At 41.2% G+C, this 288358-nt stretch overlaps 5 protein-coding genes and 2 long non-coding RNA genes across 13 annotated transcripts; 1 reads left to right on the top strand and 6 right to left on the bottom strand.

The window, feature by feature from the left end:
- Nucleotides 1-138007: 138007 nt before the first annotated feature.
- LOC120797422 lies at nt 138008-145430 on the bottom strand. 4 transcript variants are annotated; one of them, XR_005708516.1, is made up of 4 exons: nt 144655-145430; nt 141104-141229; nt 140191-140276; nt 138008-138796 (listed from the first exon to the last, which is right to left on the bottom strand). It is a non-coding gene; the product is annotated as an uncharacterized LOC120797422 (long non-coding RNA). The 4 variants fall into 4 exon arrangements; XR_005708514.1 differs by having other exon boundaries at nt 141104-141204; XR_005708517.1 differs by having other exon boundaries at nt 138008-138721; nt 141104-141204.
- A 5883-nt stretch (nt 145431-151313) lies between these two features.
- Nucleotides 151314-179072, bottom strand: LOC120797421 (pre-mRNA-splicing factor ATP-dependent RNA helicase DHX15-like). 2 transcript variants are annotated; one of them, XM_040141079.1, is made up of 14 exons: nt 178524-178594; nt 176468-176804; nt 175261-175454; nt 174661-174820; nt 173139-173357; nt 168548-168715; nt 161792-161878; nt 161293-161442; nt 160686-160794; nt 156669-156860; nt 155331-155453; nt 155056-155246; nt 153535-153704; nt 151314-151934 (listed from the first exon to the last, which is right to left on the bottom strand). In XM_040141079.1, exons 1-14 carry the CDS (start codon nt 178592-178594, stop codon nt 151817-151819), a joined length of 2289 nt encoding a protein of 762 aa, XP_039997013.1. In that variant the 3' UTR covers nt 151314-151816. The 2 variants fall into 2 exon arrangements, with proteins under 2 accessions (XP_039997013.1, XP_039997014.1); XM_040141080.1 differs by lacking the exon at nt 178524-178594 and adding an exon at nt 178704-179072 and having other exon boundaries at nt 151817-151934.
- Nucleotides 178065-185304, top strand: LOC120797423. The gene is made up of 4 exons (XR_005708518.1): nt 178065-178503; nt 184332-184455; nt 184543-184702; nt 185182-185304. It is a non-coding gene; the product is annotated as an uncharacterized LOC120797423 (long non-coding RNA).
- A 2837-nt stretch (nt 185305-188141) lies between these two features.
- On the bottom strand, nt 188142-202450 carry ccdc149a (coiled-coil domain containing 149a). 2 transcript variants are annotated; one of them, XM_040141507.1, is made up of 13 exons: nt 202434-202450; nt 201773-201941; nt 200134-200295; nt 199884-199922; nt 198884-198991; nt 198700-198816; nt 198346-198518; nt 196770-196842; nt 196458-196542; nt 195589-195733; nt 195267-195343; nt 190617-190721; nt 188142-188941 (listed from the first exon to the last, which is right to left on the bottom strand). In XM_040141507.1, coding segments are annotated over exons 1-13 (1815 nt in total). In that variant the 5' UTR covers nt 202436-202450; the 3' UTR covers nt 188142-188381. The 2 variants fall into 2 exon arrangements, with proteins under 2 accessions (XP_039997441.1, XP_039997442.1); XM_040141508.1 differs by lacking the exon at nt 202434-202450 and having other exon boundaries at nt 201685-201794.
- Nucleotides 202451-206490: 4040 nt separating this feature from the next.
- On the bottom strand, nt 206491-212718 carry lgi2a (leucine-rich repeat LGI family, member 2a). Its single transcript, XM_040140341.1, has 8 exons — nt 212341-212718; nt 212053-212124; nt 211130-211201; nt 210009-210080; nt 209640-209711; nt 209342-209511; nt 208963-209127; nt 206491-208866 (listed from the first exon to the last, which is right to left on the bottom strand). Exons 1-8 carry the CDS (start codon nt 212535-212537, stop codon nt 208049-208051), a joined length of 1638 nt encoding a protein of 545 aa, XP_039996275.1. The 5' UTR covers nt 212538-212718; the 3' UTR covers nt 206491-208048.
- Nucleotides 212719-216660: 3942 nt separating this feature from the next.
- sepsecs (Sep (O-phosphoserine) tRNA:Sec (selenocysteine) tRNA synthase) lies at nt 216661-228517 on the bottom strand. The gene is made up of 12 exons (XM_040141135.1): nt 228336-228517; nt 226267-226380; nt 226034-226188; nt 225009-225127; nt 224309-224467; nt 223924-224077; nt 223644-223746; nt 223284-223413; nt 221890-221981; nt 219904-219997; nt 219584-219674; nt 216661-217323 (listed from the first exon to the last, which is right to left on the bottom strand). Exons 2-12 carry the CDS (start codon nt 226378-226380, stop codon nt 217077-217079), a joined length of 1458 nt encoding a protein of 485 aa, XP_039997069.1. The 5' UTR covers nt 228336-228517; the 3' UTR covers nt 216661-217076.
- A 13037-nt stretch (nt 228518-241554) lies between these two features.
- LOC120797431 (sodium/potassium/calcium exchanger 2-like) lies at nt 241555-287557 on the bottom strand. 2 transcript variants are annotated; one of them, XM_040141101.1, is made up of 10 exons: nt 287454-287557; nt 285034-286110; nt 265940-265978; nt 264680-264788; nt 252209-252307; nt 248822-248904; nt 243621-243755; nt 243389-243478; nt 242834-243000; nt 241555-241961 (listed from the first exon to the last, which is right to left on the bottom strand). In XM_040141101.1, the coding sequence occupies exons 2-10, from the start codon at nt 285934-285936 to the stop codon at nt 241712-241714; spliced, it is 1875 nt and encodes a 624-aa protein (XP_039997035.1). In that variant the 5' UTR covers nt 285937-286110; nt 287454-287557; the 3' UTR covers nt 241555-241711. The 2 variants fall into 2 exon arrangements, with proteins under 2 accessions (XP_039997035.1, XP_039997036.1); XM_040141102.1 differs by lacking the exon at nt 265940-265978.
- Nucleotides 287558-288358: the final 801 nt, after the last annotated feature.

Raw genomic sequence — 288358 nt, 5'->3', positions numbered from 1 at the left:
ACTCCAGGCGACTGAATGCATGTTTTAAAAGCAACTTCCACTTGATTAACTCGCTGTTCTCTGAAAAATCTAATTTCTGCATATTTACATTTATATTTGCATTCATTTTCTGACATACTCAAAACTATTTATGGCAGTCCTTTATTTCTTCCCCGGCTCACTGTTCTGAAAAGCATTTTAGAGGCTTGCTGTTTTTGTCTTCCTTTAAATACACGTGATGTGTATTTTCCTGGGGTCCAGTAGCACACTAATCTTCTGGAGCCAGATGTACTGGTAAAAGGCAAGCCACAAAGCCTCCACCACTAGACGTCTCTGCATCGCTCCTGGCCAGATATGACGCTGCATCCCTGGGGGCATTAGCTGAGAGCATTGCTGGGCTCCAAATAGAACTATGCTCCTGCTCTGGAGACGGCAGCATAATGGAACAGTGTGAGGGAGGAGGACCAGTCAAACTTGAGGTCTATCATGGAAAACCACTGGTAAAGCACTTTCAAAACTAATACACGTGTGTTTTGGAATGATAATGACAACCAAATTTTTTATTTGACCTGGCAGAGAAGCTGAGCTCTTACTAGCACATGATATGTGTGTCAGTATCCTAATCAACTGTTTTTACCTTATCACAAGACTATGTTTGAAAGCCCCATTAATTCTTAATCAAAGCTAACTAAGCATTAAATAAGAGTCTTTATCTGTGTATCAGGGAACAGGAAATTAGTGAAACCACTCAGCAAACATATCAGCAACAGGAGATTTCTCCAACTTCAGGTCTTCATTGCAGTATACAAAGATGCATTTCTGAGCTGCCTTTTATCCCAGTGATTATTGTGCCTCGATGAACCAATCTATCATAGCAGCATAACGCAATTTTTAGAAAAAGTATGCTGAACTGCGTATGGATCTGCATCCACTATGAGGCATTTAATGTTATGCGATTTGGAAGGCTTGGAAAGCAATGCAACAACAACAAGCACCTTGAGCAGCATTTCCATGCCGATTGAGTGGCGGTAATTGTCGAGTTGTCAAGCCAGCTTTTGTGGCTGCAGACGGAGCTGGCAGAGCCCATGAGTAGAAAATTACAGAGCAAAAGAACAATCAGCTTCTCCTCTGTTACTTAAAAAGAAAGAGTTGCCCAACAACAGGGGGAACCAAACAGAGATGAAACCAACCCAAAAGGAGACTGTTTACCTCATGTCGTCTTTGTCTTGAGAAGGAAATGTCAACCAGAACCCAAAAGGAAAAAACAAAGAAAAGAAGAAAGGGAGAAAACCAACTCAGACCACCATTGCTCATTCTTCAAACATCTGACAACAAATCATTATGCCGTCACTGCAATTGATTAAAAGTCACCTGGTAATTGATATCAACAAAGGGAGGGTTGTTTTTATTTCGAGGCTCTCACAGCCAGGCCTCCTTTTGCCATGAAAACATTAGAAATGCTCTTTTTTTATTGCCACTTGTCTCTAAGGCAACTAGCTCAATTCATCAACTGGTGTTCAGGGCAATGGAATTTAAGCCAAACAAGATCCCATGTTATGGTCTGAAGTTGTTGCACCCAGTCACATGCTTTTTCACCCTATGGCTGACCACCCTTTGATAGCGGTGTGACAGAAAAAATTTCAGTTAACTGCTAGAATCTCTTAAAGATGATTCACATCAATTGTGTCCCTGTTTCATAACATTTTTTCTGAGGTCACAAACATTTACTAGCAGTTTATCTGGAGATTAAAAACCTTTTGTGGATCAATATTTTTAATTAAGATACATAAAGGCACCCCCGCTGGATAATTTCATATATATGTATACTACATGTCCTGACTACAATAATCCCTCCAATATCAATTTTTTGTAGCACAGCAGATTGAATTAAATGTATGTCTTGGGTTGTGTTGACAGGTAGCTCAAAATGTACCTTGAATGAGCACTGAGAAAAGGATACTGAGGGTCTGGCATAACTAGCAAGGCAATCTTGTTTGTCTGGCCTTGATCTTTGTGCATGTTTAGCCGGCCTGTGCATGCAAGGCCACCCACATAACCAAAACCAGTTTGACAGGAGAGAACTCTGGACCTGTAAGAGGGATCATTCTGCCATCTAAGGGTTTTGGTTTTTGTCACCACCTGCTTCACGGTTCATGTATGTCAACAAATCTATATTGGCGCACACGTCCCCCTATCCTCCCCTTCCTCCCGAACTCAACACACACAAACTGCATTTACTAGATCAATACCCTTTAACAAATCCTCAATCTGTAATTACTCGCTAACACCCAGCAAATGATAATCTGAAACATAAACAGCCATCTGTATTTGAGGTGGTCTGCCTCTCTTGACATCTGGCTCTCACTGAATTACAGCGGGCCCCCGCACAGAGCAGCGAGCAGGGGACCCAGCTCTGAATTGCACAGGCTGGAAAACAGCTATGAAAGGTTCGTCTGTACCTTCTGTACATTCCACAGCCTTGCTCCTGGGGTTTAAGTATGGCAGCTATCCATAGCAAGGAGTCTCTCCGAATGGACTCCGCCACGGGGGCTGAGCAAATAACAACACTTGCCCTGATGCTCATACATATGGCATTCTGCATTTTTTCCAGGGCAAAAGATAGGCTGAAGTGAGAGATAGAGTAGAGTAAAAGACGGGTTGTGCTAATAAACGTAAAACGGTGGTTTTTACAGAGAGCTTGCCCAAGTGTGTAGCTGTTTTTATGAAAATGTGCGTGTACGTGTGTGTGCATTAAGAACAACAATGAATCAATAATGTGGGGTCTTAATGCTTTCTTTTGTGCAGTCTTGGGGGTAGTGGTTGCCATTTTCCATTTTTTGTTGCCACCTAAATACAATGGAGGTGAATGGGATTTCATTTGTGGTGCTTAAAGCATCAAAGAAATATATTTAAAAATTCAAATGCATCATCTTTTTCCAGAGACAGTGTAACCTTTACTCTGGCTAATCCACAGAGCATGCTGTCCACAGTTTTCATAAGGACTATTACTTTGATGAAAAGTAGTTCCTTTGAAATCTCAGAGACAAATATTTCAATATCTTGTTAAATAAATCCAAGACTATATGCACAAAAGCTAAGTGGGAAAGTATTTCTTTTTGCATTTTGGGTAAATCCATTTACAGCAAAGTAATGAATGAAACAAAAGCATCAGCTGCAGAGGGAGTGTAGTGGTATACTGTAGCTCTTGAGATAACTGGTTGCTTAAGTGATAGCCAAATGACCATCAACTACAACCCAAAACCCCAACCCCTCATTCCACTGTCCTGTCTCATCATCTCCCTGATGGACACTCAAACCCAGTGGTATCCCCACCTCCCCCACTGTCACGCCCTGTCAGGCTCGGAAGCAATCTTAGCATTGGCGGCATTACTTTCACCAGGGCGTCAGTGAAACGCGGACACTCACATGAAGATGGGGGGCCAATACCGTCTTCCGTTGCTAGGGAACAAAGTGACTTGAAATCCAAGCGTATTTGTCATCATGGTCATTCCTAGCGAAGGGATACGGGTCGCCACTCGAGGAAAGAACATCAAAGGGCAAAGAAATTCAGCCAGGATGTGAAGCAAGAGGAAACATCAGTTTCCTCAGATTGGTAACGCCTTGATAGTGGAAAAAGATGAATGGAGTGAGAGAGAGATAGAGAGAGAAAGAGGGAGAGAGAGAATGAGAGTGCGCTTTGGGCCATGTTTTAGCGTGAAGAGGCAGCCCATTTTGCATGCCCGGCTTATCGGGTGCGGAGGTATGCCTGTGCACAATGTGCAGGTGTGATAAATAAAAATGTTTGGGGGTGTATATTTTTTATTTAAGTCTGGGTGATTTTTGTCTTTGGCTGAATTTGAGCATTGGATGTGTTTGTGGTTCAGCTCAGAGAGAAACTCCTGCGGGGCTGCTGTTCCATGTGCGCGCACACACACATACATACTTAATGTGCCTCTACTGCACATGCTTTATGATATCTACAAAGCTGCTTGTGCAGAAGTCCTTTGCTTGTGTGTCACATCAAGTGTACAATGTGGTGTTCATTGGGAGCAACATGTCAAAAGGGTTTAATGCCAATATCTGGCTCCCTTCTATGGCTAGTGCTGAAAAATCAATACACCTGCGTTCTCCTTTGAGAGCGTCTGGAGCATAACAACACAAACACACAATCACACACATACACACACTGTTCTGCTAGCATGCAGTCACCCCAGGATACTGTGTCGCCCCAGGGCAAAGCTACACCTGTCCACCTGCACTTGGGTGGCTACTAATATGTTTGATACAGAGTGACAGGGTCCTAACCTCACAATGGTTACAATTTTCTGTTGTGGGGACACAACTTTCAGTTCTTGGATTTACTGAGGTCTGACTGAAAGTTGCTGTAATTGTGTATGTGTTTAAGTGTGTTTGTATCTGTGTGTGTGTGTGTGTGTGTGTGTGTGTGTGTTGAACTGGGGCATATAATCCCCTGATACATTTGGTTAAGACATAAATAATGTTAGCATGAGGGCTTCTGGACAAATCACTCTCAAAAGGGACAACACTGATGTGGTTAGAGATTGCAACTTTAGAATTCCCTGTACTAAACAACATATTTGTGTTTTCTTTGTGGCCATGGACTTGTTAAATACACTTATCTACAGGAGGTTGTCATGCTTAACCCAGTCAAATGTCCAGATCATAGCAAGAATTGGATCCACCCCTCGTCCCTGGTGGTCTAATTTTCTACCCGAATGATCTTGAAATTATTTTTCCCTCAATTTCCAACCGCACTCTTTTTCTAAGGCTTAGCGCCGTCTCGCTTCATCAACCAAAAGATTTATCATGTCCTGCAAAAAAAAAAAAAAAAAAAAAAAAACAAAAAAAAAAAAAACAAACAAGCGGTGTGTGGTCATCCTACTGTAAGTGCTTGTAATTACCTCTTAAAAATTCCAACAACAGGCTACTGAATGTCCACATTCTCATTTTTCTCTTTCCCTTCCACGCTTTCTTGTATCTTGAAACACTGCGAGCAATTAGTCCGAGTGACTTTATTCATTAGGGGCCTGGTCCTAATGATTATTAAACTCTACACAACTCAGAAAGTAACCACAGGGCTGCATGGTGGGAGAGAGTGAGAATGAAAGAGGAAAAAAGGGACAAGAGGAAGGGAGGCGGGGAAGGAAGAGGAAGCTGGAGGGAGAGAAAAGAAAAGGAGAGACAAAAGGATGAATATGAGAGGGTGGGAGAGATGATGAAGATTGAAAGAGAAATGGGGCAGGACAATCATGGACAAAAGTTGAATGTAGATGAATGTATAATCAGTGACAAATGGACTCTCATCCCATCCAAACTGAAATAAGTGCAGATGAGGCCGAGCTGTCCACTAAAATATTAGGACAGATCATTTGCATTGTGGCAGGTGGATAATCACCCGTTAAAATCAATCGTATAAATCATCCACACAGCTTACAAACACATGTATAATGTAGAAAACAAATGACAGACAGCAGATGCACCTATAAAACCTTGCAACAAAATGCACACACGTAGTAAATAGTCTCAGGTGCTTAGGAAACGTATACACACCCAGAAAGACTCATGCCCGCAGTACGAACATGCATAGACTTTACCATGTCCCTGCTGCTCTCTAGCTCTCGTCAATCCACACCTGATGTTATCTGTAAGGGAGATTTATGCACTTGCCGGAGTGAATTTATGAGAGATGGCCTCCTCAGTCAGAGGGACGCCAGCTAAGAAATTGCTTTGTTGAAAAAAAAGAAAAAAGAAAAAGCAGATTTGAAAGATTTATTTCTATCTACACCAAGGATGCATGATATATTCAACGTGTTTATTTGAATGAAACAATCATTTCAGGGAGGGAAGCCTACGAGATGCGATAAGGCTGAATTGTGTTTAGCGCCACCAACCCCCCGACCCCTCCAGTTGGGCCTGCGTGCACCTTCTCAAATCTATTTGGTTGTCATTGTTTTTGTTTGCGGCAAGAAGGGGGGGTGGGGTGGGATGGGGGGGTGTTAGGGTGATGAATCATTTTCTGCCTTTTGTTTGTTTTGCTTTTTATTGATAGATTGATTGTTACCTTGGACATGAATGTTGTGATGGAGGATCTTAGGACAAAAACACAAGTGGCAGCTCCTTACCGTCACCTCACCAGTCAGACTGGTGAGCTCATAAAATATGATCAATAATGCCCCCTCCCACTCTATCCATTCATCTATTCATTTCTTTCATTCAGTCTCTATACTGAAAAAAGCCTGCTGTCAAAAGTGCAAAGACAGTCCTCCTGTCTTATACAATACCACAATAACGTCTATACAGATACAGTAGTTCTGTACTCAGAATGAGTGAATATGTGATGTAACATACAGTCCAAACACTGTGGCTAATACAGAGGAGAAACTGGTGCTTTCGATGGCCCTGACGTTAGATGTCATAGGAAAGAAAAGGTCAGGGTTTGATTGAGTAGCCAGTTGCTGCTCAAACAAAGCCCAGTCTCAGAGGATGCAGAGAACAGGCACAAAGTTAGCATCGCAGCCCCCCCAGGTGCCTACACATGCCTCTCAACTTCTATCTTAGATAGGAAAGAGGAACTGAGGGCATATGGAAGAGTAAAGGACAATCACTCTGGACTGTCAGGGACAGGTCAGGCAAATGCAAAGAGCAAAGTGAATGTTTTATTATTCACGTTAGTAGATAAACGTTATTCTACTGCCTATGATTTACAGGCTTAAAGAAAAGTAAAAGGACTAAAACATCCAAGCATTCTGTTTTAACTCGAAGGAAAAGAACTAGGAGCAGAGTAGTTAACTTAAGCCTATTTTGCATATTATGCAAGACCACAGTATCAGCTCTGTTTTGTAATAATGGGTGTACTGCTAGCTGGCTTCTTGCCAACACTGGAACAATATAAAAACTGGTCGAAGGAAAGGAAGCCTGGGTAGCACAAAGGTGGGACAAGCAAGTGGCAACAACCACAGCTGACTGATGGCCTGAGGTATCTGGAAGGCAATTCAAAACCTAAACCAAGTTTCTCCTAAAATCTAAGGCTCCAGTTATACCAGTGTTTATATAGAGAAAAATTTCAGAGTAGAATCAGTCCATTTCAACAGAAACCATGGATTTGCTTGCAGAAGCTGAATAAATTCAAGCCTGCTTGCATATAGAGCTCATTTTGGATACATTCTGACATGTGAAATCATGTCATTTACTGCCATAGAGTCCAACATGGAGGAAGAATTAAGAAGTGTTGCATTGTCTTTTATATAAGCTTGCTCTTCTGGAGTATGAAGGACGAGATGCAGTCTGATTTCTAGTCAGGTGTGAGACAGAAGTGGATGGTGCAGTTACATTCTCTGGAAGAAAATGTGTTAACTGCCTGTGTGGCTTAAGTAGTCACTATGGCACCAAGCTTTAACACAACCTACCTCACAAAAAGTTTTGCTGTGTCACCTTTTCATCACTTTAATTGAATAATGGTTCTCCAAATCCCTCCCACTATCTAATCACACACAGAGGAGTGAATTTAAGTGTAGGAGTCCTAATTTGGAGATTTCAACAGAAAAGTCGGAACGTTTTGAACAAATCAGTATCAGACAACCTTTAGAGGAAACAGTTTAATGCACTTTAGTACTGGCTTTGCCACTCAGCTGTGGTGTTCAAGTCTGATATGAGAATGGGATCCTGGACAAAGCTTTTAATACTCATGGGGATTAATACACAGTGCAAGCTTTGTTGCTCTGGGGTGAAAAGGTCAGGAGCAGGAGCGCATGACATATGACGGTAGGTAATCCCTGATCACACTCTGATGTGGTGTTTCCAGTCAAAATATTGTGTCCAGGACCCTAACCCCTCTGCGTGTGTCTGATGCTACTGGTGTCAGGTGACCATCAAGTGTAGGAAGGCCATGTTTGTCACTCGTCTGCCGTCCAGGCTTGGGGGAATGGCTCTCCCCAGTGGTGGGACTTAGTAGATTGTGGTGAGTAAATAGGTGGCAAAATCTGAGCCAAGGCAATTTCAGAGAAAAATGTGTCATGCCTCACATGCCTCATCCAATTAAAGTGTCTCCACCTAAAGCAGAATTATAGCATAGTTAACCATTATGAGTTGCAAAGTTTAAGATCACTGCCTGCTAGACATAAAAGAAAAGAAATAGAAGGTGCAAATTCAGTTTCGAATAGCCCAAATCAAATGCTCTATATATGCTGTACCGCTGAGAATATTTACATGTATTAAGTATTCAAACAGCTGGCTGATCACCTGTTATTTCTCATGTTGCCTCAGTCATCCCCCACATACTCTATGGTGTCATGGTCTAACTCCAGCAATGGGAGAGAACTTATTTAATACCAAGGGACAGCTCTTAGATTATCCCATGTTCTGTCAGGTTTAAATGTTGAAACCTTCTCCTGCAGGTTACAGTACTTTTATGTCTTTCATCGATTTAGTTTCCTGATGTAATTTCTTGAAGCCAGATTAACTTTCGCATCTTGTTCACTGACTAGAAAATCTTTGAACTTTCATTAGATATTTATGAATGGACCCATATATTTGAAAGTCTCAAGCTGCATTTGATGGATGGCAGCAGATAACAGTTTAAAGTAAATCCTGGGCCAGTTAAGTCCTAAGCCCTGCCTGTGTACTGTCTTTTTATTTTTACGTGTATGCAATATATTTCTCTAACATTTTTATGCATTTTCAATCAAATCTGAGCTCGGAATTTGTGTGTGACTGTGCAGATGGCACGTTTCATCTGGACACACCTTCAAAGCAAAACTCCCCAGCGAGTTTTTGTACTGGCTGGGGTTAGAAAAGTGAAATCCGGGGATGTCAGTATTCCCTCCCTGCCGCGTGTTCTTTGCACTAATCTCCTGGTTGGGTCACTGCAAGAACAATTAAATGAGGAGAACCGAGTAGTTCCTCCAGGACCCTAGAGCCTTGCCGCATGGGCAGGAGGTTAGCTCGACACCACTGGTGGGAGAAGATGCATCATTAATGAATCAGGAAGTGGAGACTGAGCTTGTCGGCACCCCAGTAAACTCTATTAGACCACACCCCATTGCCTTTCACTAATGAATAATGTACGACGCCCTGCTGGTTCCAGGTGGGACTTGGCACAGCAGTTAAAAAAAGTATATGAATATTCAGTGGCGGGTGGTAATGAAATCAAAATGTTCAGTATGGGAGTCCGTTTTTAGATTGAGTCTATCTCTGCTGTGCAGAACTGGTAGACTGTGCTGATGGAGAGAAATGAGAGACTTTATATGCACTGACAGGGCTGAAATTTTGCCCTGCACTTTTAATGGTTTGTCTGACAGCAGATGGAGATGTCACTGTGCGCGCACTGATGGAGGCCATTTTGTTTTGGCAAAGCAGCAGTGATTTGTTTGTCTGGGAGGACACTGATGAGCAGGAGGACAGAGAAATGACCCATCGGTCAACACTAAACAGACTTCATTTAGTTGCTCTAACAGACGGCTTAAAAATTGCACTGTCAAGGAAGGCATTTGTTTCTTGAACACATGAGCCACTCCGTACGTACAAGGCTTCATGTAATCTACTTAAGACTGCATCAGGTGAGAGATGGCTGATAGATTCAACACTGTCACATCTTGCCTCAAACCAGTCAACAGCTGCTGAAAAAAAACCAAAAACACTAAAAAATAATCTCTGCTACATTCTTCAGTGTCCTTTCTCCATGCTCCACCACTGCCACTACATATGACCATGGAACTCTAGCATTTACAGGGTCCATCAAGTAGCAGAAATACAGAAAGAAAGCTTGTGAAAAAGAGAGCATGAGTCCGTCATAGACAAATGACCAAGCCTCCGAAGGTTAATGCCCACCATGTGTGGAACAGGAGGCCGCAGGAGGCCAAATGTGGCTGCAAAAAGCACGTCCCAGACACCCTGGCAGGCGTGAGGGGCTCTAGCTGCTGATTAATGCCATACTTTGGCTAATTACCTCCTCAGCGGACTTTAGCTTTAATGACACGAGTCATCAGAATACGTCAGTGTGGATGGATAGCTATTTGGGGGGGGGCCTGAAAGAAGAGAATAGCAGGAGAAATATCCGCGCAGCCGAGCGTCAGAGAGCCATCGACTGCGCCTTCCCACCCCATTAGGTCGATTTCAGCACACCCGCCACTGTGCCGTCCATATCTGAATAATAACTGCCGCTCAGTTGCAACCCTAGCACCCTGCTGCCCTTCCCTTAGTCCACCAGACCAGCAACGACTGGGTCCATTTGGTACCCTGTGACGCTTTCGGCCAAACTCTAATTTACAAAGAAATAAATGGTCTCCATAATAACAAGAGTCTGAGTGCCACAATCTCAATGAAAATGGCTCAGCGTCCCACAACAATTCATTCCAATGCAACTCACTAACAGAGAGCCAAGAAGTGCACAATGTCTTCAGCTGTTGTCCCACCCAACTGATGAGTTACTATTCCCCGATTGGCTCGGTGTGCTGTCCTACAGTGTGGTCATTCAAGCCCCAGTGGAAGAAGTGAACTCTGATGGCAAAGCTAATTTGGATATTCTCTCAACCGTGAAATATGGAAAAGAGTTGCTAAATGAGCAATTAATCCCACAGAGATATCATGTACCTGCAAAAACTTAGATGGAAGAAGGGAAAAGCACAGAGTAGAAAAGGGAGAGGAGTACCTTTTTAACTATCCTTAATGTTACAAATAGTTTTGAAATATTTAGATTTACTCAGTATGACTAAATCTAAATTCTTTCACTTTAGAAACATTAACATTTCTAAAGTGAAAGAAAGCTAGCAAACTGCACAAATGTTTGCATACAGACAACACTTTTTGCCATATTTTTGAGCTATGTTTTGCCATTTTCCCTTTGAAGCTTCACAGCTAATTGCCAGTGGATGACTTTAGCCTTTTCATTTTCTGAAGGCCTAATTGTACTGTATTGCTATGGAGGGCCACGGGGATCTCCTGGAAGTCATATATTTTTGCCATTCATCAGTCTGTTAAATATAGTCAATACCACTGTCATCGTAAATTACACAGCACACTATAGAGGCAACTTTCCACAGACAAGAGAGGCAAAAAGGACCTTGAGCTGGTGCCAAGAAGTGTTTTTAAGTGTGACACTGATGCTGATTCAGAGTTGAAAGAAGGCGATGAAAAGGGGATGAGATGGAAAGGGGTGGTCCTTGTCTTGCTCTTGTGATGTGAGCATAAAGGGTTCATCCCAGTGCCGTAGACAACAAGTGCACGGCTAAGTGCCTGGCACAGTGACATGTAGCCGATGAAATGGTTCTCCATCCCTCGTCTTGTGTCTCTATTAGGGACACAGAGAAAAAAAGAAAAGCTTTGTGTGACCAGATTTCAGTCCTATCTGGCGCTAGCAAAATATTGATTCACACTAAGAACTAAATGTCAAGGTAAATGTTTGCCACTTTTCACTCTGTAATTATGTCTTGAGACAGTACAGATACAGTGCACATATACATATAATATTTACATATTAGCCATCAACTGCAGCAGTGCCGGTTTTGTCCTTGAAGTTAAGTTGACCTGGCATTAAACTATTTCAATAACAATTTGCACAAGACTGCCTCTGTCTTCTTTATTCAAACAGAAAGGCTGTGAATAATCTCTCTCATCCTGTGTGTGTGTGTGTGTAAGTTTTTTCAAAGAAACACACACACACACACACACACACACACACACACACACACACACACACACACACACACACACACACACACACACACACACACACACACACACACACACACACACACACACACACACAAATGCAGACTCACACACACTAATAACTAGCAATCATGATAATCTATAACTGCACTCCAGCCGAGTCCCTGGACAGGCATTACAGTCATGTTGCGGGCCAATAAATAACAGCACAAATAAAGCGCCTGTCCATTCTTGCACCCAGTGTGTATGCAAAATAGGTCAATAACACTATCCTGGAGGTCATTGCCAGACCATTTGCTCCTTTATCGACTGTAGTGCAATTCCAAAGGAATTAGGCTATGTCACAATTCATTGTAGCCACAGCCTCTGGGTCTTTGACAAAAAGGGAGCCTTCTGTGGGGATGACAAAACCTATTTGTCTTACAAGGTTGTGTGTGTCTGTTTTGTTTCTGCTTTGCCTTCAGTGACCTGAATCAAAATAGAAAAGAGGCTTTTGTGGTGTGTCTTATTTTAAGTTGTTGCCTTCTTCTTTGATGGCAGGTTTTCATGATTAAAGCCTCCTCTTTGTGCCACCAATAATTAAAACACTACTTTAGATCACTGGTAACCTGGTTTGATCAAAACCTGTGATCAGTCTAATTCACTACATTTCTGGAACTCAGTCAGGAAATCAGTTTTTTTCAGTTGTTTAACTTGTTTCTATGAGTATATTATTCTGCTACCACCCCACCTGTAAAGAGATAAAACTTTCTGGATGACTCATTCTGCACTCAGATGCATATACAAAACCCATTCAATAACTACTCTCATAGATTTTTGAGATACTCTTTGCCCCAGCCCTGACTTACAGGTCTTCATAAGCTTCCTGGTAGCCCCCTGGCAGCAGGATCATGGGACTGAGGTATGAATGTACTGTAGGTGTCAGTTTATCACCAACAGTTCTCGTCCCTGCCAAAGGCTAAAACATGTGGCTTGATGCCCAGTATAAGATCATGTCCTTTCCTTTCTTCCTCCTCTACTCATAATTAGGAGTGACGGAGGGGTTGAGTGATCCTCAAAGACAACTGTCAGTGTCCATTTCATAGTCTTTGTCTCAACTACTTTTAATCTCTCAGTCAGGCCCATCCCAAACATTTAGTCCCAGCCCAAAATCCTGTTTCATGCAGCGACACAGCAGATCATGAAAGAAATGTACAAGCTCTTCTCAAAGCCATTTTTGAGGGACCTTTCCAGTAAAAATGAATTCCACATTTTTCAAACTATGTTTGGATAGGTAAGCAAAGGCCTGATAACTCTGCATCAACACCGTTTTGTAACTTTAATGTCTTCCTTTACCCATAACCAAATCTTTTCGGGAAAAAAAGGCTAAACGAAACAATGAATGCTTGAAATATACTGTTGCACATGCACAGCAAATTGGTGGATTATGCAGCAAGAGAAGTTTCTATGGATATGTATGTACTTTTTCCTGGTGTGAAAACTTGGTGTCATGTTGCCATATCACCTTTGGAATCCATTTGATTCAATTTGATTTTCAATTTGAAAAACAACAGCACTGGTCATATAGATAGCAAAGCATGTGACTTTGACATCATCAAAAGATAGATTTTGGGTACTGTATCACTTAGTAAGCAATACCGTGCAAATGAGGTATCATTTCAAAATTCAGAAATTCGGAAATGTTAGATTTTTCAGTCTTAGAGATTTTGCTATCCCACAAATTAGCCATTGTTTCGAAGTGAAGTTAATTAGGGCTTGAAGATAAACCCATCAAAGGTCCCATCTGCTCTGTTAGTATGCTTTCACTAATGTCTATCAGACCTTTTTACCTGTGCTAAGTTAGCTGGGGCTGCCATCACTAAGCCAGTGGCCCTGTGAAGAAAAGCCAAATGACAGACTGGGGAAGAGTGTCTAAAATGTCTGGTGGGTTTTGATACTGTCACAAGACATCTCCTCCTTCCCCTTTCCGCCACGAAACAAACATTGCTCTACCCGCTCCTCTCCCAGTCCCATCATGATGGCCTGAGCATGAAGGAGCCATCTGTCACTCTGTGCTCATTCCTGCTTGAGCCCTGAGAGCCCGCCACTCGCCTCTCACCCGCCTTGGCTGTCATGTCCGCCGGCTGACGGGAAAAGTGACGAGCGGTGACAAACGTCCCCAGCTTGAGTCTGTCAGTAGCCCCCCTTTTTCCTCTCCTCTCCTCCCTCCACATGTATGCACACACAAACATACCCGCGCACGCACACATACGCACACACACACACACACACACACACACACATACACTCAAACACACACACACAAACACTCACACAGAACCATCTAAATGCGTCCACCCGTCTATGCTTGAAAAATCTGCTCGCTGTATCTATACAGACAGCCTTCAGAGAGCTCACGTTCAATTGATTTTCTCCATTTTGCAACAGCATGACATTCTGACAGGGGAGAGGGGGAGCAGAAGAATTGAGAAGGGAGAAGATGGAGAGAGACGGGCAGGGAGTGGTATTCCCCCATCTGACCATTATGAGCGGCATGTCAAACGAGGGCAAGAGACAGAGGCCTTGACATGGGCCAGCCCACACAGGGAGAAGCAGTGAAGGGGGAAGGGAGGGAAGCAGGGACAAGGGAAGCAGGGGAATAGATAGAAATGGGGATGTAAAAAGTGGGAGACGAGGAGGGAGGAGTAAGATTGTGAAGGACGGAGAAAAACACTGTCAAGAAAACTACGAGAGGGAGGAAGTAGAGAGAGCATCTGGAATAATGAGGTGGGGCAGGTGGAGAGGAGGAGAAGGCGGAGAAAGAGCGCTCTTCACAACCTCCCATCGATCGGGTACAGTTAGATTGACTACGCCGCGCTCACCTCCTCTCAGCCCTCCTTTGCCCCTGATCACGCCCTCCCCTCCTCCTCGCCCCTCCCTCCGCCCCGGATGCAGGGGCCAAAGTGATAGACAGTGAGAATCTAGTGATAGCATTTGATTGTCAGCTGAAGTGGCAGTTATAAATTTACTCCAGGAGAGCCATTTACTGTGACGGTTCGGGGGATTGAATTACTGTGGTGTGGGGCGTGGAAGGAAAGAGATAGAGAGAGGAAGATGAAGGTAGAGGGGTATCTCTGGCAGAGGTCCCCTCTCTGATCCTTGTCTCCCATCATCCTTTGTAATAAAAGTGCCTTTATGGGTGCCACCAACAGACCCAAACCCCTCCTTGCACACACACACCCGCACACACACACACACACACGACATAAAACCTTCAAAACCTACAAATAGCTGCTGTCTCAATTCAGGCAATTCAGGGCTTCTAGCTGGCTCAGAAAAAAAAAAGGAAGGTCTTTACACAGAAAAAAATGACCTCTGTTTCGTGTACCAGAGCATCTGTCTTTGTTTACAATATCTTCCTGATATTTGGAGGCAGGGGGCTTCTGCGGTGTGGACATTTCACAGCGCTCCCCTGTCCCCGTCACCCCCCCATTCCTGGTGGATTATTCCTTCAATTTCTTAAAAGCCGAAGCCTCCGTGGGTCCGTCCAATCGCAGGAGAGGGATGGGGTGGGGGATGCAGGAAAGCAGCTGGCATTTACAAATGCTGTGGGTGCAGTGAAATATGGGGGCTATATTTCAACATGTGTGAGACTGTACGTGCACACATGGGGACGCGCGCATCCACACATATACAGGCAGGCTGACACCTCCCACACACGGAGCACGCAATTCAGAGGGACCACATTGTCATCAGTCAGCAGGAGTCAGGTGCATTTGTGTGTATGTGTTTGTATGTGCATGTGTGTGCGCGGGGGGGGGTGGCTTGCATGGGTGGGTTTGTGTGCACCTTTGACACCAGCTTGACAGGCTCTTAATTGCATCTAGGGCCCACGATGCCTCTTTTGCTTCTTTTGCAGACAGTGGCGCACACACACTATCTGAGATACTAATGTTGTCGAGGAAATGCAGGTATTGACTTGCATTTTTCTCTTCTGCAAACCTGTTAATTAATTCTAACCCTAACGATAACACTAATTGGACCCGCGTCTAAAAATATCACCTTCTACTTTGACAGATGTCTGCATTTTGCAGGGATATTTGGACCTCAGAAGGCATTAAAAATTGGATCTCACACACAAATGCACCTATGCACAGAGTAATACTGACATGAGCATGAGGAAAATGAGAAGGCAGAGAAATACTAAATACAGGTATGTCTAACTGACAGCACAGGCTATAACTAGCAGCTAAACTAAACAAAAGAGGCTTTTCTGTGTGTGTGTGTGTGTATGTCGGACAGACAAGTTATCCCCCTGTTGCTCCTGGGTTACTCTATTTTAACTCTTTCCCCTGCTCTCTTTCCTTGTTATCAGTTCTCTAGTTCTTTTAGAAAATTCAGAGCAGTGTCTCCACAGGAGCTCATAAATGTCTGCATCAGTCACTCTAACTTGTAAAAATCACATCACAATGCCCTTTTTTCTTTTTTCTTTTTTGCATGTGAAGGTATTTCTGAGGGTGTCAAAATCAGTGAGTCTCTAGAGACAAGTTTGAAAAGCAGAATTACGATCTGGATGTGATCTCCAACAGGAAACTGGGAAGATTTATTCAGTTATGTGCTTCCCCTCAAAAAGCTACGCTTATTCTCAGTTAACATCCATGGTCATTCTATATGAGTTTGGGTTTATTCATCTTATAAGAAGCAAAGTATGCATATCCTTAACTGAAGCCAGAACCCCATTTGTGGTCTAAAAGATATTCGGCACAGACATGTGCACGTTTAACAATAACAAGGCCAGCCACAAACACACGTATTGGTATTGTGCTGGAATATATCTCTTTCTCTCTGAAGTCAGTGTGGGCAGAGTTGAAGCCTGGGAAAGCCGTCATGGCATTCCTGGCAAGCTCGGGAAGCTGGGGTACAACAAAGGCAGGTACAGCTACTGTGTAAGATAAACAGAAAATGCAATTACTTCAGGGTACTGGATAGTATATGAGCACATTCATATTCACACACGTGTATTACACACGTACTGTATATTATATTCCAGGTGTCTTTCTGCTCATCATGAGAGAGAAAAAAAATAATGCCTTTTGGGATTCAGCTCACCCTAAAATCACCTGTACTGTTAGCATCCCTCTCTGCAAGCCAATCGGTACTGCTGCTCTCCAGCTGGCTAGTAATTGAATAACTTGCAACTAGAAGCACGTCTTGAATTCAATATGAAGAATAATAACGACAAAGTGATAATGACACCAAGCCATTGAGAAAAAAAAATTAAGGCCAAATCTGAACAAACACCATTTTAAAATCATTTGTAGTTGTCTGTCCTTTATGTTTGTATCAAGCAAAGATTTCCTGTTTCATGAGATGTACAGCTCACTCACATCAATACGCTACCCCTTCCATTCTGTGTGGCTTATCTACATTCGTTTTCATTTGAGCACAATTGAAGTACAAACCCCATAGGCAGGTATTGACATCACAGCAATATCCAACTTTTTGTGCATCAATTTCCTGCACGGTAAATGATCTTTCTATTCAGTGGTCGTGAAAAATGCAGTCTGACGATCAAGGGTTGAGCGCCTGTTGGAAAGTCTGGACTTTGAGTCACATGACCTGAACTCGAGTCAGAACCCAGTCACAAATTTGGTTATTTCACATGACTTAACGAAGAACACTCCTCAACTTTGACGTTAACACTAGCGACTCCAGAATTTAGTTGGAACTGAGCCTGATGACTTGAAAAATGTAATATGCTACCTCAGTTGCCCCGATGTCTTTTTGAATGAATGACTTGAACTTCATGGTAGGATTTCTTTTGGGTGTCTAGGTTACAGTAAATGTTTAAAAATATTAAGATTTTGTGCGAAGAGAATTAATGCAAGATTGTTTTTAAAAAAAAAAGAAACAGATTCCTCCTCATGCTTGCACTCCTTGATATTTCATTGTTAAATTCTACTTGCATTCAAAATGACTATTGAATTAACCTGATTTATGTTGAAAACCAATGTAGAATTTGGGATTTCATATACCAGACCCCATTAGAGCTATTTAGATGGCCATAGGCTATCTTGAGGTGAAATGAGCTTACATAATAAACTACATAAAAATACGATCTTCCATTAAAAAAAGTTTCCATGTAAGGAGTATACAAAATTAAGATCTCTAATCTCTGTTAAGGATTAAGAAGTGGGTGGTGATTTAACTGCGATGGAATACTGATCACTTACGAAATAATAATATACATATAGCACTTTGTAGGGTGCTTTAATGTCTGCTTTACCAGATTGTTTTTTACTGTTCCTTCTCTCCTAAGGTAACCTTCATTGTAGTTGTTGGTCTCTCTTGATAACAAACAAAACAAAACAAATGAATAAATATACCCTCACTCCCACATCCCCAATGGGTGAGGAAAAAGACATTTTGTTGGGTATTTACAAAATTACTGGCTTTTCTGTCTCTCCAAACCTCCATGAAAACAAAAGTATTAAAAAAATGCATAGATTGTGCACTCTCCTCTAAAAGTGACAAAAGCATTTAACTGAAACACTTAAAGTTCCAGGAGGAATCCATTTGGATTGCTCCACTTGGATCTCATGGTGCTGGTAGCAACTGCCAAAAAAAAAAAAAAAAGCAGTCAGCACAACTAGCAGTCCCCTCAATAACATCTTTGAATGAACTCAGACTGCAGGACAGAGGAGGCGGTTCGAGCTAAAAGGGAAACAGTTCGTTTAATGTGGATTCAGGCACTGGCGCCTTGCGGGCCTGGTCCACTGTGGGCCTCCCAGATGTCATTGTAATTTCATTAGCTGCCGTGGCGACAATGAGTGCCATGTCACATCAACACATCGAACCCCTAGGCGACCGATACCCACAAGCCAGCACAGCACACACATGCATGTTAAAGGAACACAAAGACTTACATTCTTGCACATGCATGCGTAAACACGGAAACCCACTCACTAACTTTTTGCACTCTCTCTCACACTCATTCCCACACTCCTCCCACCCTCCTCCCCCCTCTCTCACCCCTTCCGAGCTTTTTTTCCCCCACTGGTAGGTCTCTGGTGGGCAGAGGGAGCAGGATTTCTTCTGGGGCTTTCCCTGCCTTCCCGTTTTAGAACAGCAGAGCTGGGAAGGAGGACATGGTGGAGGGAGAGGAGTGGAGACGATCGGATCGGCTTTGATATACGGAGCCAGCTTTGATGGTCTCTCCCTTCTTCTCACTATAAATAGCTAGCTACAGCTTTAGGGGAAAAAGGAGAGTGCCAAGAGGAGGAGGAAGAGAGAATGCGGAGAAGAAAGAGCCCTAGAGACAACATTTTGTGCTCAGGAACATGCATGTACACACACACACACACACACACACACACACACACACACACACACACATATGCATAGGCAACAATCTTACATGAAAGAAAAAAAGTTTGAGCGCCAGTTCTCGCCGGCAAAGACATGGAAATGTTTACAGGTTGACAAAGTGGCAGGGTATGACACAAAAAATGCACGCATGCGCCACACACACAACAACACACGGGTGTGGATGGAGAGAGGTTTAGGTGCCTGGGGCATTTTGCACGGTGGAGGGGTCAGGTTCCTTATAGTTGTATAGAAGTGAAAAGGCAAAGTGAGGAACAGCACTAGTACATGCCAACTGCTTATACTTTACCTCACTACGAACCTTTTTGTTTTCACATCAATTTCCTACGTTCCAGTACTTTGAAATTGTTTGAGATAATCCATCAAAGCAAACTTTTTTTAATTGGCGTATGTTATCAATTCAAGGTAATGAAGTTTGTAAGCAGGAACAAATCTGGATTTTTGTCCTGTGTTAGATTTAAGGATGCTCTGACGTACACCTTTCAGTGACTTGCAAAATGGCAATATATTCCTCTGCTATGTTTTTGGAAAATCACACCAGGAGGACAACGAATAACCAAAAGGAACATTTTGGTATTGATTCTGTAGATGGTCTGTGATCAACACTGTATGAAAGCCGATTCATGAATTATTGGTTTACCTTATCACTGTGTCCATGTTCCGCCAGGCATTTGTACACAGTAAAATTCATCATCTAGTATGTTGGCATGTGTGTACAGATAGCACCAACAAGTACTGACTTACCTCAGTCCATAACCACAGGTAGCTTTGCTTTATTCTCTCTCATTGTGTGATGACTTTCTGATTCTGACCCATTATGCAAAAATGTATTCTAACACAAACAATGGTAAGCTGTGATGGGAATGTATCTGGTCTGGCTGAAACATCTAACAAAATTATGCAGATATCTACAGGAATGTAGACGGGAGACGAGAATGCAACTTTTTCTGGGTTTTAAAAACATTTCATTGGAACTCTAACTAAATCAACTTACATTTGACTGAAAAGCCTTTTACTGCCCCCAAAAATCTATTTAGTTAAATAAAATCAATAGGTAAATCTGTTTTAAGTATAATCGAAATAAACCTTGATTTCTATCCTGTGTGGCTTCTGTTTCTGTCATATCAAAAAATGGCAGTGAATTACCCAGCATGCAATTCAGTACAGGTTTAGAGGACCAGCATCCATCCTACCCCACTGTAGCTTTACAACAGACTGTCAATGACATAGCCTAAACTATATCGACTGGAGCAACCAGAAAGTGATTCAATTTAAGACCTGCTTTACTCTCGCCCCCTCGCAGCGAGCTTTTAGACCCGCCGCCTCCCTCTCTCTCCCCCGCTCTAACCAACACACATGTACACAAATCAAATGTAAACATGCAGACGGCAGGTCTCCGTCAGCCACAGGGGACAGGCAGTGGCAGCTCTGTGTGCTCCACCACATTTTTACCACCCAGAAACAAATGACCAATCCTTTCATTTCCCCTTCCCGCCACAGCGCTGTCCCACCTAATCGCTTGTTGTCGTCGAACATGACAGAGCTTTGCCTCAAGTTATGACTCCTGGATGATGACACACTTAGAGGCTGGCAAGGGAAGTTAGCACCACAATAGATTGATACATTGGTCGCTTCTCTGAGGACTCTCACCCCCCACTACCACCACCAATAAATGACAAATGAGTTTAACTGCCAGCGTTAAAGGCATTTATAGTATTGATCTGGCAAGAGTCAATAGCCAGTGCTATGCTCAGGCACTCATAATATTACTTTGAGCAGCGTGCACACTTGCATGCGCGTATACAAAGAGGCACGCACACTCTCATACAGTCTCTAAAAAACAAAGGGAAGAAAATCAATGGACAGTGGTGCTGCTAAGGGAAAGACTAATGTTCCTAACTAATGAAAATAAACACATTAGGAATGTACGGCGTTAACCGACCTCTGCATTGACCTCACTCCATCTTAACACAATTAATCCCTCGTTAAGGGGGTAATTGTTTGCCACTGCTCATATTTATTGTTGATCGCTGTGGCGAAGGTGCCCGCTGCGTCTGAGACCCGGGTGAGGCCCGTAAACAGCAAACACACACAGACACACACACACACACACGCACACACACACACAAGTGCCGTTCATGCATGTGTGTGCTGAAGATACCAGGGGTGGTCTTGAAGCACCAAGTTGCCGGGAGCAGCGATCAATAAGGAGAGGGAGCAAGCCGGCACAGGCTCTAATTGAAATGAATTTGGCGGCAGATAGATAAACGATTGGACATGTAAAGAGAGAGCGCGGATAAAAACGGAGGGTTACTGGGAGAGGGGAAGTGATTGAGATTTTTTTCACCTTTTGTCTCAAAGGGCGAATGTCTGGGGAGTCTTCAAATGAGAAATACGGTCGCTTTATCATTGGCAGTGACCAATAGGAATTTTACACAGGGCTGAATCAATCATGCTGGGGTTTAATATGGAAAGGGATGAACAGTGGAATATTTGCACAGTGTAATATCACCATTTCTACATCCTGTCCATTTGGTCACCTGAGTTCAATTAACTCAAACACCATTAGATCTATATCACTGTATCCCAGTAGCATCTTTCTTGACATTTCAACTACTATCTTGGCAGTAGAAGGGTTCAGTTTAGCCACTGACTTTGCCCTGCTGCTGTGTGGAAACACCACCAGCACAAAAGCCATACAAACCAAGACAGTTCAAAAAAATTCAACAGTCAGATCTGGAACTCAAGCAAATCATATTTTACAACAATATTCTGTACACTATCGCGACCCTTTAAAAATGCTATGTTTATTTTTATCATCATAAACAAAATGCCTCTTGGACAATCAGGTGATTGACAGCTCAGCTTTCTGTGGGGCTAACAGGCATGTTGTCTGAGGTCAGCCCTGTCGCCATGCACATGTTGCTCTACGTGGGGCTGCACCGGGGTTCAGCTCCAACAAACATGTGATCTTAACCTCCTTGACAGAATGAGTGTTACAGCGTGCCCGGCGCAATACTTTGTGAACAGAGGGATCAATGCATCATTCCTGTAGCTACACAGAGACCGAGGGATGCTGTGTAAGGTAAGGAAGAGAAATACCCGGAGAGAAAGAGTAGAGGAAGCAGATACAGTGAGCACAGGTACACGTGTATAAAATCAATTGTATGTGTTGTTTTTTGTGACCAGGTGTCCTGCACCATTTGTGTTACATAGACAGAGGGGCCGTCAACCTGAGGGGACAATCGTTGTCTAGGGGAGCTGCTCTTCCAGGACCAACACGCCCAACCAACCAGTAACCTACATACACAATGTAAACATACACTTACAGGGGAGCGTAAACACACACATGCATACCAGCTTTACATACTGCTTCCAACAATCCCTCCACCAGCTTTTACTCACCTTGTGAGGCTGCCTTTGAATGATTGGTATTGTGGGAGGGCGTTTGGGAGGGGGTCAAGGGTTAAGAGACGGTAATGATGCAGAGAAATAGTGTCCTCATGGCGATTATGAGGACTTCTACACTACAGCTCGTTGTGGGCCGCAATGAGGGAAGATGGCTAAGGACTACAATTCCCCTTGCGCAGGGGCTGCACATGTAACTGACACACCAAGATAACAGCACACCTAATAAATTAATGTTCCGAATTTCAGAAACTTTTTACAGTTCTTCCAATGTGGTTTTGCATTGGTTTTTTATTTTGTTTTTTGTTTTTTACAAAACAGTGTGACAGTTTAAATATAAATACAAAGAACTTAAACTACCTGAGAGGAGAATGAAGATGTGTTGATGTCCAAGTCCAGCAGTGCCAAATAGGAACATGGAAAAGAGAAGACAGGAACAATTATCAATAAATGACAATAAAAAAGCAATATTTAATGAGGAAATGTGAGAGAAACATTTTGAAGGGCTAACTCAGAGACTAAATACTGCATCAAAAAGAACCCTTCTATTAGTGATAAATGACTTGATCTTAATTCCCTGTGATCGTCACCATTGATTCAAACAGACATGTATTTGTATTTTGTAATGATGTCTGTTTTATTCCTAATTATTAAACCTGTTGTTAAATTAAAAGGAAAAATAATCGACCAATCAACTGTCGGGCTAAACTGCCTTGACAAGCTGATTTGGTCAGTCATCATAGGGGCCTGATCACACCACCATATTTGCTTCATAGCAGCCATGGTTAAGAGAATGACCGCTCTGTACAGGGCGACCATGATTGAAACATGCTTAAGTCCACTGCAAAATGAAGCAAATTAAGCAGCGGAAAATGAATTAGCACAAACTCCAAAGAGAGGGATGATGGATGACAGCTGTCTGCCACTCATGACAGTTTTTACATTTGACTTTCTAATTAATGTGGGGATTTAATGTGTTTGTTAATTCTGTCAATAGCAATTATGTCTCTTCTGGCTGGCTTTGCCACACGCATGTGCCTGATTTTATGCTAATGTGCTGTTCTGTATGTGTTGGAGCCATGACTGCCAAACGAGCCCAGCCAGCAAATGGGCTTTGGCTCCCTGTGGAGAAAGCGCTATGCTGAATATACATAGCACAGCATATGAATTCTAGACAGCGCCACACTGTTGTATGCTTAAGGAAATTGGCAAGCGACTTGGGGAAGTGAATTGAAATGGTTTGTTGCATAAATGTTGGGGAAGGATCATGTTTACAGAACAATGCAGATTAACTGATGGTGATTTTAAATGGAGTAAAGAAACATAAATGACGCAGCAGCATTAGGTACTATTCTTGCAACGACTGAAGGCTAAGACCTACTGTATATTAGCACTATCACTCCCACTTGAGTTTTCTTTTTCTATATCACATTTTCATCAAAACATAAAAAGGAGACTTTTTGGTTTGGATATCAGTTGTTTAATCTGCATTTTCATTAAGAACTTTAAGCAAACTGTCTGAACGTATGGTCTAACCAAAAAGGCTTCTTGTGAACACCAAGTCCTTGGGTAAAGTTTTGTAATAAGGTTGCAGTCTTGGTACTTGTTTGAGGGGGATAGAGACAAACCCTGCTTAGTCAGCACTCAGTGCCCAAGGACAGAAGGGGGCCGTGGTTGAAGAAGAAGTGAGGAAGATAGATTTAACTTGCTGCAGGACAAGCCCCCTTCTACCACCCACTCCTCCTGTCCTCTTTAGACTGGTCCACCACTCTCTTGTGTGATATAAATCCCTTGTCCACCCTGCGCCCTCCCCCTTCACTCCTACATCCCTGCCCCTCCAACACACACAGAAACACAGAGGACATCAATCACAGGGCTGCTGTTACTTTAAGTGACTCATTTGTGACACTCTTAGGTTTGGCTACTGCTTCTTTTCACTAGGGCTCTTTGATTTTAGAGGAAGTGTGTTGTCGGCATTCATTTCACTTTTTCAATTTAGCCAGGAGAACTTCCTCTGAATTGACCCTTTAAAGTACACAAATTAGAGCTGCCAATTATTTGAATCCAGATAAATGAGGGAGCCAGACAAAGAAAGAAAGATAAAGAAAATTAGAGAGTTAGTTATTTTTTTAGTAAATTGGTACCACTTTCCAACAAAAAACCTTAACTATAACTAGGTGTTCATCCTCCGTGTAACAGTAGTAGTAGTAGGTAGTTCATTAATTCACTAGGAAGGTCCTCTATTTCCAGAAAAGGGCTGCAGAATATCTGTACCAAAAATTGTTTATCAACTACTTATTAACTTTTACAACTACAGACTTGATGGACTATTAGAAAGTGAGAAACCCACAACCCTTTATTAATGACTTCTTAAAGGATCATCACTAAAACTTAGTCCAATGGCTCAAAAAAAAATGAGGTTGGTCAGGAGTTTAGACAGGTTGTAAACAAGCTAACAGTTTTTCCATATTAGCTACCACTTTATTTGGGCATAAAACTGAAAGCATGTGCATCCATAATGCCGCCAATAATCTCTCATTGTACTAGAAAACTTTGCCAGGGCATGTACAGTAGTTGAAAATGGATGTTTACAACCCCCCTAACCTGTGTGTTTGTTTTCAACCTGTATGATCATCTAATGGCTTGTGTTTGTTGGCCAGTTGCAGAGGTGCTGTTTTCAAAGGCCTCAGAAATTACATTAGTCCGCGGAATGTTATGATAATCAACAGAGCCAATGGCCCGAGCTACAGAAATAAAACTGTAAAAAACTGTGTAAAAAAAAAACTTCTCTAACATTTGTAACTGCAGGCATGGTCCCAACACTTGCATGTTATGTGATTTACATTTTTGACTCGGTGGATTCTTGGGTATTAATGTTCGATGATCATAGGATTGTTAATTCTTTGGCTGCAGTTATCAAAATATTATGTTTACTCAGACAAGGTTTTTTTATAGCATAAACACTGTATTTATGATCATATCCAAACAGATTTCTGTCATGAAAGCATTTTGGGGAGCTGTTTTTAGCTAAAGAGGTCTCAGGTCGGTATGGGAGACAAGGTTTTGGAATTGAAGGAGCGAGTGGGATAAGCAAGCAGTACCCTGCAGACACAGTACATTACTTTTTCATCAGCACATGCACTCCCCTAAGCCTTGGTCTATGGGGGTGTGCGTATTGAATCACAAGCATGGCCCATGTTCTTTTCCCTGCTCTCTCATATAATGCATACTGTGGAAGGCAATAGACAATGGAGGGCATGGCAAACTCATATAAGCCACAAAATCACAAGATGCTGTCAAAACTGTCGTCAAATACAAATAAGCAGTGGCTGAGAGATATGCATACATCACATAATACAAAGACAATTACACAAGCAGCATGGTTCTGGGAAATGACTTAGTAAATACACAAAAACACGATCGAACTCAAAATTTCCAATATAACGATCTTCATCGCATCATAAGAAACTATCATAAGACTAACAAGACTTAACGCGTAGGCGTGACCAAAAGTGTGACCAAATAAACCAGGGGTTGCAGGGAGTTTACAAGCCTTGAGACGGAGGAGGAGCTTCCGTCCTCCTGCAGGGCATGACCGCCATGTCACATTTACAACTTCACATCAAAACCGCTTTCTGTCCTTGCCAAAGTTATCAGTGTGTAATTACCACTTACTTGCTCTTTATTACATATCTGGCTTACTTGATAAGGCCCAAGAGGCCGTCTCCCCACGTGTGACATCAAAGTATTGGTGTTTAAATCTACAATAATAACCTCATAGAGCAGGTATGATTATGGGAGGCAATTTGTCGTACTTATTTTTGCTGGTTTCCTATAGCCTGGAGAAAGGCTTCCAGGGTAGATATGAGAATGTCGATTATTGCTACTTAAGAGAGTGGAGAAAAGGAGCTTGTGGCAGAGCTTGGGAAGCGGAGGAGGAGAAGTCAATCAAGTCAGGAAGGATGTTCATTCTCTCTCTCTTCTTCTTTAGTGGGCCATAAAAGCTAACGGGCCCGGAACAGCGCTCACCTCAGAATCGCCCGATTGCTTTTTTTCTCCCCTTTTTCCCTCCTGCCTCCCCCCCCTCTGCTCCCCCGACAAATTGGCAGCCTGGACGGAGGTGAGGGTCATAAATAAGGAAAACGGTAGTCATTGTCACATGTATGTGCTAGCATGCACACACACTCCCACTGTCTCACATGCATTCACAGCTGTAGGCGCCCTTTCTCCTTCCTCGCTGTAGGTATGCACATATACCACACACTGCAGCTGAGGACCTCCCCGGAACTGGCCATCGTTCATTTTTTTCATTGTGTTACCTCAGGTAGAGAGAGGGGAAACGTGAGCAAAACTTCTAAAAATACAGTCCTACAGAGGAATTGGTACCACTGCAGAGGTTAAACAATCCGAGAGCTGCAGGCAATCATTCAATTTAAAACGCACCAGGAGCCTATGGGGCGGGAGAGGAGCAGGATGCATAAAGAAATTTAACAACTCAGTGTTTTACAGCCCACGAAAATGAGATCCGAGTACAGGAGTGGGGTAGAGGCGCTAAGAGCTAGCTGTATGGTTCATAGACACGTGCACAAGACCACGAGACACAAAAAAGGTCAGCCACTGAGTGTTGAGCGGAGCTCACGAACCCTTCCCCAGGACTAAAGTAAACTGGCACCAGAGTGAACCGGCAGCAGAGGAGGGAGAGGGGACAACAAATTAAGTCTTGTAGCGTTGCATGTTGTCTCTCTTTCACCCCCACTCCTCTTAGCCTCTTCTCCCTGCCTGTCACATATGCATGTGTGATTTGCTGCTTTATCTTCCCCTGCGTCCAGTACTTCAGTCAAATTTTAGTTAAGAATATACATCAAATTCAATATATTTGCTAAGAAACCATCACCTTCTGGTTAGGTGAACATTCATTCAACACAAAAGAAAACTACCCATACATAAGTAGTAGTAGCATGTTACGTGCTACTAGTTTAGTGCAGTTCAATAAAACACTTTTCACCTCAAATGAGAAAGCGATGCCGATGGAAATGTGTCCTTAATTCAACCTGAGACAAATCAAGAAAAAAGAACAATCAGAAAAATCAAAGGGATGAGACAAGACAGCTAGTGACAGACAATAAAGACAGACATTCAGGATGGAGAAAATAGGTAGAGACAGACTGATAAAGGCAAAGCTGAAGAAAAAGACAATGACAGATACAGAAAGAGACAGGTAGGACAAGTTGAGACCCAGACAGACAGACGGACAGACAGGCGGGCAGGAAGGCGGACAGTTTAGTCAAGCCTAGGGAGGACACAGTGCAGCTAACCAGCGAGAGCTAGAAACAGGAGTGTGTCACATGCAATGAAGGCAAGCACAAAAGACGGGCTGTATTTTTAAAGACTTGAGAGGACAGTAGTTAGTGCTGGGTAGGATGGGTCGGGCTGGAGGAAAGAGAAAGCTGGAGAGAGTGGGGAGGTTGTGCAACGTACAAAATATTTCTATTAAATTTTTCCTTTTTTCAGTCAAGCAGAATTTTGAAGCTCTTTCATTTTAAGTGACGTATGTGTCTGCTTTTCTACACTTCAGAGTCAAATATTGTACCTTTTATTTCACTACATTTATTGAACTATAGGTATTTCTGGCTAAAAATGTTTACAATAATATTCTAAACTAAAATATGATCAACTTATAAAACACAGCTGTTTAAAGATGAAACCACCCAAAAAATGTAAAACAGTTGAAATTAGATTGGATGTCACCACCCACAGCATCAGTCATGATAATTAATAAAATACTTACAGAGATTATTCTACCTCTATAAAAAGCCAATTTTTGCTCTACTTTTTTTATGGTCAAAGATGAATAATAATAAACTGCTCTCTGAGTCCTTTCTTCTCTTAGGTACATCACATTGTACATTTTCACCTAATGCATCATTTACTTCAGCTCATCTTTTTTTTTGCCCTAAGCACCCTTCTCATCTGTCTTTAATGTGCCATTATTTCCCTCCTTGCAAACAGATCATCTGCCAATTTCCTCTTACCAACTCAATTTCTAAATATTTTGTCTCCCTCTCCTTGTTTTGTCTTAATTACTCGTCATCAATCCTTCCTTGTCCCCTCATATCTTTTTTGATACTCCACTACCTTAAAATATCAGCTCAGTCCTTCTTCATCCCATTTCACTCCCCTTACGCCCCACAGTCCTCCCCATTTTAAAAATCCATTCAACACACTTTCTTCGCAGTACACTCCATGCATCCCTCTCCCTTTAACTTTCCCTTTTCTCGCCTCTTTGCTCTCCAAGCATCCATCCTTCTTCCAAATCTCCTCTCTGTCCGTGTTCCCTTCAACACAACCTCCTTTCTCCATCCTCTCCCCTGACAGTGCCCCCCTGGCAGAGGGCCTGAGTGTGGGCCTGTTTCCTCAGCAGGCAGCCGACCGCTGCATGCCCGCATTGTGAGCAGGGGAAATGTGCTCCATTGTGTCTGTGCAACGCTTACCCCTCGATGTGGAAGTAGTCTGAATGCAGGCTCGTTAACCAATCAATAGAGCAGACGTGTCTAAAACCTCGTCCTTGAAACCCCTCTCTGCCTTTGTTCCATGCATGACAAATGAGCTAAGTGGAAGAAAACATCCTGTGTTTTTTTTTCCAGTGCAGATTTTGACTTGTTTCACAGATTTTTCTGTAATCACTCCCTCACACTAAAAAGCAATTTGACAACCCTGATTAGAAAATTTAGAAGAATCAAACAGCGCCGGTTTTCTTCTGGATGAATCATTGAATGTAATACATAGTAAAATGAGAGCTACACGTCTACTAAAGTGGAACATATGCTTGATTGGCAAGAAGGGAGAGTTATGATTGCACAGGAAGGGAAATGAGTCATCCCCAAACAGATGAATGACTTTAAACATAGCCTAATAGAGGTCTCTGATGTGTGCATCAGGTAAATTATCCCTTTTAAACTATAAAAGGATGTCAGCTATATTCTCATTCATTTCTGAACATGGTGTCAGAAGAGCAACAGTAACATTTTAATGTTAATTGCAATAGTTAAACGACCTGTTTTGAGGTACTTCAACTTAAAGTATAGTACATTTTATGATACCCAGTGTCTTCAAGCTGCTGGATATGAGCCACTTGGCAGCATTGTCGTCTCCTTTCCAGACACAACCAGACACAACCTTATGGATACTTGAACCATTAATTCGGACATGCCAAGGGCACCAGTTATTCAACCAGTCACTAGAGACCTCTTTAAGACCAATCAAATAGCTATATCATCTCTGTCTACAGTTCGTAATCAGTATTATAATTCTGCTGCTACTGCTTCATTAATTTTTCAGCTTTGCCAGTTTTTGCCCATTCTTGTACTTTAAAATGTGCTAACTGTTGTGCACGTTACTTGAAAATTGTAATCATTTATTACATATATTACTTCACTAATTAATCCAAAGCAAAAGTTCTGAGTTACATCACTCATTACTTTACTTCAGCAGAGCTCCTTTAAAGGTACCTTAAAATAACTCCAAAGCTTCTACACCCACACTTCTCATATTTTGTATTTAACACGTGTAGAAACAGCGAACGCGACATTATGGTTCAACGAGCAAACAGCCTATAGTTTTAGTAGCATTTAGTATTTAGTATTAAGTGGTATTTACTGGCTATCATCATCACCAGCTATCCTAACATTAGCCATGGTGACTGGACACAGCAAGTGCCAACATCACAGTTACATACCTGACCGGTTTGTCCAATGAACTCTGATAGACCAAACCGATATAACTATCTATCCATCACAGTGACAGAGTTTTATTGGGTTGAATAACTAATGTGATTACCGGATTTCAAACTGTAATCTCTTACATTAATTACTGAAAAAAGTAATCACATTACTGTAACACCTCACTAAGTAATGAGTTACTGCCCAACACTGGCTAACACGGAGTGGACATTGCTTTTTATACTGATGGTGCTGGGGTTGGCCCAATCCCCAACCTAACAAGACACAGTACACCAGGGACCTTCTGCTTATATTTAACAACCCAAGTATCAGAACAGTTTTGCACCCAGTCTTGCCTAACTTAGAAGAACTAGTCAACGTCTACAGCAAACAAAGTCACCCCAGCCCACCTCAGCCGAAACTGATTCCGTAAGGTAAGAGAGGAGGGCTACGGGAACAAGTTAGATGTTAGCCCTTGTCTCACATTCCACTAGCCTCTATTGTCTTGGCTAATGTCTGGTCACTCCGCAGCAAAACTGACAAACTCCAGGCTCATGTTCACTACCAGCATGAGTTTACAGATGCCTGTAACCTGGCTCTAATGGCGACATGGCTCAGGAAGGAGGAATCCAAAGGAGGAGGAGGAACAAGGAATCCAGACTGAGAACTGGCCATAGACAAACTAGGGTTCCATTATGCATGGACCGGGAGGCTGCTGTTACTAGCTAGTTATCCGGTGGTGGTGTTGTATGTCCGTATACTAATGAACCCTAGTGTAAAACTGGTGTTTTAGTGGGAGAAAAACTATGTACCAAGAATGTCGAGTTACTATCTGTGTCCATGTGTGGATTCTGTTTACCACAGGAATTCCAGCAGATTTTTGAGAGTGTGGTTTATTTTCACCCAAACTCAAATGAACAGACAGCTCAGTAATCATTCTTCATCCAGACGTTTAAAAAGCTACAGTCCACATCTCCTGACACTCCCAGTTTAAATGATTTTAACCACTGGTGGCTGAACAAAACACCCTCACCCCATATCTTTAAAATGTTTTAATATATTTTTTACTCATAATTTAATTTACAATTTCTACAATTTCTACTTTGTGTTTATCTGATGTGTTTGTGTGCTTCGTTTTTATCTTGTTTCTCTTATGTTTCACTGCTTTGCAGCCCTAAAACTACTAACAACAGCACCACCACTAATAATAATAATAATAATAATAATAATAATAATAATACTAAGAATAATAATAACAATAAAGTTGAAATTCTGCAGAAAAAGTAGAACCATCACTAGATAAAGACGGAGTATACAAGGAACCATGAAAAAAATTATCTCTATATGAAATCCTGATGCAACAAAGAGTTAAAATGATTCTGTGCCAGTGTCCAATTTACTCCCTGGCATTGAATCAATCCAATCACCCCCTGAGACGTCTAGACAAACTCTAATCACTTACAATTCTGAGCAATCACTTTCATCCCATGATGCATTTTGCTGGTGATAGGACGGGTCTCTTTCAGGGTGACAGTGCCACGATCATCCAGGCAGTAATTACAGTAACAAAACAGCTTTTAAGAGCATGACACTGATTTGATGATCACGTGACAGTGAGTAGCCATACAGTGTCAATAATTATACTGTTTAGTTATACCGCACGCTGTGAGCAATTTCAATCTGTCAATATCAACATGATTCAGTTGACACCACACTAAAGTTACCCTGCTTAAAAAGCACATGATGCCTTTTTGAAATGAAGAGCCAACCCTAGGGCCATGGAGGAAACAGTTGAAGGGATAAGGTTGACAGCTTTATTCACTCATCTACAGATTAAAAAAAATCAGAGACAGAGAAAGCACAAAGAGACGAAAGCAGAAAGGAAGTGAGGAGGGCCTAAGCGGGGGAAAACAACCGACCTATACTCTGCTATCTCAAGTATTGCCCGTGTTTCACCTTTAACCCTTACGATCTTATTTTATGGAGTAACAAGTCTTGTGCCCGTTTACTGGGAGAGTTCCTTTCCAACAGTGAGACTAAGTCTCCCAGGGCTCGGTATTTGTCAAAGAAATCCTTGCTCAGGCCCCAGCCCGGAAAAACCCTTTGTCAAACAGCCAGCATTTTTCATTCTGCTGCTGTTGTGTCTCGGTCTCACCTAAGGCCATTAAACTCACAAAGGAATAAATTACATTAATTGCCAGTCTCGATCTGAACAGCTGGGCTGAGGTGGAGAACAACAACGATAAAACGAATTACAAGGAAATAAACCCCGGGTAAGAGAAGCAGCTCTCCTGAAACTTCTCAAAACAAAATGGCTGCTGCTGATGCATTTCACATCGCACGATGGGTTCTCATCTTGGTTCTGCATGAGATAAAGTCAGGGAATGGATTTGTCTTTTCCTGGGACAAGGGGTTCTCCGCACCCATGCTGCCCCAGTTCGTTTTGACAACTTTCACCATTAGGGCCCAGGTGCATAGCTAATGAGGAGCTGGTGAACCACACACCTGTGTGCTGCAGGGAGGAGGCGGGAGGCCCAGCGCCTTGACTAATGCCCTAACCCCTGTTTCCATCTTTTCAATCCGTCTCCATCCCTCCTTCCTTTTGTTCTGCCTGAACAAACCCTCTCTGTTTCCATATCCATCAGACTTCAGCTTGCCCTCTCATTTCTCCGATCCATTCTCTTCAATGCACGTCTCTCCGCCGTTTGTACCTTTTGGCTGAGGCTGCCCCGAGCACTTGGCTGAGACGTTCCTCTGAGAAGAGCTCGTTAGAGAGTGTGAGCTTAACCCCTGATTGATTTCTGAGCATGACACAGTGAGAGAGCCGACATGTAGCGCAAACACCTCTTCTGATGACTGTGTGTGTGCGTGTGTGTGTGTGTGTGAGGTAAAGAGAAAAAGAGACGAAAGTTGAGGGGTTAGGGGGATCAAGAAAAAGAGAGTGAAAGAAAAAGAGGGGGGTAGGAGACAGCCAGCTGAGATAGAAACTGACTATGCTCTTTTTCTTTTATGTGCCTTTATATTTTGTTGTTGTTTCGCTAGTGTTCAGGGCTGTGCAATGAACTGAGGAGTGGCTAACTCGCTCCAATTTGTCAGGAGCTCTCTGACTGTTGTTTGGGCTGTGGGTGGGGGCGAGGAGGGCGCAGCCGCTGATGCCAGCCCTCCAATAGCGGAGTGATTACTGGGCACTGGGCCGTGCTGAGCCGGGCCTGGGCGTCAAAACATGCGGTTGCACTTCACTACACACTGCTGTATAAAGATATGTGCTGAGTCCTATATGCTCTGACAGTGCTTTGCTAAATTTAGAGAAGCCAGACGACATTAAGGAATTACTTGATTATTTGCCTGAAGAAAGGGGACATTGGCTTTTTGCACAGGGTAATATCTTTACATACACTGAAAAATGGCCGTTCAAGAAAGTTTATGGTAATCAAATTCTTTTTCACATCAACCACAAATGAGGTTGTCAAGCATCATTTGTGTGAAATTATTAACCTTTTTTCAAGGTAACCGATCTTCATCTGTCTTCAAGATATTTTGTGTTTAATTTTGAGCTGATGAGAAAAGATATAGATATCATACTAATATCCCAAACATGTATTTGGAGCAAACTAGATGGCTTTGCTATTTAAGAATCAGACAAAACCAATCAAAATAACAACAGTAGAAATATCCTTATGTTAGGTTTTTTTGTAAAAAGTCTTCACTGCAAAATTATATATCTTCGTATGTGTCACAATCTCAGACTCAATATGTAGTTGGAGCTAAGGCAAATATCTGCATGTCTCAAGAGGAATGACACCAGGGTGTAGAAAACTATGGTAACAGGCTGAGTAAGCCTTTCTTAAAGAGGATGCACCTAGTATATAATGGAATATTTTCAGGTTTGCAGTTAAGCTCAGGCGCGTAACACTTTGCCACTACAACAACTGGGCATTCAGACTGAAAACAGTACTATGTTTAAAAAAAAAAAAAAAAAAAAAATCCAGAAACGCCGGTTTGAGTAAAACATCCATAAGCTTAACAGTTTATCAGACACCAAAATGCAGCACAGCAAGTTATGGTACTAACAGAAGGACTTTTACAACTCTGCACTTTGTTACAAAAAATATTTTATCCTCTGTCTCGACGATTGCGTCAGCAACCTCAATGTGCCAATGCAATGGTCTAACTTAATTTAATGGTAGGGATGCACTTTTACATGCACTGCTGAAGTCAGTCTGAATAAGGCCTTGAAGGAATTAACGTCCTATTTTAAGATTTTCAAATCCTTCTCTGTAGTCTGGTTTTAAGACATTAACTCCTTTATTGCTCAGTTAAATGATTAATAATCTAGTGTCAATCTTTATCTGGAATTTCTTCAGTTTCATTGCTCTCATCAGGTCCTCACAAGTTTGAAGGCCAGGAAGTGTTTTGTACTCGCCGGGTTTTTAAGATAGTTTCAAGAAATGATTGTCCTTGCTCACTCAGGATTTTTTGAATATTTTGAAGACAGAAATATTTTGATGTTATGGCGCAGGTGTGGAGAATACGCTGAACACCTATGAATCATAAGCATGACACTTCACAGTACATGTATCTTGCTTCATGTACTCAAGCTAATGGAAAATTGGACAGCATCATTTACACTCTGAGAACAACCCAGCTGTGTCATGTTAATAGTTGAATTAAAGGAAGTGACAATTTATATTTTTTGCAAGACCTTTTACCAAATTGTGTTTAAGCACATCTTCTGGTACCACAGTGTGTAAGCATCCTTGTTCTCCGGTCCCTGTTTGCAATCCTCTTCATAGCAACATGTAAACAACCTTGTATATATCAATTCCCCGTAGTAATTCTTTGTCTCTCTGCCCCATGTCTGCATATGATTATTGATTCTATAAAGACGGGCCCTTCAATAGCGTCAAGGCATTTAGATTTGCATTTATATTCTCACTGCGATAGTGTTCTTCTAAAGCAATGAAACCTCTCACTTGCGCAAGGATGAGTGGAACGGCGGGAGAGAGTTTTGATAAGGCCGCTTTCATTCATTTCAATTTCCTTATCGAACCTGAGTACCTTCTATGAATTGGCCCTTTAAAGTACACAAATTAGAGCCATCAGTTATGCTAGCATGTGAAACAAGGAGAGGGAAACTGTGAAGGAACGTTACCGAGGCAGAGAACAGAGTCAGGGGGAGAAAATTAGGCAAACTGCAGAGGGAGAAAAGAGGAGAGAAAATAAAAATGAGAGTGAGAAAGACAGTTTTAATGAGTGTGTGAGACAGTGAGACCACTGTGTGGGAAGACCTAAAGAACAAATGTCTAATGCTTAATTCCACAGGGAGCAGTCAGGGTACGGTTCTTATCATTTTATAATGATGATTACTCAGGGTCTATGGAATGAGCACCCACTCAGGGGCCATACCAAAAAAAAAGAAAGAAAAAAAAAAAAAGCAAAGTCAAGCAAACACTGCAGGAAGTAAAATATACTGTATGCTGAAGAAAAATTACAGGACATAGGACATTCAATTGTGGAGATTATGTTTTTGCTCCCTAATAAGTGTGATAAAAGAACAGAAAAAACTCATGCATTTAAATATGCTTCTTAGCCTAGTATATTTCCCTACTCTCTGCGTCATTGTGACTGGCAAGAGACGAACCCAAACAATACTTCTATACCTAGTAGTGTTTGTTTGCTTTACATATGAATAGCCCACTTTATTTCTGGAAGTACACCAATCACTTGTAGTCCATTAAATTCTAATTAGCAGAGATAGAGCCTAAAGCCTCACAGAGAGAGATAATATTATAGAGGCTGGGAGAGAGCTGCAGAAGGAGAGAGAGAGAGAGACAGAGGAGACTTTTCCGAGACTGACAGAGCCTAAACAATGCCACACAATAGAGAAGGCCTCAGAGCTGGTATGTGTAGGAAATTATCCCCTTCAGTTCTTAAGGCCCATTAACTCACACCCCTTATTATTTGCAACATACCTCTGAATTTATTTATTTATTTATTCTTAAAGCTTGGGACTTATTGACATGATGTTGGTCATCGTTCCTATCAGTAATAATAACATTTGAACTGACTAACTTAATTGTTCCGATCTGGGATCATGGTGACATTGTGAAAAAGAATTCAGGAAGGGCAAGAATCACGAGCTACCAAAAATGGTCCTGTGGAGAAAACAAAGGCGAATGGTTAAAAGGCTATCCAAACTGTCTGTCTATCTATCACAGTTTACAGACCAACTTTCTGTTTCAACTTTAAAATTTTTGGTTCCTGTCCAGTTAGTCGGTTAGTCAGACCCCTTAGAGTTACTTGTGACCCCTTGTGGGGATCCTGGCCACAAGGGAAAATCTGGGCCCTATGTATAAGCAGCCTCAATGCCCCCCCTTTCCCTCTTAATATATCTATTTCAGTAATCTCTGTAATTATAAATTTATACCACATTTTAAGCAAATTTTTCTCGAAAAATATGCAAAACGGTATACGTTTAAGTCTGCACGATCTGAAATCTGAGCAAATTTCAGCCCTAACTCTAACATACTGTACATTTACCTTGTAATACTTAGTGGTTTGCTTGGAGAGAAAATATTAAGATTATAGCCTTCGTGGTTGTTTAGCTCTTTATGCCCCTTAGCAAGTTGTGTGTAATTTTTTTCTCAATAAATTGCATAAGTGAATTAAAAGTGAATGTACTGCCCCAGCAGCTCCAATATGGTTTTAAATACAAACAAAAACTCTCAAACTGTTTATGCAGCTAATAATTTACAAATAATAATGATCTAAAATTCTAAAATTTCACATATAAACAAACCTAATTCCAGGCTTCTGTAGTGCCCTCACCACAACTCTACTGACTCCGTATAGATCTGAGCAAATACTTTTCTGGGTACAATGTTATGATAACAGACAGACATGATGGTCAAAACTACAAAACTAAGACCTAAATTGTCATAAACCAGAATTATGCTCTAATACTTTTACTTCTCCAAAATAACAGTGTAAAAATTCAGTTCCTGCTTGACTACATCATATCAGTAGTGTTGTTAGAGCTTTGCGGTTTTAGAAAAGTTTATCCATAAGTAATCTGAATGTTGTCGGTGTGTGAGTGAATTGCCCATCGATCTGACGCAGCCCATAAAACAGCCTCAGACTTTGGTAGCCCAGGCTTCTGGGGGTTGGTACAGCGTGTGCCAAATAGCAGGCCTGATTAATGCACCGATAATCTGGTCCATAAATAGACACGCCAGTCTCTGTTTTGTATTTTATGTTTCTGCCTTTACTGCAGCAATAACCGTTGGAAGGCTGTATTTCATGGCTGTTCAGCCGCCAAACTTCTCTCAGTTACACTCCGTCTCTCTTTCTTGTTCACTTACTCTCTCTCTTCCTCTCTGGCCCAATTCCACTTTGATGAAGAGTGAAAGAGCATGTTGTCTAAAACTTTTTGGCAAGTGGTGAGAATACAGAAAAGACTGAGAGGAAGAGGCAGCTTTCACAATACATCAAGCTCTCTCTTTTACATCACCTACAGTTCGCCGATACCTGTGGGTCTTTTTCATTGTGACTCACTGATAAACACAGAAAAGGCTGCTGGATTGGAGGAGAAGGCTGGAAAAGAGCCTACCCCCATTCATGAGAAGAAGCCTTGCCAACTAATAACATGGGTCACCGGTTCCCAGGCCAAACTGTATCGTGATGGAGCACTGGGATACCAGGGCTCAACCAAGAGCGAAGGTGACAATGGAAGAAAAGCTTTTACCACATCAGCAGCAGAAACATTTGGTACTCAATACAAAAGGAACATGGCAGCACTCCCTAGTCTCAATCCCCATCTGACTGGAGATGTTGCTTCAGGGTAGTCATGCTCTACCAGACCTCGCCTGAACCAGACCTGTCTCCCACATTAGCATTCTCATGTGAATAAATAACTGTGATAATGGTAACAACGTAATGCATACTCAATAGGAGATGGTGGGCTGCCAGGTCACAAAACACCCAACCCTGAAAACATATATTCAATGAACAATAGCTGGAAGATGCATATTTAAAATCTTACTTATTAACTAAGAGCAAAAAAAAGCCTAAAGGCCAAAGCTGACCCTTTTTATTCATCAAGGCCTCCCAACAAACAGTTTAAATAGTTATCTTGTATTTTTTTTGTTTTTTTTAAATTTCACAGCAAAACACAGCAATAAATGATGCCCTTTATCCTCCTATTAGAGAGCACAATACTCCTCAAACCCACCCATTTGCACAGCTTATGAATATTCTATTAAAAAGCATGAAACATCCTTTTAGTGGCCGTTGGCAGTTCAGCTATGATTGTGCACCAGCAGAAATACAGCTAAACAACAGCAACAACCTCTGTATGATCTCCCAACTTGACCACTATAATTATAAGAACAAAAATATAATTACAGTGAGTTGGGTAAATGTGTCTACCGGGCCTACAACTCACCAAAAAACAACGAGATTTGATATTCACATTTTTATTTTGTAAGGGCACAGGAAAGACTCTGAAATAGGGCCCTGAAGCAATAGTTAATTTAGTGTATCCTGAGATGTTGCCTTAATTTATTGATACCAGTTTGTTTTCGATTTGAGGTGAAGCGCTCCGAAGAGTGTTGCTGAAAGACGAAGGGAAAAAATTTCAATTATGTTCCTGGAAAAAAGGCAGCGACAGGAGCCTTTCAGTGCACAAAGCTGCCCTGTGACTTGATGAATGGCTAGCCTTTAATGTTATGGGGGATTAAAGATAACTTCTGAACAATCAGCAGGCCAACATATAGGCAGCTCCTCTTTCACCGGCATAATAAGTTCTCAGCTGCCACTGGTTTAATTACCTCCTTTTAAAACTCAATCCACGTGGACCCCTCTTTAAAAAAAATAAGATGGCAGGAGGATTAAGTTGAGGGGGGCAGTGGGGGTCAGGTATTCCATTGATTACAAGGTACCATTAAAGATCAAGAGAGGAGGCACTTAGAGACATCCATCAGGCTAAGATTGAAGCAGCTGTAATGATCTTCCTGTACACCATAAATAACACTGATGTGTTGCCTCCATCTCATCCACACCACTCTGGGATTGTTATGAAGCAGCTCAGCCCACCTCCATCCAGGCAAAGCCCTCGGGAGCGTCCCCTTGGTCCCCCCCCCCAAAAAAAAACATTCCCACCGCCCACCTGTGCCGCCGAGCAACTTTGCAAGAAATCCATCAGGAATGTGTTGGGTTGAGCAGATCATGTTAGCTGCTCCCCAGGGAGATAGGTCACTGGAGCTATGAGTCACTACTGTCATCTGAAAAACACAGCGGAGGCGTGTTGGGACTGCCAGATGAGCATCTGAGATGCACATTTATGCTGCTGCCAGGTGCTGATTGCAGAATTGGCATGAAGAGATCACAAGACGCCAAGAGACTGTCAGATTCAGTCACTTGATGGATAATCTTCCTGACAAAATAATGCACTTTCAAAGAATAATTGACTCTACAGCCCAAAATGGTTATAGTTCTTAAATGCAACCGTGAATGAAACAAGACTCAAACACATCTGATACAATAAGAAAATCAAAATTACTTGTGATCAACCACCATTGGGAAGCTATGTGTAAACTAGCAACCGAAAATTTATTGGAGGGAATTCCTATACTCCTCTTCACAAGGAAATAATGCGTTTGTGGTATATGGAACAAATGTAAATTAAAAGCAGCACAAGAGACATATGCTTTGGGTCCACAGCTCTATGTGAGTGCTTCCAATGGACTGGAGAGCAAAGGCTCCACATGCTTCCACCCCTGGCTCTCTCACTTTGTTTTCATCTTTAGTTGCCTCCAGTGGGTGGCTAGTTGCTGGATTAAAGAAAATGAAAAAAATGAAACGTGTTGTAGTCGGAGCTTTTCATTGGCTGGTGATGAAGGATGGCGGCATACAAAATGGGCGTCTGTTGACACCTACTGGGAGTGGGGTTAGAGAAAGGGACAGCTGTATCTGTAGGTGCAGGGTTAATGGAGAGCACAGTTTGATACTTTACCTACATTACACATTCCAATAGGAAATTAAATTAAGCTGCTGGAACATCATCTACTTTCTGCAGATTTATTCACAATTCACTACAACTTCTGGTTACTGAAATGCGTGAGGGCAGATCTAACACAGTGGTGTTAAGTATATGTGACTGTCAGATGGTATGGACTCTATAGTCTTCCATAATACCCAGCAAAAATAATGAATCACTGTCCCCAATTCCCAGCATACTGTGCTTTTGAGTCTATTCCTCTTCTGAAAAGTCCTATGTGTCTCATTGATCAACAAAGCTGTGCATCGCCCTAGGTGATTGCGTTGTTTTCTGTAGAACAACAATGCTGGCAGAGTGGGATGCAGGAGGAACAACAGGGAGGTGAAATCAAGGCAAGTTCTAGCCGCCCTGACAGAGAGATGAAGTAAGAACTCAACATAAGATCCCATGGGATTCATGGTACAGCAGTTGACCCGCTGCTGGGGTAGCTGTAGGGTGTCCTCATAGTATGCCCTCTACTGGCAGAAGGTAAGAGTAGGTCGCAGTACCTCCTTCAGCTCTTCTCGCTGTGAGAAAACTCGCTTTGTATCTGTAGATACGCTAAAGGCAATGATATATTCAGCCCAAAAATAATTAATCAACTGTGTTGCCCGGATGCATCGGTGAATGTTTTTGTACATGCCTCCCTAGTACCAGTGTGGGTGTCCTTCACTTTCAGCGCAGTACATAGTAAGGCTCCTTAGAGGCTGCTAATTTGAACAGATGCATGTCAGCACCAACAAAAAGTGCTGGGGAGAGGAAAACAGAGCCTTTTTTTTTTTTTTTTTTCATTTTTGCAAATAAAAGATCAGAGCATATATAACAAAGGAAGTGAGAGAGGATGCAAGAGAAAAAGGAAAAATTAGTGACTAAAAGCAGAGAGCACTTCAAAGAGAAATAATAAACATTTTTACGTACTTTTGCTCTCCTCATAAGCAAATAATTTGCTTTACTCTCTACTCAGTTTTATTACTGCAAATAATACATGTGGCATCATCACAGATTGTCAACATTTTACAACTAATTATATACAAATATATGCAGGGTTTGTCCTTGCTTTTATGACAACCTGTTCAAGTAGCTGGATAAAAGCTGTATTGGTGTAAGACAATTGGTCAGGGTTATTTCCTCCCCCTGACACCATGAGACTGGCTGCAGGATGTAGGATAAGACTACTGCTACTCTTGGCAGGGGTTAACCCAGAAAAGGCGAGCAGGCAGGCTGGCTGGCTGTTGGAGACTGGGTCTGGTGGAAAGCAGGTCACACATACATCAGAGACCAACGCAGCGCATTGCCTGTTACAGCTTAATATCCACAGAAGGCAGAGCCAGGACATGCACACCACCACAGACAGAAGGAGAGAGCCAGGCAGAGAGAGGGAGAGAGATGGAGGAAGAGCTGAGTGAGAAAACGGACAACTTGGTGGAGACGAGGACAAAAAAATGAAAGAATTAGAAAGGCAAAAAATAGCGTGGAAGAAATGGAGAGCAAGAGAGGGAGGAGAGAAGGAAGAAGCTGAAATGATGGGTTTGACAGTTGTAATTGACATTAGAGGGGCAGTGAAAGAGCAGGCAAGAGAGTTTAAGGCAGAAGAAGCGGAAAAGATATCCAGTAGATTAAAAAAGTGATGAAAAATCAGAAAAACAGTGCAGTAAAAAGACTGCTATGAGGGCTGGATAGAGTAAAAACTGAAGGTTAGTGAACACTGAAAAGGTGAAAAGTGAGGAAAGTACAGTTAAGTGAGCTCAAGGGGTCATAAAATCTACAAATATATATTATTGTTTAGGCTGGTGATACATATTTAATCATACAGATAAGGGAAAATACAGTAGCTTGTATGCTGAATCAATAAAGTTCAAACATTTTGGGTTGTCGTCATCTCCAAATTAAAATTCAGGCAAGTTGTTAAATAAGCTAAGAGTAATAACAAAAACAGACCACTCACACTATACTTCTGCCAAGACTACAAAGGCATAAAGTAGCTCCATCAAACTGTTGTAAGGTTACTAGACATTTCAGCTGTGCTATAGAAAAAGAAAAGAAAAAGAAAATGCAGTAACTGAGAGAAAACAAAGGGACAAGCGCTGTAAAAAGTAAAAAGCGCTGACAGGCTCTATTGCTGAAGTAGAGGTTGTGAAGGGGGTATAACAGAAAAAGAGGGAGCAAACGAGCATGCAAGAGAAAGGAAAGGGAGATAGCAGAAAGTGTGTGATAAAGGGGGAAAAACACAAGCCCAGCTCCCGTAGGAGGAATGCACAATAGTGCAATAAGCTGGTGATATAATGGTCTTTTTTGCTGTATCAAGCCCATTCTCTTCATCTTTGGCAACCCTCATCAAATCAGCACTCTGCCACCTCAGGTGGTGCTTTAATTACTGACAGAATCTCAAGACCATGTAGCAGCCAAAACGTGTTTCCGCTAATTCCATCACACTCTCACACACAGAGAAATATATACAAAACCTGTGAGAACATAGGAATTGTGGTGAAAGTACTAGTCAATGTATCGATGGACAAAAAATTTAACTGATTGACAATTTTGGTAATCAAATAACTTATGAAACAATTAATAAACAAAAAAAACAAAAAAAGCCAAACATTCCCTGGTTGCATGTTTTGGGTTTTAGGTTTTTCTTTTTTCTCTGTTTAATACATAAATTGAATATCCTTCAGGTTTTGACTGTTTCTCAGATTAAACACAATACTTTATTTTATAAAAGATTAGTGCAGTTCAAATCTAAAGATATAAAAAAAACAATGGGCTCACTTTTTTCTTTAAGGACTACAAAATTACAGCACATGAGTATTATATTATATTATTATATTATTAATTTTGATTATCCTCCTGACAAAACCTTTTTACTGTGTTTTGCCCATCGTATGTCAAACTGTAGGGATTAAAAATCAAATGGATGCATTTACATTTATTTTTTCATATCTCTCTAGAACAGTTCACTCCTTGCTTATGATCACAGATATACTATTATCTCTACTCATATCCGCTCACGTAAACACATACAAATTCTAGATACACAAATTAAATAAGAAATAACCCAGAATTCCATCTCTATGGGTGTGTGCGTATATGGTCATAATTGTGTGTGTTTCTGTAAGCAGCTCTGTTGTAGTTGTTGCCATTAGACTGTTATGGGACTGAGAGTGGTCCCCAGCGGATGCACGTCTGTAAGGCAAACCATTGGTGACATCCTAAGCACGGCTAACGCAGTTACTGCTGCGGCGACACAGACGAAGAGCCTTCCCAGGATACTCGGCAAGCCACGGCGGCGCACCACCACAGACGGGGCCAAATGAGATAGCGTCAGGGCCAAATCTAATTAGGGGACGAAGACACAACACAAGAAAAGACGGTGCAGCGAAGAAATGAAAGGAAAACAAAAGTGGGAGGGCGGGGAGTTGTTCAGAAGAGGTAAACGGAGAAAAAAGAGGCAGAAGTAAAACAGGAGGAGTGAGAAAGACAGATATTGAGTGGGTGACAGAAATATACTGAGTGTTAAGCTGCCAGAGAGAGTGTGAGACAGAGCAGAAAAAGAGAATAAGGCAGCGCATGCACATGCGTGGGAAGGCAGGCTGAATTGTTTGTGTACCCCACTCCTTGCTGGGAAATGGGAAACACAGCCTGCGCCCGTGTCCCACCCTCGCACCCTCCTCCTCCTCGGCCATTCAGAGCCACTTGCGTAGCCTTTTCTCAGCCAGCGCCACACAATGGCTAGCTGATGAACCTGGGGCTAACATGCCCTTTGAGCTCAGTAAAGGCAGAACGCATGGAGAGTCCTTAATGATATCAGCCCCGCACAGCAAGCACACCAGTACCCACTCGCTAACTCCTTCACTTCCTACTTCCCTCCTTCTCTCGATACACCTCTTCCTTCTAACCTTTTCTAGCCTTTGATAGGAAAGGAAAGAAGCATCCCATCCCAGTAAAGTTCCAGAAGAAAAAAATGAGAACGCCACTAGATCCAGCATAGATAGTAAACATATGCATTTGAACATCATTTTCCAGCAAGAGCTTGAAATTTAATTTAAGCATTTTGTTTTTAAATGAAATGCTGCCTCCGGTGATTGTGGCACTCCTGATAGGTAGATTCGATAGGGAGATTAGATTTTTTTAAAAGGGATGATTTTGGCTGCCTGAAGCCCTTCACTTCCTTTCTGTTCAGAAGCATGTGGTGAGAGGATGAGGCTGACATCAAGACATACTTTCAACACTCGCTGATGTTATTTTTGCCGGGGAAAAAAAAAAAAAAAAGTAGAAAACAATACGCAAATCCCAAGGTTTCCTCACATATTAAAGATGCAAAAACAGATATGGGTATATTGTTGAGTTTGCATTGCTGTGTTGTGAAACTAAAAGTGCGTACTTAAGCAAATCTACAAGAGAGAATTGACTGAATAAATGAAGATGTGCAATAAGGAAAGGTTAAGTTGTCACAACAAATGAGTATATAGACTGCAGAAGACCTGGTCTGTTCTCCTTGTAAAATGTGACAGCTGAACCTTGATCGTTAGATTCTACAGCTAATTAAAGTCAGGCCTCTGTTAACAAGGGGGCCAGGGTGAAGAAAAAAGGCACCTGACCAGGTCATTCCTTGACAGTAGTGCTTTCGACAAGTCCTATCACCTCATCGAACCCGCAAGTCCTCAAACCTAAATAACAGTATGGGTTGTTTATCAGTGTCTTTCAAAACCATCAACATGACCGTTCAAAAAACGAAACATTAGAGCATTTTTTTGATTTGTCCTCTCTATTGATCACTTCTGTCTGCATTTTTGGCTAAACCACAACTAACTACTGTGTCAAGGTTTGGAAAGCATCCCTGCCAATGTTAAACGAGTACTCCAATGATTTAGCATTGCACTCCTATAACATTCTTGGACTCACATTGGATTTTTTTTTTCTAGACCTAAGTTGCCCTTTTCGTATCAGAGGAAGTACAGGGCAAGCTCTCCCTACCTACGCTGACAGCTGAGTTAGCAGTGACATGTACCACAGCGCAGGGAAACTGGGCCTTCAAAAGTTGGGAGAAAAAGGAGAATATCCAAACAAAAAAACTTGCAGTCATTACTCTGAATTTCAATTCACTTTAGATTAGGATGTCCATCAAGCCAGCTGTAGAAAGTCAACAACATGGTGCGTTTTATGTGTGCATCAATCAGCATCAGCACAAACACAAATTAGATGAAAACCTTTTCTTCACTAGTGGGATGTAATTGCCAAAAATATTGTGGATTCCCATTATCCAAGATTGTACTGTTTTCATTGAGTCAGTCGAGCCATCAAATCAACGACTAGGATGTTTAAAGTCTGACAAACATAATTTACCAAAGAAGATCAGCATGTGGGCTACACAAGCATCCTCTCCAAAACCTTTTGAGTGTTTGAGTGATTACATTTTCATTCCACTCAACTTTCTTGTTCCATTTTTGGCACCATCTGCATTTTTTCCTCTTTCAACGATGCTCAATATGCTGATGCTAATAAAGCCTGGATTTGTGTTGTTTTTTTTGTTCAATTTGTTATCAGAATAAAGCTATCAGCTAAGCTTAAGGGTCAATTCTATCACCGGCAGACATGAGGGCTTAGCACGTTACTTTCATTCATCAAGGTTTGATTACTTCTGAGAAGATTTTTACCTCAGCCTGATAACCTGATGCTCCCCAATTAATGCCTTTTCACAATCCTGCCGACGCCGACATGATCAGAGTGCGCTGGGCCTCCCAAATGTCTCTGTTCGCCTCGCTTTGTTAGAACACTCTTAGAAAGTTACACCTTGGAGATTTTTTAAAACCATTTTCACTCTCCACTCTATCAACAATTGCAGTTCATCAAACAGGATAAATTAATCTCTCTGGCGCTCTGGCAGCGAGCCCAGTAAAGTCAGGGGAAAAAAATCCAGTCTAATGCAGTACAGGTACATGCTACTTCTGTGATCCCTGACAAGACATTCTACAAATGTGAGCACAACACAGTCCAGTATACAATTTAGGTAGATATGATCGTTTGCCTAAGTTGAGTTTTCAGTGACATCGGTACATCTTTTGTATACTTAGTGATAAGGGCATGGAATAATGAAGGAGCTCAAACATTTAAAAACTAGTAAAAAAAATCAAATACAATACTGAAAGAGAACTATTTACTCTCCTGTTTGAACTCTCTTGTTTCATATATTACTAATAAATGTCCATTTGTTTCAGTGTGGAAAAGCCTTTCAAATTGTATGTAGACCATAGAAAACAAAAACATGTGAAACACTATTGCTTTTCATTGAAAAAAAAATCAATTTATAAGAAACGTTGAATTGAAGATTAATAGCTTATATGTGAAAATAAAATTTTAATTCACAGAAGGTTGTACAAATTGCTTTCAGCGAGTGTCTAGTTAGGGGTCAAGGAGCAACTGATATTTGAAATCTAATAAAAGTGTTCTAGAATTATTTATGTGACAAATATTTCTCCAATAGTGAAAACAAAACAACAAACAGTACGGAGAAACAGTCAACAAGATGTGAACTAGTTGTGGTTTAGGCCTTAGTCACTACATGGCTATAAGCTGCTGTAAATATTATCTGCAGATGTAATACATTACATGCCCTTATTGTTCTAGTCAAGACTCCAACTCTATCACCACCAGAGATTCATTGGATGACTGCCTGTCTGACCCACATTTGCCAGTTTGATGCATTGGGCTGCTCAGCAGGAACAGAACAAACATAACAATCTTGACAATTTTGACAACTATTATAATGCTTATGGGCACGATTCAGAGACACACAAAACACACTAAATACTGAGGTTTTTGAAGAAGGAGGAGAAGTTGTTTCTGATTCACCCAGGTATGACCGTGAGCACCTATGATACCCCACATCTCACTGCAGCTCGGGCCTGCTGGGTCAGTCTCTCAGCATCTCAACATAAAGAGGCTGCTTCTTCAAAGTCAGCAATCAAACACTCACAGCACAAAAGCACATTTATCTTCTGTGGCTTGCATTAAAATGGCACGGTATTCATTTGGAAATTAAATTTGCCCACCAAATTAAAGAGTGGAAGAACATAATGGATGGATCTGGATTGTCAGGGGGGTGAGAGACTCCCCCGTAAATAACAGAGAATGAGAAGAGAGTGTAAAGAGAAGGTAAGCTGAGAGATTTGCTGGATCAAATTTCACTTTTGTCTTATTTCATTGCTGAAGAGTTTGTGTGTGTACTGAGCACAGGCTTGGTAAGTGGCACGTCATTTTCGAGCTGATTGCGTGCTGCCCGGTGGCGCTGTCCACTGCCTGACTACTCAATGAAAAGCTTCCACTCACTTCCTTTTCTCCTTTTTTGTTGCAAATAAATCAGCCACAAAACAGATTACGATCAGGAGAGATTCAAGGGAATGATATAAAAAATAAAGAGCTGAGGGGACTTTTAAGCAAAACCCTAAAAGATTAGGGAGAGTAAAGAGAGAACCTTGTCCACACATTACAATTTTACTAGGCAGTAAACAAATTTGCTGGCTTTCTCAGGGTATTTGTCTAAATTCAGCCCAATAAGAGGGAAATATGTTAATCCCACAAAATAACCCACAAGAAAACTAAAGGTAGGTTGCTGAAAAGTGGCGGGTACATAGAGTCAATCAGTAAACGCTCAAACGGAGATTTGAAAGGTTACAATGCTATGTAACTAAATAACTTGCATTTGAGTGAGTCTACATAGGGGAAAAGATTTCAATCTGGGCCAAAATATACAATACCCGTTGTTTAAGGATTCTAATGACCAGAATTATAAAGGCCCAATTAAATAAACCTGAGTAAAGTCAAAGGCTCAAATTAACAACTATCAAAGTAATCCAGCATTGCTGTGCTTTTCAAAGACTACAGTTTCCCAGAGATAATTCAGTAAAAGCCCTTATAACTCAGATACTTAAAAATATATCACTGAAATTGGCCTCTACTAAGGCACATCATAAATATGACCACATAATGAACATCGGCTCTGAGAGTGACTGTGATAGGGGCCATAAACCCTCTAAACTCATTCATACAGTCTGAAGGAACACTATCTGTCCTATGAACAACGTAAAAATATTATTTTGCCTAGGCAGTCTTTTACATATCTCCTTTGATACTGTTCTCCTATCTACATGTCTCAAAAGGCTTTTGAGTAATGCATTTCTATTATTGTACCTTGTGTAATGTTACATTGGTTGCTTTATCGTGAAGTTGTTGTAGGGTGAGGCTGGAGTAGGATGGAAGGGTTATTTCGTGGGCTTGGATGGCATTAATCTCTGTCACTTGTCCTCTCTGATTTATACTCCTTCCCAATAAACCAGTCTATGGCCTCCACTTCAATTGCTACTTTGTGATAGTGCTCCATGTTCAGCCTTCGTCCGCACCGCCGCTTGACATTGAAGGCTTGTTCTCGAAACCAGCGGAAAGTAAAAGCATGGTAAAGAATTAAATTTCCCGCACCAGGAACAAGAAAGACAAGATAATAGGAGCCTGGAGCTCCCTCCACCCCTATATAAAGAAAGCCATTCTCCTCTTCAGTCTATTACGCCCAGTGTGGCTTCTGCTTGACGCCTTGATCAAGAGCAATTAATCTTTCACCAGGAGTGAGGAATGTGGTAAAGACCCAGGCATTGGATACAGTCCAATTTTAAACTTACTGAAAAGAGGTTTTAATAGGTAAAACAAGAGAGATGTATCAGAATGAGCCTCTGATTAATGAACGTAAAGGCTCCATACTATCTGATCAGAAAGATTCAACAGCAAACTCCTCCAATCATCTCTTTCGTCGTTCATTAACAGACCACCAGGATGGGCATCCATGCCAGCCACCTACTGTCTAACAGCCACCCACCCCCACCCTCTGCTGTGGTCCGTATATTTCCAAAGTGTTTAATTACAGATGATTTATCACCAAACTGTCGTTTGCTAACTGGGCCCTTCCGTTCTCTCTCCCCACGCCACTCTCCCACTGTGTTGAGAGAACCTTCACATCATTATGAGAGAGCTCATTTATATTAAAATGAGTATTACCACTTAATTCGCTCCATACATTTTGGACACAGCATGTGTCATGCATAAGCTTCGGATCACACCTGGTTCATGGTGGCTTTGGCATACATCAAGTGCTTTATTAGAGGAGAGTTAATGCACATTTGATCTTGCTGCGATGTCCCATAAAGATTAAAGAAAAATAGGGAGCGTAACACATATATCTTGATTCCATACTGCCCATGCAAACATGATGAGTCCAAGAGAACATTAAACATTGTCCAATGAATTAAAAATAGAACACTAAAGGGCCATTTATTTTGAATTTCAGTTCCTCAGTTGACCTCTGATCAAAGCTGTCAATCACCTCACCAGTGAAGGACAATGATGATGTTCTGCTTAAAGAAAATACAGAAAACCAATAATGCATTTCACAGGTGTGGTTTATAAAAATAAGTAAACTATACTGTATATGCTCTTCAGAGCTGGCTCCATCAACCTATAATCCTCCAATTCTTCTGGATCTATGTACAGAGGAAGAAAAACATTCACTTAGATCTAAAGAGACCGCACACTATTGCTAACAACGTACAAGCAATCCTAAAGGAGTGCAAACAAAACTCACATAAATATGCACAGGGAGCGCACTGCTACACATACCTCCACAACCATGTAAATGAGGACCAACCTGAGACAGGCCAAAAAAAAAATGATTCAAGTTGGGATGGGAATAGCTTCCTCCCTGTTCAGTGAGGGGAAATAATAATGAGGGTATTAAATACAGCCAGCAGATGAAAAATAATAACATATCGATTGTGCACGTAGCACTTTCAAAGGAGCGTAATGGCCTGATTCCTGGTATTGATCTGCTAGCAGGCTCAAGGAGGAGTAGCTATCCGCCCCTGTAAGACCCCCAGTGAGAATGAGATTGGTGAAGCCATCTGAGGTTCTGTTTCTTGTTTCGCTCCACACAGGCTTCATTTCAAATGGGTGTTTTTCTGAGCGGATGTGAAATGAATGCTGCTGAAATGGTCTGACACATACAATATTTTCCATCTTGTGATCATATGTACCGGTAACAATGTGGCTGATGCTGTTGCTATACAGAAATTAGCTGTTTGTAGCATGGCAACATGAGAAAAAAGTAATGCATTTTGCAGATTATATCCACAAAACTAACAGTTATTCTTTAATAAACCCATCAGCATTCATGGTTTTTCTTTAATCGCCTGATTGCATTTGTAATAAAGTGGATCCTAATGTCCAAAAACACCTTATATAACATTTGGTTCAAATTTAAGCATCAGTTACAAGAGGATTAGTTTGCAGAAAGGAGATACCATGCAGGAATCTAGTTCCTTCACATTATTTATGTATTATTTATGCAGTGCATTCATGGAGTACTATGGGCATGTTTGACTGTGCACAAGGTGGACAAAATTCAATCTTCAACTTAACACATATGATCCCTAACCTGCCTCTCACAAACTCCTCAAGTGGTCTTATTTCTAGCTCAAAGAGACAGAAAAATCTATATCTCAATTTGGTACACTTCAGCTCCACTCCAAAAGTGCCCTGAGAGAAAACTGAATTAAACTGAGACAAGCTGATTCAACACCCTGAAAGATGAATTTAAGTAGTTGTTTCTGAAATATGTATTTGCCATGTGCAATATCGGGCTTCTCGGCGAGAGAAAACGTGATAGGATTTTACAGCAGCCTTTCGTCTGGAGAAAGGTGTATTTTCCCAGAATAAAAACGTGCATGCCTGGGAATACATTAATCATAACAAGGTGACAGCCAGCCTGACAGACAAGCAGAGGCACAGGAACAGATTTGACAGTGCTTTCTATTCCTCAACATGTTCAAAAAAGCAAAAACTTGCAGGGCAATTAAAGGAGCGTTGATAGCCGTGTCAGCTGGATTAGGGGGTGGGCATGAAATTGTCACATTGTGTGTCAGGGGTGCTCTGTTAACAACTCGGCCCAGCTTTTGCCAAAGAGTGGTGGAGGGGGCCCCGATGGAACGTGACACTGGAAGAAATACCATCAAGTCTGTGCAAGGCCGGATTAGATTAGCACACTGGAACAGGTGGTCTTTTATTGGCTGCGTGATACTGTCAAGGATCCTCTGAAACTGGATGCAGCATGTGTACATGTGAACGTGTGTACAACCACACACATACACACACGCACACACGCACGCACACACACACACCCAACACTGTAAGTGGCACAAAGCTTTTGTGCTGGATACCAAAAGGAACCTCAGCTTACTCATGCCTGAGTCAATTGTTATGTAAAAATGCAGAACATGCAGCTTGATGCTGTACACACTGTTACAAGAATAGAAGAGAAAAAAGTAATGCTAGGGTTAATGTGATTTGGGCAAAAGCATTGAGGCATCTGTTGAGTGACAGGAAATCCAGGGATTGACCAGGACTACTACGCAACAGATAAAAAAACACAATCTAACGATTAAGGGGAGGAGGGTGATGGTGGCGACAGTGAGGCAGTTTGCCAAACCATTCTTCACACCCACCAGTATATTTACTGTCATTTATGAGAAACATATTAGCCATGAATAATACATGTGATGATGTATGGCACAAGTTCGCTTTGGATAAATTATACAGTGGGGCCGGACCAAATACTGCCTCATATCCCCATATGGACAGTGATGCATAAAAAAGCAGGGAAACACCTCTGCCAAACTGATAATAGGTAATATACAGCCACCCTATGAAATCTGGCTGAAGGAAATATACTGAACAGTGCCAAAAACACAGGGATCCAAATGCCACCTTGGCGATCCAAACAATGCATCTGACATATGGGGTTAGCTCTGAGTAAGCAAGAGACAGATTTGAAATCATGCTCGCAATTGTGTGCAGATTTCCCACAAAAATTAGTCATCCTGGGTATGCCAAAATAAGAAATACCAGACAGCCGACTGGGGGAAAATTGTTGGTGTTTTGATGTGAGAGAAGTGTACAGACTCTGATGAGGAGGTCTATTGAAACTAGGTCACAAGGGGTGCCATTTTGTCAAAAGACTGAATGAAAAGCATTGCAAGAAACATGAAGCACATTTCCAGTCAAGGAAGAAAAACTTTTTTCCATTTCTAGGACAACACAGACTCCTTCTGAATTTATGGCTTTATAGTAAAGGGACAGTTTATAGTAAAACACAAATGTGTAACAATTATCTCCTGACAAATAAGTAACAAAATTGTGTGTTTCAAATATATTTGAGCACAACAAGACAAACTTAGTTTACTTTTATATGTACAGTTTTGTTACTTCTGGAGCTAAATTAGCCCACTTGTTTCAATTATGCTTTTTGACTTGTAAGTACACCGAAAAGAGTAAAAGAGTTGTTTGAACTGAAAGAGTCTTTTCTCTTTTTCAGCATTTTGGGTAACATGTCTGACCTAGAAAGGTTGTGGAACCACGGTAACTTGATAGGAAGTTTTCAGATGATTCAGATTTGGTTGGTGGTGGTTGTTACCTCCATACTCTGGGGACAGTTTGCTTCAAAATGGACATGTTTGGTGCTGTAGCAGCATTTTACCTCTATTTACGATGACGAACTGTTTCACTGAAAATTATAAATTATGCACACTGGTCTTGTGCTTCTCTCAGAGATCATTCCTCAGTCTACTCATCTTGAAGTGCATGTTTTCGCCGCTAACGTCCCTTTTTCTTTGCATGACTAGTTTTAAACATGCCATTTCACTATTTCAATCTTGGCTCCAAGCTCTGAAAACAACCTGGCTAAATTCAGCTACTAATCTAAAAAAATGACAGGTGAGGTGATGTGATAGCAATATGTTACTCACAAGCAGCCCAGTTTAAGTTGCATTGAAATTTTGTTAAGGTTCTGGATTAAATTGTCTTTCGGTCTAGACTCAGACCAGAGTCTGCCCATTGAGTATGTGGGGACGAGTCTATGAAGCAGTCTAGTTTGTAAAGCCCCAAGTTTTGCCAAACTTTCCATTATCAAATTAAACTTGTGCAAAAGCTCTCAAAGGTACAGATAACAACGCATCTAATTCAACCATTCAACTCCCTACACAAGCAGAATGAGATAAGACAGAAAGATCTTTCTTCTCAAGCTGCAAAAGTGCCTGTGGTTACACTACGATGTAGGGAACTAAAAAGAAAACAACAAGGCAGGCATACAGGGTGTCTATTTAGGGCAAAGACTGCAGATTAAAATTCATGTTAAGTCTTTTGGAGGAAGCTGAGGTAGTGCCAGAACACTACAGAAGGAAAAGGCGGTATTCAACTCCCACAGTACTCTATCAGACAGTGTAAAATAAGATTTGGCACTATATGTAACACAGAATGAGTTATGAGTTGGAGAACTATTATGGTTAGATTTTAATTGAAGGTGTCCAAGAGTAGGTTTTTTTCTCCTCAATACAGCAATGGAAAAGATGTAATATCTTGTACTGGGCCAGCTGCTGAATGGCACACTCAAGGTAAAGAAGGACTTAAGTGTACTCCTTTTAGCTTGTCAGAGTTCACCTGCTTTAGTAACTACAGTCTTTGAATGTAGTAGAGAATGTTTCAGATCGTGGAGGTACAGACCAGACCACAACTTTTCTCTTGATGTGCTAAAGACCAAAAGTAGGCAATATGCATATAAGATGCTAAACAAGCTGGGGAAATGATTGGCCTCTAGCTATACACAGAATTCAAAATGTATGATTAATTGTTTAATGCTACCTTATGAAGGAACACGGGCAAAGAATTTTAAATGTACTGCTCCTTTATCAGTGAGGGCTTCGTAACCATACACAGTGAACTATCCATGAATTCTTATGCCCAAATACAATGCAGGTGCCTGTTTGAGTTGACGATTAATAGCTGCAATTTAGAGCAAATGGGCTTCAGCACAATATGTTTAGCAGGGCTAGATAAAATGGGTCCCTGGCCACTGATCTGGAGACAGATTAGGTTTTTAGTCAGCTATGATTAGGGCATAAATAGGGAATGGGAGATCAGACTTTGGACCTGAAGTGTTTAATGCTGCCCACCTGTTATAAATGAGCAGTTAAACGAGTCAACCATTGGTGGTCCCAAACCAATTCAAGGGCATAAGCTAGCTACACACACATTCTAACAGCAGTTCACTACCTTTCTCTTTTCTAGCCACTGCAGTCATTTGGGATTTCCACACACTCTTGCTGCTACGAGTGTGTGAAAGGTGCTGCTGTATGCTTGGCAGGTCACTGGGCCAACGGATGGTCTATGGTTTCTCTCTGTATGAAATCCAAAAGAGAATCCAAAAAGGACATTTATCACTGCAGGGAAATGAAAAGATCTGCTCTACTGCATGTACAACCAGATTGGTAATAACTCTTTAAAAGCAACGTTTTTTTCCATAGACTTATCCTCGTCCAGGGAATTGAATCACAAATCTGCGTGTTCTTCATAACCACCAGACCCAGTGTTGCCAAAGGCATCTTAACACTGTACATTTTAGTGTTTAAAGAGAGCATCTCTTACATCTGCTCCACGAAAGTCTGGGCTTCAAATTGGGTCAACAGACTGTTGCTGCATTTTTTCTTGTCAAGGATTCTCTCCTTGTACCTGCAGGCTGAAAGTACTTAACACATTCTCTGAAGTTTGACTTTCGTGCACTCTGTAAAGCATCTGAAAATGCTTGCTTTCTGTGCGAGCGCTCACGTTCGCCACCGAGTGTTGTCCTCGTTTATTTCTAAATGGGCTTATTGCATAACAGCCCATAGAGGGCCCTGTAATTTAAGTGGTACAACATGTGAGAGGTGTAGAACAAAGAACTGGGGCTAGCCATGGAGAGGGGCTACTCTGGTAACGCGGGCTAAAAGGTTAAAGCAGCAGGGGGAATGAATATGTCTTAATGACATTATAATGAATGGGAAAATATGGGACATCATTTATTAAATGGAGTCAAGTGTGTTAGGGAAGTGCGAGGAATCACAAATGCATTAATTATTTTGCCGTCTCTCTTCATGAACAGGGAAGAAAGCATTGGTGGAGAGGTAATGACAGACCCCAAACGGACGTCATAAATTACCACAGGGGGGCTTCAAAAAGACAAGGTCTCGTCTCACTCCTGCACTCACGCAGCAAGATGTCCTTTCATGTGTCCAAACCGTCACTGGGACCTTGGACTGAATCAGAGTATCCTTTTCTAACTCCCAGTCATTTCCAGACAAGAAAGGAGGGAAATGCCCTTTTTTTCTCTAAAGATTTGATATCATACTGGCAAGACATGACTTGTTATTTATCATACCTGTCACACTAGAAAAAAGAGAAAAAAAGGAGAAAAAAAAGAGATGCAAGCTTAAGTCCTGTTTCCACACTTTAGTGTTTTGGGACGAAAGACGGGGGAGGGAAAGAGGTTCAGGCTCTGCTCACAAACAGTCATCCATGAGCACCAGTCTATTTCTAGGGTTTGTGATATTTGGGCCTGATCTGATCCAGGTAGCTTTTTTATTTTCTTTGTTGAGTTTTCTGGGATCCTATGACAATTTGCGGTTATCAAAAGAGCCTTAATCCGAAACCATGATGGCTAATTTGAGTTCTCTGTAAAACATCTCACATTGCATCCCCAATGATTTAAGACTTCGTTACTTTGCTTGTTATTACTGCACCATTGAACCAGCAGGTACACATCTTCCCTGAATTTGAAATTATGTCCATGCGTGTGTGTAATAAAGAAGCTCCATTTTGCACCAGCAGAGTCCAGAGTGACACATTCCAGCATTAAGCACCTGTTCAAACCATTCAGACTGGTTCTGTACTGATACATTACAGCAAACAACTGAGCACCAGCCTGATTTTCAGCTCTACAAATCGGCTAATTCCTCACACAACAAACCTGCCAATGTCATTTGAGGGAATATTGACCAACCAAATGCACATCTGAGCTCAGTGAATCTACTGCTTGGTGGCCATATGTTATGGCAATACCAGCTACCCACAAACAAAGCCTGTAGCAGAGAGATTTTTTTTTTTCTCTGTTTTTTCTTTCTAATCGCCTGGTGCTGCTCATCTGTCAGCATTTTGGTATCTTACTCCTGTGGGTCAGCTGAGTCAGAGGTCAAATGCACGCAAGCTTGGCACAAACACAACAAAGGCTTGGTTTCCTTCAAGAAGTCAATGAGTCCAAGGTGATGGAGGATTTTCCAGGTAAAATATGATGTGAGATTGATGTAAAGGTTATGCAGCGTGGTGGAAGAAAAGCTGATATGCAATTAAAATGATGTGTTGACTGAAACTGTGGTGGGGATTTGACATTGTATTGTCTTTCCTTTCCAGACTTTTTTGCTTACTGCATTGAAATACAGATGTTCTGAAAGGTGCCCAAAGAGTCCGAGTCTTGTGTGTCCCTCTGTCTGAAAATTGACAAACGAGATTCTCTTGCCAACACATGGACAGCTTAAAGTCATTTTGTCTTGGTGTCTTCTGGATTTTAAAGTTGAGCTTGAACCAGATGTAATGGTCTCAGATCAGGGCTAAAGCACAGGGAAGTGGTAAACTGACATGTTGTGAGGGAACAAGCCCTGGAATGCTCATGTCACTCTGGAAATGAGCAAATGACACCGAAAATTGCAGCAATTATTGCCGACTTAAGGCCCGCCTGTGGGCCCTAGGAGAGCTAGAGGAGAAAATACAGACTCCGTCTTCAAAGGCAATTAGTCTTCATATTGTAGTGTGTCCATTCAGCGAGTGTTCTACCCACTCATGGGACTGCACATGTGGACATGGCTAATAGTCTCTGTTAATGAGCCAATCGTTCATTATCAATCTTCTGGGAGGCACAGTGTGAGAGCAGCATCCTGTTGACACATTTAGAGGAAATGGCCACCGCACGCCGTTCGCTACGTAGGCACAGCACTGTGGTGCAATTGTCGCTGAAGGCTGCGAAAGAGCAGCTTGATTCCATGTGTCCTTGTGGAGACAGCTAAATTAGACAGATTTGCATACACATGCACACAAACACATACACAAGCACACAGTTTGAATCCTGGCCTATTCTGGAGGGGGAATGCCCTTTCTGTCCCTGGCCACCTGGTCAAAACACTAACAGCTGACTTGTTGCTGAGCCCTGCAATGGTAATAAATCACCACACACCCCTCCAAAACATACATATAGTCACACACACCGGCCAGCACCATCAGCCTATTCCTGTACACCGTGCCAGATACCATCTCTGTATGCTTTATGGCAGGATAGTTCACCATTTTTTCATCAGCGTGCAATCTCTCTGTTGTCTCTACAAGCTCTGTGCTTGGCCCTATCAGCACAGAGCTCATGGTGGATGTTGGGTCTTTCTAAACAAGCAATCAATGTATAGACCATTCCCTACATTTAGTCTTAATGCGACCACATCGTCTTTTTTTCTGATAAGGCCAAAGTGTTTATTTGGGTAGCCTCTCTTAACCTTAGGACAAAACACACTTTTTGACTTTGAAAGTTTTTTCATTCCATTTACTCAAATATTCAGTTTCTTCCTTTGCATCTTGGTTTTCTTCACACTGTCCCCGATTTGTGCTAGATGCAGCCGTTTCCACAGGCAACCTGCAGTAATCTGAGCTCTTAAAAGCCCCGTACATTCCTCCCTTACTCATTCATTCTCACTTTGTCTACCATCGAGAAAGACTCCATTTTAGCAGTAGCCCAGCATTCTCCATTGACCTTACAGTGCTTGATTAAGGGCATTGGGCCTCTGGCGCCACTCTGTTTCCTCCATTTTTAATTAAAAGGTGAAGAAAGTCCTCTGTCTTGCAATGATGGCTTGGGTACATGATTCTTTCCCCGCCAACCCAAAAACCCCTCTCTCATGGCTCTGGCCCAAGGCTTGTGACTACACACATCCCCTCAATTTAGACCATTTTCCTACGACTGAAAACCTTTCTTGACCTTTGTGTTATCACCAAGGAAACTGCCCATCTTTCAGTTCCTCTTTAAATATGCTGAGCTCTACAGGATCAGAAAATGCATAGAGACTTATTTTCTTTCCACTTTGTGTACTGCCAAAATGCCTTTCTTGTCTGAGAAGGCAAGGAAGCGATCATCATAGTCTATAACATAAGTCGCCTTGTCAAAACCTGTTTAGAATACATCCACAGAGGAGCCATGCAGAGAGGAACACAGGGGTGCACTTAGTGTCATTGCCGCTGGGGAGGGGGCTCCTGAGCAGCGGAGCAGCAAGGAAGGGGCTGTTGTTTCATACGTCTATTGCAATTAACGCTGATGTGACACATTCAAAAAAGGTCCCCTGGGATTGACAAAGCCAACAAATTGACTTACCATTTGAGCACGAGGACATAGGAAAGGAGAAAAAAAGGCATGTGGTTTCATCTTGTCATAATGAATCTGGAACCTATTCCTGTCAGGTGCACTGCCGGTGTGATGATTGCAGTTTATTTCCCGTATATACTATAAAGTACCACTGTGCTTACAGGGATATTGTGTTGCTTGACAAGACGGGGGTTGGGTAGGTGGGTTGCCCTGAAGTAATGACTTTATCGTGTGGTTCTGCTAACTTACATGACAAACAAAACCGTTGCTTTGCCGCTTGCTATAAATGTCTCCTTAGGCCCTGGAGCAATGCGGGAAGAAAGACGGATGTTTCATTTCATACCATGTTTTTAAACTCTTACACACAGACACACACAGATACTGTATACACACACTGTGCGTATCTGACAAACCTCTACTCATTCCTGAATGATAAATGCATCTCATTTCATTTCCCAGTGCAGTACTGGAATCGCCCTCTAGCGCAGGGAGCAGGAGCTTGGTGTCCATAAAGGTTCAGCCAGTGATTCAGGCTTTTAAGGAGTATTCAAAATGACAGGAGTCATTGGGTGGCCAAATTGTTTTCTCATGTGTTTGTGACATTCAGCTTTCCTCAGGGAAACAAGGGCAATCAGCTGCAGCTTGTCAAGGACTATGAGAGCTAGTGACCTCTGACCCCTGCTGTGGAAGTCACAAGAGGTTTCCAGCAGAGGGCTACCATTGCCACAGAATACAACCTTACATCACACTGCCTGCTGTTAAATTGCACTGCTTATCACCAGTTCTTCAACTACATACATTTTGATCTGTGCCTGCATGCCGCAGGGAGAATTTAGGATTGTATTAAAAAAGGATGAAGTATTAAAAAATAGCAGTATATTCATTCCAATAAAAGCTGCTTACCCCTCTTCTACTGCCCACACACATGAATAAGAGGAAAATATTATAATTTAAAACATTAAAAGGGTAGGGTTTTAGTAACAGCAAGAAAGTGGTTGACATACAATTAACAATTCAACACCATTAATTACACTTTGTAATTGCACTTAATCATTACAAAAACTCCCAGGCTGAGTAATTCTAATGTTAAACTTGAGTGCGACAGAGGCAATGAAGACAGATTCTGTGGGGAACCATTAGACATGTAATATTGGTCCACAGGAGCTCTCTGTGTGGCTGAAGGGGATGGGTGGGATGTGTGTTTGGTGGCATTGAGGTGGTTGATGGGGCAGATGTCTTCTCTGGTCGGCCATGCATATAGGCCTGGCCCGAGGGATCTCTACCCGCTGTACATCAAGAGCAATTAAACACAGCTCATGCTGGAGTTCACTGACGCAAACAGGCTGTAAAAAGAATACTCACACGCAAGCAACACTAAAGGACAGGACGGATGGGAAAAACTAAAGCGCCACAGGCATAAGTTGTACCAAATCAAGTAAACGCAAGGGAACAAAAATAATCCAACATTTTGTTGTGTAGAAACATGACGCACATCTACAGTAACAACAGTATTACGCATCTGACATCAACACATGCCTCTCCCTGCAGGTTTTGACCTAAACTGCTGCATTCTTTAGCCGCTCTTTTAACAATCCTACAGCTGCATACTTGCCTGCCCTAAAAATATGCTATATAAGAACAATAAAACGGATTTTAAAAAACCTACAGCAGGTGCACATTCAGTAAGAACACATCAGGAAAGGAACAGGTATTGCATAGCCTGCCATGAATGTCAACAGTAAAAGCCCTGGACGATCAATCTACCCCTATCTTTTGAAAATATTATACAGTGCATTAGCATTAAAGTAAGTATTATTAACTACAGCCTGCAAATAAGGGCAGTTTTCAGTGCAAATGTAATCAGAAAATGCAAAGTGAGTTCTTATTAACATGCAATGGAAGAGTTTAAAATCCAGGTTGCTGTGCTCTGCTGCAGGCAGGACAGGGCCACACTTTGGATGAATTAAAATGTGATTTGTGAAAGGGCAGGTTGCATGTAAACCTAATACTGAGGGAGACAACACTTTGCTTGATGGTAGCCAAGACTGTAAGTATTTGGACAGTTACACGTGTTTTTGTTCTTCAGGCTCTGCACTTCAGGACATTCAATTTGAAATAATATAATGGATACTACATACATGTCTCAGCTTTATTATGAGTGAGATTACATCAATATGGAAAGAACTGTCTGAGACAATTAGCCCTTTTAACACAGTGCCCAAATTACAAGTTCGAGTTCAACGTAATCGGACATTTGGCTACTAAATGTTTCTTGGGCAGCTGTGTGTTGTCACAGTGTTAGTTCATGCACAAAAGAGCTCACACATGGCTCCAAGTTAATTGAGAGTTAGGAGTTGCCATTTAGGTTGAGGTGAAGTTGTCTGTCAATATGGGGAGTGAAAAGGTGACCATGCAGGTGAAGAAGATAATAATGAGGCTCAAAAAAACAAAGATCTATCAGAGAGATATCAAAGGTAGTTGGTTTGCTGAAATCAACAGTTGGGTGCACAGTTGGGTAAAGCAGATGCTCTCCAGGATGTAGGCATACATGTTTGCTCGTCAACAATCAAGAGAGGATTCACCACAAGATGCAAACCCATAAAAACAGAAAGGCCAGGCTGCAGTTCGCAAAAACACACGAAAAGAAACCAGTAGAGAGGTGGAACAAAGTTCTATGGACCGAGTAAAAAACAAAAATGAACCTCTTTCAAAATTATGGAAAGAGGAAATTGTATGAGAAAAAAGAAACAGCTCCTGACCCAAAGCCACCAGCTAATATGTCAAACATGGTGGTGGTTCTGTTATGGCTCTGGCATGTATGGCTGCCAATGGAACTGGCAAACTAGCATTTATTGATTATTTCATTGCTGATGGAAGCAACAGGATGAATACAGAGGTATGCAGGAGCTGAATCCGTGTGCTCGGATTCAGTCGAGTGCATTAAAACTCATTGGACGACATTTCGTCATTCAGCAGGACATCGATTCTCAACATACAGCCAAAGCAACCACAGAGCTTTTCAGGGTGAAGAGGTGGAAGATCCTCAACTGCCCGAGTCAGTCATGGCATTCCTTTTGGTGAAGACCAGTCTACAGGGAGAGAGACCCCACAGCAAGCAAAAGCTGAAGGAGGCTGCAGTGAAGTTCTGGGAGAGCATCACCAGGGAAGATACAAACTTTCTGTGATGTCTGTGGGTTAAAGACTTCAGTCAGTCATTTAATTTTTCCAGAAAATATTAAATATGTTGATTTTTTTTTTACACTTCATGTGTATCTGTGCAATTACTTTTGAACCCCTAAACTTTGGGCACTATGTATTAAAACAGCTATTATCGCACAGTTCTTTTTATTTCAAGAATAAAAAAAATAAAAAAAAAATACGTGTAACTGTCCAAATACTTAGGGTCTGCATTCAATGTGTAACTCAAAAACCGTTCGAACTCAGGTTTGATAGCCACACAAGTCAACGTTCTCTCTTTAGTCCTCTACCTCAATCTAAATAAAAACTTTTTTATTTCCTCTGTCACTTTGGTTATCTTTAGAGGCGTTCCAAATTAATTCAACACAGTTATAACTAGATTCAGTGGCGTGCGGGAATAACCAGCGTTCTACAGCTAAATCAACATCAGACACAAGGCTGGTCCTCCGAGGGCACCATGCAGTGCCTCACTGTTTCTCAGTCAAAGCAGTGTGCTTCGCCTCTAGCCCCCTGTGGAATATCTCTAATGTAACTGGCATCTTCATTTTGGCTTTGCTCTGATGTTGAATGAAAAATCAAATCCTCTTTTTTAACTCTGAAAAGTAACAAAGAGTGAGAGACCAACAGAGGAAAACGGTGTAAGCTGTTAATGCTATGTTAATCCCTGTCTAAAAAAAGCTGAAGGAGGCTGCAGTGAAGTTCTGGGAGAGCATCACCAGGGAAGATACAAACTTTCTGTGATGTCTGTGGGTTAAAGACTTCAGTCAGTCATTTAATTTTTCCAGAAAATATTAAATATGTTGATTTTTTTTTTACACTTCATGTGTATCTGTGCAATTACTTTTGAACCCCTAAACTTTGGGCACTATGTATTAAAACAGCTATTATCGCACAGTTCTTTTTATTTCAAGAATAAAAAAAAAAAAAAATACGTGTAACTGTCCAAATACTTAGGGTCTGCATTCAATGTGTAACTCAAAAACCGTTCGAACTCAGGTTTGATAGCCACACAAGTCAACGTTCTCTCTTTAGTCCTCTACCTCAATCTAAATAAAAACTTTTTTATTTCCTCTGTCACTTTGGTTATCTTTAGAGGCGTTCCAAATTAATTCAACACAGTTATAACTAGATTCAGTGGCGTGCGGGAATAACCAGCGTTCTACAGCTAAATCAACATCAGACACAAGGCTGGTCCTCCGAGGGCACCATGCAGTGCCTCACTGTTTCTCAGTCAAAGCAGTGTGCTTCGCCTCTAGCCCCCTGTGGAATATCTCTAATGTAACTGGCATCTTCATTTTGGCTTTGCTCTGATGTTGAATGAAAAATCAAATCCTCTTTTTTAACTCTGAAAAGTAACAAAGAGTGAGAGACCAACAGAGGAAAACGGTGTAAGCTGTTAATGCTATGTTAATCCCTGTCTAAAAAAAGCTGAAGGTAATGCTGAGCTAGATAGCTAGCAGGAGAGGTGAGTGAAAAAGAGCAAATAAGGGGGTACAGGGTGTGCATAAAATAAAGGAAACGTCACCATGAAGTCTTTCAACCACTGAGAGGTATATTTTCTGGCATATTTTAAGCCTACAAAGACTTCACGTCAATTACACCTTGGTAGCCCACACGGTCGTACAAAAAGCAGTTTGATATTTTGGCTGAGATGTAAACAACATTTACAATATTGCAAAATTTCTAAATGTTGAAAATGTAGTTCTGTTAATGCAGTAGCAAGTCTCACATTTTTACTTTCTTACCAGTATGCAGTTGGAACTTTGTTGTGTCTGGTTTCAGTGTTTCACTATTTGGGATGAAGGGAGTCAAGACTGATTCTAGGTTTTTGTTCTGTGCTGAATTCGGTCATACACTAACTATTTTTTTGGTAGTTAGTGGAACAAGTACTGAAAGGGTAGGGCTACCATTATACTGTTCATGCTAGAGCCTGAAGATTCCCTAAACACAGAAAAGTCAACACTAATGGCACTGTTGCAAGATGGAGCAAATGAGATGCTGTACGCAAATTCCATTTGTTCATTATTCATTTATGGAGTGGATAAACATACAAGGCCAGGACTTCAGAGTGTGTTGCCTTTCCTGACCAATGTCAGTTCAAAAACAAATTTTACAAAAGAAAGACAGATAGTGTGACATGGGAGCTGCACACACACAGCAGGGGCTGAAAAATCAATCACTACCTTCAAGCAGCTGCTTTCAAAATAATGAAAACAGGGGGCATGCAAGGTTTTTGTTAGACACAAAGCCTTAAGGTGAATCTGTCTGACATATAGTTTTCTTCTCATTAGGTAAGAATTCAAGGTTTTAGCTCTCCTTTAGAAAAGTGTCTTTCTTAGACGCATTGATCGCAATTTTAATTTTATTTTAATAACCTTCTTGAATAAAACCCTATGCAATCACAAAGTTGTTTGACTGTGATGACCTAAAATTAAGTTTTGGATGCTCTTTTTTTCACTTTATATAGCAGGCTGGATTTTCAAGTAGGAAAGACATCACTGTCATATCATACTGTTCAACTTGTGGTCTGAAATAATTATTTTTAGAGCATAATTGATATTCGACAAAGTGGAAATTTTACACTGAAATGCCTTGATACACTTTCCTCTCATACTTAATTTCAGAGTAATAGAAGTTTTATATTTAAATGATTATAAGGTAAGATATATAGATTGTGTTTAAGGTGCTCTTAAAACTATAGAGTTGCAAAGATTTCAGGTTATTGGAAACAAACATGAGATCACTGCCGATTACTTTGCTGACACCCTATTTATTAAACTCCAGTGAGTGAGCCAGTTAGAATGAATGTCAAAAATTTTCTCTTCAGCCATTAGGACAATAATTTACTTTCCCCTCACAATGTTGGCTTGGAAAAAATCTTGCAAAAAATAATATTTGAAAAATAAAATCCTACATCTATATCCCTGTCGACTGTCTAACCACTGTTCATGACACAATAAAATAGCATAGGTAGAAGAAAGCTGAGAAAAGATCTGTGTTTTTTATGAGGAAATAGTGAGCCAAGCAATAGTGCATGAATATTCATGCAAAACACAGCAAAGTGTGAAAATGGCTTTGTTAGAGAGACCAAATCCCAGGCTCATGTTCGAGAAAAGAGTGCACTCTCTGGAGGGAGCTTGGATCCAAGACTGTTGAGATGGTTGCCACCAGTGGTGGTGAATGATGCTAAAAAGGTTGGCATCAAAGAAACAGTGTGGCTGAAATGTTGTTTACCTCTTTGGCAAGAATCAGCTAGGCTCTGTGCTCAGGCATCAATAGCGAGGTCAGTAAAAAGCCACCATGTTTGGTAGCTGTTAATTGAGGCACTGAAGTGAGAAATTTAATGTCCCCAAGTGTGAATTTAATGTCCTTAAGTGTAAAGAAAACAGGAAAAAGGGTGCACAGTTATAAATCTTTGCTCTTTCAGAGCCAGTCAGATTTTACAGGGCATATAAACCGAGGGTAACATTTTGCAAAAAAAAGGCACATATCTGAATAGATAGCAAGGAATGATTAAATCAATTCTAATTGGATAATGACGAGTTTCTTGAGGACAGACTGCAGTTTTGCAAACAAGAATGACAATAAACTGCAAGGTACAGCTGTTCATAGCCGGTCCAGACCTATCCACACACTGTAGACTGAAAGCTATAAATGCTGCCAAATACTGACTTCGTCCTTTCTATGCAGTCAATTTATTTGCATTTCCTAGTTACTTTAAATCAATTTGTAATAGGTTTGTTTTCTGTTGATAGGTGTCAAAAATCCGTAATACTTCCACTGGGATTCACCATGGTGAGACAACAAAACATTTAAAAGTCCTAGGGCAGGTGAATACTTTTTATAGGCACTATAACGGAACACTGGTTAGCTGGCTGACAGCTTGTGTGGTTGTGTACATAGTTAATAATATGACATAATGGTGTGCAGTATTAATCAGAGAAGTGAGATTAGTAGTACTAATGAGATTATTTTTCAGTATTGAGTAGTTTAAGGGGTTACAAGTGAAAATTAAGTAATTACATTACAGCTTCAGCACAAACCCCAGTAATGTCCTGTTACTGAGACACTTTGGGGGTTTACTTGTTCTGCGTCTTACTGGGATTTTGATGGATCCTCTGTTCAGTGGACAGACTGGCGTGGAACGTTAGAGACACAAGGTGAAGGGAGGCAGTTTTTGCCTCTGCCAAATGTGGGTAAATACAGTAACGAGAAACGCACCTCCTGCTAAATCCAAAGAAGTTTTATGTGCATGTTGTGTCTTCTTAACCGCTGTAGTGCTGCATGATGTCCCCATGGCAGGCACCTTTGATAGAGCTAGGTTAAGAAACAAGTCATTTAACAACTAATGCTACTACTTGCATTTCCTATTGAGTAAATAGCAAAATAGTGAAATTACTTATTCAATGAGTAAATTGTATTGAGTAACTGATGACATTTTTAAGTAACTTGCCTTGAACACTGATGATGTGAATATTAATGGCAATGTGCTCTGAATGATGATTAAAATCCTACTCAGGGAAACAAAAGTGGCAAGTACCGTAATGGCAATTTAATCATGACATATTGATGCATTCCCGACTCAGTATGATAAACCATTTTACTTGAAGGAGTGCCAACACGGTAACTGACATTTACAAAGGTGTGTAATGATTAGTTATTAGTTAATAGTTTAGCATGCTAATGCTAGCTGTGGATTAATTAACAGTTAAGTTACTGATTTGTGTCTTATTCACTGGTAACTACTCAGGACTTGGTGCATCTTAATGTAAAGTGTTAAGGACAAGTGTGAGAATGACAAAAGAATCTGAAAGCAGATTAATCCGGGAGGAATTGATTTGTTAAGCTTCTCTCTTTTCACAGGTGCCTCAGTCGAACAGGATTTAAACACGAGCCCCCGAGATGCACATCTGCTCAGAGTCTGTCGTCTTCCGGCAGAGGGGACCCTCCAACTCAGGCTTTGCTGGGTGTCTTCGGAAACCAACTACCCACCAACTGGACTAGTTCACCGTGTGGTAACCTGGCTCATGTATGTGTGCAAGTGCATGTTGTTATGTATACGGTCTCTGTGTTAATCTGCATTAAAAGAACGAAAAGTGTGCACACGTATGAGTATCCATGTACTGACCGCATAAATGACAGAATATGTACGTGTGTATTCATGTCTATTCATGTCTGTGTTTATACTGTGTGTATGTATTTATGTATGTGTGTGTTTGTGTTTGTTTGTGTGTGTGTGTGTGTGTGTGTGTGTGTGTGTGTGTGTGTGTGTGTGTGTGTGTGTGTGTGTGTGTGTGTGTGTGTTTGTGTGCACGAGCCCATGTATACTTGTACATTATACTGTATATGCCAGCTGTCCAGTGCTGCCCTCAGGAAGAATGTGTAATGGGGATAAGCTCCTTCTCCTGGCTTCCAGCAGCTTTACTGCAGATCTGTTCCAGGTGTGTGTGTGTGTGTGTGTTGTGTTATGTGTGTGGCCTGTGTTAAACTAAAAAAAAAAAACAAAGGCAGCAGAGCCAAGCCCCCAGCTAGCTGCCCAACCGCTAACAACATCTCCATCTGAGAAAACAGCAGCAATAAGCCTGTGCCGACATAATTATGTCACACTGAGCCATTTCAAGTTGAAACACAATTGTCAAAGCTCTCCCACTGCTCAATCACAGCTTTTACAAAGATAAGAAAACATGGCTGTGCTTTATCTCTCTACTACAACAAATTATTAGAAAAACAGTTATGATCAAAGTTGTTTGAAGCCGCTGTTTTTTTATACAGCATACCAAGTAAGACTCCACAACAGTGCAACTAGGTTACATAGGTGGCTTCATAATTTTCAATGAAATGAAAAGTATCAAAGAAAGGAGGATGCAGACCAGTATTTAAATGAAACAGATAAATACATGATTTGAGCCTTGTTATGAAGCCTTAAAGCTCAGTTGTGCTGTTTGGCCAGGGGTAAAGGCAGGGAAGCGGATTATGGTTAACGATATTATAGAGCTGATGCAGCATGGTGGAGATAAGAGTTTGGCGTGGAGGAGGGTCTGGTGGGATGGAGATGGTGCTAACACCGCGGTTTCTGACCTTGGTTCACCCCCTCTAAACCCTCCATGCATGGGTACCTGTGAGCACGCACACACACTTTCCCACCCCACTCACACACAGCCCCGAAGCTTTCCTCACGATAAGCCAATGAGGGAGAGGGACAAAGCGAAGCAGAGGAGGAGGAGGATGTGGCACTGGCACTTGCAGGAGGCTGTTTACTTGCATTGTTAATTTCATTAGCCCTCCAGCAAACACTTCAATATTTAACATTCTCGATTTAGCTCTTTCGTTTTTTTTCCCCTTTTATCTTTTAACAGGTTTGCTACCAAAGTCCAACAATTAAACAGAGTGGCCAAAGGTAATCTATCAGCACTCTGGTCTTACCACTTAATATAGTGGCACTCGATTTGCACTCAACTGAAGGAGGCCCAACCTTGTAAAAGCGACAATCCTTTTAAATGGGCAATCAATTTGGCAATGTTACTTTGCAGCCTGGTGTTTCTCAGTCATGCTTGTACAAACCAGCAATGTTAAGTAATAGCAAGAACGTAGGGGCACAGTGGAAAGACGGACCTGGATACGGGTGACACCTGATCCATCACTGAGCAACAACACATATGCCAAAAATGGCAACTAATTAAAAAAAAACAAAAACAATTCATGCTAATTGCATTTCTTCTAAATATATCCATGTGTCCAGGGTCATTGCCACGGTGTAGGGTATAATCTAGTATGTGAATGTGAGCTGCGGTCAGTGTATTAGCATTAGCAGTCACATACATAGAGCGCACTGGAGAGTGTGACAGCCTGCTAATGGCTCTGTCACAAAGGGACCGGAGTTTAGACACAGCTATAATCATGATCTCAATAAGCGTACCACCCTACCAACACACCAGCTCCGTCGTGTCCCCTGATATCCATACTCTGACATCATATGCGTACAGCCCCATGAAATCTAACTGCGGCTCAAAAGACGGCTTTGCATACTGCCAACATTTCCAGTTGGGAAAGCAATAATGTGACTACTTCGCACACTCCTGCGATACTGTGTCAACTCATACACCCTGGATGAATAATATCCTGGCCTCTCCTCTAATCCCCTCCCCTCAGCACAGGATCGTATTGTAGGGGTCTTTCGTACCGATGAGGCTGCAATTTATAAAAATGTTCTTTTCACTGTGGGGTGCTAGCAGCAATCCCAAACCACCCGTGTCAACAATCTCACCTCCCTTAGCTGATTTATTAAACAATTCACACACATAAAGTTCATTGGTAGGTGTGCTGGCAAGGCAAAGCGTTAAAATATTTCCACAATAGCACCTGAGACCTTTTCATTTACCATTCAAAACAAAACGGACTGCAACGGACTAAATTCATACTTGTAAGTAAATACATGTAATTGAAGCAGTGGACTGTTGAAAATGCATGAGGAGCAGGCTTTTTCTATTATAGGGATATTTATCTTTCTTCCTTAACAAAAAGGCCAAGGGAGAAGGCGAGCAGGTGGGTGGGGAATGTGTTTTCCTGTAGTACAGGACTGTGTGCAAGCTTGTTTCTGTGTCTGAGTGTGCAGGCATGTGAGTGTAATTGCTGCCTGTTATCATTAAGCAAGCTGGAGCAATCGGAAGATGCACAACAACCTATGAAGGGCAAACCTGGGGATATTGTGCGTGACATTGGACGTCTGTGGGTAAGTAATGATCAGAGTAGCGTATGACAGCCCAGCCTTAGCGGCGACAGTGGCACATTGTTCGCTGCGCTACGTCGCCTGCCTCCAATTCTTGCCTACCTCTTCATTAGTAGAGAAGCCTGCATATTCACCCATACAGTACTACAGTTGCAGGAATGCTACCAGTGCTGCTTCTTCGGTGCTAGCTGAGCCATTATATTTAACAGTAATTTACAGAATGCTTTCCTGGGTGTTTCACACTTAATGAAGCGGTTTTTTGTTTTGTTTTTCTTTTAATGTTGAAGACGCCAAACAAGGGGATTTGTTCTTCTCTCTCTCTTTGGGATCATTTACTTATCCTCTGGTGCTCCAGCAGGTTCAAACCAGGGCCACATCACCTTGAATAACAGGAGAAATAACCTTTAATTGAGAAATAGTCCCCAAGAACTGGATTGGGGAGTGCTAGATAATGAGCTGTTGTTTGTTAACAACATTAGAATTTGTCATTCGCTGTGACATCAAGATGGCAGAAGCGGATGTGAGAGAGCAGAAGCAGATTAATAAAACCAAATATTACAGTATATAAATCCCTACATTGACTCTTTGGCACCTATCAGCTAAATGCATTTATGTACTGTATGTGTCTTTAAAGGATGAGGCTGGTTTGAGTCTCTTTTTTTTGTTTTTGTTGTCAGCAAAACCCACTAGCAGACCAAAAACTAATGCCTTAGGCTGTCTCAAAGCACTTTCTGACATCCCTATGTGTGAGACTCTGTCCCAAGCCCTTTCCGAGAGCATAAGTCTTTAAAAACAGGCCACAAATGCAGTATATACTTTTAAAATGCTTGTAATTTCCTAAAACAGTCGAGCATTGCAGTTTTTCACAAACATTCATTAGAAAGAGCGGTAAGTAGTGAATTGGTTGGGGACTTTCCACCTCAGGTTACAATATTCTAACTTTCCTTTGGCTCAATTTACACAACAGAGTTTCAATTTGCAAAAGTTCTAATAACAAAAACCATGCTCCAGATTTTAGCCTTAAAATCTCCATAAGTACATAAAATGAAAATGACACATCTGTATTGAATTAGGCAATATTTTAGGCAGTAATTTTATCAGTGCATTACAACATCACATTTATTCTGAATTTTAATAATTTTTGTATTTTAAAATAAAATGCTCATTATCAACTTATGCTGTCAAACTATTCTTATCAAAACAAGGTTCGCAGTGCTCATTTTCCCAAGACTATATATTAGCACTGAAAGAAAAAGTGCCATTAATGCAGAAGTCAGTATATGAAATTAGGCAAAGTAAGAATAACTTGGAAACTTTCATGTTATTTATTAAATATAGTGTAATATACCGGCTGATATGTGTTTTTAATTATTTTTGAACAATAGCGGAGGTCTATGGTAGAGAGGATACATTTATTGGTTTTGGTCTTTCATGGCATTTATTGAAAATATGGAAAATACAAAACATTGTCAGCCTGATCCTTTAAAGTCAGAGGGTGTGCTCTGTGTCTATGGCATCACCAGAACAAACCGCAGCATGCATTTTTTAAACTTAGTCACTTTGTAAACATGTCAGCACTGCAGGTAGCACACCCATAAATGTCACTCAAGAGGCAGTGTAATTTCATTGTGTTGGGAATACATAAACCTTCGTCCCTCAAACTGATTATGTTCCCCTCTTAGAATCTTTTCGGTTTGACTCCCACTTTGATGAAACAGTGCCCCGCTTAATGATGCTGTTGATTCCTATCAGGTGGGTTTCGCACCGAAAGGGAGAGTGAGACAAAGGCCTCAACTGCTGCTCGAATCAGTGGAGCCCCTGCTTCCATCTAGCACTGCTAAAAGAAAATGGACAGACAACAGCAATTCTTGTTTTCGCTGTCATGAATAAGTTATATCAACCTCCAATGTATGAGGGAAATATGAAAAACTAATTACCATATTTTCCATTAATGGGAACAGAAAAGTTTTGGGTGAAGTTCTCAAACTGCAGTGAATTCTGTAATTATGGGCCTTTTCTTGTTATTCTTGTTTGGTAAGACGGGAAACTCACAATGAACAATATTCACTGGATTTATAAGCACCCAGAGAACTCTGGTTGTAAGCTGATAAAGGAACAAGCTGAGCTGGTTTGGCGTTCTTGGGCTAAAGACAAATTTTTAATGGTAATATGAAGCATTTATATGAACTCAAAGTCTGGCTTTGTGCGTGCTATTAGAAAAGTTAAGACAAACAATAAAAATGCCTTTTAGAACTTCTTTGGTTTGTAATTGCAGGCAGAAGCCCATATACAGTGGTAACAAACATCCCGCAGCTGCAGGCGAAATAAACTGCTGCATCATGAAAGAACATGATTGATTCATTAGGCCAATATTTTTTTATTAATATTGAGCTGATGTATACAATTTACATTTGAAACGGAGTTTTGCTTTGCGATAAAACACATGAAATTTCTCAGGGTAGCTTGTGATGCTTTTCTATAAAAACTCTGCCTCATGGCTAAGGGTACCGCACCAAGACAAACACACAAAAAGGCGCCATTTGTTCAATAAATACATGAGAAAAAATGCACACATGAACTTAACATGACTTCCCTTTCTGAATGGCAAAAGTGGGTTTGCAGCACTCTAGGAAGCTGGGGATTTTGTACACTAACCCCTGCATCGATCCAGATCAAGCACTGGCAGAAATCAGTGGGCGTTGGGAGCAGAGCCCCTTTGATCAAACAGTGGTCATGACTTCTTCAAGAAGCAGCAATCTCCCACTGAAGTCTGGGAACAGTGTGGAAGTCCCATTAGGGATTATGTCTGAGTATGTCAATTATAGTATGTATGCAGAGCTACCCAAGGGTAGGATCTGCCAATCTCTGCCGCTTTCTGATCCCACCTTGGCTCAAAATATAAGGTGCTGTTGTCTCTTTGCCAAAAAAACCTCAGTATGAAAACAACAACAAAACATTTACAGCATACATTGATAGCAAGATACTGCTATATTCTATAATTTCAGATTTTTAATAATCATCATGTCAGCTCATCGGTACTAAATTACCAGTGTGATATACCATACACATGTAATACAGAATGTCAACTGCTTTTGTTTCATTTAAAAGGATTTCAGTTTATTGTTTTAGTCCATATACATGTACTTCAGTCATAAGACACCCTTTATGAACGGTTTATAAGTTGTAACTAATGGTTCTATTGATAGTAAAACAATTAACAAATGCTTCACACATTAGTTTTAAGCTAAAGTTACACTTGTTGGTGAGTCATTAATAGTCAAATCATTAATAAATGCGCTCGACTTTCTCACTTTCTAATAAGACTGCAGTTAATGTGTGTAAGTGTTCAGTCATTTTCTAAAGGGTAATAAACAAATTCTGCTTTTGCACGTGAGAATAAACACCAGCCAGAGAGATTTACAACGTGGCAACCGAAAAATTGTTCTCAGTAACAGTATATTACTCATCTATAAAGTCAATCAGTAAAAGGCTTATAAACCATTAATAAAGATATTAACTACAACTTATAAACCCTTTATAAAAGGTGACTTACCAGAAAGTGGTATCCAGCAAAAAAAAATGTGCTTTTGTGGCTTTCTGGGTTTTGAATATGTTAATATATGAGGCAATGTCTTCTTAATGGGTATATTTTTTTCATTCAGATTTTTTATATGAGTGTATTATTTTCCATAGTTGTGGAACTTTGTCTATGTGTAATTTAACATCAATATATACAAGAAAGTTCATAAACGTTTAAACTGGGCAAACTCATTCGCTAATGACCACTATGTAATGTGGTTGATAGCTCAGGAAAAAGGTAGTAAGTGGACCTTGAGTTAAGATTATTTTGTAACTATATAAACTAGTATTTCACAATGTTTGCATAGTTCATATTCTATGAACTGCTATAGTAACTGTTTTTAATGTTGTGGCTGATCTGTAAGTATATTTACTTTGAACACACATGTTACATCTATTCATTTGTGAGACATTTTTGTCCAAAGTAACAATCCGAGACACAGTAGAAGAAGCAGCAGAATAACCACCACATTCAATTTTAAATTCTACCTGATACAAGAGCCATAAGGTTGCATGTGCATGAAGTGAGGAGTATGTGGAAAATAGAAGGCTTTTTAACTTAAAGAAACTAAAGAAAGTTATATATAACATTACTAGTGTGAAAATATATTTCAATTTAAATAAATGAGATAAGCAAAATGAAGCAGTCTGAATGGGAAATGTCATTAAAAAAAAAACGGCTGGGCCCTAAAAAAAAAAACAAATTTAGAAGATGTTCCAGCACCTAACAGGTCTTTGTTCTCAGCCAAATAAGATCAGTGTCTCCATTCCTGAAATATGTCAAGTCACTGTACACTTGGAGCTGATCCAACACCAGATTAAAAAAATGAAATGAAGTTCTTTTTTTTTTTTGTCCTGCTCTTCCCAAGTAAACACACTAATCCGCACTTTGCTGCCTCGTTACTTGGGCTCTTAATTAAAATGCAAGCACTTCTTCTTCAGGCGGTTACCAATACTTGATGTGCTGGATTACCGGCAGTGAAGTCGGACATAATTTGTTTTTAATAAAACATCGGAGGGATTAAGTCGATGGAGTTTACTGAGATTTGGCTCCAAGGAACTGTATATCTTGTAAATGCTGAGCACAAACAAGCCAACAAATGCTCTGGCATCTTCAATAGACATTTAATTGCTCTTAATATAGAACAAATGATTGTAATAACAGTGATTCCTTACATAAATGCAGCTACTGTAAACAGAGAAAATGTGCATACTAATGGAAGACTTACCTGAATATTTGCATTTGTTTATCCTAATTTAGGGTGAAATGGTTGAGTATGTTGGGAAGAAGTAGTATTAATTTGTAGCCTTAATTAGGAGTTTTATGGGTTGCCACAGTAGAGAGCTCATAAAACGACAGCGTCATCACTAATTCAACATGGCAGGGCCTGCAGAACACCATCTGCTGCCCAAGAAACTGTTAATAAAGTCACAATTATCTTTTTGTAAGCACTTTATTGAGAATAAAATTTGCAAATTAATTAGCTGCAAGTCAAATCCACAGACAAGAGTACAGAAGGAGGGGTAAGGCCAAATCACCAAAGGCAGAGGCAAGCCATTTGATTCAGGAACGTTTTGCAACCAAACACACCCATGGCGCTAATGATAATTTCGGGTTTCAATGCTGGTGATTTGAAACAAAGGCTTTGTTTCACTTTTTAATTGCACTTCACATCCATTCACATGCATTTTGTAATGAGGATACACATTTAACCATAGCCTCCCTCCTCTCATCACAACAATCAAAACAAAACAAAAAAAGCCGTCTTCACAGCTAGTAATTGCACAGTGTGTTAACAGCTGGCTATCAAAACCCAGCAGGAAAATACAATTCACCCTGTAAAGTTGAGGATCAAGCCTATTCATGATCAATACTGTTGGACCAAGAAAGCACTTATCTGCTATGTTTACATTGCTGTTAGTTTCTCATCAAGAACGCTTCCCTCATTATGGCCCTCCCCCTCTGCCTCAGCCGCGGCAGCTTTTTCTGCCTTTCCAAGCTTTTGTCAACACCAGCACCGACAATAAATGGCCAGAGTTGAGGCCAGATAATTTTGTTAATCCCCTTTCCCTAAGACCTTGAGGAGTTTAATTCATGGTGATTGTTTTGACTCCCCTTTGCCGACGATCAATACAGCCCATTTCAGCACTTTTCTCTGGGCTCAGAAACAGAAAGCCCTTGTCGCTCGGTTCCTCTTTATGAAGAGTGCATGCAGACAAACACTGTATCCTTCAAAGTCATCAAATGTACAGACAGATAGTATACACACACAAACCATCACCACTCTTCAAACTCAGTGGCTGCTATTGAATTTACAGCGATAAGTCACATTCCACAGTGTGTGCCTGTAACATACATGTCTCCCAGTTTCTTTTTCTTACTGTAATTGCTTGTAGGGGGGAAATGAAGTGGCGATGCTGAGGGTAGAAAGTGGGGGCAGTTATTCCCTCCATCTAGGTTTCTGAAGCGCTTATCAGTGACCCCCTGCAGCTCAATGCCCTATAACCCTGTCATCAACACACACATGACCTGTTCATTTTAGCCAACAGACAGGCAGTATGAGCAAATATCTCTGCAAGAATAAAAGAAACACACACACCCACACACACTGCACAGGTCCCATCATGCTTCAGTTCCTTTCTTTAAAAAGGAACTTTAGAGGGGAAAGGTTTAACCATAGTGGGGCTACAGTGTAAAATGGAAAAGCAGTGACATTGAGGTTACCAAATTAGCCACTGTGGCACCGTTTATTTCCCATTTAAGGCAGTGGGGAGGACACCTCGGAGAGGGGACACCAACAAACACTTTAGATATAAGCGAGGAAGCGGATTTGCAAGGTAATTGTTCTTGTTAGCTTAATTCATGATTCATAAATTCTCCACTCATCCGGCATTCCCTTTGAACATGAAAAACAGGATAAAGAATTTCATTTTTTCATAGGTTTATAATGTTTAATTACCTGAGCCTGGCGGTTTATGTATTGATGTGAAAACAGTGGGGAAATCAGCCCAAGTCTCCTGTGTTTTTTTAATGAAATGTGCAGGGCTGCCTATGCATAACCAGATTTGCAGTAAGCAAGTGCACAAATTAAGCATGCCCATCGCTCTGGCAGCAGTACCTCCTAAGTGGCGTTTGGAAAATTACCTCATACATTTTATTTGCCGGCATGCTTTGTCCACAGAGTGGTAATTGACAGCAGTGTAATGAAATTGCAAGTAGAATCGCTGAATGTGTTTTTACAGTCAATAACACAAAATGTAATGCCCCACTGAGCAAGAGTTTGGGAATACAATTATGATCAATTTGAGTGCTGAGGGCGGCCATTTTGAATCAGCCTCATACAGAGACAATGGGTGCCTCTCATTCGGCAAGCTCATAAAACAACTTCATCTGTATTTGTGCTTATGGGGAGACTGAGCGCAGACAAAACAGATGCATGCTGTGTAACAGCCTAACCTCTTAGCAGCTTTAAAACCACTGAAGTTGCTGGATGGAACAAAGCAAACTTCCCCCTTTTGATAGGATGTAGGTACACAAAGTGTACAGTTTAAATTATTCTTTGACCTGCTGTAAACAATGCCGCACTTCCCCTGTTGAACTTATCTTTACCCATCAAAACTTAAAATTCAGTTACAGTATCTTTATCCCTTCTTCCATCTTGTGGCTCAGTATTCAGTTTTTATATCACATTCAAACCCTGTTCTTGTCCTCTGCCAGGAGAGTGTGTCAACAGCAGCCTTCTCTCCCCTTTTGCGAGGCAGAGATGCAGCTCCTCGAGTTTGTCACTTGCTACACTTCATGGCCCAGGCACTGCATTCTGGCTGAACGGTCTGTAGGACTCGCCACACCATGCCGCTCTTTTTCTCTCCTCGTCCACCAGCTGCCTTTAAGTGACCACTGGCCGGGGAGGCACGTCTGATTTATTGACTTGAAGGGAGAAAACAAGTTGGGTTGGGCCTTGATCTGTTTCAGGGATATGATTATAATGGGAACCTTGAGGAAGGAAAGGGATTGATAGGGATTATGAGTTTCCAAGCCTCCGTTCATCAAATGGACGTGTGGGCATCATCTCTGGGAGCAGAAAAACTCAAGGCTGACCTCTGTTGTGTAAAGAAAATTCCTTTGAATGGTGCTTCGGCTTACAAATTGGAGACATTATGTTTGTTATCAAAGTGTAATTATGCACATGCAAAAGTATTACATATCCTAATATCTAAGTACCCTCATAAGAAGGGGATTACTTCTCTTTTTAGAAAACCATAATGCAATCAGGGGATATATTATAATAATTGCTCATAATATGAGATAATGATATAATTGCTGACGACAAAAATTGGGAAAGTAATCGAATAATATTTAAAGGAGGCGGTTATGAGTCAGTCCTCTCATGAATGAGATGTACTATGTTCTGCATTTTTGTACTGTGTGCTTTTTACTATCTGCTGCATGATTTGTATTGTGCCTTAATAAACTTGACTCACAAATATCACTTCATTATCTACTACAGAACATATGCAAGCAGTAGGGACTATCATGACAGTATGTGTGTTTACTACAATACAACAACTACACATGTTAAGGAGCAGCTATATAACCGTAGTGTGTGCTTGGAAGCTGCTATCTGATAATGGTCTGCTCTGACTCAAGTAAGGGGAGCATCAGTATCAGACCGGTCAGACAACATGATCAGATTGCACGCTTGTCGGATGGCTTGGGAGCAAGTGAATGGAGACAGCGCCATCGTGTTTTTCTCATTAGACGCTATCAGGTGGCATCGGCTGACAGAGCAGGCGATGGCTGCATAATCTCCAGACTCTAGGTGGCTGGGCCTCCCATAGGCGCCTAGGGTGAACCCTCTGACCTCATCACTACTTTGTTTATCAAATGCATTTGTTGTCTGTGACGATGTAGCACATGGATGTCGTGGTCAGACTGTGGCGCGGGATCATTTCTCCCTTATCAAGATGGGCATCTGATGTTGGTGTACTAGACACCAACTACAAATGCTGATGAGCTCAAATATGCATACAGGCGTCCAGGGTAACTGTTCTGCGAAAGTGGTTCTTGAATCCCACAAGTAAGGTGTGCTATGAGAGTAGTTTTCCAACTGAAGCGTCTTGCACCAGAGATCACAAGATAGACAAAAATGCTGCATAATATTATAATACTGCAAATTTTCTGGCTCATTTAAGAAAAAAAAAAACATTCAATATCTAACTTTTGAAGCCGTCTCTTCTGGGTCTCATCTCCTGATGTCCTAACTGCTGTGGCCTGCTCTCTCAATGGCATAAAAACTGTCATAAATATGTTCCATGATCGTATTGAGAGCTTCTGCTTACTTCTACACATAGCATTCTGACTGGTGATAGCATCAGTATTTCCAATGTGAAATAAAAACATGTCTGAAAAATGTGTAGTTGAAGAAAAAGCAAGTCTGTATGTTAACAGTTAGGTTGAGGTTTTCTTGGATGCCGTTTGCATCAAGGGACCACTGCTATTTGGTGTAGATATTAACCATCAAATGCTAATACTTCTGTGTAGCTGTAATAATGATTGTAAAGAAAACCAAACTGTTAAATAGACGAACCAACGTATTGGACAAATTGCTAGATAAGCTAGATAATAAATGAGGGGATTAAAAAAGTTCACAAGCACCATGAAAGTCTAGAGTCTGTTGTCAAGACATTTCATTCTGAACCACAAATGTCAACCCTCTGATGGCACCAGAGGGAAAGTCAGGAGATCATCACTGTCATTAGGATTCATACGCTTGGGACCATAAATGTCTGTTTCCAATTTAGTGGCGATCCATTCGATATTCCAGTCTCGACCCGAGAAGTAAACTAATCGACCAACAGTTAAAGCAACATTGCTATCCCTATAGCCATTTTGCTAGTTTGGTTAAAAATAAACTACCTCATGTCTTTACCTTATTAGTGATTACAGTAGTACTTGTCTTCCCTCAAAAGTTTGCAATGGAATTAAAAAATCCCTCCCAGCAAAATTTCATTCGAAGCATGTATTTTTCCTCAGTGATGTGTAAAGTTTTCACAATTCAGCTACATCAATTGAAGACTGCCAGAGTATCACTGTGTTCATGTTTGGAGCTAGTAAAATTGGATTGACATTAGCAGATATTGCTGTTGTGGCCATGTCAATAACCCTTCAGCCTGTGGGAGGAAGCCACAGGAACCTTTCCATTCCCTGATCTAATTAGCTGCCGACTAAGCTAACTCAACCCGGGCAATCCCCCTGGCCGCTCGAGCCACCAACAGCAGCCAGCCGGGCAGAGGCCAGAAAGTGGGCTGCCACGTAAACTTTGTACATTGATTACAGTTGATCCCTTTGGATTTTGTTATGGATTGTGCTTCCAGTCCACCCCTTTGAGACCCACATGCATATGGTAAACACATAAAGACAGACCTGACAGTTGTGCCATATAACCGTGGAAAGCAAGCAGTTCAGGCTCAATACAACAGTAGGCGAGGCCAAATGGATCCATGTTGATCAGTGAATGATTTTGTTTTTACGGTAGAGGATTTACAGGCTGTTTGGCAACATAGAGCAGAGCAGTAAGCAGTTTGGATGAAGACTTTAAAGATTTGAATCTGCACCTTCCTTGAAGAACGAGGGTGATAAAGCTCTGAAGTTGATTCAATATGCTGTTCAAATTGTGAGAGTGAGCTGCCAACAAGAGTTAGCATAATTCCAGCCACCATTTATCCCAGTTTTAATCATTTTTCAGCCCGAGCTCCATCAAACGTTTCTCAGTATTTGTAAAACTTCACAAACACTGTATTTTCAGTCCTTAGTGTCAGCAGTTAATTAGTGGTTAACACACACACAATCTGCCCAGAGAGAGATGAGCGCACATCAAAGGGGCAGTCCAACATGATGGCTACTTTGGTTTCCATATGTTTATCCTCCCACTGCAACAGCCTTTTCAAACTTGATGCCATGTAGAGGGCAGTTTTTTGCCAGTCTGCCTGTCTTGCTGGTCAGCTACTGTACAAGTGAATCCACCAGAGCAGTTGAGTCTCAACGTAAAAGTGCAGGTTAAGTGCGATAAGTGAAATGAGCATATGCCAGGGAGAAGATAATGACTAAAAATGACTTTCCATCTCCCTTACCCAAAGAGAGACAGGTACAGAGGCACAGCTGCTGTGGAAGATTAATGGTGCTGCCAGATGAAGGGACTCTGGAGAGGGTGACCAGCCCATGGTGCTCTTCACCACGGTGGAAGAGGACAAAGCAGCCATCAGAGAAGCATGTGACAGACGCAGGCAGGGGTGTTGATTTATCACTGCATGCAGAGTATAAGATTACATGACAGCAATGAGTAAAAACTGCCAGAGATGACAAGCTGAAGGTATGTAATAATAATGATGTTTTTTTGCTGGCAAAGATACCTTAAAAGCTATGCTTATATCTCTACAATACACCCAATAATCCTTAAATAATGAATCACCTTGCATTGATGACATATTGCCAGTAATGAAAAACATATTTAAAAAGATTGACTTCAATTCCACACCTCATTTCACTAAAGCTGTGAGACACAATCTGAATGTAAGGCAACTACCAAAAAGCCTAGCATTGTCACAGCTGCCTTTTACTAAAAGTGGAATTATTAGAGGCCAAGGTATCATGCACATTTAGGAAAAGAGAGAAAAAATAGATAAAGTCATTCAGCAAAGCACAGCGCTGCCTCTCTTCCTACTTCAAGTCACCTCTGACTCACCTCTAGGTCACCTGAGCGAACGACATGCCATCACAGCAGTGTCAATACTGCAATTTGTTTTTCTATATCCTCCCTGATCAAGGTTAAATGGGACAAATCAATCACCTTAGCTGGTGTGAAAAGGGAAAAAGGACCCTTCTTGTCAGTAAATAGGAATTGTAAATAATACGGAAGCTGAAACCAAACACTTGCAATACAAATTTCTCCAAAAGGCAATTAACTCTGGAGAGGGGAGGGGAAGAAGAAGGGAAACCTGAAACAAATGCCTTCTGAAAGCCCTTCTGCCAAATCTCAGATGTGGGGACACCGGTTCCTTGTTTTCAGTACAGAGAGAGTTTCAATTACATGCAGTTTGCCCTTGGTTGGGCTATTTCAATATTTTATGTTGATACATTACCACTGCAACACGCCTTCATTCATTTTCATTCAGGAGAAGGAGCTTTGAGCAAAAATAGACTCTTTATCAGGCCGTGCTTGGTGTTATATTATTGTGTCTGTCTCGATAGAAAATAGATCATAGAGAAGGCAGACTGCCTAATACATAAATGAGAAATGCACAATTACTTTTCACACAGATTCCTGTGGAGCCAAGAGTGGCATTGAGATTGCTCTCACATAGCTCGCACGATAGCAGTGACATGTTTTGTGAATGTTAACATGTAATTGGTTCAACCAAACGCATGCAGTCATACACTGAGGATTGTTTTATTTATTTTTTTTGCCATTTTGCATAATGCAGGCTTACTAACACGATGTGTGCTGCATAAACAAAATAATAGAGAAAGCAATTTACAGTAAACTGGGGACAACTTTAAATGGGCATGACATCATGTGATACCAAAGTGTATCACAGAGGTCAAGATAAACCTGTGTGACATACAACTTCCTCAGACAATGTGACATTTTCATGCACAGCCCACTTGACAAGCATTGACAGATATGTGAGTGTAGGCCTCTCGTGACCTTTACAGCACACTCAAAGACTTGCTCCAAGAATTTCAACTGTAACGCCAGCCTCGAAGGCCAAAGTGAGGGTTAATATGTCCCATATCTTTGCATGCAGGTTATATTGTCCAGGCCCTCTGTTTCCCACCCAAGGTTTCATTAAGCTCCTTAGTGGGGAAGGCACCAAGATTGATTGGCTGCTGGTATTTATTGGGCACTGATGGCCCAGGTGCTGTGGAACACAAGCATCAAGCTTTGTTTTTATATCTGGTTTATAGCACAGCTGTTTCTGCTGAGCTAACGCTGCGCACATAATCACTGCGAAAGACACTCAAATCATCATGAAAAGCTCCTCAAATGCAAATAAAAAGAGAAAGTGAAAAGAAAAAGGAGGATATGAGTCTTAAGCTGTTCCCATAGCACTAAAGGCATGGGGTACAGGTCAAGAAGATATCTCAGAGGAAAGTTTGGTGTGCAGTCCAAAAGTCATGGGTAAAGTGATAGGATCCTCCTGCGACTCTCAAAAGTTTGTGGCTCATAACAGCAATTGTCTCATTAAAAATATTACACGCCCCCCTCCCACACCAGCACCTTGCTCAGGAGCCTGTGCGTCCTCTAGAAACATTACTGGAGCATGCAGCAGGTCCACAGGAGTGCCACTCTAATCATTGTAATGCATCTCTGTTCTTTTAATTAAGGGATAATGTCCAATTTCATGACGTTTATGAGGTTATAACATCCATTAGCCTGCAACAGATGCTGTGGCTGAATAGCTAACTAGCCTCGAGCTGAGCCACACGGGTCCTCCTCCAGGCCAGCAAGCCACACTGTCCAGCACATAATGGTGAAAGACATTCACTGTGTCACTCTCTACCTCTCCTTCTCTTTTTTAGATACTAATTTTACATACTTTTGTCTCATTTCCGTATCCATTCCCTCTTGCTGCCTCCGAGCAGAAATTGGAAGGGGATTTAAAGAGTATAGCTATTGAACTTTAAACAGCTTATAGCCATGGAACATAAAACTGGCATTTAAAATTTGTGATTGCAATTAAACGCAAGTTATTCGCAATGAGAATGTCAAAAGCAGTTCTAATCATTTTTATTGTGCCGCTTAATTATTGCATTGCACTTTTTCCTCACCCGAGCCAAATGCTTTCTGGGTGCATAATTTCAACCTTTAGCTCCTCTTCTCACGCTTATGCCAACAGCAAGATGAGCAGTCTGCTCGGCAGCCCCTCAATTCCAACAAAATAAGTCTGCCTGAACCTCTCCAACATTCTATATTTTTTGGGCCTACAGCCAGCCCTCCTCTCAATGGTGACCTCAATTTTCTTATAAATACCTTTCTTACCCATCCCAGTCAAGGGTAAAGGACACAGTCTACTCAAAACATCTATTGAGATATTATTAGTCTGCTGTGGCACCAAACTATTAAATATTTATATCCATAGTGAGGATTAACAGTGGTCAAAAGCTAAATTGACAGCTGATGTGGTGCAGTGGCAGCAGAAAACCAGCCAGCATTTGGGGAATATATTGTGTTCCGTTGTGTTTTCATGTGTGTTCGTTTAGTCAAACCTGGAGGATTTGGGGTAACTTAATAGGTCGACTCAGAGAGCGCTTGGAGAGAATTCAACACCAAGTTTATCGAAAATCATAGTTAGTTATTTGTCATAGCATGTCTGGTAAGAAAGTAGTTTTATAAACCCGTCCCCTCGATTGACGTTTGGGGGCAAATCACTATAACTCCCCTGAGGCTCCACTGCCAACCTCCTGTGATGGAGATGGACTGGAATTGGCAACAATGGTGCCAGGTCTCAGGTCCAAGGTTGGAGGACGGGGGATAGAGATAGACGGCTGTCCCCAGGGCAGGGTGAGGGTCTGCTGGGCAGCTGTCCGGTAATTAGTCCCCTCCCTTGTGCTTGCCCCCTGGCATCTGTCGGAGCAGCAACTAACAGTGCACATGGCGCTCATCCAGCTCTCAGGACTCGGTTCAGTTAGAACCATTAGGCTTTATTTAATCACATACATTTGCAGTTAAACACATACCTGGTCAAATTGTGTGATAGCTGAGATGATGTATGTTGATATAAATGCAATGATATAATACATGTAAGTGCAAGTGTGCTTGTACAACTGCTTCTTTTTTCTTGGACCCTCTAACAGTTAGACCAAGTTCTTAAATATAAGCCATATGGGATAAGGTCTTCCACTCTCAAACCTTCTTATTATGGATAGTACCTGTGGGATTTCAACATTGCTTTTGCCATGCTCTTCAAACCGAGCTGCAAAGTGCCTCCAATGCAACGCCTGAGTTCGCACCAAGTATTTCCTACCGCAACATTAAACTTTTCCAAAAAAAAGCATAAAAAAAACAACTTTTCCCTGGCGTTCAATTAATTAAAAGGGCTTGCAAAACATCCTCTGTATGAAAAGGATGCTATGCACCATCAATAGCTCAATATGGATATGCTGTAAAACATGCTATAAGACAACAAAAGCACTTTTACAGCAGTTTGTGTGGCCCTGCCTCTGGCTTTCAGAAAGCAGTTAGTGTTTACCACACTTGGCTGAGTAACAACCCTGTTGTAGGAGAAACACAACTGTACTCTGAAGATAAACTCCAGAAATTCTGCACTGGTCAAGTCTGTACATCCCTCTCTTCCCACTATTCCTTTTCACCTGATTTCCTTCTCTTTGTGTTCTCCCTGTATTAGTTACACTCTAGGTCAGAGTATCATACATGATGTTAGTCATCTTCCTGTATCCTCCGTCCCTGTCAGTATACCAAGTTATCCTCTGCTCTGTTGCCTGAAGCAGTCTTTATCTAGTGTGCTCACACTCTATCCTTTTCCACTAGTTTTCATTTTATGTCCACGTGTAAATCCCTCTTCACTAGTCTGAATGCTTTTCTAGAAATTTAGTGTTCTTGACTCTAGGTTTGGTTTGGAATATGAAAATTTCTAATAAAGAGTCAGTTCTGACAGATTAATCAACTTGTCTATGTGATGAGCTGCTTTGGATAGGGCTCAAGTCTCTATAGTATGCTCTACCGTTCTCTTCTCCTTTTAGTGTCAGTCTCAACTCCCTCCATCCCTTCTTCTCCAACGGTCTCGTCTTCCACGGTGCATCAGCCGGCCTCAGTCGCACTTGGAGAGAGAGCCTAAGTGTCCTTGGGTAAAGGGGGTTCCCGAGGAGCTAATGGTTAGCGCGGTATGACTAATGGGGAAAAAGCGTGACAAAATAAGACAAATGGTTTGGACCGACTTCATTACCTAAGTGACAGCTTGACGGTCCTGCTGTATAATATGGTATTTTTCATCTGTGACTCATTTGGCAAAGGAAAATGACAGCGGGAGTAGGGACTAACTTTTTTATGACATCAAAGAGCTACTGATTTTATACCTGCCTGAGCAGCAGAAGTAGTTGTGCAAGTTTGGAATTTTTAGAGGTGTTTTGTGCTTTGAAAAACAAGCATTGGGTACGCAGAGCGAATTTTGGATTTGGAGTAGATATACAGTATTCTGATGCTGTGGAGAGTGTCTTAGGTTTTCCAACATCAATCTACCAGGCAGATTGGGACCTACAGGCTAGCACTTCCATACTGTTTACTTACCAACCTCCCTTTTTTGTATTATACATCTATGGACAAGTTCTCAGTGGAGACAGAAAGCACTATGGCACATGGATACCTTTAAAATGCATCAGTATTCAAAAAAATAAGACTAAGAGATGAGGCAGGAGTCAAGAAATTTACTGTTTTTTGAGTCAGCTATGCTATCAAAACTTATTTCTAATGATTGAAATGTTATAAACCACAACAGCAAAAAAGATTCCTGCAACAAACTGGCAATTAATAATAAAAGCAATCTCAAAAATCTTCCGCTTTTTATGATAAAACAAGCCAAGTTGATGACAACTGTTTCTCAGTATTCACTGGAGGTTTGCGCTGAATAAAGCCTCATCTGCTCAATATCAGACCGCTTAATTTTTCATGAAAGGAAAGGTCATATGGTCCACTGTAATCTCAAGTCTCAGTCCCTGTGTATCAGTGGCTGCCTGTCGTTTGCTATAGCATACATTATTCAGCAAATACTTGGGAGTTCTTCTAGAGGAATACTGTGGTTTGCCTCACTGTCTTCTTTTGAGTTACAAAAATTCCACAACAATACTGCAACGATGGCCTAAATAATTCCCAATTTGCTTTCGCTTTTTGTATGGGGACTGAAAATAAATTATTTTTAAAATCTGTTTTCTGTTGTTACCAAGCGGTTTACAGACAAGAGAAACAGATGTCAACAATAAAGCAGATCGGTTTAGAGTGTTTCAAACTCATTTTGTCTTTGAAAATTTGCATACAATCACTGAATGTGTTTGAGCTTTTCTTTTGAAGTGTGGATGTTGGTTGGATGTTTGGATTCCTCCAGACATTGAGGGTCAACATCAGCTCATGTGGGGACATTTCCACTTCAATTTCCAACCAATTTAATATGACATGTCTCCCCAACCTAAATTTGACTCTCTATACCTCAAACACAGTATCTGCGTAATTTAAATTTGTTCAGCATTTCAGACGAATTACAATATTTTACACCATCCATGTTGTATTAAATCAAACTCGGTTGAGTTACAAAAAATATATTTTTTTCACCTAGGTCTGCTGAATGTATTCTACCTTCAGCGGTATATCTCCCAAACTCATTCCTGTGTAAACGCTGCTGGGCCTCGGCGCGCTGCACGCTGAGTTAAAGCCAAGGAGTCATTGCCTCTTCTGAGGGGAAGAATCCATCAAAACACACAGGGAATAGCTAGGTAGAGCAGCTGTCTCCTAGTAAGGGAGGAGTTGCAGATTATGTGTTATTGTTGAGCTTTCAATCCTTACTTTCTCTCTCATCAATCCCATTCCCAAACTCCAACTATACTTTGCTTTTTTTTGCTATTTTTCTGCAGTCCCATCCTTATTACTACGAAAAACAGCACTGGAACCATTACAGAGCACCACTTTCAACTCAATTCCACTACAAATGGCGGCTTAAAACTTTTCTTGAGAAAAGATCAAAAATGTTAGAAAATATTTAAAAATCCACAGGAGAACATCAAAATCAGGCATGAATTTAAGTATATAGCATACAGGTACAGTTTCTGGGAAGATGAAACAGACACTGCCCACTCTTAGGTCTTTATGAGGTAAAGTTGGGGACAGTTTAATGTGTAATTAGTCCACCATCAAAAGGATCCACCTGCCTTTCAGGCACAGCTAACAACGTGTTTCCTAAAAAAGGAAGGCAGAAATCATATTAGAGGAGCAGGCCACTATGGAGGAGGTGTAAAATGAATTATTCTAGGCTCGTCCTCCCCTGGACTAGGCAAGGCAGACAAATCCAACAGGTGTTCTGGACGTATCAGTCCATGCCAAAGAAAGTGATTTTCTCTCCCCTTCACTTGCTTTCTCCTGATATCCTTTTTCTGTTCACAGCTACATGCTGACAGACATCCACAAAGATTTATGAATTAAAGGTTGAACTTAGCATCCCTCCTCCCATTCTGAGTCTATCCCTCTGTCGCCCTCCCTGAAGCTTCAGCTGAGTGAGGTCTGGACTTTTAAGACTCCGCAGAAAAGGAGACGGGTCACTGCCCACACACCTATCTGCCTGCCCTTGCAGGCCAAACCCCAGTGCAAGCTCAGAAAAAGAATCCTTTGAAAAGAGAAGCACTGAGGACTATGTACACAGTCTCAATGTGTAAACATCCTTTCAGAGGCCTTCCCTGAAATGATGAAGGCACTCAGCTGGGACCAGAGAAGAGGAGACAGGAGACAGGAGGTTCAACAAGATAGCCCGAGATTTCTATTATCACATCCAAGAAATGGGTCAGCATAAAATAAAAGTCAACTTCAAAAGTGAAGTGTGCTCTACGGACATATGATGCATTTGTTAGAAAGCCCCAAAATATACCAAACAAAAATGAAAGAACAGCCAAGAAGAAGAAGAAGAAGAGACGGAGTGGTGATAAAGCAGTTGCTTCATCTCTGCATCCCTGTGGGGATATTAGGAAGAAATTACTTTAATAAAGCAAAGTAGCAAATGAATGTACAGTATTTCTGAGTAACTCAATGTAATACATCTATGACCCGATAGTTTGGTGGAAGTAGTACGTTTTTTTTTTCCAAAGGGCGCAACTAAGGACAGTAAGTATGATCTCAACAATATCTTTGATTTATAAAAATTAATAGTTGATTGCATTAAACACGGGCATGTCAAAATTGTTGTATGCTCACTCTATATACAGACCACCTTTATAATCTCACACAAGGAGGCAGAGGTTCTTTGAACAACATTCAGACATTTATAACTCTTTATAACCTTTAACCATTATCATTAACCTTCTGCGTGTTTCAGTCCGGCCTTCTCTTCCATTTGGCTGCCCAGACCAATAGTAGATTTCCTGTGTAATTGACGTGGATCACTGTATTTTAAGAACTGATGATAGGGTGCTACTGCCACACTATGAGGGAGTCATAAATACATGTAAACAAAGGCTTTAGTGTGGAATATGTTTTATTTTTTAATAAGGTACATGTGGTTTGCCATCTTTCTGCCATCTAAGGACACATCAGCAGTGGTGGAAAGGGTCCTTTAAATGTATTTTGTAAATTTCCATCACTGCATGTCAGGAGTGCATCAGGAATACTGAAAGTAAATTGCATTTCTTTTATCTTTTTATTCCACCTACAAAATTGAGAGCATGTCTTTAATGGAAAACTTGGCGGGGAGTGAAACGCATCAACATTAATAATTAAGAAGCAAAAGACAAAAGAATAACAGTAAGATGAAGTGATCAAGAAGCTACTTGATAGCTTCAGACTTCTTTTTTTTCTTGGTTGGGTAAAGAGGTCTTCCGCGCAGACAAACCTCATCTGCATTGTGAGTTTCTGCACTGAAGTGCTTTTTAATCGCTATCCCCCAATGAAGCAGCTGAACATGCTTCCTTAAAACTCCGCCTACCCTTCAGTATACCCTGATGACCTGGCATCATGGTGGACTGAAGGGCTGAAATAAGAGGACTCGTGTGGGGAACACTGCACTTATCATTAATGATGTTCAGTTATCTATGCCACCATCTCCACACAATTGTCCTCTTTTTTTGAAGAGCAAAAACAAACCCCAATGAATTTACTAAGTGTGTACTATATGTCTACAGTCTCTTAGCAGCTCAGCACACAAAAACAAACACCACACACAGACACATTTCATATCAGGGGAATACAAATTAACCTGAGATGCCATCAGCAATTAAGCCTAATTTCAATAACGTTCAACATTTCATATTCGTCTGTGCTTTCCCATTAGCGTAATCAAGCGACAACAAATGTTTCCCTGCATGATAATGGCAAGCTGCCTCCTCTGTGTGTGGATAAATTAAGGAAAACATACAACTACTGATTAAATTTGGCCCATCAGTAGAAAGAACTGGGATGATGGTTATACACCTTCAAGACGGCGAATCTCCCTCACCCTAATGTAATAGAGAACTAAAGAGATATCCCAAAACACGCATATTCAGCTAACCTTGCCAAACCTCACGATCAATCGCTATTCAGAAACGCACCACTGTTAATGATGATATTTTACTGATGAAGTAACGTTGCTGTTAAAAGTTGTTTAACATTAATATTCTGTAGTACTCTTGGTAGGATCGAGCAAGGCAAGAGTAATTAGAGTTGATGGGCTCCATTAGTATTAATATTGTAGTGCATCAGCAATGTGAGCCTTTTGCAGCATTCCCATGAGCTTTTAATTCCCAGCTGGGACATCTCGTTTTTTTCAACAGTGTTTTCAGATTATTCAAGAGGGTGACCATTGATTATTACCATAAGAACAAACATCTCATCATTAGCCATTTTTACTTGATTACCAGGTTTGCACTGCATAACTACTGTAGAAAATGATGAGCTGACAGAACCAGAACCTTTCTTCCTAAACCTCCCCTGATAGAAGCACATGTAAAACACAAATCAAACATGAGATATGAATACAAAAATAGCCCCTCTGCTAGGCGCTTATCCACAGCCAGAGCACCAGCTCGTTCCTAGGTATTGATGTCAATTACCGAGACATCCATTAGTTCTGGAGTATTCTGAGAGGAGTCAATTTTGGTCATGTCATGCAGTTCAGTAACACATTGAGGAATGACCCTGGGAACCAGCTGGGTTCAGCTAGCACTGGGGCTAATGGCCCTAATGCATGATACAATAAAAATGTGCCTTTATAAACCAGCCGGAACCTCTTACTGTGGCAGCGGGCTCTCAAATGACACACACTCAACATCAAGCCTGGCCCATAAGCTTGTGTAGCATAGTGTGATTACATTAGCAATGTGTTCTACACTGTGCAGTATGGCTCAATGAGGTGATGCTGGGATAGTAATTACTGCCATTCCACTTTGTGATTGTGTTGTACAATGAGGGGAAAACAGCTGGTTCTGAGGTCACCTATCCAGTCTTGGTGAATTTGCCTATCACAGACGCATAGAAAATCTCAAATACTTCCTTTGCAACTGCAGCATGATGCGATATCCTCGAATGACAGCACTTGCAGAATTCTTACACATAAATATACACTGAGCTGCAATCTGCTTTTAGCTACACTGCAGAGATAATAACCAAGCTGTGACCTATCTCTTGAGGCATGACATATTGACGGAGTGTATCTCCAGCCAGGTGCACACACGGGGAAACTGATACAGTGTCATAAAGTATTTCAACCAAACTGCAATCACACCTTTTGGCCAAATCTGTGTTATCATGAGACAAATCAGAATCAAAGCCTTTTTTGAGGTTATTGTGATAAGGCGTGGAACAGGGCCGATATTATCAATCTCAAAGCATGGTCAGTATTTATGCACGTGGTGTACAGTGGGGGTGATTGAATAAAGCTGAAATACGAGAATCTAGTTTGAAGGACAAAATGCCTGCTGGAGTTCTGGGGAGTAGCAGTGAGTGTATGTGTGGGTGTGTGTGTGTTGGTGGGTGGGTGGCTGTCTGCATGGGTGTGTAAATGAAGAGGTAATCTCAGGAGTGAATGCCTGGCAAAGAGCTAAGAGATGACCTCTCCAAGGAGGAAATTGAGGAGAAGAGGGAAAGGACTATAAAAACGAGAACATGATCAAGTAAAGGAGGAGGAAAAAATAAGGTAAAAGCTATCAGAAAGAAGAGAGGTCAAGGGGACAGCAGAGCGGAGGGTAGGAAGAGGAGTAGGATGGGATTGGTCTCTGATGAGGACAGTCCGACTCACGGCTCTGATTAGAGACTTTACAGAAAGCTGTAAAGACTGCAAGACAGACTTCAAGTTACCCACAGTTGGCCTTTTCTCTTACCTACAGCAAAGGACTTCTGACTCATAAATCCTGATGGAGAGCACTTCTTTTGCCCGTATAAGGATGAATGGACTTTGACTTTGCCACCATTCTGTTTGATATCTTTGGCTCCATATAAGTTTCTGGCTTTTCAGCTATGCTAACAGCATGGCTCTAGAGATTGAAGTGTTGGTTGGGCAGTTCACCACAAGTCCAGACTGAAAATGTCTCCACAACTATTTGAAATTTCGTAAAAATATCCATGATCCTCAAACTTTTCCTTTAGTGCCATCAGCAGGTCAGAGTTTTCACTTAGCCTGTGAAATCTCTCAACATCTCCTGGATGGATAGGCACAAAATTTAGCATGGGCATTCATGGACCTTGGTGATTACCTAACTTTTCCTTTAGCACCAGTGTAAGATGACATTCGTGGTTTCGTCTCCTCTTCTACTAGTTAGATTGCCATGATTGGTACATTCATGTCTACCTCAGGATGAATTGAAATAACTTGTTTTGTTGTTTAATAATTAGCAAATGTTAGCATGCTAACATGCTAAACGAAGATGTGTTAGGCACAGTGGTGCTTTGAGCTAAAGTACAGCCTCCCAGAGCCGTTAGTAAGGATTTAGACTCTTAACCTTGTTAAATGAAGTCAGACTGGACTGATTATTAGTTCTTAAATTTGGTCCCGAAAACAAGACAGAGAGACAATGACTTGTAGCCATTTGAGTAAATTTCGCCTTCTTAAATAGAGCTGACTGCAGGATGTAAATCTGTGAGTTATCGACAGGCTGAAGTTGAAGTACTAAAAATGCAGTGAACAGAGAACACTGACAACATAAGGTGAAAATTTAGTGCAAACAATAGTTGGGTGAAGACACATTTCAGTTATGATGAGGCAGCATTTCAGAAAAAATACACACATGCAATTCTCATTTTTTATTAAGCACCAACAGTTAAATGAGTGTCACTGGACTTTTCTAGACTGGGTTAAAAACTAATAATGCAAATGTAAGTCTTTGTGCAAATACATAGCATGAGCTCTCACATAATCAACAGTGAAATGGAAAACATGCAAAGACTTACAATATGTATATGTCTCCGATAGTTGCATCAGGAACAAAATTGTGCAGTGTTATGCAGAATTGCAATGCATAGCCGCATGCATAAATCAGGTCTTTTTTCTAAATATGTCTGCTGTGACCTGGTTAGTGCACTCAATTTCACATAGACTCAAATCCTGCTCCTTAGCATGGTCCAGAATGTTTGTTGTGGCTAAGAGGAGGTACAACAGTCTTCTAATGTCTCCCTGCAGGGTGTCATGCATGTCCACATGCAGCCTTTACTAACTGAATTCCGATTTTGCCAAATGGGCCATTTGTTGAAAAAAAGACTACTGTATACAGCCTCATGAATATAGCATTTTCCTAATCCAGCCAGGTGAACTGAGGTGATGCGCCAACCACTATAAAAAGATGACTGTAAACATGGCCTACCTCACAAACAAACAGACTAATCATACACTGAACATGCAAACCAGTGGGGTGAGCTACAAAGAGGTATGCAGGCAGTAAGAGAAACAGGGAGCAGAGGGATCTATACTGAAAAATGATAGGGTATGCCAATCCATTAATAATGAACACTGACCCAACAGAAGAAAAATAAAGAAAACTGTGGGGGGGGGTCACTGCATTTCAGCAAGTGCTCAAAGCATTGTCTGTAATCACACAGTGCTCCCTCCTTTCCCCCTCCTATCTAGGAACCTGAATATGAATGCATTAAGCGAAAGGAGTCACAGAGAAGATTATGAATAAGAAAGTACCGCTGTTGATTATGCATTTTCGGTGCGCGGATACAATTTACAGCTATCAGGTCCTGTGATGATTGAATGCCGTCTGTTGCCCCCTGGTAGTTGAATGGGGAAGGAAATGAAGAGTGGCGTGCACGGAGGGAAGACGGTATAGGAGGAAAAACTGTACACCAGACTATCATTTCAGGTCCTGTTTTCCTTCCAACGTGATCCATCAGTCAAGCAACTGACGAATCCCTCATGAGTAGATTACACAGTGGCCCAGCTTTGCTGAATGCATAATATTTATAGTATCATTAGGGTCTGTGCATTAGATTATGTGCTGTAGTTCCATAGAGGGAATCACAGAGGAAAAGTCTTGTGTATTACTTGATTATCATGAAATGAGCATGAGACCTCAAGAATGAACAAAAGTCTATGTCAAGGAAGTCTGGAGGAAAAAGAGCACACAAGTTTCAATTTCAAAGGCACAAACTAAGAAGCCGCTGTAATAACATAAATAGAGAGCTTCACCTGATACTTGTTATGGGAGAGAGCCGGAGAAGGGAGGTTAGGAGAAGGAGAATGATTCAGAACATTAAAAGGCAGGGTATAATGCATGTACACATCACGCTTTAGCTCTTATCTGTTCCAAACAACACATCTGTTCAAAACAAGAGCATATGAAAACACACCATTTGAAGAATGCAATCAGAGATGGTTAGGTTCCCGTGACAGTGAGGCACCCCTTCATCTCTCGCAAACAGAATCCTTCTTCCGCGTGGCGGGAGGCGGGTTGTGGTGGCAGCTGCGATTTCACAAGGCCCTGCCTCAACAGCACGCCCATGCTTTGTGGAGTTCACAATTATTGGCGCCCATGTGTGACAATATGATGTTTGTTGAGAGCTGCTACAAGTGTCTCCAGTAATAAGTTGGCATGTGGCAGAAAGAGAGTGGTGCTGCTTAAGTAAACAGACAAAGTTATCTCTGATGAAATGGCAGGTCACAAGCTCAAGGGCAAAATCTAACAATCTGAGATTCTCTATTTGATGTAAATTAATTTTTGGACAATTTTAACTTAATAAATGCATGCTCAATTTCAAATGACAGTTTCAGTTCCAGACAACCTTAAGACAGAAACAACATTAATGCAACAGTTTGGTCAGTATATCAACACTTAGCAAGAGCTTTGAACATTTACACATGTATATACATATACACATACACACACACACATACACACATATATATATATATATTATATATATATACACACACATATCTATATATACACAACATGACTTCAAACAGGACTGCTATGACAAAATAAAGGGTGGGTAAACCCTATTAGATCTCTGGGCAGGTCATGGTAATGGTCAGATAACTTACCTCAATCACAGGCCATGAGGGCCGTGATTTATGGTAAAATAGTTAGTCTCTATCCTAAAAGGCTGGAATTCAATCTATAACACAGTCTCTAGTCTCTATCATAGATTAGTGTTTGGGATATAACTGAATAACAAAACTGACTGATGTGTAATTAATCTGCTTAAACTCAAACCTGCATCACATATGTGAATAGTTTTGGGGTTTTTCTTCTTGATATTTTCTGTTTCTCAGCTGAACTGAAACTATCTGCCAATTTTAGTGTGTTTACAACAATCACTGAAAAAAAAACAAACATTTAACAGCGTCAGAAACCCATAATTAAAATGTAGTTGTTGTGTAATGTAAGTGCCTGTAATAAAAGAGCTATCAATCATTTTACGGCGGTTTCCAATCTTGTGTTTTGAATTTGGTTGGATCTAAAGGAAGCCTTAAATAAAACTAGAGTTAACAGTTTTTTTTGCCTTTCTGGAATTTGTTTATGTCTCGCCATCACCTGTCTCTTGGGCTGGTTCTGAATCAGTTTGTTTCTTTTCGTCCATCTTTTTCTTTAAATCTTGAATGAGTCAGACCTTCTATTTCACAGTTCAAGATGTTGGGAAACCCCCACCACCACAGCCCTGACCTGAAAACTCTAGACACAGTGCGCATTTACTTGAGGACAGTAATTAAAAACATGTCATGTACTCCACATGTAGATTCATTCAAACTCTCTGAAGACATTGGAAACAAATTCAACACTGTTGGTTACCGTGGCCCATAAATCTACATTGTGCGGATTAAATTTGATTATATGCAAATGAAATATAATCAGAATGAAAAGGATGTGTCAAAATTACTGTGTTGACCACAGATACCAAGTACCCCACCCAGTTTAGATATTTAAATAAAGTATTTAATATTTTTTCTGTACATGTTGATGAAATCTATGTTTTAAGTGGACTTGTGTTCAGGTAATCTCAGTCGCTTGTCTAATTCTTTTCTGTTAAATGTAGAGCAAGACAAGGCAATTGTTTTTGTGCAGTGGACCGTGTGGTAAACATTTTTATAAAAAGGCAATAATCCACTCAAACTGAAGTCTTAAAATACATATGCTGAAAAATATGCAAAATAACAGTTTCTGAAAGTCAGGTAAAAAAAAAAATGTTGAGATGGAGCTTGATACTACTGACTAAGACAATATTGCAGTAATGGCATTATTGCTAGATGTTGTCATACCAACAATACTTATTATTCATGTCTACTTTGGTCTTGTTTTTAAAAAAAATGTATTCATGTCACATCAAACAGCTTTCCTCTCTGGCTCATCACTAATCAGTGTGTATTCTAAAGCAGTTTTATGTTTTGATCACTTACTTTTCCAAATTATTAAAACCTTTGATTTGGTGTTGTAGAAACTGCCCGTCTCTAGTAACTGTGATATTTGGGTGGTGGTGAGCAGCCACCTCATGCCATAATGATCATAACCAATTACAAATCCTCCAATCACTCTGAAGATAATGTGGCAAAGTTGGTGCTCGTGGCTGCCCAGGATAGCTGAAGAAAAATTTCACGCTAGGTTAATGCTGGCCAATTGTATGCCACTTTCAATTAGGTTCATTTTCTCCTCATAAAAGCTCCGAATTGAGATATGTTGACGACTTTTAAAGCTAACCATGCAGTGACTTTCATGTCTTGATTCAAACTGGGTTGTGACAGGAGAGGTTAGTCCACCCAAATCCCTACGCACCATGATGATTGAAATCAAATTAGCTATTTGCTTACATGCTTAAACTTGCAGATTGTGTGTTTACCATTCAATCAATATTGGGTGTTGTGGCAAAATACCTTTTCGAAATGCATTTTGGTTCATGGCATGGGGAGATGTATGTAAAGTGTTTCAGCATGAATACACTTGATTCAGGTTGTCCAGAGCAATTATCTGCTAGGGGGAAAGTGGCAAACGGAGTGGTGATTACCTTTATAGTCCCCATTGATATCCTGATGACATTATGACTTGTAATTTTCATATGCAATCTCCATGAGAAGAAGCTTGCTGTCCATTTGAAAGTCATGATTTCAGTTCCCTCCTTCACCCTGGGTATACAGTATTTTTTTTTCCTGTTCTCTCATCCTTTACTCTCCTCTCCCCTCCATCGTCCCACTCCCCCGCGCACACATACACAAACAGATGGGAATTTCTTAGAAATTAAAATCCCATTTTTGGCTCGAGTTAAATCCTTTTTTCTTTTTTTTCTCCCCCAAAGCTTCTGGCACAGAAATGGGCAATTCATGACAGCAAAGCTGAGTGAGCACACTAGTGCACACATTTACCCTTGGCAATTTCTTCTAACAAGATGAGGTGTTTTTTCGTCTCCCGTTTGATGTGATACAGGTATGGACGTTACCTTTCTAAGTCCAGACAAGTGCACTGTAATATCCCTCTAGACTGAATATACTCTGTCACGACCATCTTCTGGAAAAGAGTCAGAGAAAGTGGTGAAGAGGAGGGAAAAAAGGACAGTCACTTCACAGTCAAGGTAATGCATGTGATTATTTACTGTGTCACTTTTCCAAAGCATTCTCCTTATCTTATGTTAAATAGACAGCCTTGTTCATGACATGCAAGACATGAGAGGGGGTTGGGTGATAACCTCCATCTCTCACCCCTTTCCTTATAATCAAAGTCACTTGCCACTGCCAGTGTTGCACTTGCAGCGCGATTCACTTCTCGATAGCCCACCATCCCTCTAGCAATTACAGTTCTGACAGCTCTACTAAGACATGCTTCCCCGTTATAATTACCCATGGCTTATATATCCAGGATGGGTATGTAAGTGTGTGTGCACAAGTGTGCTGGGCATAGGGGTTTGGACTTGTAATAAAGATCATTGGGGAACGTGGTCGTCTAGCAGGGTGGCATGTTTGTGCTAAATAGAAAGGAGATCCCCATTATGTTCCCTTCACTACTGCTAGGAGTCTGCTTACTATGTTATTATAAAGCACTGGTTAGCAGCATGCCCTAATATAGAGAATGTGGTAGTGGAGCGTCTGTGTTCTTCTCCAACTCTGGCAAATTGCGCCTATTCAGGATCAAATTTGGCAGATGATCAGTCCAAAAAGAAAACCGGTAGATGTAGCAGCTGTTTGAAGAAGAAAGAAGGCTCGACTGCACTGATGAGGGTCAAGGGTTTGCTGTAGCGCAGGAAATAAAATTACTAAAAACTGCCTCCTGTGACTGAAATATATGATGAGATAAAGAAGACAGACCGTTTCGGGGTAAATAGGTAAGGTCCTTCTGCCGTTCCTCGCTTGCGACCCCATCTGATGAGATCAAGGTTTGGGCTGATGATTCCGCCAAACCCCCTTAGCAAAAAATGTGATTGGTGCACAATCACTTGAGTCATTTGCAACAGCTATCAGACTGTTAAAGTCAGTGTTTTCATCTGCAGGTCGTGTAATATTCAGCTGATATAAGTATGTGTAATCATTAACATTCGTCTGATCTTAGCATTAATATGTACCACTTGTTCCACAGTAATACAGAAACACAACTGTATGCATTTAACTATGACAGCTTTGCTAGCAAACATAAGTCAGCTAGATGATGCAAATGTATTCAGACATTTCATTTCACAGTGGAAGAGCATCAAAAAGCTAGTCACACCAGCACCCCCCACACCCCTCCCCTGACACCCCCCTACCCCCGAGTACAACATTATGACTATGTTTCCTGGGGAATATAAGTATCAAAGAGGGCTTTCCATTTGCAATGTGTATTACCCTCGAGATCCATAATATGATTTATCTTTACACCATCTAATTTCGTCACTTCACTGTGTGACCATTCAGCGGACTGCCTTGAATTTTTAGCATCGTTTCCCTCTGCTGCTCTAATTTTGCAGAGGGAAGATACTGTTCTGACAAATTGTTCTTTTGTTATTTTCAAAGCTCAGTGGCAACCAGGGCTCATATTTACACCTGCCAAGCTTGCAAGCATAAGTCTTAAGGTCTTAAGCACACCATTGACAGAAAGCTGACAATTTTAGAAAAAGACAAATGGAAGGGACTTTGACTTTGTTTGCAGTTTTTCTGCCACTATTTTAGTTGGAACACTGTCTGTATTACAACAACAAATGATGGTAGGGCAGTTTTTGGTGTCTGTTGGGGGGGGGGTTGCTTTTTCTCCTCTGACTTGTCACCGTCTGTCACTTTGTTTCTAAATCAGGCGTCATAGCCCCTTCTCAGTAAAAACCATCCATTAGATACATGGACATGAGAGCCATCCAGACAGAGCTTGATTTGACCCTCTTACATCCCTTTTTCTTCGTGAGCCAGTGAGACGAGCAGAAAGCTAGTCTGCAGCATGTGCACGATTGACAAGGTAATTTTAGATGTTCTTCTGGGAGACTTTCTGCAGTATTTTCTCACTGCAAAAAAATATGAGCATATACATATATTTGAGATTTTTCTAATCCCTACAATTTTCGTCTCTGAGCTCAATCCTACAGACTGACTCTAATGCAGCGTTTCAGTCTCAATTACATTTAATGGATGGATTAGACATCTAGCCTATTCAGTTTGTATGTTATGCAGTTGAGCACGTGAATTGGGTTGGAAATCCAGGAGAAAGCTGCTTGTTTTCTCAGGACCAGCCGGTGGGTCTGGCTGCCAAAACAGCCAGTTTGCCTACATCAAAATTCTCCAAAGTTAACCTCGTAGCAAGTAAGGTGGAAAAACCAACACGTCTTACATTTCTTGCACAACAGATCAAGACATGTCATACTGATTTTTCCCTGCTTCAATATTCTTAGCTTTTTGAAGTGAATTATACAAAAAAAAGCCATATTGGAAAATTGCCTAAGAGTCGGGCACTTTTGTGCCTGAGGATGAAAGACTGTCTCAATTTCCCACAATACTGTCAAAAGCCATACTTTTCTTTTTAGCCTTTGTGCCCCAACAGGAAAGTCTAAATTTTATATCACCTACTGTAATCAATAATCCCTAAATGGCTACACTTTTTAATGTTGAAGGTCTATTTTTTACCTGCTGTGTTCATCATATCTGTATTTCAGGAACAACCTACAGCTTTAATCACATGATTAAAAACAGTACTGTTTTGTGTTTTTTTTTTTCCATTTAGCTTTTATCATGGCTTGTCATCCAGCTTTTAAGGGAATAGTTAGACATTCTGGGAAATAGGCTCATTCGCTTACTTGTCAAGAGTTGGATGACGAGATTGATAACACTCTCAGGTCTGTACCATACTGAGCCAAATATAAGATGACCATCTCCCATTTTCCAAAACCTGTTTTGGGGAAAAGACTTTAAAAATACAACACATTATCATACTAGTCCTATTGGGAAAGTTTCACTGAAATACTATTAATAGAAGATAGTCCTCATCCTTGAAGGCTTTCACAAAAGTGACACATATAATACCATTCAAGCATAACATAAATCTCACGTTACTTGTGTATCTGTCTCATATTCATACACTCTCCTATCAGCCTCTTGGAAGAAGTCAAAATTATTTTCTCCAGCAGTTAGAATTTTTCAGACTGTCTTTTTGAGCTCCTCGTCTGTGACGGTGGTAATTCTTGGCTGCTTGATTCAGTCCATCGTACATTTCTGCAGTAAATATGTCAGGAGACGCTTTGGACTTGTTTTCACTCGTCATGAATTTATTTCATCCATGGGAGCAAAACACATCACATGAGCCTTTAAAAACTCCCTGCAGGTTAAACGGGGCTAACAAAACACTGAGGGCTGAGTAACTCTAAAAGTCACACTATAAACGGACTGCTAGCCAAGTAACATTAAGGCAACAAACAACCCATAATGCAACACTCTCTGTAGGGGCCCGTGCTACAGCGCTGAATATAAAATGACCCCCACTTCTTATGACATCATTTTCAGAAAAAAAAAATATATATATAGATTGTCTTATATTTGGGCCTATATAGTACAGTATATGGATGGAGCGGGTTTGCTTAGCTTAACATATATATTTGAACCAGGGGACAGCAGCTAGCATAGCTCTGTCCAGAGGTAACAAAATCTTCGTACAAGCACCTATAAGGCTCACTAATTAAAACGTTATATCCTGTTTGTCCATTCCGTATAAAAACCAAGTGTAAAGAAACAATGAATCACCATTTTACAGGGACTTACGTGCCAAACTATTTCTTGGAAACTCCGCTGGTTCCCTGGTCACAGCCAAGAAAAAGCCTGGCACAGAACCGCCTATAAAACAGCCAATTGTGATTTTAACTCTTCAGTTTTTGACCAAGTAGACATGAGAGTGGCATCAATCTTCTCCAACTCTGGGCAAGAAAGCAAATGAATGCATTACCCAAATAAACTTGGCAGGTGCGTTACTTTTTTGGTGCTGGAAACCCCTCTACTCATCAAAACACAATGCAAGTAGTTGTGTGGCACTGCAGTGCCCGAGTCATGCCCATGCCGGACAACTAGCTCTGTGTGACATCTTCAGATAAGCAGCTAACGGTATGTAATAAAGAGTGACAAAGCACCTGGGTGCTCAGTCATGCAAAAGCAGTATAACTATATAAACAAACACGTTTGTTTACTGCCACTAGTAACTCATGTCAACAACTTGCAGAAAATTGAAAAAGTAAATGACATCACTTTTTAGGCGGTGTATGATCAAAGCGCAGCAACATTTTAAACATCAAATGGAAAATCTTAAAAGGCTGGGTAATGAGCAGTCAGGTTTTTTTTGACATTTTGGTGTGGACATGTTCATTATGTAGTATGGTGTGAGACGTGCAAGCAGGACATGCTAAAAGGCCCTCTGTCTGCAAACAGACTGAATACACACATTACTCAGTCGCCATCTTTTCCAATCAGTCTTTTTCTGTCAGTTTTATCACAGTCATGGCACTGAGGAACCGACGCCACCCTGCTCATTGTTAGTAAATGCCACATGAAACAAGCAGAAATTCCCAACATTTAAAGTGAGCTATGAACAAATACAACAGAGGCATATATCCAACATGGTTTGATAACAAAATGAGGCATTCCTCGGAAAAAAAAATGAGGTGACTTTCAGTGTAACCCTTTTAATTTGTTTCATTCTGGGATGGGAGGGGAGGTTGTTATCATTCCAGTTCAAGTAATTAAAACATCACTCTGCATGTGCCAAAGAGCTGCAGTTTTTTTTTTTTTTTGCCCCTGCACAGGGTCTCCAAAGCATCAGCACATTACAAACCAATTTCACTATATCAGCTTATATTCACATTTGATTCTTTCACATTGCTGATGGGAGTTGGAACACGGGTCTCTGTATACAGGAATCTAAATAACGTTATGAAGCCTGGCGCAGACCTCATTTATAATCCAATGCCTTGGCTGAATCCATTATGAGTTTTTCCCCTCCTTTATTTGTGGGAAATAAGGGAAAACTGAGATTATAAAAATGGCATCAACATACAGTACAGTAACTGCTTGGAAGCAGTGGCTTCAGCGTAAAAGCTACTATGGGCACAAAAGGTAGCCTAGGACAAGGTTTTATAAATTATCCTCCCTTTGGGGACAGCAACAATATATCAACTTTGCTTGCTGAACTTTTATCATCGGCTATTGATACTTGATACCCACAGGTCCTATTTTGAACTCCAATTGCTTCATGTAAGACAGAGAAACTTGGTAGAGGGAGGCTAACAACAGCTGCCTTTGTCACAAACACCTCAGACCAAATCAACATCTGGAACAAAACTGATAAAGCATTTGGAAGTGCAGAAGCTGAAGGCAAAAGCTGCTTTGATATACTCTCAACTTTGCAGGAAAGTTATTATAGAGACTCAGGTGTCACAATCATAATGTCACCATGGTGGTTTGGGGAGAGTGGCCCCCGTGCCACACACGGAAACCTTGGAACAGCTGGAAAATCCCTTGGTGAGTGGCTGGCAGCCTGGCTGGGAGAGGGTGTCAGACGTGAGTGACACACAGATGTGTGGCCTCTTGCCCGTCCAAGGATACGAGGCTGGGATAACTCATTAATCAGAGGAACCTGCCAGCCGGAGGGTGCTACCGCCGCCAAGTGTTTCCCTGCACACTGCCTCCACAGCTCACAGACATAAACACATTACGGCCTCTAATGCAAACTGTAAATTCATTGACATACTGCATATATTTCCTGTTCTTTTCTGTCACAATCCCAGCCTGAAACTTTTCGATAATTGGCACAAATGACCACGACTGACAAATACAAATACAATCCTCTGCTGCAACCGCAAAATATGATCTATTCCCCTTATAGTATCAGGCACAAAAAAACAAGCTCTGCACTGTATATCATCATTACTGTACACAGGGGGGAATGATAAAGAGTTACCTGTCACCTTGTCTTGGGTAAAGGCTGTTTAATTACTTATCAAATAGCCTTCAATGTCAACAGACTAAATCTGTTTCATAAATGTGCAAGTAACAATTTTTGACTTTTTCTGCTTCCCAAGGGGAGGAAAATCAATTTTAATCTAAAGTCCTCACGCCGTTCCATATGTATGTCCCAGTGCAGCATACTGTACATCATCTGAGGCAATAAATGGCTGTGTGACAGAAGAGAGGGGAGAAAAAAAATATAATTGAAGTTGTTGTTTGCATTGCTTAGTGAGGCACTTTTTGCTGAGGGGTGCCAGAGTCATGTTATATTGTATTGTCAACATGCCTAATGAGTTGCTCTTATAATTTAGGAGCTGGGCAGCTGATGAAAGATGGAAGAAAGAGGTGCAAAAAAATCGTTGTGCTCCCCGTCTGCCACGTTGCTGGATGATTACAGTAACTACACCCCCTGTGTTTTGAAACACCCCTCTTGTTCGGATGCGTTTCTGTGTGTTAGTCACTCCAGAAGCTCTCCACAACACTTGATTTATATATAGGAATGTTATGCAAATGTTAGAATGCTAATGCTCTTTTTTTTTTGACTATGCTCTCTGTGCATATGACATTGAGGTTGCTTTTTTTAATTCAACTCAGATTGCATTTTCTGACCCTTAATCCTGACAATGGCATTCGGAGGAAGGATTTCACATCCAGTTAAAATAAATATATATTAATAGAGAGTATGAATTTGTTTATTTCTGTCTAAATGCTAAAGGGGCTGACTCCTTTCATCACCAGTTGGACCTCTTGGCAGGCAAAATCCTAACAAATTAGCTGGAATGACAACTCTGCCTTAAGCATTGGAAAAAACTCGTTTGAGGCCACCATCTAGAGACTAATCTATTTATCACACTTGGCATTAAGTTGACCAAACAGCTCAGACCAATGCATCAAAACATTTGTTGGTTGTTACGTATTGAATCACTGAATTACACAAAGCTTTTCTGCATTTTCATTTTTTTCTCCCCCCGGTGATAGAAAGTCAGGCATGTTTATACATGAAATGCCCAAAGAATATTTGCTCTGAAGGGTTTCCTCCGTGAATCACAATAGCCTTCTTAGGGAGGAGGGGAAGAAGAGAGAGAGAGAGAGAGAGAGAGAGAGAGGAGCGGATGGACAAATCTGCTTACTTTGGAGCTTATTGAGCAGAATGAGTCATGCACAGAGATGAAACGTGACTGCAAAGCAAAAGGTAAGGAAAGCCTGACGAGAACAGAGGAGCGAGGAGATGAGATGGAGCGAGAGAGGAGGGTACGGAGAAGTGAGACAGACAGGAGAGAAACAGACGCACGGAGACAAAGGGGGGAGCATGAGAGGGAGCGGGAGTACAGAAAAGAAGGCATAAATATGTGTACACGTGTGCGTGTGTGGGACTAGGATGGGTGAGTGGAAGAAGGGAGGGACGGGAACATTAAAGGCCAGATGAAATTAGTTCCATCAGGCCACTGTGATTGTTCTTTTTATAGTGTGACCTGCCACCGGGGGAGCTGGTGCCTTCTGGGAGTGTCACAGGCAGAGTTGCTGACACACAGCACTTTCAATATCACTGACTGAATTGTTCAAGGTGTCACTATTGATAGTGACACAGCGCACTGAAAAGGAGCCAGCCTTCACATTTTGTTTTTTGCTCCCTCCGTCTCTGCCTCTCCCGCTTTTGCTCCTGCTTCTTCTACCAGGACCTATGTAATTGTTTTCTCTCCGTTTTAAAAATAACTGTAAAGTCAAGTAGTGAGGGGGCTGTCTGCGAAGGTGCCGTTCTCTCTTTAGCTTTTTATGAGTGAACAGTGTCAGTGTAACAGCAAATCATCCAGCTTTTCCTCTCCTGTCAATGTCATGACCTGACAGTGGCAAACCTCAAGCCAACATTGGATCTCCTCTCATTCAGAAGGAACAATGCTAAGGGGTTTCTAGGCTACTACAACATTAATGACTCAGGAGCCTCTAATTGTCAATGGGGACCAAGTCTCAGGTACAATAGACCAGGGATAGGGAGCTCTTTTTTAATGCTATAGATTATTTATCCTGACCTTCAGCAATGAAAAGAGGAGAAGGCAACAGAGAAAGGAAATGGTTCTTGAGCAACTGAACACCTCTGTCTCTGTTTCTCCATCTTTTATCCTCTGCAACAACCCCCGTTTTATCCTATCCTTAAGCCCAGCTGCCTCTCCCTCTCCCCTTCCCACTGTAGTCTTTAAAGCTCGTCCAAAAGAGTAATCCCCATAACTAAACCGAAAAAAAAAAAAGAAAGAAAAAAAAAAGTCCAAGTCCAAGCGGATGAAGTAGCCAAAGCACTGGCTTGATAGCAAACAGCAACCCGTCTTTCTTCACAACCACTGTGTGGGATTATCATGCACATGGAAATGAACATCACTTAATATTTCCAGTCTAGCAACTATCAACAGTGCTGTATTGTACTGCAGTAGTCCATTGTGTTAAACAAAGGTAAACATCGAGTTTCCATCATGTTAAAATATGAATCAAAATTTTCAAAGGAATAGTAATCAGGTGTCATTTTCATTAGATATATCATCTACGTTGAGGTCAGGCCTTGGAAAAAGGCCAGCATGTATGATTGCGTTAACCATATGCTTAAGAAAATGGAAAATTCACCAACCATCAGGGGAATTACAATGGGAGAGAGGCTAGTTTCAAAGCCAGCAGTTAAGCTTGTTGACACATTTTAATCTGGGAAAGCCAGACGAGCGCCTTCCAACCCATGACTTTGTGGGGAGATGTAAAGGCTAGAGTGTGCTTGAAACAGATGTCAGGCTCTTTTTTCCCCAGTCCCTCCGAGTGTGATATGGATGCCATCAACATCACGAGCTGCATTCATAACAGAGTTATTGTACCTGGGCTCGGCTCAATTGGAATTCATCGCCACGCCATGCTGTTAAGACTCTATCTTAAAACATGCACCTGGCTATGTATGGAAAATAAGCTCGTTACCCGCTGGAGGGAGATGAGGAACCCCGCTGGCTCTCTGCAAACTCACCTTGATGGCCAAAAGCCTTTTTCGGAAACAAAGTCTCTATATTTTCTGGAAAACAAGGGGAATGCAATTGATCTTCAATTTGCATAATCCATTTGTGATTACACGGCTAATTTTCACCTCAGGTTTATCGTAACTCTGCCAAACTTTGATATGACCAAACATGGGCACATAAATATTTATCAAACCAAGAAAAGTCCAATTTCAAATTAGAAGTTCATATTGCAGCATGCTGGATTTGAAAAATCACTGAAATAGACTCGGAATATCAAAAACTCCACCTTTACAATGAGGCAACTCACAACAAGAAACTGGAATGTTTTGTTAGTATCTAGTCAAATAACTTCTTCCTGGGTAGATACAAAGGGAAGCAATGGAGCCGAGAGAAAATAACAAAAAGAGCCCCAGCACACAGGCAAATATAAAAATATCCATCGCAGACAGTAACAGTGGGTGACTCTACTCTGTGTGACACTACATGAATCTGCATCAAACTCTGGCATTTTTATTCCCTTGAATAATTTGTAGTTGCAAATCCCTCAAATGACTGCTGAGAACCAACCTAAAATCAACAGCTGAATTAGCATCCTGCCAATATCAGGAAAGTGAACAAAGTTGATTCTCAGAACAATCTACATGGGTAGGACTGTTCCTGTCTAACTGCTACTGTGGCTGCAGGACTGAATGTTCCCTTATATAACATTATTGTTATTGTTGGTTTTATCATCATCTTCATTATTATTAATAACAATAACGATAATAATAATAGTACTTACTATTTGTATAGCACCTTTAATGCAAGGATGCAGCCACAAGTACTTTACAGAGAAGATTAAAAACAAAAGTCAACAACTAAAATGAAAATAAACCTTTGACACTAAGCTTAATTTAAAATATACATACACACACACACACATACGTACATATACTCACAGGCATACACACGCGTACACACACACACGCGTACCCACACACACATACACACACACACACACATACATACATACACACACACACACACATACATACACACACACACACACACACATACATACACATATACACACACACACATACATACACATATACACACACACACATACATACACATATACACACACACACACACATACATACACATATACACACACACACACACACATACATACACATATACACACACACACACACACACACACAAACACACATACATATACACAAGTTACAACCCACATTAAAAAGTTAGGGCTTTCATTTCTTTTAAAATACCAAGGGAATTTGCCTCTCTAAGATTTAAGACAGTGTTCAATGGGTTAGGGCCATAAAAAAGAGCAGCTTCACCCTATTTCTTGTGGTATACCTTAGGAGCTTCTAAAAGAAAGGCAGTGGAAGATCTGAGAGTTCTTGTTGGGACATAAAATGAAAGGCAGTTGCTGGAGAAGAAGGTGCTTGGTTATGTAAGGCTTTATAAACAAGTAAAAAGACTTTAAAATCATTTCTGAAAGATATAGTTAACAAGTGCAGTGACACAAGCAGTGGAGTTATGTGATTTTTTTTTTTTTGTTAGTCAACATTTTGGCTGCAGCGTTCTGAATTAAAAGCAATTTTCTTAAAGACTATGAGTTAAAATTGGTCTAATTTTGGTAATGTTCCTAAGAAGAAAAAATGATGTTTTTGCAACCCTATTAAAGTGGCAGATAAAATTTAGGTCAGAGTCTAAAGAAACTTCTGGATCGATCTGCTAATTTTGTTTTAAGAAACGTATTACTATGGGTGCAATAGGTAAAAGAGCATTCAAAGAACTGGGGTTTTCTGGTCAAAAAGAGATAAAAAGTTGTGCATTATAAGTGTAGAATTGATATTTGATGTTATGGTGATTAATAATGTAGTCCAGAGGGAGCATGTATATATTTAAAAAAAAAAAAAGAGAATAGGACCTTAATTATTTCCTTGAGGAACACCATATTGAATAACAACAAATGCCTGTGAAAAAAAATCACCTAAACTAACAAAGTTTCTTCTTGACAAGTATTAGCAGAGCCAGTCATGCACTACACCAGAGACACCTATATTTCTTGAGTCTATTGATTAACATGCTGTGGTCAATTGTATCAAAAGCAGCACTCAGATCTAACAGAATGAGGAAAGCCACACTGTTTTAATCTGTTGAAATTCTCAGGTTATTTGCTACTTTTAATAAAGTAGCAAATGACTTTATTGAAAATAAATTAAGTATGTTTTAAAATACCTAATTGCAGAGAAGTGTTATTTATTCTCTTAGTTTTCCTGGGAGAGCCACTGGAAGCTGGATTTTGGTAGTAACAGAGTCTACTACAAATGTGTATGATTCATCTATACATCCATACATCTATATTTCTAGTACTGACTCGTATGATGTCAATTTTTTCCTTTTAAAAAAAATGACTAACAGATATTACTGTGGGAGAAAAAAATAAACACTGAGAACCAATATAGCTGTGTGTGGAATTTCTAGCCTGGAAATCAAACAAGCAATATGTCAGTTAAATAAAAGTTGAAATGAAATGCTTGGTGCCAAACACTTTGGTGCATGATGCATAATGGGCAGGGTTTGCTGGTTGAGTACATAAAATGTTGCTGAGGGGTTAAGATTGGATAAGTATAACTACATCATTGCCTTTCAAAATATGACGCCATCAAATAATCCATTTGTACTGTACTTAAAACAGACAATATCTGACCGATGAATACCTCCAAGCTTACTAAAATGTGGCTATTCCCTGTTAAATTAACTGTTTTTTGTGACTGATAAAAATGCACAGACCAGGAGATCCAACCTCAAAACATTATAGATCTTTGTGGCACTATTTTTTATTTTTTTTTAAATTTCCTCCTAAAACCAAGGTTAGAAACTGTGCAACAATGGACTGACTGAAACATTATCCGTCACTTTTGTGTAAAAACTGGTTCAGAGTCAGTCAAGACTTTTCTGAAAGCTTCTCCCAATCAAAAACCGGTTCAGAGATTGAACTGTCACACAGGAGTTTATGCAGCGCACATCTCCACACCGCTTACGTTACACATATACATTGTTGCCATGGAACCAGATAAGCAATAGGGATGCCTGGGGGAGATAGCAGAGGTCAGTCCCCTTGTCCATTCATATTCTTCTCTCCCTCTCTCTCTCCTGCTGGCTTTTCATGCTAATTATAAGATTTTGCTGTAATCCAGCACAAAGCCACAATCTGCTATACAGGAAATATTTATAGTCCAGCCAACAACGAGCCCCTCTCACACATACTGTACATTCCCTACACTTAATGGTTAATGGGATCTCTTCTAACCTCTGCTTGGCAGGGGTCCCACACTTACATGGTTACACGGACTTATGCAAATGTGGTCAGCTCTCCTGCAGTGTTTGTGTGTGAGGCAACGTGTGTTGTGTGGAATCACTGGCATGGGGGGGGTGCAGGGAATCACAGTGGAGGTTTAACTCCCAGCAGGACAGGTTAACAGTGTAACACAGCCTCCTGAAGGTCAATTATTCTTACTCATTTGTTTAGAGCTGAGTGGCATTGCTGTGTCAAGGCTAGCTTTAACTTACTTGGATATTTGCCCTCTTAATGGCCCAGGCGAAGTATTCTTCTCTTAAAAAACGATTGAACAAACACCTGCACTTACTGAGTAGACGCTGATCACTCAAAAATGGTTGGCTTGTCTTAACAGGAAGACTGTGGCCGTGCTTTAGATAATTAATCAGAGGGGTTCCATTGTCTTTCACACAGAGGAGGATAACTGTCCAGTCACTGCCAGCCAAGGTCTGGGTCCACCAGCTAATGGCACGGTGCTCCAATTAGAGGTGACAGTAGGAAGGTCCTGACCCCTATAAACCTTGTCAGTGGAGAGCTGTCAATCAGAGCACAGCAAAGGGGAGGACCCCTCGCCTGGCAGTTATTGGCATTATGGGCGAAACCGGGTCCGTTGTGATGAGGTTGACTTTGACCTGTGTGCTTATCTCCGATCAAACATCTGCTGCTGATACAGGCACAGGAGGGAGTTGCCGGGGCGGACTTGAATGAAACCTGCATCAGTTATGGCTTAAGAACATGATGGCAGGGATGAATGGATGGCTTTTCAATTAGAGGTCACCTGGATACTTTCCATTGTCATGCACATGCGAGATTCAATATCCTGATTGCCTGAGTCTGTCCTCATGCCTCCCTACAGTAGGAGCACATATTAATATGAAACTGAAAGAGGTCCATTTCATCTAAGAGAGGAAGGTTAAAGTATTGTAAACTTGGATACTTCAGCAAATGTATCTACAATGTTTGGAAACCGTTTCATTCTGTCGCATGAAATGGTTGGGCATAAGGGTATTACATTAGTATTTGAAGGAGTTGTTATTTATTCAAACAATTATTTTAAAATGCATGAGATGCAGGAACAAACAGCAAATCTAAATTGAGATTATTTCTGTGCTCTGAGATGTTTTGACATCAATAAGGCGATTTCACGTATAACATGAGACAGTGAAGAAATAACAAAAGGCTGCTCTTGTAAATCTTACAATGACAATGAAATGCAAAAAAGTACTTTTACCCTCAGGTGACCTGAGGGCTCTGACTTTTAGCCACTCTGAATTTCCATTCATTAAAATTTAACTTGACACATAAGACAGTTAAGAAACAATCACATAGAAAAACCTGCCATCTGAGCTCTTTTGTTGTTATACTGTATTTGCAATTTATGCCACTCATAACATCTTGTTATAAAGATAAAAAATCTAACACAATCACAATTCTGATATAAAAGTTGTACCACTAAACAAGTTACTTTGAACTGTATCTTCTAAATGTGTATTTTCTTCTATAAAATTAAATTGAGTTTCAAGTCTGAATCGACTGTGCTGAATTTTAATTTATGTAGTATTTTTTATTGTCATTTGTATCTGAATTTGGTAGAACACATCATTTGTGTTTGATCTTTTAAAATCCAGGTCTTTCATGAAATTAGATCAATTTAGTAACTGCAGATAAAAGGTTTTAAAAATCAACATCATATGTGGTGAATGTAATCAAAGTTAATCTGTGTACAGCTTTTCAAAAAACACGCTTTCCAAGACAGCCCACAAAAATCTTTCATCTCGTTCCAGCAGATGGGTAAGCAGGAAAAAGTAGGCTGCAGTAAACATAGTCGCTATTGCAACAGTCACAGAAGAAGAGAACAGTGCCAGTAAAACAAATGCACTTCAAGCTCTCCCTGCCTACTGACCTGCCTGTCCTGCTTCCCCCGTGCACCTGGATTCTGGCTCAGTCTGGTTTTTGAGGGTTGTATTTGAGAGTGTGGCTCTTTGAAAGGCTGGATACATGTTGATGTTTCATTTTTAAAATGAAGTCCTGAAGGGGGAGAAGATGATTTTCAGATATAGAAATTAAATTCTAGATTTCAAGTGAACTCCAAAGTCACCATCTTGCACACATATTTAAGGAGAGCAAACGTGTGTGTATTAATGGCTTCAAATTACTTGCTCATGTTAAGTTCTCTGGCACCTCAGTGACAACATTGTTCCATTCTCAAGTTGAAGCATTCCTTAGTCAACAATAGGAGGTAAGGATAAACAACATTTATAATTACTTTATATTGCTCAGTAAAGTATATCTTAACATAAAGTTAAAATATTTTATTTATTATACATGGATAAAATTGTAATTTTTGCCATGTTCAAATTGGAATGGAGGTAAAGATGAAAAGAGTCAGTGCTGAGGCTGTCTTGTTATTGGATCTGCGCAACGCTTCTCGAGGTTACCAAGAATGAGCTCACACTCATTTCAGACATTAGATCACACTGATTATCATCCTACCTGGGCTGTGTTGTGACATTTTGCTTCTGCAATATTGTTTGGTCTCACATCCTTGGATAACTCAGACAAGGTGTTGTCACTGACAACACAAACTATCCTCTCCACATTCTCCGCGCCAGACATGTGGAGATTCCTTGACACTGACAACCATGCGGTAGTGCTATGACAACCTGTTAGTAATGTAACGTGTGCGTGTGTTTGTCTATCTCGGTGTGTGTGTGTGTGTGTGTGTGTGTGTGTGTGTGTGTGTGTGTGTGTGTGTGTGTGTGTGTGTGTGTGTGTGTCTGAACACTAGTAAGGGGGTGTTTGATGGAAAGATGATTGAGGGGATGGAACATGGCAAAAGACATGCAGTCCTAGTCGCTGTCATTCTGAGAGGTGTGTGATGAAGTTGGTATGTCTGCGAGCAACTTGTTTTTCTGTCTGTCTTTAACTCCTAACCGAACACGCCCTACCGTCCTCTCCCTGCTCCACTTCTCCCCCTCCTTAACTCACCTTGTCCCAAAGCCCAGCACAATATATCAACGGGTGTCCAGACTGGTTCTCTGTAATAAGTCTGCAATCTCTGGAGGAAATACCCTGTCACAATGCATGAGACAACATCTTTTTTTAATCAATTGAGCGAAAACAAACCATGCACACTGACAAACGTTGCCAATAACCACCAAAAACATGCTGAATGAAGAGTGATATACAAATGGAAAACTAAATTACCGTCACCATCTATCTGAGTACAGATTCTGTATTGGGAAAAAATGAAAGGAATGGAGAGAGAGAGAACAAGAAAGAAATGAACACTTAATCATTAAATTATGCTCATTCTAATTTTGTTCCCTTCCATCACTTTCAATTATTAAACGCCGCCTTTAAGAATGAGTTACTTTATAACTATAGAAAGACCAACAGTCCCTAAAGCTGCATGTTACATTAGTAGACTATGTGGAGAGCAAACGACTTTCATTTAGCTTTACAGCTGACTAGCTTTTATGTCCCTCTGCAAACTGTCCTCAGAGCCAAATGGTCATGTGGAGGAGAATGATAGTGGGGGAAGAGGGGGGTTAAAGATGGATGTGTGGAGGGAGTATATTAGTCCACAAGCACAATGGCTATAATTAATCATCAGCTGTGTTATTTCTTATCAGGAGATTATTTAGGGGAGGAGGGTTTGTGATATGGTAGGGAAAAGACTAAGGTGTGTTCAACAAAGGGAAAGGTGTGCACTGGAAGCAGTGAGGTCGCCACCGTAACCACACCAAATACTGTGTCAGTGTTTTTTGACGTTGAGAAACATAATCAGCAGGTTAGGGCTGCTCGATTATGGCAAAAATCATAATCACAATTATTTTGGTCAATATTAATATTTAACAAGATTACTCATTGACTTTGGAAACAGCGTGTATTTATTTTACTTTTTTTTTTAATTTGTCTTTTTAAACAGTGGATTTCCTTGAACTTTACTAGTTCAAATGAAAAAAAAATTTAAAAAATAGGTGTTAAAAAAATGATACATTATATATACACACATATCCATTTAAATAATATAAAAATACTAGATAAAAATAAATAAGATCAAAATAAATTGTATCAACTATTTTGTATTGCACTGCCACAACCTACTGAAAACTACTAAAACATATATCCAACATTTTGGTAAACTATATTTAACATATTCCCGTCGGTAACTCAGTCAAAGGATATAAAGGCTGACCCACCGTCATGGTCCATAAGTACCAGAAAATAAATGTACAACTACAACTTAAGACAAAAAAAATAAAAATAAAAATAAAAATAAAAAAGATATAGGCCAACATGGCAAATGCTGGTAGGGCAGTTCGATTTTGGTAATGTAATCTCTTAAACGTTTTTAGCCAGAAACAGCGGCCTGTTTACATGATCTGGTTTCAGAGATGAGCACAGACAGGAGACATTATTTCCACCTGTGCTGAAACCCTCCCTGAAGAGGATCTTGTGGCTGGGATGCACAGGTACTTCCTTGCCATGTTGGAGAGCCGTGGGTAGAGCTTCTTGGATTCCCTCCACCACTCCAGTGGGTCGTCCTCAGTATACAGTGTCCCTGCCTGGAGATAGGACTGTAGCTCAAGACCTTTGGCCTGGTCATGCTGCAGAGCGGGTCCTGCAGCTTTGCCTACAGTGACCTTGAAGAAGCTGCCCAAGACCTCCTTCCTCTCGGCTGCAGCAGCATCCTCCATGCAGGCATTGCTGCTTTCTCCTTGGAGGGGCTTTCTCCTTGGAGTGGACATCTTATAAAGAAAATAGGAATGACACATTTAATCTGACTAAATGGTTGTGGGTATTAACGTTCATACGTAGAATTACAACACTTTAACAACACATTAAATCACTTAATTTTATTTACTTAGTTTTGTTTTGTTTTTTTAGTCATTAATATCACTATTATTACCATGGCAGTCATCACCCTCTTCATCTCATTTGTCAGTCGGGCTTCAATATCCTGCCACGAGAGGGTGAGATGTCTGGCCTTTCGGTCGTTTGAAAGGAACTGGGCAATGGCCTTCTGCTGGCCTGCCTAGATCCCCAACTGGTTGGACGTTCTGTCTCTCAGAGTGTTCAGGCAGATTCAGCTTCTTCTGTGCCTCTGCGAGCTCCTTCTTCTTCCTCCACCTGTAGGAGAAGCTGTTGACCAGCTTCTTTCAGAGCCCCATCGCGACGTGGATCCTGGGATCCTTCACTGCATTCTCGAAGATAACAACAAACATACATATTCAGTATAATGATGATCATCAAAACCTTCATCGAAGTATCATTTGGCATTTGGTGTGTCTGTGTGTGAGTGAGAGACATCACAGACTAGATCACAAGACACGTTAATTACATATTATTTTCATCATTATTCGTGTATGTGCGAGAGAGAAAGATCTGAGTAGCTGACATGTGTTTCTTATTCTTATTGTTGTTGCTGTAGGAATCATATTATCGGGCAATTAACTCATCAATTATTACACACAATCAGGAGGAAGGAATCCCACTCACCTATGGCCAAGTGGAGTCTATGCCCGAAGCACTAGAGCCACATCCATCCACTGACATCAGCCACCAGCCTCATGTTTATGGCACTGTCCATAGTGACAGACGAGCTTGTCATCGTTTGAGCCCAATGCAGCCATCGCATCCCTCAGTCCATGGGCGATGTTTTGCTCCATGTGGGCTTCAGGAAAACACGCTATTTGGGGACACTTCATCGTCAAACTGAAATCGGCATCGATGTAATGAGTTGTATGTTAGGCTCCATGGTGCGGCTTGACCATATGTCCGTTGTGGTATTTGGCTGTATTATACAGGGCAGGCAGTGCGAATTGATGGCATCACGTAATGCTTGTACAAGTGTTTACCACAGTTTTTTGAGTCCCTGGTTGCTAACAGTGCTAATTGGGCACAGGTCTTTTGCGAGGAAGAATGTGATGGCATCTGTTATTTCTTCATGTTTTTGAGAGCTGGATGTGTAGGCGGTTGCATTATAAAGTGTCCTTAATTGAGGACTTTGTTGCAGTGGAAGAAGTTGAAGGGGCTTTACTTCTGTTTTTCGTTCCTTTATTATTTGGTCATAGACCACTTTGTGATGGAGTTTCAGATGATTAAACCAATGGGTCATATTGCATTCTGCTGCAGACACCATTGTGTAACAAATCTTCCACAGTATTTGTTGTTGTTCCTCATCGGACTCCATGAAACCAAATTTTTTCCAAACAGCTGAATTAGTTTTACCCTTCTTGTTGACCAACGGCTTTCTTTCCATCATCTTGGCTCCAGCTGAACTAAACATGCCAAAGCTTTGCAGAAGTGAGTTTGGGCTTTTACACAAGACAAAACAAGAGCATCATTGCAAAATGGAATGTGGAACAATAATTGTTTTGTCTAGATTATCTTGTTTTCATAATCATTAGAAGCCAAAATCATAATTGAAAATGAAATCTGATTAAATCGCCCAGCAGGGAGGATTCAAATGACAGGAAAATAGATAATAGATTATAGTATTCCAAGGAGTTGTAAATCTCAACAAGTCGTCTAAGGACGAAATGACAAAATACATTGTCAGCGCTTTTCAAAATGAGAGAACCAAAGAGAAACTGGAACTTCTGGGTTCTGTCCCAGAAGTAAGAAAACCTCTTTCAAAATCCCACTGACATTTGTAATAAAACAATCAAAAATCCAGCCTTGAAAACATCCCTAGCCAGCAGTATCTCAGACAGCTGAGATTGCAGCTAAAAAGTTAAGGAAAAATACTTAAAAAAAAAAAAATGCTGGTGAATATTATGGATGACCATTTAAAATGTTTCCAGGCTCAAGGTTGTTGCTTCAGACCAATGCTGATCACTGGAAAAAGATCAATTCTGATCATAGAAAATTTCATAGCCATATAGAGCAAAACTCTACAAGATCTCCTGACAGATACTGAATACAATGACCAATCTACTCGATTCCTGCCCTATAATTTCAGATCACAGAATACTTCAGAACAGTTCTAGTCTTGTTATCTAGAAGGAAGAGACACAAGCTGATCTTAGGTACAAAAATGTCTCTAGGGAATGCAGTGCCTGCTAGCCACTCTCTTTTGAGTAAACAACCTTTCTACAACCAAGCTGTATGGCTGTTATGAGCCATAGCCCTCCTGGAAAGAAATGATTACATTCTTTTACAAGTTATTGTTCTTAACAAGACTTGTGGCACTGTGCCATAACATTATTCCTCAAATTCTTACCTATAGCTGTTGATAAAAAAAAAATAATAATAATAATAATAATAATAATAACAACTGTTGTTTTAATGTTGCAAATATTTGCAACACTTAACAACTGTTATTACTATTATTATTATTATTACTATTATTATTATTACTACTATTATTATATGCTTAACACAAACTTTACCACAATATATTTATTAGAAACTCCAGACTTAATCAAGTTTCCTGCTGTCTCAGGCCAAAATCTCAGAGTAAATGTTTATTTTTGCACTGAAAAACTAAAATCAATACAAAGGAAACCGACTAGGACCCAGGGGAGCAGCTGATGAGTGCCAGTCACCTTTAACTGACCTTTAAGCAGCTTTAATTTGTTGCGTCTATCAAGAGTAGGATTTGCAACAGCATGACATGTATCAAACAGCTAAGAGGAAGTAATGATTGCAATGGTATAATCCTGCAGTGGTCACATTTAAAATCCACATAAATTTGAGAATTCTTTTACGTGAAGGTAAAGAGATGTTAGGTATTTGAGGGTTGGTGGATCTCAGGCTGGCTATCTTGGCTTTTCATTTCATTTCTCACAGCTCAGGATAATATAAGCACTGCATCAACCCCCCTTTGCAGAAAATCAGTCCAGACATAGCTGAAGTAAGGCCAGAACATCCAAATCTTTTGGCTAGGTGGCGCTTGACTGTTTCACCATCAACATGGGATTAAGTACTCTCTGTAATGACTCTAATATCGATGCCCTGCACTTACAGAGGCACCAAGCCTCCAAAATGTCAACAGCGGAATTTTATGTGCTAATGCCATATGGGTGCAGTGGGCTGTTAAAAAGCTTTTTCCTCTTGCACGCTACGCTCAAATGCTAATACCTCGGCACTCTCTGGTCTGCTTCATTTTCAGTCCCAGTTATGCTAGACTAGCGGCTGACGTCTCACAGCAAGTGGCCAGCTTGCGTTGATACAGAGGAAGGTGTTCATGGGTGGCCATTCTGACTCAACCCCAACAGATTGGTGTGCCATACAGAGCGAGTACATTCAGTGCTTTGCCCAGGCCCCTTCCAGTTCACTTTCTGCACTGTGGCAAGGTGAAAGGCCCAAGTGCAACCTGTGCTTGTTCCACAGAAAGAAAAATTATGTAACATCCATATTTTGCACCCAGAAATAGCAACTTGGGCCTGGCAGAGTGTTGGGTAGCCCTGCATGACAGCACAAAAAGAACATGACAAAACAAAAGCTGCAGGACACTTCACTCAACCTTAACTTTAGCATCATACTTTTCAAATTTGCCTCCCATTTTTCTTGCTCATTTTGTTGATTGTAGACCTTTGCATATATTTCCCCAAATAATAACAATTCATATAGTTAAAAACAATTGCTGAAAATTATTATTGCACTACTCCCAGCTTGTTTGGAAAAAAATCCTGTTGTTACATGTTATCCTGCTTAAAAGGTTGTCACAAAAAGTGAGATTTGGTCTAATAGCTTTGCTCTTTGACAGGCCTATAGTCTCTTTGTTCCTCATCACACTCCATAACCCAACTGACGGCCATGAGTCATTTTGTCACTCATCTCCCACACAAAGGCTGTCCTTGCCCTTTTGCCCTGTCAACTGACTCGCTCTAAATCTTTCTGTAAAGATGGGAATAGCGGACAGGCTTTCCATCCAGAATGGATTTGAAATTAGGTAGATAACCCCTGGAGCGTTTACTCTCTCTGCCGTTCCTTCCACACTTGTCATGACCTGCAGGTGTGCCAACGCCTCCTCATCCCCCCCACTCTTTCCCCCATTCGGCCTGTGATGTGACAGGAACAGAGTATACTGGTTCTCGGCAAATTGCAGAAAGTAAAAAACGCTGAGGCCTAGAGAATGGCGGTGTTTATCTGCTGCGAGATCTGCAGATGAGCTGACTGATCTAAAGCAAGCAGGGCTCGGGGCAAAATGAGATTTCTAATCCTAAACAAATTCTGAGGCAAGGCGGAACAGAAGAGGAGAGCTCCCTTATTTACATAGACTGGTATCACAAACACAAAGCGACAGGGAGGGGATCCAGGCAGGCAAAATGTCAACCTTGTTTGAGTGACCTCAAAATGCAGATTAATACTGGCATAACCTGCCATTTAGACAGGTTAAGATTATGTGAGTATCAATATCTTGTAGGCCCATTCACAAATTCATTAGGCTGATCAACCCTTTACAGGAGCGAGAAATTGTTTTGTAATGCCTGAAAGAAGTGCTAAAATGTCACACTAGCTGTCACTGAGATTTGATCAGTTTCAGGATGGCAGTGTGCTGACATACAGCACTCAAGCCAAATACATTTTCTTGCAGTTGTGGAAAATCCCCATCTATGTTATGTGTACAGTTATTTAAATGTTAGTGTGCAGTTTATTCAGTCATGCTTCCTTAGTAATCAGCAAGACCCTCCTCTCCACTGTTTTCCAGCTTGATTAGATAACATAAAGTATAATTGTGTTCATTCACTGTGATTGTACATCTGCTGTTAAATGGTAAAAATAATGCCTACATTTAAACATTGTGAGAATCCCAGCGTATCCATCCACTGAGCACACTTTGGAAAAAGTGTCTAAATTCAGATGTTAGAGCTAAATCAATTACAAAAAAGAAGAAAACAAACCTGATCTATACCAAATTAATTATGCCTGGGTGAGTGAATGTAGTAAATGCTGGGGGAGAAACTGGGTAATCAAAGATGGTCTTAAATCATCAGTTGTTCTACAATACCCCCCCCCAGCGAGACCAATGAAAGACCAATGCAAATTAAAAAATGACCATCCTTTATTGGTCACCGCTTGAAGCCAGCTGCCACAGCATAAGCCCAATAGCTGTTCCCAGGCCTGTTTGGACCCATGTCCTCACAGACCCCTGCAGCCACGCCAAGATTAACAGCTCTGGCTTTTCTTATGAAAACAAATTTACTGGGGGAATACCAAATGTGTCTCTTTTAAAAAAGCTGAAGATTCATGTAAAGATAAAAGGTTATAAATAATATACAGTAAGTAGGATTGACTTAAGTACTTGAAGTACTACCAACTGTTACTCAATGTACTTTGTAGTTACTGTTCATGTTAGTGTATGTAGTATTCAGTACCTTTTGTTATTCATGTTTCATTGTGTGTGTGTGTGAGAGAAGCTCATGATGTGTGTTGTGTTCTAGTTTTCTTTAAGTTATTTATATTAACTATGTATGTGTTCTTCTATTCTGCTGCTGTGACATCGATTTCTCTGCATGAGATCAGTAAAGTTCAATTTTTTTGTCTGTATTCAAGCATAATTTAAAAGTATTGGTTTACTGGATTATTTTTGTTTTGGATGACTTTTACTCACTTAATTTTTTGCTTACAGATGCAATTACTGCTCCCTTCGCAAATTAAAATTTGCTTGCAAAACTACATAAGCTCCTAAAATATGATGGATTGCTATTATTCCAAATTTCTATACATCCCAATTGCCCGATAAAGTCAGACCCGCCTGCTACTTGACTACATACAGCATAGTAGTAGTAGTAGTAGTAGTGGTGATGCAGCAGCAGCTGTTTCCGTTAAAAAAAAGTTTAAAAAAAAATATATATATTACCTACTAAGCCAAAAGGATGCGCCACTCTCTCAGAGTAATGTTTTGCCTGTACGTTTTTAAAAATGTGTTGCAATGATGTAGTAGGACTCATATCACCACAATCATGTGACATAGTGCTGACACAAATCACCCAACAGAACATGTACAGTTTGCTGCTGCCCACCTGATACTCAGCTTTCTTAGCAGAGATCAAAAGTCCAGTTCAGCTAACGAGACCTTGTAACCTGCAAAAAACAAAAAAACAAAACAGCCGCTTTTCATTTACATGGAGGGGAGTCAGCTGACAATTTTTCCACACCACGAGATCTTGGCACGGGCTGCTGGAGTGCTGGTGCTTCACGCACTTGCTGGATCTGGCATCACTTTCCCATTCTAAACCTATGTAAAAAGGTCCAGCCGTGACGCAAGGCAGAGGTATTTTGGGATGAAGTGCGTGGGTTCCCAAAGAGTGAGTGGAGATAATTTTAACTGGATGAACACGATTCCTTCCTATTCCAGCATTCCAGTGGAGAAGTTATTTTTGGGTAATGTTTTACAGGGCACCAGGCACAGCGGCAAAAAATACCACACAGTTGAAAGAAACAGGCGCATGACACATCTGACATTGTATGAGGTCCTGCAGCCAGAGATAGGTGCTAAAACGCTTGTATCCTACATATAGTCACAGCCAAGCTTTGGCTGGAGAACAAGTCTAATTTTATTGGTGTAATGTTGTTCCCTGCTTCTAAAAACAGATCAGCTTCACATCCTCCTAAGCCATCCTTGGTAGTAAGATTACATTACAAACCTTGAATGTTGTAATAAGGGGACTACTACACAAATCTGCTGTATTTATACTGATTTAGATTATACCTGTGTTTTTGCAAATTAATGTTTGTCTTGCATGCATTTTATGCATGCTGCGATGAATTACAGGATGAAAGAATCAATGTGAACTGAACAAATAGAAGATTCTGTTGGCTCAGGAACATGCTGCACATTGCAAATATAGATGGACACTTTTCACTCTAATTCATTTCTTTTTCTGCACAGAGACTCATTGCATTATCAACACCTTCTTGGGCGTATTGCCATGTGCCAGATTTACACAGCACACCTTGCACACCTCACTCATGTACTATAAGCAAAGGGAAAAAAAGGAATAAGGTGAACATTCCTATAAAAGGAAGCAAACAGTTTTGTCTGTGGTTCACAAGCTACCAGTTTCCGGGTTTCCTGTTGCAATGCTTTGTGCGGACATTGCATTTTCTCTGTTCCTGGGTTTCGTGTAAAGCGATCCTGGCACACCACTGTTCCGGACCATCTCGAGTGATCCATTACTCAACCATGCCAACTGCACCCTTTCAAGTCCTCCAGCTTTGGCAGCTTGTAGAACAGGCACACAATCAGAAATTTCATCCTGGGTGCCTCTTGCAGTGCATGTTTCTATTGCAAATCAGTGATTTTCGTCCGTCCAAGTGCCCACATTGCATCCTCATGCCCGTTGATACCCCACAGGAAAAACAACTACTCTCAATTCTGTATCTCAGTATTACAACATTTTGAGGTAGGCATTCAAGGCTGAAACAGTGACCTGTGTATATCACTCATGATAACCTGCAAGCAAAACTGGTAATTTTACCATGTGAATTTATTCAAATTTATTTGGCCCCAGGCTTTGTTGAACTGAGCCAGTGGATAGACCGATTGTATTTAGACAAGGACAAATGGGCCCACTGCATTCAGTGAGTCTCGTGCAAAATTTAGCTCCTCTCAAGCCCAAGAAAGGTTGATAGTTGAGTAACTGAAACACTGAAGTTATAAGGAGGACGAAAAAAAAAGAGAAGGTGAGGGCCAAGTGTGAAGCATGACACAGCTGCATGTAGTCTAATAGTCTCCTAATTCTGACATGGTGCTTGTTTAATGATTAGTGTAAAGGGGACATGTGGTGGAGATTGTCTGGGTGGGTATGAGAAATGGTTTAAGTAAGGCTAACCTAGTTGACTTTTTTCCTGTGTGTTTGTGTGAGAGAGTGTGAGAGAGAGAAAGAAAGAGAAAGAGAGAGAGAGAAAAAATGTGGTAAGGCCAAGTGCTCCATGACTCGTTCTCCTAATCGTGCAGAAACTCAGACTACTTACAGGAGCAATGAGGGAGGTAATGAGAAAGTAATTTTTACTAATTTCAGCTAGCTCCACTTCCATTCTATGATTGTGTGTGCCGTCTGCATCATTACGGGCGACATCTGCAACAACTCGCCATGCATACGCCACCAAGAGGAGGGGGGGGCGAGAAAAGGAAGGGGGAGAGAAGTTGAAGAGAAAGACCATAAACTGGTGACTGAGTTTTGATGTGGCTTGAGAAAAACAAAGCCTGTCAATGCTCCATGCTCATACTGCCTCCTGTTGTCTAGATTCTTACTCATCAAGGTGGTTGTGATTTGAGACAATGAAACCCTCTGCTGAGGTGTTTTTTTCCTCCCAGTAAGTCTGTCGCCAAGCAGCTGCCGCTAATCTCTGTTAGCAGAGCCCCACTAAACAGCTAACTACAGCCTTTAATCTGGTCCCACCACAATCATTACCTCTGGAGCCAGGAGGGGGGTGCCTAACACAATTGCAGAAGAGTAAACAAATGAAACCTGATTTGTGTCCATTTGTCTGTCATTCCTCTGGCTTTCATGTAATCTCATTTGAATATTTGTTGAGGAGCCAAAGTCGCTATCGTTTCATCATGCATGCGTGCTCCACGGCTTGGGCCTGTTTGCCCAGTCTGCCTGATTGTTACAGCAATCTTTTTGCTAGCTTTGAAAATGTTTGGAAATTTTGAACTCTTTGAGGTTCATGTATTCCTTTAGCTTTATTACACCTTTGACCACCGGGGGACCCAAGACGGATATACACACACTCTTTCTACAACCTAGTTCAACCTCATCAAGCAATCTGTGGCCCCCTGTAGCTCCGATTACAAGCCCTGACTCACCATACCCTCCTGTTTGCTTTATCATTTCTATGTCATGCCTGCACATCAAACTGACACACTGAGGCGGCCACTCGAGATGACAAACACCAGCACAAATCTCTCTTTGTGAAACACGGGTCCACATGTCACCACCAGGCAAGCTTATCATATAGCATGTTCCCGTAATGAAGGCACTTCTTTCTCTTCTTGAACCACAAGTCTCTGGCTTGGTCCCAGTCCTCATATGAAAGTCTGTGATTTGACTCCTCCACCATGAGCACATGAGGGAACAGGTGCCCGTGAAATTAAAGTCAGGGTTTTTTTTTTTTTTCCAGGAGTGTGGAAGGAAATGCATAGAAGCCCCTGTGCTGCAGACTGCAGATTACCTCTATATGGCATGAGGGCCGCTGGAGAGCTGAGGCAGCCCCCTGTGACGCGCCCCCAGGGCATGCGTTACCAGCAACTTGGCAATGACATCTGGACATTTTGTTCTTCGCTCCTCTGAGGGGAAAAAACTGGACTTGTGTGGTGATCAGAGGGGTTTGGATGCTTGCTGTGTTATCAGAAGATGCAGTGCTTTGCCATTATTGTGCCCCTGCGCTTATTATAGATTCCATTTAGATGGCAGTTAAATTGGACGTCCCCATCAGCTTTGGAGCATGTTGTTTGTTTTAGTGAACGGAATGCTGAGTCGCAGAAGTATTATTAAGTCTTTCAGAAGACAACAGATGAATTAAAGTGACAAAGCAAGCAAGAGGCTGCCGTCTTATTTTCCTAACAGCTTTATTAAGAAAATGAGAAAACAAAATGATGTTTAGCATTGTTGAAATTATTTTGTTTAGAGAAAATGTCTAAATGTGTTATGTCGAGTAACACAGCCATTGATAACAGAAAGGAGACTGACAATCTGGACACTGACATAACTTGAGTGATTGGGGAAATCAGCATTAAAATCTGTCTTAAAACCCTCCAGTACACAGAGGAAACACAGATACTGCTGCTTGGAGACCTCATAGATAAGTTTAGATAAGTTAAATTAAGTTAGCAATTAGTTGTAGTTAAAGCAATATGCCATAATCAATATGTTTATATTTACAATGTAAATGAGTGTGTGAGAAAGCGGTCACTGGTAGTGACAGCAAATTATCCCCAACTCTGTATTTTTCTTCAGCTCTACGGGGCCTTTCAGTGTCTTCAGCTCATTGCTTTAGTTTTACGGCCCGCAGTTTTTCTGTTTTGGTTCACTCTCACCATTCTCATCCGCGCTGTTTTCAGCTGTTGCAGGCAACTGTTTTCAGCATAGAATGGTCTGATAAACCCACTGTACAATGCCTGATCAGCACCAAATGGCAGTTAGCAACAAGCTAGTGAACACAGTGGAGCGATTGGCCGCAGAAGGACCAGATATTTCCTTCAAGAGATGGTAAGACCAAAACAGATATAGAAATAGTGTAAATATTTGACTTATTCATTAGAGGGATACAAGCATGACTCTGAATGAATGCTATAGTTATGCTGTATCTGCTGGATGTGGAAATACTTAATTGTCTAACATGTTCGCTATAATCAACCTCATAAGGTGATAATGATATGTACACATACAAACACACACAAAATTCAATTTTAATTAGTTTTGTTTACCTTTCTTTCTGCAACTCTTTTCTTCTTGTATCTGCTCTATTTTATAATTATTTAATATCTAAATTGAAGATCAATATGCCACTTGATATCTATTATCTGTTTGGAAATTCAATGCATGAAAGATTTTTCAAAAAGATTTTAGTTGTCGTATTCTGGCTTGGATTTCTTGATCTCGACAAATAAAATATACAGATATGTAATTTCTGTTTTACCTTAAATGTAATTATAATCTTAAAGAAAAAGAAAAAAGCAATGAGACAAAATACATTCATTTTCATACAGGACCAAAAATAAAATTTGAAGCGAGCTCTAATCCTGAAAATAAAGACTTATTATTCTCCTAATTCAGTGTACTGGTTGTTCCCATCAGTATTACGTGTGACATGAGCGTATAGCTTTTCAAATCATTCAACATATGCAGCATCTAATTCTGTACCTGCTGCTAATAGTAATATCTGCAATCCCCATCAAATGAGATATAAAACTGAAAACTTGAAAATCAAGTTTAAACCTGACTGTGCACTGTGCTTACATGTAAAACAGAAGATAGGAAATATTATAGTCTTCTAAAGGCTATAAGCAGACACACAGTCTCACACACACACAGTCTCACACACACACACACACACACACACACACACACACACACACACACACACACACACACACACACCCCCACAAGTTGCTGACTGCAGGTGATAATTTTCTACGCCCCAACTGCGATGATCACGGGATATAATAAGGCTAACTTCCAGATATTTTACATTTCTTACTTTGAAACTTGTAACAAAAAAAGTTAAAAACAATTCTTCACAATTCTCCAAGGTGAGAGTTCAAATGATGAGCAGCAGACATGACCTCTTATGTAATCTTCTGTAACATATAGGACATTTCTTCTCATGAAGCATGACAACAACTCCAAGCACATAGTAATCTACTGGAACTCCCAACCGATCTGATTTTTCACCGTGGCCACTTTTAAGACATTTTCCTTACATGGCTGAGAAAGGAACGCATTGTAAATGAAAAATTAGTGCGATTGTGTTACATTATTGCGAGGTTCCCCTCTCAGCTTAGGCTGATTTGTGAGCCCGTTGAGCGATGTTTCCAGTGCACTCCCTTTGTAATAGATATAGTGGGCCTTGAATTGTTGTGCGGTAGAAGCAGTTCAATTAATACAGCACCACCATAAAATAACTATTGAAATGACAAACGGGTAAATGAATAAGCATTTCTCTCTGCAGGCACGGGTAGGGGTGTAATTCTGCTGAAATTTATGCCGGCAAATCAGGCGCTTTTGGGGACGATGATGCTGTCAACTATATATATATATCTTGGTGTCGCACACAAGAAGGGGCAGGTAAAAGATGGACCCGTTATCTCTCACACCATCGACTCATGATGGCTCATTTGAATATTTACAGCTGCATCTAAGTTACCTAGAATGATCTCTTATCATTAGACCACAGCCCTTCAGTGCAGCATAAAGATGCATCAAAGACAGCAGTAAATGCAAGGGAAAAAAAAAAGAAGTTGGCATGCATTGTCCTCAGCTGTCTAACACACAGTGAGGAAAACAAAGGCCTCAAGGTGCAAAATGCACCCCGTTGACCGTGTGGTAGGACGGAGAACGCCCTCTCACTGTTGTCAATATTCATTTCCAGTAGCATTGACAAAAGCTGAAAGGATAAATATGCATGAAGGCTGAAGGAGGTGGAAAGGGGAAGAGTAAGAAGTCCTGGTTTTAGTCAACAAGCCCACAGTGTTCACTGCATGCTGATTAAACGCTCAAGTGCAGAGATGACTAAGTCGTGTCTGACAACTGCAGGGTGAGTAAGAGTTTTTAATTTACACTTTGCCACATCCAGGACGTTGTCTAGTCCTAGTTTTGGCTGCCGTTTTTACTCGCTGACATTTTTTACTATCCAGAGCTGGTTATTTTTGGTGTTGCATGTCACCGATGGTTCGAAATATATTCTGTTGCGGTTGTCTTATGACATTTCCCAGCAAGACTTAAAGTTGCCCTGCTGGTTTTCATGTGCAGGGCCAGCAAATTGCTCAAAAAAGAAAAAGAAAAAAAGCACAATCAGAGGGAAATGATCTGGTTCAAGGTGAGTTAATCCTGGCATCAGTTTCAAAAATTAGATCAAATCGCATACACACTTCCCTTTCAGCGGTTGCTTGCAAGAAAATGGATGGTGTCCAGAGTATAGTTCACATGGGTTTCGATTAGCAGTGTCTAAATGAATTAAGAGGTTTAAAGCCATTGCTGTTCTAGTGGTGGTATTAACCTGGTGCTTCTCATTAGCCACCCCTGGCTGATAAAGAGAGTAAGGGGAGCGGCGGTGCAGACAGACACCTCTTGCTGACAACGGGTGACAGAGTGGATCACACTGCCTCATGAATAGTAATGGCCGCCAACATGTCCCACTCTCTCCCGTGTGAGGAGTGACGGATTCCTCTGTCAACAGGGCCCATGGCTAGGGAAAAAGGACTGACAACTGGCTGAGACATTCTGGAGGGAGGAAGAAGTGTGTGTGTGTGTGTGTGTGTGTGTGTGTGTGTTTGGGGGGGGGTCCAGTCCTGACATGAGGGGTGCATCATAAGACTGTTTGTCTGTCAGGGCTGTGTTCATTGCCTCCCTGAGAGTGAGTGAATAAACACTGTTTGCAGGGAAAGGAAGTGAGACTGGATTGTTACCCAGTGCCCTTTGGGTGTGCAGAAGGGCGCTGACGTGTCTCAATAAATCAGGCTGAGCAGCCACTCTTAATGCACTCCCCAAACTATTGATAAGGGAATGGAGGGGCAAATGCTGCTTTTCTGAGGAGTGATGTTACTGATAACCTGGCGGGCGCACGCTCTTCCTGACTGACCAGGTCTTGGCCAATCAATAGCAGCACAATGCCTCGCTTGGCAAATGCACAGGTGAGGAGAATGTCAAATAAACAGCGAGAAACCGAACTGAAGAAAAGACCAACCCTCTAATGGAGCCAGAAGTGGCAGCACTAGCTGAGATGTCCAGTGCTTTAGACAAGAGCCACAAAAAGCTATTCTGAGCTAAGCAGTTGGACATCACACTTTAGCCAAGTCTACAGCCTTGAAACGTGGATGGGGTGGAATGGCACCTCTGTTCCCAATCGTCTAGATGCAGCTTTCCTTTTTTTTTTTTTTGGATCAAAATCTCTTATTTTTTTTGTCATTTCCCACTAGGGGAAGGAACAGGGAGCTGTTGACTGAAATCTGAGCACAGCTTGGTCCATGAATTGTTCATTTGTTCCTTGTGAACTCTCTTCGCCCTGGACAGAGTTTAGAACTAGATGGTGCAAAAAAAGGGTTATAGGTTACACAAGCAGTCACTAATCGAATCTGTCCATAGAGGCCAATTACTGAAAAAAATCATGTGCAACATGACTTGGGCCTTTTAACACAGCCAAGCATGAAACATTTTAACAATCACTCGATCCACAGTCCTTCATACTATTTTAAACTAAGATCTACTTTCCACAAAGCTGCCATGTGTATTTCTCATACCCAGGACAAAATTATCCCTCAGCATCTTCTCTGCCACACAAGGAAACCATGTCTGAATAATCCAATAAATATTTTTTAAAAAAAATAAGAAATCCATTCCTACTCCACAGTGTCCTGCTGTTACCTGAATAACAAATACCAAACTTACCTTGTGGCAAAGTCACTGATTAGCGTTTGTCATGTAAGTCCAGTCACCATGGTTAAGTCTCTCCTGGCACATTTGGTCTGCGATACAGTCATAAAATCTTCAAATACTTGCTCATGAACTCATTTTATTATAACTTTTATTTATTCAGTTCTTATTAGATGTAAAGCAATTCATGGTCCTGGCTTCTAACTCACTCACAAGCTCATATTCACATTCAGCAGGCATTCTCCCCAGCAGCTGTGTAGTCACTTTCAGACCAGTTCAACACAATTCTAAACTGTTGTTACTTTCCTTGTCATTAAGGCAGCACTGGTTTCAGGTGCTCTGTAGCAATGACAACGTGTATTGTTCGGAGGGTTTCTACGATTTTAGCACACTTTGATTTCTAACTGGTATAAGTAAATTTGTGTGGGAACTCTTAACAGATGAAATTATATTAATCAAATACAAACCAATATGGTCTACTGCATGATGGAGTTACAGGATTTTACTAGGTATCTGTCACAGGTGAAATCTAAATATCCCGGAATGATTTTCAATTATAGTAAGCATTTCACATTCTACAAAAGGAGAATTTGAGGACATTGCTCGGGCAACCTTGGTCCAGAGCCCTTAACAGCATATCATGCTCACTGATATTTCACTTGCTATGAAGGCCGGGGATGTCACATCCAAAAAGATATTTTGTGAAAGAAACCACCGTTTTTAATATTGGATCTCCCTCCCTCTAAATTTTTTTATAAAAAACACACAAAATGTGCAGCGAGGCTGAATGTTTTTTCCTGATCAAACTGAAATTGTCTATATTTTCAAGCTATTTTTTGTCACAAATGCATCCAGTCTTCACATGAATGGGATATGTGTCTTGTGCAAGCTGTCAAAGGCTTACTGGTCGCAGAATGTTTTAATGTCTTAAATGAATGACAAAGTACACTACAACAATCCAAACTGTTGCTATTTGTTAAGTAAAATGGTTTCAATAGTTAAAGATACTATTGAAACCATATTCTTATATAAAGCTTGTGACTCAATTTGTTTCTATATTTATGTTTCTAGTGATTTCAGTCAGCGGAATGGAAGGAAAATGTTCCTTTGAACTTGATTTTCACAGCACAAAAATGGGGGAATGCTAATCTAAGAATCTTAAAGACCATATTAAAAGCAATGCCAAGACATTTACTCAGCAGTGTAATTCATTATATGCCATTAATTTTGGATTTTTTTTTTATTACTATTTGCGCATTAATGTGATCACCACACCCATGCAAGTGAGTCACAGCAGTTGATCGTAGGTGTTTATACACAAATAGAACAGAATATTTGGGGTGTGTGTGTGTGTGTGTATGTATGTATGACAGGGTAAGGAATAAGGTGGATCATTATGAATTCTGAAAAGCTGAACTTGATTTCCTGCATCAATTATTCAGATATACAGCCTGTTTTGGTAATCGCTTTCATATTGTCCGCTAAACGTCCCAAATCACCACAGAGGTGATGGAAAAAGACTGAGTGCATGCTAAGCAGGAAATGAGGCATTATTCTTGGGAAATTTTTTTAAAGGTGGTACGATTTGGCAAACAGAACTTTACTTTAAAATTATCATTTGTTTCCAATCAATTAAATAGGTACTTCATTGAATATAAAGATAAGTGAGGTGAGCCATGCAAATGGGCTTTAAATCTATCTACAGGCTGAACAGTGCGACTCACACCCCAAAAGGTTACATATGGAGACCTGCTCTGCTACAATCATCCTTGAGTCTACAGCTGCTCACAATGACAATAATAATGCTAACATGCTGATTTTTTGCAGGTACAATGTTTACCATATTTACTGTCTTAGTTTAGTGTGTTAGCCTGCTAACATTTGCTAATTAGCACTAAACACAGTACAGCTGAGGCTGACCATGTCATTATATTTGCAGGTATTTAGTCATAAACTAAATCAATTTCATCCTGTGGTGAACATGAATGAACCAAATGCCATGGCAATCCAACCAATAGTTGATGAGGCACTTCAATAAAAACTACAAATGTCAACCTTGGGGAGAAGTCAGGGGATCACAAAAGTCATAAGGATTCATCATCTGGGAACAATGACTGACTGAAACTTTGGTAAAATCCATGCAAGTAGAGAAAACTTGACTTTGTGGCAGCGCTGAATGAAAGTCAAAGCACTACCAGAATCATTAGGATTCATCCTCTGGGCCCCACGGATATCCGTACCTAATTTAATGGCAATCCATTTCATTGTTACTGACCTATGTCAGTGTGGGTGAAACTGGTGGATCAACCAACTGACCGACAGTGCCATCCATAGAGCCACACCACTAGCATTGCTAAAAGGATGAAAAATGATGTGTAACAAATCTATCAAGTTCATACCAGTTTCCCAAAATGATGATTGCTCAGAACTAAATTGCATACTTGATATATCTACTTCAAAGGCTGAGTGTGTGCATTATTGAATTTGGGATGTCAATGTTCATTTTTGGTTGTAAATATGTGTTTTGTTCTAGGAATATAATCCATGCGGGACTGAGAGTAAAACAATCGTAATCCCAGAATAATTTGTCACAGGCACTTGACAGCATCAATCCTGTGTCATTTAATCACATTTAGTCAATCACTCCTGCGATCACTCTCAATCTTGTTTTTTGTCACCCACTTTGTTTTGCAGTCTGATTTTGGCCATCAATAGTAAACAGTCTTATCATTTATTGTCTGGTTTACAGCAAAAACAGGAGGTTGATGTAGCAGGGGCGGGTTTAGTCTCTGAGAGCTGGACGGCTCCTGGTTAAGGAATCAATTTGACTGGACAGCCTTACAAATTGCATAAAGAGGCAAAGTTGTCCTTGGAGTGCACCACAATTGATTGATGGCTCAACACACTTGTACCGTAAATCCTCCCGACAGAACACGGACAAATCAGTCGTCGCTCCATTTACCTACCTCCCTAATCTTTCCTCACGCTGCCTCTTCTCACACAAAATGCGATACGAGTCACATTTATTCAAAACAAAGTCAAATTTCTTCCAACCTGTATGTTTTGACATAAATTGTGCTAATGTGCACAGTCAACAGACAAATATACTTATCAGACCCTTTATATGTAAATTTGCAGTGAGAATTGAGTGACAGCAAGTTTATGTTGTGAGCATGTTACAAAATTTAAAAAAAAAATAAAATACTTTTTCCTCTTTTTTTTTTTTTTTTTTTTTTAAATCAGCTCTGTCGCCATCCTACACTATATCATGATCTTGTGATCATCTTGGCAAGCACGCAGCTTAAAACCCAAAGTTAACAGAACTTGGGAGATAAAACAACTTTCTCTGGGGGGTGTGCTGTGCTAAAAAAAATGGCAGTCTTCCCTAGGGAGGCCACACCACTGTTTGTTTCTGGAGAAAAACACTACAAGCATCTTTTTAAAGCATCCGCACTAATCAGAAGTGATCCGTTCACATGTGCTATCCACTTTCCCTCGGGAAGGACCGGAGAAAAGAAAAATGCAGGCTAGTCACACACGCAAGAGAACAATGTTGGAAATAAACAGCCAGAGAGGAAAAGGGGGTTGAAACATGAACTACTGAGACTGGGTACTAAACTTGCTCAAAACAGCACTGTCTATATTAAATTTGTGCCTCTGTGTACAGCACTGCAAAAAACAAAAACAAAAAAAACAAAAAAAAACTTGCAAATACCCTTGTGCAGAGTTCCACACAGGTTGAATGTAAAACATAGCCAGAAGCAGAAATGAAACCAAACAAGTTCAAAATAATCCAGCAGCGTGGCTCAAGAAAAAAAAATGTTTAAAAAAATATTCAACAGTTTTTATGCACACAAGAGGGCAGAGTGGGCTAACACTCTCCCTGCCTAATGAACACACGACAACTGGGTGATAGCATCACGCCTGGAGCTTGTGTCAGCACGTGGGTGGCTAAGTGAATGAGTATATACTGTAGTTTTTGTGTTTTTTATTTTTTATTTTAGTATGTTCATGGTGGTGCATAGGTGCAAACAGGTAACACGCAAAATAAGCCACCTGTTTAGGATTACACTGAATGCTACCATTCCCCCGACCACTGTCACTAAACAGAGTGAAGGATTTGGAGAGAGTTAAAGTCTAAACTAGACACATGAGGCGGAATATTAGATTCCTTCTGTTGTATGCATGTTAGTGTCCCCCTGATTTTCATACCGTAACGGATAGGTATAAATAATTAAGCAGCCTGTTGCCCTGAATATCCAGAGAGCAAAAGAGAAGGGGGAGGACAGAGGAAAATTAACAGCGATCATCCCGCTTGCGGCATTTTAAAGTACCACAGCATTGTCATAATTAAGTCCTCTCTCTAGGAATCACCAGGAATTTCTTCCACTAGTACAAAAGCCTTCTACTCTATCCGTCTTTCTCATAATTAAAATACAGCCTTCACTGCTGCTTACGTGAAGACGCAGTGTGCAACATAGTCTCTGTCACTTTAATGAGAGTGATAAATGCTATGCTAGCTTTGGCTATTTATAAATTTTATGGAACAAATTGTGGCATAAAGGGCGCAAATCGGATAAATGACAGACGAAGGACAGCTGCGGCGTCGTCCCTCCATTAAACGCCGCAAATGGCCAACTGTGGCCCGAGCAGTTAATTAGCCAGAGAGGGCCTAATCAGAGTTTTGGAGCTGTGGTCCTCCCCAGGTAACACACTAATAGGAGAAGCTTGTGGAGCCACAGATGGAGTAAAGAGTGTGGAAACAGGGTAACTATTGGCCTTGGGCTTCTCATAAGAAAGGCACAATAACTTGATTTGACCTGTGTGCAAAAAAGAGAAACTGTGAATTTGGCTGAACTTTGAGATATTATACACTATTTTCAAATAATGAAGTTGTTCTGTGTGAGGCAGTGGTTGACAGTCTGTGGTTCAGGACCTCCAGAGGGTCAAATGATAAATCAAGGCGTCCAAAGAGAATTAAGGTGCCCTTTGGAATTTTTTTGTAAATAAGTTTTTTGTGTGCATGCTTGAGGCCTGACAAATATGTTGAAAGCCTTTCCTTTCACATTAAACATTTGCAAAGCCATTTTTAAAAAATATTTTAAAAATTGTGCATGTTTTACATTCCTTGTCTTTGCTGGCAGATTGCTTAAAGAGTACTTTTAAACCATGAACTGACAGTAAAAATGTAATATTGTGTTTAATTAGAAGTGATTTGCTACTTTGGAAATAGATTTTAATTTAGCAACTTTTTCTATGCACAATTATGAACAACAACAGCGGTCAAACACAATCAATCAATCTGTAAGTCAAACTTCAAAATATAAAGTTCTACAAATATCCATTTTGAGTTACATCACTGTTAAAATGTAACAAGTTACAGACATAATATAACCTGTGAAAAAGGATCAGGAGTCGGCCTTGCTTGGCTATAAACCAAAAAGATGGGAACCAGGGACTGCTGTGCGATCAGAGAGATAGAAAGTATGATGGAATCAACACACAAAGCACAGTGACACAGTATTTGCACCTGGAAGTCAATGGGACTGAAGCGAGCACATGTCCTGTTAGTACAAGGCAGCAGTGGAGGAGCTCACACAAAGGCAAACATTCACTGAGATAAGACAAACAAATGCCTTAAGCACCCTGAACCTAACCAGAAAAGCTTCTGTATGCATAACAAACAGGTCCCCCAAAATAAAATCCAACCAGCTCCTCTTATGTAATCTACCAAACAATCAGCCAGCCAGCTGATAAACATAACCCCTTTTCCTCTCACAGAGGAAAAAGTGTTAGTGAAAGGAAGAAAAGACGAGGAAGAGAGGAAAAGGCAAAAATAAATGAAAGTCAGGTTGTCCTGACTGATGATGTGATGCTGTAAACAGGGAAGCTTTTTTCTAACAATTAAAGAGCGGAGGCTTATTGATTTCCAATGGTGCTCTCAAGTGACTTGCTGGCTGTCACAATGAGGCCCGGGGTAAGGTGACCGTGTCTACGCTCAACTTGATAAACCTTGCATGTCATCAGGTAGGGAGGACAAGGTGCCCCACTTCCCCACTCCACCCTCTCTGTCTCACATACTGCCGCTACAGCATTTATCCACTGTGGGATGTGGAATCATGGGCCGCTTCGTTTAGTAATGAAGTCACCACGGAGTTGGCAAGTGCAGCACATACCAACAGATGAGCAAATGGGTCACAGTTAAGAGCTTTTCAGTACAAACATTCGAAGTTCAGGTGCTCATAAACATACGAAATTTTCTTTAGACGACACCTTTGCCAGCAAGGCAATCATGCAACTCAATGTGCAGCTTTACAGGCATCATAGGAAGTGGTGCCAACTGAGATGAGAGGTCAGATGCAGCCTTACTCCGACAATAAACAACCATAAATCACAACACGAGCTGTCATTCGAGTAGATCCATCATGGGCCAACCTGCAGTGCCTAATACATCCATGCACACACATGCTTGTACCACATTGAGGAAAACAGAGAAAAAGGTCCATGCAGATTGATTGGCTCTTTTAAATGAGTGGCAGTGGGGTTATGTTGATCGATTCCATGGATAATTGACTGATTCTAGGTGTTGTTAGAAGTGAAGTAACGACTACATGTCAGCGCTGTGATGTGACAAAGCCAACTTATAGACATGGCTTGAAAACTGAGAAAGGAAGCCGACGACATGCAAAGGAAATTATTCTTAGTTTTTGCTCTCTCCTGAGAGCCTTGGATTGTGTTAAATGGGATTAGCAGATTGTGGCAGGAGGTCATTACAATGTACATGGTGTAAATGTGAAGCTATAGGAAATCACAGAACTTGGAAACTCACCAATTGACAAAATCCACAAAATGGAACCACTTTTCACACTAAAACGATCTTGTTTGTCACTTTGAGTAAAAGCTGAATGGAATTTTTATGGTTGAAAATTCAGCCAAATGGATAGGCTTCTCATCTGATATTCCTACACCTCCGCCGGCAAGTCGCCACTCTCAAGTGTAGACCAATCAATGAATTACCTTGTTACTGAGGCATTAAAGGCAAAGCCGTGGAGGAGTACTACTCCATATTTGGAAACCTTCCCACTTAGTCACAAAGCTATTCCCAGCTGTTCAGAATCGCCTGTTGGCACCAGGAAAAAACTGATGAGTACTATTGAGGAAAAGGAAAGGCAGAAGAGTGCAGAGCCGATGAAATGGGCATTAACACAGCTAATAAAAGTGCTTAAAAAAAAAAAAAAAAAAGGCACAAATTTATGAAAAGTTACAAGAGACAGAAAAAGATCCAGAAAATGATAAATCAGTTGTTAAACCAATTGTTAACATTAATAACTGCTTTATTGTAAATAACTATTGAGATCATAGGGCTATTAAAGCTTTTACATGGTATGCATTAATCTGATGTCCCCTATACCTGAGTTTGTGATGTCTTTGATGTTATTTGATTGTTGTTTATATTTGCAACCAGATATCACTTAGACCGTTTAATAACACTCAATACATCTCCTTGGCAGAGGTCTATGCTTTACTGAGCACATTTTCTAGTAATAAAAACAATTGACAAAACTGTGCATGCCACGATTACCATTACCCAGTACTGATTGAGAATAAATTCATAAGATAAAGATCATAACTGGTGGTGTTGATCCGTATACTTGTGAATGCCTTATTTTTAGCAGCTTGCAAGTTATGGTAAAGTTAACGTTACCAGAGTGAACATTGCGTTTTGCATATAATGTTTGCCACATTTTTAAGTTAGCTGAAAAGAGAAAGCCAAATTAATTATCATTGCCCTTAACTGCCTCATCAAACTCTGATGGTGACGGTATGTCTGTTGGATGTGTTGGCTCCTTTGGTCTATGTAGGTTTAAAACACCTTGTACAGACGGTCTTTGTCCATGGGCTTGACTGTCGGCTTTGTAAGCGAAATAATGCCACGTTGTGCTTTGTGTGTCTGCGTTGTCGACAAGATGGTCGGCAAGAGCGCTTGTATTTACAGCCGTGCCTCTCGTTTTGTCGCTTTCATGGTGAGTGGAAGCAAGCGCACGCACGCACGCACACACATCAATGCAACTCTGGGAATACGCCTCTTATTAAAACATTGTCATTCTTAAAGTATCTGTACTAATAAAAATGGAGTATAGCACCATTTTAACGGCAGGGTATTGCGATACCTTTCTAGTATCAGTATACCGCGCAACACTATGAAGGACCCCTCCCCTAAGGTAAGATTTCAGTCAGCTTCATTATGCCAAGAGGTGGCCACTGAGTGGAGGAAAGGACACTGATGCATAGAATGCAAAGCGACTTTTAATTATTCTTGGGGGAAAAAAAGCACAAGCCCTTGCCTTGTTTACCACTTCACCGGAAACAGCTTATGATTGCTTTGTAATTATCTCCTTGATAATGTAAAATTTACCCCCCACACCCTTTTCATCCACTCCTATCCGTAGAACACCACGCAAAAGTGATCATGCATTCATCATTTAGCCCAAATGTTTTAACTTTTATTTAGGGGAGGTGGAGGGACGGCTAATAGATTGTGGGTAATGAAGCAGCTCCAGCAGTAACACAAATAGGACTTGTTGTGAAAGACACAGGCTAAGGCATTTCTGTGCTACGATAATCAGTCTCTCTTTGGTCTCATGATAAGTTGAGAGCCTAACCTTCACCCAAAGAGCACATCATTTCCCCTCTGTGAGACTTAATGAGACATTAGCCATACTAACAAATGGTGGACGCCAAAGTGAAAGTGACTTTCCAGGTAAAGGCCGATTGCCTGACCATAATCAGTCCCCAAGTGCAGCTAAAAGATGGAAACAACTCTGTGTCTCTGTCTCAACAGCTTGCAGTGGCTTTTATGACGGGCCTCCCAGGGCCCATCGAATGGCATGTAACATCTTAATATCCCTCAAATAGAACACGTAATTTGCTTTTGTTGTCGACCAGTCTGGTGTGACACAGACAATGCAGTTTGTCAATTTTAGCTTGTAATTCTGCTTAGAGTGAGGCACAGAACTCCCAAAACAATTCCCTGTCAACTTGGGCACATATTTGAAAGCTTGTGGCTTATGTATTTTCTTAAGATTTATTTATACTAACAATTCAAACTGTTACTATAGGTTAACCTTCAAAAAGCAACACAGAGCACTGCTATCAGTTACCATGAAGCATGGAATTTGCAATGCATTTAAATCATATTTATATGACATATCAATGTGCATCTGGTTTTATTTAAAACTGAATTGTGTATTAAAATACTTTCTTTTGTGCAGTACAGAGTGTTTTGGAGATATGGGACTAAAGACACAGCAGTGGATGGATAAAAGAAAGGAAGTGACTGGCTGGTGTGTGAAGGGGCCCTGTTCCCCTGCCGGGCCTCCCAGCTCAATTAGCTCAGCTCATCCCGGCTTTCTGCTGATGGGGAAAATCAGCAACACCATACTGTACTATACAGTCCAGGGAGTATAGCCTGTTAGTGCGTGAATGAATGAGTCAGTGTGCACATAACGTGTCTGTTCATGTCTCCCACGCAGATTTTGCATTTGTGTATGTGTGTACACAGTATGTGTAGGCTGTCTTGTCTCTGTTAGACTGGAGCCCCACAGTGCTCTCTATATCAAACACCTCAACCAATTAGGATACAGTCACAAAAAAAAAGAAAAAACAAAAAAAAAATCCCTAAAGCTACTTACAGTAATGTCATAAACTGTCATGCAAAACTTGGGTTAAAAGAAAAGTTTTTCTGGATTCACTTATTGAGATAAATGATGAACTGGAGAGAGTCTGAGTCATGTATTATGAAACTCCCGCCAGACTAGAAAGGTTATATCCCAACACTTTTCTGCCAACAACTCTAGGCTAAGCAACAAAATTCTTCATGTCTAAATTTTGAACTCTCAGTCAGCATTAAAAATTCAGGAAAAAGTCAACAACAAAAAAAAAAAAAAAAAAGTAGCCATGTTTTTTGTTTTTTGTTTTTTTTTAAGTCCTGTGCCAAACAAAGTCTGAATCATCCTGAGAATTTTTTAGCTCAGTCCAAACAGTGACGGTACACTAAGTGGTCTGCACGTGACATGTAGTGTATAAATCCCTGAGATGGTTCCTGAACATGCATTCAGGATGTCCTCAAGAGAAAAATAAATCAAAACGGCCATGGTCTGAAGGAGCCAGGCCACTGCTATATGACAGTGTTTGGAGGCAGGTGCTGGGACCTTTCCAGAGACCTGATGAACATGTGAGTCTCACAGGCAAAAAGTGAGATGGAAAAGAGCACTCAGTGTTGTGCTTGGCCAGCACAACTCAAGGCCAAAATCTATTAAATAATGGAATAAGGACATTTCCAAAAAAGGCAGTAAAGGCAGTGTAATATTCCTGCAACCCCCCCATGTCAGTTGGTGACCCACAGACACTATATGACAGATAATACACTTACTTAACAACATACACTCATCTCATCTACTGCTGTAACTATTCCCAGAAATTAATACACTTCTCACACATGCTCAGCCCGCCTTAAAATCTAGCCAAGAATGCTGCAATGCGCCAAGTAACAAGCTAAACAAACAAAGTAAATACACTGATAATGCCAATGATAACATCCAAGGCGAAAAGAAATGATGAAGGTCAGTAATTGGGAGAAGGTGGGGAGATAGAAGCATGGTGGGGTTTGTTTTTTTCCTGGCAGGGGTCCATCTGAGCGCGTGCGGCAGGCTTCGGGGCGGTGTAGGAGCACGTCTGTGCAGAGGTTAAGAAAAGCAATTAATCGGCAGCGGAGATAATCAAAGGAACACCCCCCGCCCCTCCTGAAACCTTGGTGGGGGAGAAGAGAGAGAGAGAGAGAGAAGAGAGAGAATTACAGAGACACAGAGAGGGAGATGGGAAAATACTTGTTTACAGGCACTGCTGGCGCGATCAAAAGCACAGGGGTTCAGCTCTGCCACCGGGGCCCTCCGTTTCAGGTGGAATTGATAACACTTCAGATGTACAATTCAATGTTTGTGAGAGTACTTTTACCTCCCGGTGAGAAGGCAAGGATTTTTCACAGTCTAAGCTGCATTTCCTTTCATCTCAGATTTTGCAAGGTATCAACAGATTGTCAATGGTGAGGAAGACATTTTCCCACACATAATCAAAGGATGTACTCGGGAGTGCCACTATGACACTAATTCGGAGAGCACAGTGCAAGGAGGCTAAAAAAAAAAAAAAAACAAGATTAATATCTCCGGAAACTAATAGTGTGATTACATTAATTAATCTGTGAAACAAGCACCCCAAAGACGCATGATAAAAAACTAAAAATGAAGCTGAAAGATGTTCCATCAAAGTGCATCAAAACTATTCTCTCTACTAACCAATAGACAGCATGTATTTGGTTGTGGTGTAGTAAAAAGGCCTTTCCTGTTGGAAATCTTAACATTAGATTTGACTAATGACTAATTTTATAGTTCCATGAGGAATCACAGCTTGTTGCTCCCTCTGGTGGTTCAAAACTCCCTTTAAAACTGAAAAAAAGTGTGCTTAAGGAAGATTTATGTTTAAGATGTGGCCATCTCCATCTCCTCTCCTTTGTGCACCAACTGCACTGTTAAATCTTTAAAATGACATAGAGAGCAGCTACAAATGAGGATAGCATCACACTTGAGCGTCGCCATGTCAGTATATAAATAAGTACCAAGAGCCATGTTGCTATGATGTTGCCATTTTAAATGATTTAAAAACGCCATCTGCTAAATCAATATTGCTTGAAAAAAACAGTTGTCCATCCCACAAACATTAAGATATCAAGCACTGTATTTGAAAACTAAAAATTAATCTTCTGTGTAAATGTGAATCCCTTTTTATTTTACGTCTTTTTGCATATTATATAAGACATGGTCCTCTGTATCAGTTTAAAACGTAAAAACACTACACTAAACTGTAACAAGTGCCAAAACGTGGCAACTGGATATGATCAATTTAGAGTATGTACACATCTTGCAGCAAAAACTCTGGCAGACAGTTAGCGGGTCAGCGGTGAGAAAGTCACGCCACTTTCACAAAGTCTTGATTAGATAATTACCCGTCCATATCTTGGCAATATGTTGCAAGGGAACAACATGCTTCTCATTAAACCGCCGACAGGCCCTGCTCCTGTGGGTTGCTGTCAAAAGCAAGGTGTTCAGAAGGCACACACTTGTTGATTAAAAAAAAAAAAAAAGATGTACCAACGTGGAAATTAGATATATTCCTTTGGGGGTTGTTGTAAGAGGTGGGAGTAGTTCTGGGTGCTCCACACGAAGCAGCTCACTCTCTGAAACCATGAAAAATTGTAAGTGAGTTTCTGGAACTTCGAACAGGTGATAGGACTTTTTTTTTTTTTCAATGTTATGTTTTCTTTTTCTTAAGTTTCTTCTTTTTCTTAAGGTTTTCCTTCTTTAATTTGGAATGACCATCTTACCTCAACCTGCCTTGCACTTTTGTAATACAACCATGGGTCTCCACTAATCAGTGATGGAAAGTAACTAAGAGTATTGAGTATTTCCATTGTATGTTGTTTTACACTTCTGCTCCACAAAATTTATTTAACAATAGTTAGTAGTTACTTTTCAGATTCAAATTTTAAAAACAGAAAAAATGATAATGCACTATTATAGGTTAAACTTGCTAACAGTATATAAAATAGTTACAATTAGCTCCAGCTTAACCTGCTGCAACAATAAGTTAGCGCTTACACGTCAATTCAGCAACAATAATTATCCAATACAATATGTTACACTCTGAATGGGGCCACTCTGCATAAGTGAGTACCTATATTTTGGATACATTATGTGCATTTTTTTTAATGCAGGACTTTTACTTTAATTTTTTAACAGTGTTCTATTGCTACTTTTACATAAAGTAAAATGTTCTGAACACTTCTTCCAGCACTGACGCCGATAACCCAAAGTCGCTCCTGATACACATTCTATCAGTGGTTCACCCGTCAGTTGGGTCAACTCAACAAATGACACGATAAATAGTGGATTACATAGTGAATGACAGATGAAAATCAGACACACCATAGAGTCCCACCCGCCACTTGATAGAATGCATTGCGGTACGCCTGGCCACTAACCCCGTCCACACAGGCACACTCACCCAGCATGATGTGCGGATTGGGGGTTGTCGCTAGTGAAACAGCAGCAGCATGATCCCTCACTGGCTCCCCATTCGCAAACAACAATTTTGTTTGATGCGGTCTGCAACCATAAGGTGAGAGAAGGACTGCGACTAATGAGTATTGTCATTACTGATTAATAGACAGGTTTATAGAACATTAAAAATACTGACAAATGCCAACCATAAGTTTCTCAGAGTCCAAGGTAATATTTTCAAATGTTATGTTTTGTCTTAAACCCACGATGTGCAAAACCCACGGATTTTCAGTTCACAGTGAAATATGAAAACAGAAAAGCAACAAATCCACTTTTTGGAAGAGCTTGATTCAGAGATGTATCTGCATTAAAGTGACAAACAAGCAATCAATTATGAAAAAAGTTGCCAGTTAATTTTCTGTCGATCAACTAATCAGTTAATTGACCATTCTTTTTAGTACTACATGAGAATTCTTACTCGTGTGCCCGAAAGTGAGACAGTTGAGTTGGAGGGGACAAAACTTCCAAGGCTTTTGTAAATCTAACACTGAAATTATAAAATCCTCATTTTTTTCCTGTCAATCAAGATGGAGCACATCTTTCTATACTCAAAAGTCACAAACTCCACATAAAAAATAAATAAATAAATATTCAAACGTTTTCTTGCTGTAAAGACCGCCTCCTCATCTGAACTGTTCCAGTTACTAACTCATTACACAGAAAAAGAAGTGACTCGCATGGATTAAATAATGTACGTAAGAGCACAGACAAAGGAGCTTTCATTTAACCTAGCCACTGAGTGAGTTGTAATGTAACTTGTGCCTTGCTGTGATGAAACATGCTGTAGGCAGAAGCAGACACATTAAAAAAAAAAAAAAAAAAAAAAAAATGCATTAGTCCTCACTGCTTCTGAGAGCACGCTGTGTTACCTGCAGCTTTTTTTGAAACGTCTTGAATGATATGCTTCACCCTTTTGAGGTGGACTGCCAAGTCCTGGCACGCTTTTTGTCAAGACAAACTGAATACATTGCTTTTGAAGAGCAGCGAGGGCAGGACAGGGATTGGAGCTTAGAATTCTAAAAAGACAGGCACAAAATGTGTGATGAAACTTTCAGCACCATGGACAGCAGCCCTCGAGAAGCCTGGCAAAGGGTAGGGGGATGAAAGATGATCAGAGTGGAGAAAGAGAGAGAGATGAAGTAAAGTGACAGGCAATGAGTTCATTTGATAATTGGGCAAAAACATCTTCTCCGTGCATTTCAGCTCTCCCAATCCCCAATGTGGTGGCGCTCACCCCAAAACAGACACACACACATACACACAGACTCCCACAGCGAGACCCAGCCTTTTCCACAGTTTCTCGCCGTCTCTGTGTCTTAGGCTGAATAATGCAGGGCCTTTACCCAGCGCTCAAGCATGAGTGGATAATCTGGCCACAAGGACAGGCTGTGTCAACATTTCCCTTTACTTCCTTATTTATTTATTTACCCACCCGCCGTAGGACTAGGGGAGGGTGAGGGAGGATATGTGCGTGGCTAACAACATGCTGGCTGAGCAGTTGACCTGCTTTCAGAAGGTTCCCTTTTTAAGGGCAAGAGTGCAGACTGTACCAAACTGAATTTAGGAGATTACAAGCGAGCCTTTTTAGGGAGACTAGAATTCAGTCTGAACAAGCCATATAACACATTTTAGAAAGACAGGACTGTGTTTCCTTGTTCACAAGTATAATGACAATAAAGTTGAACTGAACTTAATTCAAATTGCTTGTCCAAAACCCTAAAATTTTAGGTTTACAGTGACATAAGAAAAGCAGAAAATCCTCCCATTATAGAACTATCAATCAATCTATTCATTGATAAATTGTTTCATCACTACAGATAGGTATTAAATAAAGCCCTAATATCTTGACCTACAATACGGAAACTTTTTTCCAAGTCCTGTCACATTTTTCAACTAAATCAAAAGTACCTTTTAATGGTTACTTCTACGAACAAACAGATGAAGTTATGAACTTTTATTTCTAGACCTTCTGAGTTCAAGTGGAACCCAAAGGGATGGCAGCGGCTAAAACCCACACTGCCACATCAGTTCTTCTTTGTGGATTTAAGTGTCTTAAGTTTATAAAATGTGTGGCTCCTAAGTGGTGTGCCAAAATCCATTCTGCAGCAGAAACTGCCGAGGCTTAATTGTTGCACACTCAAAATGCCATTCAAAGTGACTTTGCAGTTCCGAATCGCGTTTGGGGTGGCTTTTGTTTCCTGTGCCTAAAATCACTGTTCCAATATGACTCTCAGCACAGCCAACTGCAGGCTCCGTCTTAAAGAGCCTAATCCTCTTTAATTTGCGATTTACTTGTAATTCAAAATGGTAGCCTACTAAACCACAGGGAGATTTATTGTTTAGATGTCGTCCTTCACTGTATTGCAACCTGGATGCTGATAACAGGGAAATAAATATCCTGCATATATATCCTGAGCTCTCATGGTGGCATTCAAGTAAATTACCATTAAAAAATTAAAATTAAAAAAAAAAAAAAAAAACATCTCTGTACAAATATTTTGGCTTCAAATCATTGAGCATAAATTGCTAAATAGCCGGGAGCCCTCTTTGCATTCATAGGGAATGATTTCATTGGCATTCTTGTGGCAGATGACTTCAGCCGCACACACCCCCCCACACACACACAAATTAGAATGCGAGGAATTAAGGAGGAATTTCACACAGCACGATGAGTGTATTCTAAAGGCAGAACTGATTAAGCTTGAGGGAAGAGGCAGGAATTAGGGTAATTATCTCCAAAACAGACACCACTGCTGCTGCTGATGCTGCTGCTGCTGCTGCGCAGTGCGAGAGCGGGCCCCGGCACTCCAGGGTCAAAGTGCTCCGCGACGAAGTCCCTTCTCCGCAACAGACTCTGCCCAAGCCACGTTGGCCTCGCCCGGCTCTAAAACCACGCAACTGGCCACCCCGTGGGCCTCGGGACGCGGAGACGCGAGTCTCGTGATCCGCGTGAAAAGCCCCCCCCCCCCCTCCTCGGTCCAGGTGATGGCCCAGCGCAGATGACGCACCGTAGTTGCTTCAAAAAGGGGGATGCTAAGTGAGTGTTTGCCCCCTAATTTATTGATGGAATTCCCGGCATAAGATTTATTTCGTCTACCAGGTTCATTCTTTATTGATTTCAAGGGGCAGGATGTCTGAGCCCTGACGGAGATCTGTGGAAGTTCGGGAAGGGAAACCTTTGAGGAAAAAGTAGTCTGGAGACACTGGGGCGCTCGAGTCGGCGACTTCTCCGCTTAATTACAAGTGTAATGTCAAACGGCAAAAGTTTGCTGCGGACCTGCTCCTGGAAGGGGGGGGCTGAGCAGGACCCTCCTGAAGTTACGACCTAGGCTCGCCTCATCTGCTGACTCACTCAGAACACCCTTTCATAACTTATGGGGGGGTTATTCTTTTTTTTTTCTCTTTTTTCCTTTATTTCAAAATCCAACCATGGTCACTGCAGACAGCGGTCAGCCTGAAAGCCGCACAGTCGTGCTGGAGAGAGTCGTGACCTACCTGCTCGTAGCAATTCTCCCAGGTGAGGTTCAGGAGGCAGGCGGAGAACAGCTCGTCTTCGGTCCGGGCATAACCGTCCATGGTGCGTGCCAGCCGTGCCGTGCCGTGCCGTGCCGTGTGGAGGAGCCTGCGGAGTTCTCACGTTACAAGCGGAGATTCTGTCTTTGACCAAGTCGTCCCTCGACGAGCGTCTCTCTTTCTCCGTGTTTGTGTGTGTCTCTCTCTCTCTGCCCCGCTTTCTTCTTCTTTTTCTTCTCCTTCTTCTTCTTCTCCTTCTTCTTCTTCTCCTCCTTCTTCTCCTTCTCCTTCTCCTCCTCCTCCTACTACTTCTCCGTCCGGCGCTGTGGAAGCTACCAAGACAACAGCGGCGGTGTGCTGGCTGCTGCTTCCCCCTGTCACGTGGGCGCCTTCTCCCCAAAAACAAGAGTGGGCGCTGGTTCCCAACGCGGGGTCCGCGGACCGGCCAGGGGCCAATGACCGCCCGCAGAGTGACGAGCAACTAATTTCGCGGCAATTTAACTCCACGGCTGAATGACAGGACGTTAAAGGCGGCGTTGGCGTTGTTAGCGCCGGCCACTCAGCACCTGCAGTTCTGCTCCTCCCTGAGCACAGGTGGGTTTTCTGTGAATCAAATCCACCTGCTCCTCCCGCGGCAATTAGCCCATGGTCCCACGGCTAGCTGCCCCGGGCTAGTCCGGATATCGCCATTCCTTTAACACCCAGAAGGTTTACTCTCACAATGAGTTGTCGGACACTCATCCCCGTCATTTTGGGCTTTCAACGCCATGCTGCCGAACTGTAATTTAAGCGCCTAGCAAATGTGCCGCGATGCATCGTGGGGCCTCTGGCAAAAAAAAGTTGTGTACTTTAGTTAGCAAAGGAATCACAGAGGCAAACACAATCACTTTGCTTTTAAATGTTTAAAAGTTTAGTTGAAAGTAATTGATTTGAAAAAGCCCAATTTAAAAGTCACATAATAACTTGTAAGACTTGCAACACAAAGTTAAGCACTTGCACTTGACTTGGGACTGAGTTGTAACTTGCAAAACAATGACTCTGTCCCACCTCTGCTGCCTGTACTTGAGGCCTAGGATTTAAACACCGAAATACAATGGAGGGAGCTGAATAAAGTGCACTAGACACCAGTTACGGAGTGATTTTGGACACGGCCCTGCCGATCACTGCAACGACAGACATTTCCTTGGCAAACACTTGGACATGCCCTGGCACATGGTGTAATCAAGAACATTAATTATTACTGCGATATGTTGATGTGATCCAGGCTCCAAGGCCCGATGTTGTGCATGCCTGACCACGGTGAAGCCATCGTGAAAATTACTTACACGTGTTTTTCCCTGCTGTGCTAGAATTCTGCATCCAAACACACAGCTGTGTGTACACAGCTCTATCTATCCCTGGTGTTTTTCGCAACGACAGAATCCTCTGTTCTCGTTTAAGTCGTTTTAAAATGTAGAGGAAGAAATGCGACCTGAAGAAACATTACTGAATTTTTATTTATTTAAAGCCTTGCGGACCAATGGTACGTCCACACAAGGGCTTGATTAGGCATCTTCCCAGGACTGTGTGGGCATGAACGCTGTTCTTCAGTGACATCTCTCTCATTCTCCCGTTTGTATCGTAGCACCTGTTACTGTGGGGCAACTGACACCTTTGATCATCTGTACTATTCCTTCGCAGAGACTGGTGACAGTGCGTAATTCCCTCCGTAGCCCCCGCGCAGCTTCAGCCTTAGCAGAGGTCTAATAAGGCAGAATGAGTGAAAACATCCGTGTGAGTGTGCAGGGCTTTTAATTATGAAATACTGAAATTAGTTCAAATGTCAGACCTAGAATTCTTTCAAGAAGTATGCTAAAATTTCATTTTATATATATTTTAATTTGGAGTTCTTACTCGTCTTCTACAATTCAGTCTCTATGGACCTATGCAGAACATCTGTCCCTCATTACAGTATGTAATGGGGGACAGGGAGTCCCCTTGTACATAAACCTACTAAATCATTACATTATAGACACTTTATTTGATAATGATGGGGCTCATGCATGATGGTGATTAGTGCAGTCTGACAGCATCAACTACATGTAAATATTAAAATCAATACAAGGTTTTACAAATGACGAAAACATATTTCATGGCGTAAATGTGACTTTTGCAACTCTTCAACATCAAGATTGCCTTTAACATTTTCCCCTGAATGTAGTGTTTGATTGCATTTTCATTGTTGAATTAGTCACATACACTATGATAGACTGGGTTTAAAGTTTAACAAAGCCAATTTATGATGGATTAAAATGAAAAGTCTACCTGATTAAAGTTTTATATACACACATACATACATACATACACATATACATACATATACACACACACATACATATATTTATATATATATATATATCTATATATACACACACATATACATACATACATATATATATATATATATATACGTATATATATATATATATATATATATATATATATATATATATATATATATATATACGTATACATATGTATATATATAAAATATACAATATAGCTTAATATCCGTACAGCCTTAGACAAAAAACCACTAATTGAAGTAGAATATGTCAACAATTAGAGTAATTGTAAAGCTTTGTATTCTTTCCTGACAACACCACCAGTAGTATTGTACTGTTGAATTTGTGTTATCCACATGCAGCCATGCTGAGCACAGAAGATCATTCAGTTCACTGAGAACTGAACAAGGAGGGTTGAATGCTGAGCTCATTTGGAGAGCTGTCTTTTAGCAGACTATTTATTGAGATGTGAGACCCATGCAGTTAGACGGGCCTTTTGTTCTTCAGTTTTCTTTGCTGGCCTCCTTGTTTGATCAGGCGCGTTTGCCACGCATGATCTGCACCCGTTTGAAGTGTGGTCAATTGGCACAGCGCTGAGCATTTTCTTTTCCTGCAGAAATTGTCAAGAATTCAGTGCAGTAGTGAGAGAATAGAAAGACAGAAGATGACAGTGAATGTTCCCCACAGTGATTGGCCACTGGCCAAAGCTGAGATATTTAATCTATTTAATTCTCATGAGGCTTGTCAGCAGTATCAATACTGCAAATTGTGGAATAAAAATACATTAATTTGCGATGCCTTTGAATGGCCAGAATTACAAGTCCGAGTGATTTTACACCTTTTGATTTTTTTGTGTGGCAAATTTCAATCGGAATTTATTATTGCTAAGAATAAATGGGTTAAACCAACACAGTGCCTTGAAAGAAAGCAGGAGGTAAAGAAAAAGAATGAAGCAAGCAAAATGAAGAGCAGTTTGTTCTTTAGCCTTATCTGTCACCATCAACCATAATCTGTCCTGAGTTGTAGATTAATTTAAAGATTAGGGAGTGCCATACATTTGCACAGTGCAGGGGAGAGCCAAGGCAGAAGAGAAATCACAAATCGTATAGCTGGCTTCTCTCTGAATGTGTGTCCCAGCTCATATACTTGTGCCTGTATAGTCCGTGCTCTTTCTCGGCTCTGGTTCTTCTTCTTCCCAGTGACACATGAAAGCTTTTCACTCAATCAAATCAACAGCCTGAGATAATTCAGTGTGACAACGTAACAATTGTGTCAGTGGGATTTCATGTGGGGATATTTCTATCATTTACACATACTGTATCCCATGAAGGCTCTGACACTGAAATTGGGTGAGAGTTCAGGACAGCTACCAATCCGACAGCGTGGCGAGGAAATAAATGAGGTCAAATCAAATATTGTTTCTTCTCTGCCTACAGGTAGGGGCTGCGTATTTCTGCACAGGTGCCTTCAGTAGGTGTGTGATTCATTTCAAACTGGCATCCCATTTTAAACATACAGTCTACATGCCACATCTCCCATTCATAACCAATCTATCAAGCCTAACCTGCCAGTACGTGCATATACTCCCATATCACAGTGGAGGCTGGAAAGCAACTGTCATAGATGGTATGATTGAATTGTTCCCTTGCACTGTCACCAGAGGGGCTATTACTTCAAATTAGCATACAAATTCAAACCAGGACAGATGGATTTGTCACATTCCAGTCGCCATCTTCCTGGAAGATTGGCTGTGCTTGTGCTGCGCGATGGAGATAAGACACCTGTCTCGGCTGCGATTGGTGGCGGCCCTGGTGGGGGAAGAGGACCGGTGCGGGACGGGAGGAGGACCTGGTGGGTGGATGGGTTTCCTGAAACGCTGAGGTGTTCTGCAATAAACTTCCCCTACCCACGGTCTCCAATGATGATGAGGCACCATCCAGGACTCTGTGGGTGGTGGGAGATTGAGCTGTAGCAAGCTGGTGATTCACACTGGAAACACCCTGAACAATACATGTCTGGTGTTTGTTTGCGCTGCTACTTTTGTTGAGTTACAGTCAAAGAAGCCACATAAAATGGTCTCCAACATCAGCATAGGGTGCAAGAATAGGTGTGTAGCAGCTGTGGGATGAAGTATACAGTATAGTCTTGAGTGGCTCGGCTCAGCACATCCTTGACCTCAAATAACCTTTCGGCTTTTAATAGCTTAACAAATGGCAAACAACAAAACTCACTGCAAGTCTGTCAGAATTCCATTTTTAATCAAATCTAAGGATTCTTATGTACGAACATCTGACAACCACCGACAAATGATTAAGCACAAGTAGTAAGATTGCATGCAATTGTCGTCTATGCTCATATCAGACACTAACAAAATATAACTTGGAGACATAATGATTTTCATTTGCAATTATGGCAGCGTGAATCGATAGGAAGTATTGAGCATGAAAAACTGTTCCTACCTCAGGATCAATTCAATATAATTTCCAGATCAGCTCAAACTAATGGGATTTCTATTGGCTTCACTTTGGAAAAAGACTAATCTCTCTGGTGGCATTTTGTGGTCCTGAGTACGTACCCCAGCAAAAGGCCATCCACAGAGGAACTTGTCCCCCTAACAGCCCAAAAATATTAAAAGACACATGCTAATTTCCTGATTTAGCATATTATACAATCTGCGGGCTTAATTTAAAACTCCCTTAGCGGGTCTAATATCTCTGCTTGCCCACTTCCAGACTCTACAGCGATTGTGAAAAATGCTTACATGTTCATTGCTCTCTATCCTTACATCAGTGTTATGTATATTCCCTTTCAATTAATGTAAAGTTGAGATGCTTAACAGAGGAAACCAAAGTTGTCCTATCATAAAAGCCACTGTGCACGCAAAAAAAAGGGATTATAAGCAGTTAATTGCTTTTATAAAGGTGACGTAAGAGAGCTATGTAAACAAAATGGGTTCTTTGATTCACATTTGTCATTGTCCCTAGACAAGGTACAGCTCAAACTCAAACATGATGAAAAAAAAAATGTTGTTTTTCATGCTTCCAACTCTTACACACAGAATAGTCTGTCCACTTTGAGATGTAACAAGAGCTGAAATAATAGATTAATGGTTTTAGTAACTTTCAAGCAAAAGTGCCAAACTTCGCAGCTACTTATTTGTGAAGACCAAATGTTTAAGAGTAGTCTGCTTATTTAGCATTGCTCTCCTCTAACATTGCCAGATTCACGATGGACAGTTTTTTTTGTTTTTTTAAATGTACTTTTTCAAGTTGAAAGGTTTTTGTTGGACCGTCCGTCAAGCCTGAGCTGAAGTAACTGGGTGATGTTACTCAGACTTGACAAAGCCCCAGAGCTCCAGAAGAGATTACGCCATTGTTTACACAGCCTGTGTAGTACTGCTTTTGAATGGAAAATTGACTTTGGCCTGTCACTTTCCCTTTACAAAATTAAAATACTATTATTTATGCACATTTCAGCTGTTAAAAATCAAGTGATTCTATCGGTAAAACCTAACAAGGTAAACTTTACGTGCTATTAACTGCCACTTGCCAACCAGACATAATCAGTCCTTGGGGTTCATAGGATCAGGATGCTCGCCAAGTCTACTAGCATTCTCAGGGACCCAGACTGAATTGAGCTCTGGGGAGGGCCCCCCTACATCTTCAGAGGCTTCTCATGAGTCCCATTTTTCAAACTCTCCATGCAATTCACGCTTCGCCACCCACAGGCAGCTTTCCTCGTTAAGCTGTTGACCCACAGAAAGAGAGGGGAAAGCTTCCCAAGAAAGTTTGATTTTCTCGCTTTTTTTTTTTTTGTTGCTAACAATTTCTGACAAGTTTGTTGGGTGCGTCACTTTAGGTATAAACTGACAGGAGAGTAGTGGTTTGACTATGATAAAAATTAATAAAGATTCAGGTTGTTTCATTAACCATTACTCTGGTTATTTTTCAGATCCCTGCAGTGCCTAGAATCCACGTTTCTCCCAACTGCAAGTTTTACCTTTCAAACTGGAGAGGCACTGACAGAAAGTAGTACAGCCAGAACAGGCTACAGCACAGCAGGGATTTCACACTGATCTTGTTCCGAAACATTTGTAATTAACATTCTCCCTCACTCCAACTGTTTCTGAAGCTATCAATATCCCAGTAAGAAGATTTAACTTCCCTGAAGAGCCAGGAAACAAGCTGGATTTGGCAGGTCAAAATGTGATTGCTCAGTGCGAGTGTATGTGTGAGTGTTAAGTGAAAAGTTTATGCGCAGATTATCGTGTTATGTTAATGCTGACACTAGAAAAATAATTTCTTACAAAGTCTTTTTTTTATTAAGTTGAACAGTTGACAGGAAATGTGCCCCTCTTGGTATCTCCACGACAAGAGAACATTACATTATGCCTGCATCAAAATACAGTATAAATTACATTTGATCAAAAGTTTCTCTTCATGGACTAATGCTGTATTAGCAGTAGAAACAAAACACCAGCCAAGAATCCCACGATGGGATTTGTTATCATGGATGAAGGAATGTTGAAATTTACATAAAAAGTCATAATTCAGACAGAAATGGTTAATGACTTATTCCTGATAACCAGTCATACAGTCCATTTCAAGTAGTGCTTTCCCCTCTTGGCTTCAAAAACAATGACACAAGGTGGCCCTCACAACTGATCGATCATTATGAAAATACATTAAACACAGTGGGACAAAAATAGAATTCAAAATGAGGTTGTTGGTGGACATAAAAAAAATATAGAACGCTCAAATGAGTTCAGATTTTGCTTTGTACAAATACTGAGGATGCTGCTGCAGCACATGCAAACCTTCTTAGTACTGAGTGTATTCCTTGGATGAGAGTTTCGCAGTGATACGCTCCAACTGTCTCTTAGCTTCACACTGGGGGAAGTTACTCATCTCGTAGTACTGTGGGGCAATTTTCACCAACCTAGGAAAGAAAGCGAGTAAACGTAAGTCACAAAAATTATCTTCAGTGTTTACTTGTGGGAGAACGCCGTTCTTCCATATTCACACGGTGACTGCCAGTGCAGCCACAACAAATTAGGTACGTAATTGTAAGAGGTCACAGAGGGGGAAGAGACACACAGCTGAGGGTGTGCGGTGCATACGAGCCTACGGTGTCGAGGCTGGCTTTTTATTTTTATTAGACTTTGGTAAGTCCAGACTAATACGTAACTTTTTTTGTTGTGTTTAGAGCTAGAACAATTCGTCAATTAACTGATTTAGTCGAATGACAGAGAATTGATTGACGATACTTCTGATAACCAGTTATTTGTTTCAGTAACTTTCCAAGACAAAAATGGCAAGATTTCTGTGGGTCCGGCCCCTAAAATATGAATATTTTCACCATGGTCTCTGGGAATTATGTTCACTATTTGCTGACATTTTATACACCAATTGATTAACAGATGAATTGAGAAAATAATCAGTACTTTACTTGATAATGATAGTAATACTTTTCAGCCCTAGCTGTCATGGGTCCATACTCCAGCACACTTGAAATGAAACTATGACTATAAAGTTAAAATGCAGACTTCCGGCTTTACTTTCTCAGTGCAACACACACCAGCCGTGTCACGTGGTGTCACTTCAACTGACACCCGTAGCACGCACCGGACGTGCTGTACAGACAGTAGAAGTGGTCGTCAGGATACAGTAGCCAGAATCCGCAGATCCGAGGAATGAATGTGATAACACTGCTGCTTTTCTGAAGCGCTGATGCACATCGACACTAAGAAATAGAACAGAGGTGTATCCTGACAGATGCTGCCGGTGTGCTGGTTTACATAGATAGCAAGAAAGTGTGGGTGTTGACGCGTGTCATACACTGCCAGTGTGTGTTGTCCATTAGGGCATTTAAATTTCTGTTCAACAGTTTGGGTACCCTTGAGCAAATTCAATATGTTTTGATTTTGGAAGGGGAAAAAATTGAATATAACCTCTACAACAAACAGACATTAAGATGTGTGGACGCATTGACAGAAATAAAAAAAAAATGATACAAGCAATTAAAGAAGAAAAATTGATCTTTTTGAAGCTACTTTGGGGAAAAAAAACAAAAAACTTTTTTAACCAATATTTTCTAACAATGTCTGATTGTGTGCAGATATCCAGGGTGTGATATTTCACACACAAGCTGAAGTCTGATTTCACTATTGTGATGTGGTAACACATAGTTGACATCAGACAGGACATCAGAATGCACTATCCCCTACCAACACAAACAACAAATTGTCCATACAGAAAAAGTATACTGTACTAACTTACTTTATCCATGAATCAACTTAAAAAAAATACAATTTTTTGTCCTTTCATTCATTTACAGTATAAGGTAAAAAAAAAATGGGGGCTTAAAATTTTTCTTTTATTTTATTTTTACATTGTGTTTAATGCAAAGCCCAAGCAAATAGTTTATTCAGATGCTTTGCTTCTATTACACAATACATTTTGCACAAAAATGTAACTTCTGATAATTACCTTTAAAACATGCCACCCCTATTAAACAAGTAGCTCCACCTGAAACTTACCACTCTGGTTTGATGTCAGTGCACGTGCGGATGTAATTCTTGGTGGTGAGCACAAACTCGTTGTAGAGCACCCACTCAGGCTTGTGGTCCAGCACAGTGGAGGGGTGCAGCTGTACGACTTGGTTGTCCTTCACCGTCAGGTAGTGGCCGGTGCGCTCCAGGTGAGCTATCTGTTCAAATCACGGGTACAGAAGTGGGTCATTGCCAGGAAAAAAAAACTCTGAAATCCAGAACACAGGGATAGAAAGAAAAAAAAAAACAAACACACACACACACACAGCCTTTATTGATGCTTAATTTAATTATTGTAACCATGTCTGACCCATCTTAATATATGTAAATGAATAACACATTGATTAAAACAAAAGCAACCTGACACAGAAGATAAACTTGTTTGTAACCAGGCAGTGACTATTTTTTTTTTCCCTATTTTGCAGATACTTGGTAAAGCTGCAGTGGCTGTTATGATTAACCAAGGCAATCAGTCTCAATAAAGGCCTTCCCAAACAAAGACATGATCTCAAACGCTGTGAAAGCTCGAACATGAACCGCAAATTTGTCTCTGAGATAAAGGTTAATGTTGACAAATATTTAAATATTAACACCATAATTCAACTTGTCAGGTTCCTTGTTTCAGGTAGCCCTGAAATGGCTTCTTGTAAAATGCCATTTGTTTCCTTGAGCGAGGCACAAATTGACCTGATTTCTTGTTGTGTTTAAAACAACGCAGATTTTGTGTCTGTGTGTGTGTGTGTGTTTGGTTAAAGGTGGTTATCCATTACAATAAACATCTCAGCTGCATTTTTAGGGAGTGCAAATGTTTTGCACAAAATTTTTTTTCAAATGATCAAACTGAACTAGAGCAACCTTCAATGATCATCACGTTAGTAGTGGAGCTGAGTACAAAGACCGCATTTGCTAAAACCTCCAGAGACCTTCGCCAAGGCAAAAAATGCAATTTTTCAATGTTAAGGAAAGTGCTAAAAAATTCCTGGATCAGCCCCTTTAACCAGATCCGCACTGAAATTTAATGGGTTCTTCCCTGGCCCATGCCCCATGCCTCCACAACTTTGGTGCAAATCGGTTCAGTACTTTTTGGGTAATCCTGCTGACAAATACACAAACAAACTAGAATGGCACTCAGTAGAGCGCAGACCTCCACCAAGGACAAAGTCAAACAACATACACCAGACTTTAAAGAAAAAAATTTAAATTCTTAGTAAACAATCTAGATCTGCCCCAAAATTTAATGGGTTCTTCCCTGGCCCATGCCGTATGCCTCCAACAACTTTGGTGCAAATCGGTTCAGTACTTTTTGTGTAATCCTGCTATCAAATAAACCAACAAACTAACAGACACGATTGAAAACATAACCTCTTTGGTAGAGGTAATAAGTTTAATGATGAAGCCGTTGTAAACAAAGTAATGGGAGCTTAATTAGCTAAGGACAACAGGTTAAAAATACACTATGCTTTTGTGAGCCGAGAACTTCTTCAAGGGCCCCCGATCTGACTGACTGACCTGCATGAAGAAGCCAGTGACCAGCGCTCGGCGGATGTTGACGTAGTAGTCTCTGCTGCTGAACTCTGTGCTCCGTCGCGGCAGACTGAAACGGTCCATGATCCTGGACAACTGCTGCCGGACATTGTCTGCTGACATTAGTGAGCGGTAGTTGACAAAATTGTCATAGCACCACTGAGTGGAGTCGTGATCTGTGTGAGAAAAGGCTCAATTTAGACAAATAAAGACAACGTGAAACTTATTTAGTGAAGAGTGTGTATTAATGGGCCACTCACTTTGTTTAAAGGCGTGGTAGACGTTGAGCAGGGTCAGGTGGTCTCCGTCAATGTGGGCAAAGCGCATCTTGGACTCGTCAGCCACCTTCTTAGCTTCCGTGGGTCGGACGAAGCACTGTGGGACTAAACAAGGTTGGTATAGGCCCCAACACAGCCACCCATAGGGATAAGTTAAGCAAATCCCACAGAGAGGAACAAGGCCTCAGCTCAAGAGAGGCACAGAGAACTTCACAGGGCACACTGTATTGTGAAGTGTTTATGGTGGAACAGGAAAGGAGGAGGGTCAAAGAGAAGGGGAGGAGGATAGGTTTCTCCATCCTGATGTGCTACAGTGTGGTTTTATATAAGATACAGCAAATGTGTGACACCCAGTCCAAACAAGCATCCTGTCTTATAGACCTGATACTCAAGCAAGATAAAAACAGTGGTGTATACATGGGTTTCAAGTATCTACAACCAAGTCCAGTTGCCCTCGATTCAACTTTTCTTGGAGTGGTGTATAATTTACCCAGAGGACTCGGGTTCTGCCCTCTCCCCTCTGTGAACTTGCTCTGAATTGCTTAACGTCAAACCTGCTTGATTGTAGCTTTAATGGGTAAAAGCTGTGTTTATTGAGCCTTATGGTGGGTTGCTGTGGCGGCACCATTCTCAGGTGTACTTTTGCTGCTTACTCTAATGAACTCAGCAAAAACCTGCCATCCTGAAACACCTACTTTAAGTGCACACCACGTCCAAACAGCTACTTAAATCCATTTCCCCACTCTCAAAGACCCTCGCACTCCCTTCAAAGCCGTCAAGATTCATCTCAATGAGCAGCATTCTGCTTTGAAAAGCCCGAAGTGCAATTACTGCTGTAGTATGCTGGTGCTGCTCCAGCTACACCTATACATTTTGTCAAGACATGTATTTTTCCCCTTCCTCACAAATAATAGCTGACATCACCGACTTTATCATCTGCTTGCCTTGTAGTTAAGTTCAGTAGGAACACCTGACACTTATTCTAAATAGATTAAGACTTCTGGGGTCCGTACCCTTTTTACAGATTAAGTCAGATGTAAATAATATTTAAAGGACAGTACATAATATGAAACAATACCTAAAACTGCCGTAGGTTTTTGGTATGACTTTAACAGACACATTAAAATCTTCATGTAAAAACAATTAAATAAAAAGAGGGGTCAAAGAATGCAAACACATTTAAGAGACTTAAAAGATAAAGAAGGTACCCTATGTATTTCCTTTAAACTTATTGGTCATTTCTAAAACACGGTCCATGAGCACAGGAAATGGAAAGAGTAGCATCTCAGACCCACACAGCAGGCGAGCCCTGAGCATTACCTGACAACATGGCAGTGATGGAAAGGACCTCGTTCGAACAGTTGAATTCACAGCTGGCAATGACCATCTTGGCCAGCTGGGGGTCCAGGGGGAACTCTGCCATCATAGAGCCCAGCTCTGTCAGGTCGCCGTCGTCATTGAGCGCTGCCAGGTAGTTCAGCAACTCCAAGGCTCGCATCAGGGTCTCTGGGGCTGGAGGAAACAGAATGGGAGGCATTGGCTGTTAAAAACATACCAAGACCAGGGGCAAATACATACAGAGGACACAGAGAAAAAAAATTCCTAAAGAACAATATAGAACCCTCAGGATTGATTAATACTAAGCTAAGGTAATGCATGTTTACTATTAGAGCTGAAATGATTCTTTATCTCTCAAAAAAAAAATCTGCAGCTATTTTGATGAGAAAAAATGCGAACAATTCTCATTTCAGTTTCTCAAATATGACGACTTGCTGCTTTTTTGTCATATATAATAGTTAACTGACTATCTTTAAATTTGGGATTATTGGTCAGATGAAACAAGATATTTGAAGAAATCCCCTTGGGCTCTGGGATATTATCAATTTTAACTAATTAACTTTTCTCAATCAAATAATCAAGAAAATAATCAACATATTAATCATCGTTGAAAATAAAACTTCATAGCAGCCCTATTTAGATTTGTGCATCTTTACATTCACACTAAATAATAAATCTGTCTGGAATTGAATATAAGATCCAAATATTTATGTTATATTTGGCTGGTCGAGCATTTAAAAACCGTGTCTCAGTTCACGTTTGTGTCTTCACAATCATATTTAATTGGCATCAAGACTGAGGACTCTTGATCTTTAAGAAACTGTCAATTGTGAGTACTTCATAAAGACAGAATATTCCATGTGCAGGTTTTTACATTCAAGCAACAAGATATCAAAACTTAATTTTCCCAAATAGAGGATAAAACATCCCGGGCAAATATAATATTCGCAACTGATGTCTTTTTAGCCAGGGAATATAAGTTAAAATGTGACTGTATGCCATATGGTTGATCGGTTATTGGCTAAGATATAAACTTGCTTGTTGGCTCAGTAGTGGAGAAGATCTGCAACCTGATAAACCAAATTTGACAGAGTATTTGAAAAAAGTGAAAGCTCAAGAATTGAAGCTGAGAAAACAATAAGAGTTCCATCACCTGCTGTACCTGGACGTTTAATAGGAGACAAATGTGACTTAAGAAAAGACACAGACGCTCAAACTAAGGGAGGCTGTTTGCAGGTTTTGTGGGAGGGAGCATGAGGGGAATCAAAATGAGAGGGCTCTTGGTATGTGATGGCCGGAGTTACGCTAGACAGCAACTTAGCGGAGAAGTAATCATGGCAGAGCTCATTTTTCATCCTCCGCTCAGGCAATCCTAAACAACTAATGCAATTACAGGAGAACTTTCTACTTAATGCTTCAACACAAAAGGCTTCCACAGTTAGGTTAAAAGATTTTTCCTCCAGATGCAATTATTGACCTTTGGCTCCCGAGAGCTGAAGCCTAATGACCAGTTGCATGTTAACTGAAAATTAGCTTCAAGCACCGGCTGTGGTGCTCGTTCATTTCTCTCAAGTGCTCCCAAAAAAATTCAATTTCAAACAGCAGGGAGGCATTTTTTATGATTAACAAATATTGATTTGGGGCATCAAAGCTACTTTTTCCTTTTCTTTCTTTCTTTCTTTCTTTTTTTTTTACTTTACACAAAGTGAGTGCCGGCAACATTACTTATCACACCAATGGCTTGTGTGAGGCTGAACAAAAGGTGAAAATCTGATTTCCAAGTTCTGCTAGCATGATGAACCAGTGTGGAAATTCAATCTATACACAATGCAGCTCATCAGAAAGTAAGTATTGACTGCCTCAAAACACAAGAATCCGATATATTAACCAAGGGCCAAATCAATGAGACGAAAGGCTAAAGGTACATTAAACCACATTGGTTTTGAAAGGTACTTCTTTGGAAATGTCACGAGGCAAATGAATCCCACCCAGCCAAGTCCGTGTGTAAATCGCTACTGATTTCTTCTGGATTTTCCATTTGGTTGGCTGACTCACACTGTCGCTCCTGTGTTTGTGAGCAAGGAGTCAGGTGGGCAAAGAGAAAAATAAACTAGATATGTGAGCATTTCACAGTAAAAGGAAAATCAAGGATCCATTAAAATTATGGACAAAATCAAATGGAAAAGCCACTGGCATTTGGTGTTCATATTTTTGATCATCAGGGAAACAATATCTTAACTCAAATTCAGATGACTTGCAATTTCAACATAAAAAAAACATTACGAATTGTAGTGTAATAAAATAAACACTGTAGCCTCAAACAAGGGAGTTTTTGATTATGACATTTACAAGAATGTCCTCCTATTGACTAATTTTTGATTTGAAACATGCCAAAACACACCTCAATCTCATGTAATGCTACTGTTTCCTCCTTTATGTCTTGACTCTCCAGAGACACACATTGACCTGTGCATTTACTCTGAGGAGGACCTTTGACACAGCGTATCAAAATTGATCCAATGTAACTAGATTTTATGAAGGGCCTGTCCAGGAACTCTCACTGACTCAAAGCGGACATCATTTGTTGCACCCAACTAGCTACAGCTTCCAGTGTCCTCAGGAGCTAGTTAGGAGAAACCATCTGCCATGAGTGGATCAAATAAATAAAAGGTAATCCTCCCCTTTCCCTTCACCTCACTGTTCCCAGTTAGACTCAGCAGACAAGGCCAGTCCCATATGTTGATGCTTACCCTTAGGTTTTGTGAGAAATGTGGGGGTGGTGGTTGAGGTCAGTCACGTTTCACTGGAGGAATATAAAGGGAAGGCAATAGCCAAGGTGATAGCGCTGCTATTGATATAACCAATTTCATTCTCAAAATGGCGTTTGCCACAGTGGACGGGGAGAGATGGGTTTAATCTCAGAGGTGAGATGAAAACTATATTATGGTGAGAAAAGGGGGGAGGGGGGCGTTAAGGATAGGGAAAGGAGGGGTCTCCTCGGGATGATGTAGGAACAAACGCTCTCCTGCAGAATTCGATAACTGGGTGCCTCAATGAGACAAGGTCTGTGTTTTGGAATATATCCAGCATAATTGAGATGTACAAGAATTAAGAAATACCAACAGAGAAAGCCAGGACATAAACTGACTGATCGGACAGAATACCACCCACACATCACTGTCTTTTCTCACTTTGAAAAGCAATAATCTAAACTTAAAGCAGACTTCTCATAAAAACTGCAAAACGCTACTGACATGTCTGCCAGAGCACTTATCCACAAATCTCAGCATTCACTATGCAGTATTTGATATCTGCCAGGATCACTTTTGTTTTTGCTTTGTAGTCTTTCCCAAGCTCCCAAATGACACAGCCGACCCAGATTTGATACTGCACATCAGAACAACTAAATTTAAACTAAATGTTGCTAGAGTTCATAGCAGCTGTGTCTGTATTGATTCAAATGGCACCAAAGATGAAGATCTCAATATTAACTGCTATTGACGTTATAATCCTTCAGATTTCAGTCATGGTTGGTTTGGTGACACACTTGGTCACTGGTAGTCACAGTAAGTGTGGTTTAAAACTACAGAGAACACTCATTAAGCAGCTATGTTGTCAGAAATACAACAGTAGATGGTGTATCTCTTTACAGTGCAGTCTAACAAACTATGTACATTTCTTTTATTATAAAGTCGGTCAATAATTATTGCAACTACAATTCGATTTCATGCCTCACACAGCACAAGGATTTTCCAAAATAAAATATAGGTAACACTCGATTACATGCTGCATTGTTTCCTATGAATCCCCTTGTACGTGTGAAGGCAGCTGAAGCCACTGTGAAAATGGTGGACACTACCACCAACAATAAAAACGATTACATAGAGTAGTGATTACAGAATGTAAATGCATTGAGTGGCTAATGCTGAAAAAGACAGGCCATGTTTATTATTTATAATTAGAAATTTGATTTCAGGAAAACTAGTTTTTAATACCTACCTGGTGGATCCATGAAGTCAAAGTGCACCAGGTCATCAATACCCAGCTTCTTCAGCTGTAGCACCACAGAGCCCAAGTTAGACCTCAGGATCTCTGGATATGTGTTGTCCTGTGCCAGTTAAGAGGTACAAGAGAAACCCAAGACCATTCAAAATGTACATGTATTAGACAGGGTGCTTATTATCTCCTCGTGTGTTGCTCATATGTCAATTTGAACAGAGGCCGGGAGACTAGGGCATTTGAAGGGCTATTAATTTGTTTAAAAAAAATTCCTTTGCCACTCAGCGTGACGTGAAAGAATTACCCTGTTAAAGTGGAGAACTGGGCATCCTGCAGGTTCATTTGTCACAAGTTGGTGTTGTTAGTGCAGATTATGAGGAAGGGCGGGGACACTGTGGTTTAGCACCAAGCTCTTGCATATAATTATTTAAACTGTGAATCATGGAGTTGTAAGAGCAAATACTGCATAACAGAGAGCTTTTCCACCTTGAGGGCTGCTCTGGGGGGGATACAAAGTGCTTGTGGCATTGAAGAATGAGAGAGATGAGAATCAATCGCCTGTTTATACCTCGTAGAACTTTAATTTTCAAACTGCCTTGTTTCTTACCTGCATTTCTGTTTTGTAAGCTTTCTCGGTGTAAAGGCGGAAACACTTTCCTGGGCGTGTTCGCCCAGCACGACCTGCCCTCTGCTGGGCTGAGGCCTTGCTGATGGCTGTAACCAAAAGGGATTCCACTCTAATACGTGGGTTATACACCTGATAGGAAAAGAAAAAGACGCATCATGATGTAGATTTTTTGAGGGGTAGCGGGGTACTAACGCCCACAATCTACTACATTTACAAGCAGCTAACTAAAAATGTACAATAAAATATACACACAATCCTCTACAGTGCATATTTAATCTCTTTTTGCGCCGTGTGTATAACTTTGCTCCAGGCTGGTGAAATACCAGAGGAATGAATAACTGGCTTTTCCATCTTTTCTGCTGTCAGGTGTGCAATGCTGTGTTTATCTGGGGATTCTCAGGCAACAGACGCAGATGATCGAGGTAGATAAAGAGTGGTGGGATAAGATGTGGGTGGAGGGGAGAGGGGGGAAGCTAACCTTTTGCTTGGCAAATCCAGGATCAATTACAAACACCACGCCATCAATGGTAAGGGATGTCTCTGCTATGTTTGTTGACACGACGACCTGTGGAAATAAGAATACGTGGTTTAAGAAATGATCTACCTCAGGGGTTTGGAGGGACTGACAAGACCTCAGACACTGGTTTGCATGGTCATCAGTTTTTTAGCAAATCCATTCCAACATGCAAGCATTCAAATAAAAACAACTCAACAACTTGGACATGTCAGATTACAGCAGTTTGTTTCTGAAGAAAATATGAGAAAACAAAGTGCAGAACTAAATTTGGAAATAAGAAATCAAAGTAACTCTTGAGCAAGAGGAAGAAAAGAGACAAACAAGTGCAGATATCAGCTTTAACTTGAAAAATATTCCCTGCTGTGAGCAAGTTCACTGAAGAAGTACCACAACAGTTTCTGCAATCAAGTTCAATGTGCTTTCAACATATTTGTGGAGAGAGGTTGCTAGATGCTCAAGTGTCCCATTCAAATGCATCTCATCTGTCCTCTGTGGTATGTGTGCAGGGATTAAAGCAAAAAGAACAAAGAAAAAAATATCTCCTGACTGAGGGTGAGAGTGTGTTTGTTTGTGAGGTAGCACTGTGCACTAATTTTGCATTAGTCTACAATGTTAACGTCCATTAACTAACTTGGTTGCGATAGGCCAGTGAGGCTAGTCCTGGAACACGTACACAGCGCACCCTCTCATGCACATCCCAAATGAAAGGTACACAGAACGGACTGGTAAAGAGACTGGTAAGACCGATAAAAACTTTACAAATTTTTTGACAGTCCAACGGCCCACCGATGTGGCAGCCCCTCAGGATTTGTCCCAGTTGTCCTGATGGCCAGTCCACCACTGAGTGTTCACACTGTTTGGGTTTTTTCTTTTTTTTTATCTTCTTCTGAGAGGGGCCGCTTTTTTCCAACCTGCGATCACTTATCATAGGTTTTCATGTAAAAAAGGCAAGAGGCAGCTGAGAAAAAAGCAGACAGTGTGTACAAGCCCTTAGCATACATTAATATTTGCGTTTGGGTCATTAACTGTGTTTACCTTTCAATAACCTCGATCTACATCTCACGGTTTCATACAGCTGGCGGACTCACTCCATTCAGATCTACACTGATCTCATACATGGCCTCTCTGGACTCCAATTGATGGAAATCGATCGTAGTGACTGAGAACTTTAATCCCTGTGTGTGTGAGGTTCGAGTTTCTGTCCGACCGTCCTCAGCATGTTGCTGCTTTTGTTGAGATGTCAGCTTCCTTCCCTTGGAAAGGTCTTGGATAGAGGTTTTCAAAATCACAGAAAATTGTTGATGTAATGGTTCCTCTTAGGTGCACTGATTCTTAACACATTGAGAACCCAACAACAGTTACTGCTTTCATATAACCATCCTTTCTCCCTCAAATCACGGCTGCTGTATATGTCATGTGAACCCAGCACATGTCTCGAAATTTGCTGTCTGCAGACACGCCAACTGTGCACAGCTCATTGTTGCTGATTACCTCTTGCTGTTTGCTACGCAAAGCTGGCTCTGTCAAAGCTGTGCTTCAAACACCACCAGCGACAAACAGCACTGCAAGAGTTTGCATTAACTAAAGTCTGAAACATTTTGAAAGTCACTGACTTGACCACCAGAAAAATCTTGCATTATTTCCATAGCACACCTGCTATTATTTGTTCAGGAACTTTTGAGTTTTTGATAGTAAGTACTTTACAACCAACACTTATCATAACAAAACTTAAAAGGATATTAAAATGATCCAGCATGTGATACTGAAATATTACAATATGGAAACTGCACGTCGGGTCCAGATAAAAAACTACTGTGACAAGACATGGGAGTAGAGCAGATGATCACACTGGGGTGCAAGTATTTAAAAGGACCGACCAAATCTAAAGCTGAATTCTTACTCGACAAGAGATTAACAGGAGTCCTGAAGTAGATGCATATAGCGTAGATCTTTTTTTTATATTTCAGTGTTGGATTTGACCTGTTGATACCACGACCACATCACTGATGGATGTATCATATGTGATCAGGCCATAATGTGCTCTATTATATTCTCCCACAGTAACTACTGAATGCTTACATTCTTACCATTTTTACATTCACTTTGTAGTATAGAGTTCTATCGGGCTATGCATCTATTTACAGAGCTGTAGCTACATCCAGGTAACTTTTAATCTGTTTGTGTCAAATTGAAAATATTTCAAATACTACTACGTGCCACTGCTGTTTTTTTTTTTGTTTTTTTTTAATTCACTGGTAAAGAGAGCAGCAATTTTCAGTTTGCAGTGGAGCTGGCTTTGCCAGAATTGTGTTGTACTTCTGAGTCTGTCTTCAACTTCCCTCATGTCATCTTCAGTTGCAACAATCCCCACAAGCATCAGAGACTCACAGGACAAAACAAGTTGACCGGTTACAGTTCTTGCTGAATCTCTGTAGCTGCCATGGCCCTGACATGTAGATAAAGTCTTGATGTTCGCTGACATGTTACATGTCTTGACATGTGGCACAGCCTACAGCAAAACTACGACGAACGCGTGCATGCCTCTGAAGCTAAGCCGCAACTCCTTGACACAGAATTATAATGGTTAAGTGCAGCTTCAGTCCTTCACTCTAATGTGTGCTGAGAAGCACACCTGACTTAAAGTAGCATTATATAATTAGGTGGCAAGCCCTTAATAACTATCTAATAATGTCAGTCCATGCAAATTTCAAAAAGAAGTCAGGGTTTGTGCAACATTTCCATTGTAATTTCCCATTGTTTGTTTAGTGTTGTGGGCATAAGGAAATGTTTAAAATGAAGAAAAACGGATTCCTTGCTTTTCAAAGTGAGCTAATACATGCTAATGCAGATCCTCTGATAACTGAAGAATGCAAGGGCGGAGGTGATAAATATATGTGGTTTATGGGACAACTCTTACGTGAGGGTGGTGTGGGAGATGGTTTAAGCATCAGGGGAGATGTCATTGTTAACTGTCTTTGTACAGAGAAATACTGCAAGGAGGAAAAAAAGGGAGGAAAAACAAGTGAAGTGAAAAGCTGCTTGGTTTCTGAAAACAAGACGAGTGGGGAAACTGTGAACCTGCATCAACTCCCAGTCTCGGATCTATTTCTATTACAATTATCCCCTATAGCAAGGCTGTCTATAAGAAATGACAGCTGAATTGGAGGGGAAAGGGAAACAAACAAACAAACAAACAAAAAAAACAAAAACAAAACAACTAATGAGTCACTTCACCCTATGGGTCCCTGGCTGTCAGCATATACACAAACAGGGGGAGGAGGGAAGAGGGGAGGAGTAGGAGACAGATTTGCAGCTGCTCTCATGCGAACCTTGACCACCGCTAGGTTGAGTTCTCCTTATATAAGAGTGGAAACCGACTGGACAGAGAAATCCTTTAGATTCATCACAGCACTTGAGACTGTGGCAGCCAGGTCATAGCCCACTATACTGGCAACTGCCACTCCGGTGTCACAGCATAATGTGGAAGTGGGAGTTTGGAAATACGCCTCTTGACACTTTAAAATCTTTTCCTTACTCACTTGCTCAACATCTACCCAGACAGGAACAAGCTGTAGGCTGACCTAAGCAGTCATTTGGTGGTAGCCATCTGCTTTCTTGGTAGTCTTTATGATAAAATGCCAAGCACAAAACCAAACAGTTCTCTGTAGTCTTTGCTGATACAGGTCCACCAAACCAATTTTGCACACTTGACACACTTCCTTTGTAGCTGTGCCTCTTCAGCTGTCTTCAAGCTGTGAGCATTAGAGACTTTTAAATCCCACCTTTTAAGCGAGGATTTCTCCCCAGCCTGAGAATGCCTGACTGTTTAGTTATTAATGCCAGGGAGGACCTTTTTTCCCCTCATTCAGCCCTTGACCTCGGGTAATTCACCTGTCGAACAACTCCTTCCCCTCAGTATTCAAGCCGTGGAATGAAGAGAAGGCAGTAAGCATCCATATCCATATGAAACTAATCAGACAGTAATGTCTGGTAAATGATTGGATTGTTATTCATGTAGCTGTTTGATGAATGGTGGTCTAGATCTGATTGACATGAGCATTCCATGACAAAAGTGAGTTTGCTTTATTTTCCAGTTCTCCAACTGCTTTTTTGGATTTCTAATAACTCTAAATCCAAGTTCCAGATACTTCCAGGGGTTGCCTGCAGTGCGGTCGATCTTGACTGATCTAGCAAATGTGTTGTCACATGACAGCAAAGATGACTAAAACTGTTACACTAAAATGTTACAGGTTGTTAGGTTCCTGCAGTGGAAAAGGGCTACTAAGAACCCAAAGGTATAGTGGAGTCACATCATTGTGAAAGCAATTGGCCAGACTTTGGCAATCTGAAAATAAAGTGGCTAGCCATACAAAGACAGACCAGGCTATCAGACAGCGTCTCATGACAGACACTATACGCCAACATCCCAGCAAGGGACGAAAGGCATGGAATGCTTCAAAGTTCGCTTAAAAAATGGAATAGGTGAGGTTGCACTGCCCTGCGTGCTGGGACACAGTCAGTGCTCGAACAGATGCCACACATGACACCCTCTCACATTTCATGATCATATGGGTGGCCTCATTGACTGCATTGATTCTGAAGGATTATCCAGGCTTGGGCCATTACACTGAACGCAGGCTGGCTCCTTCCAGTCTGTTACTGCAACTGAATAATCCTGGCTTCTTCATCAGTAATATCATTAGAGCATCATCTCTGCATGTTATTTTTGGGTTATTACCTGCAGGAGAGCAAGCACTATGGGTAACACGGGCCATCTGTCAACACAGCCTTGTTGACAAATATAGCCTTCCCCCAACTGGGGAAAGGAGAACATGCCTTGAGCTGTGTTGATGCACCCACATTCAGAGCTCATTGAAATGGATATGTGGTGGAATCACAAGTGACAATTGAGGGAATATTCCAAACGTCACAATGCTAAAAACAAACCTAACTCTCATCACAGAACATTTGTTAGAGACAATCTTTGAGATACTTGAAAGCAAAGTGAGATTATAGTCTTTGTTTATAATTAGTCAATTGCTGGCTTGGCTATAAATGATTAAACTGTTCAAAAATGGAAAATCAGTGACTTTCCTGGAGAAAAAGAGCAATGACGGGCTAGTGCTTTATGTTAATTGAGGGGTGCCTAATGCAGTCGTTAGCATGCGTAGCTGCAGACATGGCGAACATTAATTCTTTTTCACTACTTCCTCTTGGGCTGGCTTGGATGACATCTGCATTTTTCACTTGATGAGTCGCTCAGTCAGATATGGAGGAGAAGCACATTTACTTCAAGCACGGCAACTTTAGACGCGACCTCGACCAATTCGACAAGCACCAGACAAATTGATCTTGTGGAAAACAGGGAATCAGTTGTGTAAAAGTGGTTGCTGGGTTGACAGTTCATAGGTCTCAGTATGATTGCTACGTTCATTTTACATCCTGAAGTAACTTAATTTATGGGAATTAAGGAGAAGTTAGTAAAGATGTTCATGAGGAGGAGGAAGCAATACACCGCGCTTAATTTAAAAAAGCTCACTGTCTGTGAAAAACCATTTTTTCCTCCTATTTCTGTCACTCAGACGTATGTGTATGTATACTCACAGCCATTTACAGCTGCCAGAGCCTAGTTATATTGAGGCCTTTCCCTTTCTCTGAGAATTCTGAAAATCTGCACAGCGCACACATACGTGACTCAAACAGATAGCCTGAAGAGATGAAAATATAAAAATCAAGATTGTAAAGGGAGATGGGGCTATAGTGTCAAATATATTACGCAAACTTTGTAGGGTAATCATCTGCACAGGCCTTGCTGAAAAATTTAAACTTGATGACAGACTTATCCCCGTTTCTTGCTCAAATAATACATTTTAAAATTTTGAGTTATTGCACATTTATTTAAATTGCATTCCCAAAATCCGGGTTGAATTGAGCGTCTTGAAAGTATCGCAATTTGTTTAACTTTGGCAGCCCATAAATATTTTCACTGCTCATATGTCAGCCTCATCTGCCTCAATTAGAGGGGTTGTAGCAATGAGTCATTCATCAACACCCTCCCCTATCAGATGCTGGGGGTGAATGTTTGCTCATTCACTGGCAGTGATGATATCCTGATATTCTGTCAGATCCCTGGCCAACAGTTTGGTAGCGCAGGTGGTGCTGCTACTCTGGTGATGAGCCCATCTGAATCGAAACTGTCACACAAAAGAGAGGAATTGTCTTGTGTCTGTATCAATAAGAGGATCATCCACTCCTAAGAGATTAAGTGATTGAAGAAAATCCTACTATGTACAACGAGAAAAGTCCTGTTTCTGGTCAGCTCATATAACCTTTCACAAATCAAACAGCAAAGGTCTTAGGCCTCCTCTCTGAGCAGCAGCAGGGCCTGTGCAAATGTAGGGGAAAGATAAAAATGACAGAGAAGGCAGTACTTTCCTCAGGCTCAGAGAGTGTGAGTAATACCCCAGTTATAATTTAGAGCAGAGAATTGCATGCTGACAAATGCAGCATATGTTGTGTGAGTCAGTTCTGCACTAAAGCTGAGAAAGGGAAAAAGTTTCAGTCCCTACCTTCCAGCTCTCTTGCTTTACCCACCTTATTCCCCATCTGTCCTTTCTACATCAACCCCACTCAATTTCTCTTTCACTTGCCCTCTCCCTCAAATTCCCTGCTCAACCTCCCCCTCTGAGTGTTTTTATAGCAACACGGCAGGTATACCTTCCTTCCGATGGCACCATTTGGTTTATTGGGTGGGGGTGGCTCAAAGATCCTCTGCTGCTGCTGTGGAGGCAGTGTGGAGTACAATGGGATGATTTTGATATCCCCGACTTCAGGCCCCAGGTCGTCAACCTCTCTCTTGATTCGCTTGCAGGCTTCGTCAATTTCCTGAAAGATAGATGCACGACAATTAATCCAGGCATCACTTGTGTATGCAAACAGCAAAATCAAACAGGTTCTGAACAACACCTGAATAAACAATGGAGGTGAATCTGGATGATAAGGGAAGGCGAGGGGAGGCGGCCGGGGAAACCGTGGTTCCCTGCTACAGTACATTTGTTCTAACTATCATTCCATCTGATGGAGGAAATTAAACCTGGACCGCAGTATGCTTTGCTGAGCTCCCTGTGGCTCTGTTGTCAAATGCAGCAATCACGAAAAACATGGACGCGCACACTCAGAAGGCACACACACAGAGCCAGACAGATTCAAACAGGGTTCATTATTCCATAGTGTTGTATTGTAGAGGGGAATGTGAGATGAGACTGCAGCACTGATGCATAACCAGCGGCAAATCATGGCAGATCAGTTTAGTGAAGCTGAACGTTCTAGAGCCAGTGGGCTGGCAGACAGACAGAGGACCCGAGTAGCACCAGGAATAAAAAAGCATGATAGTGAGCACAGGGCTAGGGTCTACTCTGAAAATGCCTACTGGAATACAATATTAAATGTACTAAATATACCCACATATACCAACGGCACAACTGCCCCACTAACGTAGGCAAACTTGTGTTCATTTACCTATCCCTGTACACATACACACAGTGATCATTCTTGAAAGTTTTAAGTAGTTTCTAGTATGGCCCAGAACAACATTTAAAGCTTTTCATTTCCAAGCAACTTCCACTGTTAAGAAGCATTTTCTTTGTTTACCTAATGACAATCATTTAATCCTCATAAAGCAGCAGCTACTATATGTGTCACATTACAGCCTATACTGTTGCACCACCTGCAGGCCCATGGGAGCAATGCAGCAACTCTTTAAAGTGTCACTATGAAGGCACAGATGAACAGACGCTCAAATTCCCATAATGATTTTACTGGTAGTTGTGGACGGATAAAGAGCATCACAGCTATTAATGCATACTTTTTTTTAATTTTTATGCCAACACAACAACCTATAAATCTTCTGAGACATTGTCATTTCCTTTTCCAAGAGCTTACTGTGCCTAAATTAGATAAAGCATGGCTGAAACTGACTTCATTTGTACCACTGTGTGAAGCCAGTAACACTTGCCTTGACATAAGAAAGCACCATGGTGATGTTTCCTGTTTTCCTGCTGGACTGAAAGTGTGTTATTAGCCCTGTTGTCCCCTTGTTCATTGCATTAAGTCAAATCCTGCTGATGGCCATGTGCCTCTTAATCAACACACTGACAAGTGGAAAACAGTAAATCTGAATGGATTGGTAAAATTATCCTGGGTATTAATAGCCTATCAAGCCTCTGGATGCAGCAGCTGCCATGGAGAAAAAAATGGACCTCTTTGCCAAAGCGCTAGAAGCAAGCTGGCTGTCTGTCCCTCAGGGACATGAAGACAGAGTGTGTGTGTGTGTGTGTGTGTGTGTGTGTGTGTGTGTGTGTGTGTGTGTGTGTGTGTGTGTGTGTGTGTACACACACATAAGGGCAGTTGGCCAGTGTTGGGAACCTGTCCACCAGCTCTCCCTGTGACCCCAGAAGCAAAAATCTACAGCCAAGCACATAACCGACACATTTAGGAACTCCTCTTGACGAGCAAACAACCTCCCTGCCAATCCCCATGTTTTGATGTTAGCTGCTGAGGGGTAAGCTTAAATATTAGGACTTATCTTTGCTCAACAGCTGTGATAAGTTTCAACTTTCTTGTTTAGAGTTGGTGCTTCAGTTCTATTTATTTGTGGAAGCGAAATATCTCACATAAAAACTGTCGAAGAGAGAAGAACTGAGTACTTGTGCATTTTCCTTTCGTCAGTTATAAATTAAAGAGTCAGATAAAAAGAGTTTATGGCTTTGCCATGGATCTGCCTCCCAATCAGTAGTCTACATCAATGTTGCTGGGAAAATGAAGAGGTTAAGCCCTCGAGGGGCATGCTGCAGCACCCTTTGAACATCTGGCCATCTCTGCCAGACCTACCACACATTAACTTCTTTAACCCAATTAGGAGGGGGTGATAATGAACTCGCCATGGGAGTGCTCTGAGTAATGCCTTAACTTGACACAGTGGGGGGGGGGGGGGGGGGAGTGATCTACTCGTCAATGCAAAGGGCCAAAACCGCATCAAGAATTCAACGAGAAGCTGCCTTGGAGTGCCCACAAATGAAGACTTGATGCAGATCAGCTCGAAGGGGCCTTCAGTAGAGCAGTTTGATCTAAGTCCTGCTGTGGACCGCTGGCTGAGCTCAAAGCAGGCCAGACGACCTGCTTACAAACACTGCTGGACCAGTTATATCCTTTGTGTCTAAACGGACTGAGCAAACTTTTTTCTGAATTTACAAGTAAGAACTACTACTTTATTTTAGAGGTGTTCACATCATTTACACAGTTTATACAATTTTTTATTATCTATTATTATTATTAAATTTAATATAATTTTCATTTCGCCCCTTACACGCCTTATTCGTTCCTAAATTTTTCAATTTAGGAGCACATGTGCTCCGTGGGAAAAAAGTAAACGTCAAGCATGCACGCCCTCCAATAACTTCATCCCCTTTCATCACAAGCTGCATATTGATCATGCTTTGACAAATGAAAACTGACATAGGTGGGCTGCAACAGGCAAGCTTCTGTTAAGTGACAAATAATTACTTATAAACATGCTGACATAAGACGTGACTGGGGAAGTCACAAAGACAAGTACTTGGGTCCTTGTGTAGATGAAAAATTGATATTAAGAAACAAAAGTTTAAATACTAAATTAAAGTCTCACATGAAATTTAAATCGGCACAGAAATATGTAATGTATTAAGACAAGTTACATTCTACTTTTCAAACAAGTTCTCAAATGTTCTCCAAAACCATTTTGTCATAGTATGAGAGTAGTGAGGGACTAATCATACCAGCACAGGCACAGTTGGCTCTGACATGCTTCTCTTGTCAAATGATCAGGAGATTGAAACATTTGTTGGTGCTCTTTGTGTGTGTGTGTGTGTGTGTGTGTGTGTGTGTGTGTGTGTGTGTGTGTGTGTGTGTGTGTGTGTGTGTGTGTGTCCACCCAGCTGTAACAAAATTCATCATTTGTGGCATGAACCCTGCCCTCCATTACACATCAGTGGACAGCATTTGTAGGGAGGAGGAAAAAAAATAATAAATGACTTAATTTCAGGGATTCGTGGGAAGGGCAGAATCTGGGTCACTCCTTGTGAATTTTTTTCCTTCGCTGTGCAAATCCTTGTGGTTTCCCAAACAGGCACGGTCACATGCATTAACATCTATCAGTCTGGGGATTAATAATTTCCTGTGCAGAGAGTGCATATGAGTGTGTATGTGCACATGACAATGTGTATGTGACAAACTCATTTATGTAATTAGATTAATGTGAACACTCTTAACTTTGGAGTAGGAATGTAACAAGAACCAATACTTTGGTACCAAGTCGATGCCAAAATTCTGAAAATTCTGATGGTACTTGTAGGTACCAAAGGTACCATAGATGTTGTAGGTACTGTACATTGTGATTCTTGTGGGACTGACAAGGGCAGCATAACAACTGTACAAGCATTCTAGTCTGACATCAAACTCGAAGAGAAAAATACGAAGGCAGGCACAGTGAACAAAAATAACAACACGTGGAATGGCGACGGCACACACACACATGCACTAACAGGCCATTGGTCTGTCACCCTGATACTCAATTGAAACTGATGCTTGCACACTGACTATATTGAGGTGTGTGCACGTGTGTGTGTGTGTGTGTGTGTGTGTGTGTGTGTGTGTGTGTGTGTGTGTGTGTGTGTGTGTGCACGCGCTCACTAGGTGTGCAGCAGCCTCTGTTGTTTTCTATTTTTTGCTGTGGTTTCGAAACCATCAACTATCAAACTTCTGGTATTGTGACAGTCTTTGCACAAGTTCATAACCTTGTTTGTTTGTTCATGAATCTAGTGCTGAAACGATTAGTTGGTTAACAGATTAGTTAACCCACATAAAATTAATTGGCAGCTACTCTTATAATTTCTTATTTGCTTAAGCTTTTATCAAGGAAAAATACCAAACATTTGCTAGTTATATATAATAAATTGACAATATTTGTGTTTTGGACATGACAGAAACCACAATTTCTCATTTTAGGCTCGAGAAAATTATGATGAGCACAGTGTTCTGACATGTTACAAGTCTAAATGATTAATAGAAAAAACAACCATCTAATAACTAAGTAACTAAAAATAATCATTAGCTGCAGCCCTTTATGTACCTGATGAAAGTGTCTAAAGATAATATAACTATTTAAAAATCTTTCAGTACCAGCAACGTTTCCTCTTTACAACCACCACAAACCTGGCTTTTGTGGAACAGGTAATCCATGAAAAAAAAATATTAAAAATCCATGGACTCGTACCTCTTGTCCAGTGAGAAAGAGCAGAATGTCCCCTTCATCCTCCTCACACATGTGGATCTGGATCACAGTCCGGATGGCCGCCTCTAGGTAGTCCCGCTCTGGTTCCGGGGTGTAGAAAATCTCCACGGGGTGTGTGCGTCCGGGGATGGTTAGCAGTGGGCAACTGTCAAAGTACACCTGAAACTTACCGGCATCGAGCGTGGCACTCATGACAATGACCTGGACAGCGAAGGGCACAGGGGAGAGAGTGAAGTGTGAGAAGTTTGGCAGGGACAATGTATTCATAAAAGAGGTGAAAGAAAAGATAGAAATAAATGTAAAGACAGTAGAGTGTAAATGACTGTGGTGAATATGGGAGTGAGCACTGAGGTGAAGAATGAGATAACACTGAATACGGCTTGATGATGATTGGGGATAAGGACACAGACTAAGTGGAGGACAGTGCAAACAAATACACGATAGATGAAGACTGCAAAAAGTTATACAGTATGAATAATGCTCTGAATTAGAATTTAGGGTGAGCGCGCTGGCAAAATCCCAAGATGGTGTCTAAAGTGTAGAACTTGGCATTACACTCCAAGTCACTGACCTACACAGAGCTATGACAGTCCTTGCACCTGATGTTGGGTACACAATGTTCTCTCCAGAGACATTAGATAGAGCGCATTAGGATTCTGATGGGAAACCCGTCTCCCATTTTCAATCTCAAACATTTTCAGGGGCCAGCGTCTCTGCATTTCACTTTACGCTCTGTGAGACATCATAATTGCTCTTAATCAAGGCAAATTAAACTTTTAAATTTGGTAGGGGAAGGTGATGAAGGAGATAGAGGGATGTGGGTGGATGATCATTCCCAATAACCTAGACCTCATTTAACACTCTGGGAACAACAATCTAACCTTTGATTCCACACTGACAAACAACTAGTCATTATCCATCTGCTTTATGAGAATTACAGAATGTCTGGCACACACTGCCTATAAAACTTCTGCCTGCCTGTACGCTCCAATCTACACCGAGATGTTGCTGTTCTCCCCCTGGATGACTGGCTTAAAATTGGGCTGACTCAGGGAGCAATGCCCACAAGTGCTGCAGTGCAGAATAGATGGGCATTTCTGAGCCTAACAGCAACATTTCTCTACAGATACAAAGCTGTCAGACACAGGGACATTGTCAGGAAAAAAGAGGGGACAAAAGAGGGACATAAATACTGGATGTCACTGAATTTATCGGGGGAGGGGGGGTAATATTTAAAGCTTTAACAGTATTTTGTAGGCATTAAGTGGGACATATTTATGGAAACTAATTAGGCTACTATCAGGGGTACTTCCAGCACCAAGTCTAGAGATAGGACAAAATAAAAGTGAGGTAGACTTTACTTCCCAGAATAGACATTTAATGTGCTGGTTAAAAAGTCACATTAATGTTTAGGAGTTTATACTAAATGCATTCCACCTGCTAGCATATCCTGAAACTAAGGCCATAAAAAAAAGAACCTTGTTTTTAGAAATATGCTTTTTACCTTGAGGTCAGGCCTCTGGCGGACCACCTCCTTGAGGACCCCCATAAGGATGTCTGTAGCTAATGTGCGTTCGTGGGCCTCGTCCAGGATGATGACACCATAGCGCTCCAGCAGGGGATCATTCATGGCCTCCCGCAGCAACATTCCATCTGTCATGTACCTGGGTGAATAAAAGAGATCCAGGAAGGTGGGAACAGAAACAGTTACACATTAGGGCTTTATCAACACGTACATTTTCATTGTGTGAATTGGTGCAGAAAGAAAAAAAATAAAGATGGATTTCAATAAATTCAAACCTGTCCTTCGACTCCAGTAAATCAGGAATCAGACAATTTATTAATCATTTGCATCTACAAACTACAGACTTTACAGTTTGCTGCAGTTGAGAAAGTAACAGTACACAAATGTTAGCTCATGTACATTTTATGTTTCATTTAGAGCAGCACATTAGATTATTTAATTAATTCAAGATTATAACTTGTACAAGGCTTTTGTTAAAGTATTAGGCTTCTGCTATTATCCACTTCTTTCGATACAGTTGTATGCTCTTAACATAAAGTAAGCTGGGACTAATCTGGATTTTTTAAACAGCCTTCTTACTTGAGTACAGTCTTGGCAGAGCTGCAGTCCTCAAACCTGATGGAATAGCCCACCTCTTGGCCCAGTATGACATCCATCTCATCAGCCACCCTCTGAGCTACGCTCATGGCCGCCACCCTCCTGGGCTGGGTGCAGGCCACTGCTCTCTTTGGTCCCGGCATGGACCGCACCATTTCCACACACCACTGAGGAATCTGGAAGACAGCAGACAAGTCAGGTTTTATTTGAACTGAAGAGACGGCACATAAAAGACATGAAAGGAATTCTTCAAATGAAAAAGTAGAGAAGTGAGATGAACCCAAGGCAGTGGATGTAGGAGAATGAAACTAATTAGCAGGTGCACCACTCTATTATAAATATTCTATGAAAATAAAAGATTAATAGTGCTACTACTTGGAAGTGCATTACTAGAGTCTGCTATGCTGTGCAAAGCAAATTCTTGTGTTTGGAAAATCATAACTATCAAAATTTCACTGAAGATATACTCTTGTTTTGAGCTTCAAAACAGGAGCAGCTTGCTAAGAGAGGCCCGAACATAGAGAATCCTACTTCCACTCTATTAACATTGAGGATTGGATAACAACCCTTTAGAAATGATTCAAATCTTACCAGTCTTTGAAATGTCACCCAATCAGAAGGAAAAAAATGCCAATGACAGGTTTGGAAGTCGTAACATTTCACATACAGTATTAAAATTTGTTATTAGTATTTAGAAGAGCCTACCCTAAACAACAGCTCATTTGTACATGACAATGATTAAGATGCATTTACATTAAGATCAAGTGAACGTAGTGTTTTTTTTTGTTTTGTGAGAAAGATTTAAATTGAAAAAATTGTGATTTTTAATTTATCCAGTTTCCAATCCTCAAATCTTTTGTTACCATTTTTTGGCTAAATAAAATATCAAACACTGCGTCTTAAAATTAAAGAAAAACCATTAATTTTAAAAAGGACAACCTAGCTCTGTCAAGAACATAAAATAAATCTAATAACCACATATTGTGAATCGACTCCGCAGAGAGAAACTATTTAAAATGCATCATTTGTTCATTGCATCCCATTTTTATGGTATTATTATACCAATTTTATCACTGAGTTTCAAATTCAGATTTTATTTGACACGTTTCAGTCGAGTCACAGTAAAAGTGTATCTGTAGGGGCAACCAACAACTAAGAGCTGGTATTGCTAAACCTTCTGCTTTTCTACCTGTGTGGTCTTTCCAGACCCCGTCTCTCCCACCAGCACAAAAGACTGGTTTCGCATCAGGATGTCAGTGAAGCGCTCTCTGTACTCAAAGACAGGCAGCTGCAACCGCTTCTTAAGGATCTCATAATAGCGTGGCGTGTGGGGCAGGTTGGTGAAAGGGTTGATTTGCTGCTGTAGGAGGGTTTGCTTAAGGAAGCTTCCACTGCATGCAGAAGGGTTGTTGGGCACCCCAGATGACTTCACATCCCCGTCTCTGTCACGGTTTCGATCCCGGTCACGGTCCCTGTCCTTTGGCCGTTCATCACGGTCTCTGTCCCTGTCCCTGTCGTGGTCACGCCTGAGGGGAGAGGGAGTGAGAGGGAGATGCATGAGGTTAAGATTTGATGAAGTGCTGCCACACAAATTAACCAATTTAACTCACCACAGAACTCTAACTGGCTATAACATGGATGCATACACACACACCGTGTCAAGTTGTTTTCTTAAAAAAAAAAAAAAAAAAAAAAAACACATGAAAAGGTTATAGCATTTTCTTATTCACAGTGGCAAAAAGCATAGCCTAATCAAGTGTAGCGTGCAAAGGTCATGAATAAACTAATTGGCCACAATCCACAGCAGCAACTTCTCCTATTCCAGAGAAATTTATTTAATGGCTTCAGATGAAAATATTAACCATTTATATCCTCACACTGGTTGGAAAAAGCTGTGCACTGTGCTGTCTTTAAGGCACCCTAGAGCTAGCTATTCACAGCCAACTACTGCTGGCTGCACATGGGCCAAAGGGGAAATGATGAGATGTGTACATGGCAAGGTGTGAATGTGTCTCATTTTCATAGCAGCACTAATACAAGTCGTCCTGTGATAAATTATGGCTAAAACTGACAATGACACCTTGATGTGGAAGAGCAAATTTCTAGCCTATTCCACTAAAAAAAACAAAAACAACAAAAGAAAACACCTTTTTTATTTAGCAATAATCTGTATACAACACAACTTCGTAACTTATTATTATTTTACTATCCAATTACTATTCAGTTTTGCCCAGGTATGTTTGCGACAGCTAGATTGTGTGACATAAATGAGCAGACAACGAAAGCGATGCCAGTCATGAGTACTAGAGAAGTGAGGTGCATCATCTAGTCTGAAACACATCATCACCAAACAGCTTTTCTGGATGTAGGCATCTCTACCTTTCATGTCCTTGACTGTGGGAAAGCTGCAGTCTGACTGCAGATATGAGGCTATTATTTGTTCATTATACTGACATTATAATTCACACAACGCACTGTTTATTTATTCCCGTGAGAAAATTCTTTATTTGCCCCCCCCTTTCTCCCTCCCATAAGGTCAAAGCGATGTCAAATCCAGAGCAGTGACCCTGAGCTTGTACTCTCGTTGTCACTTGACAGACAGACAAGCCGGAGCGCCTCAACCCAGGTTCCTCCAACTTCTACAGGCCTGTGAAGTCACGTATAGTCGCACATGAACGCACAGCGACCCTGTAATGATGCCAAACGGTGCTCGCCTTTACGGCAAACGTGTACTGGCACAGCTTAGGGACTCTAGGATGAAACATGACATTGACAACTGACGCGGCATCTCATTTATGCTAAGCGGCTAGCGTTAGCCCGGCTCGGGGGGTCCTGTGTGCAGCCGCAGAGCACGTTTCCTCCTCTGTTTTGTAAACGCCACACGCCTTAACAACTAAAAGTCCAGACTGTCATGTTGACTTTGTGTCATGGAATGTATGGCTTCTCTATCTCGGACACTGCGCTTAACCTAGCACCGGCTAGCAAGTAGCCACGTGTATACCAGACCAGGCCGGTGGCTGGACAACTGTTTACTAAGTCAGCTACGCTAGCCACTTTTGCCCAACAGCAGGCCCTGTGCAGGCAGGTTGTCCTTTCGTTAGCCGCTGCTAATTTACTAGCTAGACTTGTTGAGAGTTGACGTTAGCACGAGTGGTTAGCCGCGGGACAACAATAAACAAGCCTGCGGCACTCCACAGAGACACTGCAACAGCGGGACGCTTTGAGGTAACGCTAACGCTACATACCCATCAAAGGACCCCTTTTTTTTACTCGACGAGTAATCGTCACCTAAATCTAAACGGTGTCGCTTGGACATCCTGCCCCCCCGGTATCCGTTCAAAACAGCGGCTTTACTGACTAATTATTCCATGCAGATTCTCCCTAATCCGTTAAACACCGGCAAAATGGCGACCGGAAGCTCTTACCTCATCATTATTATCCTCGACAAAATCACTCGAAAGCCGCAATTTACTGTGAGACCCTTGTGCGCACGTTACAGAGAAAGAGGTCCCGGTTTCACCGAGTCCCGCACATGACGTTGTCTTTGAAAGCCTATCGCTGTGCCTGCAGATACGATGCAGCGGTTCTGGGATGCGGGGGAGGATGCAGGAGGTCCGCTGCCTCTCGGTCGGGACGATGATGTACCCGCCAAACGGAAAAAAAGAAAAAGAAAAAAAAACACACACACACAGAGTCTTGTTCCACTATCCCGGTGGGGACACTCGTTTACATAATGGAAGAGCAGTCTCTACCTCTGGGGACCTCAATTTTTGTCCCCACAGTGACACGAGTCCCCATGGGTTAGTGTGCAGCCAGGTTTAAGTCTCCCCACACACACACACACACACACACATACACTGCCTCGCCCCCTTCAGCCCAAAGCTTCTCTCACTGCAGTGTTTTGTCTTCAGCAATGAGCAACCTATCTGAAAACTTGTGTGTTTCTTACCTGGGCCTCTCTGAAAAAAAAATGTGTATCCGCCAGAACAGAGCTCAGTATATGAGGTGTTTGCTGCTTTGATGCTCCAAGGAGTGAAAGCTGTAGTATGTTTACTACAGGGGGACCCCTTGACGCCCCCCCCATGAACTCATGGTGATGCTGGGATCCTACTGTGGGGAAGCGCAACTGCTAAATCAGGGTATTAAAATTGTGACATATGTACATTTATATTTTTTTTACATATATATATATTTTTTTTAAATCTTTAATCCCTTCAGTTTTCAGTTTTCAGTGATTTTTCTGAGTGAAAGCTAAGTGGTCTTATTGTAGTATTCTAAGTACATACTACAATGTAAACGCATCATCATCATTTCTACATATTACATCAAATATAATAAATTTGACAAATATTTACTTTTAAGAATGCTAACCAATAAACACATGCATAATTAATGAAATCAATGAATACACAACATTACATTTTGAATGACACGATGAGAGTATTAATTTTTAAGTCAAATATATTTCTGTCCCTCTTTATTCATTTTCTCACTTTGCCTCCATCTGGATGTGTATTGGCACATTGGTACCCGATTTGATTGTTATCAAACCACTGATTAGCCCAATCAATATCATCACTAATCAGCCCCCCATACATGTGGGCCACTAGCCTACAACTAAACCCACGCCTAGGTTCAAGGGGTATTATTAGCTATTCATATTGTAGGAAACTGGGCGGGCAACTGTTAAAAAAAGGAAAATAGCCTCATCTTAAATGGAAATACTTCTAAGCAGTGAAATCATGATTTCTGACACTGTTGCCCTTGCCACATTTTAAAAAATGTAGTGATAGTATGGAGTTTTCTAAATATATTGTTTATTTTCAGTTTATTTTTATGTTTCAGATCATGCTGGATGCATTTTAAATTCCCTCCCAGAAGGAATTAGGAAAACACCTTTGTTTTTTCTTATTTTTGTCCTTATACTGGACTGTAGATTGCAGAACTCATAATTCACAAACACTTGATCCAGTCTGGAAGGGGCTACCAGGAAAAGCAGAGAGCATGAACATTTTTAGTTCTAAGTTTTATTAGAAGAATTTAAAATCTCCTTTTCAACCTGTACAATTATAAAGTGATGAATAATCTGTTACTGAAGACAATCATGGCCGTTGACACAGGTAATTACACAGCCTGGACATTGCTAACAAGCTGCATAATGGCGAATGGCTCATTGCTTATAGCGGGGGGATTGATGGTGATGGTGAAGGAGAAGTTAACGTTAGAACAAAGTCATAATGCTCTAATATTCAAGGATAATTTAAAATACTGGGGATTTTCCACCTTTCTGTCTGTCTCTCTTTCACAGGCTATTAAATAGCAGTCCAATTGTGTATGAAATAGCTCTGGCAAACATAGCTGCAGAGCTGGCAGGAAGAGCATGGATAATACTGGGAACTAATCATTTACAATATTGCTACATGAGTTCAAACTGCAACTCCCACCTTTAAAGAATTGGATGCAAAATAGATTAAAAAACAGCAATAATTGAAATCTGTCCAGAAGAGAAAATATAATCTGGGAGGAATGCCTTTATTGCCCTATCATACTTTCATTTTATACAGTATTGGAAGGTGGATAGATTAACTTTGATCCTGGTCAGAGTCTTTTAATATTAGCTGTCAGCCAACCAAATCTAATCCAATATTTGTTTCTGAATTTTTACTTAGGCTACTGAGTTGTGCTTCACCTGCAGAATGTCACTAAAACAGACAAAAAACAACCATAAAGAGACACAAAACATTACAAAAAAGACAACAAAAAAAACCTACAAAGATATACAAAACAGCTACAAAGTGGCACAAAATAAATACAAAATAAATACAAAGAGACACAAAGTGAATACAAAAAAACGAACACAAAAAGACACAAAATAGAGGCCCGAGAGACCACAGACACTCAAAGGGACTACAAAGAGACACAAATCAACCAGAGAGAGACACAAAATGAACATAAAGAGATGAAAAACCTCCACAAAGACCTGCAAAACTACTACAAATAGAGTACAGAGATGCAAAATCAACACAAAGAGATGCTAAATGACTAGAGATGCAGGATGACCAAGATCGATGCAAAAGGGCTACAAGACAACCACAAAGAGACACAAAATGACTTTTGGAGTCATTTTATGTTTCATTCTTTCATCTATGTATTGGAAGACACAAAAACACAAAATAAAATAACATTAGTTGAATGTCAGTAGAAACTTGAGGATCAACTTTTGGATAGCATTGCATTGTAAAACCTGCACTAAAGTCATTTATCAACAATTTTGGATGAACAAACACCTCAGGTTAAAAAAACATTTTAATGACTATTTCCGTAGTAGCTTTTTTTAAAATCTAAATTTGGTATATGAATAAAATTCTTTTTGCTTGTCACGTCATGTGTTTCCATTGCATTAGTACCTATTTGTAGTTACGCATACACATTTTTCAGTGCAGTTAGTGGGTTCCCATAATATGGCTTTAACAAGAAGTCTTAACAAGTCTCTTGGCTACCAATGAAATGTTATAAAGATGAGGCATTTCATAAAATTGGACAACAGAGAATGAAGTGTGCTTGGGCCAGAGGCTGAAATATGCCAATGCTTTGCAAAACTTTCAAATGTGTTTTCAATCATTGATGTGATAAGTGAATTTATTTGCAAAAATCATTTATTTTGAAAACTACAACCTGGGGATTTACATTTTAATATCCGACAGTAAGTAAGTACATTCTACCTGAAGATGCATAAAGTCAGCATGATAACAGTGTTTTCAATATTATTATTCTGCTTACAGTTATTTCAGTCACAACCCAGTTACAAGGGTTGGGATTGGACACTCTTGTTGAGATCATAAACTACAATAATACAGTGCTACTTGTGAAATGAAACCCAGGCCGACACTGTCAGTGTGTCAGAATTAGATCTACGGAAAAGTCTTCTACAGACACGTCGAACCAAATGGTCAAATACAGAGGATAATCCTGCTGTTAATGAAGGAGAAGAAGGGAGCCAAAGGCATAGAGATACAGGCCACAGTTCACTGCCTGTTACTGGTGTGAAAAAGTCTACCCCATTGGAAAATAGTCCTGCTGGAAAGCTTCTGACAAACAAGCCGCAACCAAGAATGCTGTGACTGTTTTCTTGTCTTGAAATCACATGGGTAATGATATACTGTTTTGATTAACAAGTACTGTTGCATAAGTTGAGAGGAAATGTTGAAATGCGATGAACTATGAGAAACTTGAACTTTGATGAAGTACCAAAGTAGGTTGGTTTCCTGAAAAATTCTTTTCATCAGAATCTACTTATTTGCCAATTTTTTTTGCCTTGCAACGGCTATGCAAGGTTGCAAAAGGGAGGGAATGCCATTTGGAAGAGATTAAAGAAAACACTTGTTCAAACCAAGAAAAATAAAGACAAATACTTTGCTATTCCGTGAAACAGAACTGTTCCCACACTGATGAACTGCAGTCGGCTGTAATGGCTCCAATGCATATGGCACCAAAATACTGTGAAGAAAATCAACTAATGTCCTTTGAAATTGAAATCTTAGATAATTATGTCTGGGTATAAAGAATATTTGAATACAGAAGCTATAAGATTTAAATGTATAAATGTTAATGTCAAAAATAATGATTGTTTTCTAAAATTGCCAAAATACTGTGATATCTTAATGAAGATAATGGAGGACTACCTCATTACACCAACGCACGGAACAAGTTTGGTTCAGCCCTGATTCACCTACTGGTTGGGGACAGTGGCATCTTCTGCAAGGGCCCCATCACTGATATCACATCATTAGGTCCTGTCGGCTCTTATCACACTGGCCCACCATGTTCTATCTTAATAGAGATCTGACTGTATGCCGTGGCTACGTGCTGACCCCTTGTGTGGCCTTTCTGCTTATCGGCCGTCCGCAAGCTCTCGCTCCTCCAACATCCTGCGACTTTGCCTTGCTTCCCAGCAGGGCCTTGGGAGCCATGCTGTTGTTGTTGTTGAGGTCAGTTTCAGTTTTGCCTTTAGGAAATGTGGAAACTACTGCGGTAGGTCACAGGGGACGAAGAAACCACAAGCAGCAGGCAGTATTCTGTGATCAATCAAACTTCTATATCAACATGAGGGCTGATGGCTGTCCCAGTATATTCTGTAATTTGAATAAATTTAATGTTGCTTTTAGGGAAGAGTTTGACATTTTTGGAAATATATTTATCAGCTTTTTTGCTGAGAGTTAGAGATGAAGAACAATACTACTTTCAGGCTGGTCCAAGAAATATAAGGCTACAGCCAGCAGCCAGTTAGCTAATCCCAGTATAAAGACTGGAAACGGGGAAACGGCAAGCCTGGCTATATCTGAAGGTAACAAAATCTGTTGCCACTGTCAGGTTGCCAGGCAACCTGCCGCCCAGCCATGAAATAGTCCAGCACATAATCCTGCGTAAAATGGTGAATTGTAGTTACTACACTAAAGCTTTTGAACTTTAGTTGTCCCCATGAAGAAATTAGTTTCGGACTCCATAGTAATGTCTAAAACTACCTCCAGACAGAGCCAGGCTAGCTTTTTACCCATTTCACGTCTTCATGCTAAGCTAAGTTATCTGGCTTCTGGCTGTAGCTTCGTTTAGTGCACAGAAATGAGAACGGTAAATCGATCTTCTCATCTGACCCGCAGAAAGTAAACTGAACTGTTAAAGTGTAAAAAAAGACATGAATTCCATCAACGACCTAAATCTGTCAAGGGATGCTAAGCCCATGTGGGAGGGCCACATCATTAGGTGTCATGTACCCTAAGACTGTATGGCCTATACAAAGTGGAGCAGAGCTTTAGGCTCACTATTTACATATCTGCAACTGACTATACCATATTCATATTTGACAGCCGAAGTGACGTGAAAATGCACACAGTAATTGCAGATACCGAATCCATATTAAAGTGCAAACCAAGCAAATGGTGCAGTTATGCATATCGTATATGTGATATATTAGAATTATTTACTCCACATGAAGCAAGCAGGAGAGAGATGACTGACATATTTTGGCTGTTTTTTTCTTTACCCTATTATCTCAGATAATAACAGCCTTGTCAGCAACAGAGCAGAAAGTTACACTCCTCAAATCGGAGCACCTGGGGGGCAAACCTGCAGGGCTTGGAAAACTCTAGTGTCTCTGAGGTACCACATGATAAAACTCAGGTAAGCGTAAAAAAAGCAAGGTGAGTGAATGAAGCATGGATCACAAGGGTATTGACCATCACTGGAAGGGGTATCTGTTTGGTACAGTAATTAACCCTGCTGAGTGGTTGGCCTGGAAACCGCTGGCTCCAAATGACCCTGTCCAACCCCATCTCTCAAACCTTTGGAGGACCCAGAGATGATGGCGTGTCGAACCCCTCCTACATCCAGCAGCCATCTGGCTCCCTGGTCACACTTATTACAGCCGGTGAGTATTGCTGTGACCCGGCCGGTCTCTCTCGCTACCCTTGCTCTAGGGTGGGATAAGTGGGGGGCTAAGGATCAGAACAAAGCAAGTTGACGCTGTAATAAGATTAGAGGTATATATGATTTGGTACAACCCATCTCAAAATATAACACATGACAGGATAGCAGCTAAGTACTAAACTACAAAAATCACAGGACAGGAAAGCACACACATACAAATGATTCTCCTTCTGATCTCTTTCAAGCACAAACACAGAGAGGCAAACACACCTGAGTGATTTAGGCAGCATGGGGCCAACCTGAGCACTTTGCAATGCACATTTTTTACTTGGCCTCTATTGGGAAATGTTACTGTCACAGATACGGGGTTAAGATTAGTTTCTGGCATGGGCTAGTTGCTGGTACCGTAGCCTCATTTTTATCTGTAGTGTTGATGATTGGCTACAACAGCTCTCAGCAATCCTTTTTTTCCCTCTCTAGGGGTCTGGAGAGGGAGCCTGAATCTTTAGGCTGTGTGACAAGACCAGATATTGTCAAGTCCGACCCCGACGGGAAACCGTCAGAGGGGGAACGTCTCTGATTAATCTTTAGCAAGTGACGGCACATACCATATATCTGTGTTGGTTGTTTGTGTGGTAATGTGAGGTTAATTCAAGCGGTTATTAATAAAGTTAATCACCAATACACTTCCAGACATTTTGTCTTTACTGCCGGCACCCAATGCCTGCCTTGTGCTCCTGTTCTTTAAAAGGCTTATTAAACTGGAAATCTGGGGTGTTTATGGTAAAACCTGGCCAATATATGATATACTGTGTTTATTTTCTTTTTTTTTACACAAATTTGTTTCTTTGTTTTTGTGAGGATTTGTGACTATAGTACAGTATGTAAAAAAAAACAAAAAAAAACACTGCTCTCTGTTGGGAAAACTATTTCTAAGAGACATCAAACAGCTCTGTGACATTTCTGTGCTGCAATTTCTTTTTACTTATTGGCTGATATATACACCAATACTGATATATCTGTTTTAATACTTTTTTAATATTAATGATTTGGTCAATATATGGGATTTATTGATATACTGTATTTCTAATTTCTGGTCATAATTAAATTATTTATGGCCACAACTGTTTTTTTAAAACCTGCTGAAATGTTTCACTGCACTGTTCTTTGGATTATACTGAAAATCAAGTTGCAGTTGAAAGCAACATAGTGAAAAAGCCTTGCAGGGATGGGTTATAGTAAAGGAACTAAAGGCCGGACAGACAAAAAACATTTTCAACTTCAATTCAAATGTCATGTCACATGTCTAACTTGCCACAGAGCGGGCGATATGGCTCACATCTTCCACAGTCACATCTCCCCTGAATCGGACATTGCATCTCACTTCTATGTTTTTCAAACAGATATGCAAAGTTCACAGACTTCTTTATGGCATTCATTGTGCATGCAAAAAGTCAAAAATTGGTCAATGAACTTATGATTGACCCAATAGTATCCTCTTACAATTTCATCAACTCAGATTCCATCTGGTTTATAAACTTAATAAGCTCCTTGGAAAAAAAGGCTCGCTGCAGTGTGCCAAATCAGCTGCCTGGCACAGGGCCGACACTGGGTACACACCATGGCTCCCTAGCTCGAATTCTTTCGCTCTCCTCGTCTGTATTTTGTGTCGGAGATTAAAAATAGCAAGTGGCCTTCTGCAGAATAAGCAGTTCATGGATTCTGGCTTTGGCTGTGTTTGCCTGGAGAGGCCAGCTGTCACCTGCATGCAGGAAGAGTAGGCCTCACCACTGATTCTCAAACCACAGTGGGCTCTGGACTTTGGCTGCAGGACAAAACGGGTGTGTCAGTGCATCCATTTTACAGTGCTGGAAAACTTTAGGGGGTATATAACTTTGTTTTTTAAGTTATATTGCGGTGCTTTCCGCGTGTGTGTTAGCATTTTAAGATGACAAAAACCCTCTTTGGACACAAACAAAAAAATAATATAAAACAAGTTTGCACATGGACACCCAAAATGTATACCTTGCCAAAACTAGATTTGGAAAGAAATTCAAGTAAAAAAAAAAGAATTTGACTATTTCTATGATTTTAGAAAACTCATTGTAGATTTGTTAGGCTGGAACAATTCTCTCCCAAGGATGGAAGGAAGAGAATCAAGTTAGGCGGCTCTAATCTGTAAAACAATCAAGACTAAGGCTGTCGCATTTAGAATTAATGAGAGACCAACCTTGTGAACACTTAGAAATTAGTCAGAGTGATTTTCTGCAGATTTGGCCTCATTTTCTGGTTCAGAACATTACCATCAAACAACTGACATTTGTTTGTGTGAAAGCTCAAACAATTATTACAACAGGGTCCAAAAAAAAAAAAAAAAATCAGCCGCTGTGTCAGAGGTGAAGTTTTGATCGGATAAAATTCCTTCTTCTGTGGTTTCTAGCTTATGGAGAGAGCTGATACAAAAAAGTTTTGATCGATAAAATTCTTCTTCTGTGGTTTCTAGCCAAGGAGAGAGCTGATACAAAAAAAAAAAAAAAATCAGCCGCTGTGTCAGAGGTGAAGTTTTGAAGTAGGATAAAATTCCTTCTTCTGTGGTTTTCTAGCTTATGGAGAGCTGATACAAAAAAAAAAAAAAAAATCAGCCGCTGTGTCAGAGGTGAAGTTTTGATCGGATAAAATTCCTTCTTCTGTGGTTTCTAGCTTATGGAGAGAGCTGATACAAAAAAAAAAAAAAAAAAAAAAAAAAAAAATCAGCCGCTGTGTCAGAGGTGAAGTTTTGATCGGATAAAATTCCTTCTTCTGTGGTTTCTAGCTTATGGAGAGAGCTGATACAAAAAAAAAAAAAAAAAAAAAAAAAAAAAAAAAAAAAAAAAAATCAGCCGCTGTGTCAGAGGTGAAGTTTTGATCGGATAAAATTCCTTCTTCTGTGGTTTCTAGCTTATGGAGAGAGCTGATACAAAAAAAAAAAAAAAAAAAAAAAAAAAAAAAAAAAAATCAGCCGCTGTGTCAGAGGTGAAGTTTTGATCGGATAAAATTCCTTCTTCTGTGGTTTCTAGCTTATGGAGAGAGCTGATACAAAAAAAAAAAAAAAAAAAAATCAGCCGCTGTGTCAGAGGTGAAGTTTTGATCGGATAAAATTCCTTCTTCTGTGGTTTCTAGCTTATGGAGAGAGCTGATACAAAAAAAAAAAAAAATCAGCCGCTGTGTCAGAGGTGAAGTTTTGATCGGATAAAATTCCTTCTTCTGTGGTTTCTAGCTTATGGAGAGAGCTGATACAAAAAAAAAAAAAAAAAAAAAAAAAAAAATCAGCCGCTGTGTCAGAGGTGAAGTTTTGATCGGATAAAATTCCTTCTTCTGTGGTTTCTAGCTTATGGAGAGAGCTGATACAAAAAAAAAAAAAAAAAAAAAAAAAAAAAAAAAAAAAAAAAAAAAAACTTCCTGCACCGTAACAAGCCTGTCTAGATACAAATGCACCTCCGGCTCTGTCAGCAGTGGCTGAAAAAATGAAAGTGTTTTCTCTGTGTTTTACAGACTAAAACAGGGCTGTCAGGTGAAACAGGGAACTGGTGAGCGGTGGCTACGCTGTGAAAATGCAGCTAGGGGCAATTAATGCAATCATCAATAAGAACGACATGGACAAGAATTTAAATAAACTACTCAAGTCTTTCTGTGACGCAAGATCATGCCAAGTTGTCACTACGACAGGTGTCACTCTGCTCAGATCGACGGTGAATGTCCCACTGCCCCGTAGTTGACACCTCTGTGGCCTGGTTCTCTGGAACTGATATAGAGCCTTCTACACGTTCAGGTACGTTAGTAGACTCATTGTCCTGGGAGTTGCAGGCCTGATGACCCACCTCTAAATGATCGACAGAGGCTTGTTTAAGTGGAAGCCACGGAAAGTCATATTTAGTGGGCGGCACATCCAGCGCCAAGGCCGCCTCCTCTCCTTCTTCCACCATGGAACCTAGTTCTTCATCTTCAACTCCTTCTGCCTCATGCCCCGCCTCTTCCACCGGACTCCGCCCCTCCTCCAGCTCTAAGGTGGCGCGATCTTCCTGCAGGGTCACTATTTCTCCCCCTCTCCTGTCAATCCCATTCGTCTCCACCCCTGCTAGAGGCTCCATGCTGTTGAGCGGTGCAACTGTGTCTTCCCTGCTGACACCATCTGTGCCACGCTCACTCGCAGCGATGTGGCGTTCCCACGGTGATTGGTGTGAACTTCTGTCCTCTGACACAACTGGGAGATGAAAGATGAGACAACTGGTAATTTTAATTGCTCACAAGTACTTTTGCCCGATTCTGTTCCTCTAAATTTAAGCGTGAAATAAGACGGCCTCCGATTAATGTTCGCTGGCAACACTAGCATGACTAGCTACCAAAAACAACGTGTGTTTTGCAATTTATATTAGCTAGCAACAACACCAACAATGGTACCTTGTGCTACAATTTTAGGCAGCTGCTCTTTAGGACTGCAATTAACAATTATTGTCATTATTATTATTATTGATCTGCTGATTATGTGTCTGATTAACTGATTAATCATTCAGTCTATAAAACATTAGAATTTCACAAAAGCTGACAATTTCAAGTTGCTGATTTTGTCAGAACAATTAAACGTCAAAAACCCAAAAGGCATTCAATTTACAACAATATCAAACGGAGAATAATTTTTGGTTGATAAATGATAAAATTGGTTGATAAAACAATGAACTGACTATCAAAATTGAGGCAATAAATTTTCTGAATGGTAATAATTTAAATTTTACGAGTTTACAATGCATTTCGAAGGAGAAAAAAAACTGCATATGGAAAAAAAATTAACAGTAACAATTCAGTAAATATTAACAGTAGCATATTAACATTAAGGTAAGCAATTTTATATTTTTGCCCTCATGACAGCTGACAGAATAGTGAAAGGAAACACAGGGGGAGATATAATCAGCCTTTGCAATTAGACGGTATGTGTCTTAGATGCAGACACGAGGATGCCTAATTTAGCACATCTTACTATCTGTTTGCTCTTTTTTCTACTGTTGGTGATGATAGCCTAAGATGGTAATGTATAAATAACAGGGAAAATGCTGTAACAAGGAGCTTAGTAGGAAAAGCCCTTTGCCTGTTGATTCTCAGGGCAAAGGGCTACGTGTATCCCTTTATCATTCAGGTTGTCTTTTCAAGCCAAATGCTCTTTTTAAGAACATTTTGTGACAGAATGACAATGAAAAATCAGAGGAAAACATGAGAAAAACTTCCCTATTTTGGAGCTATACCACCTTGTCAATGTAGAAAGTTATTTCAATTACTTATGTCACTGAAGTGCTTCCATGGCAACAGGCTAAATATAGCAGCAGTGCCCCAGACAACGGGACGCAAGACAAGCATGACGCCCCGCATCTCAGCAATAGCAACAGCTTAGTTCTGCTTCTTTCTGCCAAAATATGCTCTCACTTTGGGGATTACTGACCCATATTTGTGGATGTGCAGGCAAAAAGGTTAAAGACTGCACATAGAGTCCCAGCCACCTTTTCCCACACACACACACACACACACACACACACACACACACACACACACACACACACACACACACACACACACACACAAAAACATTACTCGAACTGGCATCCATATTTATGGCCCCCCATCCCCTTTCAAAGAGAAGATGGCAGAAGTTTCTGAATGTCAGCGGGCGAGAATTTGCTTCACATTTCCAAAATGCCATGGCATTTGGGCAGCTTGCACCAATGAGAAGCAGAGAGGAGTGGATGCGAGAAGGGAAAGGACTTGGGTTAAACATGGAAGAAAGCAAGGAGTGTTTAGCACGTAGTGGCTAATTGCAGTGTTTATGCCGTTAGCAGTGGGTGCTCTTATCAATGAGTGGAGAAGCCAGCTACACACAATTACACACTCACCTTTGGGTGGCTGCACTCTGGGCTGCATGTTTGGCTGAGATGGGGCACGTGTTGGATGAAGCTCTGGTTGAAGGTTTTTATTCAGCGTGATACTGTCACGCGTCCCTGTAAGACCACCACCGAGGAACATACAGTCGCCGTTACTTTCACTTCCAAATGACGACAGAAAGACAAAGTGAGTGATGTGAAGAGTTTTCAAAGCTTTGGGCATGTTAGGACTGGATGGAGCTCATCAAAGCACATGTATGATGCTGCACTGCGTATGCTTTCACATAGCATACAAACACGCATGTATGCACTGAAGTGATTAAAGGAAGTGGCTTCATTTCCCCGTCATCTGTTTTCATTAGTGATGGCTGCATGCCTCTTATGCTGACACCATATGCTACTTATAGGAGACTGTGCATTGTAAACCAGACATCACAAACACACGCACACAAAACTATATGCACAGAAGCCTGTAAGTGTGCACCTCAGCCTTTCGCTCAGAGAAACCCTGTGAATAGGCAAAACCCCGGGCCTGTTTCTCTGACCGTTCAAGTGAGGCACAAGAAAACAAAGAGACGAATGAGAAAATGGGTGACTGGGTGACACGAGGCGTGAGAATCACGATTGGTGAACGGAGACCATGTTGTTATGGATGGTCAATGTTTACACTAGCCTGGGAACAGTGAGTGAGAGTGTAGGGTGGCGGCTGTTTGGATGCTGAGGGTTCTAAACCTAGGGGTCTCAAGAGGAGCATCAAAGTTGTCTAAAAAGTTCCTTGACTTCTTTTACAGAGACAGTTATTTCAATCATCATGTCGGAACAAACCTTGTCAGGGTTTTCTTTTTCTTCTTCTCGGTCTGTTGCTCCAACACTTTGATCCAGACTGAAATACCTCAAGAACGATGGGATGGATTGCCATGAAACTTTGTACAGAGATCCATGGTCCCCAGAAGATGTATCCTAATGACTTTTCCTCTAGCACCATGAAGGTTGGCATTTGTGATTATGATTGAAATGTCTCAACATCTATTGGATAGACTGCCATGAAATTTGGCACACACATTCATGCTGCCTTTAGGATGAATGATAATAACTTGACGCCAGGCCAAAATTTCAATTTGTACACTGCTTTGGTTTATGATCGTTTATGATCAGGTTTATGACCTGCAAAACTAATGACATTCCAATCAGCCTCAGCTGTACTTTGTGTTTGTGCTACATATCAAATGTTAGCACAATAATGCTCTAAACAAAGATGGTGAAACTGGTAAAAATTATGTTAAACATCACTATGTTAGCACTGTCATTGTGACCATATTAGTGTGCTGACATTAGCATTTAGCTTCACTGTGTTTACAGCCTCACAGAGCTGATACCATGGAAGAAGACTCAAACTCTTGTTTTTCCTTTATTTATAAAACTATAGACTATTTTTTTCTGAAAATTCAGGAGCCTGTTATAGAGAAATGAATAGACCGGAATGGTTGTTTTTTTAATCCAATGAATTAAACGCCTGAAAAATCAAGGTGTTACATGACATTAATGAAAAACCTTGTCTATCAAATATTGCCATAAAGCAGTCATGCTCACTGACTGAACACTGCCCACAACCACCAACCTATCAATTTTATTAACTGTAAAGAGAAATCTCTAAACAAATGATTGTGACCATTGACATGTCTGTGATTTCACAATATATTGATATACTGTAATTTACCCTACCCAAACTTTTCTCAGAGCTGAATTTATTTTGCTAAGAAAATAAAGGATTTTTTAAGAAAATAAAGGATTTTTTAATGTTGCAGTATCATGGTAGAGCTGCCGAAAGACAAGAGTAAGCAGTTCTCTGGAAGCAAGTATCTCCTTCATTAAGCTCGGATAGCTGGCCTGTATCTTTAAGACTATGCCACTGCATCCTAGCAGTCTTCAAGGTTTTGAGAGAGGGACCTTGCCAATAATAAGGTGGTGTTGGTTATCAGGCTGGCAGCACTCAGGGGGAGGCAGGAAGCGCCAGTGTGTTGCTTTAACCCTTACTGGCGGCTTCCTGTCCAGTCATCTAACCATCTCCCCGACTCTCTCACACACATATAGCACCCTGTAAATGGACATGCACCCATCCTGCATAGATAACAGGCATTTCTGCTTGATGTGACACCACAACATACCAGATCATAAGCTCTACATCGCAAACGTGCGGACAAAAAGACGAGACTGGAAAAAAGTCTGTCACAGAGCTCTCTATACAGGTGCATTCTGTATTCACCGCTGTCTGTCAGAGCTGATGTGCTCTGATAGGCTTTCATTTGCTGTGTTACATTTCAGGCTGCATTCATTCAGCATTGGGGGTGGGGTGGACTAGGGGGTGGATTGGAGGGATCTATCAATCACAACTTCATCTGACTCACTGCATCAATGTGATTGTTATTGTTTTTCGCTCCCTTTCATTCAGAGACAATGTAGTCAACTCTAGTGTTCTCCGGGGCTCAGGTAGGCAGCCAAGGCCGTGCATCCGATACTGTTTGCCTTTAATATCCATCAGCCCAAGTTCATATTACATCAAGGCCACAGACGCTCACATCTCTCTCTATATCTCAGTCTCCCTAACTGTGGTGGACAGCATGGTCGTCAGGCACTCTGGGCCCTCGCCTACAAATTCCCTAATAACGGCACATTCCCCTAAATGTGTTTGTAATGTGGGCAATCATTTTCAGTAATGGATGCTTGTCAGTTTTATGGCAGTGAGAATGACGGTCTCATGACAGGGCACCTCCATCCAGCCGCAGCCCCTCCACCTCTCAGTCTGGCTCATACACGACACAACACCTCCCTCCAGTGGGGATAAGAGGGAACTGTTATTTCGGTGGACTGTCTTGTCTCCTAGTTGGAAGTGTATTTTTCAAATTTTATATTTTAGTTTGGTTTCGCTGAGAATGTTGGGGGAGTTATTTACAGGAGGAGAATAGCTGGCAGCACTTTCTTTTAGCAAAATTTGGAGGCTATCACGGATACCGTGTACGTCAAACTATTTCTTTTATAGGCCTGGGCTGGCTTCTCAAATACAAATGAATGAATATGGGTGCAAAAAGTGAAATAGGTGTGGCATATAAAACTGTGTTTTTGAATAATATTTGGGCCTCAAATTTTATTTTGCTCCTCAAACATAAGAAGCATTTCTCCACTTTGTCACATAAATGAGAGCAAATTTTACTATTTATTTCTCCAATGCCAGGAAAAATAAGAATACCCTCTACTGATCACAATCAATTTCTCTTTTCTCTGACTACACAGTCTGCAACATATATTAGTCTATTATATGACAGCCTTCAGTCTTTTTATAACATGATTTATGATTCAAATTCTTGCCAGAGAGAATCTGAACACAATTTAAAGTGGACCAACAATACTGTAGTGTGCTGCCTTGAAACCTTCCTAAACCCAAACATTCAAAATATAATTTTTTTTTTTTTCCCTGGGTGTGGAATTTAAGGTAGATCCACTGGACCAAGAGGATGAGTGTGTGACATTCAGGGTGGCCTGGAGGTATCACGAGCGGACATATGAGCGGGTGGTCAATGCAGCCGATACACCACAAACGGTGGGCATGAGGTGACATGCATTCTGGGCGTTTGCCCAGATTTGTCCTGGCATGACATAGCGGAGGGCGTAGATGGGCTAAGTGGGGCAGAAGGAATACATACTCCCAATTCCCACAGACACACGGTAGGTCAAGCCTGAGACGCAGCGATAAAGGAGAGAAAGACACACTGTTATGGACATAAAACCTCATAAATGTATTGAGATTAAAAAGAGAGAATAAGTGAAATACATTTAAAGCAGTTGGCTAGCAAGAACAATTAGAGAATAGATCACTGGGTTATTATTTTCTGTAATGAAAAGGACAAGGAAGAGTCAAGAGCAACATATGATAAGTATAATGTTGGGAAAAACATTTTCTTCTAAAATTTCTATTTCAAATTGTTCATTATAAAAGGGACATAAATTTACTGTACGTAAAATCACACACACACACACACACACACACACAGAGTCATGGTCATGATTAGAGGTTCTTTTTGTGTTTATGTTAAGTACCAATCAGGTCAAAGAATATGCAGAAGTACTGACACTAAGAGTGCATTTATACAGAGATTGAGACTGATGCATTACTTTACTGAGGAACAATAAAGGTCCTGATCATATATAATAGCTTTATAGCAATTTCATCACAAACAACAGCTATAATTCTTAACCGACTTTGCTCTATTTACACATTCTTAAAAAATCCCTTTTTAATAGCTGGATACAAAAAAATGTATATAATTGTAAGGTGATTGACAAACATGATTATTTTAAAACACAAACCAATATCATTTGTATCCATGAAAAATTACTATGCTGCTGAAATAGTTATTTAAGAGAGAAGGTATTGAAATAAATCACCAGTTGTTCGTTTCCATACTCTAAAGCCCTGAATGACAGTCAAATTACTGCTATTACTCTGTAATTGTTTAATAACAGGATTGAGCTCGATGTTATATTGAATTATGGAGAAATCATTTCAAGACTTCAGTGATGAGACTGTAATGTGATACAGCTGAAAAGGTTTTTTTTGTTTTGGGTTTTTTTTTGGTGGAAGCTATAAGACTTGGACTTGCGACTCACCTGGAAGGCTCCACAGTCCTGAAACCTCCAAGGTCTTCAGCTTTCTTTCCAAATCTGCAACTCTGTTTCCAAGGATCCTGCGGGCCAAGTAGGAAGGGTCAGGTTACTTGGGGCTGATGAATAGTGTGTTGATGTGCATGTGTCTCACGGTGCTGTGTTTGCCTTGGAGGCAGAGGAGGATTCTTAGAACAGGAAGGGAAACATCGTAAATGTGTAAAGTGGCTGAATTTAAAAGATGCCCCTAATGAAACAGTGCTTTACGCAGTCAGCAGAGGAGCAGCTGAGGGGTCCTTCACATTAATATAAAGTGCCTTCTCAGTACCTGTTGGTGTGTCTCTGGTGCTGGATGACCAGATTCTTCTCATGGATGGTTTCCAGCAGAGCCGTGGCGAGGGACTTGAGGTCAGCGATTGACTGAGGTGTGGCCGGCAGGCTGCAGCCCTGCTCTTCCAGAAGCATCTCCTGGACTAAAAAGGAGGGGAAAAATAAGGGGGAAGCAGGTGAAAGAAAGAAAGGTAGGGAGGGAATAGTAGCAAGAAAAGGATAAACATGAGGGCAGAAAGCTCTTTTTACTGGAAGCCAGATGTGTGCGACAAAAACATGGCCTCACATACTGAGAGTATGCTGGTTACTAACCTACAGCCTGCCAGTAATGCACCAATAAAACTTAGACAAAATTTAAAAAATAGATAAACGCAAGAAGAGGGGGATGTCACAGGAGACAGGGAAAACAGCATGACAAGAGCAAGACAGAGATAGAGAGTTAGAAACAGCTGTCTACAAAGTGACACTCTCCTAACTTTAACTCCAGAGCCCACTGTGCTGCTTCTGCCAGCAACTGTCAGTCATCATGGCAGGCTCATTTCCCTGCCAGTGGTGCTCTCTACGGCTCAGAATACAATTAGAAAGCCAGCTGGTGTCCAGGCGGTGGCTTGAAGGATTGGCAAAAAAAAGGATTCATTAAATAAAGTGTTGATTTACTGCGAGAAACAAAGGTGTTTTAAGAAACTGATTTGTTAAACTAAAGGAAGAATCAGTTGCAGAGTTTATCTGATCAACAAGAAACTGACATACTCTAACACAGAGGTGACGGAAAACATTTCATACAGTCCTCAGATCTGCTGCTCTGGCATCTATCTATGCCTGTGTTTAAAGAGAACTCAAAGTGAGCTGAACAGTTTGTGGTTTTACCTTGTTTGGCTGAGAGGACTCCAGTGAGGGGACTGCTGTTTGATTTCCCATATGTGCTGGAGTTTTTCCTCCTCTCGAGAGCTGTCTGTGGGGAGGGAAAAAACAAAAGGATAAAGCTGGCCCCAGCCATGTTTCATGAACATTTTAAAGAAAAGTTACCGCTTTTACTTTTAGTGCATATGCATAAGAATAAAAATTTAGTGAAATCAATCAATCATCAGGATTAATAAGCCTAAAGAAAAACAACAACAAAAAAACAAAATCAGCTTTAAATTTTACATCAACATTTTAATAGAGACGTTCTGTCTGTACCTTGTACTTCATGATGTTTGATTTTAGAAGAGTCACCTCCTCTTGCAGTTGGCTGAAACGCTCATGCAAATACCTACAGTAACAACGATTGAATTCACAATCAGAGGGGTCAAAGCACATATGACAAGATTGATGAGGTGTAGATTACATGCAAAACATAACAGATACCAATCGTTTTAAGCTGAAGCTCAGAAAATCATCAATATTCTGAATACGAAACATGGAAAACTGTTGAAATATGATCAGGCGTGTCTAATATTTAAACAGGGTTTTGGTATTAGTACATACTGTCCTTCATGACCATTTTAACCAATAGTTAATCAACGTTTTGAGGCAGAAAAAAAAAAAAAAATCAATACACAGTGTTACTGGTTTAAAAAATGATTACACTAAAATGAGCGCCATTCATTTGTTTCTAAAATTAGTAAAGGATAAAAAAAATGATTCCCCTCTCTTACTTAACATCATCAAAAAGCACATGTATTTAGGTAATGCTTCATTGTCAAACTCATATAAGTTAACAGGTAGCAAAGAAAGTATCCAGAAACATTGTTGATGTTTTTTGTTATGTTGAAGCTGAGCTTAAAGTTGACTAGAAACATTGCAGCCTTTCCATAAAGGGTACCAAAGATATTCTCAATGGGTCTAGGGCTTGTTCACACATTTTTCACATTGTTCCTGACCGTGTGCATCCTTTTATGGCCACAGTTGACCATCTTCTAATAGCTACTTCCTGCATGATAATGCACCATGTCACAAAGAGAAAAGTCATCTCAAACTGGTTTGATGGACATGACAGTGAGTCCCAGTGTACTTCAGTGGCCTCCCCAGCCACCAGATCTGAGTCCAGTGGAACCCCTTTGGGATGTGGTAGAACGGGAGAGTGGCAAGATGAATGTGCAGCTGACCAATCTGCAGAAATGATGTGATGCAGTCATGTCGACATGGACCTGAATCTCATATGAATGTTTCCAACAACTTGTGGCATCCATGCCACAAAGAATTGAGGCCTTTCCTAATAAAGGGTGTTCCTGTAGGGTGTTCCTAATAAAGTGATCGGTGAGTGTAAATAAAATATGCAAGGCTTTATTAAAAACAATAGATAGATTTTGTTGTCTTAATATTTAGTAAGCAATTTAGAGTCTAACATTTCTTCACGATATAATGATTGTTGTTGTGTTAATCACAGCTCAGTGACATAATGGGAATGAAATCAATGTGTGGCCTGAAGGCTCATCCTGTACAATTAAGAAAATGAACACACCAAGTTAGTGCACTGTTTCTCAAACAGGATACATCACAAAACATATGTAAAATTCAGAAAACATACTGTATAGCTCAAGAAGTTCAAATCAAACAGAGTAATAAAAAAAAACTAAAAAAAAAAAAAAAATTTAAAGGAAGCTGCTGGAAAATGTCTTTGTAATTTTAGACTTTTCATTCTGGAGCTTGTAGAAAACGAATGGTTTCTCTAGAAGCTGGTGAGTTGGAAAACTGCAAGTGGCTCAGGCTTGAAATAACGTGACTAATGACAGTGGTTCTGTCTTCTAGATAACTACCTCTGTGTCCCACTCACTTGTTTTCCATGCAGAGGGCATCCACATCAATGATGCGTGCCTCACGGTTGCCCAAGATGTGGTTGAGCTCCACATTGAGTCGATCGGCCTTCTCCCTGAACACACTGCGCTCCGCCTTCACGTCCTGCAGCTCGTCTGTCAGAGCCTTCATGTTGTGCTCCATCTCCTCCATCTAGAAAGAGGCAAGCAGGTTAAAAAAAAAAATGCTTGTAAGAGAAGCTGCTGAAAGTTATTACTGACAGAGACATTTTAAAGCTTTGTTTTTTTAAACGGAGTGTGCTGAGAGTGTTTTTTTTAAGATGGCTGTATAAAGATTTTCTTGGGGGAAAAAATAGAGAGAGAAATGTATCAACCTGTAGCCCCGCTCTCTCCAGCCGGTGAACCAGATCCTCACGTTCATGGGCAGGGAAGTGGCGCGCCCCCACCTCCTCATCCCCCAGCCTCTGTCGAGTAATGGTCATTCTCAGGAGCTGTGGGAAAAACCATGTTAAATTGACTGCTTCTCTCGAACACTGCTAGTGCTACTGGTGACCTCACCTTGTTATCCCCTTGGGCCTCCGCGAGCCTCTGAGTCAGCTCCTTCACCTCCTCAGCGAGTTGTTTCACTCGTTCCCTCGAGTCCCTCAACAGCTGAGCCAGGTTCACCTGAGGCAAAAGGTGGAGACGACGAGTAAAACATGAATGGACAAAGAAGGAGAACGATACTGAAGATCTACATGGTCTAAAAGTATCTGGTGACAGGCCTTTTGATCCATCATAGAAAGAGTGCAAATACGCCAAAAACCCAGTCAAGTGGGCTACATCCTCCTTCTCCTTTAGCTCCAAGAAGTAACATACAGAGGAACAACTGTTAACATTCAGAACAACTGTGAAACAAGAATAGGACTTGCGCCATCAAACCATGTGCGTTTCAGGATCAAAAGATTGCAAGTACAAAGATAAAGGATCAGCCTGAGCAAAAAATAGACAATTACTTCTGGGCAACGTCTGATTTCTCACTTTTATTACACTTAGAGCAGTCTCAACTCTGATTTTAAATTCCTAACACTGATGCTTGCTTGTTGTTTGCCCTCTGAGAAAACAAGATCCCCTTTTACAATGCTATTCCACAGCCACGTCTTCAATTGTGGTTGTCACAGCATCTCTCAAAGCATCACCAAGTGGTCATACAGGAGTCCTAGAAGACACAAACACCCTAACATTTCTCCTCACAAGAATGATGTGTGTGTCTAACCTTTGTGTGCATATTTTTACTGTGAAATGGAATACAAGAGGTCTTCAAGTCTACATGAAAAGGTTGCCCTGTCAAGCGTCACTAAGTCAGCATGTGATCTGTATTTGTTTAGTATTATGAGGTTGTTTGTCCAATGAGATCCTGCATTTGAAGTGAACTCAGGTCCCAGAGGTTACCCTCTCCCAACTAAATCAATATAACAACGTCAGAGCACCGTTTGATTTAACCACACAATAAAAATTTACACTGTAACATAATGGAGGCAAATATTTTTAGCATTACTGATAGTAAGGAAGTCCTTACTTGATTGCGTTTTTCTGGCGGCAGAGACGGATCACCATCCTGAAACATTAAAAGAATGGCATAGCTAAAATATTCTTTCTCATCAAATACAATTAGCAAATATTTCATTACGCATGCTATTAACAGGTTCCCATGTGAATAACTAACTGCTTCATCGGAGGGAACGAATACGCTGTTTGAAACGTCTGGTGTAGACAACACAGTGCACGTGGACAAATAAACGTCCCCTTAAAAGGCTTGAACCACTCACGATGAGTTCCCTGTACTTCTTCTTGAGTCCCTGGTGACGCTCCCTCAGCTGGTTGGCCATCAGCTTGTACTGGTCTCTTTCCTGCTGACAGGTATCCAGCTCTTTGGACAGAATGAGCAGGGCCTCTTTCTTACTCTCCAGTTTACGCTTACACACCAGGAACTACCACAAACAACGCACACAAGGACAGATCAGGGAGCCGTTGTATTATCAGACGCATTATAATGGATACAGTTGATTGTATCTGTATGTGTTCATTTGTGGACCACAGAAGTGGGTCTGTATCACATCAATCTATCATAACGTATACTGCATCATCCAGCTTGTGGATGGCTTGATAAAAAGGCCCTATTCTGGGATGGAAATGGCCAAATTACTCGACTGTACAAACGATACCGGCCAAAACCAGTTCCCCAACAGGTGGAAAAACACAGACTGGAGCCAAGTGTTAAAAGTACAGATAAGACACAGCAGAAGGAGCAAAGTAAACCTTGATAGCTGTCAGACCAGCTCGTAACCAAATTAAACAGCAGCTGCTATCACAGATGTGACTATAGCAGTGCGTAGTTAAGTTTGTAGTACGGTTTGTTGCCCAGCCATGCTATTCCCTGATGTAGAGCTTGATTTATTTTCACTATAAAAAGAATTTGACAATTATTTTCTCAATTTCTAAAATCTTAGAAAATAGAGAAAAAGACATAACAGTTTTCAAAACCCCAAGGTCATGTCATCACACTGCCTGTGCTCCCTGTCCACCGATCCAAAACCTAAATGTATTGAGTTTAATACGACAGAACAGACAAACAATTTTGATCATCAAAACAGATTGCAATGAATGCTCGCTCGACTGATCGAGCCAAACCCTTTCAGTCCTACTTTTTTATGCTCTGTAACGGGGCCAAGAACGCTTCATCCAAATTTAAGAAAGAAACAGTTGTTTTTAAATCACCAGAGATCACCTTATCAGTCATGTCCTCAAAAGCTGCAAGAATCTCTGAATACCTAATTTACTCATTCAATTTTTCAGTATTGATTCATATCAATTATCCCTACCTGATCAGGTATGGTGGGGTCAGTCTGCATTAAAGAGCTACTGATTACAACAGTTTAATTCATATTGAGTGCCACTGTTGAGCTTTTACGTACCTAAAAGGTGTTTTTTTTTTATTAATTTGTTTATTAATTTTAATTTCAGCGGGATACAGTACTGAATACAGTATGTTTTCGGCTTACATTGCGTTTTAATCCACGCCTTCTTCATTTCAGGCTTACATGAGCTGATTCTAGCAGCGTTAACGTGCGGTCCCACAGGTGGGTAATATCTGGTCTGCACGGCACCATCCGCGTTTAAGAGGTCGGCCGGAGTGTTGCGGGACTCCCGACCTCGGGAAGTCGGGTGCCATCGGTCTGACGGAACAGCTCGCTAGTTCACCCCCGTCGACGAGGGGCCTATTCTAGCTAGAGACGGGGGAAAAAAGTGGAGTTTTCGACGTGGTGTTTAAAAGCCCCCCCCTCGCCCCCTAACCCCGGCGTGTTAAGACAATAGCTTACAAAGCTCGTTCCATATGGACCAGGGAGGCGTCCGCAAAAAGCAGCCCGTCCCCGCAGCAGCTGCCCACGGTGCTCGGCGCTCACTCACCTCGCTGACGAGCCCCTGCCAGTCGCTCTCACTCCTCTTGGCCGACTGCATTGTCCGAGATATACCGGGCGAAGTGTCGGGGTACGGGGCCGTCCCTCCGCCTCCGTGTGCGAGCTGCCTCGCCTGCCCGGTTTGTTTATCCTGCGACGTCACACCTTGCGTGGCTCCCCTGTCAAGTCGCGCGGAATGAGAATAGGGGAGAGAAAAAAATTAAAAAAATAAAAAAGCTTCCGGTACAAAAAATAAAAATAAAATTCACCGATGAAGGGAAAGGAGTTTTGAGCAGTAACTCTCAGAAAAAATTTAAAACCTTTAAAATATGAAACACCGCGTAGCCCTCGTTGTTTGGACTTAAAAGCACCGGAGCACCTCTGAAAAAGGAATTCGCGGTATCGGAACACAACATGAAGTTTCTTTCACAATAAACGCACAAAGAAATGTGGAAATGTCACGTGAGCGTATTTTGAAGAATGATAAGAAACAAATACAATTCAATTAAATACAAATGATATAGAAAATGTGCCGTGTCTACGTTTAACGTGATGAAACGCATCTTACAATCAGGTCAAGTTTGAAACTTAAAAAGTATATTTTGAGAATAACATTGAATAAGCGTAAAACAAAATGATAAAAAAAAGAATCGTTACGTCGTAAAGCTTACATATTCCATTAGGTTTTTTCGTGAATTTGCAATTCCATTCAGTTAAATGATAATTTTAAAAAAATGCCTCTTATTAAGAATGAAAATTCCCACACTCCTTATTCCTCTCAAAATCCTTCTCAGGTGGTAATGACAACAGGTAACAACAGTGCCAATGAGACAGTCAGCAACAGGCCAAGAAACTAAAATAACTCGAAACCCAACTTGGCCCAGCTCCGCTATTTGTGAAAGAAACCAACATAGGATTTTGATCCTTTAGAGTTCATTGTATCTATGCCCTTACTTTTTTCCCCTCACAAGTATCAAAAGTAGACATAATCGCTCTTAGCTACTGCAGCCATTGGGAGAAACAGGAAAAAATAAAAGGTCAAAAAAAAAAAAAAAATCTTACAAAGTAGATTTATTACTAAAGGGAAGAAAAAATCCCTTAAAATGGTCCTACAGTACAGTATCTTACAATTGACTTACTGTTACTGTCTGTCTTCAGAAAATACACATAGAAGACCTTCCAGTCTTATTTTTACAGAAGACATTTTGAATTTCTCATTTCTGACAATTGGGTGTCATGGTCAACATTATACCTGCTTGGCATCAGCATGTTGGCATGCTGGCGTTTAGCTGGAGGCTGTCCCTGAATGCAGCCTCAGAGAGTAGCTAGCAAACAAAGACTTTTGAGGCTTGTTAATGCTATGCCAGCTGCCAAGCATTAAAATAATAACCAATAAACTGAATTAATCTGAATTGACTGGCTAGGGCAAAAGAGATCCTACCTTTTACTGGTCCAGAAGAAGGGGTGGGTCAAACAATCTTCCACCTTAGGTCTGTTCTTTGCATCTTCATTGATCTTCCACTCGATGAGATCCTCTGCCACCACATCTTGAACATGGTCCAAAGTGTACTTCCCTTCATAAATGTTCTCCCGTTTAGAAAATGTATCACCAAAAGGATGGTGCCCCCCAGCCAGGATGATTAATTGATGATTATTCACCGAAACATCTAGAACATGTATATAACAGAAGAAAATAACCTGTATATCAGTGCTCCACTTGTGTCCTGCAAAATCTTCTCCTTCTAAAGTCTCCTTCGCCATCCAGCCTTTTGTTCCTGCACCACCTGTGCGATAAGTTGTTTGGCCATTGGGTAACTGTCTACTTAAGCCACAATCAGCTAATCTTGCTCTCCCTTTAACATCTGCAAGATAAATAGTGTAGATTGATTCAGTAAACAAAATCATCTATTGAATAACATCAATTTAAACCTTTATGAATACTTGATTTCAATTAGTAAATTACATGTTTTTATTTTTTACTTGTCTTATCAATCAAAACATTTTGCGGTTTGAGATCCCGGTAGAGAATTTGAGGATTTTGACAATGAAGCACCCTTAAACTGTCGAGAACCTGATAGACAAGTGTCTTCATCAGCAGACTGTCACCATCATTTCTGATATATTCTTCCAAGTTGTACTCACAAAGTTGAAGACAAAGGTACCCAAAGTTCTCATCCTCTGCAGCATCAACATATGGTACAATAGACTGATGGTCAAGCTCTGGAAGACGTAGAATTCCTTCCTCGTTCTTCAGGAATGGATAGTTGCTTTTAGTCATTCTCTTGATTGCAAGTTCAGTGCCGTCATCTCTCAGCCCCAAGAAGACTTCAGTGCCATCTCCTCCCGTCGCAATGCGAAATTCTTCATCATTCACATAAACAATGCTCCTAATTCTGGTGACTTTACTTTCATTAATGCTCACTAGCTTCCTCCACCTCATGCTGATTTGTAGCCGTTTTTGTACTACTGATGATTTAATGGGGTAGAAGTGAAATGGCTTCACATTTGAAGTTGATTCCATAACAGGAACTGTTGTTGGATCAGCTGAAGCGCTGCAGACTTCATCATTTGGGTCTTCATGCTTTTCTGACTTCTTCTTTGTCTTCTTCTTTTTCCGATCCCTTTACCTGGATTCATGAGAGACAGCACCATCTTCGCACTCCACATTTGGTTTGCTGAAATGATTTTTCAATCGTCTGAGCACTTCTTTCAGCTTGTCATTCATTTTCATATCTGCAGATGTCAGTACGTCCTCAGGCACCGGCGTTATCCCCATTGAGGTAAAGATGTTAACAGCATGTCCAACTGAAAGCAAGTTTGCAAATATGCCATATGTGTAGCCTCTAATGTGGGAGGAGTATTGATCCATCACAAAATAAGCAACGGTCTTGCATAACTTCTCAATAAAACTGGGATCCCAGCCATTTGTGCCTTTTGTTTTCTTTTTTATAACATACAGTGTTTTTAGAAGAGTTTGCCATCAGGTCTCTCTTTTGAGCAAAGCTGTTCCAGCAGTTGGGGAATTACACCCAAAGTTTGGTCATTTAGTATCTCTTCCATTGTGGGAAAATGCAATGTAAAGTAATGATTGTCTGATGTACATGATCCTGGGGAATGTTTGGAAAACGACTAACCACACTTGCAATGTCTGAGTTTAAATTTTCGGTGTCCTTTGGCGATTTAATATCTCCCTGGATATAGTTATCTTTCCTTTGCGCAGTCTCAATAAAGAGCATTTCGATCATGGTCAGATGGGTTTGAGGATTCTCCCGCAACATGTGACTGTCAAAAGTTCTGAACACTTCTTCAGGGGCTTCCCCTCGCACAGCGATTTCCATTTCCAAAAAAAAAAAAAAAAAACTGATTTTGGAGCATAGTTCATCTCCATTGGATGCCAAGTTATGAATCATCTGAGATATTTTTTCATTGTCATTGATATGTTCAGGAACCGGTAACAATGTTACCAATGCACCGGCAGACAGGAGCTCTTTCATGACATCCTCCCTGTCATTGATGGCAGCAGTTTGCAGTGGTGTGCTCTTAGTTATTACCATGCCCTCAGTTTTGCGTCTCGGGCCGCCGTGCCATGTTGGTGAAGGTTGTTGGGGCTGTAAAGTAGCCTGAAAGGGTGGAAAAAAAGGTTCTGACAACTTCATTTTAGGGTTAAAAAATAAATCTATATTTACATTCATAGTTTATATTTTACTTAAAAGACGTTGAACACCAAAGACAGTAAAAAAAAAATAAAAAAAATAAAAAGCACCACCTCCCACCCCCCATTTCCTACTCCAAACCTACGCCCTTTCCTGTTCTTGATAACTGGATAGATACCGCAGGAAAGCTCTGGACAGGAAGACAAACCCCTAATAATTGTTGAATTGGATTGTCTCCAGTATTATGAGTAATATCTATCAAAAATTGAAATATACAGCTTTTCCTGTATTTCTACCACTTCCTCTCTCACTCTGCCCAATTCTCTCCTTCTTTCTTGCTCCTCCCATTCCCAGCATTATATTCTGTACTGGAGGAATGAGGTCTTGAGTCTGCACACTGACTGGGAGGCTTTTATGGTTTTACGTTGCTTTTCTTCCTGAGCTGACGCCACACATTGTTCCCTGAGTGTCCAGTCACTGCCGTCCAAATGTGAGGGGATCTGAGTCGATGAAAAACGTTGATGTGTTCCTCTGAGCGCATTCAGTTATTACCATGCGCCCAGAGCCATGAGCTGAACAGGTGAAAGCATTTTCTCTGCCCTCAGTTTTGCGTCTCAGGCTGCCGTGCCATGTTAGTGAACGTTGTGGGGGCTGTTTTTAGAAGCAAAGGTTCCGACAACTTCGTTTTAGAGTTAAATAAATAGATTAATAATCTATATTTACATTCATAGTTAATATTTTCCTTAAAAGATGCTAAACACCAGTCAAAGACAGTGAAGGCACAAAGCTCTTTTAGTAAAGCTACCAATACATTATCTATCACAGTGTAAGGTATACTAATCTATACCCACGCCCTTTCCTGTACTTGATAACTTGATAAACGCCGAAAAGTTCTGGACGGGAAGACAAACCTCTGCTAATGGTTCAAATTCCAAAGCTGTATACTTTTGCCGTGATGTGTGTTATGATCCTTTGCAGGAGGCTGCTTCATTCTGATGGAACTGTCAGTCAATCAACCCTGATGATCAATGAATGATAAAACACGTCTCACAATCATATTTTTACACATTTATTTTGATACACAATTGATTAAACTCACGGTACATTTTGAGAATAACATTCAATATGCTTGAAACTAAATCATAGAAAAGAATGCCTGTTGTAAAGCTTGCATATTCCATTATTTAGTTCTTTTTTTTTTTAAATCTGCAATACCATTCACTTAATGAGTAGAAGCACTTCTAGACTTCTGGGTTTGTTAGGTTCATCTAAAAAGAATTTGGCAAACACCCTTTTTTTGAATGTCATGCTCTTGCAAGCTGCGGTACCATTTTCTTTTTTTTTTTAAAGTGAGTGCAAAGATCCATTCAGATTTTTGTGTGACAAACAGGTAGTGGCATTACCATCCTTGTTTTATGTACATTTCGTAGCTTGAGTCAACATTCAGTATTTTCAAAGAACAGAAAGACCCAAAAAGTCTCTCACCTTGAGTGGATATATTTACATGAATTTTGCTTCTGTCATTTTTGGACAAATTGTGTCCTATATCAAATTTATTTATTTGAGGCCACTGACTTCAGCTTTTTTAGGTGTAGCCTGAAACAAAAGTTAATTTCTGTCTCTAGGCCAATAACTGTGGTTCTTTTTTCAAACTTGTAAGTATGTTTAATTTCCCTGACATCGCCTAAACGCATGTCCTTTCCACTAAATGGATAAAAAGAGCTTCTATCTATTTTGCCACTTCAAGTTCCTCTGAGCTAAAAGGGAATCTAACTGGGGATTTTCTATTCATGTTTGTCTAAGAAGGCATGAGCTATATCCAGTCCTGCATTGTTCACCTCTTCACTTCTTCTTTGTTTTTTTTACCGTATGCAGTATAATCTATAGCACCTACAGCAAGTTTTTCCACAACAAACAACTACACTCTAAGGACTGTGATCTCAGCTATGATAATTAAAGGTTTGTGCTTTCAAGACGTTCCCTGTAAGAAAAAAAGCAAAGGGGTGTGATACTTAATCACGGCCAGAGGGAGGCACTGTGGTACCATCAGAACCCAGAAGGCAACATCCTGTACATTACCACAGGGTATGAGGACATGAGGTAAGTGGCAACCAAACCTGTTACATCCTCAGTTGCCACAAATGAGAATAAAACAGAACTTGTAGTGTGATCTTTCTCTCAGGTCCTGGTTCATTTTCGGGGGTATAAAACCATTAACACAGGGGATATTAAACTGAAATCTCTACATCCAAATAGATCAAATTAAATTTTTAATTTTTCCACCCTCAAGAATGTCAGCTGGATTTTCAGGAGGATACCAGCCTGCTTTGTACAACAACCAGCCCTAGTGACTCTCCCCCTCAGTCCTTGTGATATGCTTGTTTCTCTGAAAGCCTGGGAGGTCATGAGGACAGGTAATGGGACAAAGCCATTGGGACATAGTCAAGAAGTCTTAAGAAACTCAAAGGATTCCAAACACTACTTGATTCGGCTCGTATTTGTGACAGAAAACTATGTAGGAATTGATATTTAACAGTTCAAAAAGTCTGTTCTGCTCCTTTCTTTTCCCTTCACAATTGTATCTTTTTAGTGGAAGACGTTCGATTACAGGAGGGGCAATGAGATACGCCCCCTCACAAGCTCAAGTCAACGATGATGTGCTCAAAGATCTGTGTGTTTCCCTTGAAGCTAGAGGCAAAGATGAAGTTCCTGCGGACAGTGGAAACCACAGTGAAGGAGCGCGGCGCCTGGATGTACACCTCCTTGAAGCGGTCAAAGAGGTTCTTGTCATCATCCCACAGGTAGATCTGCGAGAAGGTGTAGTCACTTCCCAGGGCCAGGTAGTAACGTTCTTTGAAAAAGAACGGCTGCAGAATCATGGAACCTCTTGAGGGCAAGGCTTGGATCTCTGCAAACTGTTTGGCACCCCAACGTAGAACTTTGGAGTCTCCTATGTAGCGTGTCATAGCCAGGTAGAGTTCCCCTTTGATCCGGAAGTGCCTCACAGCTACTACATCCTCCATGTTCGGGATCTCGCCCTGCAGGACAAACTTCTGGTTGCTCCGGCTCCACTGGTAGATCACAGGCACCTGTGAGCGGCTTGCCAAGATAAGGTGGGCCTTCCCATCCAAGTCCAAGAACTCTGCATCTGTGTCACGGTACCACTCATGCAGCGACTGGTACGAATAAAAGCCTTTATTGTTCCATTTGTAGAGGGTGGACAGGCCCGCTTTTGAGCTGTCAGCAATCACAAAGAACCAGTCAGAGCCAATCTGGAACGCCTCGATATCGTTGGGCTTGGAGATCTTGGAAACCTCAATGTCCTGGAACTTGCTGAACCTGCTTTGGTCCTCATCAAATCTGTAGATGTGGGAACCCCCAAAGAGCTGAGCCACGATGACAAACACCTGGTTCTGGATGACAACTGACTTGCACCCCACAATGGACTGACCTGAATGGCAGTAAAAAATGAAATATATAGGCTGATAGCTTGAGCGCAAAACTAAACCAGGGTATTCTGAGACAGTTTGTTAAAGCATTGTCATACCTGTGATGTTATCATAAGTCCTGAAGTTCATCTCTATGTGGTCCCATTGTAAAACCATACAGCTCTCTATGCTGGGAGCAGCAATAGCCACGTAGACATCGTTCTTATAACTGAATGTGTCAACAGACAGAGACTCGGATGCCACGGACTGATGGAGGACGAAATCTGTGAAAAGGGGCATCCTGAGTTAAATTTTTCCACAAACGAATAAATTCTTAAAAGCAAAGTTGGCCACATTAAAAGGATACACAGAAGAAAAAAAAACACTTCAGCCTTTCTATAGACTGCTTACTGTGTACAATGCAAGTCAGGGACAAGTTGGCTGACACTGATGCCAGTTAGACTAGAGACGAGGCCAGCTGGCTCAGGTGTTTCTCACCCGTTGAGATGCATTCATTGTGCAGGCTGGTCATGTCATTAAGGCGCTTGTCCTTCATGTCCTCCGGTCCAGCACACATGACATCCGACACTGTGGCATTGGTGCTCTTCAGCCACGTCATCAGCCACTTGGCACGGCAGTCACACTCGAAGGCATTGCCTCGCAGGTCCCTGCAGAAGGGGAGAGCTGTTTGCCATTGCTGAGACACAAAGTAGACAAGCTAGAAGGGCCTTAGAAGAATAAAAGGAGGAGAAGTTTGGAAAATGATCCCGTGCCCGATTTAGAGTGACAAACTTACAGCTCTATCAGTGAGTCCAGGTCAATGAAGAGGTCCCTGGGCAAGGCTTTAATGTTGTTGTTTGCCAAAGACCTAGAAACAGCAGCAATAAATCAATATAGCAAAAGCTACCTACGTGAGATAATAATAAAACCTTTTCAAGCAGATGGGTGAGCCCAAGATTTACATATAATGCACAGAGGTTAAAGTAATATTTAAATGTCCGGAGAACTAGCATAACAATTTTATATCATTCTCCTGTATATCTCCATAAATGTTCAATACTGGACTATTTAGCATCCCTTGGTTAGTGTCACAGCTAATCTATGTTAAAAAAAATCATGTTAAGCAGATGCATATTATACTTATTTAACAGTCCTTGAAACATACAAGTGAGTCAAGTCCCTGAGTCCTCGGAAGGCATATTTGGATGCAGTCTCTATCTTATTACTCTCAATGAACCTGCGGAAGATGAAAAGAAAATACTGTGAGTTTTGTGATCAGCCTGCAGTACGTCACATCTGCAGCTTGTGTGTCGAAACAATGCATCAAAGAACCTATTGTGTATAACTGATAATTTACTTGGGATATTTTAATCAAGTATTTTTCTTTTGTTTTTGATGTTTTTTGTTTTGCTAATCTTACGTTGCATGTGAAAAGACATGAAAGAAGTAGCCATACACATACTGAACACAATCAGCACCTCTTTCTGTCCACGGGGAGCGAAAGTGATCAAGTCACCCTCTCCATTCCAGTGGCGTTCCGGTCTCAGAAAGATTCATTTAGACTTTCATGAAAATGACACTGATTCTGGTGAGCTTTGTGCAGTTTAAGACAAAAAGTAACTTTTAACAATGATTTGTGTAAAAGTCATGCAAAACCAATGCCTTCCTTTGTTGTTCCAAAACTGGAAATTTATGAAAGTGTCGAAGAGCAGTGAAACTGCTGCTACATCAGTCATACTAAGTTTAACTGGCACAGTTACTAGAGGTTAGGGGAAGGCTCAAATATTTTGTTTATCGTGTTATTTACAAGATTTTGGTCGGCATATGCGCACATACCCCGGTGATGAATAGATCACATCTTTTTCATTAAAAATGAAAAAAATCAATAAAAATTTCACTTAAATCAGGCCTGGGGATGAGCTGTAATAAATACATTACTTCCCAAAATGTCTGTAATGCCAGCAACTGTACTGATACAGATTTGTAGTATGTTTTCTAGAAATTGGATGTTGAGGAATGGGGGGGGGGGTAAAACCACTAGAGGGCGTATGGTCAATACTTTCCTGTTTCATTCACTGTGAAAAACCAACATCCAACCACATCACCTCATGCCCATAAAGTCATTCCTAGTAGACTGTTTTGTTACGTTAAATTAAAGCCCACAGTTTTATACAGCTAAAGCTGATTAGATTAATTGAATAAATCTGCGAGTAGCCAATGTATTTAGTTATTACACTAATTCACTGAATGTCTTTTCATCTATTTTTTTTAGATAGAAAAACTTACAGGTACTCCAGATGTGGAAGGCCTGAGAATGCGTCATCCCTTATAGTTGTTAGAGAGTTGGAATTCAAAAGCCTGTAATGAATCAGAGAATACACATTAACAGACGCTGGCTGCCAACAGTATGTGCTGTTTCATGCTTCTGAAAAAATTCCCCCTCGGATTGCGACTTCGCTTGCCTCGCAGCAACACAACCGATTCCGCAGGCAACGCGGAGCCAATACTCCACATTCGGTCCGCGAAATCACGACCGGATTCGAGCACATTGTCACTGGAAACTCTAAGGGAAACCACATGCATGCAAAAAAAACGTTGAAAAAAAAGGTGCTCCTTGTCACACAGAGAGAGCTAAACCATGGATACTTATATTGTAGTGTGATATAACTCCTCATGCATCAAGCTGTAACACATGCATAAGACCCCACCCATGTGTGTCATCAGTCTGGGTTAAACGCTGGATGTCTGCCACGCCTGTGTTTGTGCTGACATCACAGCTATCACTGGTGGAGCAGCAAAGCGGATGGACGGCCTCCGGTGAGCGCACCGCGGAGTGGGACCTCGCTGAGGTGATTTATTCCCAGGTGTCCCACCCTTTTTAAAAGCCCTCCCTGCTAATGGCCCTAACGCGCACTGGACGGACTTAAAAGGGGCGTTACTGTAGCTGCATTACGGGAGAAAGCGACCGGTGTTTTGTTGTGTGGGTGTCGGCCTTAAACGGTCACCCCCCCACCCCCCACCCCCCTTCTGCCGCTGGGCCGTGGCGCATTCGTCCTGTATTTTAAGTCTCCGGTGTGAAATAAAGTTTTGAAATCGATCCGCCTGCGGCGAGGGCCCCGTCCCAGCGGGAGCCTTCGCCGGCAAGTTGAGGTTGACCCGCGGAATCTAGCGATACAGAGGTTATTAGAGGCCGGGGGACGTGTCCTTACAGCAGCTGGAGAGACGGCATGTGGGCGAACATGGCCTCTCGGACCTCGGAGAAAGTCCCGTTGACGATGCTCCTGAAAGGGAGAAGCAGAAAAAGGATGAGGACGGGAGGTGAAGCTGAGCTGAGGAGCGAGCAACCGGGGGAGGCGCCTTTCCGCCCCATCAAGATGGTGTACATCATAAGCCAGGGCAGTTCATGTAGGAATGAAACTTCACAAGCCTTTAACTGCGGCATTTCACACAAGCATACACTGCGTTTAGTGAAGCGATCCCATGGGGAGGCTACTCACAGAGAACTGATCTCGCCGGGGTTAATCCTGGGCACATAGGAGGACCCGACGCAAACGATGGACTCCTTGGAGCAGCCGCATGTCGAAGGGCATCGGAAACCCCTCTTGAAATGGCCCGGCTGAGGCAGGCAGCACAGCGACACGGCCAGCAGCGCCCAGATCCTGAGAGCCGGCGGCATCGTTCCTGCCGGCGGCATCGTTGCTGCCGGGCTCGCGTGCGGGAGGCTCGCCGGAGAGCACCGATCGGGGCAGACGGCGCCGCGCGTTTACACCCTGCGCCGTGAAATGCTGCACTGGCGCCCTGGCCTCAGCGAATCAGCTGCAGCTCCCCTCCGTCCACTTGAATTATTTATCGAGCGTCGCGCGGCTCCGGTCGGATCGCTGTTGGTCGAACGGCCATGCGCCATACATGCGGGGGGGAAAAGAAAAAAGAAAAAAAGAGAAGAAGAAGAAGAAGAGGTATTATTAAGCGTCTTGCGGCTGCCGCAGCTGTCCTGTGCGTTTCACTCACACTTCATGTTGCGTTCACAGGAGCGTGCAAACGTGGCTGATATGGAAATGTAGTTTCAGTGTATTTGCAGATGCACTAGATCTCGAAAATACATTTCCAACGACCTCGGTTATGTACACGCCTACATTTTGCTGCCAAATTTGCTGCGGCTTTGATATTTCTGGTCGCGTTTTTACAACACGGGGTTCGTTCCGACGATTCACGACCGGACAAGTCTCCCGACTCGGGCCGAGCCGTTTGACTGAGCCGCCGCGGGGGGGTGAGACGTTGCTGCTCCGCGCCGTGAGCTCTACGGTGCCGTGCCCCTCCTCCGTACGCGAGCGCCCCAGAGGCGCATGGCTGCAGCACCACGGACAGCGCCGCTGTGCCGCCCCGCGCAGGGCTGCTCAGCGCGCCGGAGCGTTTAGGGCGGAACGCAGCGGCCGTCCGAGTGGCCGCACGCGCAGGGCCACGCACGCAGTGTTGCGCGCAGGGACGCCCGCGTCAACGCGAGGGAGAGAGGACCGCGTTTTATCGAACTGCTACAGGTGGAATTTTTGGCCCCGGAGCGAAACAAAAACAGCAGCAAAGGTCCCTCACTTTTACCCCCCAGCCAAGAGCTTTAGAGGAAAAGCTTGTTGTACACAAGGCCGCTCTCAAACGAGCCTTAAACATAGCTGTAATCATACTAATCATGACAATACACTATCTGAAGCACCAGCACAAATTCATATCAGTCGGATCCAGAAGGCAGCATATACACTGACACTTAAACAGTCCCAAAAAAAAGGGTTAAAAGACAGACAGACAGACAGACAGAAAGACAGACAGACAGAAAGACAGACAGACTGAAAGACAGACAGACAGAAAGAAAGACAGACAGACAGAAAGAAAGAAAGCCAATTAAAGTAATTGTTACAATCAATCTTCAGACCTTCATAGTCTACAACAAGATTCATAGACAAAACATTGTGTCTATAATACAGGGAGGAAAAAAAGAAGAAATACTATCCAAGTAATCCATCCTGCCTCCTTTTCAACATTCCATCAGCAACCATTCCTTCTTTTCCATCCGTTTCATGGGAAACTGACATTCCTAAATCAGCCGATTATGTATAATGCAAAAGAAAATGGGAAACCACACAGTTCACATAATCTGTTTTCCTCTTGAATGTTTCTGGATACGCCAAATTCAGTGGCCAGAGGAAGAAAAAACAACTGTGCAGCGAAAGATCTCCGGCTTCTAGATGAACAAGATGGATCATACTGTTCAGGGCCAACCTTTGGTTTGATATGCACGTGTCCCTGATTTTCATTTTCCAACCATTTCTCATTAAATCCACAGACATTTCAGGGTTTTATTTTATCGTATTTATTTGCATTTATCAGGGTTTCAACCATCAAGAATAAAGCATGCACTGATGATGTTTTCATGCATCTTCATCGTCTGCACACGTCAATGTGGCGCTCTGTTCTCCAGTTTGCTTTTCTTCTTGTTTCTATTTCAGCCAGTTTTCTATTCTGTCATCCCCATTTAAAGATTTATACATTACAAGTTCATACATTCATTTGTTGTTAGTTTGACCCGTAAATTGCTACTGGAGATATTAAAGATCTCATTGAAAGAAAATGAACTTTAAAAAAAAAAAAAAATGCCATTTAAAGATTTTTCGAAAGAGAATGAACAGTGGGGTGCAGACAGGTTAGATCCTTTTACCTCATTGGCTATACCCGCTCTTAGCAGACGTGTTCCAATGTTCCTATTACACTTTGCTGTTAAATAATAATAGTAAGTCACTTATTTTTAACACTCAGTGAATGCATTTTTTATTACTAAATTCGAGCATTTCCAAGCACAATTCTTAAGGGATTAAGGATTCTTACATAATTCAAAAGCTGAGGAGGCAAACTTTGCTGCCTTGTCGCCGGCAGTAGTGTGGTCCCTACCGCTGGCGGTCTGCTAATCCATGACCTCGTTGTTAGTTTAGTAAACTATGATCCTTATGGTACCAGGCTGCGTAGCTGGGGCCCCGTTTGTGCCACTCTGGCACTCCATCATCCCTGAACTTTACCTGGCAGCCGCCGAGAGCCAGGAGTGAAGGGCCATTTGTCAGTCAGCAACGCCCCTGGGTTACTTAGACTTATGATTGAGTGTTTGGAGTGCAGGTTCGGGAGGGCTATTTTTAAAGGCGGTCTATTTTGGTGGGGAGGGAGGAAGATAAACAATCATTTAGGGGAAACAAGATGCAGCAAGAATCTTAACTATCAAACTGATTACGTGGTTGCATGGTATGACAATGTAATGACCTGTGCCAGTTTCACAGTGGTAGATTTACGCACTGCCACAGTCTTGATCAATAGGGAGGGGTCCTTTAAAACTGTCCAGCACAAAAAAGGTGCTGGCCTGACTCCCTATCCTCGCCGCGTCCCTGCAACATCAGCAATAGATGTGGAAACAAAGCAAACTGGTGACAGGGAATGGAGAAGAGAAGGGGAAGAAAAAAAAGGCAAATCGTGTTTTAAGTCTCACACTGGACAGGGAAACATTTGCTTAAAAGTTCCGTGCATCAAGGGGGAAGCCACATTTGTTCCTGTAAACCCAGAGTACTGTTCCACATACAGCTGTTTATGTCTTGATTCTGCCTCAAGCTGATGAGGTGAGGCATTTGCCTCCTCGAAATGATCCACCATTAGGCTGCTTTCCAGAGTGCTGCACTGTACCAGCGTCGTCACAGAGTTCAGTGTTTTTCCACTTTATTCTGTCAACGGTTCAGTACAGCTTTGGGAGCAGTGAAAGTGTGCTGACACAGCACCCCTATCTATCTGACTCCGGCCCACTTTCAAAGGCTGCTGGGCGGATCGGTGCTGCTGCTGCCATTGCTAATGCGTTTGAAAGACTGACATGCGCTGACTGTATTTATATATTGCTATAGCCAAGCACGCCCGGGCCCGTCACAGATGCAGCAACCACGACCGTCCGTACTTCCAGTTCCGGTCCATACACGACACAGATTCAACTCCAAAAACACGCAGCCGCAGCTACTTCTCATACCCCCAGTCTTTCAAAGAGCAATCAACCTTCATAATACACAGCAGATGAAGGGCAGGGCACTAGAAGAACTTGGCCAGTGCCGTATCGAAATATAGATTAGTCATCAGTCAGAGAGGCTTTAGTGGGAGTCTATTTTTGTGCCTCGGGGCACTACCTGCCCCGCTTCCTAATGACCGCGATTGGAGAGCAGTGGGATTAAGACAGAAGACATAAGAAAACCTCTTTAATCACTTGTGTGATTAAAGATCAGTTCCCCTGGGGAAGTTCTGACTGAAATCCAAGTTCATCCTACTGTGTACAACAGTCAAATACAGCATATCAGTTACCTACATACTGTATCTTTTAAATCCTAAATGTTAAATACAGTACGTTAGCACCGAGGCTATTGGTGAATATTTCCTTCACTAAATACTGGAGAGATATGCGTTTGGTGTGCGTCATTGATTATCTGCGACTCGCTATCTGTTACCAAGCCTGTCAACAAATGAGCAAACAAATGAGCTAACCCAATATACAAGGTTCGGATGGAGTTAATGGCCCGACGGCACTTTTATCACATTACATTACACGGAAGACGTGGCAAAACACAGTACAGTTTAAAGCTGTGTGGTTTTATCTATCAGTGAGTGGACAAGCTTAGTGTAATCCCAAAACAAAAGGCAGATGCGCAGACTGTGTCTGCAATTACTGAAGGAAAAAAAAGAGGGATCCCGGTTCATTTCAAACTGAAAGACTAGCTAGTTTATAGACTATATTATCCTCCAATAACGGCACTGTGCAGGCTTTAGATGGTTTAATTAAGAGAAATGACAAACAGGAAGTAAAGACTATTGTAAATGATACATTCATAATCTATTTTGAGTCCAAAATCCATAAACTAAAGCATTTTTGACATCTTTGCAGACGCTTTGTTCTAACTTTGGATCAGCGGCGTATAGCCGTATGCTCCCGAAATGCATTTGCATGCAGATTAAGTCCTTAAATCATCTGCTAATTAGCACACCTTCACAGAAGGGGGAATTAATCAGTTACATCAGTTTGTGTCATTGTGGTTTGAACTGAACACCCGCACGCAGTTTCGTCGCCAGCTGAGCTCTTGTCTTTGACCTTGTTACAGTGTCTGGATTGATAATCCATCAGCAAGTGCCATTCAAGACACACAGTTCAGATCAGGTAAAGATCATCTTCGCTGTGTCAATCTCCTGCAGTGTCCTCCTGGATCGACGGAGGTACTGGGGAACTACTTTTAGCCCCATTTAACTCTTTCTTCAGAGTCTTCAGGCACTTGTCAAGCCGTTTGACGCACAGTGTAACGTCCTCTCGAGTGATGCCCACAGCTGAGGCAGCATTGAGGTAGGGGCAGGGGTAGGCCTCCGAGTGTGACATAAAGCCACGGAACGTGTGCCCACTTATGGTCTGCTCCTTGCCCAGCGGTATCACCCTGGAAAACATGGATGAAAAACAAGAGAAGGCAGTACGGTAATGATTACTTAACCTGTCGGGGAACAACCAGAAGGCGGTACTTACGAGAATTCTCACAGATGATCTTTTCTCAGTTACACAGAAAATGCTACCGTAAATGTTGCTAAGCAATGCATGCGGCATGACAAGTACTGTGATATGAGCATTTTCAGTGCTGAATGTGTGAAATGTGGGGCAGCGAAAACAAGCTATCAACACGACACTGACACATCATCATCTTTTAAGTTGATATGGCGAACCTGTTCGCAAACTATCACACGTCAACCGGATACAGACAACTTTAACACTCATTTGGAGTTGTGTCTCTGACCAGCTGATGAATATTCACGCTCCTTTTAGTTCTTTTTTTTTTGGTCTCTACCAACTCCTGAGGGAAATATCTGTCTCTTTGGCTGCTAAATGCTCCACTATGTTCGCCAGCTAACTTTGTCTGTCTGTTGCCTGGTGCTGGCCAGGTGGCGTACAGTTTATTTATCAGATTTTTATTTGCTGGAAACAGCTGCCTGCTGCTGAAAAAAGTGACACTATAAGAGCGATAAAGTGTGAACTGGAAAACCCCAGAACAATGACCTCAAAGACACTAAAGTTCTAGCAAACTGCAGGGTCTGGAGATAATTCTCAGTGGGTTCATCACTACAAGCAGCCCCTCTCACATACAAACAGTCATGGGATCCATTGTTAGTATTAAATATTGATTATAGCAGCTTTGAAAAGCAAGTTTTGGCCTTTTGGCTGACTTGACGGCGTCCAATCTGACCAGATAAACACTGTCACTTAGCGTGTGATAGCTCTGCCAAAGACTTAGAAAAGAAATATTAATTGGGTCAAACAAGTTTCCAAGATCCTTGCAATAAAGTAAAGCTTCAGGAAAGGGAGGAGGGAAAGGAAGGAAGGCTTCATTCAGCAGAGTAAATTCCTTCCCATACTCGCCAGTTTTTAAAAAGCATAGACGAGAGACCTTTGGCAGTGCTGCATTATCAACAAAGTGCAACTTTAAAGTGTTTCAGAGGTGGATTTAAGGTGAAAAGCTAGTAAACTTTCAAACTGTAGTTGCTTTAAAAGTGTCAAACTCAAGTCTACGCCTCCGAAATCTGGCAGGGTTTCCCCCCTGTCAGCACAGTTTGGATTCACTTTAATGTGAAATCTGTTACTGGCTATCTATTAGGATTACGTGTAGGAGCAGGGCTTTTTTGGTAGAGAAATAAAATGTAATAAGATGTAGATCTCTGTTAATGGTTTTTTTCTGGATAAGAGAATGGCTTATAGTTGATGAGAAATGAAGCCAACTCGCTCTCACAGTATTCACAGTTGGCACTGAGAATACTTCACTTAATAAGAGTGTATCTCATACTGCTAGAAAAGATTAATGTGTGTCACCGAAGCATAAACTTTAGAAGTCAATGCCTCTCATTTAGTATGCTACTCAGATACAAGGCTAAAACAAGACGCTACACTCTGACCTTGGAAAAATGCTCATCTGGAAGAAAGCAAGAGAGGACAGTGGAAGTGTGGGCTATTTCTTTGATGCTTCTGTAATGAAATGAGTCATGAGTGCACTCAAATCTGAGCAACACAAAACAACAACGACAAAATGCCCCAAATAAATTACACATTCTGCATATTTAAAATATTTAGATGGGCTCCCATGCTTGTTGAGAAACTACTGAATGGAAAAACAGAGAAACAAATGCGCCCCAACGTGAAATTTGGTATTTATGCAGCCGTGAGTGACTGAGGCAGAAGCCAACAGTGAAGAATAGACAAATCCTCCTCCCTACCTCTATAAAAAAAATTAAAAAAATACCCTACGAGTGGGCTGTTGATGCCGCATCAGAGTTTGTGCCTGTTGTTGAGACGACATCCCTCTGAGGATGCTAATGGAAACATCCTGTTAAATAAGGAGGCAGCCCTGATAGGATGGGCTGTCTAATCGTCTAAAGTAGTTTCTGCTCCACTGTATTCAGCAGCTCTCTCCGTCTGATTGCTTTTCCCACTGTCCATTTTGTTTGGCGACACATGGCCCAACACCTTGTTTTTGAGGAAACTAACAAACCCCTTTTTGACTTTAGTGACACATCCGCTCACTCCGTGTCTTTCCAAGCTTCATCCCAGTCCCCAAAACTTACACACTCACACACACAAACCTCCACACCCTTGTTTTCCCTCCTTTTCCCATGTTTCCATTTCCAGGCCAGCTAGATCACAACATTTTTTTTTACCTGGCTCCTGACACTTGCCGGGTGAACAACATGGAGCCCAGCTGAGTTACTGCCCTGTCGTTCTCAGCTTGGAGACCATCCAGAGACATGGCTAGAGGAGGAGAGAGATGCCACACCCAACACACACACACACACACACACACACACCCCAACACACAGACACACAAACACACACACACTTACTTCACTAAATATCTTAGATTAAAAAAATGTAGGGTCAGAAATATAGGCTTCACTACTCAAAATAAAATCCCAATATATACCAAAATATATAGACAGACTATCCAGTCTGTGGCCTTTAGCCAGTACATTGTGCTTACCCAGGGAAATGGGGTTATGTGGGGTGTGAAGTAGTCTCTCTCCATGCGCGGAGGCCAGACTCTTCAGTTCCTGAGCCAGGAACAAATAAATCTCCTGCAGGCCAAGCAAAAACAGAAGAAAACATGGAGACATGGAACAAGAGGGAGCAAGGGCCATACAAAAGAAGCATAAATAGTAGCACAATGCTCCTTTCACACACTGCCACAGCCTTATTTTAGCAGCAGCAGCCATGGCTTTATTCCTAACCAAGCCGATCAACCGACAAGCAGGCCGGTCCTTGTCCAAACCCCCTCCCTTCCCCCTTCCCTCTCTCCCCTGCCCGCCTGTGTGCTTTTCCCACCGAGCTTCAGCACAAGCCGCGTATCAACTTCCTCTCTATTTGCGGCCGGGATCGCTCACATCACACATCCACCTCTGGTCTCAAGTAGAGAGGCAGGAAGGATGAACACATGCTTTCGGCCTCAGATTTTAGCATCCACGTTTAAAAGATGCTGAAAAGGTGTGTTTAGATCAGAGTATTAAAGCAGTGTGTGGAAGGCTGGACAAGGACGACAGAGTTTTGAACACAGATGTTATGAGACCAGGCTAGGTTTCGTTGCTGGCTACTGGTGCCAGATTCCCCAGTGAAGTGTCGCCCATAAAAGGATCTGCTATTCGCAACACTAGGTGTGTGTATCCGTGTACGCTGCTTACTCATACTTTTCTAATCTGAAAGCATCAAGAAGGAAAATATTTTCTCTGTCATGAATCAAACAAACAGCCTTTCGATGATGTCAAGTGTCTGTAAGTGTCCCTTGTTCTCTAATAACAATGGACGACTTTATTATCCTATGAGGAGGGGTTGCTAGTGGTGGAGAGTTTGCATGGCTACCACTCTGCAGACAATAACTGTGTGTGTGTGTGTGTGTGTGTGTGTGTGTGTGTGTGCGTGATCACTAAACCCCGTCCTAACCAAAAACACACATCATCTGCTGGTTCTTTTCGATATGTAGACATTTTCTAAAATGGCGACACGAGGCTGTAAATGAACTTCAACAGATGACATGTTTGAATTATTCAAAGCTTTTGACCCTGGGAGGGATGTGAGGAAATCACTCGGTTCTCCACACACACTATGGAAAACGGGCCCTGTACATTAATTATGCATAATGTGGACCAAGAGAAATCAATAAGCCTTGGTGCTGTCAGGTCATGCGAGAGGCCAGAGAAATTTCCTAGATGTATTTTTCTGCCTCAGAGTCAATTTTATGCCAATAGCATTTTAGGCATTGTTTGCCATCCCATGGGCATGTTATTTTTAGATAGGAGCACTTCAGGTAGAGTCTAATTTGTGATTACTGTACATTTCCATTTGAGGTCATTTGCGAAAAATAAAAACACCCTTCTCCAGCTTCTTACACGAGAGTCAGTTATGTTCCAGTCTGCCGAGGTCCGAGCATCAAGAGAAACAGATATAGTCCAAATACGTTTACAGTACATTTATGGTACAGCAGTTCAGAGGTGTGAGAATGCTGCAGTGCCTACCATTTAAAGAGCGGGAGTGCCGCATTGTGAGCAACTCTGCTTTAAAGCAGGGAGCCACCAGGGGATGTTTTCTGAAACTTCTGGATCAATTTTATCTTGCTATAGCATACTCCTCCCTCCACAAAGCTCTTTGTTTGCTAAAGCTGAAAGTCTCCCTCCTCAGTCAGACTGCAGGTAAAGCAAAGCTCCACACACACACACAGAGTCATAACATGTGATCCACTGCGATTCAATCCAACTTATGTAAACTGTTCTTTGCCATCTTCAGGGGAAATAGGTTGACACAGCAAACATAGAAAGATATTCAGAATGTCTGTAATGTACGGCTGACATTGCCGCAGTGCTATTACACCTGTCTACGTTGTTCCAGTCATACCATCTGAGATATCCCACCCTATCTCAAGTATTTCTCTAACTAGGCTCTCTTTAGCCTCATAAAAATGACGTGCGCTGGTTCTCACCTTTCTTTCTGACAGGAGTTTCTTGTAGCCACTGGCTCCCAGAGTGAGGAGGGTAATGAGGACATCAAGGGAGGGTGAGGCTGATGCTCGACCTGGACACAGGAGGCCAAGGGGCGACTTTGTTAAGCAGTTAAACACTAGACGACAGAGTCTGCTATGTGCAAAACCTAATTCTAAATTTAAAAATCCACTCTTCACATCAACCACAATTAAATAAACACCACAGGCTGTGAAGGTGAAGCATCTTGTATATGTCTATGGAGGACCAGGTATCAGTTTCCTCTGACTGCGTGTATCACTCCTACTCAGACCTGGCCTGACAAAAAAAACAGAAAATTTCAAACTGTATAGTCATGGGTGGTAGCTAGGGCCGGGTATTGAATTTCAATACTTTTTGAGTATTGACAAAAATGAGTCTGTGGCACAGACGCCGTCAGGAACCAAAAACTTGCGTCACATTCTTAGTCTTGTTTATTCAGTCTTTGAGCAGATAGTGCTTGATTTAAAAGGATAATTCTGATGATGTTCTTTTTTTTTTTTTTCTCGTCGTCATAGCCAAAGTCTGGTGTAGCGTATTCCTTTGTGCCACTGAGCTCCATTGTTTTCCAAAAGATTTTAAATCAAATCACTGAGCCATAGTTTAACTGTGTGACTTGTTCCTTCAGTAGGATGAACACGAGCACTGTGGTATATTTGTCTTGGTGCTGACAGCAACAGACAGGGAAGGGACGTCAGAAAGTACTGACAGTTGTTGACAATAATTGAAATATAGAATATTGCCACATTTATCTTTAAATCATAATTTTCATCATTTTAGACTATATTCTGTACTAGCACGGTTCTTGTACGACTGCTCTGTGTTAAGACAAAATTGAATAACGATGCATTTTTGAAAGACGGCATATTTTGTTAAATGGGGAAAAAAAGGTTTCCTCAGACACAAATGTTTATATTCCTGATGAGAAGGTATAAAAATCCTTCTAGTATCATTGCTGGAACCAATGCATCATATTGTCAAGGGTATCGAAACATTTCAATCAGTACCTGATAATAGCCTACAATCACTGACTACACTGAGGGAAAACATTGTGCCGTTGAAAACACACGGCACATAAAAGTATTGTTAATACTTTTATCATACTTAATTGTTCTTTATTAACTTAATTACCTGTGTCATTACTGAGTTCATATCCCAAAATTCATCACATTTTACTGGTTGAAGATGTAAAATTGTGAAATCTGGTCATAAAGAAAAAAAAAAAAAAAAAAAGGTGTGTCTCTAATACAGTGAAGCCCCATTATACACCAAGAAACACAGAAGAGATACATGTGTATTATGCACACATACAAATCTGTACAAACATGCATATGCACAAAAATACACATCCACTCACCTGGGTACATCTTACTTATCTCCTCTATGAAGGACTCATCAAAACCTGCAATTATGGCGCCACCTACTGGAACCATGAAGTTCTTGTCCAAGCTCTGTACAAAGGCATCGATTCGTCCGACACGAGCCCCCTGACCAAAGAAAGTCGGAGAAAGATTTCACCAATCGCCCTGTCACCAGTGAGCAAAGTATGTATGTTGACGGTGAAGACACTTCATATACATGATACATGATATATTGTATTCAGAGGTGAGCTCCGGCTAAAAACTGCTACATGCAGTTCCACGTGAAGACGAGCACAGGCATTACTGCTGCTTCAAAAATACAACTGAGAGATGGACTGGGTCAGAATGGTACCTACCTGTTGTATTAGGTGCATGCATTTGGACGACTGCACGCCGTATGCATTGTTAACTATGTGGGGAATGTTATATTTGGCACACAGAGTGGCCAGCTCCTCAAGCCTGCAAGATAAGACGACATGGACTTTTAGAAATGGCCAAATTAAACAGCTTACATCATCTGTATTTGAAAAGAAGTGACATTTAAATCGTTGCCTTTAAATATTTAATGATAAACTTCATCTAATCCTATTCTAACATCCAGAAAAGCTTAAGAGCCTGAATGAAAGCTTCAATTACCTGTCAGGGACTCGCGGGGCAAAGCAGGACGTTGTCGAATGAACACACAGGATGTTCTCTGCTCCGAGCTCCTCCACTTTGCGCTCAACTGCTTCCAAGTCCGTCCGCAGCTCATCGCCTTCGAGAACATTCTCCACCACCACCGGTTCAAAGCCTGATAAAACAGTCCAATACGAGCAAGAGGCAGCAGAAAGCCCTCGGGTGTGATTGCGTGGACGGCTGGATTCATTAAACAATGCCCACAAAAAGTGCGAAGATTTAGTTTGTCATCACATAATTGATTCTGTTCAACAAAAGACACTTCGCAGGGCACCGCTTCATTTCCATAGTCTGTGAACAGGATGTGAGGGTAACACGACATTGGGTATTAAAGTCATATCATCACCTGCCGTGATCATGGATTTGAAACAGGACTTCTGGTCAATGCGAGGCCAAATGATGTAACGAGCCTTGGGCCTCCGATGACGAAGGGTCAGGAAGCAGAGGGTCAAGCTCATTCCTGTTGCCATGGGAACTACAAAGCAGCTTGACACACTCCGCACACCTGTTATCCAGAAGAAACACAACGTGCTTTTTTTTTTTTTCCTGTTTACACCTGCAAGTAGAAGGTCCACATGAGGACTAATAGTTAGCCTGTGAAAACATCTGTATTATGTCTTCTTTGAAAAAAAAACAACAACCCTGATGATGTCATCAGGGTTATTGCTGCTTGGACCTAAGACTTTAAACTTTTAATCCAATTTTTTTTTTACAAACTGCAGATGTGTTTTTCAAAGAAGTAGGCATTAAGGAGACAGGGAGGGTCTAATGAATGATGCTGCTGAGTTGCTTCGTCAGAAATTTAGGATCCTGTGTTTTTGGAGTTTTTGATCTTTGATTTTTGTCGCCTTTCTCGAAAGTGCAACATGAAATCGCTGCAGTGGCGCCCTTGAGATTTCTAATTTTTTTCCCTCCCTGTTAACGTACAAATTTCTTCAACAGTTCATTGGCCAAAAAGTAAAGACAATTCAAACATTATTTAGCAAAAATATTAAATGTTCTTGCACAGTTTAACACTCTTTGTTGGGCTGATAAGATATACACACCTGCAAGCTTTAAGATGTCCAACACAACTGAGTTAGTCAGCTTGTTAAGTAGACTGGATCCTGCAGCTTTGGGCTGAATAGCAGCGATGTCGCCTGACCGACCTATGCCGTGGATCAGCCTACGTAAAACAGCCGAGTGTCACAGCAGGAACCGTTAAACGACTTCCTAAACTCTGAAGTGTGCAAATCTGATATTTGACTGGTCATTAGTGAGGATTTGTATGAACAGAAACTTCTGGATACACCTCAGTAATATGTTGAGGAGAGCCTGACCAATACATTGGTATGGGTGATTTTGCCATATCACAAAACAATAATAGATGTCAGTGGTATCAGTCGGCAAGCAACTGTGATGTTGGAGGTAACTCTGAAACATTTTTGCCATTACTTTACTTAGTTTGCCCTCCAGAGTGCTCTTACAAGTCCCCCCCCGACTATTGACAAATCTGAACAAATCTTAACTCAAGGTCCCCTTACTAGCTTCCAGTGGCTTGGAGAAGGAGTTTGTTCAGTTGTCGTGGAGATAGTTCAGTTCACATAATCTGTGATCTTCACATATCGAACTTCAGTGATGATGACACCTGAGCTATGTCCATGACAACAGCAAACTCCATCCACGGACAGAGACCGTGAGATGCAGTTGATAGCTCTGCAAAAAGCTAGTAAGCGGTCCTTGAGTTACGATATTCTGCTTTTATTTTGTAAACTTCTACTGAAACTTCTGTTGCCAAGGTTAAGAATGAAATTTCACACTAAAGTACATATTTTGGTTACATTTCTTTAATAACCAAGTTCATTGTATCCTTATCAAAAATAGTTGTTTATGTTAAAGCGAATATCCGTTTTAACATCTTTTTTTTTTTTAGGTTTTTTTTAAAATATCTACATCTCAAATATCAATATGCCTTATATAGTATAAAAACACATTTACAATATAATTAAAATTTTATATTTTTAAAATTGGATACAGCATGATGCAGTGTGGCTCTATTCAAATATAATTAAGTTGAATCAAAAACTTGAACCTGTAATGTCGTCTTGCCACAAGGCTGGATGCCACCCGGCCTTCCCTCTCCCCCACTCCACAGTTGCCGAGGAAGTTATTGCTGTCCATCACTGCCAGCTCATTCAGGAGGAGCTCTATGGTGCTCTCACTCCAACCTTCCTCTGGACACTTACCCTGCAAAACAGACACTGTGAAATGCGAATGTGTCTGCGGGGACCTTGAGGAAACCCGGAGTCGGCTGTTGGACTTTACCTGCTCCAGCAAGCGTCTGATGAGCTGCTCATGGCTACGACGCGCCTGAGACCCCTGTCGAATGTAGGAGGGTGACACTATCTTCTCACTCAGGAAGAAGTTTTCACTGTTCATCTGTGTCAAACACACAGAGCTTCACGTTAACATGAGCTGTCAATTCTCAAATACCTTTGGCCCATATTTACACAAAAATATCTTATTGTTTAGAGTACTTTTTTGTCAGTTCAGAAGCACAGTATGTAACTGTAAGGAATAAGTGGGCTAAAACAAACTATTATAAAAAGTACTTAATAGTGAAGAAAATTCGAAAACACCACATTTTGTCAACAATGCACATTTTGGTTTTAAAGGTCACAGAATTTTTCCTAAAGCGGAAGATAAAAATCGGCTTAGTAATCATTAGGAACACTACTCCTCCATTATATAAAAACAGTCATATAATGTCCTCTGTGGCTTCGGAAGAGCGAGTGTCGAATTGGAAACAAATAACCCTGATGTCATTCATTAATGGTTACCACAGCTTGGGCTTAGAAACTATAAATTTATAACAGAGAGCCAGTGGGTGTGGAGTCTGGAAGACACAGGTGTTCACTAGGCAGGAAAGATCTAATAAGGGGATGCTATCATGGGATATGTGGGGACTAAAAGACTGGATATCGTGTATTTTTATTTATTTGTTTTTTTAAATTCTGTCTCTTTTATGCCCTCCAATTTTATGATTGAAAATGGTGGGGTGTCCCTTTAACTTTTTTCATTCTAAACCTGCTTTTTGATCAGAGATGTCTAAAATGAACCACCATCCCTGTATGAACGTGGAAATTGTGAGAAACCGGCCCACGCTTCCTATTCACATTGGGAATCCTGCTTGTCCTGTGGCCAGGCACTGTCTGACACCCCTCCACGGCAGTGACTTCACCGGGATGACTGTTCGCGCCAGACGGGCTGGTCTGATTATTAACAGGACTGCTGATTTCCTGGAATTTTCACAGACAACAGTCTCTGCAGTTTACTCAGAATGGTGCGAAATACAAAAAAAAACAACAACAAAAAAAAAAAACACCCAGTGAGCAGCAGTTCTGCAGAGGGGGAACAGCCTTGTTGATGAGAGATCGGACGAGAATAGCCAGACTACAGTAACTCAGATAACCACTCTTTACAAGTGTGGTGAGAAGAAAAGCATCTCGCATTGAACAACACGTCGAGCCGTGAGGTGGATGTCGGCCAAGAACAGAAATCTGAGGCTGTGAGTGTATTGTGAACTGCCCTATAACAGTTCACAGTTATTTTAATGCAGTTATTCTAGTGCCATTCGTGTTTCATGTTGTTATTGTGAATTGTTTTTAACCATCCCTTTTCTATTTGCTAAGAGCCCCTTTGACACACATCATATGTTGTATGTCTCCATATTTAGGTGTGTGAAATTATTTATTTATTTATTTATTTTCTGTGTGTATAAGTCCATATCAATTAAAGGCTTTTAAAACAAATACTTTACTTGCTGGAATTTTAATTTCTTTGTTTTTTCCTTTATAAAACTGTTTCTTGGGACAGTGTCCAAAAAAATCGTACGTTACTGAAACACAGTAGCAGGGGTGTGTGTGTGTGTGTGTGTGTGTGTGTGTGTGTGGGGGGGGGGGGTACAAAATGTACATCTACATATTGGATCTAATTCACCGCAAGAAGATGTTTAGTAACGATCTTTAATGTTTTATGTAGAGCCGCTATCTCGGTCAGGACACTCCTGTAAGATAATGTTCCCGCTCGGTCTGTCCCTTCCCTGGAACAATAAAGTCATGTATAACGTTGCAAGGGCATAGCTTCAAGAGAGAAGCACCTGCGAGCTGACGACGTTCGGGTCCCACCGGCCACGGGAGCCGTCAACCAATTCTGCTCCGTCGAGCAGGACTGGAAGCGCGGTTTCGGTTTGATGAACTGTGGCCTCGCGTCGTCCCGCTCGCGAACAAGGCTGCTAGCAGCTCCGCTAAGCTAACGTGCTCGCATCGGCGGCCACGGACTCGCATTGGCAACGGGGCCGCCTTGGCAGAGGGACGCGTTGCGTGTCTTCTTACCTTTCCCTTGGGTCTCGTCGCGTTTCAAACCGACTCCAAACTGTTAGTGGGCGGGCGGGAGGAGCCTGCTGCGGCACGGAGGAAGAGGATCCGCGACTAGACGACCTGGAACACTCATGTGACCGCTGGGCGCTCGTCATGTGACCAACATGGCGTTCGAGTTGATCGTGTTGCGCGGAGGAGTCAGCCAGTCCGCGTGAAACTCACCTTTCAATTAACAGTTTTACGGAAAATGTCATATATTCTTTTATGAATCCATTTTCATTCTATTGTTCTCAAATGTAAATCATTATTATATTACTGGGGAAAAAAAACTTGTTTGAACTATTGATGCTGAGATATTGTTATTTTTTAAATTTCACCAGAAACCAATGACATGAATAAACGAATAAGCAAGTAAGTAAGTAAATAATTAAATGCCACATACAAATATTTAAATATATTTCTGTTATTAAGGGTCTACTGTGATTCTGGAAGAGGACTGAAACCAAATAACAGGTGTACACAAATTAATTATCTTATATTTTGAAACAGTTTGTTTAATGAATAAATTGATTGTAAAATGAATAAACACACAATGGCATATAATTGGAAATCCACACATCTATACACACTGTTGATATAATATTTAAGCCTTTGGAAATAATTTCACGAGACAGAACTTCATTTCATTTCATTTCAGCTCTTGAATCATAGTATTAGGACCGACAATAATGGACCTTATCCACATGGTAGGTTTACAGGACCAAATGTGCAGGATAGGGGTGGAAGTATATACGTCACACACACACACACACACACACACACACACACACACACACACACACACACACACACACAAATATAAAAAAATCAAACAAACTAGTAACTCCAGCTGTCAAATAAGCAGTGGTGTAGTAGTACCTTAGTAAAAACTACAAAATCTGATATGTAGTGGAGTAGAAAGTAGCATAAAGTGGAAATACAGCACCTCAAAATTGTCCCGAAATGTAATACTTGAGTAATTGTATGGGGGGGTTGCAGCCTTCAGCCTCTGTAAGTTGCCATTTTGCCTTTTTTTTTTTTTTTTTTTACAGAATGATGCATTTGTTGGGTTGCTTACTTTTTAAAATGCCGATTTAGTAATGAGTCCAACTGTAACCCTGTAAGCTCTAGCCCCTATCTCCAGTAACAACACCTACACTTCGTTCTCAAACGGATTTAGCTGTTTGTTTTTTTTTAAACTGGTGGATTTAACATCAGCATACATGGACAGGGTTTCAAATGACCGATATGTAGGCAAACGTGAGACCGGGGCCACGAGAAGCACGGGACAATACACTTTCTGGACTATTTCTCAGTGTAAACACACACAGTTGTATCCGTGGAGAACTTGGGGGGGGGATCCGCAGGGTTTTTTTTGCAGCAAAGGGGAGAGAAAGATGGCAATTTGCTGGCATAGCAGGGCTTTCAACTCAACAGCTATGCCAACATCTTGCCTTCCTTCCTTGACCCATGTTCAGATACGGTTCGGGTGGGTTTCCGCAGCCGGTTCGCAAATTCGGGGCCGAGCCTCATCTTCATCCAGGAGCGCCGGGGTGGGGGTGGGGGGGGTGAAAACTCCGAATATGGCTCTTCATGCGGTTTGAGTCGTGAAGAGTGGAGTGGAAGCATCGAGCCACAACACGTTGATCCAAGTGGGTTTTGTGTGTTACTCAAAACGACTCCGGCTTAAAACCAACTTCGAGTAAAACACTGTAACGTGTCAAAAAAGAAAAAAAGACATTTGGTCTGCATGGTCCCAAAACAACACGGCAATGCGCAGGAAATCCCTCGTCAATTAGGCATAAAAAGAAATGGAGTCACAAAGAGGGTTTTCAACTTACAGGCTGGCCAGGATGCAGGAGTACCGAGGGAAAGCAGGCAGACGGTGGCAGGCCCGCTCCCTCCTACCACCCCATCTACCTGCTGAGGTGTGCGTGAGCCGAAATCCCCACACCCAGCTCCCCCCGCGGCCGTCGTCCTGGCTCCCTGTGCCCTGGCGTCAGACGCCGGCCGAGTGAAAGCGGGCTGAGGGTCCGGAGGCGACGAGCCTGCCTTCCACCGCCCACTCCCGTGCAGGCGGCGCAGAGTGCACGGCCGCGGCAGTCTGCGGCGCGGTGGGTGTGTTCCGGGGGCTGGCCGGGCGGCCCGAGCGTGGCTTCCCCGCACCCTTGGGCGCCGACGAGGAGCGCCATTGGCTCAGCTCACACCGGGGGAGCACCCTTCCGAGGAGCACGCCCGGTCCACGAAGAGGTTCGCCCAAGTCCTCCCAGGACTGAGGAATCTCCCGAAAGCCTCAAGCGTCTCTATCGGACAACCAAGTGACAACTTTGTGGTCTGCAAGATACCATCCTCTAACTATTAGGACATTAGGAACTGTTGTAGTATAACTTACTTATTCCAGAAGCTTTATTAGAAAATGAATTATTATTAAAACCGACCACCTTCTGGTTTTTGCGTGGCTGCTCCTGCTCAGGCACAGCCGAGATGGATGACGCCCGTGGAGCTGACCATGCGAAGTCCTTGGTTCGCCAGCAGCGTGGCCCGCTGGTCCACGCACCATATAAACCATGACTACAGGATCCGGTTCGCTCGTGAATCACACGGAATGACTCAAAAGCCGTCTAGACCAGAGCACGTTGGCCATCCAGGGCAGGAAAGATCACATTCTCTTCCATGCCAACAGTGTGTATCTGACACATGTCTGAGCACAGGTTTGCGTAGCAGAACCTTGCCCCCCATCCCCTACCATGAATTAACTCATGACCCCTCAGATTTATTTTGTGACCCTTAGAAGGGGGCACGGTCCCGAGGTTGGAAGCCACTGGGCCAAAAGCTAACTCTATATAACACAGTTAAAACTCCACCTCTACCAGCAACAACAGTAAAATGCTGCTCACACATCTGATAATGTCATATATGCTAACATGTCACTCACAGGGGCCATTTTCCCCGGGGAACGATTACTTTGTCCCAGGATCCCTACATTTTGCCGCTAATACATCTGTGCTGAACTTAGATAATGAATGCAGGACTTGTAATGGAGTGTTCTGACATTGCTGAAGTTTTCCCTTTTAACTCACATCCACAATCTGAAAACTTCTCGGGTGTTGATTTGTGCTCAAGTTGTGATGGTGAGACGAATGCTTTTGGGAGAGAGCAGAAAAAGTAAAGATTATTCCAGGGCAGTGTGCGACGGTCCTCGCACTATCCAGCTGCAGTTTTCCTTCAAGACACACTTTTTTCAAACAAACAAACAAAGTTAAGCTCATCGGGCTTTCATGACTCACTTCCTAAGGTGTCGACACTGGCCACACCTGTCAACTCCCACAGAGCAAATACTTGGACGTAAAAAAAAAAACAGTGACAGGACCTGACAGGGGTAATTTTCCCATTATGCACAGCAACCATTTGTTTCTCATGGTAACGGCACTGTAAGTAGAAAAATTGAGGGGTTATGATCAGTGCGGAGTAGTTTAATTGGGCTTCACTCAAACAGGCGGGTGCGGACTAAGATGAAACTCATTCCTATCCATAAAATCTTTCAAACCGAGGTACAGAATCTCCTCAGAAGTAAATCTCGGGTGCCTCCACTGAACAGAACACTCAGCTCAGCGTGTCACCGTGGAACCAAAGGCTCCTAAAGGGAATTGTACAGTACGATAAAGTGCTTCCCTCTCGTTTCCATCTTCGGTAAGGTCATTTGAAACGTTGCCTGATAATACGCCAGGCTCTCTGAAATGCCTGGGCATTCCGCGAAACGATTCCCCCTCAACAATAACTAAGTATCGCGAGGGGATTATTTCAGGCCCGGGGTTTTCATGCAAGATCTGAAAAAGGAAAACGGATATTCACGAGCCAAAGTTAAATTGATAGGAAAAGGCAGAGATGCCAAAGGAATAAAGAGACGGAGTCCACAAAATGCAGGCAACATTTATAGCACATAAGACACATACTGTGAACGCAAAATTAGGACTGTGAAGGAATCCTTTGTAAGTTGTGCCTGATTGTGGGTGTCGAAGGTGTGACACCTGCAAACGTGTGAACTGCTTCTTCTTCTTTTTTCTGCTTTAAAAGATGAGATTAATGACTTTGTCCCTATAATCATTCCAATGTGTTACCATCTTATTATTCATTTAATCTTTGTTTTTGTAGGGACACCTATAAACCAGTGTATATACCAAAATGTATGGACAATAAAATTCCTTACAGACCAATAAGGCGTCTTATTTCATGACTTTTTTATTCTTTAACTCTTTAAAGTTTTAAAAGTTGTTTCCTGTTGGTCGCCGTAGCTGTTCTTTACAGAATGACTTGTTTATTCTCAAAGCTCTGTTCACAGGGGTTCAGACAGGCCGCTGGACTTCCTTCTCATTCAGTGTTATTCCACTGTTTCTGACTCAGTAGAAAAGGTCACAATGACATATCATTGCTTGTCAACTTGGAAGGCTATTATTGTGCATCATTTTCCCCGTGCTGCCAACCAGAACCCTCTCTCAGATGTTTCTCGGGCTGAATCACGCAGCCACATGTGCAGCAGTTACACTTCAGATCTACACAGACCATTTGTGAGTCATCATATGGTCTCAGGTCCACTGAGCCCCCCCCCCCTCCCTTCTTTTTTTAAGCGTCATGAAAATAACTCCCCACATGAATCCCCCAAAACAGCTAAACGGGGCAGTTTTGGTGATGACTCGCCTGCGTCTGGGATATTTTGAAACTGTTCTCTCACGCCGTAGCCAAAGTCCGCGTGAGACAAGCTTCTCTGCTGCCACACTTATTGACTAAGTGTGCAGGATTTGGCTGGGAGTCTCCTCAGAGACGTTTCTTGCTGAGTCAAGCACACCCCGGTAACAGCGAGCTGCATGGAGTCGCCGGGCAAAGTCTGGCCCGATAGTAGGCTGACCTTGCTGAACAAGCCACCCTCGGTGCTACTAACCTTGCCCTCGGAACCATGTGGACTTTATTAACTGCTGGCAGAAGAGTTCGAGAGTTTGCTGTAAAATGTGAGCTGGAACAAGGAAAATCCCAGCAGACTCTGGTAACACTGCCGCTGAATCACAAGTTTAAAAGGAATCTTGGTTGTTTTTCGCAGTCATCTCGGTGAATCAGTTTTCCTCACTTCTCCTGAACACTAAAAAGGATTTTACTTCCCAGCAACCTGTCATAATATATTCTCCACTTTCACTATATGCTCGGATTATCAGTGTATACATTTTGGGCCTTGAATTATATCAAGTTGCATGTCCTAAATATCTCAAAAACAAACTTCTAAAAGTATCCCGATTAGATATTTTTCTCTCTGGATTTTTCTGCGGTGTGTTCGTTTTGGAGCTCAGTGTACATCTGCGCATTATAGATTCCTAAAGGGAAGGACATTTAATTGGACTAGGTAGGTTATTTAACTACTATAAAAATTAAGCATTTAAACACATTCACCGCTGTCATCTATGTTTCTGGGATCAAAAATATTTGAAAGGAAAAGCCAAAGTCTAGTTGTATTTCAAACCAGTCACACATACATTTTCATGTTTGGGATTAATCTGACGGGGAAAGACACAGCTGCCGGAATGCGCAATTATAACTAGTGAAAGAACCAAAATGTCATAAAATAAAAATTGCCATAGTAGTCGACGCGGTCACTACATGTAGCATTTGAATATAAGTCATCTTGTATAAGTTCCTGTGAGGACCTAAGAGAAACGCTGGCCACTAATAGAGTTGAAAAGTCAGCAGTTGTCACTAAAGGTATTAAAGGTAAAATCATGTACAATCAGTGCCGGAGGAAGCAGGCAGATGCTTTAGGTGAAAGCAGTAATACCACAGTCTAAAAATGTTCCATTAATGGAAAAGTATTATCAGCAGAATGTACTTAAAGTATTAGGAGTAAAAGTTTTCATTATGAAGAATGGCTATTGTATTATATATACATTATATTATTGTTTTAATATAGCTGAGGCAGCATTTCAATGTTGATTTTGGTTCGGGCAGTAGCTAATTTGAACTACTCCATGCCCTTTGGTGTCTGAATGAATCATAATCTTCTGCACGGATTATGTATCATTGACGAAAAGAGTCCTAATCTGCAGGGTAACCGGTAACAACAGCTGCCAGGTCAATGCACGGGGGTAAAACGTGCAATTTCCCCCTTTAGAAATGTGCTGCTGCAAGAGGACACAGTGCCATAAAGTGTAGAAAAATTCAATAAAGTGCCTCAAATGTGTACTTGAGAACAGAAGCTTTGTGAATGTACTTAGTTGCCTTCCACCACTGTTATTAATTGTACTCGACGGTTCAGTGGTGCATCAATTTGTTTACTACGGCCACTACTACTATGAGTCGCATCCATGGCTATGACTACCACTGTCAAATTATTCTGCCATACTGCTGTCAGCATTTATACCGTTGTTTTTCTTCAAAGTATAGGATGTGCAAAATAGCAGCATTATTTGTAGCAGCAGTCTTTATGAAAACACTATATAGAAATATTTTACAAATAATGCAATAAAGCAGCACAGTTAGCGGCAATGTATAGAAAATCTTAATCTTATCTAATATAAATGAAATATAATAATACCATGATCTATCTAGAAAACATCTTTTCTTCATCGTAGCTTTCATAGTAGCAATTGTTTTCAGAAACAAACCATTAATTTGAATTAAATGTTGGTTATTTCATCCCATTTTAACAATCTTTTGACATTTAGTTTGATGTTCATATTCACTTAAATGGAGTTGCTGATATCTGCAATTCATAACCATGAACCTATTTCTACCTCAAGTCAAGGAGCTAAATGAATGTCCTTTCGTTTCTGGTTCTAGTTTTAAAGTGTAAATATATATTTTTATTTTATCTTTATATTTTCTTTTAAGATCTGTCATCAATTTATCTTAAAAATCCTTAATCTGGCCATTAATTTTATCTTCATGTTTTGTATTGGGGCCTATCTTTGAAGTGCAAATGGTTATTTGGCGACACGCTGAGCCTTGTTCAAAGTTTTAAAATGGGAAAATATATTTTACAATTTCACTGAATTTATTATTAACTGTCTCTGTCATGGCATGATAAAAAAGAGCCGTTCTTTACATGAATACATCAGACTTACTGTATTATTATGTCTTCCAAACTAAAGTGTCTTTTCCATCCAGGAAAAAGGAAAAGTTATCCAGAATTTAGAAAACACTCCTCACTGGGGGAATACACATCCAAACTGGAAGTATGTAAGTGTCTAAGTGTCAATTAACACTAGTTAGGATTCAGCTTGACTCACTGCAGCCTTTAGCAGTGGATGGAGACACGCAGAATCAGTTTCCAGTGAAAGGGGCAGGAAAGCGGTCACGGTTACCACGAAAAGTCTAAGAATACCTGGAAGGCTTGAACACACTTCTGAGGAAAGATCAGATAAAGTGTTATGGATAATTTTAGAGAGTCTGGAAAGTCCTCAAAGAACATGGCAACAAACTGGTTGCTCTGGAAACGTGTGAATGTAAACTTTGTGGGGGAGATGTATTTTGTTCACTATTCTAAATTGATTATGCAGTGATTAGAGTGTGCAGGAAAAAAAAGTTGTTGTGGGAAACATAAAATAAAAACAAAACACTATCAGGAAATTTACATATATATAGTATGTTTATAGTTGGCAGGAAAAATCGTGCTAATAAATCCCCCGGAGTTTATCACAAACACAGCTCATCATATTTCGGCATGGTTACCATCATGACAGTTTCATTAACGTTGCCTTGCATAATTTCATGCACGTCTTGTCATGTTCAGGTATCCAGCCCCATGCGAACTCACAAACATGCTGCTAATCCCTCTGGTTTTCAGTGTCAGATTGCACCCCCATTTTTTTTTTTTTTTGAACCAATCATTTACCAACCAATCATTTGTGTCCCAGGTCAGCCTCCAAGCCATGCAGGGCCCCATGTCTGTGCTCCCTTTTCACTGTTGCCCCCAGCTTCCCCTTGGGTGTCTGTGTTGTGAAAGATGAACTTGGAGATGAAAAAGCTCTTGTTGTTGCAAATCCTAATATCTGCTGACTCAATGTTCGGTCACACAAACACAGCAGGCCTCTGGTATCCACTCTAACTTGGAAAACCCCTTCTCTACCTCTCTCTCAACATTAATCTGCCATTATCCTTGTTGTAAGAAACAAAACAAAACTGGTTACTGAACATCAATCAGGGAAAGAACATCATGGTGGTACATCTACAGGAGGTAGAAGTCTGACTCATGTTGTACATATTTCCAGTTAAATTTAGAGTCACGTGGAAAACCGTGAGATAATTACTTTTGTTTTGGAATGACAAAACTAATTCGGTGGAAAACTTTGAAAGAGAAGAAACTGCTGACGACAAATTTTGGTGGGCGGGCCATCGGGACTGCATTACAGTGATGATTGCTTCATTATTGCTCTTAGTCACATTGAAGTATCAGAGTTTGATCTCAAGAGGGCGCCCTATTCCACTACTCATCTTCATACACGCAGGAAGGCGCCACATGAGAAGTGAACATAGAGCAAATCACTGCCCTCGTACGGAGATGAAACACAATGTGGAGGATGTATTCCTTCTGGTTTAAAGAGCTGATTGCTATTAGACATCATCACTGAAACCACTTCTTTTCAAAAATGATGCTGAAAATCACGTTGGTTTTTTTTTCATTGCAGCTGTGTTCAGGAAAAGCCTCCCAGTAAAGTAATTCATACAAAGTTGACTTGATTTTGACTAAAATTCCCCATGGGACTTGAAGGCAGCAAACAGTGGCGAAATCAAAGAAGGCTGTAGTTTGACAAACAATGGGGTGCATTTCATTGAACATCTGCCAGAGTCTCTCTAATGGAACATGCAAAGAGAACAAAAGCTTACTCGGGAATTGGCCAAGTGTGTATCCTGTGATTTTGCCATGACTTGGCACTGTTTACACCGATTTCTTATGCATTTAAAAGATGCTAAAAATCATCCCAGGTGAGTTTGGGTGCTGTATGCGTGGGCCTATGTACTGCAGGAATGAACCTTTCTGTCTCATCACTGGCAATAAGACTGATATACTATACCATGAAATGCTGCAGTACCTGAGTCAAATTTAAAGAGATGCAGCAGATGCAGAGACTATATGTGTGCCTCTTTCAAACCCTTATTTTTAGGTTTGTGATGCAGGATGTCTGTTAAAAAATTCAAGTCTCGAGCTGAGATAACCCGGATGACATCGCCCGGAGGTTATTTTTTTGCAACATCCATTTAGCATTTGTAAGTAGGCCGTGTACCCTTAATAGATGGTTTATAAAACACTGCAATATAGTTGGACACGGATACAGTGACTTTTAAGTGTTTATTAATGTATCTATCAACAACTATAGCTGCTCAAACACAACGAAAGATGTTAATTACATGCAGAAAATTGTTCCATGTGTGAAATTTTCATACTTATTTGAAATTATACCTAAGGATATACATTTGCACACATGAATAAATGATGAGTTATAGTTGTTGATAGATACATGAATAGACACTTAATAAAAACGTATTATATTTGCTGGAAACTTCACTGTGGTGCGTCATAAACCATTTATTATTTAGAAATACTAAATAAGGGGGTTAAATTTACCAAAAAGTTAAAAAGATACAAATTCACAAATGTATGAATAGTGATAGTAACGTGAAACCATTAAACACATTGTTGCATATTTGAATTATCGTCTTTATTTGTTTTATTATATACTTTGTGTTTTTACATAAAGAGACATATTTCTTTTACACATATAGATTATATGGTTAATTTGTATCTGTATATATGTACACCTTAAATAAATCTTACATTAACACCAAGAAAATAAAACATTTACAGTGCAAGAATGTTCATTAGTGGTCAACTTTCACGGTCGCTTACCCTGGAAACCACAATCAATGCCAAGCTCACGTGCTAGACCGGTTTTATCTATTTTATTGTTTTTTATCCTTGCCATTCATGCCCTCACACAAGAACTTCATGGGAAATTTGGAGACAGAAAAAAAAAAACTGTCGTCTTGCTAGGAGAGGTTTAAGTTGGAAGTGCACAAGTACAGTATGCACGTGTGACCGTTGCAGTGGAAGGTCAACCAAACTCAAGCAAACCAAGTCTTAACCTGTTAAAGCAATAGTTGGGCATTTTGGGAAACACGCTCACTTTCTTGCCAAGATTCAGACAAAGAGATCGATACCACTGTCATGTCTGCATGGTGAATATGAAGCTACCGCCAGCAAACGAGTAGCTTGCCTTAGCCGAAAGACTGGAAACGGGGAAACAGCTAGTTTGGCTTTCTTAGCTCACACGTAACCCAATGTAGAGCCACACTTGATGCTTTCACATTTTTTTTTTTTTGTAAGTAATAAACAAACAAAACATAAGTTAATTTGTGAGCTTCAGAGGTTGTGGTTAGCAAATTTTGTTACCTTCGGACACAGCTAGGCCAGCCGTTTCTTCCTGTTTCCAGTTTTTGAGCTAAGCCGAGCTAACCAGCTAGCTTCATGTTTACCCTTCCAACATAAGTGGGATCTTCTCATCTAACTTTCAGCATGAAAGTGGATTAGAGTATTTCCCCAAGTGTCAAACTATTCCTTTGAAGACAGTGGCAAGTAGAAACTAGAGGTGCGATCTGATCGCGTTAAGGAGTGGGTGTGTGTGTATGTGTGTGTGTGTGTGTGTGTGTGGGCGCTCTGAAAAAAGAATTCAGTGGCAAATGTGCACCGGAGAATTTCACAGAGTACATGAGTCATCGTAGATGCCTTAGATTGAATCTTCGATTCTTGGTGGTGGACGTGTTCAAGGAAATACTGTGTACAATATGAGAGCACGCTATACATAACAGTTGAACATATGAGTTTAGTTTATGCAGGTATCATCGTTTCGCTTTTCCTGTGCTTTTCCAACTTGTATCAAATGTCAGATAAACACGGGGCCGGCATTTCCAAGTCCTACATTTGTTGAATCCGAGGAGGAATCACGGTATTTAAAGCCCTCGTTTTCTCCCTAGAAACTGAACAGGCACATTTACAGTTTAATGTATGCTAATCAGATGTTGAGTAGTCTAAAAATAAATGCTCGTGTTGTGTTTTGCTCAGTAATACCATGATACAAAGGGCCACTAGCATACAGTATCAATCTCTTTCCATCCACTCAAGCAAAAAAGAAAATGAATCAAAGTGAATTAAATACATGTTTGAACCATTTGGTTACTGAAAAAAAAAAAAAACAGGAGTTTATATTTACAAAGTAAAACCAATGAGTTCTTGGTGTTGCTCTCTGAATGGATGCATAAAAGTGAACATATATAGTTGGATAAGCTCAGCTGTACAGTCAGTGGGTAACCAGCCCAAATTCCTCGCATGCATTTTTCCTCACACATTCAGAGAATCTATTTACTATTATTTTACAGTTAATTCCTACTAAGCTGCTGTACAGTGGCTGTGTTGAGGTAAAGCGGGTGTTTTCTGGCCAGCTCTAACAGGAAAGGGGGCTGTAGGTCAGTGTTAGGAGAAATGGTCGCTCACTTTTTCTTGCGGGGGTCGGACCACGTTGGACAGGAAGGACTGCGGGGGACAAACGCACGGGGGATGCAACTCTCAACGGTGACACATGCCGTATATTGCTGTTAAATCTGTGGTTTCCACATTCTATGTAGCTTAAAGAGAGATTGTGATTATGATTTCTATTTCCAGTATAAAACACGACATTGGTGTATATTTTTTTTGCAGTTAGTTGCAAAATACTGGTAGTATAACCTCTATTCATAGGTAAATTTAAGGAATGGTCATTGTGTGATGACTTCAAATGCAGTTTGTACACATGCACACAAAAGCACCCTTGATTAGAAAAGAAATTGCACAAGTTTGATAAATATCATTGACCATACATGTTGACATTTTCTACATAGAGACTGAACACTGGTTTGCATTAAGAAGTTATGAAACATGTTTGAAAAAGTATACATTTTGGTATACAACTTCTTAAACGTTGATTGGTATTATCCACCTTCAAGTGTCTTTTTTTTTTTTTTTTTTTTACATGCAGTTGACTCCTTGAAACTACTACCCCAGGAGCTTGACTAGCAGGTGAGTTGGGCCCAGTTCTACTGTGAACAAAGCACTACACATTGACTAATCTAAATCAACCATGACGCTTAAACACTGTGAAGTTCTTTTCAAATGTATTATTTTGACATTGACTTGCTTATGGAACTGTAATGAGCCTAAATTACTCATGCCTTTTTTTCCCCACCAGTGAAACATACTGAGGGCTAGCATATATTTTGAGAGGCTAAACTTTAGTTGGGCTTTTTTTTTTCCCCTTGCCTTTATCAGTCTGTGCGTGTGAAGCATGAAAACGTCTGTACGATCAGAACGTGGGTTCAGTAGCAAAAGAAAAAAAAAAAGAAAAAGAGGAGCAGATTGTCAAGAGGACTCTACACCTACTAATACTGCTACAGTACATCTAATGCTACCTCTATATATTTTATAAAAAGTAATCCAAAAATTAAAAAAAAAAAAAGAAGAATCCTCTGAAGAGACATTCAGTGGTGTAAAATGACATCTAGCAGGGAAGAGGGTAAGCTTAAACCCTTCACTCAGACTGAGCGCAGATTTATAAAAAAAACAAAAACAAAAACAAAAAAGAATTAATAACAAAAAAATTTTGTCTGCCCAGCAAGAGTCTCTCAAAAACAGCAATCCCTCGTTGCTCAGTTGCAAAGCCCACAGGAGCATCTTTTCGCTCATCACCAAGAGATGGGAAACGCGTTTGGAACACGTCTGCCATTTCCCCATCCACAAATTCCTCTTCTCTCTAGTTGACAGCATCTTAGGCCGTAGAACTAGTTCAAATGTGCTCACAATGTCAGCTCAGTCACTGCATTTTTTATTAAGAGTTTCTATTCAGTGTATCTTTAGTTTTTCCTTTCCTCCACAGTTCACAGGAGGTCATTCTCCTCAACCGACCAGGCGTAGTCTTGATTTCAGCTCCTCTAGTGACACTAATGGCATGCATAATTATTTTGGCTGATACACCTATAACTCCCCACACCTGCCAATTAAATAATAATAATAATAAATAAAAATCCACTCAGGTTAGGCCTACGCTTAACCAGCCAAGGCAAAGTCTTGTGCCCTTGGTGGTTTGACTGCTCCGCACCACCACCTGCTTAACTGTAAATATCGGTAGATTCGATATTTTTTTCATATTTTTTATATTATTCTTTCGTCCACTTTCTCTTATATTCCTTGGGTAAAGGATCACAAAGGTCAGGTGAGAGTGATGGCAGATGATCAGGATGGTTGTAGTGGTGGTGACGAGGGAGAGTAAGTAGGTACTCAAAGGTCCTCAGACGGACACCGGACAGTTAATGGCCTTGTCCTCCAGCATGACGCTGACCACTAGGAAGACGAAATACAGCATGAACATGAGGAAGCCGAGCAGCTTGCTCATGCGCCACTTGCAGGCGGCGATGGAGATGATGACGAAGAGGAGCATGAGAAAGAGGAGCACGATGGCACAGAAGAGGCCGTTGGAGCTGACTTGCACCGGTCTCAGGCCGCTGAACAGGGACCAGAGGAGCCAGGGGAATGGCAGTCTGCAAATACACAAACACGTTACATGCTGTTCTTTCGGGTTACGGCAGGACCTTTTCACAAACCCACTAGATGAGCTGCTAAAAGTCCCAAAAAGCATTGTAGGTACTGTAGGACGAGACATTGTTGTGTTTTGGACAACATTACATTACATTACCCCACTCATTTAGCAATATAAACTTCATGTAATAAGACTCAACATATACTTGTCAACATTTCAAATGTTATCGGGTCCAAACTTCTCGGTTAAAAAGATGCAAATATGGAGCAAGTTTGTAAGGCAACATATTTTTTCTCGTGAAGACTTTTTTATGTTGGTTGCTCACACTCAGCAGAGCATAACGTAATATGCAGATAATATGACATGCAATGTGACCACAATAAATCTGTTGGTCGGACAAAACCAAATTAAAGAGCAGCTTGGCAGCAAGTGAGGATCCTGTTTTTGCTGATCTACAATGGTTTAATTTCTCACCTTGCTGCATTAATGTAAGCAGGATTTATAGTTGTGTGGGTCACGCTGTAGCTATGCTTGTATATCGAAAATGAAACAGAATTAAGTAAATACAGTTACTGTAGGATATATAATTAAAGCACTATTTCGCCAGATCATGTACAACATATTTATCCATCCATGTAAATGTAAGCGTTCCTAGGATTCATGATCATAATATTACCAAATAGTTCTTACATTGTTGATCTACAACCATGTAGCCTGTACACATGATGCTGGATTTGTTCTCAGAATAGACCTGAGTATAGACCCAGTAAAAGGGATCGCTCTGTCTCAGTAACCTCGAAAATACAGATCAAAAATATGGCCTTAAACACAGCAAGGCCCTGCAAGGACTCAAATAATGCTCAGATTGCGTACCCAACAGTAATGTCGAAGATGTTGGAGCCTACGGAGCTGGATACAGCCATATCACCCAGCCCCTTGCGTGCCACAATAACACTGGTGATGAGGTCAGGGATGGAGGTTCCAGCTGCTAATATAGTCAGGCCCATAATCTCTTCTGTAATCCCAATGGTCTCTCCAACCTGCAAAAAAGAAGAAAAAAAAAAAAGGAAACTAAGCTTTGGGGTAAATAAAACCTAATCTTTTGTTCCAGCTATTTTTAATTTTCTTGTGATGCTTGGGAGCTGATGGAGGTGACAAAACTCTAGCTCTGACAATCTCCCTGTCTAGAATAAGACAGTTGTAATTATTTATGAGCGGGTAGATTATAGAATATGGTTTCATTTTGAATGTCAAGGATAGGAAATTGGGAGAAAAGATGGCTGCATCGTGCCTTTGTTTTTTCATGAGGATTATGCTTATATGAGAATACTATTATTATTGTTTGATCATGACAGCGGTCCCACAACATTCAATTACTTTTATAATGCCACGTGCTAAGAAGTAAGTCGGTCTTTGAGAACTTTGTACCTGGTGAGCCCACCACACCATTAGGTATGAGAAGCCTGCAATCCAGCAGATGGCACCCAAGAAGGTGATGGGGAAGAACTTCTTTGCCGACTGAAAGACAAGGAGAAACAAAAAGGAACAGTCAATTTAGCAGCAAATGCACACCTATCCGGATAAAACCGAGGATGTTGGGTCAATGTTTTGCTTCGGTTTTAATGTGTCTCTATCTGTCCGTCCTACACACAACACACACCGGTTTCCTGACGTCAGGCAGCGTTAGCCACAGGGGGAGGACGACGGGCATGATGAAGAGGTAGGTGAAGCGCTTGCGGTTGGATTCGGGCCAGGACAGGCTCAGAGGCTGGTCCTCTTCCTCCTCATCCTCAGCCTGAGAGGAGACACCAAAGGGAAAAAAAGAAGGAAAGTTGGTAAAGCTTACAAAGCATTTATCAGAATGGACAGTACCCCTTAAAACAAGTACTTTTGTTTCTTTTCGGTTTGGAGGTGTCATATAAGGGTGTCACGTTCAGGTGTCCACATAATTTAATTTACCACATGGGAATAAATATCAGGCTATATGATGCATAGCACTGAACACCACTGAGCTGAGTCATGCTTTTTGCATGTACAAGAATTGTCTGAAAAAATTCATGACAATCCAAGTGTCTCTTTAGCAGGAAAGCTTGTCTCAATGGCATACACCTCTCCATAGCAGCTATCCACAGAGTCAGGCAGTACTCGTGCTACACAAGCACTTCGAGAGGGCGAAGGCAGCAGAGGTCTGCAGAAATTGATGGCAGGACCTAGATGTGCACGTGCCTTTGCTCTGCAGTGACTTCAAGACTGAGCAGTCTGATGACTGTGATTTGGGAGATTGCATCGAGCCTGAGGGGCTCTGCCTCTCCAGTCATCAGGGGCTCATCACTACTGACTGCTGATGCTGGCTGCACGGGCAGACCCCCCCCGGGATCTGATTTGACCTGCCACTGGAATGCCAAGTGAGCCAAAGACTGTCACTTCTCTGCAGATCAGCATCAAATAAGCTGCCACCATCTGATGGGGAAAGACAAAAAGAAACAACTAAATTATCTTTTCATTTACCTGTTAGGCTTTTGTGCCAACGCATGCAAAAGCAGATTCTCTATTAAGCATTCTGGTAATTGTAAACTTTAATGATACACCAAAGCCCTCTGAGAGTGGAAAGATGTCTTGGGTCCCTTTGTATCCAATTATACAGGATGCTAAAGAGCCGTGGGGACCTGCAGAGAACAGGTTCACACATGCAGATCTAAGCAAAACACACTGTTGGCCTAGAATTTGTCTCTTGCCCTTTTGAGGATGGCGTTAGTGAAGTGTAAAAAAAAAAAAAAACAAGCAGCAAAACGGGACAAAAGACATACAGTGGGAAGAAAAACAAACAGTAGGACAGATGTTGATAACAGATGTTGCTCGGTAAATAATCATGTTATCATGAAAATCATTTAAGTCTTAACAGCTTCAATCATATCAGATAAGCATGCCCAGAGAGGGAGGCAGAAATCTTTAAAGATAGCTACTGCACGAATCGTATGGAGCTTATCCTGCTGTGACAGCTACCGCTGTTGAGTACTGCCTGGTAACCTTGGTAATCAGAGCTGCCAAACAAAAGGTAGCGCTTGCATCACTTATGCTCAGCATCCTGATTTCCCCTCCTCTCCATATCCAGATGGCTGCATTGTTGTCTGTGAAAAAGGCCGAAAACCAAAAACCTGAGCCTTTGTGAAGGTCAACTCTGAAACAAAGCCACCGCTTTTCTAAGATGTGACGTTATGAGAGGTTTCCGTTGGTGTCACAATCTACTGGCTGCAGTGTTTGCCAGAGATTAACATTAAGAAAAGCTTCTTCTTATGTTCTAGCAGGAGGAGCTGCATTGTATTTTTCAGTTTTACAGTTCGCCCTGCCGCTCTTATGGATATGTCGCCTGCATGCAGGTGAGTCCAGGTGTTTGTGGATGACACCGCACGCCACGAGTCTGTCATTTGTCTAGTTGTGATTAGCTCTACTGGCTTTCTCTGCTAAAGTACCCCACAGAGCTGGTGCTCCCTTCCCTGACTTGGTTCCCAAATGCCAGCCCCTTGGGGGCCTTTCCTGCCCTGTGGTGCCTCTGTTGGCAACACTGCCAACACCGAGCTTAAAGGCACTGACTTTTACCAGGCACCGCAGAGCTGCGAGGGGAGGTGTGACATTTGCAATTTTTTTTCTTCCCGGAGGGAAGCGTTCGCGCTTGGCACCCGGTGCGAGGCAGCAAAGCGACAATTGGTAAATGGTTAAAAAAAACAAGGAAAAAAAAAAAATTGCCTATAAGCACAGCTGCAAATCTGAGGCATTACGAAAGCAGCTATCTGTCAGGAAGGTCTTGTCCAATACTCTTTCTCAATGTGCTTATGCTAATCACACAGCACAGGTGCGATTTGAGATAGAAAGCAGTGCTCCAGAATGCACACCGTGAAAAGACAGATCCTTTAATCTACGTGTTCTGTGTTGTTTCATTCGCTTCACGATCCAACATGTACTTGATTTTCATCCTTTTCTTCACAAACTACACTCAACAGTTTGACTATGTTTCTGACAGCAGTGTCACATTTTTGACATGACGGTTTCATCTTTTTGGAACACAACTTTTTGCAGATGCACTAGTGTAACAGCTGACATGGTGTGAATATCAGTATCTGCCATAAGGATTTTTTTTTTCTTTGACACGGAGGCTTCAGCTGGTTTTGAAATTCTCATACAATTTAGCAAAAGAAAAGCAAAAGAAACACATGATACACACAATGTTTTTTTCAAATGGTTTTAGTTGTGATAGAGTAGGTAGGATGAGTCATAAGATCCTGTATGGTATGATTTCCTTTAGTTTCCCAGTACGCCATTTAAAGAGACGATTACAGGAACTTTACACACTCATTCAAGATCTGCGCTGAAAGTAGAAAATCCACAACATGTTTTTACAGAAAGGCAATTTGCTGTGAGTCATAGAGTGAAAGTGCTCATCATTCACTTAAGAAGAAAAAGGCATTATAAAATTAGAACTACATGAACGTGTACTAAATATATACATGTTCCACTATTTTCTTTTATTAAAAATAAACCCTATCATTTCTGCTGTTTTGGGAAATATGATGATATATGATCATTTCTGTCGCCTGGGCTCTCAAGGGTTTTAACAACAGAAAAAGACATCTGGGAAACTGTGCTAGGAGTCTGCTGCAGATTTTAATTCGACCTTATCTATCCCCTTATTCCCCAGTCTTGGTTGCCAAGGCATCCGGGAGGAACTGAACAATTAGTATGATGGGGCCTCTGGCGGCATGCGAAGGTGTGAGCAGTTTCCAGCTACTTCCTGGCTGATGCAGACAGGTGCACTGTAGGACAGACCACTAAAAAAAAGCAGCATGTGAGAATTAGGCATGCCAATAATTGTCCAGCTCTTGCGAATTCTGTGAATCACCACCCGAAATAGGTGTTTCTATATTTCATCTGTCAGGTTTTCCACCTTCACCTCCATAGTTCGTTTGGAAGCGAGTCTAAAAATTGTCTGAGGGAGGCTGCCTTGCCTTCGTTTTTTTTTTTTACAGACGCAAACATTTTCATCTTCAGGGGAGTGATGACAGCTTTATCAGTAAAGACTATTATTAACCCAAGAGTGAGAGATCAATCTGAAAACAACTTGGTGCAATGGAATAGATCAATATGCACATGGTCATGTTGCGAATCAGGGCTCATCTTTAGCTGTTTCTTGTGCAGCCTATTCTGAGATTCCTCCTATATGCGTCCACACGAGTTTGTATTTATAGACTACTGTATCTATAGACTGCTCTATCTTACCTAGGAGGAATGCTGTATGTCAAAGTGCTACGGTGTCCATGGTATTTTTAGTTGCAGCGAGATCTTGTTCTTTTAAGAATTTTTGGTTCCAACAGCACAGTATACTAGAAAAGTGTTATTCATAGACTGGGCTTCAATTCAAAGGAGGATCATGCAAAATTAAAAATCTGTCCCTGTAGTATTGTGGAGACCTTTTGTATGAAAAGCTACTGGCCACAGTACAGTTTATTTGCAAAGCCTTTACAAATCCCTGCAACACAAGATCATTTGAAAGTAAAAAAGCACATAATAATATCGTGGGTTAGTAGCTTGAACTGAGTGATTGTAAACTGCATCAGATGAACGCAGAGAACGGCCTATGGAATTAGTTTTAGGCCTTGATAAAAATTACTACTATAAAAATGTGGTGCCTCTAACTCAGAGTCAAAGACCATTGTGTGCAACGAAAATCATTTCAAATACTAAAACTGCGGAACAGATTTGTAAGAAAAATGAGACCTTGTTTGTGCATCCCAACTATTCAACTGAAGACAATCACTCTTTTAAAGTTGTGCTCCTTAAGATTTTCATCACATCAAACCCAATTTCGCTACTATTTATGGCTGGCATTTATTCTGCTATAACCTTTAAATGTATTTACACGCTTTAGTTACCTCTTTGTATAGTAGCCTGCTCTGTCAGTGGCGGAGTCCGCCATTCACACGCTGGATTCAAATGGTGTGCACAGCGGATTCACGAGAAGCAAAGCACACACGCATTATGATGGCACAAGTATAGCTCCGGCAGTTTAGAAAGAACACAAGTTACGCGAGTTGTCTTCTGTTGTATTTTTTCAAAGTGCATTTTGTGCCCTCAGTGATTGATAAGACCAAGAGGAAAATACGGCTTTTCAGGCTGTGGAAACAGGGCAGCAGGGTCCAGTTTGCCTTGGGTTAGCTCTTGGTCATGGCAATGTAACGAGTGAGAGTGACCGGCACGGCCTGTCCCTTCTGCCGGATTCACTCTCAGCGCGCCACTTTGAATCGCTGCCCTCATGCCCCAGGACCGTCTGCTGGCCTGGCGGGTCGCTGCGTCCCACCGTCACGGCTCGTGCCAGCACAACTGCTGCAGGTTCCGTTCCGAGACTCTCTGTGCTCGGCCGTACGACAGCGACTGTGTGTCTTCGTGTTGAGGCATGTGTGCGAGTGTGCGCGTTTCGAGCGCCCAGCGGCGGGGAGCAGCGGGTGAGTGAGGAGTGTGATTACAGAACCCAGTGGGAGGAGGCCGGTCTTTGGCAGGTCTGGCTGAAGATGGAGGGACTCGCCCGAGAGCGTGCTCGGAAATGATCAGCAGTAGTGACCTGTGCATAGTCTGTGCAACCTTTGCATCAATCACACTCGAGGTGGAACAAAGACACAGATGAGAGGCATAAAACATTCATAAATGTCTCCCTGACTTTGATATCACTCTCTAAGTTTTGTTGCCTTTTCATTACATGACCCAGTTAGTTGGCTAGGGGATATTTTGGGCAGAAGAAACAATGGAGTTTGGTAGTACACTGCAGTTTCTTACTCTGTTGTGTGTGTGTGTGTGTGTACTGTTCTCTCTTACCGTCTCCCCCTCTTGCCCTGCCGTTCCATTCATGGGTGGTGTCACTTCCACTTCCACACTGGAGCTGTTTGGAAGGTTCTTATCTGTGGGATGTTCGAAGGATAATTAAAGTGGAAAGCGTTTAGATGATAGAGGTGGGAGACAGCATCTCAGCAATGTGAGTCAGCATAATTAACCCTTTTACCCTTTGGGCATATATTGTCTCAAAATACTTTATATTATTGATTAATTGACTAATTGTTTCTGCAACAGTTCATTGGCTGGTTTCACAAAAAACCTCATTCAGTCTGTGTCATCATGATTTGGCTGATTTCAATGACTTTTTTTTTTTTTCCAAGTCCTGCGTTCATTGGGCAACAAACTTATATTCTAGTTATTACATCATTTTTCTTTTAGGTTCTACTAATTAGAAGTACAATTTACAACTTGCAATAGGCCCATTAGTTACTTGATAGATGGGAAAAGAATTAAGACAACTATAAAAACACACACACACACACGCACACACCTAAAATAATACTGAGCTCATATCACTGATTTTAGCCGCAGCAATTACCCTCGGTGCCACATTACCAATAAACTCTCCACCGTATAAATTGATGAGGTGCCAGAGAATCCCAGGCGTGCCAAGCTCCGTGCCTACTCCATCACTTCTAGCCAAGGTGACCATCTGTCTGTGAATTGTGTGTTCTGCTGCCTCAGTCTCAAAGTTACTTTCTGCATTGTGTAAACTCCTTTAACTGCTAACTTGGGGGGGTCTTTTTAAAGCCAGTTCAGTGTTATTGCTTCTTTGGCTGCTACAAGAAGTATACGCAGGAAGTATGTCTTTGTTCTGCTCATCACCACTTCCGGGATGGCCCAGGCGATGGCCAATAATGGGCCCCTGGGTAGATGAAGGCCAAATATTTTGGCGAGTGAGTCAAAGATCTCCCTCCAGTAGTTTTCAGAGAGAGTTTCCAGCTCCCTTTCCCATTTTTGTTTAATATTGAGGGTGTTTTCTTGTTTCATAGTAGATAATGCTGTATATAGATACTGGTATGGATACTGGTCTCTTTGTGTTCCTTCTCTCTAGAATCTTTATCAAACATTGTTCAATAGGGGAGTCAGAATTTTTAAGGCGATTCCAATTTGGATGTCGGAGCAGAAAACTTCTTTTCTGAAGATATCTAAAACAAAAATCTGATCTTGGTAGCTTAAATTCCTCAGCTAACTGTTTAAATGGTTTTAATTCATGATCTTCAATAAACTGCTGGACAAAACTAAGGTTTAACTGTCTCCATCTTTCATATCCCACATCTAGCTTTAGGGGTATAAAATCTTCCAGATGACATCCCTAAGGAGACCTCTCTCCATGCTCTAAGAGTAGTTTTTGATCATCTACCCAGGGTCTCTTCTAGGGCTTTGTCCTCAGTGGATGGAGCATTGGAGAGAGACGTTTGAGTACAAACTGACTTCTCAATCTCGAGTCACATGGTATCCACCCTGACTGAGATTGGATAAGCCAGCCAGTCGTGCCTGAGGTGAGCGAGCCCCCCCTCCTGGAGATAAGGTGATCTAAACGTGTAAAGATATTTTTTTGGGCGGTATGAGGGGCAAAGTCTGAAAAAGAAATAGCAGCCTTGGCAGGACAATCATCTTACTATTCTCTGTTCTGCCTGAGAGAGAGAGGGGTGGAACAGCCCATCTCTTAAGATCAGCAGATATTTTATAAATCGATTTGTTATAAATTGCCTTATACAATTTATCTAAATCTTCTGCTATAGTGGTGCCAAGGTATATTATACCTTCCTTAGGCCATTTAAACAAGAATGATGCTCTCATCTGGTGCGTGATAAGCAAGTTCAGAGCCAGAGCTTCTGTTTTAATAACCCTAATATAATAATTTGGCATCCAGCGCTTCCAAATTCTGCGGATCAGCACCTGAAGAAGGGTGTTTCTATATTCCATCTGTCAATGACTTTGAATGACAGTATTACAACTCCAGGTCAGTATTTACTGAGTGCATATTTTGAGTTTTGCATTCACATCAAGTCTGTTCCATTAACATTTCCATTTTGTATTAAGGTGTAAAAGTTATGACAGTGGTGTAAATCTAAATAAGAATGTGTTGTTGTTTTTTTTCTTTTGTAACAAAAGTGTTGTTTATTAAAGCATCCCTCTGAGGCTGTTACCATCATCCCTCTCCCTCACCATTTCCTGGTGGCTGATATGAAGCCATTGCATTTGAGGCCAGACTTACTTAACAGCCCTTATTAAAACACAAAGAGCCCAAAGCCATGTAATCAGATGATAAAACTATAATTGCTGTGGAAATTGACTTAATCCAAGTGTGGTTGTGACACAATTAGAGAGATTCTCAGACAGATAATGCAACTTGATACCACTATCGTCCAACACATGACCTCACTCTTTTGCTCAGATGCTGTGATAGTATAGATACAACCTAATCACATGCTTAATAAACTAAACCCTTCTGATAGTAAATCTCCTTCTACTATAGACACCACAGACTAAATTTAAGATTTGTGAGGCCTCAATGACCAGTCATGCATTTTGATTAAGATGGTAATATGTTAATGCGGTGCTGTTAGCATAATTTTGCCTTGTTGATAAACATCTATGTCTCGCTTTGATTCTGCTGCTCTCACGACATAGTGGCCATGAAAGCGCTTCCTCTGGCCTTCTATTTATCATTTGGTCCAGTGCTCTTTGAAGTGAAAAACACACAGAAATATCTCTTGGCTGTGCCTGTGATTGATTTAAATACTGCTTGCAGACAACACTTGCAATCAATTTGCCAGTTCTTGATAATGTCATGCTTGTTTAACATCCAATCTGATGCTCATTAACTATTTCAGTGGACAATCCGAATGACTAATATGAGGAATATTAAGCCAGGTAATGTCTAGTCATGAAGTTTTAACGAGACCAAACTGATCTTTGTTTATAATAATCTTATATTTATTTAAAGGAATAGTTTAACATTTTGGAATATATGAATGAATTGGCTTGACTTGAAACTGTAAACTTTTTCTTTTTCTTGTTTAACATGCACAAAAACCACCCAGCGTTGTGTTTTAACATTTCGCTTTTTCTAGGGATTAAACAAATGAGATATAACGTGTTAGTTAGTGAGCTTTAGAGGTGCTGCTGAATTTTGTTACCCTTGGACACATCTGGGCTGGCTGTTTGCCATTGTCTCCAGTCTTTGTTCTACGCTAAGCGAACCGTCTGCTGGTGGTAGCTTGATATTTAGCGTGCAGATACAAGAGAGGTATTAACCTTCTCATCTAACTCCCAGGAAGAAAGCAAATAAGTATATTTTCCAAAATGCCAAACTATTCCCTTAACATCTAAGGAACACTATTGTAGCTACGACCTTTTTACCTGAGCGGCTTGCTACTCCATTGGCCTTCTCACTGTCCTCCACTTGGCATTTCTTTTTTGCGATCTTGTGAAGGATGGATGCCTTCTCTCGAAATTTACCTGCAAAAGAATCGCCGCAGTGGTTAAACATGGAACAGAGCGCGGCACGCCGCAGCATCTTCAAAGCCTCTTGTCCTCATCCCAGTCAGAGTCAGACCTTTGACCCCAGATGGGTCACATTTCAAAAGCACAGTACAAGCAGGGCGGTGGCTTATACAAAACTGCCATTCCAACAAAAATCAACAGTCAGTATGACATAGCATATCATATTTTGATGATCCTGCAATGTCCCGGTCCTTTGTGGAGGCAAAGCCAGCACGGAGAGAATCTCTTGTGAAGAGATCTGCCTTCTGGAAATCAGATACACTCCTGGTCTTGTTCAATTCTCAGATCAAAAACTCACAAGAGATGCCAGAGGGTAGTGGGGAAATAATGCACTCAATGGTTTAGCTGGGGACAGCATATAAAAAAGTTATACACAAATTAATACCGTTAAATGATAGATGAATTCATATATTTAATCATTATTGTAGCTTGTCACTTTGTCAGCTTCATGTGAAGCTAGGTGCGTTAGCCATGTGCAAAGCCTCAGGAAAACAAAAATGCTGTAACATGTAAGACTCATCTCCTAGTTGGAGAATTTTAACGAAAAAAAAAAAATCACATATACTGTATGTTTGCTGATAATATTAAAAGTTTCCATAACTTTAGTCAAACAGGACAGTTGATGCTGTGACGCAGTAGACTGAATTGAAACCAGTCATCAATTGACCAACACGACCTTGTGGCTTACATAAGCGGCGTGCCCTTTTGACATTGTAAATAACGGCTCACGCAAGGCATTTCTGCCCATGTTGTAATGACTAGCGATGACTGGTTGCCGGCCTGTGGAACAATGACTTTCCATGAAATCCCCGCAGCCTGAAATCCCCGAATGACACATAAAAAAAAAAAAAAAAAAAAAAAAAAGAAGAGAAAAAACAACACAGTACTGCGACGAGAAATATGATTCAAAACACCAAAATCATGTAGTGCTGGTTTTTGAGGTTCCCACGTGATCCAAGTTAGATTTTAATATTTGATGGCTATGCAGGCTGGGCATATTCAGCAGTTGTAACTTTTGTGAGTGTTTTCATGCGATGCCAAACTGTGTCCCAAGAGATTCGGACTCATCTATCAAGTTCTGTTGGTGTATGTACACCTGTTGTGAGTCATTAACTGTGTTACCGTCATGCATCTATAATTTCACTTCCTGTGCGTGTCAGCCTCTACATGCGTCGCGCTGTCTAGTCCCAATCAGTTTCAAATCAATTTGAAAGATTTTTTCTTTTTTCTCATTTTAAGAGGGCACGGCTGATTTGTCAGTGCTTGACACAGTGACGCGTCAATACGTACTCCACCCAGCCATGTCAACACTGTCTCTGACCTTCTGGCAAAATCATTAACCACCCCAAGTCACTACCAGCCGTCCTCACGTCTCCTCTAACTCACTCTACATTTCTCCATCACTTGTGTTTTTCTCCCACCTCTATCTTGGGCAAACACCATCTTTCTCTCCCTTTGACTTTTCGTGGTTTGGCAATGCACAGCCCTTCCCCACCTCCCTCTCTTTTTCAGATACACACATGCACACAAAGACACACACACACACATATACTGTACATTTTCACAAGAGGGCATCACACATTCCACTGCCTTGCCATCACTCACCTTGGGTGGTCACTTTCAGTTGGTTGTGTATGATAGTGAGTATGCATTTGGGTGTGTTCGCTTGTTAAAAAATGTGGGTGTGAGATTTAGGTATACAAGTAGCAGGGTTGGGCTTTCTGTTGTAGGTATTCAAAGGAAATGTTTTTAATGTGGAAGAAACCCACGTTTATTTCTGCAAAGGCCCACAAAGACAGAACACAGTAACCACAGAAGCAGCAAAGTTAAAAAAAAAGGGCTTAAAGTTGGCCAACAAACTACATAACAGATAGAAAGGTCAAGATACCTTCATTTTTTTATCTGTGTAGGCTAATTGTTAAAAAAAATAAAAAATAATAGAGATACTGATTTCTGCTTTTGGAAATGCAGTAAAACTCATAGTTTAAATCAATATAGTCAATAAATTTACAATTTAATACATTTAGAAATGTGATTTAAAGGTTTGTTTAACCACACCAAATCACATGGATTCCACTACAGTCAAAAGCTGAGATGTAAGCTGCTCTGATAGTTAGCTTTAGCAGTTTAGCTGGTATTTTTTCTGCATTGTGCCTGGATTTAGTAGCTACTACCTCATTTTGTTATGTGGAATAATAAACTAAATTTGCAAAATTTCAGAGTCTAGTTACTGAAGCCTGGGCAGCAACTTTAAGCTCCGATTTGTAGCTACTGCAAATTTCTGTTGTTACAGAAATTATACATTTCTATGGCATAATATTTTCGGAGTGGAACTGATGTCAGAAAGATAGATTTAGGTCTTAACTCACTTTTGACCAAATGTGTAGCTTGCCCACTGCGCTTTGCCTTCGTAGGGTATGGTTTGAAATTTCACTATGCTTTGGTTGTACAGGCAAACCACAAAGTTCACCACTGATTAATGCATATCAACGTGAGCACAAAGAAAAGAAAAGAGTGCTTCTGTTCAAAGATTAAAAAGGAATTCCGATTGAATTTCTTGATAAAATGGCTGTCTTCAGTCTGTGCAGTATGAATAAAAAAATTCCTGGGAAGTCCATGAATGAATGAAGCAACTGCAGACTCCAAAAGAATAACCAAGTCCGGCTGTGCCCCAGCCATCTTACAATGCTGCTCATTTTCCCTGTCAGCTCTGCCTGTTACACAAGCGCGGGGCGGATGAGTCACTCCAGTTTGCCAAATTCCGCAACGGAAGTCTTACATGAGTGCACCCGCTGCTGGTGCAAGTGGAACCGCCAAGTGAGCGCTGAGGCATGGATGATGTGTTTCTCAGCAACACAGATGGGTAACAGGGCCAAAGAAAGGAGGAGGAAAAAACGGAAAAAAGAAAACCTTGTGCCTTGTGTTTTCTCAGAGTGAGAGAGCGTGGGTCAGGGATGGTATGCTTTGCATTTGCATGTGTGTTTGTGTGTGGTTTTACCAGCCTGCATGATAGTGAATGTCTTAAAATTTGACGAAGAATCCAAAGATAAAACATAAGCAAAATATGACTGTACTTTTCTAGATTCCTTAAAATACCTTCTTAATAAATAGAATAAAACCTATAAATTCACTACACACAGTAACACATAATATGTATGTTCATATTCTCCAGGCATAAAAAAAAATAAACCAAAAAATAAAAATGAATGTAAAAAGTAAATTTCAAAAAATGGCATGGCTACCATGATTTGCACTTATGCCAGTGAAATCTCAGAGAGGTTGTCGAACTTAAAAGGTAGAAATTGTGCGAACTGTATGTCACAAGCAAACAAAGAAAATGGGGCGGGGGTGCTGGTTCATGAAAGAGATGGAGAAAAAATACCAAGAGGAATGACAGAAGCTGACTCAAAGAATCAAGTAGTGAAAACTTTCAGGCTTACCTTCCTCAGTCATTGAGTGATAATATTTTAGTTTCCCATAAGTCCCAAGCTCTACAACATCACAGCAAAAGACAAGGGTAAGGCAACGAACACACAGAGAAAAGGAAAAGAGTGAACATGACAGAACAAGACAGGTCTGCTGGTTCTACATCACATACTGTACAGACACTCACACAGGCACAAGGTGACATACAGAAAGACAAAGTCTCTCCGCATCATCACTGCATAGGTGCAAAGCAGCAAGGATTGAATTACAAATGTAACACATTATAGGCTCACAGTTATTCAGTCTGATAAAGAGCCTGCCAATGGCACAGGCTAAGGCTAGTAGAGAAGATTTGCAAGAAAAGGGGAGGGGGAAGGGGCAGTCAATATACCACTATAAGAAATAATGAGGTTCATACAATGAAATATTAAAAACCAACAGAACAGGAAAGTCAGAAGAAAATTTACTGGGTCAACATGCAACAAAAAGATGAGTCCTCCTCTCCTCTGCACGCAAGCTTATTCAAAGGCTTGATGATTCAGCGTTTTATCTCCACAATGACACCCGGACAATTAATTGGATTCCCTTACTGTAGCACTTCTGTGTGCTACGGTAAATAGATGGTCAGCACATCTGATGGTGAATTAACCGGGAATTCAAACCTGCAGCAACAGCTGAACGTGAAGCACCAGAACAGAAGACACCGGACAACAAGGCTCTACCTCCCACACTGCACTTCCTCCTGGAAAAGAAGCTCACAGCTTGGGGCTCTTCTGCCCTGTTTCAACAGGAGGATTCTGTTTTTAGCATCGCTCTGTCCAATTTTCTGCCCAGGTACTGGTGAAATAAAGTCTCATTTGTACATTATCAATATTTCACAGGTGCAAAATATAGTGCCCACTTCAAAAGGGTCACTTAATCCAAGCAAACTGTTTTCTCCCTTAGTTCTACCTTGCTATGCAGAAAGCATGGGTTTTATTTGCCCAGGTTTTGAGATATCTGGCTCTGAGATTTCTGCTTCTACCTCAAAACAATGGAGGTGGTGGAAATTTTGTTTTGAAACCAATGAAAAAAAAATGGAACCACCTTTTTCAAGCCCCCTTACTCTAGATAATCCAGACCTCACCGTGATCAGTTTTCTTCAGAACTACTTTTCAACCAAAGAAGTAGTCCCTATAAAAATGGTTGACAGAATGTTCTGTGTATTGTAGAAATGTCAAGTCAAAACTTGAGCCAGTAAATCCCACACTATTTGCTTGACTTTAGTTCACTTAGCTCTACTGGGCAGGGTGGTAAAACCACACACATTTCACCCTGGCTGGATCACGAACTCATACCTGTAATTCGTGCTAAGTGGATGCACCTCACGGACAATGAGGAGGCAGAATGATATGTACCTTTTCATCTTAAAATCCATTCTGGGTAAGCTTCCCAGTTTCCAACAGCCATCAGAAGAAATCATCAAGATGGACAATCTTGATGATGGAGTACTTGGTAAAACTGAGTTTTTGTGCCACAGTAGGCAGAGACTGGGCTTGACCTAATTTATAAGACTAACTTAATTTTAACCCTGCCTTCATACCAAACACCACATTCAAAACCCATGTTATGAAAAATTTAACTGGCCAACTCTCCCCTTTCTGCCTCTCAGCTGCTATGTTATTGTGCTACGTTATTTTTCATGTGACTCTGTGCTCCCTTCCAGTTTAAATGAAGGTTAAGCAAATTACCTTTTGTAATTTGGGACGCCGTCTTCTCAAGCAAGGGATTTTTAGCTTCGCGCATGTGGTAGGCGTACAATACAGTACAATACTGTATATGCCCCCAGAAGCCCACATGAACTCACTAATATCCAACTCTGCCCAACAGTGGGCAACCACTCCACTCACATGTGAGAGGATTATGGTGCGAATCTCGTGCCAAATGCGAGACTTGGCACCCCTGAAAACACAATCTAATGAGATGAAAACACATCCCATCTCATTGCAGAGTGTCTTGCTCATCTGCTGCACTCCCAGACAAGTGCCTCAATCCCATATAATGAGGCGATTTAGGTTTTTGAAGTGCACTATCACTGTGGGGCCGGCCTCTAGCTCACGCTACTCCGAGGGCAATTAACCCACAACACAATCACCACCCTCATAGTCGTCTGTTTGCCCTCTGTGCAATCACAGCGAGAGGGAGGCTTGTTGTCGTTTACCGGGGGCCCTCTTGTCCTTGTGCTGTGACCTCTAAACCTCTGAGTCGCGTGTGTGTGTGTGTGTGTGTGTGTGCAAGTGTGCGCGTCCCTGCTCTGTCTGCTGGGGGTTGGGGTGTCAGAGAAATTCACAGTCTGTGCTGAGGCAAAAAAGGCTTTTAACATTGATCTTTCACCCAACTGGCACAGGGTGGCTCGGAGGGCATGGGAGGGGGCGTCACGTGTGCGTTTGTGGGTGTGTGTTGGTGAATGAGTATGGTTAAAAGGGATGATGGGTTGTCGTTGGCTGGTCACAGTTAGATAACATACTGGAGGTGCTATTATCTATCAAAACAAAGTTAAGGGGGGAAAGGAAGGGTCCTTATGCACAGTAAAATATATTAAAGGAATAGTTTGAGATTTTGAGAAATACGCTCATTCCCTTTCCTGCTCAGAGTTAAATGTGAAGATCGATACCACTCTCAATTATTGTGTGTCCCTTTAAAATAAAGTTGGAAGCAGCCAGCTAGCTTAGCTTAGCACAACGACTGGAAACAAGGGAGAACAGTTAGCCTGGCTCTGTCTGAAGGTAAAGGTCCTACCAGCACCTCTAGCACGTTGTTTATGTCCTAAAACCACAATTTCTGATTTTATGGGGGTTCATGTGCCAGACTATTTCTTGGGCGGGGGCAGTGACTTCTCAGCTGATTGTGTGGAGACCTCAATGTGATGACAAGACGTAACGTGTTAATTTGTGAGCTTCAGAGGTGCTGGTAGGTGGATTTTGTTACCTTAGCAGAGCTAGGCTAGCAGGTTCCCCTGTTTCCAGGTTTTATGCTAAGCTAAGCTCACTGACTGCTTGTTGTAGTCGTATTTAGCGTGCAGATATGACAGTTGTATTGATCTTTGCCTCTAACTCTTGGCAAAAAAGCGAATGAGCGTATTTCCCACACTGTTGAATTATGCCTTAAAAAAAAGAAGGAATCCCATATACAGAATATTTCGTAAGACATAGTTTCCTTCAAGAATATGCAACAAAATGACTGTATATCACCTTTTTTTATTAATCACATTGTAAACATATGAAAAAATAATCGTACTTTCACAGTATATGAAACAGGAGCTCATTAATGTCTGATCACATTGCAAATACAGTATAATATCTATTACATTTTTCAATATACATGAAGGTGCCGCTATTTCGAACATATGCCTATGTCAGCTGTGTTGGTGTTATGTTTGATTTACACAAATTAAGAAAAACCTACAGCTGAAATGTCAATATATCTGCATAAATGGAAAATGTATTTCCGTTGCAAAAGGGATTGGAGGTCACAGTGACAGTGAGTGCTTTATTGAACCGTGTGATCAATGGGGCCCTCGGTCACCGCACAGACAGGACTGCTGGTGGTGGCGGTGGTGCTGGCTGGATTAATAGATTTACTCCTCGCACTTAATAGCTATTGAATTAATGGAAAGTCATAGGATAGATGGTTCACACCCTGATATAATGTAGGCTTACTTTCACTTTTTTGTTTCTTCATCTGCTTATTTATACTGTATGAGAAGACCTCACAGATGATGTCCACTAATAAACCCCTTTTGCTACCCTTGGGTTATTTCCTTCCATGTCTGCATCAGAACTTCCAATGAAACCAGTGGGTCACAGCCTCTATTGCCTCATCAGTTTACCCAATAATCGCATTGTCTGCCCACATGGGTGTATTAAGGTTTACACAAATGACTTTGTCCTCTTACTGTTCAGCCCGTGGTGGACTTGCGTACAACATCTGCTCAATAAAAATGACGTAACATCAACAAAGATGTTCAAGGCCAGACTGGTACTGTGACTGATCTTTCCAGTATATCTCAGTGAGATAATGATCTGCATCGAAGCAGCTGATGAGATAGCTGGTCTGTGCCACCATATTTATAGCACTGCACTACAATCATCACACAGAAGTGATGTTATGTAAAAACAAGAGGAGATTATTTTTGTATTTGAAATGTATATAAATAACAAGGCCAATTATTCATTTTGTCTTTATTATTGTGTTTCATTAATTTACCACGACTAAATGTTCTGTGGTCATATACAGGTGTTCATTTTTGTGTATACTGAGGTCAACTGCACAGATTCACCACAGCGCTCAGATCTCGGGGTGAGAAATCTTATTGAGGGGGCTTGAGCCAAAGGCATGCACACAGCCTGAATTCTGAGTGCTGTTTTGGGAGGCTTGTTTCAGTCATCCACCGAGGGCTCAGACAGTGGAGTGAGAGCCACTCTGCCCCTCTCCCTCCGCATCTCTCTTTGGAGTTCAATATTTGATGCCACTCCTAAGTGATATTGTTTGTAGCTCCACACTGATGGAAAAAGAGATGCGGGCACTTGTGCCTGGAACTAACTGTACCAGACTATTACTTTAACGAAAAAAACATGCAGGATTAAAGGTGTATTATTAAACGGAAGGACATTCACAATAACAAGAACAGGAAAGTTGTTATTACTGTATCTCTCAAGGAGCATGTGAATACTAAAATTGATAACAGTTTGGTTGGAACAGTTAATTATAAAAGGCTGTAGAGGGAAACAAATTTTACTCCCATTATTTACTGCCATTAATTGCACTTTCCAGCTCTTACTGACTCTACGTCCTAACGGAGGGCATGTGAAGAGGGCTGGGAAAACAGCAGTACATCAGTTCAAGGACTAAGCACAACGCTGGCAAGTCGAGAGAATTACGACATGATACTCCATCTCCTTCCTAGCTCAATATCTGCAGTGTAAAACACCTTCCAGAATTCTCAAAAACACGGAGTTAAAAGGACAGTGTTAACAGGAAAACCCAAACCACTCAGTCTGGGCCTCCACCTGTCCCACAGAGGGGAGCAACACAAAGCTGGAACTAAAAGCAGTTAATAAGAGGAGAGAGAGGATTAGGGACAATGGGGAAAACAATGCAGAAATGGTCACAGAGGGTGTCCAGGGAGAATACAGCCACAGAAGAGAATGAGATATTTGAAGGAGTCTGCAGGGATGGACAATACAGAGTTGACATACAGCACAGCGGCACTTGGGAAATGTATACATAGGGGACACGTCGGGCAAGAGAAATTGCCTCCAGGCTGTTGGAATGAGAACAAACAGATTTTTTTGCGGGGTGGGGGATACAGAAATTAGAGGAGTAACTCACCAGAGTCAGCAAATTCTGAGGGGACAGTAGACGAAAGAGAGATAGGAAGACAGAAACAGAGAAAAGATAAATCCAGGTGATATTTAGTTTAATAGCGTACATTTGATCATTGATAGGTATTATTTCAAGATCAGGTATGTGTGATAAATGCGAAGTTAAGAGTCAATAGCCCACTTTAGTATGCTAGTAAATGAATTTAATTATTTGACTGTCGAGGAATAATTTGACATTTTGGGAAATACAATTATTTGCTTTCTTGCTGAGCGTCAGATGAAAAGGCCGATACCACGTGTCATGTCTCAGCTTAGCTTAGCACAGAAATTGTAAACAGGGGGAAAACGGCTAGATTGGCTGGGACCAAAGGTAAAAAAAAGAAAATCTCCCAAACTGCACCTCTAAATCTCACTAATTAGCATGTTGTACGACAATATAACACATTTGTTTAATCCTGACAACAACCAAAGTAAAAGTGAAGTTGCGTTAGACCAGGGACTAGTCTGGCACATAAACCCAGGTAAAACCACAATTTGTCTATTTTACACTTTGGTTTTTGTAAGTAATAAACAAACAAGATAGAACACGTGTTAATTAGAGAGCTTTAGAGGGGCCGCTGGGTGAATTTTCTTACCTTCAGTCAGAGGTAAGAGCCAGGCTTGTTGTTTCCAGACTTTATGCTGGGCTAAGCTAACCGTGTCCTGGCCTTGGCTTCATATTTTAATTTTAACAGATAAACATTAGAGTGGCATCAATCTTATCATTGAACTTTGGGCAAGAAAGCGAATAATCATATTTTCCATAATTTCAAACTATTCCTTAACGAGACACACATGCATGCCCACACACGTTCTCTCAGATATCCACATATCCAAACATTAATCAGGGCTTTCCTGCAGATAGTATTTAAAAGCTTGCCCACATTTCATGCTGCCTTGCCAAAATCTGGCCATGTTTGCAATAACTAAGCCTACTTGCGTTGCATTAAATTATTAATTGAATGCATCACAGCCTGTGTGTGCACCAGGTGAAGAGACAACATAGCAGGTTAAAACTCTAATTACAGCTGGCCGTTAAATGCAAATTTAAGTCTCCCGTGTTGGCCACAATACGGATCAAATGCTGCAGGAGGAAGGGAGCACTGAAGGAGATAAGAGTGTTTAAGCCAGGAGAACCCCATAAGCACGAACACACTGGCACTGTAAAAGTAGTTCACGTGTGCATGCACAGACATGCTCACAGGCACACGCACGCACACACACACACACACACACACACACACACACACACACACACACACACACACACACACACACAAAACTAACTACCCCTACTCCAAAAGTCTAACAAGTTAGACAAGATAACCAGTTCCCAGCACTAGCAAAACAACCTCAGACTTCCCTCGTCTCAGAAGCACAGATGACTTTATTTTCAGAAACGTCTATGAAAAATGTAAGGCTGGCGTCCTGCCAGCTCCCTCTGGCCCTGCTGAGCTACACTTAGAGCCTAAGAGCACGCAAGGACAAGCAGCACAGCCTCCGTCTTTGATGGATGCACCTGTTCATCCCTCTCCACGCTGCAAGCCCGCCAACAAAGTGCTCCTTTGCATTAATGATATCAGTAAATGTTCATAGAACACAGTTGCTCATCTCTAAATGGGGTCAATTTTTATCGGACCCTTACGGTTATGCAATCAATGGAATTATTTCACACTTTATAAACAAATAAGGCACATGATGAGTGCATCGTTATATGTTCACCGGAGCAGGTCGAAACCTTTCTAATGCGCTAAATGGAAATTTCAAAATAATATGTTCGCATCAAACTAAAGTCTGAAGTGTTGCTTTTGTTCCCTGCAGTAATTAATTCAATCCTCATGTCATGTCGCACTGTAGTTGTCGTTTCAGTGCATTCATTTCCAGTCAGTAATTTGCCAAAAGACTCATCGGTCAAATCTGGTAATCTAACATCCTCACATTTCTACTGTATTCATACTAAAGCTGAATTTCCCGGTTTGACCATTGTAAATCCACTTGTCAGAAACAACCTATTTATTAAGACATAGGAACTTCATCTGGATATGAATAATCAAATCTATTGTGGTGACTAAGACCAGAACACGAACAAAAAACAGATGGCCTCAGTCTTTTATATGCATAATCCAGTCTATTTATTTTTATGACGTCAAACAAGCTGTGAATATTTCAGCCTACCGTCATCAGTGTATGCTGGATGTCCCTAAGAGGACCAAATGACAAATGGCTCTAGACGGAGCAGCAGGGTGGAGTACGTACAACCCTGCGTTGTACATTTACAACCAGCCATACTGACTTCCATTCCCCCAGCAGGCCATGATTTACATTTTAATCACTGAGATGGAGAGTTGAACGCACTCAGACGGGACGCCTTGGATTCAGCGTACGACAATGAGTTGATGCACGTTAATAGTCACTCCAAGGCCCGTCCTGGAACAGCTTATTAATCTTTCCTGAGCTGACTCATTCTAGGTTGGCTTTCAAGGAATGTGAAGTCATTTCAGAGAAAGCGGAAATGCCTGCTCATGTCTGCTAATGCAATCACATCCAAACATTGTTTTATGCTTATAAGTGGCTCTGGACCTTGTCCTTTGTGGTCTTTTGTTGTCTAGTAATGCGGACACTGACGCTGTCAGTCAAACGACATACACTGAAAATAAGTTTCTGTGAAAACTAAAGGAAAAAAGGGGGTAAGAATGACATCATCCAGTAAGCTGGCATTAGAATTCAACATTAATATTCATTTTTAAGGATTAGGATTCATCATGTCATGAGATGCTCCTTCCACATCCATTTCAAAGACCTTCCCCCAAAGCTAAAAAAGAAGACATTCTAATGACAAATTCTTTAAACCCTCCTTAAACCCCCATTGCCGGTTGTGTCCCCAGTAATGTGAATCTTCCCTTTGCCTTCATCTTTTTTCAGGGTGGGTTGAGAATGGGACGACACTATTCCTTCCTTGGCATATTAACAAATTCACCCCCTACGCCGTGCTCTGACACTGCCGTTTTACATTTCCTTTAGCTAAACTAATAGGCCTTCATCTTGGATTAAAGGAAAATGATCTTCCACCTCAGCTGTGCTCTAACACAGCACTGCGCTCGCCTTGTCTCGAATGGACTATTTTTAAAAATGGATCAATTCAGTCTAGGCATACAGCATAGGGGCTAAAACAAGTATATCTAAATGTTGATGGTGGAGACTCTGGATTTTAAGGGGTAGAGATGGGGGGATGGACTGGATTAAAAAATATGCTCATGATGCAGTTTCTTCCAATAAAGGTTGCTTCAAGGTGAAAAAAGGTAGTCTTGAATTCCTTGTTTACATCTCCATGACATCTGAAAACAGGATTTGGATGATTTCAAGAGAGAAGGATACAAAAGATGACAAGTTCTAGGTAAGACCAAGCTGAAAGTAGAGACATTTGTGGACAGTAAACACATTTGTACTGTATATTCTGGAGAGATGTGTTTTCTGTGTGCAGTTTGTCTGACTGTCTTACCTTCACTTAAAGGGTCTAATGTGTGAATCATCAGTTGGAAAATGCTGTTCCTCATCAAGCTGTTGTGCAGGGAGGCGGAACTACCCCCCCTCTGCAGCCGAGGCCTTGCCTGTGAGAGAAGAAACAAGGTGTGAATCAAACATCCTGCTGCCTGAGATTGGACTCTAAGTATGGCATGCTCTCTACTCATCAAAGTCCAGTGACGGGTTCTTATTTTTGTCCTAACGCAAATGCATCATTCTATCTAATGCAAGCACTTCTCAAAAGCGATTTCATATCTAAGCTTATTTAACGAGGCACGGGAAAACATGCTGCTTTGTAATCTTATTTCATTTTACATTATGAAGAGTGATCATTTCAGATAGTTCTGCTTGATTCTTGTGCATTTACAACATTTTAAGCTCAGAGAGGATTCATGTTACTACAACATTTTTTCATGCATATACGAAGCTCCACCACCTTCATTTATGCTATTGGTTGGAATATGCTTCCTTAATCCTCTTTTCCATAAAACCCCTAAGCGGAACCTGCAACCCAGAGTAAAACCATCATAAAGTACCCCAGCTTCTTAAAAATATAAGCTTCGTGTGTTGAGACAGGCATTCACAGTTAAAGTGGCGTCTGAGTTCTTTTTCCCAAACCACCCTCGCCAAGGTCACTCCAGCAGTTCCGAGCTGAACTTCAGAACTGTGGGAAATTAGGCACCGTTGCAGGCGGCAGCTGTTTGGAGTGCGTCTGCCTTTGGCTCCCCACAGGTGAGGCATAGGCACAGGAGGTGTCAGGTGCTAATTCGCAGGCCCGTATGGGTGAGAGCAGGGGGCAAGGGATACATGTAGACTGGCAGGGCTTGTGTAAGGTCTTGGAGTTGCTTCTGAGTGTGACCCTGAAGATTTTCCTTCTGCTGCTCTTCTTTATCTGCTTCCTTACAGTCTGGATGAAAACTAAACTCTCTTTTGTACTTTTTGGAAGTATATAAGCATTAAAAAAGTATTAAGCTTTCTAAGCACATGCTGCTTCCTTGATTGTCTTTTGCATGCTGTGTACAAAATGTAACTGTTGTGGAAAAGAAAAAAAAAAAAAGGCTTCAGAAAAGAGACGGAGCTTCTCTCTGCACAAAGGGAGGCTGAAGGTCAGAGATAACGTTGTGCATGTCTTGTTCACAGTATGGTTGGAGAAACACAAGTTACGCCACTACATCTACATAGAAACAGGGACAAACACTGAAGCGGACGGGAAGAGTGTCAATCAGACAGGACCTACCGACAACTTGCCGTCATCCTCTGGCGCCCCAGGACTTGCCTTCTCATCCAACACAAAGAGAAGAAGAAGTAAAAGGGGGGAGAGGGAGAGAAAGAGAAAACAGGACATAGATGTGAAGCATGCTGCACACAACCACACAGACAAGATGAAGAGATGATAAAAGGGACGTTACGACACAGCTACACTGATGGTGATGACTGACCGTGATTTAAGTGGACAAGACTTGAGGGACAGATTCCTCCCCACTGCTGTGCCTGCCTACTGTGTCAGTCACAAGCTGAGCAAGATTAGACTGTATCTACTTGAATTTCCTTGAAATTTATTCAAAAATTTCAGTCATTTGACTCAAGGATGTCAACTCATATCAGAATTCCTGGCTTATCTTAGTACCCACACACTGTTAAAGTAAAGTAGAATAATGATGAAGAGGCAAAAAAAAGGATAAAGCTTTTCAAATAAAAATACAATTTTCACTACGGCTGTAAAATGGAAGATAACATTCAATACTTTGACATTTTGCAAAATACTTTTATTCACTTGCCAAGAGAAGACTGATGCCATTTTGATGCCAGTATGGTAAATATAAAGCTCCAGCTAGCAAGCAGCTAGCTTAGTGTAGCATAAATTAACACTTTATATCTTATTTGTTTAATCTGTACAACAATTAAAGTGTAACATGACAAGTTAACTTGACAAGTTAAGCGAACCAGCTGCTGGCTTTAGCTTCATATTCAAAACATGAGAGTGGTATCAGTCTTCTCATGTAAAGAAAGAAAGAATAAGTGTATTTGCCAAATAACTATTCTTTTAATCCAGTCACTTCCTATCATGTATCAATCTTTTCAGTTTCATCTGAACTACCCCTTCCATCTTTAATGTCATTTATGGAAACCTCAACTTTATTCCACAACTGAAATGGAGGCTCTTGCACTTTTGAACAAGTCTCTCATGTTTCTGAACTGTGGTGCCCGAAAAACTAGCCTAGCACCTATTTTTAAAAGATTCCTGACTGAAATATAATTCAATTTAAATGTTATTATTTCAGACCCGTTCATCACAGAGCCAACCCAAGAGGGATAGGGTTGACTTTGAAATCTAGAGTAAGGACAATTATAAGGAAAAGTCTGACATTTTGGGAAATGAACAACTGGTTAGTTTAGCATCAAAGACTGTAAACAGGGGGAAACAGCTAGGGGGAAACAACGGCCACTCGTAAAATCATAACCTGTCATGGTTACGCTTTGTTATTTGCATGGATTAAACAAACAAGACATAACACTTTAGAGAGCTTTAAAAGGTGATGGCCCATGGAAACAGGCTAACCATATATGCCTGTTTCCAGTTTTTATGCTAAACTAAGCTTACCAGCTACTGGCTACTGGCTCAGCTTCATATTTACTGTAATGACGTGAATGAGTGTATTTTCTGAAATGTCAGTGCCTCGTCCGGACCTGAGGAGTGTAAGTACTCTAAAGCTTTGCCTTGCAGGTCTAATGCTGTTAGTTTGAATGTGATAACTTTTCCGCAGAGAGTGGGTATGTGCAACATCATGCCAAAGTTACTAAACTCATAACAATCCTTGCCATCGTTCTCAGCGGGCCTTTTTTTTTTTTTTTGCCATGTGTAGTACTGTAACAATCTTTCGTGAAACCAAAGCCTTTCACCAACTGTTTGACTGAACTGCGCTCACTTCATCTCACTTCACATGTGCGTGTGTGTGAAATAACAGTCGCTTAAGGCCTCTGTTGTCAGCTACAAGGGAACAAACACAAAGCTTTTGTTCAGATCTTAGCATATCAAGGCTTCATTTCGCAGTCTACACAGGTTTCATACAGACTTGTGTAGAATGTGGAGGCACTGGTGTGCATGGATAAAGCACACAACACCAAATGAAATGCAGAAAATGATCCAATTTGATCTTGTCAATGGGTAAAAATTCAGGGCAAATATACAAATTTTACGACACAGCCTTCGGGCTCACCAAGCGAGTGATTCATCTGCATAAAAAAAATGATGCTACATTGCATTGAATATCAAACCTCTTGATAATGCGTTGATGTGCAGGGAGGAGGAGTGTGGTGTTAACTCCAGTTCATGACAAGCTTATGTGGGTGTTAACATTCTTCCCAACAGATTTCTGGATTTAAGGGAAAAAATAAGCAATTAAAATGTTTTCGACTCCTTCTGTCGATTATATCAAAATTATGAACTTATCAAATCAAATAAAATTCCTCTTAACTGGAAAGAAGTTTTACTTGGGAGCTGGTTTTCATTTTGAGAAAAATCCACCGCTGCATTCACTGTGAATGTCACTATCCACTGTGTCCCAGTGTTTCAGTTTAACAGCTCATAATTTACCATATATTAGGTTATACCTCTGCACAGCTACACAATAATTACAGAAATGTTGGAGCTGAAATTAAACATTTGCAAAAAAAAAAAAAAACTGAACAGAAGTTGAACCAATCTTGAGATTTTCCACACAGCTATTCAACTATAACCTCCTTTTTTTCCCTGTTTCATATCTTCAGGGTAATTCCCTGCACACTTGATGTATAATTATTCTATTTCATTCCCTATCACTATCCTCAAAGGCAAGTCAGCAGGGTTAGAGGAGAACAGGTGAATTTGCCCGATAGAGATTACGCCATGGGTTGATCATTAAGCCTGCGTTAAATTTTATGACTAATAATCACATAGGGAGATTAGTATGTTCTGTGGAGTTTATGTGTTCTCTAATACCAGCAGCTCTGCCTTTCAGTTCTTACATAATGTCACATCAGGATGATTCTTGGAAGCGGATCAGCTGAGGGAGATAAATGTTCCTCTGCAGCCCCACGAATGTAACGCCGTGTTACGGAGAATTATCGATGAAGAGTGTGACATCACGCAGAAACACTTCCACTTTCACCACTCAAATTGCCCACAGCTTAAGCGGAGGGGAGGGGGGGGCTTTTGGAGGAATCTGAGCACTCTGATGAAATGCTGAAAGCAGAGCCGGAAGTCCTGACTTTCGAACATCAGCGGCGGATTATAAGTCTTCTCGTATGCAATCTGAGAGCAGAAAAAGGAGTCTGTTTCTGGAGGAGTTTGATTTGCATTTCCTTTTATGCTTCGACATCAAAGCCAGAGTACTAAAGAGAATAATAGCTTTACACACTTTCTAGTTTGCCAATGCTAGAGTTTGATGAAATCCATCATAGCTGTCTTGATCCTTCAAATCCTTATTTTACTACTCAATATACCCTGGATATATTATAAAATATAGTAATATCAGTCAGCATTACATTTTATAAATTTCCATTTCACTTGCACCTAATTTCTTTTTCATCTCAACTTGGTTTTCTGAGTTTGCAGGGAAATCAAATTTCAAAATCCAAATGTGGGTCAAATGCAGGCAGGGTCCATCATTAGGGATACTGCTTCTGTTACACTTGGTCCAACTCTCATTACAGAGCACAACATACTGTAATTTCCACAGCATTAAATTAAGCGTCCAAAACTCCAACAGCATTACATTACCGTTCTGGGATCCAAGTACAAGTACTGCACTGACTGAATTATTACATGAATACAGCAAAGTCAAAACTTAATTTCACTGCTATATAGCCACCAAGACCAGCATGTTTTTTAAGTTTATTTCCAAAGTATAATTGTTAGGGAATTTTCTATTGGGTTACACGGGTCAAGCTTGGGCCTTGAGGTCTCAAGCAAAAGAGCAGCAAATCTTTCTGAAACGCATATTTTCTTCTCTCCTTGAGATGTTGGACAGCAGTCTTAGGTTACTTGAGGAAAACAGAGCCATTCTGATAAAAAAAAAAAAAGAAGCCGAATTGTTGTTGTAGCCAAGGTCAAAGGAGATGGCTTTTTTTTTTCTGCCAGCCTCGACGCCATGGATTGGGGTCTGCTAGAATCCACGGGCATAGCCAGATAACAGTGGCTCCAGAGCAGGATGCGCTGACGTTATACTGAAGGATACATGAAATGTGATCTGAACTAACACAGGTAAAAACATTTCCCTGTTTAGAGAATAGCGAACCAATAGACTAACTCCACATACTGTGGAGGCATTAAGCTTGACCATTTCTGGGCGTAAAGTATTCGCAGCATAATCTATAAACCCTGCCAGATTAAACAAATTTATATATTGTGTTAATGCAGTTGTGCTAGTAGGTGGATTTTGTTACCTTTGGACTTAGCCAGGCCACTGTAGCCGTTTCTCCCCCTTTTTCCATTCTTTTTGCTATGCTAATCAACATTTACAACAAAGACTGCAGACTTAGTGATTAAATCAAGTTTTGTGTGAAGCCTGAGTGGGGGCGTGAATTTATATTAATCGTATTTTTTAAGATTTGAAATGTGCAAGTCAGAGAGGAAAATCAAATTACAATTTCTTCAACTGTTAATGACAAACAGGCCCAAACGGGGGCCTTTACAATGTGTTTAATGGTTTTCACAAGGTCACGCGGAAAAGAAATAAAGTGCACAGGCCAAGAATTAAGCCAGACAGATGGGCTCGTTGGGACAAAAGCTACATCATAATAGATCTGACGTCTCGTGTTTTGAAACTGTAGTGGTTTGTATACTTCAAGTTAAGCATCTGTCAGCCTGCGAGTGTAAAGATCTATGAAAGCCAAACTGCCTGACTTGTTAAGCAAACTTGAAAAGTGAAATCTTGCACAGCTCCAGGCATTTGCCTACACATGCTTACAGTAAGGCAGCCTGTCTGTCAGAGCATGACAGAACACCCCCTTCGAGATTAGTCCATCTAGATTCATCGTGTTAGAGCTTAACTGTGGAGCAGCATGACTGAGCAGCCGCTCTCTCCCTCTCTTGCCCGTTTTGCCTGGAGACGATAATGATGATCTTCAAGGAAAGGAGGGAAAAGATGCACAACAAGTCAAGAAGCCATCCACTTGCTAATTAGTAACCCCTTCATTTTTCTAACAAGCAGAACTAATTACAGGAGCTGCCACAACACTGATTTCCCACAAGGCAGTGCTCATCAGGACTAAGCCAAAATTGCTTCCTCTTACTCCCCCCTCCAATGAACCAATCAGACTCAGGCTTTTGGGAGACAAATAGGGGAACAAAAACTGCTGTGTCATTTTTGAAAGTGAATGTAATCATCCAAAGCTGGATGCTTTTTGTCATTTCCCTCTCATGTGCTTGTAGTGTAGTTTTCGTGTGTTAGTGAATCTTGAGTTAATAATAATGTTCCAAAAGTGATTTATTCACCCATCCACCAGATTATATTTAGACTGTGCATGTGCAAAGTAATGTTTTTGTTTATTTCCTGTCAGATCAGAGCTGGTTTTGATCTGCAGATGTAGTAAACAATACAAGGCTGAGCCAGGGTCTTTGTTTTCCAGATTCTAGCAAATGATGAACCAGAAGTCTGCATTTATATTCTGCAGCGTGTCCACTGTGCTCCCGCCGCAGCACTCTCTGCCCCAGACTTTTTTTTTTTTGGCTGCCCTCTCCTGTTTATCTGCATGCCCCTGAGAGTTTTATGTAAAGTTATTTCTTGTCTTTGATTCAGGCTGTGATATATCAAGTACTGGTCCTATTATGCTGTCAGTTCCTGATGCTGAAAGACTTTTATTTTACAGAGAGAAGGGGTTCTTCAACAATGGCGGCCAGACCAAAGTAAATCGTTGACAGTGGTCCAAATCTAGCTGCCCTGAGGCAACTGAGCAGCCCTGCCCTTTTCCAGGTATTGGTCATAGGGATTACATGTCTATGCTGTAGCATCCACAGTACTTTCCAGCTTTCTCAGTAATGCAGTAGCAGCCTAGTTTAGTCTGCCATCCTCTCATGACTTCTTCCTACATACATCAATAAATAGCAGAAAAACTATGAGAGTTTGATTTTCTTCTCTCTCTCAGTATTACTCTGGCTAGCACGACTACTCAGAATTAATGCATTATGCACAGGAGACATTATGAAGAACTCATTTTAAAAACACGATGTCCAAGTCCAGCTCTATATATATATACACAGAGAAAGTCAGAGATACTAGGGTCAGTACCCAAGCTGGGACAACAAAATCAGAGCCCCCAGAAACTGAAAGGTAGAGGCGGTTGGTAGTATTTGTATTCCAGTTGCCCAACAATGTAACCTCAGCACAAATTACAGTACTGCTTCATTAAGTTCACCTCGATTCTGAGATCGTTGTCAATGTAGGCGAACAGGAACTCACCCATAACATGATCGGAGTTATGGCTAAGTAAACATACTTGCTGTCCAACCTGGGCTAGTTTTGATCGTTCCCAAGCCAAATATGCAGTGGATCCATGTAAATAAGTTCTGTGGGACGGGTCTTCTGTCAATATGGATGGCACCACCAATTTGAGGCAACACAAAAAACACATGAATTCACACATAAAAATTTTAAAAATACAAACATGACAAAGTAAGAAAAGAGTTGAAATACAGGGTTAATGGCAGCGGCCTATCCATTGCTGGCTAACAACATCCTACACCACACAAAGGCATGTTATTTCAGAAAGGGGGTGTTGGATATTTGGATCTTATGATAGTCAGTCACTCAGGTCCGGACCCCTCCAGGTTTCTCCCTAGCCTGCGTGTGGCAAGGCCATTCATTCCTACTGAAGATATAAATCATTGATAAAGGCTGCCAAACATATGTATAGATTTTAGCAAACATTATCTAAAGAGGAGCAAATGATGCATTTGTTGGGGAGTTTTTTCTCAGCTGCGGATGAATTCACACTCTAGCGTACTCTAGTGTAATTAATGGCAGCAGGACGGTGAATGTGGGATCGACTCGAAATAAACTGTGTCCATGTTCATCCCCACGACGGAACAGAAGTGCAATAGTGTGACTCGCTGATATGTTTTAATAGTTTTTGGACAACAGTGCAGCTCTATGGCACAGAGCAATAAACTGTATCAGGCTTTGGCAACACAGACAATACTTGCTGGTGGGATTATTTCATTGCTGGTTTTGGTTGTGGGATTTGTTAACAATATGGAAAATATAGAATATCAATAGACTTATCCTTTAGTTCAGTTATAATTTAGTTTTGCGGTTAAATCTCACTTAAATATTAATAAGCAAAGCCCAAATTAACAGGGGATGTTGATTTGCGGTCCATTTTCCCCATCAAGGCAGCAACTATTACTTTATGGCACCTCATCCACATAATCCTGACCTACTACTTGCTGTGTCGCATTTTAAAGCAGACAGTCACCTCCTTTTTCTGAGGTAAGGAGCACACACAGAAGACCCTTATCTTGGAGAGGAGCTGAGGTGGAAGTTTGCAGAGGAAGCTTCCTATTGGCCGGTCAGGTTGGCCTGTAACATTTAGTACGGACAGGGTAATATGCTGACAGAGCCCTTTCAGGTCACCTTGGTGGGCTTGAGTGGGGATGGGGTTGGGTTGAAGGGGCAGCCTCATGCATCATTTGTCCGTCAGTGATGGACATAACAAGTGCTAACCTGCTTAGATGAGAACATAGGGGGAGAGGCTTTCAGCAGATTCACTAAGCCCCAGAGTGTTTTGTAATTAGCTCATTAGAGACTGTCTGATTGCAATCACTTCCATTTTAAGAGTTTACTCTCTTAAATTTGGTTTAAAATTGTCTGTGGTTATCTGCGTGATGTCAGGTCTGTCTGCAGCTGTGAGATCCATACACCAGATGCACAGACATCATCGCCCTGGATTTCACAAATTACGGGTATTACATGAACGACAACTCTCAGAGCTGATGTAATGTTCAGCTGCTGCAGCTTAGCGATGCTGATGCTGAGGGTCAGAAATCCCCCCAAGGAAGGAGTTAAGTATGTAAGGCCCGCTAGTCCGCAGCCACATCCAAACATATGCGCTGCTTCCATCTTGGTGGGCTGTTTGTCATTTCATACACTCGTGAGATAGGGATCTTGGTGCCCTTCGCATGATGCTTTTACAGTGCAGTTACATTAGCTAATTCGACCCCGCTTTCAAAAATAGCCCATGATCGATAAGGCTTTCAGTTTCTTGCAAGCCTCAATGTTTAACCTTCAGATTCATCCTCTTTACAAAGCACCCTATACTCTCAATTCAAATTTTCAAGAATTTCTTTGTATCAGGGGTCAGTGTCACTAAATCTGGATATACGTATGCCTTGACCTTCATAACACTGGGCTTCTGATTTAAATAGAGGGGAATGTGTGGGAAAATAATCACATCATTCATTCCAAAGATTATAGTGATATAAAAATTCTACCTAGGACTCCCATGCCACATCAGCTCATATCATATCTGATGACGTAAAACTAAGGTCCAAACAAGGACAGGTCAAATGGAAATGGCCCCCGATGAAGACAGCAGTTAAAGTCGGAGCCACAGCTGTTCATGCTGTCAGGGCCTAATCAAAAAACGGTTTCATGGCCTGGCCTGCTGAGATCCACTGCTCTGCGTGGGATGATTTGGGTTTTGTCCCAAATCTTTCCTTTAACCCTTCCCCTTGTTTCAGAGCTTCCTCAAGTGTAGAGTGGCCCTTTAAAGAGACCTTTAACAATGTAATGGCATGCCAAACATTACTCATATACGTCACCAAAGTCTGAACAAAAAAAAACCCACATGAGGACTGTCACCAAGGATGGGACGGGGTCATCTACTTAAAGCGGATCACGTCAGGCTTATCGCTGCATTACAAGCTCTCTGTCTTTTTTTCTCGAGTTATTCACGAGGTATTAAGGGTAGCCCTTGAGACAAAGAACAATGGTGAAAATTGACACCATTACATTTAACAAGAATGCAAAAGGAGCAGGGTTGAGGGTGAGGTTGAACGGAAAGAAATGGAATACAGCATTTCGGTCACTCATGTTTATATGTGCTGAAGACCAGTGAGACTGAGGAGGTGCTGTCCATGGTGCTGCACCAAGGGCAAAGATTGGGTTCAGTGTGGCTGGAGCTGAACAGAAAACATGCATAAGTTTGTGATGAGATGCAGCCAGCCTGATCCTATATTCATTGCCGGCTGCAACAGCGTGGCTGGTATTGTGTGTGTGTGTGTGTGTGTGTGTGTGTGTGTGTGTACGTGTGTGTGCCCCGTCTGTCTGTCTGTGGACCGATTCTGCCACCACGACAGTGTGACAAGATACAGTCACAAAACCTTACAGGTGTGTATATGAGATTAAAATGAAGGCCAAATCCGAAGATGGGTGTGGTCCAAGCAAGTGGGCCGGAAATAGGGGTGTTGGAAGTAGGGAAGCGATGTTTGAAGCTTTCTTCAAACATCCAGATTATACCCCTGGCCCACATTCATTTTAAGTCGCGGATCACTGTATTCCAGTGTCAATCATTCCTGTCCGTGCTAAGACATTAGGTAAAACTGCGGACCGTCTTGCGATGGGATCACATGGTTAAGCATATCTAACTATAAATGGAGTAATCTGTCTGTCTGTCTGTATTTTGATTTTCTCAACAACCGCTCATCCGACTTCAAACTTCGCAGTTGTATTGCTGGGGAAGGAAGTGCAGTGTCGACCGTGAAGTTTTTCGGATGAGGATTTCTCGAGAAAGTTTCAAACAAACATCGCTCTTCCACATGTTACTGAAGAAAGAGGCGGAACTATACTACGAGGGCAGCGCAGCACTCTGACAAGTTACAGCGCGCACATGCCAGCGTTTTAAGAAAGGTGGACACAAAAAAAGATCCATGCGTTCATTGTGTAACGCTGTATTTATTGTGCTTTTCACTCACAAACCAAGTTGTTTGTGCACAAGATTTAAGGGTACATTTTATGCTGGTAGTTGAAAAAATATGGCATAGTTCACCTGTTTCGCCAAACTCACTTCTCTCATGTTGTGTGCACCATGCGCACCGATTTGGCATTTTGGACTGGTGTGATCCCATCGCAAGATGGTTCCTAATTCACAGAGTTTTTGAAGCCGGGATCTAAGGCACTGCAAAATTGTGTTTTACCACCCGAATGAAGTCAAAGATGAAACAGTCAAATGAAACAGACAGACTGACTTTGCCGCTGGCGGCAGCAATCACAGCCTTTGTTGAAACTTTGAAGCCAAAATTATGAAGGCATGGTTTTGCAGAGTGTGACTTAGACACATAAACTAAGTCTCACCAACTTTCCCACCCCCACCGAACTCAAATTCATCTACAGTATTTTGACAAACATGCATTTTATACACGATCAGCATTTTCCGGAACACTGTGTAGATTAAAGAATCAGTCAGGGCTTTACGTAATGATTCTTTTCATCATTAAACAATCAGCTGATTATTTTGGTTTACTGGACTATAAAATGCCCAGGACAGATTTCCAAAGCCCCCGTTTACATATTCAGATAGCTAAATATGTCACACCAACAATCAAAAATGGAGGACATTCAGTTTGCTTTCACAGACAACTAAGGAAAAGCAAAACATTCATATTTAAGAAGGTGCAACCAGTGAATTTTGGAGCCCTTTTGCTTAAAAAAGTGACTTACATTATTACTCAATTATCAAAATTGTTGCAGAGTAATTTCCTGTCAGTCGACTAATCGCTTAATCAAGTAATTGTTTCAGCTCTAGACTCAGTATGAAAATGTTGGAATCAACAATCCACACATGCAACTGGCAACAGCAGTATCACAAAATACAAAGCACTGTAGTACACAAACACACACACACACACAAAAAAAGGGCTCTTTAGTAAGAGGAGAATTAATGTACACATAAAATGACATTCTTTTTATTGTGTAAACATCTATGAAGTGGACCAACTCACAATGGATCTAATTTGCATGTATAATGATCTTCTCTAGGGCAAAAATAATAACCATTGTTTTACTTTTTTCAAAGCAGACTACATTGTGCTTTTGATAATTACACAGCAACTGTAATAAGTGACAGGGTGACCTTCAAACCATTAACAACACTGAGGAGGCAGTGAAGAGCCACTGTCCACTCTAAAAAGAATGGAGGGGGAAGCCAAATAGCACAATAACCAATTGAGAACGACATAAAAAGCAGCTGTCAGCACCCGTGATGCAAATGAGAACTATTCATTGAATGCAATTCAATTGCATTTGAACAAAAGTAGGGTGCTGATGAGGAACAACAACACTGCCAAGAAAGCTTGCAGAATAATTGAAGTCGGCAAAAGAAGCAACTCTGGCTCAAACCTCCCTCTGATCTACATTTCTAAAAAACTCAAACACTGTGTTTGGATTGGCCCATCGCTTTATTCTGAACGTTACCTTTATCTCTATTGACTGGTCTAACGGCCCCAAAACAAGGTAAAACCTCAAACAGGAAAACTAATTACTGGCTCTCTCTCCTCTCCCCCCTCCTAAGACAAGGAGCCACAGCTGGAATGGATGATAAAACTTGGACTCCTCATCGTCATGGCGAGATCAAAGTCGCAGGCTTTCTATTTTTAATTTATTGGACTGGCTCGGTTGTCAGTGGCTGAGCTGAAGCGCCAGCAGGGTTCTGTTTCTCTCTCTGTGTGTGGGCAGGTACTGTGTATACTGTAAATATTTGCGAAGGTGTGCGCATATAACCTTAAAACTACACTACTGCCTGCTGACATATGGACAGTTCAGATTCGCTCTTTTTTAAAGTTAAACTCTGCTCCTCTCTACAATTTAGCCATCAAACCATCAATAAACTTATTTTCTTCTATTGTCTGTCATGTCAAACTATGCTTCTGTATTTACTGTAGAGCGCTTCTATTTTGATGTTTTCATCTACCCCTTAGTCACCTTGGGCCTGCATGAAAAGAACACAAGCATAATTGACTTCTATCTATTTTACATTCACTTTAGACCAAGGTCACTTCCACAACTTATCTTTTGAAACATCTGTTCTTTTTTCTTTTAAAACGTGAACACCCTCCCTGCTTTCATAGAAATACACAGTGCAAATCAAGGACAAGGGCACATAGGATACAGATGATAACACAAAAAGAGATTCGGTTTTTTAAAAGTTCAACACAGCAGCCCACGGCCACTCCATGCCTACACTGAAGAGTGAGGTTAAGGTTTTTGGGTACTGCACAAACCGTACTTTTACAGTACTTTAAAAATGGGTATTTCAACAGGATTTCCTAGAAATTAGCTTGACAACTGCTTTTATTATCCTTTGAACCCCAAAGAAGAAATCTGAAACAGATGCAGTTCATATTTTGGTAGTAGTTAAGCAGTGCACATCTGGAATTTGCTGAAAATTGGCCTGGCATCTGTCATAATGGAAGATGATCCCATAAACACGTCACCCACGACCAAAATAAACAGCTAGTAACAGAGTTCATGCAGTGCAGCCTGATATTATAGTGTATGAAGTAGGAGATCACTAGGATTGGACTGAATCAAAATTAAGAAACAGCACAACCAGCACAGCATGCAACAACTGTTTTTTATGTGTGAACAGAAGGTGTACAGCATCAGCACGGGGGCTCAAATGTCCCAATCCACGGGGAAGAAACACAAACAGTCTGCTCCCTGCGCAGAACCCGCTCTGTAACTGATCTTTGAAGCACATCCTGATGGAAGATCTCGCCTCCGTGACGCTATTTATAGCTTGGTAATGCATCAGAGGTTGTACCTTCCATCTCAGCAGAAGCAACATCTGCCTCGATACACACTGGCTTATCCAACATTGACGATAGCAGGCATCTAATATTGTGGTTGGCTGCAGAATCTTACTGAGACACCAATCTGCAGACTCTCATTTCAACAAGCATCTGAGTCTTTTTCCTCGTTTGAGTCACTTTCTTGAATGTCTCACTATTACTTATCAGTCATTTCATTTGCTCAATCTGATACTGATGTCACTCTCAGGAAGATTTAATGTAATGAGCTAGCATGATAAAATTTAATTTTAATTATGCATTGTACAATAATATTAATCTATTTAGCTACCAGTATTATCCATGCTATTCCCTTAAAATGACAGAATGACTTTGGCTTCATTGTCATTCCTGACAAACACTGACTTTGGTTTGTCACGACGATCATAACAAGATGTTAGATGGGGGGCATGTCACTCTTTCATAAAGCCACAGTGCACAAAGTGCTGGCTAATCTGATCTGCCTGAGTCCGTATTTTCAAAAGCAGCCAGTCAGTCCATTAGCCAAACAATGAGACGCCACAAGATAAAAAAATAAGCCTTGAGTCGGCCTGGTAAGGTGGTCCTGAGGAGGGGGTGTGCAGATGAGGAAAGACCCCTCTAATGCCACGTGCAGCCAGAGCAAGCCTGCACTGCAGTTCCTAATAAATCTGATCTGACCTTATGCCATGTCAGGGCTAAACTGACCACTTTAAAAGATACATAAGGTTTTGAAATGATCAAATCTGTAACAATAGCGGTTTGAAGAAAAAGTGTGAAAAAGTACAGACTGGAATGGAAAAATAATGCTTTTCTGTTTTCACTGTGGAGTGTGACTAAGATGCCAGCATTGATCGGCTTGCATTACTGGGCCACTTTTTTGCACACTGAAAGAAAAAGAAAAGGGCTGGACAAATGATTGCTTCAGTGGGACGCCATCCGCATGCAAAGCCCACTCCAGTACACACACATCTGTTGCTTCTCCGCGGAAGAATTGTTGAAGCAGAGAAAAGCGCTGCTGATATTCATACTCCTCCATCTTGTGCTGCCATGATCAATCAAGCTTGTGAAGTGTAAGTAGGAGCCGCTGGTTCTATTGTGACCTTGAACTGTGTCTCTACAGTCTGTACAGTAAGGACTCACTGAGTGTGTGTGTGTGTGTGTGTGTGTGTGTGTGTGTGTGTGTGAGATACGTGCATTCAGATGGGGGTGTACAAGGCAGCAGGCATTGGGTGACCTTTTTCGGCCCCTCTACACATACACTGTGACCCAGTGTTCGGTTATCAGACCTTTTTTGCAGGGGTGTGAGTCAACTGTGTCCCGCTAAGTCACCAACCACACAACCAGACTAAGAAGCTTAACTGTAACAGCATGTGCAACAATTAAAGGCAGCGATACAGTAAAAGTGACGCCATCTTTGATCTACGAACCACTGCAGCTCACGGGGCTAAGATGTGTGACAGTTCACTCACCCTTTGGCATGAATGCACAGGGGGGATGATGTGTGTAAGATGTGACAAAATAACAGTCGCATACTACGTTTACTGCAAGCAAACACAAAAAAATAGTACAGCTTATAGCATCAAAAATTCCCCCCCAAAAAATGGAATAGTTAAAACTTCACAAAAGGTGGTATTTGTTGCCAGGATATTGTATTGGATTATATTACACTGCAATGCCTTAATGTTATTTTTTTCCAGACCGCTGGCATTCTTGTGTAGCCCTATCATCTTAAGTCAGTGTACGATCAGAATTTTACAGTAATAATGATTCCACTAAACTAGTTTTTTCAGTGTAATTTCTGGCTTGTAAGGGGGGTTTAAACTGGAAAAAAATAAATAAATAAAAACTCACTTGCCCACCCCGAAAAAGGACATTATGATTTTAAACTGAAGAAACATTCAAAGCAGATGAGAGCAGGTAAAACACAGCCACAGGGTGCAGGATCGTGTCTTGTGAGAGTAAGGAGGGCAGAGGCGGCCACCTAGCTCACTGGGCTAAAGCAGAGTGCCCTTGTTTTAACCAGCAGCTAAGCACTCATTAGTTAAATAAAGGTATTAGGCACCAATCAGGCCAGAATTAAAAGGTAAATACTTCCTTCCAACATCTGTTCGGGTCAAAGATGAAATGAAATCACATTACGCACCAGGATCAAGTGAACTGACAACTGCTTGATGATTTTTCCCCAATTTTTGAGATACATAGTCATCAAAGTTTAAGTTGCCTATATTTTTATATCATCACTGGATCAAATGAACGTGTGTATGTGAGAGGGGTCGCTCTTAGTAACAAACCTGCGGAGAATTACCCCTGGACTCTTTAGTTCTCCCCAGCTCTACAGAGCCTTAAAAGTGTCCTTCAGCTCATTGCTTTGGTTTTACAAAATGCAACTTTACTGTTCTGGCTGACTCTCATCAGCACTGATTTCAGCTGCAGCAGGCATCTGTTTTCAAAAAAGCGCTGACGGCCAAATGCATGCTACCTGCCTAGCGCCAAAAGCCAGACAGACAAAGCTAACAACTAGCCGGTGAATACAGTGGATCTTCTAGCAGCCAAAACCTACACATATATCCCTTAAAGAAGAGCTAAAAGAAGAGTGAATAATAGACTACACAACCCGAAATGAACGCTAATAAAAATACAACACAATAACACTTGTGTCTGGTCCATGTGTAAATAAGCAACTGTTTGCTAACATGTTAGCCATATCATCTTAAAAGTTGATAATGCTAAATGTCAATGTTGTGTTTAAAGCTTGTTTCTGCTGCCCCCAATTGGTCAAAAAAAAAAAAATCAGTTAATGAAGGATAATGTATATGTTGGCAGTAGCAGTAAGTGGTAAACATCATTTTTCTTAATTAACGGCATGGTACGGTTGTGATTTTTTAGTAGTGGAAGCAGAGTTCATTTCTCACCTCAGACTGACTCATTCATCAACTGGTAGCTAAGGTTGTCAGGTTGCCATCATCAGTGGTGGGCATTTAACTGCAGTAATGGATTTCAGGAGGATTTTCAAACCTGCAGGTGCCTCTCTGCAGCCAAGATCTGAGCACGGAAAGAGCACGAAACAATCCCCGAACCATGTGTGGTCTTCCACTCGCTGAAAACAAAAGCCTCTACTATCCTATTCTGCTGTAATTCCAAGTCAGTCTAAGTGCATAGCATTATGGAGCATTCATGGTTTTGTTAACTGGATTGAGAGATTATTGCAGATTATTTATGATGGGGCTGACTGTTGAACTGCTGATAAAATAATGGCTTTAAATAGACCTAGCATCCACTGCCTGGAACCGAGATCTGACAGTTCTTTTTTTGTTTTGTTGAATTGATACTACCACACTTAAACACTGGGTTAAGAAAAACCCCGTAATCGAAAAGCAAGCCCTGCTCTTACCATTTAACATTCTGCCTGGGAGCTAAAGGCATTCGTTTCTAGAAATTAACAGAAACAAGTTACACAAAAGAAACTTTTCATGTCAAAAAAAGAAAAGAGAACACAGTACCACTAGTTAAGTAATGAGATGAGGTAGGCAGAGGTCACAGACTACAAAATTGACTGTTGACTTTTAAATGCAGAATTTCACACTTGTGTCAATGCTACTCTCAGAATCTAATTTTACATGGTATTTATGGCATAAACTGTTGATGGCCTACTGCCCATCACCAACCCCTAAAACCTACAGACACCACACCACCACGCCTGCTCTGCTGCTGACTGCCTATACATCTGTATATGGCAGCAATGTAACACACAACAGGGGACATCCCAATATCATAATGCATGTAGTAATCTCAGGAAAGCCCATTTTAATCAAGTGTTGAGGTCAAGGGCATAGCGTCAAATGACACCGCATTGTCCTTAGAATGCAAAACTTCACAACTTAACAGTACTGTAGGGAGGATTGAGGACACCTTGGTGCTCACTCATGACTACGAATTGATTAATTTAAAGAAAAGCTGCTCTCAGTTCATCGAAACATCCAAAGACTGCAGCTGACACAAAACCCTGCTGCCAGGCTTTTAACACGTTCCAAGAGAAGCAACCACATCACACCAGTCCTTGCTGCCCTTCAACGGTTACCTGCGAGTTTTAGAATTGATTTCAAGATTTTATTGCTCGTTGCTAAAGCCATGAATGGTCAGGCTCCGGGCTAGATCTGGGATCCACTTACTCCCTATGAGCCGGATTGCTGGTTGGTATTCTCTGGCAGGTCCCTAGTAACGGTTCTGAAATCATGACTTGTCACCAGAGGTAGCCGGGCCTCTGCTGTCCAGGCCCCTCAGCTGTGGTTCTCACTGCCAGAGGATCCAAGACAGGTAAACTCAGGATCCTCTTTTAAATCTCCTCTTAAAATTCACTTTTATCTTATGGCTTTTTCTTAACTAATGATATTTGTTTTAATTGTTTTAATTATTTATCTTGTTTTAGATTCTTGCTTTTGATTCATTACTTTTAACCCTTGTTTTTACTGTAAATCATTTTGTAACTGTCTTTTGAAAGGTGATCTATAAATATAACTTATTATTATTATTATTATTATAGAAGTGAATGTCACCTAAAAATAGATATTTAAAAAAAAAAAAAAAAAACTCATGGGGGAATAAAATTTTGTAGGACAAATTTATGAGTTAACTCACCCATCCTTGTCCTTGCCCTCCTGTCTTATTCTCCACTGCTCACGTATGACACACACACACACGCCTACCAAATTGCCAATTAAATCTCAAAATAACATTTGTGTCTTGAAATACACACGTCCCCAAAGTGTCAAAGCTTGATTAAAAAAGGGTGTTTAGAAGATTATATTCTAATAATATTTGCACCTTTTCTAGTTCTATTAACCCTGTAGACCCAGACTACAAACTAAAAAGAGGTTAACTGACTGTCTGTACCTTGTAGAATAACAGCTTTGGACCAATTTTGTACATCTTTAATTCATTCATTTCATGTATGTAATGTGTTATATGTTTTCACAGCAGGCTGCGGAGAGGTGCAGCCACGGGGCTGTTGCACGAGAGGGAGGAGAGGCTAAATCTGCTGTGGGAGATGAGACATGGTGGCGGGGTTTGATCGACTCATCTGTCTTCCAATATTCTTCCCCCCATCGAATGATGTTTTTCAACACACACACGTAGACACACACGAGCCTCTCTTGGCCAAAGTACCCACAATCCATTGCACCGCAAGGTCACTTGAGTCTTCTCTGGCACTCAGCCTGCGCATCTGAGTTCACACTCTTTTCTTGCACATTAGCCCATTAGCTCAAAGTAATACAGCACAAATAAGACCAACAGAAAATACCTATTTTCGTGCTTTGTAAATGAAGAGAGGTGTTATTTTTAGCATTTTGGTTTACACACCGCATAGCAGTCTCTCCCAGTTTCTCCCAACATTGTGCAACCTGCCGTTTAAATACCCTTTATGTACTTAGAATAAATCCTGGTTTAATGAAAGCTTTACTATACAACTTTCTCAAAATTTCATTTCCATCTCATGTCACAAAGAAATCTAAATCCGTCCGGATAATCTCTACACCGGTATCAAATTGCACCACAGTATCTTTTGCCCTCAAGTGTCATTGAGGGGGCGAATGTTATGTGAAGTAATGCAATGATTTCTGCTGTTTGAGTATTTGCTGTTTATGCTACTGAGTACAAACTGAATGTCTGTACATAAAGAACCGCCTCTAAGAGCATATATGGAAGAAAGCACGGGACAAACAAGACGATTGCAGCAATCCTGAAACTATTTACTATATGTGGATTACCTCATCGACCTGTATGTTGTTTACATGTTTACGCAACAATTTAAATACATTATTTATGTGGGAAATCTTTAACTTGAAAAAAAAAAAAAAAAAAAACTCCTGAGATTTTCCAAGGGATTTGTTTGTCAGTCAGGGACACAATTTGTAGAGCTTAACCCAGAATTACACATTTGACTCTGTTTTATTAATCCCACAGTGGAATACTGTATGCCAGCACTGTGCAGCGTTGCTTCAAGCATATTAATGTGCGATGGTCAGTTTAGCTGTTGAAAGTGAGTTACAGTTTCTGTTATTTTCCTCCTCCTGAAGTAATGAACATACATGACACAAGCCAGTCTCATAAAACATATGTCTGGCATCAGTTGTTGCATATTGAATGGTCTAGGAGCGCAGGATATCTGTGAGATGCTGGTTTAATTTGAACATGGGGTTGATGAGAACAAAAAAACGGGTGGAATTAAAAGCATGTCTCCACTGACAAAGCGGTGTCATTTTCATTTATGGCTCAACTGAAAATTCATTAGAATAGCAAATCAGCTGCATGATATCTGTTAAAGCATGAGTGTGTGTGTGTCCATGCCAGAGGAGACATCAAAGGTCATTTCTATCAGCCAAAATACTACAACTCATTACTGCAAACCTACTGTTACTTCCACATACTCTGAAATTTTATATAAAATTGTACTTTAAGAGGAGATGGTGGTGGTGGTGGTGGGAGGTGGGAAAAATAAATAAATAAAATGGTTCAAGAAGCCAACTCACCTTGGGCTGTACCGCCACTTCTACCACTTGATTCTTGTTCATGCAATCTTTGACGAAGCCCTCAACTTTGCCATTGAATTTCATGAAGATCACATAGGCGGCGTAGCCTGAGAGCAGTGTGATACTTTCCCACATGGAGATGAAGTTATCCAGGAAGAAGATGATTAGCAAGATCAGATCCAGGATGTAAAAGGAGACGTCACGGAAGAGTGGCCACCATGTTAAGTTGAGGATCTCCTTGGAGAAGATGGCGCACATCCCAATGACAAAGAGAATGTTGAAGACGGCCGAGCCCACGATGGTCCCGATGCCAACGTTGCTGTGTGAGATGAAGACACCAATGATTGAGGTGAAGAGCTCCGGAGCTGAGCCGCCTGCCGCCATGAAGGTGGCACCTGCTATGTCATCCGAAATGGTCAGCTTCTCTGTGATGACCGTTAGCGCTGGGACGAAGAACTCGTCACACACTATGGCTAAGGCAATGAACATGTAGATCATGCCAAACATGTGGAGGGCCACTGCTCCTTGGCGCCTCTCCTCAAGGGTGAAAACGTCTGGTGGGTACTCCCCCTGGCTCTCATTGCCATCTGCTGTAGATTTCATGGCTATAGGCATGTCGGCTGAAACATTGGGGTCTCTCTGGTGTTGGGTGAAAAGTAGAGTCCTGTGGGGGGCCGACTGGTAGAGACTCTCCTGGGGGAGCGCTGGCTTACTAAGACCACCTGAGCTCCAGGTCAAGGCACTGAAGGAGAGAGCACTTACGGCCACCAGGCTGAAGACAAATCCTAAGATTCGCACGGGCCTCAGCTTTTTCCGCAGACACCGGTGGCCCTGCCGCTTACAGGCAGGACCCAATATGGGTCGTCGCTCTAGTGTATCCATGCAGGGTTGATCTGAACCCATCTCTATACAGCTCGTGGTGTCCTCACTTTCAATGGCTAGGTAGGAAGAGGGAAGAGTGGGGAGCAGGTTTTACTGGCGACAATGCATGGTGCTTTCTTCAGTTTCAAATGAGGTGAAAAGAATGTAGGTGCTTTCCAGGGTCTGGTTTGCCAAATGATGTCTTCATATTAGCCTCTGCGGGGAAATGTCAAAAGAATGAAGTAAAAAATATCATTGAGCCAGGATATAAACTCAAGGGGTCTAAAATTAACAACAAAACACAATAAAAATGTATAACTGGTACGGATATTGAGTACACAGTTCTTGTTTTAAAAATCCTGACATAAACTAGCAACGCTGAAAAGTTAAACGCGACAGAAATCAATTGATTATTTACTCAGTTTTGTCATCTGTCACGTGAAACACTTGATTTATACAGATTCTCAAATCTGAGCTTTTGCTGCTTTTTTCACAGCATTGCTAACTGAATAGCATAACTTGTGAAGGACAAATAATACCCAACACTTCTTTAAATAGATGGGGAAAAAAATGAACAACAACAGCTAAAGTAACCAAAAATCAGGAGTGTAGCTGTGGAAGATATGGCTACACATCAGAACCAAAGCATTCCTAACCACTGCCAAAGTAAAAAAAAAAGGTGATGTAGATATTTAGTCAAATATTTAACAGCTGAAATTTCAATTTACATGTGGACTGTGGAATACTCGGCTTAAAATCCACATTTAATGCATAATTTTGAGTACTGTTTTTAAAATCATCCCACGGTTCCAGTATTCTCTCTTAACACTCTGAAGTGAATCTCTAGATCATATGAAATGAAAGATAAACCAAAAATGTATAAAAGCTTGAATCTGCTGATAGATCCCCTCATCTTCTTACACTTAATTTAAATGAGATGTCATTATCTGGCCTTGACAGACTCACATTAACTCCACTTAGTGTACTCAGTGGTTTTAAACCGAGTAATTTTCAAGTAGCCTAATCGACGATCAATTGAAACATCAACAAACACGAACAGCCGTGAAAAACTTGTAATATGGGCAGATGATCCTGACTGATGCTGGCTTGTCCATCCAATAAGATGTTGGACAGACACCTCGCATTCACAATGGGAAATCCGCTGCTTCTACCTGGGAAGTGATCGCGAATCGTGGAGGCCGACGGTTTACGGACACCACTTGGCTGCAAGTCGGTGAAAAACGGCCCAACGCTTTGACGCCGCCGCCGCCGCTCAGGTGCAAGCCGACAGAAACGCGCATCCTGTCCCGTTTGACTTCTCAGTCATGCACCGCCTGCCGTCTTCCAGCCGAGCGGCCCGTCCGAGATGCCGCTCGCACCGGCAACTCTCTTCCCTGTCTGCCCTTCAACGCCGCCCGCGGCGGCGTCGCCGCACAACGGAGCAGCTAACCAGCAAGCGCCCCCCCCGCCCCCCCCCGACCAAAACAGCCCAGCACTAGTTTCCCCGGCGAGGGCGCACGGGCGCGTGGAGGAGGCTGCGGGCTGTGTCATTGCCTTACCTTTGACAGAGGCGAGGAAACAGCCGCACACAGCACCGCAGCGGGCTGGAATTAGGATTTTCCTCTCCGGTGCCCTCTTGCTCTCATTGAGCAAAATGTGAGCGGTCTCCGCTCGCCGTCGACAGAGGAGGAGCTTTGGAGGAAGAAAAAAAAAAAAAACACACACACACACACACACGCACGCACGCACGTACACACGCGAGCGCACACACACACACACACACACACCGCTTTTCCAACTGCGCTCACCTCTCTCCTTCACAGCAGCAGCAGCAGCAGCATCATCAGCAGCAGCAGCATCATGCCTCCCGTCTCGGATGAGAGAGGGGGGGGAGAAAAAAGAAAAAAGAAAAAAAAAATCACCCGGTCGAAAATAGCCTGCTAATGTAGCGGGACATGGTGCCGGGCCGGGCTAACCATGAGAACCGGGTGGTTTCTTAATAAAGCCAGGTAAGCGGCAGAAAGCGCATCCTCTCCGTCTCAGTCCACGCGGTGGGGGCTTTGATGAGGTTGCATTTTGAGGGGGGGTTGCCGTGGTTACACAGCTAAGGCACTAGTTCCACTATTTTTATTATTATTCTCATTATTCTCATTATTCTTATTCCTCTCTGGACGGAACAGGTGGATGTGCTGCAGCTCTGTCGCCGATTTATGTGTAGCCCCCGCCTTGGGTCGTTTCAAGGTTAAATGCAAGTGGTGGGTCCATTCCTCAAAGATAACACTGTAATGTGCAGCTCCAGGTGCAGCATCACGTTGTTGGTTTTTTTGTTTTTTGTTTTTTACATTTTGTTTAATTCACACCGTCATATCTTTAAGTTCAATATGAAGCTGGAGTCAGCAGCCAGTCAGCTAAGCTTAGCATAAAGACTGGAAACAGAAACAGCCAGCCAGGCTCTGTGCGAAGG

The sequence above is a fragment of the Xiphias gladius genome, chromosome 12, assembly GCF_016859285.1.
Source record: "Xiphias gladius isolate SHS-SW01 ecotype Sanya breed wild chromosome 12, ASM1685928v1, whole genome shotgun sequence".
NCBI lineage: Eukaryota > Metazoa > Chordata > Actinopteri > Istiophoriformes > Xiphiidae > Xiphias > Xiphias gladius.
Note: the sequence above shows the minus strand (reverse complement) of the source record. Positions and strands in the feature narration are given on the sequence as shown.

Bases quoted from the DNA above. Each gene is read 5' to 3' on its own strand.
- LOC120797421 (XM_040141079.1), bottom strand. From the start codon at position 178,594: ATGTCCAAGCGACACCGTTTAGATTTAGGTGACGATTACTCGTCGAGT. The intron at 176,805-178,523 runs GTATGTAGCGTT...CTCTCCCCTCAG, and splicing joins AAAAAGGGGTCCTTTGATGG to GCGTGACCACGACAGGGACA. The intron at 156,861-160,685 runs GTAGGTATTAAA...TGTTTCCTCCAG, and splicing joins TGACTTCATGGATCCACCAG to CCCCAGAGACCCTGATGCGA.
- ccdc149a (XM_040141507.1), bottom strand. The intron at 199,923-200,133 runs GTGAGTGGTTCA...TTAATGTTTCAG, and splicing joins AGAAGTACAGGGAACTCATC to GATGGTGATCCGTCTCTGCC. The intron at 195,344-195,588 runs GTACTGAGAAGG...CTTGGCCCGCAG, and splicing joins CACCAGAGACACACCAACAG to GATCCTTGGAAACAGAGTTG.
- lgi2a (XM_040140341.1), bottom strand. From the start codon at position 212,537: ATGCCGCCGGCAGGAACGATGCCGCCGGCTCTCAGGATCTGGGCGCTG. The intron at 211,202-212,052 runs GTAAGGACACGT...GATTCATTACAG, and splicing joins ATGCCGTCTCTCCAGCTGCT to GCTTTTGAATTCCAACTCTC. The intron at 210,081-211,129 runs GTAAGTTTTTCT...CATCTTCCGCAG, and splicing joins CTTCCACATCTGGAGTACCT to GTTCATTGAGAGTAATAAGA.
- sepsecs (XM_040141135.1), bottom strand. From the start codon at position 226,380: ATGAACAGTGAAAACTTCTTCCTGAGTGAGAAGATAGTGTCACCCTCC. The intron at 226,189-226,266 runs GTAAAGTCCAAC...TCTGTTTTGCAG, and splicing joins TCAGACGCTTGCTGGAGCAG to GGTAAGTGTCCAGAGGAAGG. The intron at 219,998-221,889 runs GTGAGAACCAGC...CTTGGCCTGCAG, and splicing joins AACTCCTGTCAGAAAGAAAG to GAGATTTATTTGTTCCTGGC.
- LOC120797431 (XM_040141101.1), bottom strand. From the start codon at position 285,936: ATGGGTTCAGATCAACCCTGCATGGATACACTAGAGCGACGACCCATA. The intron at 252,308-264,679 runs GTAAGACAGTCA...ATTCTTTTGCAG, and splicing joins ATTAGACCCTTTAAGTGAAG to GTAAATTTCGAGAGAAGGCA. The intron at 243,756-248,821 runs GTAAGAGAGAAC...GTCTCCTCTCAG, and splicing joins CAGGGCAAGAGGGGGAGACG to GCTGAGGATGAGGAGGAAGA.